We start from the raw sequence: 231,013 nt of genomic DNA, 5'->3' as shown, positions 1-231,013 counted from the left end.
TTTTTTTTTGCCAAAATATGCCCTCACCCCAAGGAAAAAAAATCATTTAACCCTTGTTTAATAGTTATTATCTTTCAAAAATGACGTTCTCGAGTTTCGTATAGGGAAAATTTATGCATCGTTTAGTCAATCATTTAGGGCTTCTGACTCATTTACTTATTTGTTTTTCAGTTTTGAAATAGATTATTTGGTAAAGCTTACTTCTTTTCCTTATTGTGATTTTCACTTATTTTTGAGATCAAATTTTAAAAAAGCGTGAGTATGGCTGAAATTCGACGTCAGGATTGCAACAACATTAATAACTATATAAATTAAAACCTCTTAAAACACCAAGTAATTCATAAATTTTCTTAACTGAGAAGATTTATGTTTATAATGCTGTTTACTTTGTCCACTAAAAGAAAAGTTTCGAAAAGGAAACTTTATTAACTCTGATATCTGAAGTGCGTAACATTGTACATATTTTACACACAGTAAAACTTAACTGCCAGCATAAAAACAAACAAGCTAAGGAAATACTATTCCCGTTTTTTTTTTTAGGAAGTGCATTACTGAAGTTTTTTCTTCAGTTAGCTTATATCATCTCTGTGTGTATATACAATGTGCTCAAAAAAGTTGGTTTTATTTCCTTAAATATTGACAAAGGATATTCATTTTTGAAATTTCTCTGTGGAAGATCAAGAACATTAAGAAATCAGTTTCCAGACTGTGGAGGGAAAAGTTTCTTGTAAATATAAAATCTGGGTTTTGTATAATCCTCGTAAAGCACGAAGTCTGATTAGTCAAATATAAATTATATTTTTTAAAATTAAATACAAAATGTTTCATAAATTTAAACAAAAAGTTGCAGGGATATAAGTTATTAATAATTTCATGCGACCAACTGCGAAATTTCAGGGAATGTTGTTTCAACAGTGCAGAACTATTAACAATCAAAATAAAATTCTAATGTTTTGAAATTGCTTGCTAGATTTAATGGAAAGATGTCGAACTTTGGTTAGTACTAGGTAAAGAAAATTAATCTGAGTCACTAATTTCATTTTCGAATTAACTTCCCGAATTTTGCATGCAAAAGTAGGAAACTTTTTATATTTAACTTTGTGAATATTTTACTAACTGGAGCTTTGTTCTACGGGGACTTTAATAAGTTAGATTTTATATTTAAAGTTTTCTCCTACTCATAATATTGAAACAGTTTTTACAAAATCCTGTACCTTTTATTAAGAATCTTTGTAACTCAAAGCAAAACAAAAGGTACAGCTTTTATTTAACAAAGCCCATCTTTGATCAATTATTTAATTAAAGAAATCTTCATATCCCCTTTTCTCGAACTCCCTCTATAGGTTACCTTATAATAGACCGAATATAAGATGACCTGACATAAGAGATAATTTCTCATATTTTATATTTTACGAGGGAAGAAAGGCTTACATATAATACCGCCTCCAAAGATAAGAGTCTGATATATTGATAGTGTACTGCAATAAGTTTAGTTAAATAGTCTGCTTACCCTCTTGAAGCAAAACTAAGTCAATAAGTATTGATTTAACGTAAAGGTTAAGGGGAAAATGGCAGATTATCTTCACGCATTTTTAAATGTTAGACTGTTTTTATAAGGTATATTGAGTAATAAGGACGTTTTAAAGGAAGGGAAAGAAAATAGAATTTTTGTTCTTCGTAATGGCGGGTTCTAGCCGTTTTTAGGCTTTGGCCATTACTAAGGCCAGAAGTGGTGGTCTCTTTATTATGAAGGCACCTCATTAAGGTGGCCACTCATTAAGGTTAAAAACAAACTGCATTACCCTCTGAAAGACAAACTGCATTCATGCCTTCTTCGGTATTCGAGCCTAGGCCCTTCGGGATGACAGAGTTACTAACCACTTTCCCGCTTGGACGGAGAAAATAAAATCTTATACTGGAATTACGATTTATTACAATACCATTCATTTACATACGACGTGTAAACGCGTATATGTATGTAAGAATAGGAAATGTCCAAAAATCCATTAATGTCTGAATTTAGTACCCCGCGTTTTCTAATAATTTTAATATACACAGTTAAAAGGATAGAAAAAAAGATGACCAAACACATGGAAATTTTTGATACCTTGTCCATTTGCGGACAAAGCATCGGTTTATCGGAATGAGGAAGCTAGAAGAAAAATAAAGTGAACATGTGACAAAAAAAGTAAGTATCAAAATATATATACTCACAGTCATAGTATATACAAATGAAAGCACTTAACACCTTTTGACAAAAAGGGAGCTGACGCTGAAGGAGCATTCTCGCTGACGCAACTCGGAGCTCTCCTCTAGTTAAAGAGAAAAGTTGTGAGTATTGATATTGTTTTCATTTTGATTCTGATTTATTGTGCGATAACAGAAAAAAATTGATATTTATACAATATTTTGATTTTCGCTTTGTGACGTATGTTTATTTTAATACTCTTAATTTCGCATGGTTCTTTTTTTCTGTTTCTTAAAGAGTTTTTAAAATTTATTAACTATTTATTTTTTAATTCTAAAAGTTATTGTAAGTTGGAAATACTATTTCTGTAAATAACATATTTCTCAAAGTTGAATTAGATGTGAAATATGAAGTTTTGTTAATTTTGAGGTGAGGGTTTGTTAACTTGACAATGATTTTATTTCATCTTTAATGAGCCGCCTCCATATAACAAAATACTGAAGAGATAATTTATCGCTTTTGTTAACTGTGTATTATTTATTTATTTATTATGTGCTTCGCCATTAGGCACTACCTGGAAAAGGGAGGAATGCCACATGGAGGACTTTTTAAGGGAAAATGGCTCGTGTTCAAGTTACACATACAGAAAACCACGAAAACGCACATGCAGCCAGCCTGTTCGTCGAGACATGAACCCCGAAGAGCAAACTACCAGTGTTCAGCGGCTTGTAAAGCTCAGCCGCTAGTGGGCTTACTTGTGTATTAGCCGGTGCCCTCCGATGCATTGCCAAAAATACTACACTTGACTAATTTCTACAAGCGATCGACAATTGTAGAAGCTGTCCCTGATTTTTTCTAGAAAATGCGCTTTTTTTTCTTTATTAATATTCTCTTTGTCTCTCTTTTTCTGACAAAGGTAACGTGCGTATGGCTTCATTTTTATTTTAAGGTCAACTTCAAGCCAGTTTGGGCAAGCACATATGTATAATCGTCATTGTTTGCTAATCCTTTTCCGTCGGTAAGTTACAATGTTTGTTCATCTGGTAATCATTTTTACTGCATTTTGAAGCACACATTCATTAGATTTGCCGAGAAAATAGAGCAGGAAGAATTTACTACTTAAATGAATGCTCTATTTTGGCAAAACGTTGTGAGCATTAAAATTCTTCGCAATGAACATGAAGGCAGATACAGCCGACAAAGTGTTAGAATAACAATTGATTAGAAAGAAATCATTTGCGGTTTTATTTAGCAGAGTTCATATGGAGAGAATAACCAGCTAATGAAATTTTGAGTGCAAGTGCCAAACAATACCTACCGAACATAAATTTTTTTAAAAATCTAAATGTTTTCAGATTTTATATTACGCCCAAAGGGGCGTTTTTTTAAACGTTTTGTGTGTTACCTTTATTTATTAAATATCATGTTCTTCGCATTTAAACCGTCAAATTCAATGTCAACAACAATACCACAAAATATTTGAAAGAGCATATCTTTAGAATTTCCGATACACAGTCTCGCGCGTTAAAGATATTTTTCCCCCGTATAGTGTTGCCATTGCTCGCTTTGAAATCTTTGAGTTTCTTAATAAAAACTCATAAATGCTTTAGAAAATACGAAACAGATAATAAAACGAATTCCAAATTTAAAATTAGGGCTTCTAGATGCCCATATTCGGCGCAAGATTACGTTATTTAAAATTTGATATCTCTAGGTGCCGTTGTTTTATCACAATGCGAGAAACATACATACATTTATGCAGATTATTCATTATTAATTTCTATAAATATAATATAGGGCTCTAATATTTGGTGGCAACAATTCAAAAAGTGATTCGCCGTTTATAGTGAATCAACGCAAGATGCCAAAACGAAATTAATTAATAGCCCTTCCAGGAAAATTGCCCCTTTGGGATAATAAAACATGAATCTGCTCATCTAGAAAGTATGTACTAGAAGAAAGTTTGGCGGGCACTTGCCTATAACGGCATTGACAACTACTAAGGCCAGAAGTGGTAGCCATTTTATTTTGGAGGCACCTAATAGGCGACCACCGTTACCTCCTATGAAGGAACAGATAATTTTACATCCATACCTTCTCCAGGATTCGAACCCGGGCCCTTAGGTATCGCAGTCAAGCGACCTTAACCACTATACCATCTGGCCAGCTGTACTCGATGAAAATTTAATTGATAAAGGTCTATAGATAAGCAGTTAAAAATTGTATAATATAAAGAGATTTGGTGATACAGAACTATTTGACGTCTTTCCAGATTTGGAAAACGCAGTGTTGAAAATTTGTCGCCAAGCTGAATGATTCATGCAAAGAAATTAGGAAGTGATATAAAAAAGGAAGAATATATATTTTGACTGTCATAATACAATAACTTAAAATGCGAAGGCATCACGAATACTGATGGAAATTAACTTTGAAAATTTAAACCAGACTGCAAAAAAATTTTTGAAGCTGTGTAAAATTACTACAAAAATGTCTCGTATTATAATCATTTTAACGCAATACAAAAAGTAACTCTTTACGTGATGATAAATATGTTGACTCTGGATTGAATGTTTTAGCAAAGATGAGGCGCATTTACAAAAATGTAGTAATCTTTTTTATAACAGCTGCAGCTACTAAATTTTATAGATTTTTTTTTAAATTTGCAGAAATATGAGGCCACTAGCGGTCGAGCTGTAAACCTGCAGAACACTGATAATTTAAGCTGGGTTTAAATCTCAGGTAAATGAGCTAACTGCATTGGAATTTGTGTAATTTTCATGTGATTAACCTTCATATCTAATTTTCTTTAAAAATCTCCGCTTCCCTTCAAAAAAAAAATTTTTTTTTTTTCCCCCACCGATCGCCAGATTTTTGGAACTTTTTCATCTAATAACAAAAGTACTATAAACACTTTTCACCTCCCTAATTTCACTTTGGACCTATTGCAAGCTACTTTTTTTGTTTTTGTTTCATAACTAAGGTTGAATTTTAACGTCGCCGGGATAATACGTAAGTACCTCTTCTTTCTTTTCTTCTTTGTTTTTTTTGGGGGGGGGGGTGTTATTGTTTTATATAATATTTCAGTAGTTAATTTTTAAGTTAATAATATTCTTTTTGAGTTTATAGAATTAACTGCATTGTTCTCTCGAATCAGTTTCAAGTAAGTAGAAAAACTGAAGAAGCGTTTTTAATAAAACATTTGAAATTATTCAAAATAAAGCAATACAGGAAAAATAACAAAAGTTTTTGCTCGCTTAGCACAATATTAAGAAAATTAATTCTTAAATGGATACAAAAAAGGGAATTGAAAACAAATTATCGTATTTGCCGGCGTATGAGACGCACATTTTCCCCTTGAATATAGGTCTGAAAAACGGGGTTAGTCTTATATGTCGATACTCAGTTTTTTATTATATGCGATTTTTTTCTTCTTTTCTTGCGGAGTGCGGGAATATTACAGTTACGTAGACTTCAGTGAATGCGCATGCGCTGCCATTGACGATCATAGCTGGTTTCGTTTAAACTTTCCAATTTTTGTGAACGATTTTTCAGTGTGTGAAGTTTCTACTGTTCTAATTTTCTTAAATTTGCTGGCAAGTTATGGCTCAAAAACAACGTCGACATTGCTATAATGCAGCATACAAGCTACGTGTGATCGCGTATGCTAAAGAACATGGAAACAGTGTACAGAGGACAATTTGTTGTATGAGGACTCAGATGCCGATTTAGAAGAGGTTTCAAGTGACTCTTGATTTAGCTCTGAAGATGAGTGTCTTGGTTTGGACGAAGAAGATTAAAACGTGTTCTTTCCCAGATAGACAGGGTATTTGCAGAAAGTATTACTCTGTATTTGTATTTCTTTATACTTAAAATACTGTAAATTCGTTATAATGATCAGTAATAAACTTTTGTCCTTCAAAAATTGTATACAAAAGGGGGTGCGTCTTATACGCCGGCAAATACGGTATGAACTAATGAAGTAAGTAATATTTGCATAAACACGCATTTTTAATTATAAATAAAAAATTTAAAACAGGAAATAAAAATATGAGACAAAAAGTAACTAATATTGCACTAAATTACTTACATAAAACTGTGAAATATTTTAAAAAATTATGTTAAAAACTAAGAAAATTATATGTGAAAATAAAATAAATTTAGATGCATACAAATATTTTACTATGAACTAGAAGCATGAGAAAAGCAACCGCTAAGAGAAGCAGAATAAAAACGCAACTGTGAGTGTTCTTCAGTGTGCTCTGTGTCTCTGTAAAAAATAAGATATGTTTTCCCTCTCTCAAAAGCCCCATAAATCCTCATCTTTGAAGCCACTCAAGTGAAGATATAGTGCAACTGTTTACAGCAGTGATCCGAAAGCAATAAACACAATTGCAAAAAATCTCGCGACTGCGTCATCTAATCCTTTCTTCGATGTCTCAGAGGGGCCGTGGTTTCATACTGAAACCGCAATGAAAACATTCAAAATTAAAAGGGTTCCATTACTTTTTTTGTGAACTAAGGACATTTCAGTACTCATTGATGCCTGCTTATAAAATGTATTGTGAAAAAATTAAAAAATGTTGGCTTTTTTTGTTTTTAAAAAGAATAGTGTGTAAAACAAGCTATTTTTGAATGATTCGTATCAATTAATGGATGCCCAGAAAGGTTTGGTACTGCCATCTGTTATCAGCTTTAAGAAGTAATTTAATTTTAGCAGCGGTTTTGCGAAAATGAAACCAAATTTTCTAAATTTAAAAAAATGTTAAAAATGCAGTTTCAAGGCGAAACCACCGCCCCTGAAAGGAAGTTCTACTCCAAGGTTATTAGATAAGCTTGAACAAGGATTACTGCGTGTCTGGTTGTTACTTCCCATTTCACTGATCGACAACTTAATTGACAGCATGGAACGTCGATGCCGCCAATGTATTACAGCTAGGGGTGGACACATTCCTTATTAGAACCCATTTTTGTAATGTTACCACCCAATTTTCCCTCAAAAAACTGTGATATACTGTTTCTACAAGATTGGATTTCTCTGCCAAGAGTGCAATTTTTTGTTGTAGTTCATGTTTGTGTTGAACTTTAGAAACATTCTATGCCGCATGCATTAAAGAACTGTTTAGTGAACATGTTGAACATGTCTTCTAAATTTCTGATTCCTATGTTGCTTCATTCTCAAATTAGACACAAAAAACATCTGTTCCTTAACTCTTGGAGGTCAGTGTATTTCCGTAATCAGGCATTCCTTTCGGTTAATATGAGTTCAATTAATAATTCGATTAATGCACACTAAAGTTATCGAGACAGAGCCCCGCCAGGAACTTAATAATTTCATGCTGTACTCTTTGTAACTCTGGATAGTCCATGGATAAGGATCATATTGACGAATGCACTGTTTCTATTGTTCTTAAGGATTGGGAAACAAGATCAAGGCATCTGGCTTAATGGTCAAATGTCTGGCATTTGTACAAATAAAATAATTTCAGGCTCCTCCAATTTTCTTAGGTTTTGATGAGCTAGGAACCCAAGGAAGAAACCATAGACTATGAGAAATAAAGCCATGAACAAACTAATCTCGAAATGTATCGGTGTCCATCTAAGTAATCTTTTAGACATATAGGTAACAGAATGAGTATCAATATCTTAATGTCTTGGCTTCTAAAATTTTTCAATCAAAAGAATAATTTAATGCTAATCTGAAACATCTGCACATATAACGACAGTTAATATACTGTCTCTCCTCAACATACACAAATATTAAATTTATATCCTGTTGTGTTTCGATTTTTAGTTGTAGCATGTAAATTATTCATGGTTTAAAAAATGAATAAAAATTACCCCTTGTGAATAAAGATTTATATTAAAAGCTGATTAAATTGCTATATGGTGTGTTCATTAAAAGCTGACAGCTAAAGTAAACTGAAAGATTACCAGATTTTAAGTAAATCATTTTCATATTTCTCATCTAAAATAATGATTATTTAGTATTATAATTGTACTTTACAAAATTGACGAGTATTCACGAAACACAGTTAAAATTTTACATTGCCACACTCATTGTCCAAAACAAATTATTCGACATATAAAGGCGAGGGGTCGGAAATCAATATTTGATAACGAGCGAGTTTTCTCTCTCGAGTTTTAATGAATTATCTTTGTTCATCAGTTTAATCGAAAGTTTCCTCTATTTAGCCCTTTGGTTATTCTCTATGCCCAGGAAATAGAATATGTAACGTGAGTACGAGGCAGATTCCGTTAAATAGTTGTCTCACCGAAGGTCGTATGGTTAAGACCACTGAATACTAGTACTAACCTCAAGAGAATGTGCTCTCTGCCTGATTGGTTTTCGAGGTTTTCCCAAATTGTAACGTGAAAACGAACGAAGTTTCCCTTGAAAATCCTCCTCGAAGACACGAAGGCTCTCTGTTTCTTGTTAGACAGAGAGCCTTCGTGTACTTTGGCATGTTAAAATGAACTAAATGAACTGATTAAACTGAATAATTCTCTATGAAGGCATCGCTTCCCATAGGTCGATAGCTGTCGTGTGCTTTGCCAAACGAAGGAGTTATGAGATTTTTAAGTCCTTTCTATTACTGCAGAAAAAAGTTTAAAAAAAAAAAGGAGGAGGGGTTGCAGTCTAAAAAGTATTTTAGATTACATTCTAACTTTTGGAAAAAAGATTATTACCATTACTTTTTTTAATTAAAAAAATGTGAAAAAATTAAATGTGTAAAATATCATATAAATAATTCCCTCTCTCTTTTTGTTTCTCTCTGAATCAAAAATATTTTTTTGCCAACTCATAAAATCAAATTTTTACTTTTGAAAAAAGTAAATATTCAACCCAGTCAAAAGTAATTCAAATTTTGAAAGTTCCAGCGTTTGTTTCTTTGTTACGTTTTTGATTATAAAGTAACCGAAATGTAGAATTTATATCTGAATACAAAATTTCTTCACACATTCTTCCACTTCTAACATTTCATATTAGGCGCGGATAACAATGAACACAAATTAAAAATTTTGCAGTCAACCTTTTTCAGGTTTTTAGAAATCTATAGTATTTATGCCACTCATGGTTTAAACTAACACCTGTTATAGAGTGCTGTCAAGAAGTCCAATGAAGTTAAAAATGACTTACGCTGTATTGAGCAATGCAATGCTTATAACAAAAGACAAAACAAAGATCTTATCTATCGTCGAGTGGCAGCAACACCGTTTAACATGGATGCGATTTTATCGAAATTGAAAGCAAAAACACCTAGATATTTTTTCTTCGATGTGTTTACAAAAAATGATAAAAACTCTTGAATTCGTGAAAAGAATGCTTAATTCAAACGCAAGAATGTCCGAAGGTAAAAAATTTTGGATGGATTCAAAAAATGACAAATTTTATAAAACTGCACCAAAATATTTTCCATTTCTCCAGTTATAAGCTATTTTTTAAGTGAAACTGGCTCGTATTTACGTTAAACGATGAAGACTGTCATGCAGCTATCCCGTTCCCCGGGATTTGAACTCAGGTTGAACTACCTGTCTTCGGCGATTTTACCGCCTAGCCGCTATCGAATTAAAATGGAAAAATAAATCTGATAGCTTCCCCCCCCCCCCGACGGAAGAAAAAGCCCGAAACATTTGCGCGATGCTCAGTAGCTCGACGCCATTTGCCCACAGGTACTTACGTTTGCCGACAAGGTATATCTAGTGATTACTAACCTTCTCCTCCGAATTTTTTAAGGACTTGGGACTTTTCAAAACTTTAGTTCATTCTGAGTAGTAATAAAAAGGTAATTTGAGTAGTAATAATTTTTTTTGGTACTTGTGTGTGTATTGGAACTTGTGACTGATATTTTAGCAAATTAAAATTTATTAAAATCTATCTGCGATCATCGATGAACCAGAAGCGTTTATCAAGTCTCGCGATTCTAGCAACCGAAAATCAAACAACACACCAAATTAATTATGACGGTGCCATAGACTTATTTGCAGAGTAAAAGGCTAGCAGAGTGAAATTTTAATTTTCGTTACGAATTTCCTAATATTTTAATAGCGTTACAGAATAGGTAAGAGCTTAAAATTACTAAATAAATAGGAATAATTTAAATTAAATAGGAAGTATAAAAAACAAGATAGGAAGTACAAATACTAAGCTTTTCCTTCCAGCGACTATACAATGGCCCAATTAGCGGCCGAGAAGTAAAAGCCGCTGAACACTGGTAGTTCGATCCGAGGCCGAATGAGCCGGCTGCATGAGTCGTTTTCGTGGTTTTCCCCTTCCGTAACTGAGATACGAACCATTTTTCCTTAAAAGGTTCTCCATGTGGCATCGCTCCCTCTCCGTGTAGTGCCTGAAAGCGGAACACGTAGTATGGTGTTGGTGTATTTAATTATGGCAAAGCACACTAGGGCTATCTGCCTAAGGGGAGGGATGCCTTCGTGGAGGACTTTCTAAGGGAAACTGGCTCGTATACACGTTACACATGGGGAAAACCACGAAAACACCCATGCAGCCAGCCCGTTCGCGGGATTCGAACCTCGGACCGAACTACCAGTGTTCAGCGACTTTACCGCTCGGCCGCTGGTGGGCCGGAACACGTAGTAAATAAATAAATAAATGGCCTTACTATGGCCAAGTGGCTAAGATCACTGAATAGTGGTACTTCGACCAGGCGAAGGGCCTGGCTGCATGGTTGGTTTTCGTGATTTTCCTCATGTGTATCGTGAAAAAGAGCCAGTTTTTCTTAAAAAGGCATCCCTCCTCTTAGGCAGGTAGCCCTCGTGGCTTTTACAATATTCAAATAATCTAACCTAACCTGTATGTAATGAATACGGAGGGGTGAGAAGCTCAAGGGGTGACCGATCATTCTACAGCGGAAAAACGAGTAGTGGCCAGAACTAGTGCTTGAATTGGAAGGTAAACTCAAACTTTGCTTTTTTTTAAAAAACGACATATACAGGATTCCTTAGTATAAAATTGACTTTTGTTTTAGATGTTTTATCTCAAATCCTACCTATTTCTGTATTTATTAAAACTTGTTAGAGAAATTTAAAGGAGGATGAGTGAAGGTGGCAGTTTTAAGTTTTTGTCCCATCTCGGAAATATCCTACGACCGGCGCTACTCGAATATGATGAAATATTCTGCTTTTGAATTTCAAAATCGGGATCGCGAATATCTTCAAAATCGCTTCTCAAATTTCATTTGATCAGTCCCAAATAATATTTTGTCGATTTCCTGTTGAAGCAAACGTCGTTTGATATTTTTACCTAAAAGCAGAACAGACATTCTTGTGAAAGAACAGATTTATGAAATCCGAATAGGACTTAAAAATACCAGTGGAGGAAACATAAATCCCAATGAATAAATAATACGAGTGAGTCATAACTGTCCCATTGTAAATAATCTGTTTTACTAAGAATTTCTATATTATTTACTACGACAAAAATATGTTTATTGATATTTATAGTGTATTTAGATAATATTATTCAAAGAAAAGATGAAATACCTACTAAAAACAATCAAAATTTGGAGAGGAGGCCCGAAATTTTGGAAATATCGCGGCTTGTGGTGGGAAAACAGCAGTTCTGGGTTATATCAAAGTGGCGCCATCTAGAGACTACAGCTGAAATGCGGAAGACAAGCTTTGTTTTAGGACTTTGTTGACGACCTTATAATGAGTTTCTGAACATTTTTCTGCCCAATAGGAATTTAAATTTTCTTAGCTGCGCATAAATGTCCCGTAAGGAGTCAGAGGCTTAAACGCTTTAATGATAAAAGTTCACGTAACAGAATCCTGCGCGACAAATACTCACATGAAAAAAAGAAAAGCCCACAAAATAAAATTAGCACTTATGAAAATGTTACAAATAGGTATTAAAAATCAGGGCTTAATTTCTAAAATTAGAAGTGCCGGAGCCCTATGATATACCGTCAGGAAAGAGGTGTGGTGTATTTAATTATGGCAAAGCACACTAGGGCTATCTGCCTAAGGGGAGGGATACCTTTCGTGGAGGACTTTCTAAGGGAAACTGGCTCGTATACACGTTACACATGGGGAAAACCACGAAAGCACCCATGCAGCCAGCCCTTTTGCGGGATACGAGCCTCGGACCGAACTACCAGTGTTCAGCGACTTTACCGCTCGGCCGCTGGTGGGCCCCGTCAGGAATGAGGAGATATAATAAATAAATAAAGTGACTAATGAAATCATTAATAATTAAAAAATGAAATAAATTAATTATTAAATGATTAAAGTAATTAAATAATTAAAATTGAAATTTAATAAGTGATTTTTAATATAATTAGCCCAAATGGGCTTTAGCCGAGAAAGGTTATTAGTCTCATTACGGCATTTTGCGTTGAATCACTTTAAACGTCTGAATCACTTTTCAAATTGTTGCTACCAAATATTATATTTAAAGAAACTAAATTATGAAGAATCTACATTAATGTATGTAGGTTTCATGCATTGTGAAAAAACAACGGTACCTAGAGTCATCAAATTTTGAATAGCATATTCACTCCACTCGAACATGGGCACTTGGAAGCTCGAATTTAGAATTTGTTTTACTGTTCTCTTTTATAATTTATAAAACTTAACGAATTTTTCATTCGAAAAATCTCAACAATTACCTTGCAGTGGCAACACTGTAGGGAATAAAACATTTTTATCTCCAGCGCGCGAGCTTATCTATTGGAAATTCTAAAGATATGCTGTTTCTAAATATTTTTAGCACAATGTGACGTTAGCCCAAATGCTCTCGAAATGTGTATGTTTCTGTAAAATAATAAAAAGCCCATTTGGAAGTAATATGAAATCTGAAGCTTTCAGACTTTTTTATTTATTTATTTATTTATTTATTTTACTAAAAATAAAATTTTCGAGGTTGAATTTCTACTGAAATTTGTGTTCAGTTATATAACAGAAGGGCCAGAGCCTACTTATTTAGGGCTTCAGTGCGCTCCGGTTAGAATTATCATTTATCCCCAAAACTAAGAAGTACCGGAGCCGGTCTCCCGTACGCTCCGGCGCAATTTAAGCTCTGATTAAATTGAATATTGTAAGGCTTCAAGATGCAAATATGCTAAATTATGTGAAAGCGTAACATATAAAAATTAAATTAACTGAAATTGTGCTTTCGTATTATTAGTGTATATCTGATTGTGCAAACAAATATTTTCATAATCAAATTAGGACACTTATCACTCTCTTTAAAACATTAAAAATAAAGTTATTTTAAATAACCAATAAAAAGTTAAAATAAAGTTCAACTATATTTCTCGTTGAAATAAGTTCAACTTAATACAACTTAGGTTCAACTTCATAATAATTTAAATAAGTTCATCTTTATTTGTTTTCGTGCATTAAATTTAGAACACATAAAATTTTATGAACTGTTAAGTAATTTGTAATATAGTAATTATTAGCCCAAAGAGACGTTAGCCCAGAAGAACTATTAGTCTCGAAACGGCATTTTGCGTTGAATCACTTATAAATGGCTTATAACTTAATTGTCACATTGTTGCTACCAAACATTATCGCTCTGTATTGCATTTAAAGAAATTAAATAATGAAGAATCTGCATGAATGTATGCATGTTTCTCGCACTGTAAAGAAACAACGAAACCTAGAGCCATCAAATTTTGAGTAACGTAGTCCTCCATCCGAATAAGGACACCTGGAAGGCCGAATCTTGAAGCATATGAGCATGTGGAAGCCCTAATTTGAATTCGAAATTTGTTTTATTATCTATTTCATATTTTAAAGTTTTAATGAATTTTTGAATAAGAAACTCAACGATTTCAAAGCGAGCAATGGCAACATGCTAAAATGTTTTTATTTGCAGCGCGCAAGTCTGTCTATCGGAAATTCTAAAGATATGCTATTTTTAAATATTTTTAGCCCAAATGCTCTCGAAACGTATATGTATGTGGAAATGAGGAAAAAATAATGCACCCCTTTGGGAGTAATATAAAACCTAAAAGCGTACAGATTTTTTTATTATGTAAAACTTTAATCAATTTTGGATTGATTAAAAACTTTGAGCAGTGGCAACACTGTACGGAACAAAATATTTTTTATCGAGAGACTGTCTGCCGGAAATTTTAAAGATACGCTGCTTTTATTAATTATTCTTTATACATGATGCATGTTTACATGCAACTTATGTAACTTATAAGTTTGAAAAGATTAGGGAAATCGGTGAGGATAATATTCCCTTGTCACAAGTGGGTTCCGGAATTGAGATAAATATTTTTGGTAATTTCGTTTAGTTATTTTTAAATTCTGTTAGGACGTTTTTCTCAGGGGGATATCAGAAATAAATGCATTTATGTATTTTAAATTATCGATTTAATTTTAGATTTTGTCATTAGCCCATGGCCTTATTATATATTTCTGGTTCAGGTATTATATATTGCTGCTTTTCGGTGTGCAATTTTTTTTAATGACTTTCAATAAAGTTCTTTTAAAACATTCATATGTTTGGTAAATAAATATCATCGAAAAAATTTATTATTATTAGTTCAAAGGGGCAATTTGCCCTGAAGGACTATAATTTTATTCTGGCATTTTGCGTCGAAAACTTTAAAAGGCTGTATCACTTTCAAATCGTCGCCACCATATATCGCCACCCTGTCTTATATTTAAAGAAATTAAATAATGAAGAATCTGCATAAATATATGTATGTTTCTCGCATTGTGATAAAACAATGGTACCTAGAGCCATCAACATTTGAATAACGTAATCTTCCATAGAATATGCGCATGTGGAAGACCTAATTTGAATTTGAAATTTGTTTTATTATCGATTTCAGATTTTGTAACACTTCAACGAATTTTTCATTAAAAAACTAAACGATTTCAAAGCGAGCAGTGGCAAAACTGTACGGGAAGAAAAAAAAAAAAAAAAAAAAAAAAACATTTTTGTCTCCAGCGCGCGAGACTGTGTATCTGAAATTCTAAAGATATGCTCATTTTTAAATTAATTTGCCATATTGCTGTTGAACTGAATTTTATAGTTTGAGTTCGTAGAAAATGATATTTAATAAATAAAGGTAACACACAAAACATTAAAAAAACCGACCCTTTTAGATTTAATTTAAAATCTGAAACCTTTCAGATTTTTTAAAATTTTTAGTCCAAAGGGGCTTTGTTCCTGAAGGACTATTGTTTCCGTTTTGCGATTTTGCGTCGATTCACTTCAAATGGCGAATCACTTTTCAAACTGTTGCCACAAAGTATTATCGCCCTGTGTTATATTTAAAGAAATTAAATAATGAAAAATCTGCATAAATGTATGTCTATTTCTTGCATTGTGATAAAACAACGGTACATATAGCCATCGAATTTTGAATGACGTAATGCTCCTACGAATATGGGCATGTGGAAGACCAAATTTGAAATTTGGAATTTGTTTTATTAGCGATTTCCTATTTTGTAAAACTTTAACGAATTTTTTATTAACAAACTCAAGGATTTCAAAGCGAGCAATGGCCACGTTGTACACACACAAAAAAAAAAAAAAAAAAAAAAAAATTTATCTCCAGCGCGTGAGTTTTGGAAATGCTAAAGGTATGCTCAATTTAAAACTATTTTGCGATATTACTGTTGAACTGAATTTTATCATTTAAGTGCGAAGAAGATGATATTTAATAAATAAATGTAACACACAAAATGTTAAAAAACGCCCCTTTGGACATAATTTAAAATCTGAAACATTTCAGATTTTTACATTTTTTATTATAGTTATTATTATAATTTTTTTCAGCTGCATGAGGTGATTGTGCTAACAGAAAAATCTCGTTGTCGGAATCATAAATGCCAAGCGAAAGAAACTACTTTCCGCACTAGTGTGTGTGTGTGGGGGGGGGGTGGACACTGAGCGATTGCCTCAGGACCTACAAGGAATACCTATGATTTGAATTCCAGGCAGAATTGTTTGAAAAACTCATTTCGCCGGACAATAACTGGTTTGAATCCATCAGTGCTTATCTGGTTCTGTACCTAAACAGAAGGCGTAGGTAAGCCCCATCAGCACTTCCCTGAAGGCTATTTCGACTCTGACAGGCGAAAAGATTTTGGCTGCAGTTATAAAAATGCTGCTGTCCAAAGAAACAATTGAACTGTATACAGGATTTTCAATAGGATTACCATTAGACGACCTGTAGGTACCAGACTCAACAGGAGAGTGATGAATATATCCGTGGATACACTATCCGTGGAATATATCCGTGGAAAAAAAATCCATTTTGTCTGTTCAATACGAAGACGAGGGATTGTATTGTGCTAAAGCGATCATTTATGCCTTGGCACATTTGAATATCGACACCTTCAAAGTATTGAGATCAAATGGTTTTCCCTGCAGGACAAGGTCAAATAACAGGACTCTCATTAAGCGACGAAGTCGCACCTTCGGGCTCCCGGGCAGTCACCCTGTACTGTAAGTAACACGACCAGAGCTTTTGATGAACATAGCATAGAGTATGGTGATAAAAGTTTATGAAATTGTAGAAGATAGCAATTTAGGCCTGATGATGTTACGAAAAAAGTTCCGTGATCAACTGAAGTTCTAGCGATGAAATTGAAGGTACCATTTGGCTGCAAATAGTTGCTGGGTAGACAAAACTCAATTCGGCTTTCGAAGAGTTAGTACTTGCATAGCGTAAGTAACCAGCACAGGGTGAGCAAACGTTTTCGGTAGCGGGCCAAAAAAAAAAAAAAAAATAAGAATAAAAATAAAAAAGTTTGGCGGACCAAGATAAATTTTTCTTAAATTTTAAAAACAATATACAAGTATTACAATTTAAATATGTTATTGAGATGAATGAAATTGCGATTTCATTTTTAAAAGTTCCTTATATTGAAGTTCGAAATGAGATGTACTGATTCTAATCAACGAGGCTAAATGCTTATCTGTCAGTCTACTTCTGAAATAATTCCTTCTAAGGTTCATTGTTGAAATCACTCGTTCACATATATAAGATAAAGCAATCATAGCACTGATTTTCTGGGAGTGAATATTAAATTTGGGAAACTTACTTTCGATAATGATTTGTAAAACTCTAACTTTGACATATTTAGAAACAACTGCTCGAGATGATTGTTAAATTGCAACTCAATTAATTAAAGCTGCAAATCTGACCTAACTGCTTCACAATTTAAGTTGAAAGGCATGGTAAAAATATCCAATTCTGTTTGAATGGCACTGAAATCTTGAAATCTGCGTTCAAACTCAAAATGCAGTTTTTTTCAAGCCATCTTTATAATTCTTAAGCTTCTCTTCATTTACTGAGGGTATTGAATTTAACCTCGGGAAATGAGACAAGTTGCTCTGCAAACAGGTTAAGTTTCAGTTTAAAAGCTTTGAGATGGGCCCAGATATCGTCGATAAATTGATTTTTCTCTTGCATCTTGGCATTCAAGATGCTAATATTACAAAGAAGATCTGTGAAAAAAATGTCCGAAAGCCATTCTGTATCTTCTAACATTTTGCACTCCGCAGAACACTGTTTCTCATGGAAGAATGACACAGTGTTGTCTTTCAGCTGCCAAACTCGCTCGAAAACCCATCCTGCGCTCGCCACCTTACTTTCGTGTAATACAGTACATCAGAGTATTCAGATTGCACGGACTGAAGAAAATCTCGAAATTGCCTGTGAGTAAGCCCACGAGATCGAATAGTATTTACAAGCTTCAACGACTGCATCAAGCACGGATTTCATATTCAATGCAGATTTACACAGAGCATCTTGATGTATAACACAATATAGAAAAACAACGTTGTTCCCGGGATAGCTTTGATTAAAGAGTCCAAGAAATCCAGATATTTTCCCTGTCATATTTGGTGTTCCATCGGTCGTAATATTACATATATTTGTTATAGGCCTTTCTAAATTAAAAGCCCTTCTTTAAATTCGCGAAAAATATCACATCCCGTTGTAGCTCCCTTTAAAGAACGCATGCACTCCAGTTTCTCGTTAATTTCAAAGTTCTCATCAACAGCTCTTATAAATGATACTAATCGAGCAGTATCATTTATATCAGTGCTTTCATCTATAGCTATGGAACAAAATTTAAACTGGCCAATCACTGTCTCTAATTGTGATCTCAAATTTTTATCGATGTCTTCCATTCTAGAAGTCACCGTTTTTCAGGATAACCTTACAGTCTCAAAATTATTTTTCTTGCCAGGACATAGAGCATCACAAACTTGGAGCATGCATTATTTAGCGAACTCCCCATCGCTGAGAGCTTTATTATTTTTAGCAATATTGTATGCTACAATGCAACTTGCATGCGTTGCTGCTTCTTGGATACTGTTTACCTTCTTGAAAAAATTTTGTCGCCCTGATAATTCTTTTACAAAGACCTTTTTGCATTTTGTTTTCTTTCATATTCAGATATTGCTTCATAACTCGAAGATGTGAAATGACGGGAAATGTTATATTCTTTGAAGATTGCTACAGCTTCATTCCAGATGAGACACACTGGTTTATATTTTACAACTGTAAAAAATATTTCCAGGTCCGTTCATCGTTAAAAGCACGGCACTCTGAATCAAATTCACGTTTTTTTATTAGCCATTTTGGGATTGAAATATTTTACGAATGACCCAAACAAGAACTAGCTAAGCTATAGTTTTAATAATTTCACCACTATTCACAATGATGCTACAATGATGCTCACATGTATATATCCACAATCCTTTCCATACGCAATCAATAATATTAGAACTCGCGCTAAAAGAAAAAGCCGCTGGCAGTGGAGCTTAAAAATGCGCAGTCTGCCACATGTGAGGTCTAATTTTTAATTTAGTTTTAGATATTTCACTCCATGGTTGTAAAAGTTGGCTCATATTGTAGATTTAGAATTTAAAATAGAGCATATTTCTGACATCGTGTGCGGGCTACTTTGTTAATTTTCTGCCAGCTCTGATAGTTGTAATTATTCGGCTCTGCATTCTCTCGCTGCCGACACATTAATTCTGACATTCCAGTACAGCTAGTGAGCCAGCTTAATGTGTGTTAATGTGTGTCAGCTTAAGTATTTAATTGTGTAGTCATCGATTATTGCTCAACATTTGATTTAACTTGCTGTCCCATTTTATTTTGCTTCAGCAAGAGTCGTGGGAATTGTAGCAAAAGAAAGGGCTTTTAAATTCTAAATTCTGTTTAGAAAAAAAATGTTGTTTTAACCTTTTCAAGATTTTGTCGTTGTTTCAGACATAGCGATAACTCGCTTTACAACTATTAGGATTGTAAGATTAATTTATAATTATCAGATCAAGTGTTATACTACAAGGTCTTCAATTATACTTTCTTGATGACTTCTTAACGGAGTATTTCAATGACCTTCTTCTTGATGGAGGTCTTTTGCCGTGTGCAATTTCCCTATATTTATTTTGCTTTTTGACTATTACTCCTCGATCTAGATAAAAAAAAATATTTACTATTCAATTCTAAATTTACAGACATTGGACAGTTTTGCTTTTTTACATGTTTTTAGATTCTACATTTATATTTTTTGTGCGATTTGTGCAATTTATCACATTTACATACATTATGTAATTAATTTACTATTACAAATGTATAAGATAAGAACGATAAGGGTAATAGAGTTGTAAAAACTATGGGTAAAAATAATATGTAGATTATTGGTTCTACAAACCAATGTGTTATAATTAAACTATTAGCATCTAAATTTATTATCTATCTTGGATGTTCTAAAGATCGTATAGTATATAATCTTTGCGACGCGAACGGGACTTCAGTTGCCCACCAACTGAACTACACAGCTTTAGTTGCTGAATTTTGAACTGTTAGTTGAAATTAGTATTCTTACTCAAATATGTTTATCAAACTACTCGTATATTGGGAAAAATTAATTTCAAGATTCAAGAGTTTAATTATTTATTTCATTCACTAAATTTCATTCGTGTCTTTTTAATAAATGTAAGAATAATTTTAAAAAAAATGCATTCTCGTATTTGTGTTCATTGAATACAGATTTCAAACTTTATTTGCTTCAAAATGTTTAATATTAAGTAAAAGTTTTTCTTCACCTTCTTACTTTTTTCTTTATCTTCTTATTTTTACTTGAAAGTTTTGAGAGATCTGATAATCGAAAAATTCGAAAATATTTCAAGATTTGAAAAACTTTTAATTTTTTCCAATGCAAATAAAAAATTAATATATTCGCAATATTACTCTGCAAGATTTGAGATATATCATCATAAGATCAATGTGTGTAAGTTCATTAAAAAAATATTGCAAATGCAGCAACACTGCAACTTGACGAATGCTGTCGGAAGAAAATTCCCCCCCCCCCCATACAGTATTGGCTTTGTCATGAAAAACATCGATTAGCACAATAAAAACGAAGTTGCATATGTTAAGTGTAACTGAATGGTAGAATAGATGCGATTATCAGCTATGCAGAGGAAGATTCATATTAATGCTCCTACTAAAATTTCTTTTAGAAGCTTTATTTCGTATAGATACCTGAATCGCGCTTTTACTAATGAGGGACATTTACCGGTATATTATGGGAGATTTAAAATAAAATACTCTAAATGTCCGTATTGTATGTCAGATGCCAATCTTATTAATATTACTATGAAAAGCGCTCTGCTTCAAAGTATATGAAAGGATTAACAACTAATGACCTTTAAAATTTTTACTGTGGGCTAAACAGTTACGTATTTTCAACTAATACGTAGCATTCGCTAAATGTAGCGAATGTTACCTATTAGTTTAAGAATAAAGAATTTTGCTGTTTGCAGTGTAACATCTTTACATTGCTAAGCTACGAAATAAGTACACAGCGAGAAAATAGAAGTCTTCGCGATTGAAAGATGCTCGCTTGAAGATGCATTGAAGATCCTCGCACGATTTAGTTTTCTGTAAATTTGAAAAATAAATAGTATGATGTTCTAGAAAAATGGTGAAATTTAACTCTTACGACAGACAGAAGATATCTAGTGGTAATCGCTAGGATCGAAAATTGAAAGCAAAGATTTAATTAAACGGTTGTTTTACCCTTCTCAGGACTTGGTCTTTATAATGCAGACCAAGCAATAATGCGTTTGTCAGTGTAGTATAGTCTGGATAACATTGATTTGAAATTCTAGGCAATCAGAACTCTGCAAATCACACGCAGATCAGACGAAATCATTAAGATCACGTGTTCCCAACATTTTTCACGTCACTCACCCCTAAACAATTTTTAATATGTTCTCGCATTCCCTAAAGCACATTTTTTTAAAGGAAACAAAGCTGTATTATCAGACTTCAATAGTAAACAAAAATTAAACATGGAAGTAAGTAAATATTACAAAAATTAATTTTTGATAAATCTAAAAAGAAAAAAATAATGACTTTCCTATTCCTGTGTACTAGATAAGAGTTTTTCAAATCATGGCACTTTGTCGCTGATAATAATTAGCTTCGCATATCTGTTTGAGCATCTTTGCAATATCTGAATTTTATTTTGATTGACAAAAAGGCACTAAAGCCAGACTCACTCAAATATGTTGTTACAAATGCGATGAGCACAGTTTGCTTTTTCACTAAATTCTGGGAACATGTTCATTGTCGAACACCAATATTGCTCCAAGGTAATGCTTTCAAATTGCATTTCAAGATGTACGTAGTTCTAAAAGATCTTCCTTCAGTTCTTCATCATCCAGCTTATGATCCAAAGTGAAAGAGGTTTACAATTTACGTGTCTGATGTTTCTAGTTCTCCTTCTTTAAAAGATCAGTGATTTTGATAATACTTCCAAATGATCTATAATTCTTTCACCTATACTTGGGGATTTATTGTTATCAATCATTTCTTCGAGTGATAGAAAATTAGATTTCCTCTTCTAATTCGTCGACACCAAAGCTGCAACTTTTCTTTGAAACCATTTATCTTCTCACATCATGTCAATATATTTGCATTTTTCTCTTGGAAACATACGTTCAAGTTATTCGTATGAGAGGAAATATCATTCAGATAAGCTAACATTTGGTTGAAGTCTTGTGATTCGATTTCCTCAAACAGATCATAGATTCGTTCCTTTGGAAAAGCTTTAAAGCATTCCCATGGGACACAAATATAAATAAAGTTGATTAAGAGAGTTATTTCCTCGTCACGTTAACGTCAGAGCAAGTCCACGAAATTCATCATGACAAGGCGTGCAAGATTGCGCCTGTCGTTGGCAAGAGCCCTGAGTAGCATACAGGTGATAGTACGACTTCGCTCATTTCCGCTCCACCCCCAATTTTGAAGGAGATAGCCCAAAGGGGACGGGTCGGAGGGTCTCCCACCATTCTTTGCCTCCCACCAACCTCTCGAGAGCACATTAGACTCGCCGTATATTTAGAGTGAACACATGCCACACAGAAACTTGTAAGGATCTTAAGTTTTACTAACGTTTATTTTATTTTAAATCTTTACTATCACTTCTTATTTTCTACTTCCGGCCAGAATTAAAAGCTTTAACTTATTTATGCAAATTTGTCTGGCGAACGCCAAGTACTTAAGTTGTGGCTTTTTGCCAAGCGAGAGAGAGGAAGGAGTTAGTCGAAGCAGGCCGCTTGCCTTAGAAGTTTTACTCGGTTGCTGTTTGCCTTCCAGGCCAGAGGTTTAATCCTCGTGATAATTTTTAAACGTATTGTAGTGTTAACAGTTCTCTGTACTACATACGGCTTCCTGTTAATATCCGGCCAATCTTACACGCAGGCCCTTGTTGATTATTCCAAATTTAAGTTAGAGTTAAGTTATATTTTTATATTCTTACGTTCAGACCACAAGTAGTTGGTCTCTGTATTCCGAAGTACGGAAATTATTGTAAAGAGTGAAAAATAAAGGGTTTTGTATACCCTTCCTGTGTATCTTGTCTACTTCCCACATTTATTGAACATAGCTTTAGTAAGTTCCCTGTTCCGAGTCAGGTCTGTGCATGTTCCCAAAGAAAGTAAGACGGAACATTGAATCTGATAAACTGTACATTAGAAACATCCAATGCCTTCTCCGGGATTCGAATCCGAGCCCTTCGATATCACAGTAGGCTCTCCTGGTCGGCATTATAAGAAAGTAATATAACATATATATATTCATTGTTTATTGGGGATAGAAGAGAAATGAGCATTACACGAACACAGAATCACTAGAGAATGCACTTAGAATTAACTACCGTGCATTAAGTGGAAAAATACGACTGTCTTTAACAATATGCTAGTCAAATCTCTTATCGAAGAATTCGCAGGAAATATGTTTTGCATGCGTGCCAATATCGCGCATGTAATTTTTATTCGACTGGCATTAGAAATATGCGCGGCAAATCCCTTATCAATGCATGCACAGAAGCTATGTTTTGCACGCTGATCAATGTCGTTCACGTAATTTTTAAACAATTCTTTAATGCATTTTAAAGAAAATCTTGCATCTTTCTTGCACTTCTGATTGAGAACACTTACATTAAATATTGCTATGGAAGGAATGGGCAGCTGCTCCTCACAAGAGCAAAATTCAGAGAGTAATACAGAGTGGCTACTGAATAACTGAAAGGTTTGAAAAATGAATAACTCATTCATTTTCAAGATTTTTTCAATTGCTTATTTATTTATTTTTTGTGTATAGCAGTCCATATTGCAGCATTGTCCACATTCATTGGAGAATTTTGGCTATGTGTGATATCTAGCAACAAGTGAAACACTCTGAGATTTTCTATTCCAACAAAAGACCACCGCTGCACCAATGCGCTGTGTGCGCTTGGGATCTTATGCCGGAAGATCACAAAGATCTATTTCTTTCAAACCGGGAGATTTGGTTTTAAGTCTTGTTATTGCTAGGACATACTTTGACATTAAAATGTTGCCGGTATTTTCTCTGAGAATGAATAATTGATCTTACTGGAATAGGAAAATTCGATAAGTTTTACTCGCTGCTGGGCATCATGCGTAGCCATTTTAATCTCAAAAAGATGCTCTATAACAACCCCTACATATATATATGTGTGTGTGTATACTGCTTTCCGAAATATTAAAGAAAAATCGCGATAACTCCTTAAAAAATAAGCCAAATTGTATAAAATTTGAATATGTTGTCAAATAAGAGTTTCTGATTAGAACTGCAGTATGCAAATTAGTGACGCTGCAACCGAAATACATCATTTGTGAGGAGCATAAAATTGCATGTTTGAGAGTAGGCCTGTAAATTTCGGTGTGATACTGAGATAAGAAATCTGGTATACCCATTTCGTAACAATGACCTTCAGGCATTATTTGCCCGAAGAATTGGGATATACAGCCGTTGGGAGACAAGGTGGAGGGAAAAGTCAGACAGAAGTGGCCAGATATCTCAGTGTGAGTCCTTGTGTGGTTCCTAGACTTTGGCAACAATTTCTAACCACAGATTCAGCAGCCACGGAAGTTTAATATCGTCTTCAACCGTGCGTAGAAGGCTTCACGAAGGATTTTTGTACGCGAGGCGGTCAGCCCTTTGAGGGCCGCTGACGTTACGTCATGTAAGGGAATGTTTGAGGTGGGCACGTCAACATATCCACTGGACGGCTGATCAATAGGGCGCTGTTCTCTATTCGGATGAGTCTAGGTTTAGCCAAACGACAGATAGTAGGCGTTATTTGATTTGTAGGGAATCTGGAACCCGTTGTCATCCATCAAAAATCCATCAGTCATTAATCATACGGAGGAGGCATTGTCTGTGTTTGGGGTGATTTCACTTTCGGTTTGGACGCACAGACCTCCGGGTATTTCCCCATGGACCCATGTATGCTCAAGCCAGTAGAGATGACATCCTTGATGCTTATGTGAGCCCTTCTGCAGGGTAACAGGTAATAATTTCTTGCAACAACGCTAGACCGCACAGGACTCGCATCGCGGATGATTATCTTCAAAAGCAAACAATTCAGCGCGTGAAGTGAGCAGCTCGATCACTAGACCTGAATACTATCGAGCATGTTTGGGAAGCTTTAGAAAGACCTATAGCTGCTCTCAATCCTCCTCTTCAGACCCCTGCCACGCTTGCAACTGCTTTGCCAGAGCAATTGCTCTCACTTCCTTCGGAACTGATAGACCACATAATTGACAGCATCACATATGGCTGTATGTGCTGTACTGCTTCTAGGGGAGATCATACTCCATACTGAAGGTAATTTTCCTACACCAAACTAACACATATGCTATTTGTTCATTTTATACATATGCTAATTTCTGTAACACCATAATTGTCTGGTAATTCTCTTCCTGTTATTTATACCTTACTACATGTTGTATACTGTGGATCAGTTTCATTAAATTTTACATGTAACTTTTTCAGTAGTCTTGATTTTTGTGATTTTTCCTTAATTAATGATAACTAGTGTATATGAAAGGTCTGAATTTTTAAAATCCTTTAGTGTTTTAGTGGAATACCCTATATTAGGGAGTACATGGAAAGTACTTTGTTAAAGGCCTGAGGTTTAATTAGTAAGATGTACTGCTGCCCTTGAAAAAAACAAAACTGAAAATTAACAATATTGTGAAAATAAACTGCAGTCAGTACACTGTAAAACGCAATATGCTGTAACTTGAATAAAGTATGGTGTATAGTTTGGATTGTATCTTTGAACTGTATTCAATATTAAGTATGCTGCGTTTTATTTTGTATGTTGTATAATATTTAAAATATTGTAATGTATTCATATTGCATCACAGTCAAAACTGAGCAGTTTTCTTGCCACTCTTCAGCTAGGTTAGTACAAATTCCGATATAACTCACACTTCGGGGGCATTCTTATGTGGAAATATTCTTCTGATGGAAAGCCAGGACTTATGCATGAAGTCACGTAACATATTGTAGTGCTAATCTCTCATAACGCAATTTTTACAAAGTAACATTTTCCTAGACCCCAATTCTCATGTTTTATGAAGGTTACATTGTTTCTCACTTATTTTTAGTATTTTTATTTTAAATAATTAGTCTTCCATTGTAAGGGTAGCTCTAAAAGGTTGTTAAGGTGCCCTATTGAATCAGCTTGTTTGCTCCGATATAGGTAATTCGAAATTAACTATATTACACTCGTATTTCGACCTTGAGTAATTGGTTCAAATATGAAGCGATCTACTGCCCCTGTAACGATGTACGTCATATCAAATCATTAAACACAGATAGCTTTTGTGTTTTTAAAACGTCAGAGAAATGTTATACAACCATAATAACCTTCTAAAACAAAATTAGGAAATAAATTCATTTGGTGATGTATTATTAATATAATTCTAAATTTTCCATTACTTCATTTTCAGAAATATGTGAATTGTAGTTTTAGTGTTTTCTCTAAGCCAGAATGTTGTCAAACTATTTACAGCATCAAAATGAATAACAGTATTTAAACAGAGAGCTACGTGCGCATGTTACGCAATTGCATATTACTTATTAATATTTTAAAGTCTTATGGAATGTAGATTGAAGAATAGTAAAGATTGCTGCCCAAAGATGAAGTCCGGAGATTCATAAAGACTCTTGCAATTCAAACATAACTTGAAAGAGGGAACAAAAACAAAACACTAATCAATGATTACTGTTTCAGTTTGCCTGTTTTTAAACTCATTAAAAATTAGCTTCGCTATCAAGAATCACACCCAAAAGAAATGATGAAAGAAAATTATAAAAGAATTTATTTATAAGAAGTAATCAAGGATTTCTCTTTCTGTCGTTGGCAACTCATCTAACAAAGTAATATTTTTTAACTTTCTTTTTACATCTTGCAAAACGAACTGAAAAATCCAGACGGAGAAGGAATCTTGATTGTCTTAGAGCAGATTGAAAGAAGCTTTTCAATTTAATCTGAGAATCATCAAAATAATTTTGATAGACCCATAATGAAATGTGCATATATTGTCAGAAGTTTGATTGAATCGAACCATCTTAAAAAGTTTGAATACTTCAAGATGACGTTAATTACAGATCGTCCCCAAGGAAAAATTCCCTTTTTTTCCTTGGGGGGGGGGAACTTTATTTGGTTGTTTTATTTTAGCCTGGGAGACAAATTTCTGGCATTTGTTGACAGAAATTACAATGAAGTCCCGTTAGGGGAAAAGAATTTCAGATAGGATAAGATTAAGAATGAAACTCAAAACTGAAAAAAAAAAAAAAAAAAAAAAAAAAAAAACTATTCATAATCAAAATTATTATTTCATTTACCATTACTGGACTTTTCATAGCAATAAAATAATGGCGTCATAAACAGCTTCTTCGAATAGCAGACAAGGTGACAAGCACAGAGCTATTCGTGCTTTCTAAGGAGAATATCATTAGAAATTACGAACGTCTCTGTTTTTAAAAAGTCGCTTTCTTCCCCCCCGGGCACAAAACCTACTAGAAATTGAAACTGAAAAGCACTGATATCATATTGTTAAAGATTACTAATGCAGAAGCTCTGAAACACTCATCAGCAATTATTTAAGAAACCTTAATAAAACTTCAACTGAACACTCTGTTGCAGAATCAGTTACATTTAAAAAAGTTCGTCGTCGTAGCATTATAATGAGCGAATGATCACTGCCCAAGATGAACATAATGGGTGAACTTCGTTTTGAGATTCGAATTTTAAATCTTTCGATTAGACGTTGAGTTATCTCATTTGTTGTCGATTTAGCTTCGCTTTGACGGCATTGTCACTATCGTTGTTTGCAGATGTTGCTGTCATCTAGTGGCTTTATATTTTTATCAGTATAGAATGTGTTTATCAGTTTATCTTCCTCTTTATTGATATTATATATGCACTATGTTATTTTTATCTTTTTGGGGGGGGGGAAGAAAGTATACAGAAATCGAAAGCAAAATTTTGTTTTCAAACATATGCTAGTATCAAGTGATGCTTGATATTTTAGTTCTTTTTATTAATTTTATTTTATTTATATTCCATTTTAAACATTTATAAAAATTTAGACAACTGTTTCTTTAGCACGGCCAACTGATTAAAACGCTTGCCGTCCTTCTATTTCTAGTGAAAGCGATAGTCAGGAAAACGAAATGTTGCACTATTAAAAAACAGCAACAAGTGAGAAGAAGTGAACACTGGAAGCACTAAGAGAAAGAATTTTTATTGAAAGGTCATTTGTGTACATTGAAAAGTGTCCACTTCTAAACAACTGCGGTTTTGTTTTCACTGCAAATCAATGCGCTTGCTGTAAAAGAATCGGTTCGTCAATTTAATTTTGCTTAAATATTCACGATGATTCCCTTTTACTTTTATAAGAAGTTTAATGATAAGTTCTTTAAGTTTTTTTTTTTTTTTTTTTTTTTTTTTTTTACAAACCACTTTGCAAAATACTTTACTTTCACGAAATACACATTTTTTTATGATAAGTTTTTAATCAAGATAATTTTAGTGATAATTTTTAATTTTTAGTGATTACTTTTTTATTCCAAAGCTAATAAAAGTTAATAAATAATTAAGTAAGTATGTTAGTATAATTTTTCATTATTTACTGCTAAATACTTTATGAAGTATACGTTCAGCTAGCAGTCGGAAGGTCTGGAGTTGGAATTCCGCGAAAGCATTGCTCATTTTTTCATTTCCCGCTTTAAAATAAACCTGATGACTCTACGAAGTGGCGCCTGAATATATGGTGGACTACAATTCGTCGCCACCTGGATTAGGAGGTTGAGCGTCATTCCGCCCCAGTCGCCTTTTAGTGGGAGAGAATGGAAGGTAATTTATTCCTCCTTTCCAAGTGCGGTGGTGGTAAAATTGGAACCACATCCGGTTGGCAAGCGAGAAGTCAGGAGTTCAAATCCCAGAGGGCATTGCGCATTTTTCCTGTATCCCAATCTGATAAACATAATGACTCTACAACTCTAGACCCAAATATGAAAGCCTTACTTTTCTTAAGCCAAACAGAAGGCCCACAAGCGGCCGAGCGGTAAAATCGCTAAACAGTGGTAGTTCCGATTCTAAGCGAACGGGCGTTTTGGCTGCATGAATGGCCTTTGTGGTTTACGACTTGTGTAACGTGTATACGAGCCAGTTTTCCTTAGAAAGCCCTCCACGAAGGCATCCCTCTCCTTAAGCAGATAGCCGTAGTATGCTTTCCGTAATTTCAATAAACCAAACCATAGCTAAATAGGATAAACTTAAAAGCTAACTTATTTTGTTTTTTGAAACGCATTTACTTCGAAATGTTTTTAAATGCAATCAAATGTAACTTTATTTCAAAAACGATGAAATATAAATAATGAATAAAGAAATAAAAGTAAAATGAGTTACTTTTTTGCTTTATTTTATTGTTTGACAATACATTATGATTTTTATCTCACATACTCTGAGAAATATTCTAATTGTTAAGTTACTGCATGTTATGTATTGTTTAAAACATCTGGTACTATAGAGCATCTGTGAATTTAATTGTATAAAATTTCCTAATAAATCACAGGTTACTGAGGGAAATAACTTCATGCAGTTTAAAAGTAAACAAGTGTATAGTTAACCACTACCGTAACAGCAACATTTCATAAATCTGGAATGAGTTATAACGAAATTGCAGTCAGATAAATATTTGTTAATTAATGCTAATAATTATTTTCAACATCTTCATTGTTTACAACAATTAGATACTCAGTTTGTTATTAAAAGTCACAGTAGGGTAGGTGTATAATGTATACAATTAACATGTACAGAGGAATTATTTCCTGATAAATATTAATAACAATAATCATTACTGATTTCAAAAGCACAACTTTTATCTTTTTAGAAAAACAAATTTCAGAAAAATAAATGGTATAAAAGGATTGAAAGTATGTTAATATAGAGAGCACTTTCTTTGGAAAATGAAAGAAATTCTTATTTCATCAAAATTTTGCTCATTTACTTAACATTATTTTAAGCAAAAATTACAAGAGAGATTAAAAAATATTAGCTAATTCATTATTTTAGATACATCGCCTTGGAGGGGCATATAATATTCAAAATTTTTTCGAATTTTGATTTTTAATTTGTGGAGTCCCTAGAGGAGTTGTTTGGAACCCCAAAGTTCTGCGGAACACAGTTTGATGTTTACTGATTAAATTTACAAACTTGTTACTGAAAAGCGAGAGATCAGAAGATTGAATACAAGCTGTAAAACTTTATCTCTGCTTTCATCTTCAAATGCTTAAACACTTGCAAATGCACACTATGTGGTATTTAAAATTTTTTATTTCATATTCATAGTCTGAAATAGATGACTTTTCATTTATATAAATTTATTCCAGGAATTTCGTTTAGGAATATGTATTTTCGGAACGAGACTTCAGAAACGAAAGAAGTCGTTATGGATCATGGCAGTGATTAACAATAAATTTTTCTGAAATGCATGTTTCACCAAGAACATGCATAAGAAAATTCCGATGAGGTCAGCACATGACCTCCCGCCAATTCTATGTTGAGATATGGAATGGCAACGAGTTTTAAGTAAACTATTTAACGATACATAAAAGTAGCAAAGCAACAACTTTGTGTTTGGGCTAGAATTTAGTTAGGAAGAAATTGTGTGTGTTGGTAAGTATCTGATCATATATAGGCTTGATTTGTAAATCTGCATGAATTCTCAAATTTCTGACGTAACATGCAGCATTTATTATAGAACGGAGTATTTTATTTTGTAGCACATTGATTTTAACTCTCAGTTTTGTTAGCTGTAGCCCAGGCAGGAACGGAATACAGTACGATCGGACGAATTAAAGGTATATAGTGTGTCCTCTTCACTTTTATATTTAATTTCGATTTTCTTTCTAAGAGGCTGTAAACTGTCATAAAGCTAACATTTGCTTTGTTAGTAACTTGAGTGATGTGGTCCTTGAAGGATAAAGTTTTATCCACAGTGTCTCCAAGATATTTGTATGAATCTGTTTTCGGAAGGGTGACATTTTCTATTTTAATATCCATTTATACGTTAGTGCATCTTATATATCTTCGGAAAAGCACTACATAGCATTTAATAGAATTTAAATTTATTTTCCAAATTTTGCACTACTTGGCATCTATATTAACTTGTAACTGTGAACTATCAATTGATCTTCTAGGATTTCTGTAATTCGCAAGTATTACCATGTCGTCTGCATATTTAAGTACTCTTGAGTGTAGAGGGTTAAGTAGATCATTGATGTAAATATTAAAAGCTTCGGGCATAAAGCCGTACTTTGCGAAACCCGCTGAATATTGTCCGAAAGTGAATCTCCGCATCGCACTTGGAATGCTTGTCTTTTTAAGTAGGAAATCCATACAACAGTATTCGAAGCATTATCTTATTTAATAAAAGACAAGAACAATGGCCACGTTATCGGGAAGAAGTTTTTATTTAGGTACTAAGATGGCTGTCGTTGCAAGATAAAAAATTATGATTTTAAGAAATAGAAATTACACATACTTGATTAAACCACGTAACAATTTAAAATAAGAAAAAATTAGCATTCATATGGCTAATTTTATTCAGTAATTTTGCATTCGAAATATTACTTATTGTGTTGAGAACTAGACTAATCGTGAGGGAAATAAAATTTCCCCAAAAAGGAATATTAACTTCTGTTTTAATTCAGAAAATTAATTCTAAATTTTTTTTCGTTTAAAACCCGAATGGAAACCAGCATTCTTAGTATATCTTTTACAAAAATCTTCGCTGTATTAAATAAATATTTTATCAAGGGGGGAAACTTTACTTTTTCCGAAATAACCTAAAAAAAAAGTAAATAAATAAATAAAAAGCGGGGGGGAAACGTGTATGTATGAGAAAGAGTGCCAAGTGTCGAAAAAAAACCTGAAAACTTTTAATGATATTCTTAAAACCGTTTCGAAATATTAATTTCTTTGCTTTTGAAACGAGTTTCTCCTTTCTTACCTTCAGTAATACTTCATCACTTGCGATTTTTGGCGAAAACAGCGCTGAATAGCAAGAGATTAAATTCGCCAACTCTAAATCAGCGCGTCGTTATTCATCTCCTTAGGTTACAAAGTGCCACAGCTCAGCCAAAGCAAGCGGTCATTTCCTTGAGACCGCACTCTCGAAGGAGGAAGTTTCAGTTTTACTGTAGGTTAACCTCTCTGTGAAACATACGCGCTTAGCATTCTCTTCAGTGACAGCAAGTAAGTCGTGGTAATTTTTTCCTTCTCTGATTCAGTAAAATTATGAATATTACTTAAAGCCTCTCCCAATGACTTCTGTAAATTATTTCAATTAATTTGTGTGTAATCGCATATTTATATAGACCGAAGGGAATGAATTTAAGAAATAATTATGAATTAATTCTGAAAGAGAAACTGAAATATATAATGCTTTATAAAAATTTTCTATTTTCTTTAAAAAAAAAACGTATTTAAAGCATTTCAGGTATTTTTTAATTGGCTTGCTTTTGTAATTATTTAACTTGCTACCTAATAATTAGAGATTAATTATAATGTTTTATTTGCCCATAAATAAAAATAAGTTATAAACTTAATAATGCATTTGTATTTTAGTGATGATTTCCAGGTATGTTAATGAAGAATTATGTTGGTGGTATATAAAGTTCGGAAAATTATGAATAATGAACAAAGTGTAAATAATAGAAATTAGAAGTAAGGTAGATGATTTATTACATCAAAACTTATAACGTTTAATTACCTGTAAGGAAGTGCATGCTTTCGTAAAAGAAATTGTCTTTTCTTACATAACACACTTGGAAAAAATTATGGAAACTCCAATGTCACCATACTACATAAATCTACGGAAACATCAATGTATGTTCTGCTGCAAGAAATAGGATCTATGGGGAAAATGATTTTCAGTGGTAGTTATAAAAAACAGAGAATGTGTAAACAACAACCACTCATTTTTCTAGAATCTCTCTTAACCGGCAGCAACGAGATCTCACCGAATCTGGATAAAAAAACAATTTTCCTTCTAATTTAATATATATATATATACACTGTTCATGTTTTGTGATGTCATTTGTAGAAATTGCGGGATGCAAAGTCGTATTTACGATCTATCAGCGACCATTAAACAAATAATAGCGAAAATCGTACAATTAAAACTAAAGGACACATCTGTAAGTTTTAGGTTTCAGGAAAACAAAATTAAACAACATTTTAAAACTACCATGTGAAATTTACGAATGTTTTAGTGTGAAGCATATAACTTCGAGTATCTGCCTACTTATAAGATTGTCACCGTAGTTTTAAAAATTTGTATTTATGCAAAGAAACTTCATAAAACAATGTACAGACATTAGTAAACATTTCTGAGTGAATCTTATGAAAGTTTGCTCTTCCTCAACTTCTTTCCTCGGAACTCTTTTGGTTGTGTGTTAACCTTTATCTTTTTCTTCCCCTTTCTCCTCATCACCTTTCTCCTTTTGCAGCACATGTCCGATTATTTCGTTGTCATCTTGAGAGAGTGTGACAGGAACAGAACTGTCTACATCTATTCAAGCTTACACCTCCTCTTCATTAACACTAATCTTCTCCGAATATGTAACTAAATCCAAGATGTCGGACGTGGGGGCTGGTCTTGTTTTAAAATCATAAGAATTTTTGTCACTCCATTCGTTATCTACGAGTATGATTATAGGCCCCAGTTTACACCAAAATGAATATAAATAATAGGAACGTAATATAATGTTCTTTACATTTTCCCAGGCAAAAGCCAAAGCAAACATGGCATTTTTCAGTGTGAACTATGTTTGAAAATCATGGACAGTACTTTTAAAGATATTGGCACATAAAAAGGGATAGTTCATCTTTATTCATATTGGCACATAAAAAGGGATAGTTCATCTTTATTCATATTGGCACATAAAAAGGGATAGTTCATCTTTATTCTAGATAATTCATTGGCTGATAAAGTTTGTTAAGTCAGGCGCAGAAACATAATACAAACGCTTTCCATAATTAAGTCTTCAAACTGTTAGTCAGTTAAATATTTTTCTCATAGTCCAAAATTTCTGATTTAAATTCAAGTCTTCAAAAGTACCACTATTTGGATATTGCCGCTTAATTAGGTGCAGGTTAAGAGAGATATTACTGCAGTCTGGAATCAGATGAGTGAAATGGTAGAAAATAAAAGTATTAACGGACGTCTCGAATATTAGCATCCAAATTTTTGGTAACTACGAATTTCATGAATTTATAAACTGAATTTCGTTTTCTGCTTGTTCAAAAGAATAGTTATAATCCACAAATTCTATACCTTTTTTACATATGAGTCAGCTTTATTATTCTCCATAATCTCAAAGAACGCAGCAAATTAGACCATTAGAGCGTGATTCATATATCTATACCATTTTTTAACAAATCAATGGGCACGAATTTCTCGACAAAACTTTCTGACCTCTAATTTTTTAACCAAAGAATTTCAGTTTCAAGAGTCACTGGACAAAGGAAATTTAAAACTACTTACAAATACATGCAGATACATATATAGTATAATTACTACAAGCAATCTCGGCTCCATAGAAAAATTCCAAATCTACTCTTCTTGTTTAATTAATAAGACCAAAGCAAGTCGATAAGAAATAGATTATCGTGATCTCCAAATGATTAACTATAATAAAATAAAACTTTTTAGCAAAAGAAGAGATTTTAAATTCAAAACAATTAAACTAATTAATTAGCACTCCAACATATCAAAACAAGTTACAGGTAACACTATGCTTAATAAAATCAATAGAATCGAACATATTTCTACGGAGATCGACTACTTAAAAGATGAAATAATTTTACTTTCACAGGTACTTATAGGAAATAAAATTTCTTCACATTTTATTAATTTTTTTCTTAAAAAAGCTGGCGCTAGATATCATAGTTAATATTTAAACTAACAAGTTATGATAAGCTTATCTGAAACCGAAAGGAGGGTAAGAAAGGATCTTTTGTAAGAATTTAAGTTTTGTATGCTTTGTATTACTGTCTATACTTCTAGTCTCTATCCTTTTAATAACAAGGCGCATTTCTTTTCAATCTTCCTATTTCCTTTTTCTTCGACTTTTAGTCGGAATAATTATAAACTTATTTTAGCTTTTTATCAGTTATCATTTCAATAGCTTGCCGAAGATAATAAAGAAGTTTCGCCGACTGCAAACCCTCAGTTAAATTTAGATTTTTTCTTTAACTAATCAGAAAGCATCTTTCTTTAATTTTCTCGCCAATTCAAAATCTGCTCATAGCGAAACAGCTACTTAACTGTCCCACTTCTAATGTGAGGAACCCTAGGTGTTCCTATCATGCTGCTGTGCACCTACCTCAGTTCTGAATAGGAAAACAGCTACTACAATATTTAGCAGGAGTTTTAACTGCAAGTAATAATTAAAATTAATTTTGGCCGATGTAAAAATTCAAATGTTGATATGATCATTTAGATTTTTTACAGTATTACAAATGTATCTATTAAGTAAATTTTACTTTGTAGTTATTCATTCTTTTTTAAGTTTTAAGTATTGTTCTATAGTTTACTACATTTTTTTTGTCTCTACATATGTTGCCTTACAACGCTTTGGGGAAATTTTCACATTTATTAAAAATCAAAGATATATTTATAATATATATATCTTTGATTTTTATAATAAACTATATATTTATAACAAACTATATTATAAATATATAGTTTATTAGTATAACTTATATATTTATAATAAACTATAAGATTATATTTATAATACTTTACATTTTTTTACTTTTTGTCATAGGAATATTGTTCAAAAATGCTAGATAGACGAAACGCAGTCTTTTGAATTATTTGTGATTTTATGGAAAGAGACTAATTCCCCTTAAAATGTCAGGATCTTTCTATGGAATCGGCAACAATTTTCTTGTAAAATATTTTAATGTTTCAAACATTTTTATATTTAAAAATTTTTCTTTAAGTTTTTACATTTTACTAAATTTGCTGGTTCCAGAATACCCACTACCTTTAATTGGTTTTGCACTTTTCAAAATCTCCCTTTTCAATGGTTTTTCAATTAAAAATTGATATTTTCTTTCCATTTCTTAGGAGATAATCAAATTCAATTTAATTATTAAACTTTATATCTATACCTAATTCGGTTCATCTCTGTCTCTCTCTATATATATAAACTGAAATAATTGCATGTGGGGTCCTAAAAGTTTTTTATAAGTTTAAGGTCTAGTAGAGAAATATATATTCATTTATATAAGTACTGTTAAGAATTTAGTGTCATATATCGAAAAAGTTATATTTTCAATTAAAAAATATCTGCAGAATAAAAGGATGTCTTAGAATAACTAAGAACGTAACGATAAATGTACCACTTTAGAATCACTATTATCGAAAGCGTATTAAATGTCACAGACAGTATATATTGTCATAGGCATTTTAAGTCTTTGTGGGTGATTTTGAAGAGAAATTAGCCCCGTTATAGTACCTGCGGAAAACATTTCGATTAGACTGAAGCATGCATGAAACGGGTGTTCAGTGCTTGTGCGCTCAATAGGAAATACTATTAAACGGACACCTTTAGCAATTTACCTATTATAGGGTATCGCAAATTCCATAACATATTAATAAAATCATACAGTTAGCAAACAACCGTTTTCCATTCTTTATTATCAGTGTTACAGAAATGCCATTTATTTAGAAAGTGCTAGAATACGACCTGACTGCATCAATGACGGAGATGCGTCTGTAATTGTCACCACACATCACTATCTAGGCATTGTTTGCAAGATTTCCTTCGTATTAAGTTATCAGCTGAACATGGTTACGAGTTACTTATGCTTCTAATAGAAAATGTGACAGTGCTTTCAACCAGCGTCTACATGGAATTTTTTGATAGGATTTCCGCTAGGATTAATTTCTTGTTATTGTAACATCTCTTGGGTTCATTGTTTCATCGTTTTCAGTACGATGAATCTTTATGGGGGTATCTCGATCAAGAAATTTCCTAAACATTTTGCATCTCAATATTAAAACTGAAAGATTGCTTTAGATGGTTATTACCATCACCAATATTCCTAGTGATATATTACGACGAGTAAGGTAATGGTCACACGATGATATAGCTGTCTTAATTTTCTTAGTCAAACGGCACCATTAATTTTGTTCACACTTGTGTAGAGGGCTGTAGCCAATTAGGGAAGCTAAATTTGCGCATGCGAAACTTTCGACTGGATTTCAGTTCGTGTTTGCTTCACTGTGACTGATCCGTTCTTATATACCATCTGAGATAAAGTTGAAAAGTTATAAAATTTAGGCAAAATCCTTATACCGCTTTTCATGACATAAGAAAGTCCGGTTGCTTAGCAACGGAAGTTAGACTTATATCTGTTCTGACCAAAAAGTCCTCGTCTTAACGCTCCCTAACTATCAACGGTACTTTTCCTTTATCTTCCCTTAATATCGTAAAATCGTAAGAACAAATAATACGTTATAATAATACACAATAATTAATAAGACCATGAGAAAAATAAATTTAACTACAAAAAGCGTAGAAGAAGCGTTCCTCATATCAGTTAGGTTTATTTCAGGTGGAAACTGTTTGCTGTTCTGGCCTTTATCTGTTCTCTCCTTTATAATGCAGGCAAAATAATTCCTTCCGCTTGCTTCTTTCTCCAAATAAATTCTGACAGATAGGAAGTTTATTATAAGATATAACAAGTATATTATGAGATATTTATATTTTAAGGTATAGCCAAAGCATAATGAGATACGATTGCTATATTTGCGGGCAGATAAAGCAAAAAAGGCCCGATCAACTCATAACGCTGCTTGGATAAATGTGTGATGTAATGGGGCCATCATTTCACAAAGGATATATTTAAACACCGATTGATAAATGATATTCTTGTAACTACTACTTTGACACAAAAAATAATAAATTAAAAGGAGTTATTTGCTTATAGCATAAGTTTATTAATACGCTAGGAATTCTGCCTTATGCTTAATCAAAGTTTAGACAAAGAACTGGTTTGCTACTATGCGCAGGGGATGTCTTACGCCTCAGAAAAAATAGTGAATTTCTGAAAAGTTCTACCTCACCTTCTAGCATAAACCATTCCTGTTCTAGCTTCCGAACTTCGTGAACTTTCTTTTTTCTCTTTTAAATGTTTATTACATTTCACAGTGCATATTTTCTTGGTGTAAGTGATTAGTAAATTCAGCTATCAATGAAAGGTAAGTGGTTAGAATAAAGAGAGGAAGTAGTCGACTTTTCACGTTTCCTCCCTCTGAAAATACATAAATAATCTTGACAAGGCGTCATAATTAAAATTTGACTGGTCGCTGTCTGATTTGGCCCAATGGGTGTTGTGCCTGTTTCCAATTGCCCTTTAAGTGGGGGAGAATACAATGGATTATCATATTCCCCCATCTGTTGTCGCGGTGTAAGGGATACCACATTCGTTTCGAGTGCCTGTTCTGGTATCGTTCTAGAGACACTGGGATTTTCAAAACAGAAAGGGGGAAAGAATAACCATACTCGACGGAATTCGAACTGCGGATATAGTTGGACGGGCTGACCACTTACACACAAGAGCGTGCATTGGGGAACGTGGTAGTTTGTTTTAAGTTAACTTCTAGTCCTGGAAATTTGCATATTCCTTTACTCGTTCTTGCGTTAAGGTTTCATTTCAGTAGACAGAGATGCATAAGGTTTCCATGGCATGTGTAATGTGAATATGAATCAGTTTCCCTTAGAAAGTCTTCCATAAAGACAGCTCTCGACTTAGATAGATAGCCCTTGTGTATTTTCCTAATCCAAATCCAGTCCGATTATACGGAGAGACATATTAAAAATTATCTGCGTCCAAAACTGTTATTGTTTCGTACTATAATTTGGCAAGGTTTATTTCTCGAATTTTCAAGTTCCTTTAAAAAAGTTAATTGTTCTGTTCATATTCGTTGCCGTTGGAACACTTACGTAAATGAGGATGAATTTCTTTATATATTTACCAGTGTATCAAGGAATCGAAATTTTGCTTTCCGAGGGGGGTGGTTGGATGCAAAATAAATAATTAATTTGAAAGCAATTAATTGTAAGTAATTTATTTAACACAGAGTTTTCTAACTATTCTGAATTACGGGTTGTTCTCTGTTGATCCAGAATGAGATAACTGATAGAATCTTACAATGTTGTATCATTTAGCTAGTTTAATCTGTAATTTTTAAGAATCTAAGTTTTGAAAGCGCTTTACTGAATGAAAAAAAACGTCTAAAAAATTCAAATCATTCATTACCTCGTTAAATGAAATTTTTTTGTTTAGAAATAAATAAATAATAATATATTTCATCAGATAATCTGAAAATATTCAAGCAGAATTATCACAAAATATTCAGTAGTTAGAAACATTCATAATTATTAAGCCGTAGGCCACTTTGAGTTGGTTCCAGAACGTTTCAGTTATTTTAGGTAAATCATAGTTACAGCCGAAATACACCGGAGCCTTAAATATGATGAGCCCCGGCACTTCTTTTTATGAGAAATCGATACTAACTTCTGAATGCATACCTCTCTTTCCTTGGGAATCAAACCATGGATGGAAATTGAGACGCTTAATGAAAGAAGAGCCGCACCCTACGTTTCAAACCTTAACGTCCAGGAAGGGCAATACATTTACGACAGCTTGATTGGGAACGAGTTAATTTCTCTTGATTATTCTGGTCATGCTGTCGTATCCACTTGTTTGGAAACAGTGGTTTCACTTATCCGCATTTCGGTGGCGTGAATGCGGGTATGCAAAGAATGCCGTCGCATTTGGGGCCGAAGGCTTAGGGGCCCTTGAATGTTCTGCTGAACTACATGTTTAAACTTAAAACACAGCCGTCTTCTTTTAAACTTTTAATGCGCCCTACCTATATGACGCAAATAAGGGGCCTCTGGAAGTAGATGAAACAGCTGACTTCAGTGCTGCACATGCCCAAACTTCAACTGAAAGAAAAAAAAAAAATGTATGCTTTCGCTTTGATTCCCTCCTAGAGGACAGCTTTCAAGTTATTAGTGATAACCAGGGCCAAGCTGTTGCTCTTCTATTGTGAGAACAAGTTCTGAATTTCTTGAGGCGAGTACGTGCAGTGATGCAGTGGAAGGTGTAAGAGAGCTACATAAATATTTCGGAATTCTTCAAAACATTTACGAGTATTTCGGAGAAATTTATAAAGATGGAGTTTACTTTCTTCTGGAGACTCTGATATTATTGTCAAAAATCTAAATCCTACAAGGTGGGCTGGACGATTATCGTCTTTGATAGCAATTAAAGTAAGACACTTTGACATCTTGAAAGCGTTAAATTATATTAACTTCAAAAGAAAGCCCAAGAAAAGGACATTGCAAATGGGTTAAAAAAATGGACTGGTTTGAATTTTTATTCTTAATTATTTTTACAAAAAAAGTTTTATTTTTTACTAATGCAACGTCACAAGTATAACAAAGAAAATCAATCGACTTGAATGAAGCTCATCAATATGTAAAATACGTTTTTATCAGTATGCAAGTTATGAGAAACACATTTGAAAATATTATAAAAGAAGCTGAGTTTATTGCAAATAAATGGGACACAGAAACTAAATTTGAAAATGAAAGAAAAATGAAGACCAATAAATAAATAAATAAATAAATAAATAAATTATGAGTTATGTGATGATAACAGGTTTGAAAATTCCGAAATATTTTTAAATCAACAGTTTTTTATGCTGCTGTTGATATTTTAAATATTCAATTAAAATGTAGAATGACAAAAATCGCAATGACGTTTTCCTTTTTGGAACCTCATCATTAAAAAATACGGTAATTATTAATAATGTTTAAAAAATACAGAAAACATGTAAAGAAGACTTTACTAATGCACCGGATTTACAACTGCTATTATTTATAAATATTTTCAGAAAAGAAATCCGAAATTTAAAATCCATTTAGCTAAATTAGAAATGGTAAAATATTATGACATTGCAAGCAATTATTCGGAAATGTACAATTTATTTATATTGTTACGAAATGTCCAGCCGCGGTAAGATAGCTTCCCTGCAAAGCCGGCTTATAGTTACCAGAAAAATGGCAGGCGTGGGCAGGATTGCCATGTTTGGCGAGAAATCGCCTATTTGGCGACAAAAATGGCTATATACCATAGACGGATGGAGAACCTTCTAGAACGAATTTTTATTTTATTTCATTGTTTAAATATTTATTGCTAATTTAATTTAAATTATAATTATTTATTTATCCATTTGCATTTTATTTAATAGTTTATTTACTTATTGTTTTAGTTATTTATTTTTATTACTTTTCCTGACTACCTTCCATAAAGTTCAAACACTTCTAATTTTAGAAATTAAGCCCTGCTTACGACTATTTCTGAAGTATAAGTACTAACAGTAATCATAAATAGTAGATCAGGATGTTAGAAAATATTATGGAATTACAGAAAATCTGCAGTATTAATGTTAACATATGAACACGGAATATTTTTTCATATAAAAAATAATTAGCGATTAATTTAATGTAATTAATTTAAAATTTTACTTTATTTTGATGCCTTTTCAAGCGTTGCAGTAATATTTATGCAATAGAAGTATTCAAAGTTTATCTTATTTTTAGTTTGTTCATTTATTTAGTATTTGTTTTGTAGTATATAAGTGCATATTAAGTATATATTCTGTCTGTCTTCTTCTTACGTAATGCTGCTAAAGTTTGCATAAAAACCTTTCCTTGCTTCAACCCTCCCCGGTAGAGAATGCCACGTACTTTCCTGAAATTTAAGTTTATGTCATATATTTCAGAAGGAAAGTAAGTTTTTTATTCGCTGTGCAATATGTGCTGGAGCTGAAACACTGCAGTTTCAAGATTCTTAAGGAAAGTAGCTTTCAAAATTTAATAAAGCAAGCTTAATAATTGAAAATGAAATCGCTGCAAACTATCAGAATTTTTTTTCATGTCGCCGTAATACAGTCTCGGTTGATTATCCTGTCTAACAATCATAAAAAAATTAAACAAAAAACATTTTATCAAAAATCTAAAAGTCTAGCTCTAAATCTCATCCAGTTTCACGCAATGCGAAGGAAAAATTACGAAACGGTGCGTATACCGAAACTAAGAAAATATTTCTTTATCCCTCAATAATAAATGTATTTTGAAACATGATGTTTGATTATAATACGGATATAAAAACTTACGTATATAAAAACATTGTTATAAACTTTCTTATGTGTGCTCATGCACAAAAGACAGAAAAATTGTTTTATAAGGAATTCAAAAATACTATTTATCAAGATCTTACTTTATTTGTTTGTATGAAACTCACAGTGTAAAAATGTAGGTTCGCTTTATTTTTATCTTTTTTTAAAATTCGCCTTACTCTGTGGTGTTTTGGAGTTTTATTCAGGATAAGTTACAAACAAACAACAACAAAAACTGACACCCTTTTGCATGCTTTAATTAAAATGACCTCTGCAAGCGTTGCACATAATGAACTTTTTCTGAAAATTGTTTTATTTAGATGCATTACACGTACAGCTTAAGAAAACTTAAGGGGGCACTTTCTATATCAAATTTCCCCAAGCATCTGCTCATGTATGATAGAGCTGCATACATATTTGCGTGTTAAGAAAACATTTATTTTGTAAAATTATTCGTTTTGAGAAAAAGAAAAGGGGGAAAAAAACTTTAAAGCTACTATGTATTTGGTTTAAAGATTGCTTTAAAGGGGGGATCAAAAATTACCGTTAACCTTATTATAAAAATGAATAGTTGTTTCACGTGTTTACCTTAAATCTTGAAAATGACTTCCAGACATGCATCAACACGCTGGATCTTGTCCTGAACACTCATTTCAGCATACTACTGACCAAATTCTTTATGTATTCCTCACTGGTAGTCTTCAGGTCATCCAGTGTAAGGCAGTTAACTGAATACGCAATGATTTTCATTCTACCGGTATAAAATGTCGGCTGTGGAAAGGTCTGAGGATCTTGCAGGTCAAGTGAAACGGGTTATAACTTCGTCTCCGAAAACTACAAGCAAAAGCTCCTCCATCTGTTTGCAAATGATATAAAAATAAAAAGTATTTACTTTTAACATCTTTTTAAACTGTTTCTTAATTTCTCAGCTGTTTATCTGTTTTTGCTTTTACAGTTACATTCTTTTAACACATTTTAAATGTTTTATTTTCAGTACACATTCGACAGTTTTAATTCCGAATAATTCGAATAATTTTCTAGTCTTTTTGTGCTCTCATTAATGAGAGTCTACCGTATTTGAAACAGCTGTCCTTCATACGTTGAAAGTTGCAAATTTGTGATATGTTAACAGACAAACTAAAACCTTGAAAGTTTGAGGTTTAGAAACCGACAAAGTGGAATTGAGATGTAGTACAACATATTTTAAATATAAAAAATTGTGGAATAAATAAATATGTAGCCAAAGGACAACAAGCAAAGAAAAGAAAGACTGTGTTAAAGTTTAGTAGATAAAAAAAAATAACCTCTGCGTTCTTAAAAATAAAAAGGTTCAAATTTTTTTTGTAAGGAAAAGAGGAGTTCAGAAGCGTAAAACCTTTGGAGTGCCAGGATTCGAATTCAAGACATTCATATTAATGTGCTAACCGATATACTGCAAGAGACATGGAAGAAATTTCTTTAAATATTTACTATTAAAGGATTATTGTGAGAAAATCTCGACATGGGGAATAGTCAGCGCAATTAAGCAAAACGACGCCACTTCCTTCTTAAAGTGAATAATTAATTAATTAATATGACCTTTTTTTCGTTACGTTTACTTTTTACTAATCTGACAGCCAACCACTATCCTTTAAAAATTATCTGAATATATTTGTGCATAATAATTTGAAATCATGTAGTGAAAAGTCAACTCGATCTAATTAAGCATGTTTAAGAGGTCTTAAAGCTCATAGCTGTGGCACTTCACACCAGGTCTTCTTGCCAGATTCCGAAGAGTTTAGATGCCGATCAACGGCCTAGGGTTAAAAACGCCAAACACTGTTGTTTCGACCTGGATTTAATTGTTCCCTATGTGTAACGTGAATATGAGCCAATTTCCCTTAAAAATGTCTTCCCAAAGGTTTCCCTTCCCATAGGCAGGTAACCGTCGAATGCTTTATCATAATCTAAATTATCCTTATTATCAGGAGTTCATGTATATCATTCCAGGAGAATGGGTAATCCCACAAATTTTATTTCAGCGTCTAATGAGTTCGGAGCACGTCAGTCTCTGGCGATCTCAATCTAGAGCTCTTTCCACATGCATGAGATACTGTGATAAGTATTTTTAGGAATAATCTAAAAATTTCTTCTGTAAATTTATACTATAGAATATTTCAAGATTATATCAGATTTTTGGTAAAAATTCAAAACGTTCCTTTTTATGCAATATAAGTAATACTAAATTTTCTAATATATTTTTTACATTTGCACATCAGCATATTTATATATTAAGCTTTCTGTCTGTATAGGTGTGTGTATGTGTATTTAATAATGTACAGGTGTGTGTGTGTATGTATATCATTATATATAATTATTTGATTGTGTTATATGTTTTAAACAGGAGACCAACTTTAAGCATGTCTCTGAAATCAGAAATAAAGGTCCTGAATGTTTCTTATTGTCCCGTTCTCTTAGACGATCACCTTCACAGAAGAAAAACAATCGTTTAGGAACGCGAGTGGTTGTTTTCATGATGTTACACTTTAATTCTGGCCTTCTAATTTGAATTTAGAAATTGTTTTAGTTTCTTTAAGAACAAAAGTTTTTTTAAGAAATTTTTATTTGGCATGCGTTTTAAGTGAATACGTGGAATTTTACATGAATTATGTTATTTTAAGGCTTTTACTATGATCAGCTAATCTGATTAAAAGAAAACACCCTTGTTATTACTTTTATTTTATTCTCTCTAGTACAAGTATTTAACTCTTTATTTACCCTTAAATGTAAGAATAAATCATGATTTTTAATGACTCCAACTGCATTTCATTTGGAATATATACTTATTCATTTGAATTACAAATACTCATAAAGCCAAAACATCATTGTAAGAAATGTCTAAATTTATTCAAGCCGAATCTACATTAGGTCCACCAGCGGTCGAGCGGTAAAGTTGCTGACCGGGGTTCGATTCCAGATGAACGAGCTGACTACATGGGCATTTTTGAGGTTTTCTTTATGTGTAACATAGATACAAACCACTTTCCTTTAGAAAGTTTCCTTTAGAAAGACGAAGGCATTCCTCCCTTTAAGAAACTATCTCTTGAGTGCTTTGTCAGAGTCACATAAAGCAAACCAAACCGAAACTACATTAAGTGGATATTTAATATTTCGATCTATTTCTGAGGACTTTTATGTAATATTTGCTTATTTTTATACATTTTAACACAAGAGATTTGTGTAGTATTTTAAAAGACCTACAACTTAATGAAAAGATAATGTCTTTTCCTGTAGTTTCCATTTCTTTATATCCTTTTGCTGCAAAATGAATTTTGGGGCTTCTGTCTCACAGAAAAAAAAAAAAAAAAAAAAAGAAGAAGAAGAAAAAAGGAAGAAAAAATGCGATTTATCGCCTTACATCATCAAAGTAAAATAAAGCGGAAAATATGCTAGCAAGATCTTCCTCTTTCTATTTCTGTTGTACAGATAACCTTGTAAACATTGATCTTGACAATGGAATTAATAAGCATATAAAGGAAAGCAAGAACTTGCTCAGAAACGTTTTATTTTTCTTCCTGGAATGATAATAATCTCTATTCTTGATAGAAAACACGCGTCATCTTTTATTTATCTGAAGTAGTCATTTTATTTGCACAATTTTATCGATGTAAAATCAGTGTATTTGGCATGGGCTGAATGATGAATATTATACTAGCTTGTATTGTGTCTAGCAAAAAATAGTTTAGTGCACAAGAAGTTGCAGCCTGAATCTTTTAAAAATCGATATTTAAAAAAATATAGTGCAGATTGTAGATTACACGTAGAGTTATTTTGTATGACTAATATCTATATTGGTAGAATAATGTTACTACTATACATCTACTGCAGTGAACAGTCAAAAGACATATAATAAACAGGAAAATTCTTAAAGTACTTTATCTGTGAATCATCTGATTAATTCATATAAATTAAAAATTAAATATATAAAACTTTGACTTTATCTAAGAAAGATAACATTTTGAGTAATTTATGGCTTACTTTAGTAACGAATTATCAACGTTTTGGAGTGACTTTATTCATCCTCTTTAGGATATTTCTTTGTAAAAGATACATAAATCAGTCATCAATAGCAGTAATAGCTATCTTCTCAACTTAGTCAGCCAGTCTGAGAAGTGTGTTGACCCCGCACAATAAGCTTTATCTATCCCATAATGACTTTGTAAGCAGTTTTTCAGACAAAATAACATCGAGAGAAAATGTATGATTAAACACATAAGAACAAAGACTTCTAATCACAAATTCTTATTATTCTTGACTTGACAGAAGCTGTTTTAATCTACCTACTGAAATAAGTAAAATAAATTTTGATGACAAACTAGTAATTTGAAATTACAAATACTACGCATAAAGTTTTAGGCAAATATATAAAATTATTATGTATAAAATGCAGTACTTTTACAATAAATCAGGGTAGAAAATTCCTTTAATTCTTGAAGGTGCAGCATTAGTATTACCCCTTTATTGAAATAAAGCTTCAGTACCTTACTACACTATATAGACTGTGGGGAAAAAAAAAGAAAAAAGGGACAGGTCTATTATCTTCCGCTCTATTGGGCCGATTGACGAAATTCAAATTGCGTTTTCATGCCTCGAAAGCGCGATTTAAGATATATATATTAGATTTATATTTAGCATTGTTTAAATATAGGTATTTTGACACAAAATCGGACCTTTTCCGAAATGACGAGCCAAAATTTTTCCATATTTCGATTCTGCCACTCAAATTATGCCTAAATATTAAATTTTGTAAAATTTGGTGCAATATTTACGGAGCGATTTAAAAATTTATATTGGCGCATTTTTTTCAGTTCGCGCCAAGAATAATTCACTTGGCGAACTTCTTAATTTATGGCAACCTATTTTCCTTTCCTTTTTTTATTGTATAAAAGCGGAAAAAAGGTCACGTTAATTACTTTCAAATAGTTTTAACGAAGTGCGTAAACCACATTTTCGTTATTATCGCTTGTAACAAATGTGCCAAATTTCAAAACACGCCAATGTGTAAATTCACGTATATCTTAGGAAATTTTGAATAAAAAAACTCTAATTTTTTGCAAGTGTGCCTAGAAATACATATACTTTAAAATGACGTTAAAAATTTTATACAAAAAGTTTTTTCAAAAAATTTTATAAAATTATTTAAAAATAGAAATTTAAAAATTAAATCATAGAAAAGTGCGAATTATATTTCGATTAAGCCCAAATTTCGAATTCTGGAAGAAGGAATGAAAAAAGAGATATTAAGAAATATATATCAACTTCAGTTAACATTGAGGAGCTGAAACTTTGAGAGCTAATTTTTTAAAAACTACTTGTGCGATTTTTGCAAAACTTGGAAATTTAGCATAATTTGAGTCGTAAAACTGAAATATGGAAAAAGATTCGAATGTCAGTCATTTCAGAAAAAGGCCGATTTGGTGTCAAATACCTATATTAGAACAATGCTATATAAAACTCTAATACATATCCGAAGTCGCGCTTTCAAGACATGAAAACAACAAGCTGAATTTGTCAATCGGCCCAGTAGAACGGAAAATATAGAACTGTCCGTAGCTTCTCAATTTTGTCGTAATGACCCAAAAATTATTTCTCTCTCTTATTTTCACGAAGCAGTGAAGACAAAAGAGAATTCATGCGATTTTCTAATATTTTCAGCTCGACATTTTTCCCAGTAGTAAAATTTCGTTCTCTGTGTAACTCAAAACTTCTTATTTTATATAGTATTTAGATCAAATTTCGTTAAGCTTTACTTAATGCATATTCAAGACAGAGCTGTGAACAAATTCTCTTTAACTGAAACCACACTGTCGATAATTAATCTATGCTATATACATAATTCTATATTAGATATACTGTTATTCTGATAAATTAAAATAAAATCAGACATTTAAATTTAAAAATATTTAGGAAATTCTGTTCAACAGTATTATTATAAGTTTAGAACTATTTTTGTAAAATTGCAAATTTTAAATAAATTAAAATTATCATACACAAAACTTTTGCTGCGATAGTTTTAATTAGTTGGCTCTCAATGCATGATTTGAGTCATTAGAATATTTTTGGAAACAGGGGACATGAAAAATTAGCTATGCCCTCACTGGGACTCGAACCTGGACCTCTCACATATGCTTCGAGTATGCTGCCATTACAAGACGGAGGTATGCTGGAAGGAGGGAGAATGTACCTTATAGTTCGAAGGAATAGTAGAATAACAGAAAGCTTATAGAGGCATTAGATATTTTTTTTTTGGAAGCAGGAGTGATGAAAAATGAGCAACGCCTTTGTCGGGAATCGAACCACGAACCTCTGAAATACGCGCCCAGCAAGCAGACCACTACACCACGAAGGCACGCTAAGAAGGCGGGAGAAATACTTTATACACTCCCCCTTTTTAAACGACGCCTGGGGTTTTTAGGGAACCCAGTCGCCAAATCCTGGGTGTGGAGAATCATAATCCACCACCCTTTTAGTTCGGCTGCCACTGTAGAGACATTAGATTAATTGGAAGCAGGAGAGAGGGAAAATGAGCAACGCCCTCACCGGGAATCGAACCAAGGACCTCTGGAATACTCGTCCAGCATGCAAACCACTATACCATGAAGGCATACTAAGAAGGCGGGAGAAATACCATATAAGTTTTTGTTTTATCTCGAGCGCAAACGATGGTGTGTATTAAGAAAGCGAAAACAGTTTTAACTGCATTTCAGAATTCCTTAATTAAGGCACATTTTCTTTTCTTGGCATACATTTCACCAACAGTAATAAACCTAAATTTGGATTATCAAGAAAAATGAATAGCCTCTTCATCCTCTAATTTCATCAGTAGGTGATAAAATGAAAATGATCAGGAAATATTTCATGAAATTTCGATATGTTATAAATACTACAACTGAAAAAATAAATCCAGTCGATGATGGTCAGTTTTTGTGCATAGAAAATGTACATTTAGGGACTAGAGTGGAAGTACTTCTAATGCGTTTAGATAAGACTAAAGTTATAGAAAGAGATAAAAGACATTTTAAAAGGAAATATTTGCTTTTCTAAATATAGAATTCTGTAGCCAAGTTTCCTAACGAATGAATTTCAAAGATCTCGCATTAAAAAGTTTAATGATATTGAATCCAAAATAGTGCAAATCAGCCTTAACAGTACAATGCCATTTAATGCTATTGAAATGCTCTTAATGGTTTTGAAGAAACTAAGAAACTAAATTTGGAGAACTGGATAAAGAACGGTGAGACATGTAGACTGTAGAAATACTAAAATAAATTCAAGAATTAGTAATTTTTTATAATAAAGTTTTAAAAAGAAAATCTGCTGCAAGACAAAAGAAGTTTTCTAATTTAGCGACATTCGTTAAGGCTGTATTGTGCTCTCTCATTCACCAGAAAACCTCAAAGACTATTTTCAACTGTGGATAATAAAGTATAAATTCAACCACTACCTCTCTCCATGAATGGACTGCTTCTGCGAAAAGAAAAACTTAAAATTCATTAGCAGCAGATTGTACTACTTCTGAACAGTTAATAAATTTTCAAAATCTGCTAAAAATAATGAGCAAATGCATTTAATAATTTTCTTATAAATAGTAATCATCATGTATCTAAGTAAATAGTGCGTTAAATAACAGGAAATTTAATGTTGCGATATTTTTACACCAAAATGAAACTAAAACTATACTCTGTGTTAAGTGCTAAGATAATAGATGGGAATTCTGTTATAATCGTCAATACTTGCAGCTTATAATGAGGTTAGTTTTGATTCTTTTTCTTGTCTAGTATATTTTAATTTAATGGTTTTACACTGACTTTATTTAGGATTTATAATGTGCAGATAGTAATGTTGTAAAATGAAAAAAAAAAAAAAAAAAAAAAAAAAAAGAATCTAAATAGAGGGAAATGAAATCAAGTACTTTTTTTAAAAAAATTAGTACTTTTTTTGTACATAAGCTAGTATGAAATATTTTTGCTAGGTTGTCACTCTAGTTGCCACGTTTGTAACTACTTAATTTGGATGTGATAAGCTTTGTTACATACAGCATTAATTTGCTAATACATACTAATAATGCAGTCTTGATAATAAAAACTTAAGCACTTGTCTTATAGCATAATTATATCATGCACAGTATTCAAAATTATGATTTCTGATCATCATAAATATTATAATAACAGGAATATAATATAATGATATATTATATTCCTGTTAATATATTATGTTTCTGTCAGTATAATAACAGGAATATGATATAATGAATTTAAAATATTAACGACAATACGAACCAGTTTCCATTAGAAAATCCTCCACGAAAGTATCCCTCCCATAATACAGGTAACCTTTACCACAATCAAATAATCCAATCCCCTGGGCACCTTAGAGAATATTCGGATCTTTCCCATTATAAAGCAAACAGCTTTCTTTAAAAAAAAAATATATACATTCGCCAGCTTGATATTTCCAACAAAAAAATCATACTTTCGTCATACTTCTAGCTCATTTCAATTGTAGTAAAATTTTCCTAGCCATATCTATGGTTAGGAAATATGATTTTAGTTTGGTGCACTTCGATTATGGCAAAATACGCGATGGCTATCTGCCTCACGTGTGGAGGGAGGGATGCCTCCTTGGAGGAATTTTTTAAGGGGAACTAGTTCATATCTTCAGGGTGCTGCAGCGTTCATAGCGTAATTTGACTTGCGTAGCACAATGACGTATTGCATGAATGCTTGCCAGCTCGTGCCGCATTCGTGTACTAATGAACTGCCATTTCGAGTGTGACAGTGATATGGATCCTTGGAGTGCACAGCATCGTCCCTTTGCTGTTGAAAGTTATTTCAAGAATAACTACTGTGTTATTGCTGCCCAGCGTCTATTCCGGCAACATTTCAACTTGGGACGTTATGGGAAAGTTCCAGATGGACGGACTATTGCGACAGACATTTCCAGGTAGAGTAATTTCCTGTTTTGGGGACATTTCCTGGCCGCCTCGCTCACCTGATCTTTCATGTGCAGACTTTGGGGGCACCTGAAGCAAGAAATTTTTAAAACACGTTGTGCCACCATTCCTGAGTTGAAGGATCACATCCGAACTGCCGTCAGCAATGTCCCAGAGAATACGTTACGCCGAGTTATGGCAAGCTTCCAACGCCGCCTAGATGAATGTGTTGTGCAGAGGGGGCATCATATTCAAAAAGTAATACACGCAATGGACAATGACTTACGCATTAGTAAATGGCATGCCTTTAACTATTAATTGACATAAGAAGGTAACAAATAAATTACAGTTACTGCCTTATGGTGTGTTTTTAACATCCTACTATGAACGCTGCTGCACCCTATACTTTACACATAAGGAAAATCACGAAAACTCTCAGGCAGCTAGCCCACTCGCCTGGAAGCGAGCCCAGGTCGAACTGTCAGTGCTTAGCAATTTGCCACTCGGCCGCTGGTTGGCCCTTAACTTTCTGGAGTACATTTCTCAGATTAATTATTTCAATAAACAAAGAAAGACAGAATGACACACATTATAAAACTTTTCCTTGACAATACTTAATTTCAAAACAAGAACACTGTTATAAGAGGTAAGGATTAGGATTATTTAATTTATGATAAAGCACTCTATGGCTATCTGCCTAAGGGAAGGGGTGACTTCTCGGAGGTCCTTCTTAAGAGAAACTGGTTGGCATTCGTATTACACTTTATAAGAGTTTTTGAATAGGCAAAGCCCACAAGGGCGGCCTTCCTAAAGGTAAGTGTGCCTTTGAGAAGAACTTCTTACAGAAAACTGCCTCATATTCCTGTTATACATGGGAAAATATCCATGCCAACCCGTTCTCCTGTGTTCAAATCCGTAAATGTAACTAGTGATCATTTAAATTGGAAGTAAAAAGAAAATCCATTTTAATATATTAACAAGTGGTTCAAGGTTCTTAGGCTTATGTTTCATCTACGTCCGTTTTCAATGTGCGAGATCGATCTTCGTGTTAACCTTTATTCTCCAGCTATTTTATCGGCTAATTAAATTACCTTCTTTTGAGAGGTGCAAAATATGAGAGTTATGCAACGGATTTTAAATTGTTCATCTAAATTTAGTGAAACTTTCCTGAAATTTAATTGTATTGATTTGCAAAAAAAAAAGAAAAAGAAAAAAAAATATATTGTTTAAAAAATGACACAATATTTCGGATATGATTTTTGATTTTTTTCGGATATGAGTTTATTCAATGTTATTTTGAAAATGATGTATGCTTTTTCATTATCATGAAGTAAGTGATTTTCAACTAAATACTGCGTCGCGAGCAATTACGTCACATTTTCTTAACTTCTCCTGCCTTGCAAAACATCTCCCCTTTGCTGTCCTCCTTTGCTCTTGTAGTATTGTTTTTTAACCTGTGTATATGTTACGGTGAAACACCGAAATCTGGAGAATGTCGACTTTCACCGGTGAATGTCAACATTCTCATAGTCTTTTGGTGTATGTCCGAAATATTTTCCAAATACTCTTATTTCTGACTTACACCGGTCAATGTCGACGTTCACCATGTACTAATGGTGAATGTTGAACATATAACAATATTATATTTTCTTCTCCGTAATTCAGTCGCGAATAAACGCACTTGAGACTTGAAATAAGAACTTAAGAACATGAGAACCTAAAACACACAATACATTCAAAATGAGAAAGGAAAATAATAGAAGTTAAAAACTTACTTAATTATACAGTACGTTCTAAATGAGAAAATAAAATAACAGTAATAAAAAACTTACTAAATTATGTGATTCAAATCTTATTTATTGCAACAACTTAAACTATTATGGCACTTTATGACCTCTCTTTTCGACTTTCACCAGAGCATGTCTGTGATTGTCGACATACACCGGTGAGGGTCCGAATGTACAAGAATGTAGTACAATATTCGATCTTTCACCGACGTATTTGGTGAATGTTGATATTCTCCGGTGAAAGTCGACATTCTCCAATTTCGGTCTTTCACGGTAACATATATAAAAATTATTGGTCTAAAAATATCTTGTCTACAATAAAAATAAAAAAAAAAATAAAAATAAAAAAAAAAAATAAAAAATTGGTTTGTAGAAAAATAAATATTGTAAGTCTTCGAATTCAGTTTTGCAGTTTTGTCACCTTCGTCTTCATGCCTTTACTCTCAGCTATTATGACTGACTAAGCAGCGAGCATTAAAATATCACATGTATATACATTATGTCTATAATTTCAAGCTATATTTTTTTTAACTTTTCGGTATATTAGCGGTATAACGCGCACCCAATTTTTCACGAAGAAAGCTAAAAGATACGCGTGTAATACTCTTATCTTTTGAGGTTACATATACGAAGATTTGGCCTAGCCTTTCGAACAATGCTATACCGAATTGACAAGCGATAAGGGGAACAATATGTGTGGGGGTTAAATGCTTGAGGGAGTAAATATTCCTGCAAAGAGGGTGGAATTGTATTTAGTGCAGATGTTCAAAAGAATGCTATTGTAGAGTTTCGAGAAAAGGGGGATATATAATTTGGAGTAAGAATGCACTTCCAACCTGAATGAATTCGTGGAATTAGGAGTTAGATATTTTATCTTCCTGTAGTCATTTGAAGCCATGATTTTTTGAAGTGAAAATCGAAGTCTTCAGTAAATCGCATTTGCTTTAGCTGAAATACAGTTGATTTAGTGTTCCTTTTAGTAGTAAATATGGTTCCCGCGGAAAAAAAACACAATGCTGGTTTCAAATGTAAAGCCATTCATTTTGCGAAATAAAATGGAAATCGTGCTTCATCAAGGGTGTTTGATGCTGGTGAAAGATGGAACGGATGATAATGATTATTTATTTATGGATCAGAGTAACAATGATGCTGAAGATGAAACAGAATTCGATGATGTGGCTGAAGATATAACGGAAGACGAAGATGACGAACTTTTCATGTTATCCGATAATGAAAATGTTTAAGTTCATAAGGTATGTCATTTCTTTTGAATGACCAGCATTGAGGTACATATGGAAATCTAACTTTTTTTAATGCTCATTTCTTATTTTTAAATCTGTTATTTTTATTCCCGGCGTATAATGCTCACCCATAAATTTCGATCTTATTTTTTGAATTGAAAGTGTGCGTTATACGCCAGAATGTATGGTATATAATCATAAATACAATGTAAGTTAACTATATTTATATACTTACGAAAAATAGCTATTTCAAATATAGCACCCTTACAGAAGCATTTAATCACAGCTTTGTATCCTCAAAGTGAAGCATGTATAATGATTTAAGTTTTGAAATGGGAAGCATTAAAACTGTGCTTTTTGATATATGGTAAGCAATATTTGAAATAAAGTAGTAATGCATGTGCTCCAAAATTTATGGTACGAACTTTTCAAGCATATTTAAAATTTAATTTTCCTTTCTTTTAACCACGCAAAATCATCAATAATTTTTTTCAAACTCTATTTGATTACTTAATTTATATTCTATAGAGAGAATAGCCATGCTTGAATGATTTTCTTGACCAAGTGAAAATTTCATACAATTCTTTATTTCTTTAATTTTGCTAAAGCTTCTTTCACCAAAAGTAACTGCCAACAATTTTTAACGCTGATTCCAACTTTAGATACGATTGAATTATAATCGTGAATTATTTTTAAAGTAGTTAAGCTTGCGGTTGCTTAGTGTCCAGAGTTTTTGAAATAGTTTTTAAAACTAGATGTTTCTGACTGCATTTCTTTAGCATTCATATAATATGTATACTTAAGTTACAAGCAGCTGCCTTTAAATTACTTAAATCTAATGATATAGATTATTCACTACTTAGAAACTGAAAACTGTAGCATTTGACTTAGCGTTGGGATTTATGTTTGGCTACGAAAAGGATTTCCTTTGAAACCCGTGTATTTTATTAACCCTTTATTTAACTAATTATAACGTTTCATTTTCCTTTGTCGCAAATTTTGGATTTCTTTCCGTTATAGAAGAATACGCACCAAGCAATTTCCTTAAGAAATATATATTTGCCAACTTTTATATTTTCAATTAAAAAGCTTACTTTCATAATCAGGTTACTTAGACAACGATAAAATTATCCTAACCGTAAGAAATTTGTCTTTTAGATTAATCATCTTCATAAACAGAGAACTAAATAGAATACTATAAAAATACTGTAAAAAAGTCTTTTATTCACAATACTCAAGCTTTAAGAACAGGAATATAGTCACAGAAGATAACACGTGTAATTTAACCATGTTTAATAGCCAACATTGGCACATGCATCTTTCTGTAGAAAATTGTCAGGTGCAATAATTTAGAAGTCAAACAACAAAAATTAGCGTTATAATTGCAAATTTTCACAGGACCAGTTTCGATGGTTTGGTTTTTCGATGGTTTAGTCCTGCAAAAATTTGCAAATATAACGCCGATTTTTGTTGTTTGACTTCTAAATTAATATTTGTTCGGCATGTTATTTTTATCTAAATGTTAGGTGCATATTGTCTTATAATGGAAAATATCACATACTTTAATATGAGCTACGGTTTCATCATATAAAGTTTTCAATAATTATCTGCCACAGTTTAGTTATTAATGCCCTAGCATCCATGACAATTTTTAATTTAGATATGTGCATTGTAACATTAACGCAAATTGAACATGACTCTCATACTGAAACATTTTGGCTTTTCAAAAAATATCCAAACATGTTTTCATCATTGGTTGAAAGTCTCTTAGGTATAGTGAAACTTTATAGTTTCTTCATTTCCTTTTTTATCACCTTTAACGCAGTTACACCAATAATCCCTTTGAATATGTTAAGTAAAACTTACGACTTTCATTTTAAGCATTTAAACAGATATTTCTGATCTCGAAAATTCTTCTTAGCAACTACTAAGTAATAAGGTCTATGCTATCTATGCTGGTCTATGCTATCTATGCTGGACGCCTATTCTATGATCACTGGATCTGTCTACAACTTGAGTGAACAATATTGACTCAAAAAAACCGGTATAGACAACCCATCACAACTTATCGGAGAAAGCCATTCTGTGGTCCTCAGTTGGTGGGCGGGTGGGTCCATTTGACTTTACTGAAAGGGGACAAGGCTTCAAGGAGCTTTAGACCAACCGCAGTACAGACGAGTGACGAAATTTATAGCGCGCGCTGGCTGAAGTTCTAGGAATATTCTCATATTATTTCACTAACTCACACGCTGCATTTGTAGTTTGAAAAAAATGGCACAAAACAGTATTATGACCAACACGCAGCAGAATATGCTGCTATGTTATCCGTTTTTTAAGGATCCCGTTTTTTAAGAGGAAAGTTAATGCAGGAATTTAGGACTAAGAAATGTAGAGTGATATGGGATACCATGAAAGCAACGGTAAAAAGATAAGAGTAAATGAATTAAGCTTACTTCAAATCTTTTTAGAAATAAACAATTCTATTCATTTAAATTTATAATATGATTAACTTGCATTACAATCTAAATGCAAACTAAGTTCTTTTTTCTTTTTTTTTTTTTTTTTTTAAATATGCTTACATTAAGCTGTTTTCACGCATTTTATTTTACAGTTAATAGTAGAAAAATATTTCTTTAAGTAAGAAATTAGAAAGAAAATATTTCTTCCTTTTTTTTTATTTTCTTTTCTATGAAAATTATTTCTTTCAGGAAAAGGACTAAAATTCATTCGCTATTACAGTACGGCCGATTGCTGCTGCATTCAGCTATCACACACGCATCAAAATGCTTTATTTTAAATAATTTATTCTATAATTAACATGAAAGAAAATATTTTTTCAATATAAAATATATACCAAAATTATACTAATCTATCCTATATGTGTGATTAATTCGTATTGTAATTTTTGTCACACAATTACTAATACTTTTTTTTTTAATATTACATTGCTGTTATTTTAATTTCTTATATATATATAAACTGCTTATTTAAAATATTCTTCCTTTTCAAAAGATTTTATTCTGTGAAAATAATTAGAAGATAGTAATATTATTTTCACAATGCAAGTACCAAAGTAAAAATAATCAATGTACGACGTATATAGGAAATTGAGGAACAGGGTTTAAGATGAATCGTTCTTTGACAAAACGTTTCTTTGACTTTTCGCGATAATTTAAACTCGGATTTTCGTGCTTTTTTTTTTTTTTTTTTTTTTTTTTTTTTTTCTCAAAATAAATAATCCATTAATTTAATTTAGCGCGAAAAAATATTTTCTTTACCTTTACACAAAACGATATTCGCGTTAATAATATTGTAACTGAATGCACTTAGATAATTTCATATAAGAAAATCTTTTATATTAATTCAGATTATTTTATAAATTTATCAGTGTTTTTAAATATACTGAAGGTGATTTTTTTTCCAGATTCGCACTGTTTCTTTAAATATTTTTCTGCAGTTGAAGTCCTTGTCAAACCAGCGTTTCGACACATTAAATAGAAAACTAATAATAATCAATATCTCTTTTACAATATAAAAATGAGAACTCTGCTATGAACAGTATCTTTTTTTTAAGTTTGCAAAGAAACAATGATTTTTTAATACTAATGGATTACAAAAGTACTATTCCATGAACAAAAAAGAGGAAAAAAAAAACATTTTCGTCTCTAGCGCGCGAAACTTTGTATCGAAAATTCTAAAGGTATGTCTCAGTCGTATAGCATTGTTACTTTGTAGCATAATAAAATAATAATACAGTATAATGCTGCTAATAAGCCAACCAGTGGCCGAGCGGTAGAGTTGCTGAACGCAGGTAGTTTGGTCCGAGTTTCGTGGCTTTCCCCATATGTGATGTGTATACAAGCCAGTTTCCCTCAGAAAGTCCTCCCTTAGAAACCAATTTTAAAGCGTAATAAAATTACACACACACACACACACACAAAAAAAAAAAAAAAAAAAAAAAAAAAAAAAAAAAACTGAAAGCTTTCAGATTTTATATTACTCACAAAAGACCGGTTTTTTTAAATTTTTTGCATGTTACCTTTATTTATTAAATATCATGTTCTTCGCATTTAAATCATAAAATTCAATTCAATAGCAAAATTATATAATTTAAAAAGCGCATATCTTTAGAATTTCCGATACATAGTTTCGCGCGATAGAGATGAAAATGTTTTTTTCCTCTTTTTTTTTTCCGTACAATGTTGCCATTGCTCGCTTTGAAATCATCCAGTTTCTTTATCAAACACTCATAAACGCTTTACAAAATATGAAATAGATAATAAAACAAATTCCCAGTTCCAAATTTTGGCCTTCAAGATGCCTATATTAGGATGGAGGATTACGTTTTTCAAAATTTCGTGGCTCTAGGTACCGTTGTTTTATCACAGTGCGAGAAACATTCATACATTTATGCAGATTTCTCATTATTTAATATCTTTAAATATAATACAGTGCGATGATATTTAGTGGCAACGATTTGAAAAGTGAAACGCTACAAAAGGCAAAACGAAGTTAATAGCCCTTCTGGGCTAAAACTTATTTTTAAAAGTATCGCACTAGTAGTAGTACTGCTACTGAAAAAATATTATAAAGCTGTTTTATAATATTTTTTTAAATTTTTATTTTATAGTAGTGTGAATTTCGCGTAATAATGAACGACATTCCTTTTTGTGTACAGTATTGTTCGTAAGGTATTCAACTGTTAGATTTTAAAATAAACGTAATTCTTGCTGTACATAAATGGAGTAGAAGCTTATCGGATGTCTATATGTGCTTAATAAACTTATTATCTTCTACATTTTTAAAGCATATAATTACAATTTATATCTATAATTTCAGGAATAGTATAAATAACCTTTCTTTCAGTAGAAACTGCGTTCTTGTTTTCTGAATGTGGCTCCAAATACTCTATCAGTTCATCGCAAATTAAAATAACTATAAATTTTGGCAATCTGAAATACGCAATGAAAACATCTTCTGGCAGAGCAAAAGCATCAACATATTTTCTATAAATTCGTCACCAATTCAGAGATCTACGACCGTATTCTTCGTTTAAATATGAAAAAAATCAGCGGCGAAAACATATACAAAGCCACTGTCTACATAGTACGTCAACTGCACAACCCTGATTGACGACGCGGCAACACTTTTTTGCGCGCTTTCTACAACTTCCGTACTCAGAGAATATAGGATGTCGGGCAGACCTGTTTTTCACTAGCAGCGACATCTGGCGGCCCACAACTTGCTGTCGACTCTCGTAGCGTAGAATAACCGTCCTGGTCTTTACGTTAAAGTTCGTATTCAGAAGTGGCCGAGGGTTAATATAGGCAGCTTGTTCGGATAGTTCATGCTGATCGAATTGGCTGCATATAATCTTCTTGTAGCTTGAGTATGAGATAATTCTATCAGAACAACCTCCACGAAAGCATCCCTTCTAATGCATATAGTGTCGCGAGACACTTAGAATCGATTAATCAATGAAACCAACCTTTAATATTCACAGATCGTTTATGAGTTAAACGACGTTTTCCCTGGAGGAAAGTTTATTTGAGCTTGAACAAAAATATAATTATATATTTGTAAATCAGCTAATTCTAATTTAAATATGTCAATAGATCGGCTATCAGATAACCCTTTTTTTAACTATCTAGACAACATAAGCATAATTTTAATATTAACGGGATTTAATGGTGTTTCATATTTTATCTTTACTTTTACTTCACCTCATCAATTAGCTCAGAGATTTCAATGCATTAAATTTCACTAATATGACAGGGGTTTCCTCTAATTTTATTCACAGCATTGAACATGTTTTCTGCTCCTGATCTAACTAATTTTTATATTTTTATTTTATATAATATATATATATATATATATATATATATCGATAACCTTGGAATCAACCAAACTAATCTTTTTAAAAGATATTCTTCTACATCAAAAACAATTAATTATATTATATTTAGCCAGAAACGTTTATCTTAAATCTTTATAAAAATAGTTAAAATTTCAAACCTTCTTTTTATTCCTTTAAAACTAAAAAAAAAGTATTCTACTATTTCACTATAAACAACACAATAATTCAAAAAAATTACGTCTACCTATCTATCTATGTATTTATATTATATATAATAAAAATTATATATTTACACGCCAATCAACAAAGAATGAGACAAACTAATGGGCTAATTTGTTTAATCCTTTAACATTAGTATTTAACATTATGGGTCAGAATGACTAAAGAAATGACTAAAAAAATAATAACTTCAGAAATAACTAAAAAGGAAAATATCTGTACCGTTTCCGCGCAAACTGAATATAAAACAAGACCAGAAACCTGGATCCACGAGCCTCGTTCGTTGGAAAATTTTATTTTAAAAAAAAGGGTGGAACAATGCTAATAAAGTGGTGGGATTCATTTTTCAGTCACACTTGTTTATTTTTTAATGCTTTTCTAAAAAGCTTTCATACATTATGCTTAGTTAGTGCGCTTTAAAAAACTTGTTATGACGAAATAGGAGCACAAAATGCTAATTCAAATTTGTGAGAGACAACAGAAAACTACACTACTCGGCGATATGTTTTTTTCTGTGGAAGTTTGGTCTACACAAGCGAGTCTCAACCGGTGGTACGCGTACCACCAGTGGTACTCAAGAGAAAATACATGGTACGTAAAGAAACAAAGTATTTTTAGATATTAAATTAAAAATTTAAATACTCTAACATCCTGTTTAAAATTTTTCTTTAGCACTCCTAGAATTTATGCTTTGTTTAAGGTCAATAGACTTCAGCAAAATAATCCGTTTTTATTTCACAAATATTCTTTTAGCCATAGACATAACAAAATTTGTCATAAATGATGGTTTTAAAAGGAGTAATAGAAATGGATGTTGTATTTAATAGGAGAAAAGTTAGTTCCTATAAAAAGATAATAGTATCTCATTAATTCTTTTAGAGTTGATCCATTTATTAGCATGTCTACACTTTATGTCGCTACCATATCCGGGCTCATATTGCTGTATTTTCAATTAGAATAATTTTTTTTACCTCGAGTATTTTGTCTTCTTCTTGGTTTGTATTCCTAAGTTTTCTACGCGATTTGAGAATATCGTAGTTTGTTTTTCAAGAATTCGTAATATGTTGCGTATTTAAATATTTGTGTAAAAATAATAAAACAAACCTAGATTTTTAAAATAGAAACATGGCTGGGATTGACTAAGAGGAAAATTGATAAATCGAAGGTAATGGATCCAGAACAATCTCCTAGCACTAAGAATATTGAAAAGAGAAAAAAAACATGTTTATATAAAATATAATGAAAGTTATTTATCATTTGGATTTACTTGGAATAGAAATGAAATGAATCCTCAACCTCAGTGTTTTGTTTGCGGTGAACTATTATCCAATGAAAGTATGAAACATCGTTTATTAAAAAACCATCTTAAATCTAATCATGCAAATTTAAATGATAAATCTGAAGAATATTTTAAAAGGCAATTATCGGAGTTGAAAAATAGTAAACAAGTAATGAAAGGTTTTGTTACTTCAAGTGAAAAAGCTTTGAAACCTAGTAACCTAAGAATTGCCAAGACAGGGCAGGCTCACACTATTGGATAAAACATTATATTACCAGTACCTAATACTATCGTTTCACAATATTCAATGAAAAATAGACTAATGAACATAATAACATTCCGTTATCAAATGATACACTAAGTCGAGCGAGTATTCGCATTGCAATTAGATGAAAGTACAGATATAACGAACTTTGTTGAAATATTAGTTTACATGCGTTTTGAAGAAGATAAAAGAATTTTTTAAAAAATTTTAATAAAAGAAAGAAAGAGTATTTATTTTGCGAATTTCTTCATGATAGAGCAATTGCAAACGAAATTTTTAAAATAATTGACAATTTTATGTCTGAGAATGATATTCCTTGGAATAAGTGCCTTACGCAGCGACGGAGCTCGGGCTTTGAGTCGCACCTGAAACTAAATTTACTTACTGCTCTATTCATCGTGAAGCTTTAGTAGCAAAAAACAATCCTCGAAAACCTGAAAAATCATTTTGAATCAAATTGTGAAAATTGTTAATTTTATTAAAAGCCGAGCTTTAAATTCAAGAATATTTATGATTTCATGCTAAGAGATGGGCAATGAACACAAAACGCTTTTGTTACATTCCGGAAGTAAGGTGGTTATCCAGACACTAAGTTTTAAATCGTCTTAAATATCGATATATAAATATCGATGAGAAATTCAAATTTTCCTCTGCAATTCAAAATTTAAATTTCAAAAATATTTATACAGTTAATTATGGTTGGCGCATTTCGCATATTTAACTGATATTTTTGGAAAGTTAAATTAATTGAATTTAGTATTACAGGGACAAAGTGTTAATTTGTCTACCATTGAATACAAAGTAAATGCAATGATGGAAAAAAAAAAAAAAACCTCGAGCTCAATAAATAAACTCGAACGAATAATCAGGGAACTGGATAATAATATTTTTAACCTTTTTACCACTTTTAGAAAGTTTTTCTAACCGAAAATAATTTGAAAATAAAACAATTAGCATCCGATATTAAAAATCGTTGTTTTTCATTGATAAATAATTTGAACGTGTATTTTCCCATGGATTATGAAAAAGCAAATTGGATTAGAAATCTACTATGTTTAAATGTTCCTGAAGAACTGATAAAGAAATTCCTTTAATCGAACTCTAACTGAAGATTTCGAAAAAAAAAAAAAAAAACACTTTTTTTTTTTTTTTTTTCTTTACTGAGCCAAAAAAAAGAATGTAAAAGCATTTAAAAAAAAAACCTATTGAACTTTTATTGCCTTTTTGCACAACCTATTTATGTGAACAAGGATTTTCTTCCATGTTATATTTGAAAAATAAATCCTAATTTACAGTTAAAACTAAGTGAAATAAGACCAGACATAAAGAAATTGATCTCTCTTAACCAGGCCCAAATTTCACGCTAAATTTTAGAATTAAAGTATTATAACTTTAATAATTGAAATCGTAACCAATTTTTAATGTAATATTTTTTTACTTGTGTATATTTAATACAAATAGCCAATAGGTTGTGCAAATGACAAAATATATATTTTTAAAATAGTTCTATTGAGAAACTGAAAAATAATCACTGGAAAATATAGTGGTGGTACTAAAGTTTTTCAGTTTTTCTGCAGATGGTACGCATTAGACAAATGGTTAGGAACCGCTGGTCAATGCAAATTATTACACAAAGTATAAATTAGCTTCATAAAAGGGGCTACAGTCAGTAATAAATTTTAATGTTAGATAATAATATGTCACCAGTGGGAAAACTGATTTCTCTTGAGAATAAATAAACCCTATTTATTTTACTCCCCCCCCCCGGATTGCTTGTAACACAAACTGTTTTGATATTATTTGATGTATTCGGAAATTAAAAATTAAAAATCAAAAGTTCTTTTTTTAAATAATTTTCTGAATTTTTATAAGCTAATTTGATTACCTTTCTAATTTGTTCACCTGAGGCAAGTGCCTCACCCTTGTCCTGGCTCTGCATATAGGTAACAAATTTTTATTTCCTTTCCTTTTTGATTTTTGTAAATTTTATAAAACTTTTATAATTATCGAATTTCATAATTAATGATGCCCTTAGTTTGAATAACCGCTTATTTTTATTTTGGCACCTTTTCTGAACTTCTAATTTCCCCTCGCCTGTCCTCACCAGGATGCAATTAAGTGAAAAGAGTATTTAAACAGACGAAGCGAAAAGGTTAGACAGAGCGCGATTTCGCTAGTCGCGCTCTGTCTTTCGCCCATTACTATTTTGTCCTCCAGCTGTTAACTTAGTAGTGGCTACGCATTCTAACCGTTTAGTTAGTCTATCGCCGGTGTAGGTTGCTGAGTCAGCCTGTTAGGTTAAATTAAATTGTAAAGTATAACACTACTTCTTATATTTCGAATTTATTGTTAAATTTACCTTAAGTTCTCACGGCAAGTAGTCGGTGTTTTTGTAAGTACGAAGTCCGTGCCTTTTTGTTAAAGACTTGCGCTAAGTAAAAAAAAAAAGGGGGGGCTTTTTACACCCTTCATCTGTTATTGTTATTTTTAATACGTGTGTGAGAAGTCGCCTGGCTAGACTTGGAGATCTAGACACTTTGTATGATAGCATAGAAGATAAAGTCTTACAACCTAAGGACCTTTAAAGATTTGCGACATCAAAATCAGCATTTAATTTTAACAAGATATTGCGTGCATCTCTAAACGTCTAAAATTCGTAATGCAACAGAAACCGATTAAATCGACTCCAGAATAAGTCGATATTCGGAATAACTTGATATTTAATATGTCATCTAATGCAATGTGCTAGAGAGAAATCCTGATAACTGGATATTGCGAAACAGATACCTGTTCAAATTATATGAATTTGACTTCTTTCTAGCAAAATGTTCTTTGTCCAACCTCAACGTATGCCATTAAGAGGCAATGGCTGACATTAATTTATAAAATGGAAGTTCAGAATATGAACTATATGTAGCAACCGATAATGATCTCGCAATATGCAGAGATAATAAGTTTGAATGAAATTTTTAATATAACACACTATTCTGAATGTTCAGGCATCCCTGGAAAAAAAAAAAAAAAAAAAAAAAAAAAAAAAAAAAAACATCCGTTTTACTAACAAGGAAAGCTCTCAGGTTTTCTGATGACATTCGCCACTGAGAAGAAAAGAAACGTATATTAGGTAGCTAATGCCATTAGTGATTCCATTTTGCGTTACGCATTAAATTATTTATGCTTCTTAAAATTCTATATTTTTTCGTGAATTCTGATGATATGAATAAAAATGTCAATAACAACCTATTTAATTTTTAGATTTCAGGGCAATAAATAATATGATGTACTGATATTTACATTATGGTAATACCCTGCAGTTATAAAGCTCCAACAGCTTCACTGCCTGTCTTACAGTGACTTACAGTAAAGTAAGTACTGAAAGTTTACAATCGAATAAAATGTATATCTTAAAACATAGATTTTACTTTTAGTGCCGTATACATTAAACGATTGATTTGAAAGCTGCGGCGAACAATGTAGCGAAAAACATAACTCTTGTATAGGCCCTTAGATTTTAAGCATATCTCGCGTAAAGGTGATATATTACCTAGGGGAAAGGATTTCAAAATTCAATATCAAATCCTTGCGTTTTTCTTACACTAAATACGAGGATTTGGGATGTTACACAACTTTGAAGATGCCAAGGAGGGTTTAAAAATATGGACACTGGGTTTTTGTTCAACAGAATTGTTCACTACTAACAGTTACGGCATAGTTCCAATATGCTTCGCTTGCGAAGCTGTTTGTATTATTAAAAAATTGCAAGTTTGTTACTGCTGTTCTCTAATTTCGTCATTTGAATATACGTGCTTCGTAGGCCTTGTAGATGGTCAATTAAATTCATGTGCTGTGCGACAAATGATTCCTCGTTTTAAGAAAAGGGATTAGGTTGCAAACTTGCCACTTTGCAAAAAACGAGTGAAGTTGCGATTGTCGTTGTAGGAAAAAATGTAATAACGTTTGTCCTTGTGATACGCGCGTTTTATTCGCACCCAGAGATGTGCTGTCTGAAAATTTCCAGGGAAGACTAGACACTTCTGCTTTTAAAAATAATGCTACTAAAACACAATACGCCGTAACAGGACAACACATTTTTATTACTTGTTATCTTCGGTTTTTCTGTCTTCTTACCGTGTGCCTTTGTAGTATAATTGGAAAGCATGTCCGTCTAGCAGTCGGAAGGTTTGGTGTTCGAGTCCTGGTAAGGTCATTGCCCCATTTTTACATTTCCTGTTTCGAAATAAGAAAGCCTGATGACTCTACACCATAACAGGTAAAGCTAACAAAAGTTACGTTAGTAAGGTGTGGTGTATTTAATTATGGCAAAGCACACTAGGGCTATCTACCTAAGGAGAGGGATGCCTTCGTGGAGGACTTTCTAAGGGGAACTGGCTCGTAAATTATATAAATTCTTTCATAATATATTTTAAAAATAGTCTGCCAAAAATACAGTGTGAAATGCGATACAAGAGGTTTTGTTATTGTGCTTGTGATCAAATCATTTCGTATTGTAACGTATTTATACTGTATGAAAAGCGTGCATATCATTACATGGAAATTAAATATTTACTTCCCGATGATTTTATCTCTTAGGGTGTATTCAGCTTTTGAAAAGTTTATTACCTTTTCGTACTGTAAACTGAGAACAAAAATTTTTTATTTATTTATTTGCTTATACGACGAATTTCTCTATCGTAAACTTATAGAAGAAGCAAAGAATTCCGAGAAGTTTGACCACTTTTTAATTAGATTAATTTTCAGAATAAGAGTTTACATGCACTAAACAACAAATGATCAGCTGATTTCCAATCAAAATTACATAATGCAACAGATAGCATGTGGTGTTTAAAAACACCTGGAACTCGACGTAAGTGGGATATCTTTTTGCTTGCTCTCCGTGATAATGCAAAAACGATAATTCATCATAGTAATGCTTAGGTTTTCCAGAGTGGTTATCTGTGACCTATGTTTGAGAACCGATAGCACATTAATTTTTGCTGTGTTACTCTGTAACACTTTCAGTACTTCTAAGTTCTGGAAGGAAAGAAATACTAAACTGCTATTCTCTCTCTGAAAATGAAACATCATTACTGGATTTATATTTAAGGTATTAAAAAAGTGAGTACATTTTTTGTCACATTGCAAATATTTAATGTTTTAAACCAACCCAAAAAGTAAGCATTAAATTACATGACAAAAAATAATTATTACTAAGAAAGACTGAGTATTAATTACTATTTCTCTTCTACGCACATAAATGAACTAGTAGCAATTTTTTTAACAATATGAAAATGATTTTTCTTTTGGGTTACGTCTTTCAGAGAGAAAGAATAGGTTAGGACCTTCATAAAGAAGAAATTATAATTTATCATTTTAGTTCCGACTTTTCTTTTTAATTTTATTACATAGTATATATATATGTATGTATGTATGTGTGTGAGTAAATATATATATATAAATGTTTAAAAATATAAAACGAATAATATAAACATAATAAAAATAAATAAAACTATATATATATTATAATTTCATTTATTTTACAGAACATTACCTTAACTAAGATTAGTTAAGGGATTGATTGAAATTATAGTAATTACTTTTCTTTCTGATATTGCTTTTAATTTATTTATGATGTTTAATTGAAACTTAACTCCATTTACTTACGTTAGTTTTTGTACTATTAATATTATTATTAAATTTATTTTACTGCAGTTTAGTTTTGATGTGCATATTATGTACTAAAAGCATTTCGTTCGACTTTTAGCTATATTTATTACATTTAGGTGGGGGGAGGAGTATAATTCTTTTTTAATTAGCTAACTTTTTTTAGGCTCTTTATAGTTAGCAGAGTACAAGTATTATTTAATTCAATATTGTCAGCCCTTAGGGAAAGAATTTGTCATTTTTTTAGACTTTGCAGCGCTTAATCTTTATCTGAAAAGAAAGGCGAAGTCTTTGCTTTCTTCTAATTTCTTTAGAAATGTTTTTCCTTTATGATTCTGAATTCATTTTAAGGATTTATTTTAGTGACTGTGTAGTTGTATTTATCTCAATTGTGAAAGGAATCCAGGAATTCTTCAAAGTTTCATTCCACATACTTAATTCCAATCAGCATGCATTCAGCAATGTTTGATAATTTCTATTCAGTGCTTTTTATGGTGTAGGTTGTTATTTTATAGACTTCTGTGAAATTTCTTCATTTTTAAATACTCTGAGTTTGTAAATAAATAGAACTCTAATGTATTAGCACGTGGCAATTGAAAAGTTAATTGACAAAATTCATTGACTTTTATAATTATTATACCTAAAAACCTTTAAATATTTGGGGCATCAAGTCTTCTATGAAAACATCAGCCTACGTTTTTTCTTTTTATAGGAGTATTGAATCAATAACCATGTTTTGTATATTCAAGATATTTTTCTATTTATATGCTCAAGGAATCCAGATTACACTAGCAATTTAGGTTTAGATTTTGCACGATAATAAAAGATAATGCTAAACTTCTTCAGGTAATTTCCACAAAACTATAGAATTTTATAGTTCTAAGTGCTTTAAATACTATAAAATTTCTATCTTAATATGTAAAAATTATTTTATACAGAGATGTACTGGTACTTTGTTTTATAATCATAATCATTTATGGAATGATAAAATGTTATATAAAATTTTATAACTTCTTCATTAAGAATTTAAAACAATTTAGTTAAATTTATCCCAGATTTCAAATCCCAGGGGCAAAATGCGTTGATTACACGGATGTATTCGTAATTATTTTACATGATAAAGATCATATGGGCGTTTCTGTGTGCGAATTCCACACAAACAGCCCTCATATACGTTGTGTCAACTACACTCGTGTGCAAAATTAACACAATTTGCAAATTATGTCTATTTTTACGAAAAGTATTGAACCAAAGATGCTAATTATGCCACCCAAGAATTATGAACTAATTGGCTATAGAACAAGTGTAACGCCCTGTATCGTCTGCAATTTGTGAAAAAAATTTCAAGATACCGGGTTCTTATTGAGAATACCTGAACACGGTTGACCAAGATCCACAACGACGATTGTTATTTGGCACTTTTAGCGGAGCGTCACAGGATTGCTATAGCTTTACAGCTCTCACGTAAGTTGCATGCAGCCACTGGAACCCGAGTTTTGCGGTCTTACAGTTTCTCGAAAGCCGCAAATGAGATAGCGCTGCTTACTGCAGCACACAAAACAGCGCGTATAGCATGGCGCGGACAACATGTATCTTGGACGAAACTTCAGTGCAGTACTAAGCTTTTTACCAGATGAATCGAAATTCAGCCTGGATACTGATTCTCGCCGTACCTGCATCTAGAGACAGCCTGGAACACGGCACCGTCTCTCCCACATCATGGAAAAGGATCATTACGGGAGTGGCGGTACAATGATTATGGCAGGCATTATATTTAACGGCGTCATACCCGTGCATATGTTTGATAAAGTCTCCCTGAATGCTAAGTAGTATAGAGAAGTCTTAGAGCCTTAGAGACTTTTTAGAGCCGCAGTTGGTCCTGGGTTCTTGTTAATGGACGAAAACTCTTGTTCACATAGGGATCAGCTTGTCGGCGATTAAAATCAAAATGAAGATATTCACCGCATGGTTTGGCCAGCCAGCTTTCTGGACCTTAACTCTATCAAATAAGCCTGGGGCGTTCTTGGGAGGGCAATTTCATTTCCCTATTCCTCTCCAACGACCATCCCGGAGTCCAAATTTACCTTGCTGCACATTGCCACAGAGACTCATCAACTACCTCCTATGCAGTATGCCGTCACGCCCAGAGACCTCTTGGGCTGTGTGAGCCATACCCCATATTAGGCTCATTTTCAGTTCAATATAACAACGTGGATTTTGGTTATCCCAGCACTATGAGCTTCACTGATAATCATGCGTACATAAAATGACTTTTGAAGGGAACATTTCTTTCTCTGTTATAAGTGTACATTCATACCAAATTTCATTGAAATCTGTCTATTACCTTTTCAGGATGTTCGACATAATGTGTAAATTCTATTAATTTTCCCCACTTTCATCTAATTAATTCATAAACGATACTATTAACATTAAAAAAAATATTCATTTATTCCTGTTAGTCTTAAGTATGATTTTTTCTGCTGATCTTTTATGATACTGAGCTTAAGGTGTTTGTATAATCAGTCACAGGAAAGCTTCTGTGGGCTATGTCTTTTTGAAAAACTGTTTGGGATAAATTGACTCATTGCACCTTACACATACGGAAAACCACTAAAATGCGCATACAATAAATCTTTTTGTCTAAACAGAATCAAAATACCGTTTTTTAGAGGGCCGTATGCTATCGGCCACAGACAGAATTTCTGTGCGAATTTAATGTAACTGCTCACTGAAGATCTTATGCAGTTGCATAAGACGCAAAGCAACATATACCATAATTGTTTGTTGTTACTTTTCTCGAATAAAGTTAACAGTTGAACAAAATTCCTGTTTGGAGTCTTTGATGTCCTGTTGCATCTATATTTAATTCGTTTTTAAACTTACAGAATAAGTTACTCTTACAGTTATTGATCAAACTTTATATAATCTTTGTTGGTTGTGAAACAAATTGCACCTTAGTTTCATTTTCACCCAAGATTTGTAGTCTTTCAAGTCTACTAATCTCTCAAAAGTAGGAATAAAGAGAAATTAATTGTACATCACCAGAATGGAAACAAATGATATTCCATTGACATTTTACTGAACGTTGTAAGGTCCGCTTGCTTATCTTCTAAGTGACAACAGTATGTGTAGCAAGTTCTTGTAGGAACTACACAGGAGAGAAGTTAAATTTACCCTTTATTAAACTTTTTAAAATTTACAATGCATCAACTCGACGCTAACACACTACGCCTCCCTTGGGCGGTAAATGAAATCACAGAACTAAACGAAAAGTTCGAAGATGTTCACAAGTAGTAGAAAACTAAGCCACAGGGCCCAGATATGCCTGTTTCTTAAACCCGCATTGAAACTGGTGGCAGCAAGGTAAATGTTGTATGCCATGTAAACTACCAATAACTCCGGGAGTAGAAGCTGAACTGAAGCAACAGAGGTGACGGCAATAGTCTAACTCTCTCTAACTTTCCTTCTTAAGACTCAGTATTTAAACTCTTTCTCCACAAAGTAGAATTTGCATTCCTTCACTCGTGCTACCAAATTTAAATATTCTGGCATTGACAATTAGGGGAATGAAGGCTCATAGGAAAGAATGTGAAATTAAATAAAATTGGTTTTTTAAAGTAAATATAAATCCCTACTGCGTAATTAATTAAATTTTAAGGTAGAACTTAGTAAACCGTTAATTGTTTTTGTTTGTGAAAAATGAAAAGAAAATTATCTTAAGATTGACAGAAATGGTAATTTCTTTTGAAATGGTTAATCTTTTGTCTTTTACACTGAGTAAAATTGAAAGACCTGAATAAGCAGATTACTTGGGTCAGTTTTATTTGCGTTATAGCAAAGCATCAAGGGCTATGTGCTTAAAGGGAGGGATGCTGTCTTGAAGGACTTTTAAGGGAAACTAGCTCCTGTTCACTTACACGCGAGGAGAACACGAAAACGTCCACGTATGGGATTTGAACTCAGACCGAACAATCAGAGTTAGCAATCTTACTGCTCGAACGCTGGTGGGGGCAGGTGACTGGGAAAAACTATTAATGGAAACCCCGTTGTTAGCTATATGGCACCAATAATGAAACGCAGCTCTAGAATATAATACGCTTTTTATTGCTTTAATATTTTCGATTTGTGTTTATCTATGTGTTTCTAGGCTGAAAGTTAACATTTCCTTTTTTAAAAAGGTACTTATGATTTGTTTAGCTACTTATTCGTTAACCTGAGGTAAATGCCTCACTTTCCTCGCCCTTGTCCAAGCTCTGCCTTTAAAACATTTATACGGTTTCATATAATTAAAAAAAGTGTGGGATTTCAATAAGGTTGTAAGTATTGTAAATTAACTGCAGTACTATTTTATTCACTTACTTTTTTATTTCATGTCATACTTTTCTTCCTGGAAACTTGTTTTGCTAAAGTTGCAATTTTTTCCTTCTTTATGAGCAGTTTGTGGGTCATGTTAACTTCTTTACTTTTAAAGAGTAGGCGAAGATATTTCCTTTGTACTTAGCTTTCACGGCCGAAGTCATTTACTGAAAACTGCAAACTTTCCGGCTATTTTACAACATTCGCTGGATAACCGATTTCAGATGCCACAATACCAATGCACAATACCAATGCACGTCTGTGTGCATTAAAGACACCGTCAGACTGGTCGTCTGAATAAAGTGATAAATTCTACAAATTCAGAAAAAGAGGCTATAGATTTTATTTCTTAAATATTGATTCTAGATGTATTATTCCAGTTGCAAAACCCGCCAGCGACTGAGCGTTAAGCTTGCTAGTGATTGATAGTTCGAGTTGGGTTCAAATCTCGGTCTAAGGATTGATTGTATAGGAATTCTTGTAGTTTTCTCATGTCTAACCCAAATACCAGACAGTTTACCTTGAAAAGCCTTCATTGAAAGCATATCTTCCCCTAAGAAGATAGAGATTCTTGTAGTTTTCTCATGTCTAACCCAAATACCAGACAGTTTGCCTTGAAAAGCCTTCATTGAAAGCATATCTTTCCCTAAGAAGATAGAGATCGAGTTGCTTTACCTTGATGAATTAATCTAATAACCAGTTGCAAAGGTACTCAAAGTAAAGTAGAGAAATTTTTGTAAACAGTTTTACACTTTGATTGAGTATTCCGAAAATTCAAAATCTATTTCTTTTAGATGGTTTCCGTAGCGCAAAAAATTTCAGCTAGTAAAGTCATGATGCTTTAATATGTTAAATTCAAAATGGTCCATATTTACTGTAAAGATGGGCATAAAAAACACAGAAAAATGAGGATTTACTATTTCCACGAGATCTGCTATAAATTTTAAAACGAGTGTTGTTTTATCGGGTACAGAACTACTAATTTAGCTTTGTAATTGCTCTCTAAATTTGTGAAAAATATTAAATTTGGGCTGTTAATGTATCTGAATGTAGAAGTTGAGTTAGAAATGTTTTTAATGTTAATAGCTGCTAAAACTACGACTAGCGTCAGGAAATTTCGACTAATAAAAAATATCTTTATTTTTATTACGTGCTCCGAAATTAGGCACTACACGGCAAGGAGGAATGCCTCTTTGAGGACGTTCTAAGGGGAAACTGACTCGTATCCACGTAACACATGGGAAAAACCACGAAAAGGGCCATATAAGCCAACATATTCTCGCCAGGCTTCGAGCCCCGGACAGAACTGAGAGTACTCTGCGTCTTTTACCGCTCAGCCGCTGGTGGGGCGAGATCTTTACTTTGCAAGGAAAATTGTCAAACGTGGATATTCTACCTTTCGAATGCAGATTAAGTAATTAAATCGATTTTAAGAAAATTGTTCATGACTTTTCTTCATTAGATACCCCCCTCCAAAAGAAGTATAAAAGTAACTTAGAAAAATGAGACTGAATTTTTATGTTAAATATACTATTTCATTAGAATAGAATTATTTCATTGTTATTTGTTACTTTAACTGAATTGTCAACAGTCGTACTTTGTTTTTTATTTTTTGCATGCAAACCGTTATATATCATTTTTCTGGACATGGTAAGCTGTTATTAAAACTGCCTCAAAAATTACGTAATGTTATTAAAAATAGTTACCTCAAACTTTATTGAATAAGAAGTGCATGTATATAATTTAATATTCTGAACTGAATAAGGGCTATAATTTTTCTTGTTGCCTTCGGTGATTTTTCTTTTTGCCTCCTAGGCAAGGTGCTGCACTCAAGTTCATAAACTTCGAGATAATGGAGTTTTCTTCCTCACTTTTAGACTGTCTAAAGCTAGTGTACTCTTTGCTCGTTTGGGAAAATCAGCTTTCTGAATATTTAGCTTTTAAACGACTTATCTCACAGCGGATTCGTGTTCTAATCCGAGGCACCATTTAATCCTTTTCTAAGGCATCTTAGCTTCATCGATTTTAATCGGTAGTTTAACTGCTATATACGTTCTACAACTGCTAACACCTATAGCTGAAATTATGATATGTATATAATTTCCTTGCTCTTTCATTCTAGCTGTTTTTTCACCTTTGGTCTTATTCAAGGAAAATCCTATATACATAGAACGTCCTTTGATTACCCTTTGTATTTTGCATGTCTACATCTCAGCTTTATTTTATCATTTACTTCCCGAAGTCTTGATTTTAACTTTTATAGGTTCAATTAAAGCACTTCTAATGCGGATTTTTCAAAACCTTTTAGCTAATTTATCTACGACATTTTGAGAGCAAGTTAAACATACCTCATTGATTTCACTTGAAAAACAGCGCCTTGTTAATTACATACCTCCTGTAGTAAACACTTCTCAGAAGTCACCAGTAAAAGAAATTGATTTTAAAATGCGCTTTTTTTTAGGGGGGGGGGTTAAGTTTACGGAATTCTCATTTCTGAGCACGAGACTTATAATTCGAGTAACAGAGAAAACATATTGTTCCATTTTTTTTTTTTCTAATTTAAAATCGGAATAAAATGCATTAGATTTTCTTTTGTTTACTACAAGAGGTACATTTTGCAATTTATTTTATAAGTTGCAAAAAGTTTAAAAATTTTTCCACTCTTAAAACATTCTCTAAATTATGAGTTGAAGCATGAAAATTAGTTAGGAGAACATTAGGTCTCGGATATTACAATTCTACAGCATAAAAGACATTTTATAGCTATCATTAAGGATGTATGCATGTTTGCATACTTTCCACGCTTATGCTTATAATGTAAATAGCTCGCAAAATGTCCGACACAAAGGACAATTTTACAAAGCGTACAGCGGTTCTGTATACTAATCCTACCTATTACGTGTCACCTAGAAACATTTGCCGGCGTATAAGACGCACTTTTGTTTTCTTTGAAAATAGGTCTGAAAAACGGGGTGCGTCTTATACACCGATAATGCATCTTATACGTCGAAACTCAGTTTTTGATTATATACATTTCTGGAAATTTTCTCTTCTCGGAGTTATGCTATTTTTTTCTTGTTTACTTGCGAAGTATGGGAATATTATAGTTACGTAGGGTTCAGTGGATGCTGATGCGCTGTCATCGACGATCACAGCTGGGTTCGTTTATGCTTTCCAATTCTTGTGAATTATGTACTTTTAGGTGTGCGAGTTTTCAAGTGACCCTTCATTTAGCTCTGGAGATGAATGTCTGGGTTTTGACGAAGAAAAGCAAAACGTATTATTTCCCAGATAGATTGGGTATTTGCAAAAAGTGTTGCTTTGCATTTGTATTACTTTATATTTAAAATACTGTAAATTCATTATAATGATCAGTAATAAAGTTTTATCGTTCAAAAATATGTATGAAAAAGGAGGTGCGTCTTATAGGTCGGTGCGTCTTATACGCCGGCCAATATGGTATATAAATTTGAAATGCTGTTACATATTAAATAAAACTCAAGGAAGATTAAAGGGAAACTTTTAGACTTTTAAAAAAATCCGAGCTTGTTTACTACAAACCAAAATCTTAATTTCCTTTTTCTTAAATTAGAAATAATCAGAAGATTAAGCATCGTTAGTTTCAAACAAAAATGGTTCTGTAAATACTCAGATATTTACAACTACCTGAAAAGCATATTACGCATATTATTATAAAATCAAAATGATAAAAATCATGGCCATTGAGAGCCCAAAATGTCCGAAATCAGAATTCTTGAAATTTTCCTTCTTCCTCTTCGCGCTTAAATGTTTTTTGAATTAACCCGCAAATAAAAACTGTCATTTAATTTTACAATGAAATTTTGATAAAAATCTTTTAAAGTATATATGCGAGTATTTTATGACATGTATGTTATAAAACTGCCATAAGCTTCTTTGACAGAAAGTGGAAATGTTTTAATATCCATACTTGTTGCAGTTTTTTCATATTTTGATCAATAGATCCTCATATAAACGAAAGAGATATAAAGGGAAGAAAAATTAGAATTTTAAATTGCAATTTTGCATATTATAAAAAAAAATAAAGGTAAGTTTTTCTATTTTTATTTATTTATTATTTATCCTGAGCTTTATTTTCGTTCATTCTATTAATATAAACTGGCTTAGATAGTAACTAAAGGTCATCAAAGGAATTTTTTCCACTGGAAATTCTAAAAACGCATTTTAATAGTGTTTGTATGCATGCATAAGTTTGATGCAAAAATTAGAGTCGTAAATTAAATTTAATATTTTAATCCATTCTATTTACTTTAATTGCTTTAAAAACTTGGACTATGAAACCTACATAAATAAAGGGAGTATTTATACGAGATTCGAAAATAGTTATTACAGTAAAAGTTTTCGTGACGGAAGCCCAGTATTTATGAAAAGCTCATTAGCGAATGCAGGTGAAATATTTATTAAATGAAACATCTGTATCCATTACTTTACTAGAAAAGAAATCTGGTCGGATCATGTTAAGACGCAACATTTTCTGCTGCTTGCGCTCATCACAAAATTGACGGTCGAAAATTTTCTGCTTAAATAGCTACGTGGAATCAATGCAAGGTCATCGTCCAGTGTAATAACTAAAAAGCAAACTTAAGCCGTTCTAATATGCAAAAGAATTCGTTAATTTTTACATATATAACTCTTAGTTATCTTTGTTAGGTCAAATTAGCTCAGATTTTTATGTTTGACAGGTATACACGGAGAGATAATGAAAAAGAATTTCAATTGAATTTATGCCTACGTTAGGAAATTTTTAATTAAATTTATATTTCACTTTTCTCGAAGTTAACATTTTGAAGTATGTAAGGAATTCACTGGTGCTAAGTTTTTCCATTATGATTAAATATACTTTTTAATCATTATTTTAATCTGTTAAAAATATTTTTTCAAAATCTAAAATACATTTTTATTAAAATGATTCAGTTATGCGCTTATAGCAAAACACAGTGCAATCTTACAATGAATTTTAGTTGGCCAAACAAATATGCTTACTATTCTGAGATTTTATGTAATTAATATGTGAACATGAGAAGACACTTTAGACAAGTAGATTATCAAATATTTCATTAAAATGGAACTTTACTATGTAGGAATTGCTACCATATTTTAAAGAATAATTTACAGATGTTTTTCCCTGTATATTTTTGCTGTATAAATCGAAATATCATCGATGAAACAGTGTTGAAGTTATGTCACATTTAACAGTTAACTCTGAATGAATGCAACTTTGTAACCAGAAGACTTTAACATGCATTTAAAGGATAATTAATCTAAGCTTAAAGTATGGTCTGGGCGGTAATCGGGGTTATATTAATAAGCTTTATTATATTTTTTATTTTAGAGTAATGTGCATTTTTTATTTAATATAATTTTTCCTTTCATAAATTTCGAAATCCGTTAAGTTTCACTGTCAAACGGGTACCTTAATTATTGTTATATTTGCGCAACGAATTACAGTTTGTCGAAGATTTATGCTTAGCAAAAAGCCACGCTTGATATCATTGTGTAGTGGAAATAACTAAGACTGACCTTTATACAAAGAACACATAGCTTTATTTTGAACAGACTTTCGTACAAAGAAGTATGTGATATCTTTTTTCAGAAAATCCGAGAACTATATTTCACAGCACTGAAATTGCAGCACCAATAAACAAAAATCATGTGATTATGCAAATGGGAGTGAGGCTTCTAGAGGAAAAGATCTCAATGGTATAAATGCCTGAATGGGTGGATTTTTTCCCTACAACATGAGAAGACTTCAGAAATCGGATTAAGTCTTGTTGATTTGGTACTTACGATACTTCAAGTTCATCCATATCTACTTATTATATGTCATGTATCAGACAGGGAGAAAGAATTTTTGAACACAAAAATGTTGGTTTATTACCCCGGCAAACTGCTATATGTTAATAGTAAAATATCTGTATTGGTCAACGTTATATATCCCAATGGTTGCGACAACAACGTCGAACTCGGATAACAGCAAGCAGTGTCCGGAGGTGAATATCAACTCTGATGCATAGTGAGCGATCCTTATTCTATTGTTTAGTAAATTTGGATATTATCTGCTAAACTCGAAAATTCCAGCAGTCTCTATATAAACCATCAGTAGGCGCTTGCACGATATTGGGCTACAAGCGATGGCCAGCGATGGGTGTCCCGTTGATTCCAAGCCACCGCTCTCAAATGCTATCATGTTGTACATCCAGACAGTAGTAGAGGCTAGAAATGTCCCAAGTAGCGCATTGATGTCGTAATGAAGTAGCAATCTTGTCGCATATGATGTTGCAAAGACGTCGCATTATGTCGTATTTAAGCCGCCCAGATGACCGCCAAATTTCACGCTTTTGGGACCGTCGAAAAAATGTCGATTTCACGTCTTTAGATTCATTTCCTTTTACGCAAAGATGTCACTTTCGAATCTTTACATCCCCATTTTCATCACAAAAATATAGGAATTTAAGTTGTAATGACATCATATTGTGATGTTTTAAGAGCGTTTAATACCCCTTTCTCATGTCCATTTTTATTAACAGATGGCGCTACGAACGTTGAGCGATAAAGACTCAAATCTGTAAGACTACCTACATCCTGGTTACTATGGCAACGACGCTTCCTTCCTCTGTACTCGTTTGGCGGGAAAGTGAGTAAGCCATAAAACACATCCCCTCAGTTGAACAAAAGACCTGCTGTCATTTCTTCCGTCTGTGACTCAGACTGCAGGGTATGTTTTGAACAGGAATAGAACTTTTCCACCTTTGTGTTGAATGAAAGATATCTGTGAGATACGTGCAGCAGTCGCTATTTCTTTTCGCAAAATTTGTTCATCACGCTTTTCAATGTTGCGTAATGTTTCATAATTTGCCGTTATTTTGCGGAAGAAAACAAATTTCATCGCGACATAAAAATTATATATAAATGATTTTATACTTGATGATATGTGTATACATATATAGCACGCACATAATATTCCATTTACTCATCCATCCATAATATTTCATAAATTACCATCCATAATATTCCATAAATATGTGTTAGCACTTTCCAGAGCTTTATATATATATTTTACTTGTATTATAAAATCGTATAACACTCCTAACTATTATTTTTTTACTTCAAAAGTGGATAAATCATTATCAAATTTTTCTAGTACACGGAGAAATGGTCTATGTATCCACACACATAAACGTAGTAAAAGATACTATTGTTGATTGAATATCTTTTGGCAGCAATATCAAGATGCAACGAAAATTCGAAATCAATTAATAACATGCATTTTATTACAAAAACACTAGCAGGACGTATTATTTGCACAAAAAACTTAGTGTGGAAATAATTTGCGGCACATTATCTGAGATCCGCTTTGAATGAATACATAAAGTGTTCATTCAAAGTGTAATGAACAATCAGTTTTAATATTTCACTTGATACTGAAATGCATAAAATCAAATTGCGTTTCTATGTTTCAGGTTTATAAAATATAGCTGATAATTGAAGGGGTATCAGGTTTATAAAGTACAAGCTGATAATACATGATAAGGGAGAAGAAATTCCTAAATTACAAAATTGAATATTATATTTTAATAAAGTAAAATGATACATATTATAGATACATCCTAAAAAACGATAATATATATATATATATTGTATATCGTTGTATACCGTATATATATATTATGTATTTATATGTATATCTACTCTTTTCCGGATGTAACTGTAATTACGTACTGTGCTGGTTTATCATCTTCCTGTAGCGATGCATTTGGATTTGCTGTGTATGAATCTGTTTCATTGAACAGGAACAAATAGGAAACAGAATATTGAAAATTGAATTTTTTTTACAGCATTAGTAATTTATATATATTAGATTGACTAAAAAGAGTATATTCATGCATAACGTATAAATATGCGAAGTGAATACTTTTTGGCAATCACCTTTCTAGGATGATCATTTTTAAAAATAACCAGTACTGTAGAAACACCGGTACGATCTATCTGCCTAAGGGAAAGGATGCCTTCGTGGAAGACTTTCTAAGGGAAATTGGCTCCTAGACACGTTACACAGGGTAAAACCACGAAAGCGCAACCAGTCCCTTCGCGGGATTCGAAACTCGGACCGAAATACTGGTGTTCAGCTACTTTACCGCTTCGTGCCTCATTTCAGAGCGGATTCGCTATATATGAAACAGAGTAATGTGCTGTTACCGTATTTAGCAGCCTGCCTTTTTCCTTGACCTACCATAAAAAAATAAAATATCAAAATTATAACAGCGTCTCTAAAAAGATGCTTTGCTATATTCTCATTAAATCTTTATCATTCTGCGCTACTAAAAACGAAGTACGATTGTTTCAAATTCAAAATTTTATAACATTACTTTACAGAAAGCGATCTCATGTCTTCTAAAAATAAAACCCAACATCTGTTTCTACTCAAGCGCTTACTTTCTAGACAAAGTAATTTCAGTGTAACGTACGTTCAGTTTTATCTAACGGAAAAAAAAAAAAAAAAAAAACTATGTACATAACAGGCAAAGATATTAACAGCACATAAATTTACTCAATTATATTGGATTACCAGAGGAGAAAAAATAATTCGATGAGATAATTCTCTGAGAATTCATAAACGCTAAATTAAGAATAAATTTTATAAAATGTTTACTAATGAATACATGTATTTGCATAGTAAGTTTCCTTTTTTAAAAAATTTTTCATCTTTATCACGTTTATCGGAGTGTCGTATTTGACTTCACAATTATGCTCCGAAATTTCATTGCTGTAGATTGGATTATTACCAATATATAATTCTACTAGTAACCAGAGCCAGTATTAGAGGTTTTTGCTGCTCACTACAATATCTGTGGCTCTTACTTCTGCCACGCGCCGCCAGTGGCTGAGTGGTTAAGAATATTGATTACTGGAAGTTCGACCTGGTTTCGGTTCGATCCCAGGCGAACCAGCTGGCTGCATGGTTTGTTTTCCTGTTGTGCAACATGAATACGACCCAGTTTCCTTCAGCAATTAGGCTCACCCGCGGCCGAGCGGTTAAATCGCTGAACACTGGTAGTTCCGACCTGGGTTCGAATCAAGGCGAACGGGCTGGCTACATGGGCGTTTTCATAATCTTCCCCGTGTGTAACGTGTATGGGGAGCTTTGCTATAAACTAAACTAAGCCTTCAGAAACTTCCTCCACGAAAGCATCTGCTATCTGCCACCTCGTGGCTTTGCTATATTCAAAGAGCCTAACCCAATTCTAGCACTCAGTTCCTCTCTAAATTCTAGCGGGCGAGCGCTAAAGTCGCCTATTACTGGTAGTTCAACCTCGCACATTATCTGAGTTCAGCTTTGAATGAAAACAACATAAAGTGTTATAATGAACGATTAGTTTTAAGATTTCACTTGATACTGAAATGCATAAAATCAAATTGCGTTTCTACATATCAGATTTATAAAGTACAGCTGATAATTGTAGGAATATCAGGTTCATAAAGAACAGTTGATAAATACATGAGAAGTGGGAAGGAATTCATAAATTACAGAATTTAATGGTTGTAACGAAAATTTTAAGCACGAACGTTCTTCATAAAGTTATGAAAAAAAAAGCAGTCAGTATCTTTAGTGCGGATAGTAATCACTACCAAAAATCTATGCTTTTCTGCCAATTTTTTGGTAGTTTTTCAAAACCTTCGGCACGGAAACTTGGTGGCCCGAGTCCAAACACAGGTCAACCTCATTTCGGACGTCTTGTGCAGAAGTGAAGATAGAACCAGCAAGATGTAGCTGAAAGTCCGAACGTGCGATGTCGGGGTTATATGGTGGATGTGGTGAAAGATCCCTTTCGAGTCCGTACAGAGGCCAGCCGGTGAATGCAGACACGTCTTGATGGAACGTTACCTTTCTGCGCCGGAACTCAATTCGACTCTTTTCCTTGATAGCAGCGTCAACATGCACTAGCATCTCGTTGTATCCTTTACTGTCAAGGGTTTTACCTTTTTCCATATACTATTTGTGATTAATACCACGGCAATCCCACCAAATACAAAAGAATGATCTTTTTGTTAGTCAAATTAAGCTTTACGATGCTGCCGACGGACTCACGGGTGCGGATCAACTAAATTTTTGGCCTATGTTGTTGAAATAAATTTATTTTTCAACACAAGTGACTATCCAGATCACCAGATCCAAAGCATGATCTTTTCTTTAGTCAAATTACGCTTTGCAACGCTGCCGACAGGCTCACCGGGCGCAGACCAGCTCCCTTTTCGACCTATATTGTTTGTGTAAACTTGTCTAACTTTGAAAGAAAAAAAAAAAAACTATGTATATAACACGCAAAGATATTACAGAACATAAATTTACTCAATTTTATTGGATTACCAAAGGAGGAAAAAATACTCAGATAACTCTCTTAGAATTCTTAAACGCTAAATTAAGAATAAATTTTATAAAATGTTTACTAATAAATACAAGTATTTTAAATAATAAATTTTTCCATCTCTACATATACCACGTTTATCGGAGTGTCGCATTTAACTTTACAATTAAGCTCCGAAATTTCCTTGCTGTAGATTGGATGATTACCAATATACTTACAATCCTACTAGTAACCAGGGCCACTATTAGGGATTTTTGCTACTCAGTACATTATCTATGGCTCCTACCACACGCCACCAGTGGCCGAGTGGTTAAAACTACTGAATACTGGAAGTTCGAACTGGTTTGGGTTCGATGCCAGACGAATCAGCTGGTTGCATTGTTTGTTTTCACCGTGTGTAACATGAATACAAGCCAGTTCCCTTCAGCAATTAGGCCCTCCCGCGGTAGAGGAATTAAATCGCTGAACACTGGTAGTTTCGACCTGGATTCGAATCAAGGCTAACGGGCCGGCTGCATGGACGTTTTCATAATTTTCTGTATGTGTAACGTGTATGGGTTGTCAATTTCTCTAAGAAAGTTCAACATGAAGGCATCCTACTGTGCTTTGCCATAATAACCTAATCTAAGCCTTCAGAAAATGACTCCACGAAGGCCTGCCATCTTAAGAAGGTAACCCTCGTGGCTTTGCTACATTCAAAGAGCCTAACGCAATTCTAGCAAGCGAGCCGCCGAACACTGGTAGTTCATCCGGAGTTCAAGCCTCGATAACGAGTTGGATGCATGACCGATTTTGGTGTTTTCCAAATTCACCTGCTTTGGCGTAATCAAACTCTATAATTCTAAACAAACTGACGTTCGGTTCGGCTCCAACGGCTCCACGTTCCAAATTATAACTACAGTTCAACAAATAAATGTCTGGCGTATACATTCGAATAACCTAAGTAAAAAAAAAAAAAAAGGGCTTTTTAATTTCTTCCACAACCAAGCACGCATGCACATAAAGCGAATAAAGAAAAACTTATGGAGTGCAATAGGGTTCTAATCCATAACATATTTAGTTAGTGATCGCCATCATTGGGAGCTATAAATATGCTATATTGACGGGAAGGAGAAAATTTTACTTCCTGAGTAAGCTAATTCAGAACTAGTCATTATTTCATCTGTCATCTTAAATTTAGGATGTCAAATTACGTGACTAACAAAAACCTAGTATTTATATGAAGCTTGATAAAAATCAAAGTTTTGAAGACGGTATATGTGATCATGTTCGGTTGATTACCATTATGATCAGCAAATAACAACAGCAATTTACTGATGTCTTTCTTATCTTTATATTCAGATGTAGTTTTCAGGGCAACTAGAGAAAATTTATTAATTACTTTTATTATTTTTGATACTTTATACGTACGAAGATACATACTTGTAGGAAGAGAGATATAAATATCATATTCGAACAAATAAAAATAAATCGTGACGTGAAGACCCTAGAGATACGGCTTCTGATTGCTTTTCAAATTTTTACCATATTAGTAACGATATAATCGAATAATCTTTCAAAGATTATTGTTTACCGATTTTAGGTAACAACTAGAAAACATTTTTTCGAACTTATCCTCAAACAAGTTTGCTATTGGTAATGAATACTGCTGTATCATGAATCAGGTACGGCGCTATGCATTTTGCTGACCTTGTACGCAATAAATTCTGTTGTCAAGTGCGCTTCCCACAAAATTCTAAAATTTTATTGCTTGATGCTTCGCTGAATTTTACAATTTTGCTGTACCTAAATTCTGCCGTACCGGCAGTGATCATGATTTCAAATTCCCCCTCCCCGAGATTTACTGTGTTATCTGAAAAACAGCTCACAAGTTGCTAAAAATAGCTATAAAACTAGTTCCACAGCTTTTAGCAACGGCCTCCCGTTGTGCGTTTGGAAACTCAGCTTTTGAAAGAAAAGGAAGGGGAATAATTTCTCTCTGACTACAGTATAGATGAGGTCCGTGACTTTGTTTGAGCTACTGCAGAATGTTCTGAAGTACACTTTTTTCTGTTTCGGCAACATTCATCTTGAGAATTCAACACTTGTTCATTAGCCCTTAGTAATTGACAGAAATGCTTTTAGAAAGTAGTGGGTTCATTGATACCAACAAAATGGTTGGTATCAATAAACTGGGGATACATTAGTTTCAGTTGTTGGGTTCAAATGAACCTTTCAAATACTAAAAAAGTCCTTTTGCATAATCGAAAGAATTTCATCTGAGAATAATTTTTCTACTTAAAAATGAGTTTTGCAGTACTTTTTAAATACTACTTGTATTTTTATTTTCGAAAATTTTCATAAATATTGTAATTAATTATTTCCAATTTTAATAACTCGCAGAAAAAACACAATTTTCAAGAAATTTTTTTATTATGGTTATTCAAACTTATACTAATATACAGCATCTTTTATATTCCTTATACATTTGACACTGCATGCTTCAACCTGCATGTAAGTTTCTCTTCCTTAGTAACTCCTGACCCAGAGACGTCTCAATGAAAGCCAAATCATGCACAAAATTTTCACCTGAAAGAAAAAAAAAAAAAAAAAGAAAATGATAAAATATTTTTAACACCATATTCTCGACCCCCCCCAAAAAAAAGAAATTGCAAGAAATACAAATTTCTAACAGAAAAATGCATTTTCAAACAGCTGAAATTGTTTCACAAATTAATAATGCAGATAGCAAATGTAACATATGGCACTATTGCCACTCAGTGCAATCTCTGCATATCCTAAATTCTGCTGGCTGATGTCTTCGTAAGTTCTGAACATTTTTTTGCCTCTAAATTCTGCTGCTCAGTGCCCTCTGCTAAATTATAAAATTTTGCTATGCACTATTCTCTAAATTCTAAAAATTTTGACTACCACTGGTTGCACAGGCCCTGATCAAAGCAAAGAGGCAAGATGCTACCTGCTATTGATAAACTGCCTTATAAATACCAGAAATCTAAATAAATATCAGTTTTATTTCCAAAACAGAATTATCTCACAGCTAAAGCATTACCTTTGCAGAAAATCTTCTAAATGGAAATAGAATTGCATCCACATTACATGTGCAGAATCCCAATAATTCATTATAAACAGTTCCAAACCATAGTTAGGCTTAGAACTCACAACAGTATTCTTCTTGGAAGTCTTCCTAAGGAAATGGTAGTATATTCAGGGAACATGTGGGCAAAATCATGACAGTATATCACAAGCCTAATTCTTGATACATACTAGAAAGATCACAGAAATTCCTCACAGGAAGCTAGATTCATATAAAAAAATTTCATGCAACATATGGCATATGGGAAAAAGCAAGGACATTATAATCACTAGCATAGTGCTCACAGCTGATTATCACTAATGCAGATATATATTTACTAATATTTAGAAGATGATGTCAGAGGAATGATGAAGTATAGCAAAATATACAAAACATTAGTCCTTAAATCCAACACATTTTCTGATTTTCATACCATCTAGAATAATAGATTTGACGTTAGGTACAGTATCAGAATTTTGGGTACATGAAATGTGAAATGGTTTTTTATTTTCAGTCACTGTTTCTAGTAATTTGTTCGAAAGTAACAAATAAGCTTGTTTCAGTCTGTCAATGAAATGTTAACTTGTCTGTCCTTAATTAAGACTCGGAAATATTTATCATATTTTTTCACCACAAAAAAATGGTCCCTCAATAAGCAAATTCAAGTGCCTTTTTCACACGATCAGTTCTCACAAACACATGAGAACATGATCTCAAGTCTTTATGCATAAATATTTTATGTTTGTTAGCAGTTGATAAACTGGTGCTGATCCATAAAAGACAGTAAATTTGTTACAAATGGTTCAGGTTTAGTTTTAGTGGTAGGTAGTCGAAAAACTCACATGGTAACCTTATTTGCATAAAATATACCATTTGAGCTACAGAGTGATTAGTATCAGGACATATTGCAACTCTGAATCATAGAAGAATTTCTGTCCATCTGATGTTGCCGTGAGCCTTTATTGCATTTTTTTAAGTTCTGAGAAACTGCTCAATTTTCCCACTGCAATGTGGGTGGTATGGAGTGGAACGTAAAACTTTAGCACCACATACTTTTGCAAGGCTCTTGAAAGGCTGCGACTCAAACTGTCTTCCTTGATCTGAGATTATGGAACTAGGCACAACAAATCTGCTAATCCAATGATTGTAAAATGCTTTGACAACCATTTCTCTTGTGATATCTGGTAAAGAAACTACTTCTCCCTAACAGGAAAAATGGTCAATAACTGTCAGATAATACGTCCTACCAGCAGATGGTGGTAATGGCCCAATCAGGTCAACTTGCACAATACTTAATCTAGCATGAGGTGCTTGGAACTCGGCTATTTTAGATTTTGTATGCCTGTTGACTTTGCTCCTTTGACAATTAACAGGACTTTAAGTCTATTCGTGAATTTCTTTCTTTATATTTAGAAAGATAAATTTTTCAGTCATCTCGTTGACAGTTGTCCTGATACCAGAGGAGCAAAATTATGAATTTGATGAAACATTTGTTGTCTAAATTTGAAATAAAAGGCCTGATACTGGTTGTTGAGCTGTCACATCTTAATGTTTTCCAAAATGCTAATGTAGATGATTTAAATTTCAGTGAAGCACTACCTGTCATTAAATGTTGCAATTCTTCATTATATTCTTGAGCATCTGCTACTGCTTCATAGCCAGTAACTGAGACTACTTCAACTGCAACTAAATTTTCTTTGGCATCAATATGCTGAATATCAGTTGAAAATTCCGATATATACTGAAGTTGGTGTTGTTGTCTGGGTTATGCCTTCCCATTCTTTTGCTTCTATGCATATGACAGTGGCTTGTGATCAGTAAGTATGATGAATTTGCGTCCTTCCGATACATGTTTAAAATGCTTGACAGAAAGATATATTCCTAAGAATTCTCTGTCATAGGTACTATAAACCTTCTGTGCATTATTTAATGTTTTAGAGTAGAACACAATAGGTTTTCAGTCTTGTTCTTGTTCTTCCAATTGCTGCAATACTGATCCTATAGGAAAGTCTGATGCATCTGCACACAAAGGGTAATCCATTGGGAAACACAAAAGGGCACCATTGACTAAATCAGATTTGCACTTCTCAAACTGGTGAATTCCTTCATCTGTGCAGGCCTACCAGCGGCAGAGCGGTAAAATCGCTGAATACTGGTAGTTCGGTCCGAGGTTCGAATCCCGCGAACGGACTGGCTGCATGGGCGTTTTCGTGGTTTTCCCCATGTGTAACGTGTATATGAGCCAGTTTCCCTTAGAAAGTCCTCCACGAAGGCATCCCTTCTCTTAGGCAGATAGCCCTAGTGTGCTTTGCCATAATTAAATACACTAAACACTTTCATCTGTGCATAGAACTTTACAATGATCTTTTTTTATCACCCTTTAACATTTCGTGTATGACTCCTTGAGTTTCTGCAGCATTTTTCAAAAAGCATCGATAAAATTTTATCATGCCCATAAATGAACAAAGCTCATGTATTGTCGGTAATTTACATTGCAGATTACTTCAACCTTTTCTGGCAGCGAACAGGAACCTTCTGTAGTTATGAGGTAACCCATAACTTATGTTTAATATGTAATACATGTAATACATAATGTAATATCCCACCACATTACCCATTTCCAATTCTCAGATGTCCAGTGTCTTCTCAGATGACACCACTGAAAATGAAGTCTTGCATGTCGGCAGAACTGAGTGATTTTCTTACAGGCACCAAAACTATGCATTCCTATCCCTCTGCAATTCGCTGCGCATAGTTCTAGCTGAAATTTGTTGGAAAGAGCCTTGGTTGACGATTTGTGATAGTTGAATCCGTGTTCTGCCGTACAATTCATCGGAGATACCGCCGATCACTGTCTTTGAAAACTATGCTCGAACTGCAGTTACATTTTTTAGAGAAGGATTCGAAATCGATGCCCCCACTAAATGTGCACCAACAATAAGCCCCTTTTTCAAATGGTGAACGATCTGCCGCCTTTTTTTCCCCATTTTACTTCATTCATCATGAAAAGCACTCTTACACCTTACTTATACCGGAATTTTAACCAAGTATAATCCACATCATAGAAAAAATTTGGACATTTCATCCCTAGCATGCATTCAGATGAAAATCTGAAAGGTTTCTTATTGATTGGCCAGTGTGTGTATTATTATATTATGCAACATGAGGCAGCATTAACATGTGGAGCTGGGAAGGCTTCTAATGATCACCTTTCTCTCTTGTGAGAGCAGGATGCACTGAAATTTGATGTCCTTATTTTTTAGCATGGTTATGAGTTTTGTAGACAAGTGGATCATCCACGTTCAAGATATAAGCAATCATCTTTCCACGATACTCAATTTTGTATGTCTTCTTCTCAAATATCATTGTATGGATGTCCTTCCAGCTGAATCAGGAGTCCTGAATTGTGATAGGATTAATGCAAGCCACTTGTTTGGTGTAGCAGAATCTATCTTGATTCTCCTGGGTTGCATCGTTGTCAGTGTACATGTCAGGCTGGGTAAGTAAGTAAGTAAGTTTTAGGCTTCCCTGCTCCGTGAACTAAATCACACTGCAGGCCTACTCCCCCTTTGGGCACGTCGTGGAGGTTCAACCTCCACTATTATCCTCCAAGGGAGCAGCGCACCACCTGGATAAGACACCAGGCAGCACCGGTCGTCTAATGCTCCTACCAGTCGCTTGGGCGAGCCCGTCACAGCGGGACATTACCCAGCGAACCTGGGGGGAAAACCTCCGGGCTACTAGTACCACGCCGCGCTAGGACGTGCCAGACTCCGAGGCCGGCCAATAAGTGACCTTTCCCAGAGCCTTCAGAACCACTAAGTTCATAAATTTTATACCTCCGTGGCCGAGACTGCCTAGGTACAGATCCTAGCCAGTAGCTTCGCAGAGTTCTCTACATCAACCCCCGGGGGGGAATGTCAGGCTGGGTACTGGCATTTCTATTTCCATCAGCTTTTTTGCAGCATCAAAAACCTTCATTCTCATGTTAGCAGACACTTTCCTTACTCTTTCTGGCTGGTGACAAATAGTTTTATTTCTTCTTGGCTCATTGCCGGAATCTGAACTTCCGCCGATCGGCTTATAGCAGCTATCATCATTTAAATTTTCTTGCCTGCGGGGTCACCAGATTTTATGACTTTCATCATCCCCAGGTTGCTGTTCAATGCTATCCGCTTGCTTTGAAGAGTTTGGAAACTTTCATCTCTGGATGCTCATTTTTGCTTCTGCAGGAAATCGTTATGAGCAAGTATTTTAAGGTGTTTGAAGAAATCAAGGTCACATTCTTCAGCAGCAGTGAGAGGAACCACTACTTTCGAATATATATTCCAAGTTTGTGATCTCAGAAACAATAAACTGGAAAAAATTGCTCATTAATAATGCAGAAATCAGTAAAAAATTCAATAAAACCATATGGCACGCTAGGCCTTCCTACAGTGCTCCTAACTGAAGTTGGCGCACCAAACTACTATAGGCGAAACACTATCAGGCGAAACACGAAGCGAGGGGAACTAGCAACTTAACGCTCACTGTCTCGGAGTCCTCTCCGCAAACGATATCTATACCCTCTTAAGCAATGTCCTTGCCTTATAAAGCACATGTTGTAGCATACAGGAAAGTCCCTCATGTCCAATAGAATTCCTGTAAATCCAACGTATCTTTTTGCTTTATAAAGCACATGTTGTAGCATACAGGAAATACCCAATGTCCAATAGAATTCCTGTAAATAAAACGTGTCTTTTTACTCAGTACAATTGTAATTTCACTTTCGATGCCAAGTTATTAATTTCCAATACTTTCAAAAATTTCTAAAGCCTATCAGAATACACAATGTAAATAATTGTATTGGAGATCTTTCTTTGTGGAGCTTTTCCTTGGAGAACTGGAGTTATACTGAAATTACTGATGAATGAAACCAAAATATTTCATTGCAGACAATGTTTACATTGAAAAGTATAACACTTGGTGCAGAAAATGCTCACAACAAGTTAGCAGCTATAAATGAAAGCACACAGGAATATTTGGAAGCATAACTGGATGAGGAAACATTCGGAAAGAGATATCTCCTGCAATGGGAATGAGCACAGGATATGTAATCTTCAAAAGTTGATTACTGAAATAAGGCAGAGTTCATCAGATACATTTTTTTACAGAAACAGTGACTTTGTGGAGGTCATTACAGAAATGTGGTTATACTTAAATTACTGATGAATAGAACCAAAATACTTCATTGTAAGCACTGTTTACTCTGAGAAAAACATGGTGCAGAAAATGTTCAAGTTAGCAGCTACGGGAAAAGCACACAGGAATATTTAGAAGCAGAAGTGGATGACAAAACATTTGGAAATGAGATCAATTTAATTTTCTGCAATGGCAGTGCAGCACTGGAGATGCTCTCTTCAAACATTAATTACTGAATTATGGTACAGTTATCAGACACATTTTTCTACAGAAGCAGTGACTTTGTGGAGGTCTTTCTTGGAGAAATGGAGTTATACTGGAATTACAGAAGAATGAAACCAAAATACTTCACTGCAGGCATTGTTTTACATTGTGATATATAACACGTGGTGAAGAAAATGTTCACATGTTAGCAGCTATGGAGAAAACACACAGGAATATTTAGAAGCAGAAGTGGATGTGGAAACATTCAGAAAAGAGATCAATTTAATTTTCAGCAATCGCGTGCAGCACTGGAGATGCTCTCTTCAAACATTGATTACTGAATTATGGTACAGTTATCAGACACATTTTTCTACAGAAGCAGTGACTTTGTGGAGGTCTTCCTTGGAGAAATGGAGTTATACTGGAATTACAGAAGAATGAAACCAAAATACTTCACTGCAGGCATTGTTTTACATTGTGAAGTATAACACGTAATGCAAAAAATGTTCAAATGTTAGCAGCTATGGAGAAAGCACACAGGAATATTTAGAAGCAGAAGTGGACGTGGAAACATTCGGAAACGAGATCAGTTTAATTTTCAGCAATCGCACTGCAGCGCAGGAGATGCTATCTTCAAAAATTGATTACTGAATTAAGGCAGAGTTCATCAGACATATATTTATTTCTTGTATTCAAATTAAGTATATGTAGATGTACATCACTTAATGGCTATCACTGTTTACAAGCAGGTGTATACAGTATGGTGGAGAAAATGTTCACGAAAAGTTAGCAGCTGCACAGAAAATATACAGGAATGTTTAGAGAACAAGCATATCAGGCCAAATGAGTACTAGAACAAATTCAGAAAAGAAAAGATTTTCATTTTCTGCAACGGTAGGGCAAAAGAAACGATGCTATCTTTAATAATTAGTGGCAGTGCAGCACAGGAGACTATCTTCAAAAAATGACTGCTGAATTATGGCAGAGTTTATCAGACTTGTTTTGCTTTCTACAGAGGCAGTGACTTTATGGAGGTTTTCTTTACAGACATGTGGTTATTCAGAAGTTACTGATGATTGAATCCGAAAAACATCATTGCAGGTATTGTTTACATAGCGAAGTATAACATGTGGCGCAGAAAATGTTCACAAGTTAGCAGCTATGGATCAAAGCACACAAGAATACTTAGAAACAGAAGTGGATTCGGAAACGAGATGACTTTAATTTGCTGCAATAGCAGTGCAGCACAGAAGATGTAATCTTCAAAAATTGATTACTGAATTGTCAGAATTCATCAGGCTTATTTTTCTACAGAAGCAGTGACTTTGTGGAGGTTTTCCTTGGAGAAATGGACTTATATTGGAGTTACACATGATTCAAACCAAAATACTTCTTTACCGCAATTATTTAAGTTCAGAGGTATAACATGTTGTGCAGAAAATATTCTCAACAAGTTATCAGCTATGGATCAAAGCACACAAGAATACTTAGAAACAGAAGTGCATGAGGAAACATTCAGAAAAGAGATGACTTTAATTTTTTCCAATGTTAGTGCAGCACAGGTGATGCTATTTTAAAAAATTATTTATTGAATTATGACAGAGGTCATCAAACTTATTTTCTTTTTCACAGAAACTGTGACTTTATGGAAGTCTTCTTTGCATAAATGTAGTTTTACCAAAGTTACTGATGATTAAAACCAAAATATATGATTGCACGCATTATTTACATTGCAAAATATAACATGTGGTGCAGAAAATGTTCACAACAAGTTAGCAGCTATAAATGAAAGCACACAGGAATATTTAGAATGAGAAGTGGATGATGAAACATTCAGAAAAGAGATGCAATGGCAGTGCAGCACAGGAGATTCTAGCTTCAAGTATTGATTACAGAATTATGGCAGAATTGATCAGACGTATCTATTACTGAAAGCAGAGACTTTTTGAACATATTTTTTTAGAGAAATGGGGTAATATTCTAATTAGGTATGGATTTAATCATAATGCTTTGTTGCAGGCATAGTTTTTATTCAGACGTAGAAAATGTTACGGTGTGCTGGCTTGGCTTGTTACTGATTACAAATCAAAAATAATTTTTGGTTTCCTGATTCTTTTCTCTCCTGCATTCTTTCTAGGAGATGAAATAATTTTATCTGCTTCTGAAATTTCAATTTCTCTTTTTTCTTGTGTTTGTTTTACAGAAGCAGTGGCCTGTTTTTGTTTCTCATTCTGTGCTCTAGCATCAACAATATACTTCGGTTCTCTAAGAGACATTTTTCTTGGTGCTCTTGGATCAACAAGCTCAGGAAGAATACAATTCACGTAAAATTTTTCGAGTTTTGGAACTAAACTGATCCAGAAAGTTTTGTCTTCGGGTATTCTTAATGTGATTGCATCTTCTCTGCACCATATATATAAATCACACCAATTCCTCTCTGTTATGGCTAACTACCCTTGAATTTGAAAATAATATTTGTGGCTTTTCGGTAAATAAAGATTATTATCAGCATCCATCCGAAGACCAACAGAATTAGGCTTGCTGAAAAAGTCTGACAAGTCTGCTGAGAATCTGGCTGTATAAGGACATTTTATTTCAAGTAATCCATCTTCGTCTATCAATCCATCTGGCGAAGTACAAAGAAAGGGATATTTAGGATCAATAAAAAGGCCACAACGTCTGATGTTTTTTCCCATGTGCTTTTCCTTGTATTGATTTAAGGCTACTGCTTCGTTAGCCAAGCCATACTTTAATGCTTATTTTGTAATCTACTTATGCCCTACACCATTATTTTTAATAAATACTGGATGCGGGGCGTACTGTGGAATTGCACGATGTACCATAATAGGCAAACTTTAGACCTTTTGAAAAGCTTCAGTTTATGCAAATTCTTATAAAACTTGCAATTACCCCCCTTTTTTTTTTCCTTAAAGAGTTAGTATGGGAAGGCATTACCAGTTGACCTATGGTACATCGCTGGTGTCCCCCATACTTTTACCTTTACCTTTAGTTGAAACGTTATCATTATATATGATACGTTTCACTAAAGCAGCACTGAGTGTTGTTGGACGCCTATCAGCAACATCTTTGAAAAAGAATGATGATATTCTTCTTGATCTTTCGTGACGCCATCTTTCAGATGATGACTGTCCACGTGTTACGGCCTCAAGAGAATCTTTTTTTGGAACTTCAATTGATATAAAAACATTTTTAGCTGCCAATTCATATGCTTCGTCTGATAGGTCTGGTTTCTCAGGAAAATCACCATAAGAAATATCCCCACCTTGCTGAATATGTCCTGCTTTCCTCATATTTCTCTTTTTCTTCTCAGTGTCAAAAAGTCTACGTCTCTCAAGACGTTTTACATGGCGCTTATTTCTGGAAGCTACGAATTTCAAAGTTGGAGTCCTGGGGCTACTTCCTGTTACAGCTTTTTGTGCATTTTTTTGCCACTGCTGTGCTGGATTTTGATAGGCCATGACAGCAATACTCGCACGCCTGTTCATGCCACCAGCTTTGGAAAAATCAACTCTTTTTCCACCAGATGTTTTACACAGTTGACTCATGAAGCTTTCAGCAGGATTATTTGTGGCATTCCAAATAAGAGTACTGCTACACGATATCAGTACTCTTCCCACTTCTGCTTCAATAGCTTGCAACATACCCGAGGAAAAAATTTCATTGTATGTGCTGTCCAACTCTGCACCTTTCTTTGCACAAAAAGCACTACAAGCATCATGCTTGCCAAATACATGATGTGGCCCATTTCTCAAGTCAGATACTAATGCATCAATAGCTTCTTGTGTGTGCTGATAATGGCTAGGTAAAGCATGAGCTTTTATAGCTACTCTAGCACCTCTGACTAACAGTGGCATTTTAATTTTCAGCAATTTACGGGCAGCAATTCCTTTAGCCACGGGGAAGCGCGCAGTATTTTGCTGAAGTTTCTCAAGAGCTCTGCGATATCTTCGAACAGCATGGTTAGCACATTCTACTTTGATCACCCGTCCTCCATATGAAACGCTTTCTTTCACTTTGGCCATTGTGTTAGCATCTCCATCTCCAACAAGTCGAGTACAACGTATTTTGTGAACACACTGGAGATAATTCAGACCTTCCACAATGGCACTGCTTTCCATACCTGTAGAAAGCCCATTCCAATTTCGCCAACAAAGGTGCACTTTATTTGGCATCTTGCCATCTTCAATAGCACTGCATATAAGGCACACTTTATTGCGAATTCCAACAAACAAAATTTTCTGGGTGACCATGCCTATAATAACAGATATGCCACTTGAAGCATTGTAACCATGCCCATAGCTTCTTTTACACCAACCTCCATCAACAATGACAGTTATACAGTGATAACCATCATTATATTTATTATTGCGAAGTTCTGCCTACCTTTTCTCCTCTTCTATAGCAGCACACATAGTTTCCTGTGCACATCCCTGTATTATTTTGCCAGTAGTTCGCTCACAAGAAGCAAAGGTCGAGTTGCTCATATACGGAATTTCCATGATGCTAAACTTTTCCTCCTCTTGTGAAAATCCATTGCCAGTAGATAACGCACCTAATACTGCAAGCTGATTTAGGCTGCTTTTCTCCATATCAGAACAAATTGTTGCCATTTCCCCACATAAAATTTTATCACATACATAGTTATATGTAGTGACAAGACCACGTCGAATCACTTTGTTAAAAATAAATGATCCTCCAAATTTTACAATTTAGGGAATGTTGCTCTAATGTCCTAGCCTGCACTATTACAAAAGACATATTGCAAATTGTTCTGCCAGATGGTAATGGATTTGCCTTTCGTCGATCTTCCCTTTCGATAATTAAAGGTGAATCAGGACACAGAAATTCATCATTAAGGTTCTCCTGAAGAGGCTCAGACTCCAAGCTAAAATATATATATATATATATACATATATATATACACACAATATATATACATATATATAATTAATATATATAAATATTACAAATTAGGTTTAAATTTGGCTTATTTGATGACAGCAAAGCACTTGATCTTCCTAAGAGGAGGGATGCTTTCATGGAGGACTTTCTAAGGGAAATGGCTCATATACACGGGGAAAACCATGAAAACGCCCATGCAGGCAGCCCATTCGCAATTAGGTTTAGGAAATTTAGGCAACAGATAGCAAATAAGTTAACAATAATAATACACTGGATTACCAGTATATTACTACAAGAAGATGAGTCATCTTCACAACTGCTGCTTCCATGCTCGCAGTGTCATTTGCTCGTGCAATATTAGTCAGTACTTTGTGTGCCGGAGGTTTCACATGAAGGGCCTCTACACCTGAGTATAAAATGTTCGTGTTCCAGTAAACACTGAATTCAGAGGGGCAAGAATAACTCTTTCATGGTGGATAACTCAGTTACCAAATGGCTTTCTAAGGCTCTATTCAAGCCGTTGTATAAATGTCATAATTCCCAACTAACAACGCTTTGTAGTCAGACCTTGCTATGTCACAAAAACTAGTTTGGGCATTAAGCTTGAAGTTTTCAACTTTGTGCCGACTTGATATAAGAGTCGCCCAATCAGAGCATATACATAAAACCTATTGAGAGAGAAAGCTGTAGACACATATATGCATGCACAAATTTAGCTTCTCTAATTGGCTATGGCTTAGACCCTCTCTCGCAGGTGTGAATGGAACTCCCACATTTTGTGCCTTATGATTATGCGTCTATGACATTTATACCATCATGTGAACGGAGCCTTAGGATGGCATACTAAGAAGATGCACTGTCTTGTGGGGATAAGCAATTTATACTCCTAAGCCTAAAAAAAAACTTGGAAAAAAAGATCACGACTTAAATTTGTTGTCTAATTGCTCTAATTTGAGGCACATTACGAGAGGAAAGCAAAGGTAGTAATCAGAATTATTTAAAAAATTTTATCCTTGTATTTTTCTTAAAAATTCTGTAAAATAATAAAATTTTTGGTTTTCCTCAAATAAATATATATGGAAAAAATAATAGCCACATAATCACAGATTTCATTTTGTTATATTTTATTAACAAAATTTAAATTATTAAAAATTTCTTTCATGAAGGGAACATAAAACATCATGAAAACAATGAAAAAGAAGCAATGTTTAAAAAAGATAGTAGGCTTATTGATGAGGCTCCCATCAAAAGAATCAAACCCCAAAATATTTTCATTTGCTTCAGTGTCCCGTCTGAAAATTTCACCGATTTCAATGAATATATTTTTAAAAAAATCTTTTATTTTCAAGTTCTTTCATGCAAAACGTCCAAATTTGGTACAAATCAAATTCATCCCCCTCTTTTTGATAGCTACAATATTATATTTAACAGTTTTAATAGCTATCAGTATGTAAACAACATAATGTAACACCATAAAAGAAAAACATAAATAATGACATTTTAATTTTGGCATAGAGAAATACATATTTACCCCAAAAGAGAGCTTGTATTTCTACCTTCTACGTCAGAGTCAATAACTGAAATGTCCAGATCAGAACTGAGAAGAAAAGAACCATAATTAGTTTAATTAAGATACAATAACACACCGACCAAGTATTAATTTGAGAGTCAAGCAACAAAAATCAGCATCATATTTTGAAATATTCACTATTTGAAAATATAACGCTGATTTTGGTTGCTTGACTTCTAAATTAATACATAATTAGTTAACCATAATTAAGTAACTGTAAGAGTTTCAATATCATGCACAGCTAATATCTATTTTAAAAATAAACCAACTTAACTCAGGAAAGCCTGGTTTGTCTTAGGAACATTAGCTGTAACTTCTGGCGTAGAAAAGTCAAAATTTTCACTTCCGGACCTAAGAATGAAAGAAATAAACTGCTATAACATAATTAAAAAAAAAATGAATAAATAAATAACACATAACAAATTTAAGCATTAAGCTACGTATGACTACCACCCATCTCAGACAGTGCGACAGATATTGCTGTATACTGTTTCGCCATACCCTGTGTAGCTATTATATCATGCTGTATAACCACAGGTTAGAAAAATTACAAAATGTGTTATTTATATCTAGCTAAAATGGTACATTACTACATGATTTGTAAGAATAAATTAGAGGGCTCTGCGAATGAAATTCCTTCCAATTAAAAAATGTAGGAAAAAAGAAAATGCAGGAATTGCAAATGCAGAAATGAAAAAGGGATTATATTTTTTGCACAGAATCCAGATGACATATTTTTCAACATTTTAGAAATTTCAATATTAATTTTAGGGGCATAAAATATTAGGCCCCTAAAAGCAGAATATAGTTTTTAAATGTTCAGATAATCTTCCTATGAGAAGAATTCCTTTGAGAAGTACACATCTGAACCACAATTAAAAAACATGTACAAGAACAGAGCTGAGGACTTCTGTTTGCAGAAAGTCTGTCACATAACATATGAAAAGTTTCTTATTGGTAGATTTTTGATCAGACAGATATTTTATTGTTATACAGAGAAAGCATTCACTCCCTTTATACTGGAGATAATTCAATTTGGACAATGGCAAAAAGGCTAAGCAAGCCTGAGCGTATTGGTCCCATTCTTGGCACTAGTTTGGTTTACGCTCAAAATACACGGCAGATATTTTCTAATTACCTGCATCCCAATATCAATTCAATTCAGCTTTTGGTGGAATTTACCATTTGTGACATATTTTTTAAAAACTACACTTCACAACATGCATACATGACAAATACACAGAACCATAAATAAACAAGCAATAATATATATTTATATATAAATTTTACTAAATGATCATAAAATGTTCCAACGCTAAAAGAAAGTTTTAACATCCAAGTAAATGACATAAGAAAAAAAAGCAAGTTGAACAGCGAGCACATGAATAAATGTGCATACACCTGTAAAAATATACCATAGGTAACTGACAAAGCATTTCGTAGCAAACATATGACTATAAAATTTCCAATAATACATGTAATGATGGTGAATTCAATTTAGATCGCAAGAACATGCTCATACTTTTGAAAAGATTCAATTATTTCAGCAATTCCTTGTGAATTGGAATTTACCCTTTCAATATTTCCCAACAATTTAGTGTGAATGGAGGAATAAATTGTTATAACACTGTTGAACAATTATTAGCATCCCCTCATACACACACATACAAAAAAAAAAAAAAAAAAAAAAAAACTTACTTTGTAAAAAAATCATCCGGGCAATGATTCTCCTTTGACACAGATGCAGTTGTATCAATAATTTCTGACCTTCAATACAAAAAATACGCATATTTTACTTCGGAATTAACTTACTACGAAATCATAAACACGGGGTAGTCGATATAAAGAATAAATTATTTCTCACCTTTCGAAAACATCCGCTTGTTCGGAATCTTCCACATCTCGGGAATTTAATTTCATATTTTTTTCTTGAGCTCGACGTTTACGCTGAATTCTGGATCTTTTATTAAAACCAGGATGTTTTTTCGGTCGTCCTTGATATTTTCGCATATTTTTTGCAAACTGACCACAGTACAAATAAATGTAAACAAAACGAGTGCGGAATAGCAATGCAATAGGGTTGCCGTAAACGTCATTCTGCTGACAGCTGACAATGTTTAGTGAAAACTGTGTATAAAGGAATATATGAAACGCTTCTAAATATTATTTAGAAAAAAATATGATTTATAACTGATATCAAAATCAATTACTTCGTGAATTTTTGCAGAAATAAGATTACAATGTTAAATTTTAACTCGTAGCGCCATCTATTGATGGCTTTCCAAACTACACATTAAAATTACGTATTTCAAACTAATTTTTTTTAAATATAATATTTAAGTAAATTTCATTTCAAACTTGATTCTAACATTGTGATTCGAAAACTGACCTATTGCTTTATATTTCTGCCAAATTTCACGCAACATAGTTTCTTAATTAGCGATTCTGCGTGTAAAAAAATTTTTAGTATTGTAATGCTGCTGTAGTAGACCACCTTAATGACACCTTACTGAATCTACCGCTTTTGTACCTTTCGTGAGTTAAAAAGGTAAACTGCAAAACTAGTATCTTATAATTTCTGTAATTTATCTTTTTGGGATTATTGCAAAGGCTCATTATAACGCTTTTTGTAAATATAATTTGTTTTATTGGATCATTGTGTTTATTAAAATATTATTAATTTTTTTAATTCACTGTTTTTCTAAGTTCTGATATGTATTTATTTACTTATTATATCGTTACTTACGTACTACTTATCTATTATCGTTATTCAGAACATTTCAATAGTGCACATTTAATATAAAACTATACATTTTAATAGTGTTGATTAGATAATAATGGTTTATAAAATAATAAGCTTTAATAAAAGCTTCAGACATGTTTATATCTTTCAGCATACAGTATAACCAGGGCTTAATTTCTAAAAGTACAAGTGCTGGAGCCCTAATGGAAGACCGTCGGGAAAGAGGAACAAGAGTAAATAAATAAATAAAATGACTATTAAAATCATTGATAATTTTAAAATTAAGTAGTTAAGGAGTATCAAATTAATTAATAAATATTTAATTGAAATTAATAATTAATTTTTATTAATTATTATTTAATTACTTCATAATAAATTTATTATTATTTAATAAAATACTTTAAGATTAAAGTAATTAAATAATTAAAATTAAATAAAATGTAAAGAGATAATAAATTAAAATTTAATAAGCGATTTTTAATATTAATTTTTTTTGCTTAAAAAAATTTTCGGGATCCAACTTTTACTGAAATAATGGTTCAGTTATACAAAAGAAGTGCGGGAGCCTTTTTATTTAGGGTTCCGGTGCGCTCCGACTAGAATTAGAATACATTCCAAAACCAAAGAAGTACCGGAGCCGGCTTCCTGTGGGCTCCGGCCCAATTTAAGCTTTGAGTATAACTGAATAATATAAGCCTCATTGAGAATAATTGTTTATGACTTGATTTTAATTATTTCTGTATATAAAAAAACTTAGAGTGAATTTAAAAAGTAGATTTCCAATGAGTCCTCTTTCTTTCAGCAATCTAAAACTAATATATGTGTTAAATTTGAAGTTCTGCTTACAGATTTATATAAAAACATTCACCTGATAAATCTAAGTATAATAAAATATCATTATTTATTTTTACTGAACATACATTGCTTTATTTGTACATGTTGAGTTTTAAATATTGTTCATTTCATCAAACACAACATTTTAACTGTTATTCAAATTCATTACCTTTTTCTATCACATTCTCTCACAATATGAATTGTCTACAGCAGCAATTCTCAACCAGTGGTACGCAAGAGAAAAACAGGTGGTACGCAAAGAAACAAAGTATTTTAACTAATAAATTCAAAAATTAAATACCTCAACATCTTGTTTGTTTAAGTTTTTTCTCTAACACTCGTAAATTTCTGAAATTTGAGCTTTGTTCAAGGTCTATAATCGCTCGTAGACTTTAGGAGAATAATCCGTTACAAATATTCTTTTAGCCATAGACATAACAAAATTTTTCATAAATCATGTTTTTAAAAGGCGTAATAGAAATGGATGTTGTATTTAATAGGAAATAAAAATAAGTTCCTATAAAAGGATAATAGTATCACATTAATTGCTTTAGAATTGATCGATTTATTAGCCTGTCTACACTTTACGTCGCCACCATTTCCGGGCTCATAATGATCTATTTTCAGTTAGAATAAATTTTTTACGTCGATTTTCTGTCTCTAGCAGCAGGTGTTTTGTCTTCTTCTTGCTTTGTATTCCTTAATTTTCTACGCTATTTGAGAATGTCGTCGTTTGTTTTTGAAGAACTCGTAATATGTTGTTTATTTAAATATTTGTGAAAAAATAATAAATTTAACCTAGATTTTCAAAATGGAAAAGTGGCCAGGATTGACAAAGCGAAAAAGTGATGATTCACAGGTGATGGATCCAGGACAATCTACTAGCACTAAGAACACTCAAAAGAAAAGAAAAAGTATTTATAGAAAAAATAATGAAAGTTATTTATCATTTGGTTTTACCTAGAATAGATATGAAATGGACACTCAACATCAATGTGTTATTTGCGATAAACTATTATCCAATCAAAGTATGAAACCGTCGTTTCTGAAAAAACATCTCGAATCTAAGTTTGGCAGTTTAAAGGATGAATCCGAAGAATATTTTTTTAAAGTAAATTATTGGGGTTCAAAAATAGTAAACAAGTCATGAGAGGTTTTGTTACTTCGTATGAACTTTGGAAGCTAGTAGTTACCTAGTAAGCTTAAGAATTGCCAAGAATGGGCAGGCTCACACTATTGGAGAAAACCTTGTATTACCAGCAGCTAAAGATAGCGTTTTAACATTATTCAACAAAAAAGCGGCTAATAAACTTAATAATACTCCGTTATCAAATGATGCATTAAGTCTATGAAATCATGAAATGGCAAGTTCCATAAAAGAGATAGTTATTCAAAAAGTAAAACAGAGCGAGTATTTCGCATTGCAATTGGATGAAAGTACAGATATAACGAACTTTGTTGAATTATTAGTTTACATGCGTTTCGAAGAAGATAAAAGAATTACCGAAGAGTACTTATTTTGTTAATCTCTTCATGATAGAGCAACTGCAAGCGAAATTTTAAAAGTAATCCACAATTTTATGCCTGAGAATGATATTCCTTGGAATAAGTGCATTGCCGTATGCAGTGCCGGAGCTCGGGCTTTGACAAAAAAACATTCCTGTGTTATTTCTCAAATAAAAACGTCGTGCCGGAAACTAAATTTACTCACTGTTCCATTCATAGTTCTGGCATAAACGTTTACTGTATCTCTTACAATAAAATTTTTTGCGATTTTTAATGTTTTTGAGAGTTATTTAGCTTAGCATCTATTAGAAGACTCCTTTTTTCATAAATTAAGGACCATATTAATGGAATTATCATGACGAACGTGTGGTTATTTTTTACCTACATATGAAACCACTGTACTTTGTCAGCTGTCAAATTTTGCTGATATATAAAAGTTTGCAAAAAATATTATAGCAGTATTCTAGTGTTTCATGTTAGCATAAGATTGTTTTTAATATATTTTTCTGTCATTGCAATAAAAGGAAAGATTGACCAAGAGTTATTCTTATTCAGGTATTTTTTCGATATAAACAAAGTCTTTTATAAGTATCAGAATCCTCCCAATAATGTTGATTTCACCTCTGGAAATTTGATAAATTTTCATTTACTTTAAAATTCTAATACTGAAATCAAGAAAATCGTTCACAGTGAGTATTGATTTCAGTCTGTATCTAAACTACATCTGTATAGATTAAATCACTGTTAACATTCCAGCTCGTGACAGAGACGCCACCTGCGACTTATGGAATCGAGGATGCAAATTGTTGCCTGGCAGAGTTTTCAGTGTTATTAAAAGAAAATAAAATTGTAAGCATTCAGAAACCTCAATCACTGGGACAAGCTAATATCACGTATTAATTCAAAATTTTCTAGTTTTGTCAGCAATTCAAGAGCGTTCTGCATTAAAAGGATCTAAAGAGACATTCACTGATGTTACTAAGGGCCCCTGATTTTAACTTCGAAACTTTGACATTTATTTCTTGTTTAGGAGTGACTAAAGGATGTATCGCTAAGGTATTAACGAATTTCAAACAATAGATCTTCGGCGAAAGGGAAGAGAAACACTGCACTAAAAGGAGCAATTTTTCAGAACAATACTAGTTTGCGCAACTAGACAAGAATCAATAGATTAATTTGGTAAGATAACAATTATGCCCTGAAAATAAAGTCGGTAATGTTGTCTGATCTAATATAACTGTCTTATATTTAGGCACTTATTTAATACATAAAGAAATAATTTCGTAAAATTTTACAATTCCCTGTCTAGCGTATTAGCTTTCATAGATGTAATTTATTTCTTACAAGAAAAATTAATTTCTCATCAAATTTAATTAACGAAAATTTTGGAAACCATGAAGAAAATGATCGTAAAAAGAGGGCAAGGATAAAATAATAGCTAATGAATTTTTATTTGAAAGAACGATGTATGAACAATTTTTTTTTTGCTGTTGTTCTTAAATGATTTTTGGATAATAATTCGCACATAATGATGTCCAACTTCATTGTCTGATGAAATTTCAATTGCATTTCAAAGAAATTACAAAATATATAAAATCCCGTATGTATTTCAGCTATCTCTCTCAATCTTTTTTCGCTTTTTTTTTCTCTGTGTCTATACAAACGTAAAACATGTGCTAAAAATGCTGCATATTCTTATCCAAAAACTCACTTATATTTCGTACCAACCATTCACAAAACTTTATTTTTAAAGTGCAAAATTTAGTTTGGAAACATAAATAGTTATAATTGATCTTGTTTTTATGTCTGAGGCCTTTGAATATTATTATACTGTATGTACGCAGTACAAATATAATAAATAATTGCAATAATAAACTTTACATGTTAGTTAGCTTCATACTCGTTATCAAATAATATGTGATTTTTAAGAGCAAATGCTATTTGTTTCGCTAGATTTTTTTACTGTAAATAAATGCGCATATTTTTATTTAAAATGAATAACTTTTATTAACAAATCTGCTGTTTTCATGTAATGTCTGTCACTTCGTGGTGTCCTTATACCAGAAAATTAGAAGTCTTCTCGTATATGAGTATTTATAAAATTTAAGCAAAAAAGAAAGGTAATTTTTCCATTTCTCCTTTTTGAAATCGCTGTTTTCGTAAGTCGTTCATTGAAAATTAGCTTCATCTATCGAATTTATTCCAAGCTATGAATAGCACAAACGTCTTTAAAATATTATGTTTTCTTCCTGGGTCGAATTTATTCAGCAGAGTCTGAAGCTCTTTACGAGTTGTGGATTTTAAATGCATATTTGAGTAAAGTGTAACAAATCTGATAACTTTGTAACAACTCCAGGACAATAATTTTGCAATTGTACAGGAGTTCAGTGAGGTTGTAAAGTTGTTGCCTTCATGTGAATGATCGCAAAGCAGACGTTTCTTTACCTTTAGATATTTTTTACCCAAAATGGCAACAACTTTATTTATTCTAAATACAGACTGTTTTTCTAAAATAAATTACAGTTTTCTGGAACTTCTAAAACAATTTTACTTTTTAACGTATGTTTTTAAATAATCATAACTGCCAGATTGCGGTTGCTTTTGGGAATTAATACAGTGTCCGAAAAAAGATGAGCAGCAGAATAAGTAACGGTTATAAAGAAGAGGGGTAGGGCAAGTTTCCATGGTTTCGGGGTAATTCATGACTTAACGAGAAAAAAATGGAAAGGAAACATTTCAGAATCTTTCGTATAAATTTCCGCTTATCGAATTTATCGAGATAAAGAAATTGGACTTATCGATAAAAAAATCCAGTTAACGTTAATATTTTATTATATTTCTCTGGTAAGGTTCAATTTATCCAAAATTTCGGATCATCAGAATTAGACTAATCGAAATTCAACAAAATGGTATTTATAACATCAAAATGACTTAATATTTCCAAAGTCATTCGAAAAAAAAATAGTTGACATAATTAGAGGTGATTCTAACATTTTCCATTCCTCGAAGGTAACTCATTCTGGAAAGTTGCATCGTTTTATTATTACAAAGAAAATTACGTAATTAAAGTTTTAATAGAAGTTTTTACAGTAATTGCTTTAAAAGTAGATTTTTCTCCACAGAATGAATAGAAATTAAAAGAAAGCAGTTCTACTTGGGAAAAGAAGTTTTCGAAGACTGATGTAATAGACTCTTACTTTATAAAATTTATCAAATTCTAGCAGTAGAAAGCTCGTAGAGTCGAGTACAGCAAATCCAACCTAATGTAACTGAGACACCACCATAGAGAACAATGGCAGTGACTGAGAGGCTGATGAGATACCAAAAATGTCAAATTTTATGAAATAAGGAATGGGGTATTGGCACCTCAATAATATTTCACTGCATATTACTCTAATGAACGTTCAGGCAGAATACAGGACAAAATAGCATAATTTATCCTAAAATAACTGTTAAAAGTTGTAGGATTCTCCACTGTGTATTTATAAGTTACAGCTGTGAAGAATGTGTGAAAAGTGAAGAATCTTAAGAACTTGTAAGCGAATAATTGCTTGAGTTCGTAAGGTAGAAAACAACAAGGGAGAAGGGTGAAATAACCCTTTATTATTCCAACTAAAGTTTAACAAAACTCCGTCTTGGAGTTGTACAATAAAGCCAACACTCGGGCTTCAACTTAAGAGACTAAGAAATAAACTAAACTAATCTTAACTAAAAAAGATATAGCCGAAGCTATCAAAATTCTAACAAAGTTGGCCCCTTAATGCTAATAGACTGCGAAGCTATCAAGGGCCTAAAGTACGTCCGAGCGTAATAATACGTTACGAGAGAGTAGCCTAAAAAGTCGGACGCGTGCTAGCCAGAATATCTGGTATCTCTCTCACTAAGGCAGTATAACTTCACGGTTAAATACCGCTCTTCCTTATTAGCATTCAGACGTGATTCCAAAACTACGTTCTGGCCGGAAGTGGTAAGTTGAAATTAAGAAGCGATAGGAAAGGAAGTTTAACTCAAAATTTAACTGTTAATAAAAGTAACATAATCCTTACAAAGTTAGAAAAACATTAACATAAAAACTTAAGCAATTATTATTAGCTCTTTGAAAAAAATTTTGTATATATATCTCGTGATGCTAGACTGTTTCTCACGCTCATTAAAATTGGCTCCATCCATTCATGCATTTGACTAATTCCTGTACCAAACAAACAGATCATAGAAGGTTTTTGATCTCATTACTGCATACTTTTAAGTTTTAAACACTCAGAAATTTTTCATTTGCTAATGAGAGCCGGTTGGAGCTAATGACTGCCTGTTGCACTTCTGCATGCCAAGAGTGTATAACTTCCTTACTTCTTTTATAGTTCGGGACCGATGTTTCTTCCCTGATTGCAAGCGTTTCCGAAGACCGCATTCGAAACTTCAGGCCGCACTCATAATAGTTGTAAATTTGATTCCCAGATAGACCCTCCTTTAGTTTCTGGAATGTTTCCTTGAATTTATTGACATATTGCCAAGTTAGCAGATAGTTTTTCGACACATGTTTTTAACTATCTGATACCATACCGCTTGTTCTACCTGCCAAATGAACCAACACTAGCTGTAAATGCAGCTCTTCTTGAAATTCTTTATAGAATTTGAAGGCTTCTTGCAAAATGGGTCCTGAAAAGGGTCCTCTTTCCTTTCATACCCAACCCCCCTCCCCCTCAAAGGGGAGCCGTATTCACTTTTTCGTATTTGCCAACTTTTATAATTTTCCTTTCCTTTAACCTATCAGTACCCGCATTTTTCACACACCAAAACTTGGTTCTGGATATCTTATCTCCGCCTTATTATAGCTGTTAGTCCAACGCTTAAATCCATGGCAGTTTTATTAATAATTTCTCCTTTGTCTAGCCTCTTTATGGCATTCAATTTCGTTTTCATTATCATGTTAAATTGTTTTCTTTTCTTCCCATTCGATATTTTTACTTGCATAGACAACATAGTACTTAAAATCCTACATGTAAAATTGAGAAATTATGTCTGAATTAACTGAAAGTTTATCTTACGATAAACCTTCAGGCAAGGCTGCTAACGGCTAGTAGGAAAAAGGAATATGAGCGGGCTACTCGGTTTTCTTCGGCCACTTCGCTACTAAGACAGCAATTGGTTTGGTTTACTTGATAACGGCCAAGCACGCGAGGGCTAGATGCCTAAGGAAAGGGATGCCTTCGTGGAGGACTTTCTAAGGGGAATGGCTAGTATCCATGTTACACATCGGGAAAACCATAAAATTGTCCATGCAGCTAGTCAGTTCGTTAAGATTCAAACCCACGTCGAACTATTAGCGTGTAACGACTTTACCGCACAGCCACAGGTGGGCAGTACTAAGGGAAGGGTGGAATTTCCACTAAAGGAACAAAGCCTGTCAACAAATATACAGGTCAAAGAATTAGACAGAGGGGTAGGGATAAATATTGCAAAAAATAAAATACTGTAGCATCTTTGAAGCAAAGAGGATAACATGCGGACATTCATATGCATAAATGTATGTCGTAATTACAGTTACAATATGCCTATACTGTTCGTTCCGAATAGGAAATGTTAGAAATTATAACAGTCTAGCTATTAACAGACCATCATATTATTTTAATGAGAAAGTTCTGCTTGAACAGCAGAAGTTATTTAGTGATTAAAAAAAGTGATCGTCAAACAGAGTGTCGAGTAACTGCATGCAGAATGTCGAGTAATCGGAGTCAAGTTTGCGGAACTCTACATATTATATGTGCCGAGTAATGCGAATGTACTGTTACTAAAGAATTTAATTTTTAGACTTGTCATTTATCGTTCAATTGAATAAATGTTTTCCGGTTTTTCAGCCTGATTAGTTAATTTCTATTTTTTTTTTTTTCCTTTCTAGAAACATTCTCCTCCCTTGACTAACATGAGTGGTCACTTCGGAGATTTAAGCCCACTTCAAGAAAAGGCATTGAATGAGGTGAAATCATGAGATACACTTAACGTTTGTAGCAAAATAAATGAGAAAATATAAATTCTTAGATATTTAATTTATTTATATTACATTTTCCTTTGTTCACACGATGATAATGCTGTGAGCCTATTTGTATGCAATTAATATATTGAGTCATAATCTTTGTATATTCGTAAATTTCTTCTGAGAGATCATATCGTCTTCTAAATGGGCTTCACTTTTTTTTTATTTCTGTTTTTTCGGCTACATTTTTCAGAACGTTGAAATAAAAAATTATCGAATCAACCTTGCTTAATTATAAATGAATCTAAGAAACAAGAAGGATGGAGTATTTATTATGTTATCGCAGAGATAGGAAAGGTCGGCGTGCTGACATATTATTTTAGCAAGCGGATAATTAGAAACCAAGATACTGATAAAAATACGGGAGAGAAATGGCTGGAAAACCATATGAAAACTCACAATGTTTATAACAAGACACACGACAGCTCATAAAGCACCGAGCAAAAACTATTGCAATTTTGAAATCTTAAAAAAAATTTCTAATGCCCCCAAAATAGTTCGAAAAATCTCCAACACACCCGGAAGTTCTGATAAAAAAGATTTTTCCAGGGAAAAAAAACATGGTCCATGGAACTTCGGCCAGCGAAAAAACTATTTTAAGCTTTCAAATTATATCATCAAAGCTAACGATGGATTTCATATTACAGGCACGCGGTAAAGTTTAAACAATGCGAAATTTTCATTAAATGAAGTCGAAACATCTTGCATGCCACCTCTTAAGCTGGTAGGTTTAAATGTCACTATTGTCATAGCGACACTAATGTCATTCTAAGCATAACAGATGCTTTGAAACTGATGAAATTTCTGGAAATTGACTGTCTAAGCCACAGGCAATCACCCAGTCACGGAAAACTAATTTTGCGCATATTTGATTACATTTCAAATTTCGGCAACTTTTAAATTTCCGTAGTTTCGGTGTTTCCCCCGCCCTTGGGGGCTATTTGCTGTGAAAAAAGTGTGCTGTACTTTAGCATACTTTTAATTAAGTTTCACATTTTAACGGAATGAAAATAGAACATAAAAATTTTCTGTCAAGCAGCACTTTTCCCAATCTTAGATACGAAATTGTAGCGCTTCATAGAAGTTGAAATAATATGACGTACTTCACTGTGATTGGTCGATTTTCTTTCCCTTTATACAAGTCTTGGGATAAAATTGAAATTTGGAACTTTTAAACCAAATGTCTTATGCCACATTTGGTGGCGTGGTAAAGTCCCCTTGCCTAGCAATGTAACTTTGTGCAATCACTTGTGAAAACTTACGCCATAGTGTGAATGCTTCCTTGTGGGCAAATTAAGTATCTCCTAAACTGGCCAGAATTATTGAAAGACGCCAGAAGGTCTATGACTTTTTCTAGCCACACCAACTATAAATCACTGAGCGCGGCAGAGTATTTAAAAGAATGCGCTTTTTTTGCTATGAAAAACCTCAAATATTCATCAGCTCGTCTGACAGAAACCTTTTAGAACGTTTTTAGGCGTTTTGCCTCTAGGAGTGACTAGACAGCTCCAATCTAAAAAGTAAATGGTACATTCCGTAAATTTTCTCTGAGAATTTTGAAAGGTTTCAAAATAGGGTTAATTTTAGTTTAAATTGAAGAAAGTTATTTAATAATTAATTAAACATATTAGAATTATTTTAAATAAATGTCAATCTAAAGTATTAATATTTATAGCTGTCAGTACGTTTGAATTATAAATTGTAACCAACAAAAATGTCTTTCAGGTACCAAACTTCAGATTTCAGATAGAAAATAAATATAAATTTGAATTTTTTTCTTTGTGTGAAGACTATTATTATTTGTGTATATTTTGATATATATTAAAATAGTCAATAAACTGAATTTAAAATTTAGTTGAAATATTTTGTTGATAAAAAATTTTCATTATATTAACAAACAAATTCTGGCCCGTCAGCTTTTTTTAGCTCATGCATTTCAGCCTCAGGCAGTTTGAGTTTGAGACAACTGCTTTTCATAAATACTTAGTATTTTTACAAAATATTAAATAACTAAAAACATAATAAATACATAAACTATAAACTTGATGGCTTCAATGCAAAGAGACGAATTAAGTGAAAATAAAATAATTATAAGTGTATTATAGAGACATTTCGGGTACGAGTTATCGTTTTTAATTAAGGCACTGAGGAGCAGAATATTTTATTGGATACAAAATATTTTTTATTTTATGCTTCTAGATTTGAACTGCATGAGATTATTAATAAATGTGTTTCCAGAATTCCATTCTCCGATTTTACGCAGAGTTTTGAGGTACCTTGTCTCACTGTGCACTCGTAGTCTTGCGACACACGTTTTAGGATTTCGAATTGTTATTGTTCTTGTCATTGTTGTATAAAGACACTTTGTTATTAATGTTAAGTCTGCTTTTTATGCACATTGTAGAATTCGTCAAGACGTATAATATATTTTGTGACGATAATGTATTACATTATAGCAAAATCCATATTTCATATTAAAACAGAAATTCATTTATTGATTGGGATGTCTAACCTCATGAAATTTCAGTTTTCTCTATTTCATCAATTAATATACTCAGCATTTTAGCTGCGTAAAGTTTTTTTTTATTTTGTAGTGACTTTAGGTGATAAGTAATTCACGTGTCTTTCAACATCTTTTCATTTTCTCATGACGATGTACGTGGTACATGGTTATTTTCTTGAAATGTTCATAATGTTCTCTTCAGGAACTTAAATAAAATTTAACGTTAATCGAGGGGCTGTGAAAACGTAAGGAAAGTAAAAAGAGTGGGATACACCTTCATCGCTGATCTGTTTTTCTGCGACACTGAAATAAATTCCAATTCAGAACAAATGTCACATATTTTATACTTTTAGTAAAATTTTAGATATCATGTGAGACTAAGTAAAGCATCGTATGGAGCTAAAACCATATTTATAATTAATTCTTATATTTTTTAAAAAATTATTCTTACAAGTTATTCTTTGAGACATCAAATTTGATACTTCGTTTTTTATGCGATTTTTTAAAAGCAATGTCACAAATTTTCGAAACAGCTGTTGCTAACATAGATATAAGTACTATTATTAATAGCATTTATTATTTAAGAGCATTCATTTGTAACTCATTACTAGATTGGGAACACATAAAAAATATTGAGCTATTCTAGCATGTTTTCTGTCTAAAATTAGAATTTTTCTTTTACCATGATCTATCTTCACCTGCTTTTGAAGTATTCTTCGCTTGAGATGGAACTAATATTTGAGGCATGTTTCTAATACTTTTTGTCCCCAACGCTTCGTACATCTTAAGAAAAACACAAAGATCTCCTTCCATATGTTTTCCACACATATTTTTTGGTAACTGAAGATAATGTTTTTTAATTGAAAGTTTTTAACGAGATCTTTAAAAATAACTTCGTACCATAGCATAGTCATTTTTTTAGCGTAAATGAAGATGATTATGTAACCGCTTCTCTTGATAATGTTTTTACATGGTAGTAAGTATAAAAAGCAGTTTTAAAAGCGGTTTATTTCAGATGGCTTTTTCTTTGGAAGAATGAAATCCAACAAAGCATTTTTACACCTAAGCTTTGGTTCTTAATTAATAGGATTAATTATACGAAGAAACAGAAGGTAAGTATTCTGTTATTGATATATATATATATATATATTAGAAAGAAAGATATGCATCTTTCACCTCTAATATAGCAAATAGTTTTGGAAAACGTTGAGCTATGTGGACGAGTGGATATTATATTTATTCCTTATTTTGTTCTTTTTGTCAATTCTACGAGCAGTAACTTTCTTTTTAGTAAGTAATCGAGAATAGCAATATATAAGTTTTTTAAAAAGTAATTGTCGAGTTTTGGACATTTTGTGAAGTGCTGAAAAGGCTAAATGTACAACTAGAAACGCGTTTTAAATTTTTAAAAAATGGCGAGAAATTCGTTTTCTAGAAATTCAAAGAGCCACCCGAAAAATAACAATCGTTTAGCCAAAATTTGACTGAGATTTACTAAGAAATACAAAAAAATATGTGTTGCTACTCTTCCATAGTCAGGACTCTCTTCCTTTATGCATCAAACATGTTACGATTCTGTAAGCAGTGATGTCAAGTTAATCGTGAAAATCGGTAACAGAATATTCCACAGTAATATAAATTCTTTACGAACATTAATAATTAGAAGAATTCAACCTTCGAGTAGCATTGTTAAAAAAAGTAAGTTGGTATTTTGATTATGACGAAGGTTGTCGGTCTCATGACAGATGATTTGATTATTGGGAGGGGGAGAAAAAGACCGTTAAGATGAACATGTAGCCTTGCTTTTCGTTGTAAATGAAAACTAAGGTTAGCTCATCACGGCATGGCACTGGAGGTACCGAAAAGCTAGGAATGACTTCGCAAAGAGCCTTTCAGTTAAAATGGCTCGTATTCACTTTATATGCAAAAAATATTGTTAGAACTTCTTGCAGCTAATTCATTCGAATTCCAGATATTGAACAACTTTTCCACAGATTTAGATAGGTTACAAAGGAAAGTGCTATTTCCTCTCTCGAGATCTTGTCGCAGCCGAAGACAGAAAAGAGAAACTGCTTGTTTACTATTTAAAATTCTCCAAACAACAAAAGTACCCCCCCCAAAAAAAAAACACTGAAATTTGTCACTTCTTCCCTAAAAAGAAATAGCTATAGATAGAAAATTTCTAATCGGATACAGTTAAGAAAAAGATTATAAGTTTATACCTGGTATACTGACTGTATAAATGCATTTCAAGTAAATGAATTCATCCGTAAAAAATAACTTTTTTTAATTTCAAAAATATTTACATTCCTTGTACACCACATTGCATTTACATAAGGCTTACAGAGGAAAGTTAGAAAAATACAACACAGCATGAAACAAAATCAGCTTACAAATTCACACATGAAAGATATATACAGAAAGAAGAAAAATGCCATTTTATCTTGAACAAACACACGTAGAAGGAGAGAAAACTTGATGTTTAAAGAATTTAACTGGACATAAATAATAATAATAACTTAAAATTTTTGTTCATGCAAATTTCAGAGCTAATACAATATGTATTGTAGGAGGGCTAAAGTTCTGCATTTATCTCATATGTTTTGCATTTAAATGACTTTAAGTTCAATTTTTATATTTAATTACTCACGATTAAAATTCCCACGAAAGGAAATCGAAAAATAAATAATTAATCGGATCATATAATTACATTTTTTTAAATAGATACAATACATTTTTTAAATTGTAATAGATAATAATACTTCATTAAGGGCAATACATGCCAGCTATAAAATATAGTGGGCAACTTACTTCACTCTAAAGAAGCCTCGCAGTTTTGGTCAGTTGCTTCAGTTCTTGCACTCATTACGTTTTTGTGTCATTTACGCGCCGGAATCAAAACAGCAGTTTGCATTAACTCTTTGCACTCGAATTGTATTTCCCGAGCACTTGAATGTTTTAAGTAAATTACTCAAAGTTCTCGTGGGTACTCTATGGTTTGGTTAATATACTCTACTAGCTCTTACGTGTTACTTTAGAAATGCTAAAATATTTTCTAATTCATTGGGATACTTAATGTGTATTTATATTGCCTTTTCAAGGAAGCTTTACTCTATGAATCAATCACCTAAAGAAAATGTCTTTGGTGTTTAATTAAGGGAAACAAGTAGGACATGTTTAATGAATATTTTTTATTATGAGATTTATGAATATGAGCAGGATTTCATCCCAGAGAATGTTTGAAAAATGCAATAACTGGAAGAGTACACACTTAATGTATTGAAAACCATTATTGAATTTATATAAACTTTAGCGAAATAGTAAAAAAATTAAAGTAGCAAAATAATAAAAATATTTAAAATAAGTTTTATAGTTATTATATCCCATATGAAAAATTTCATGCAATGTAGATTAAAAGTCCGTCTGAATTGCTGAAGAGATTCTTATAGGAACTTTGAAAAGCGGAGCAAAAAAATCGATCGCTTCAATTATATGCCTGCATTTTCGTTTTTTACATGTATCTGCGAGTCAAATGTGAGTAGACCGAGTTGATAACATTAAAAACTTTTGCTTAGAAGATCCTTGGTTTTTTCTTCAAAATCTGTGCAGTCGCTTCCTGCACCCAGCTTTCAGCTTAAGAGTATGATCTTTCAGGCCCTCCCTGAACTAATCGTAAATGCGGGTGTTACAAGGCAAAAAATCCAGCCTCTAGGAAGATTATTTAAGAATTTTTGTTTCATTTTCTCAGCATTTCCACAGTTAACATGAGTCATATTGGATCACAAATTGCTTTTCAGCAAGATGATATCCGTGGTTAAAATTTCAGGGTGCTTATTCTTGATTATCTTGCGCAATTGTTGCGCATGACAGTCACATTAGCGATTAGCAGTGATAATCTATCCATGTTCAGAAAATTAAAAAAGTAATGGCTGCCAATAATCAGAATATAATGTCAGTAAAAACTTCAACACCGAAGATAACCGTTTAAAAATTTTTAGAAGGGAGTGCTTTTACGATTTTTACACTGTAAAGTTTTGCCATCTTCGAGCTCGTAGTAGTTTCTTACCAGTGTTTCGAGCTCAGAAATGCAGACAGCGATAAATCCAGAGAGCAAAGCAGCCAATAATTCACGCGTGCTTTAATAATAATGTATGCATCAAAAGCCATTCATATTTCTAGCCACCTGATTAATATTCAGTCACCCTTCTCCAGTTAAAACCATGCACTGTGCAATAGCTTTTGCTATTGATGGCATGATTGCCTTTTTCTGTTTCGTGCTGATTTAGAAGCATAGAGACTTTTCTTAACACCTAGGAGGTTGCGAAATTAAGAAATTCTTTCTTCCCATATGCGCGCGATATCTGTCAGTCATAAATTTGCAATGCGAGTTGTGTTCTTTTGCCTCCACTGCGGTGCATAACTGGAAATGCGAGCTGAGTTCATTGACGACCATCAAAGGTTAAAACGGCTTTTTTCAGTGCTTCATTATTTTCAATGACTTCCGATACTCACTATGCGAATATGCGGCAAAAAAGGCCGTTTTATGAAGCATCTAACAATCGTAAAATAACTAACCATACTACAGTACCCTTCCGGAAAGCGTACTTGGGAAGCGGGTCTAGATTCAAATTAATACAATTACAATTCAGATTTCACACTGGGAGTCTTCATAACCAGTGAGTCATCTGCATAGTTAAGAAATTATAATAAATATCTGCTTCTATTCATCTACAATGTAACATCATACAAACACAAGACAAGCTGAGTAGGTCAAACTAATAGGGCACGGGGTAAATCTTCCTGGCATTTATTTGACTCACGCTGCTTATGTGGCATTTAAGAATTAACCAGGAACATTGTAATTATAATCATAATCCTAAGTCTTGATAAGAATATTTTTTCACCCTCATAGCTAAAAGAAGCTGTAGCAGATGTCCATCAACCTCATTATGATGATTATTACTATCTGCGGTGGCTTAGAGGTAAGTTTCATTTGTCTTTAATTACTGAGACAGTAAACGTTTTTAGCCTGAAATTCTCGCCCTTCCCTTTATACAGTAAGGTAGATTTAATACAACTGTACTGTTTAATTTTTGTATAATTTAAAAGAAAAGTGAAAGTACTAGAAGGAAAAACTTAAGTTCAAAATGTTACACATTTTAGATTTTATGCAGCTTATCATGAGAAATATTTATTTATTTCATAGTATGAAGAAATATCTTCAAATATTTGCTTTCCAACAAAAAGTTTTAAAAAAATCGGGGAAAATGGACAGACATCCTTTTAAGACTAATTTGTTACTTCAATGTAATTTATTTTTAAAATTTTGATTTTGCCATTCAGAATTTAATAATAAGAAGAAATAATTAAAATAAGAAAGCTAGAAATGTAACCATTTTTTATTAATGTTTAGTTCTGTATCATTTTAATTAGAATTCTAGTTTTATGATGCTCTACTCTGTAAATCTGTCACTCACAGTTTACTCTATTATTTTAATTTTTGGTCTCATGATTGAATCAGGTAAAGGTTTTAGATCACAGACTTCCTTTTATTCATAACATTGACCAAACTAGAATTAAAAATAATAAGGAAAATGTTGGAGTGACACAATTAACAAAGTGTAGCAGAATATTTGAGTATACTTTCCTTAATACTTGAAAGGTTGAGAACGTGGAGATCTAGATGTACAATTTTTTTCAAAAAAGGTGGCTATAGACTTTTTAAAGGTTTTCTTAATATTGTTCCTAGATATACGCTTCCCTTTACTATATTCGTTAAAATAACACAGAGAATTTCATGAAAACATTTTCAGAACTGGAAGGAGAGCTCAGTAAAAATGAAATCTCACTTTTTATATGTAGTAGTTAAAGAATTTTCCGAACTTTTAGGTGCAAATTTCACAGAGATATTTTAAGAGCCAGCTTCAAATTTTATAACAAACAGTTTTCTCACTTGTGAAATCATTAATCGCTTAAACTTACGATCTTTACTCAATAGCCGACTTTTAAGCTAATTGTAGGTACTTACTGACTTCAGTAGGAACTTACTGATTTATATCATTTACCAGTAGGCTGCTGGTAAATGATACAAATCGATAAGTTCGTATTAGCGTATATATCTATGAAATTTATACTTAAACGTGTGGAACTTTTTATTTCTTAAACCATTAAAACAAAACGAACATTTTAAAAGTTAAAAGTTTTGCTTTACTGTAAACATTTTTGTCGTATAAATCCGCAGTGCTAAAACTTTTTTTTTTTTTTTTTTTTTTGTAAGTCAAAGGTCATTGAAACTGAAAATTCATCCATAGGGGTATTATTTAAGGAATTAAAGCCTATAGCCACATATTTCAAACGTCCTATACAGATACAAAAACTTTCTATACGTATCTTTATAAAGATAATTTTCAGCTGCATCATCTTTAATAAAACTGATTTTAATTAGTTTCATATCAAAGATCTGTAAACTTTCAATTTATGTGATAAACGAATTTCGTAAAACGGAATTGTAACTTTGTTTATAATTTCAGCCAGAGAATTTAATCCTGTCAAAGCTGAAGCTATGATGAGGAAAGTGAGTTGTTTTAATTTTGCTCTCAATGCATATACTTAAGGATCTGTACATGCTAATTTTACGTATAATTATGAGACGTACGTATTATTATGAGAAATGTACACTTCCTTTATGCTAATATATTTATGTGATAAAAATTATGCATACTGTAATGAATTCATAGCGTCATAATAAAGACTAATTGTTTCGTATCCACGTTCAAGCAGTGTTTAATGCACTACAAATTTAATGTAGAATATTAATTATTAACCCACTAGTGATTTTTCCCGTACATCATACAGGTAACTCTTTCCTTGCGCAGACTGATTTATCCATATGCGAAACGGTTATCTCATTCCTCAAGTTTAGTTTCTGACAATCCAGTATCATTTGTTTTAGTTTACTTTGTTTCTAGATGGCGTTACCTGACCGTAAGAACAAGATTGTAGTGTGCCCCCCCCCAATATAATTCGCAGTGAAATAAGCACTTTCGCACATATACCATTGTGTAATATTTTCTAAATGTTTCTCTTATCAAAGTTTTATTTCAAATTTAAAACTTTTATAATCTTATTACTAAAAGCATATAAAATAGCTTTTAAGTTATATTACTGTAATTTGCATGTTTTGTTTTTTGTTTTAAAATATACCAAAAAAAATTCTCTTTCTTGGCCGATCTTGTTTTAAAATCAAGGATTATAGGGAGAGGAAATATTAAGTTTTAGCTAAAATTTCCAGATGAGTCATAAATACGAAATGTAAAGCTATGTAAAATGTTTATTACTACCTGCATATGTTAAAAAAGCGAACAATACAGGAGTATTTAATGCAAAATAAACTTACGACTGATACTTACGAATGTACAAAAAACCAACATTACAGGGCTAATTGCAATTTTTATGTCGTTCGAGAAAGTTCAGCTTTATAACGTTTCAAAATAATGAGGCAGATTTTGAATATAAAGAATATTTTCAAAAATAATGAGACAAGTTTTGAATATATATTTTCAAAAGGTTGTATAAACTTTTGAAATAAATTAATGGATATGTGATTAACATGATTACATATAAATATGAATAAATACATCTTATATCTACTATTTTGTGTTTAAAAATGTTAAGTCCCAAGAAAATATAAATTTGTAACAGCACGGGTAGGTCGCCTGTCTCCCACATCACATCGATATAATATTGTCCCTCATTGTTTCGAGATTCACCGCAGAGGGGGAGCTCACACGGCAGCATAAGGCAACGCCAACCGCCTTGTTCTGTAATATCATTCGCAGTTTCGAAATTTAAATAATCTTTCTCGAATCTACATGTGCTATTCAAAAGTACAGTATACAGTGATCCATAATATAAATAATGCCTACAGTCTATACAGACAAATTACGTATTTAATTGATTATTTGAGATCGGAGTAAATGCATCAAATTAGTTTATTTTTCATGTTAAAAGATAACGAATTAAAGCGTTGATTCGAATTATGTTTTGCATATTTATACATTAATCCTTTTCTACCAAAATACATCAAATTACTGCCTTTTAAAATTATATTATCATAATTATAAGTTACGTTTTGCCGCAGTTTTTGTAGTATTTTGTTTTTTTATCATCAACTTCTTTTACCCACCTCAAGTTACTGTAGAGAATATTTTTTTTTTCGGAAAAACTGTTTCATTAGGGGCAATTCTTTCTATGTTGAAAGCTAATAGGTTTTCTTGTTTGCATAGTTCTATGTGATTATCAACCTATGTTCATAAATCACTAAAATTAGTTACTAAAATTAGTTTAAAAATTTCCAACTCAATGGCAGTAAGCAGTTGTTCTTCGGAAAGTTCGTTCTTATGCTTGAAACGAATTAAAACGTTCTCAAGCTTGAAAAAATTAATTTCGGATATACTTACGCTCAAGTATGTCCGAAAGCAGACTGAACTATCTAGCACTTTTATCAATTAAATTTGACAGTGCTAATTCGATTTCATTTGAAAATGCGATTAAAATTTTCGTTGAGAATAAATTCAGACGAAAAGTGTAATGCGAGCGAAAGAAAAGGTGTTTTTTATTTAGTTGAATATATATGATATGTAAATATGTTACAATATATGAGCTTTTATATTCTCTTGGAAGGATTTTTTTTGTTGCATTTTATGTGATTCTAATGAAAGCTCTCATAACTTCCATATTCCTTATTTTATTACATATTTTTATTTTTGTAAGATATATAACATAGGCGGCGATTTAGTTCAGCCTGTAGGCTGCACATCTATTAATATGCCTTTGTATATATAGGGTGCGGCAGCGTTCATAGTCAGATATTAAAAGCACACCATAAGGCAGTAACTGTAATTTATTTGTTACCTCTTATGTCAATTAATAATTAAAGGTATGCCATTTAATAATGTGTAAATCATTGTCCATTGCGTGGATTACGTTTTGAGCATGATGCCCCCTATTCACAACACATTCATCTAGGCGACATTGGAAGCTTGCCATAATTCGGCGTAACGTATTCTCTGGGACATTGCCGACGGCAGTTCAACATTGCCGACGATCCTTCAACTCAGGAATGGTGGCACAACGTGTTCGGAAAACTTCTTGCTTCAGGTGCCCCCAAAGTCGGCACATGAAAGACCAAGTGAGCGAGGTGGCTAGGAAATGTCACCAAAACGGGAAATTACTCTACCTGGAAATGTCTGTCGCAATGGTCCATTCACCTGGAACTTTCCCATAACGTCCCAAGTTGAAATGTTGCCGAAATAGACGCTGAGTAGCAATAACAGAGTAGTTATTTTTTAAATAACTTTCAACAGCAAAGGAACGATGCTGTGTACTCCAACGATCCATATCACTGTCACATTCAAAATGGCAACTCATTAGTACACGAATGCGGCACGAGCTGGCACGCATTCATGCAGTACGTCATTGTGCTACGCAAATGAAATTACGCTATGAACGCTGCCGCACCCTATACTTTGTATTGTTAACTATAATGAAGGAACTTTTTTATATTAAGAGCTTAAGTATCAGTACAAGTCCTTTTACATTTAAAAAGAATTTCATCAAAAGCATTAAGGAATTGAACATTACAGGTTCGAAACTTTCTTATCTAATCTATTTCTTATCTAAAACTTCTAATCGAAGCTTTCTTATGTGGAAATTGCACAATTTTTACTTTAGGTGACAACTGAGTCTAATAAAAAATTACGTACTTGTTCCTAGGGTAGCATTCTGCCCGAGATGTACTGCACATAATTTAATCGCTATATGCAAACTCAGTGTTGCCTCTCTTCACAAGAACTAATTTTCTTTAATAATAAATAAGATGCTTTTAGGTTTAGCTTCCTTGAAACGGTACTAGATGCTACAATAATGCAGTATAAAAGGCACATTTTCTAAATTAAGTTTTGCTAGGAAGTTACTGATTTTTTTTCCTGTTATATTGTTTCCATTTTTCTATTTATTTTACTCATCAAGTTGTAAGCATTATAACTTATATTTTTCATGTTATTATAAGTACAAGTACATGGCATTATAAGTAAATATAAAAAGAAGCAGCTTTTATCTCACAGCAAATTCAAGTCTTAGCCAGGGAACACTTAACACCTCATATATACATACAAAGATAGTGTAAGTAAAGAGACTTAAGGAATCTGGCTCTCTAAGCACTGCCAGATTTTACCTTTAAACTTATCTTCAGATTAATATTGAATAATTTATATATATTCATAAAATGCAATGCCATGAAGGAGTTTTCCGACTGGGAAAAAATTGTGCCACGTATCATAAATGAAAATACAAATAAAAGATATAAGTATCGAACCAATTTAACAACATTGCTCATACAAAATATGTATTTCAAGAAGCCTTTATGAGAGGCAATAAGAGCTTCTTTTTTATCATGGTAAATCAAAAATGCTCTGTGTCCCTGTAGTACTAATTGCCAGGCTACTTCGATCCAAATCCAGAGTTCATTGAAATTATCTACCGGAGAAAAACAATGGATCAGAAGCCGAGAGATCATATCCCATACATGTCGATGCCAGTCGATGACATTTTTGCGAATGAGTAGTTATGGGAAGAAGCGGTGGGAATACGACAGGAATTTCGGGTGGAAAATGATCAGATGTCAGTTTTTAGAATATCCTCAACAGGAACGGTATGACTAACGGAAGGGTATGATTTCAATTTCTACCCTAGAAATGTTTATGCGAAGCTCTCTGAGCACCAGATGCCATCGAAATCCTAGAAGCAAACAGGATTTACCTTTAGAATATACACAAGTATACAAGTCCTTTAGAACTGCTCAAGTACTACGTTTAAGAAGAAAGCTGCACGCCCGATACCGCAATTCGAGTGATATGTCTATCATCTCATGGTGTTACCAGATTTCGTATTTCATTGTTGGAATTTAAACGTATACGGTTTCTCTTCAATCCGCTGTTTTTTCATATTCGTATTACTATCACATTTCTTACATTCACAATTATTTTCACATTTATAGGGAATACGACACCTGTCTCTCGTCACCTGTCTCTCGTCAGTGCCTGTCTCTCGTCAATTTCGTCACTTGTCTCTCGTCAGTGCGACGAGAGACAGGTGCCGTACGAAAATCTTCTTTATGCAGATAGATAATTCATTCCCATTCCAACAGTGTAATTTGCTTATATGGTGCCCTTTGACTTCGAAGATATGTAATTACTTCTACGGGATAGTTTTGAATTGTCAATTATACACTATTTTTGTTTTGTACTGTTCCACATAACGTTTACTTTTATACGCCCCACACGACTGTTCATGGGACGCTGCTAAGCCCAAGTAAGCGCATTCGCTCTGCATTTCTAATCATTTGCATATCAAACCTATTTTATATTTCCCGTTCATTCACTAGGCTGACTCTTTCACGACGTTGCAGTTTTCATAAACACGACTGTGTAATTATTGTTAATAATTCATTATTAATTATAAATTATTCAGTATTATTTTACCCTAAATATGATATTTAACAAAGTATTACTGATTAATAAAAATTATTTATATAAACAATAAAAATATTAAGAATTTCTCTCCTTAAAATTTAAGTAAGAAATTAATGCTATATTAATAAAATGTTCGTTATTAAATATTAAAATAGCTCATTGACTCTTTCACGATGTTGGAGTTTTCATAAACATGAATGTATAATTACTATTAATAATTCATTTTTAATTATAAATTATCTAGTTAAACATGATTGTGTAATTACTATTAATAATTCATTATTAATTATAAATTATCTAGTATTATTTCGCCATAAATGTTATGTTTAACAAATTATTCATTAATAAAAAGATTTATTTGAATAAACAATAAAAATACAAAGAATTTCTCTACTTAAAAATTAAGCAAGAAAGTAATGCTATTAATGTTAAGTTCGTTATTAAATATTTCATTGGTGAAAACTTCATTATTTTTAAAAGCATTCAACGCAAATATACAATAAAAAGTTGCGTATTGCGTTGAGATAATTTTCCTCTTCAGAACTGTACAGTCTTTTAAAATAGAAGGAAAACTTATATTAAATAACCTAGTATTGATGTTAGAAATGTCTGTCATTCAGTCTTTCCAGTTTCGCATCACTTTATATTTATTACGTCACTGTATGTTACCACAGCATGAACTGTCTATGAGGCCTAGGAAAATTTCCATTTCTCACAGGTGATGCCAGTCTTGCTACAGATTTTTATCTTTCCAGCTAAACTCTCAGTTTTAAGGCTACTTCCAATCCCGATTAAGTAGGCTCTTAATTTTTCTGTCAAATTATAAAAGCGACTTTAGGTCTAGGTTTATCACACTGTATTGTGCATACAACTGTGATAAACTGTGCGACAATAAACAGTGTTGTTGTTGTGACTTATCTCACTTGTCTGTCACTTATCTGACAGTAATACAATATCAAGTCCACGAACTTTATCGTACCCAAGAGGCAAGGATTATGACCGTCACTGGCTTAGGCTCTGGGCATCTAATAAGGTGACTGTACGCTTTTGCTCAGCTCCGTGTGAGTTTTGAAGGAAACCTCCCTGGGGCTTGGACGCATGGGTCTACAACTCCTGTTCCCCTTTCACAAACGTCTCGAAAGATCTTTCAGCTGGACACTATTTTAAGTGCATTCATGCCTTAACGACACTATACACTTACAAACATTAATGCCTTTTTCATTTTATAATCAATAATTAAGACAACTTCTGTATAATTTCTATCGATACTTCATTTTTGATTATATATCACATTGATATAATTTATAAGTTATCTAAAGTTACCTTTTAAATAGTTTCTCATAATTAGTGTAGTTGATAAAATGTTCATAAAAGACGTTTCTAATGCCATGTATATTATGTACCCAGCTATAACTTTTTTTGTATTTTATATTTCCTCTATAAACGATGGTTGACTGATAAAGCAATGGCAATGCCAGTCGCGTAGCTAGGATGGGGCAAAGGGGGGGGGACATCTGTTCCCGGGCGCAACATCGCCCAGACGCTCTATCCCTTCCTGTGTGCTTCTTGAACAGTATAAAAACATCTTTGCCTCTCAAATTAAATACATTAAAAATTTAACGTTAACGTCAAACATTTTAGTATTTGTCCATTACCTGGATTTAAAATGATTTTGTGTGGTTTAAGAGAAAAGACTATGATAAATCGCCAAATATGGCATCCTTGTTAAACTAAAAAAGTGAGAAAATAGGACGCCATAGTCGTAGTCGATACCTATATTTATCACTAAAATCTCAAATCCCAGCTATTTCTAATTTTGATTATGTAAGTATGAATTTTCTTTATTGCTTAATAATAATTATTTAGTTTTATTAATTATTTATTTTCTACCAAAAAAAGCAAAGCCGGCACATATCTTCTGTTCTTACCTAATTGCTAAGCTTCCGCGCCCCAATGGAATTCCAAGACAGAACACCTCAAGAGGTGTTCCGAGGGTTTCCTATTTTCAAACTCTCGATAGGATTTCGGCTCCTGGTATATTTTGAGTGTCCTTTGTTGCCCAGACATTATACTCTTACAAACATCCGTGCCTTCTCTGGGATTGCCGAGATGTTCGGTACAGTAGTCAGCTTCACTAACCACTATGGTCGTCTCTAACTATTCAGCTGATTGCTTAGCTATAGGAGGTTAAGAATTTTAGTGCATTTTTAAGCTGCTTTTTTTTTTTTTTTTTTTTTTTTTTTTTTTTTTTTTTTTTTAAAGTTACTGTTTCAAATGGTGGCGTTCTTTTCGTTAATGTTTTTTTTTTTTTTTTTTTTTTTTTTTTTTTTTTTTTAAATTCAGCATTTCTTTGTTGTAGCTCAATCTTTTGAATGTGACACTTGTTTCTGGATCTCTTAAACTATTTTTGTTTTAATACCTGAAGGCAGGTGTTATTGTTTTTAATATTCGAATTTTGGGTCATGATAAATGAAAATTTTTACCCTTTCACTTGCGAGAAATATTTGTTGAAAGCCTTGTGTGTAAACGATCCAGCGGTAAAAATTGTGAACGTCTGAATAGTTAGATTTTCTTAATATAATAAGTGCAATGGATTCTGTGGTGCATTAATTATAATTGTATTATACCATACCACGTTTTCCTCATACTCTAGTGTTCGGTTTTTCTATTTTGGACATTAGTTTTTAATATATGACTTTTATTCTGCGTATCTTAAATTTCTGGGTGTCAATTCTAAAACCAGTCGACCTGTTGCAACTGATTAACTTAAAAACATTTCAATTGAAAGGTTTTTAAGTTGCAGTCTTAAAATGGTATCTGTATATGAAGATAGGATTAAATTTGTTGTTGGTCTTGATGGAGTTTCTGTAATAATGTATCACATGCTTTATGGCTTTATGTGTGTAATAATTCAAAAGTTGTTGCCACAGCAGAGAACACGATTTCTGGAGTGTCAGAGCTTGGTGCAAAAAAGATGCTAGCTGTCGCGTCGATTTAACATTTTTTTTTATTCGTGAGACGAACATTCTTATTTTAAATTACATAGCCCAAATTTACGCGATATGCGCATTCGTTCTGGAACTTGTGCCTTTTCTGCATCTTAGAACAATTAATTTCGATGAAGGAAATCGTATATTTTCGAATATTTTAGAGCAGCAGGCAGCAAGCTAGTTGACAAGAGAAAAGGGAGAGCTAGAATTCAACGGGTCCAAGATAAAATTGCGGATCAAAAGAATTTAGTTTAAGCTTTGTTTTGATTAATTAATTTTATGTTTCGATTTTCAACTTATGAATTTGTTATTATTTAAAACACTATGTAAATATCTGCATTATTAGTTTTATGTAAAATTCACGTCAGGAAGATTAATTTTGAAATCAATTTTAAATGATTCGTTACAAGTAGTTTAGGATAAAAGGGTAAATATTTAAATTAAAATAGACAGTTAAGGGGCTATTAAAAATTAAAGCTAATATTATGATTTACAGATTTTTTATTTTACATGTATGTAAAAATTCCAGTCTTTAAAGATGCCTTTACAATATTTAAACTGTATCTTGTACCACTTTTTTTAAAGTTCATACTTCATTCTAAAAATATATGAGTATAAATCTCATTGCTGTAAGAAAAGATGATGATTCAAATTCGAATGATATATTACTACACATATTTTTATGATGTAACTTATGGTATTCTGTTACTACCCTTTAGCTGCATCTCTGAAATTAATTTCATTTTATGTTCATTTTCCACATATATTCAGGAGAAAAAATTATTTTGCTTGAAAGAAGTTTATAGCTCCTTTTTTCCAAAATCCCGAATTTTCATGTAAAGGTAAATCCCGAATTTTCATGCTTGAAAATTTAAATTAACAACTATTTTGTATCTTCAATTGCCTGTTCAGAATATATAATGAAGTTGAGATATTGCTTATGTTTTGACAGGATTACTAAGTTGACAACCTTTGATGTCTAGCCAGTGTGATTGTTCCTAATGTATAAATCACCATTTATTAGTTTGCACCAATCTAATGCACAGATACTGATATTTATCTTAGTCTAATACACACTTTTGATTACAGCATTCTTATTAAGTTAGTAACGTTATCTCGAGCAGTAACCACAAACGCTTTTTCCAGTATAGTTCCAACTTGTAGTTTGTCAGTAATATAAAATTTATTTTATGTCTTCAGGACTTATTATGTTAAGTATAAGAAACATGAAACATATTATATAATTTAAAGTGCATTTAAAGTTTTTTCAAATTCTTTAAAAAATTAAATTTTACTCGCCATACATAACAAAATTTCAGTATCTCTCTTACATTAATAACATAGGAACGAAGAAAATAAGCAAAAGGAAATTCATTGATTCAGCTAAATTTCTGAAATAATTCTTAAAAATTTTAATTTTTAATAGATTTGCTGTTTCACACCGATTCGGGAAATATTAAATTCTAATATATTATTTGATTGCGAATATCTTCATTTGAAGATAGAATTACTTAAGGGAATATTTGAAGAAAAAAACATTCTTCAAACATTTCTTCAAACATTCTGTTAAGAACAGAATTTACAGATTTTTAAAATACGTGGTTTAATTTTTACCTGCAGTCTAAAGTAGCAGCTTCTTGAAAGCTATTTCTGCTTATATTGGGCCTATATCTTTTGAGAAATAGTTCTCATAAATTTTCCATATCGTTAAGATCTATAATAGATGAATATAGGCCAAAGTTATTTTGCAAACATTATGAGACTAAAACCAGTTCGTAGCAGCAAAAGAAGAGTACAGAGACGCATTATCCTCGTAGAAAATACCGAGGGCGATTTCTTTGATCTTGAAGTTTTTAAGACAATTTTATTCTTATCAATGCTATATTAAGAGACTCAAGCTCTAAAATCAATAAAACAAATTTGAGAGCTTTTCTTCTAATTTCGGAAGCTCTTGAAAGTTCAGCTTAATTTGTTTTTCAGGTTTATAAAAAATAAAAGGACTGACTTCACATGAGAGGCTTCAAAGTATTTATTTAAAATTTCAAACCGGCTGAAGTGCAGTTTTGCGTGCTTGCGACAGAAGGAAGCCTTAGGACCTAATAAATATGAAATTAACTTATAACGATTTTTCTCCTCAGAAAGGCTATGAAATTTTTAACTAATTTTTTTCTTTCGAAGCCTTTTAACTTTTATTAAATCATTTGTTCTTCCTTTAATTCTTATAAATCTAAAAGGAATTCAAGTTTTTATATAAATTAAATACGTTTGATGTTTAAAGACGTTTAATGTTTTCATATAAATTAAATAAGTTTAATGTTTAAAGAACTCACACAAAAGCTAAGCTTTTGTCTCACTGACTGTGAGACAGCCTTAAGTATTTTAAAGAGATAAGATGATTTGACAAATAATGTTACATTTATGTATAAAATCTTACGTTATTACATATAGTAAACGAAGTCTTCTCTTTACGTCGGAACATGAAACAAAATATTGGAATTTATGCATTTTTTTGCTCGCTTTGCTTACAGAATTTAAGATTTTTATTAAAAAATATTTCTATTCGTACAATTTTTTTTTATTTTCTTCGTCTAGAATCTGATGTTTCGGAAGGCAATAGGAGCTGATACTATTCTGACTGATTATAAACCTCCTGAGGTCAGTATGAACTGTGCATGTGCCAAATTATATTTTTCGTGTATACTTGGCAGAATGATGTATGTCCTCCAAGTACTATAGAAACAGAACTTATAGATGTTAATTTAGAAGTCAAACAACAGAAATCAGCGTTATATTTGCAATATTTTCAGAGGACTAGTTTCGATAGTTTTACCGAATCATCATCCTCATATTACTTGTTGATGTTATCGGAGGTTTGGAACTCGTCCTCATGTTCTGCTAACAATTCTTGAGACGTCAGGCAGTGTGAATGCATGCCCAGTGTATATGTTATTCGCTGCCTTTGATATATAAGCACTGCCATTCGAAGGACCTTGCGGCTATACAGTCCCATTTTCAACATTCTTCGGTGCACTATGCATGTTCCAAAACTCAGCGCTGGACTTAATTTTGAAAGATTTGAAGGCAAAAATGAATTAAATAACCGCAAAGTTCAGAAAACTAGTTTTGCCAGACGAATAAACAGATACTGATTGCAAAAAGTTAGCGGACAAAATTAAATTTCGATCAAGTTTGATTTCTCGCAATCCAGCTATTATCAAAATTTGTTAAGCTCTTGCAAGTAAAGTAGCACTGCAAAATTTGATACTTTATATGAGAGTTAGTATAAGAAAAGGTTTTACTCTTTTAATGACAGAAAAATAAGCTTCCTTAGAGTAAAATATATTAAAATTTATTTTTAAGATCTAATAAAGCAAATGATCTTCTGTTTCCTTGCAGTTTTTATCGACTGAAAATAGTATGGTTCAAAAAGCAGACCTTAATCAAATATTTCAAATTTTAACTTCTAAGGGTTTAAAACTAAGCGGAAATTTCTTGTTCTCAAACTTATGGCTGGCCTTAGGCGTTATACCTAATGCTTCGGTTGCTGCTTAAATACTAAGACACAAGATTAGATTTTAGCGTCGAAGGGATGCGAAAAGGAGGGAGAAAATACCTTATAAGATTCAAGTTAAAACTAACACAAAACTTTATTAACCATAACTTGTTTGCTATGCAAATAAATTGGTAATAACTTAATTCGTAAAACTCAACAAAAATTACTGGCTGGTAAGTTTAACTGTGATAATCTTTATTTGTGATAGATAAAAATATTGAAAATTATTTGTCAAAGTCAGTATTTTTAAAACTTTTTGTAAGAAATCACTGCAAGAATTATATATCATACTAAATCTGTACAACTTTTGATCGCAGGTCTCGTAAGAAGGGGAAAAGAGGGAATAATCCAACAATCCACTGAAATTTAAGCATCTGGCCTGAGATACAAGCGCAATATTTTTTTACTTTGTTATATGTGAGAATATTTAAAAAAAAATAATTACTTATGATTAAAATAATTACTAGTTCGGTTTTCTGTTTTATGTATTTTCTAACTTGATCAAAATTTCTTCTTAGCTGATTGATAAATATTACCCAAGAGGATACATCGGCCCTGATAAAGATGGATGTCCTGTACGTGTCATGCCATTTACGAATCTCGATCTGCGAGGTAATTTTTTTTTTTTTTTTTTTTTTTTTTTTTTTTTTTTTTTTTATGCATAGATGAAGATTGATTTAAAATGTTTAGAATCTAATTCATGTAAATTATAAAGAAAAATCACATCAAGGTAGTGTTCAGAGTATGTCGGGAAATATGAAGTTTTATTTTTAAGGAATGTTTCCAGTAAATTTCATAAACGTGCTGCCATGGTTAAATTATTACGACCATCGGGTCCGTCGGGTCTAAATTTCTCATTTTTTTTATATTTAAGTTGGCATCTCTGATGTTTGACATTTGTTATGTTTAATCATTAAGGTTACTAAAAATGGATCTCTATTAAAAAAACTGTTTTTGCTTTTTGTTAAACATAAACAAAAAAACAACTGTACTGTTTTTGTTAAAACACAATAAAATAAGTCTTATCAAGCTTTAACTGTAAATGCAGTACGATATCGAACTTTTCGTGGGATCGGTTGGACGTTATGGACATCGAAGAAATGTGGCTTCAACATCTTTGGGCCACAAGCAAGAGAAAACCATTGATTTGTTAAGCCATTTCCCTGGCCGTATGTGGTCTTGCAACTTGACACCGTGCAGTTTTTTTCCTTTGGAATTTTGTAAAGCCCAAGGTCTATGCCAATAAATGATAAACAACTTCTAAAGTGAAAACCGAAATCCAACCATCCTTTATTGCTGAAATTGAGAGAATGACTTGGAAAAGATCTTCGAAAATTTCATTACAAATGTCGGGATATGCCATCATGAACATGACAGCCATTTGACCGACATCAGATTCCATAGTTAATCTCAACCTATCTTTTATATAACTCAATTAAAGTGCCCAATTAAATAATAGTTTACACTGTTTCGTTTTAAAATTAAATCCGGCATATTGGAGTAAAACTTGGAAATCATCAAAATGCATTGTTAAAGACGTTTTTATAAAGCAATAGTAAGGTAATAAATTTTATTTTTGTTGTTAACATAATCTTAGCTTTTAGCTCCTTCTAACTTAAGAAATCTTATCACTCAAGAAGATCTTTCTTCATTTTCTTTCAAAATAAGCAAATCTGACATACAACACTCCAGAAGTATTATTTGGAAATTCATAAACGAGATTTTCTGTGTTATACTGGGTGTTTTATCTCAGTGATTACAAACTTTCGGAGAGATAGAGTACACCTAGACGAGGAAAAATCACACAGCAATGCATGGTCGAAAGCGTTTTCCTAGCATTGTAGTAGGGGTAGTCCGGTGTATTGGCCAGCAAGATCGCCAGATTTCAGTTGCATTGACTACGTCCTCTGGGGGTATGTCAAGACACCGGAACACCCGCTGCTTTCAAGAACATCAAGTATTTCATGTGCTGGTGATGTGAGGCCTGCGTCACGCCCCGAGGTCGTAATTTCGAACACTTTCTTTGATGAAGATTGTTGTCTGTTTTTGTTCTTATTTCTTGGTATCTGCTATACTAAGTATAATAAACATATTTTTTCACCCTGTGCGTGTCCTTCCTTTTATATGTTTTGTGTTGCTACTACAGCGTCAAGACCATGCATTGCTATGTGATTTTCCATCGTCTGAGTGTATTCTATCTCTCTTGAAGCTTGTAACTACTGTGTTGAAATACCCTGCATAAGAAAGTGGTCTAAAACTGCGGGCCAAAGGCGGTCTCTGGAACAATTTTGTGTGACCCGTATGTACATTTCAATCATGCTTTTTGGGGAGGGCAAATGCGCTGTTACAAAGATTTCAAGATATAAGTTATTTAAATACTGCATTTTTATTATTTTCATTACCATTAAAAGCGAGCATAAGTAACGTACCAGGAATTCTATAAATTAATTTACAACTAAATTAAATTACAATGTGACATAAATCTTATTCAAAGATTTGAAGGTACAGGTTTTATTAATTTTAATTCGTACTGGTCAAAAAATAAATAAACTCAGTTACAAATTTTGCACTAAAAAAATCACTTAGCTTAGGAATACATTTATATATGAACTTATAATATATAATCTCAGTTTGAAAAGATAATATTTAGCTCATCAATATATTTGAAAAATAAATCGCAACCAATAAAAATGTCTTGCAGCTAGCAAACTTTAGATTTCAGATGGAAAATAAACATAAAATTGGATATTTTTTTTTCGGGGCCCACCAGCGGCCCGCTGAATACTGGTAGTTCGGTCCGAGGTTCGAATCCCGCGAAAGGGCTGGCTGCATGGGCGTTTTCGTGGTTTTCCCCATGTGTAACGTGTATACGAGTCAATTTCCCTTAGGAAGTTCTCCACGAAGGCATCCCTCCCCTTAGGCAGATAGACCTAGTGTGCTTTACCATAATTAAATAAACCAAACCAAATATGTTCCCTTTATTATTATTTATGTATGTACTGAATTTTTAGAAAGCGAAATTTATATTCTTTTTATTTTGTTAATACAAAATTTTCATTCTGTTAAGAAAATGTTTCGTTATACCTTTAATGATAAACTTCATCTTTCTTATAGGCTCATTTTATACTTCGATGCAAATATGATTGACGCAGTTTGTCAGGAACTCATATTCAACTTTTTTCTTCCTTTTGCTGCACGTTTTATAATGATTATTTTTGCTTAATTTCAGAAACTGTATATGCATATTTTTGAATGATTTGAGAGTTGAAAGAACAGATTTGTTTGATTTACAAATTCATACCATCAATACTGAGTTATGTATGTGCTACTTTTATGCTCCGGACTAAATAATTTTCACTAATAGTTTATATATGCAGTACTACTTTAAGCTCCATAATCCAAAAGTATTTTCCAGGATTTTTTATGACATTTGCTTGAAGTTTATTACTTAGTTGATGTAAACATACTATTCCATAATGCTTGTTCTCCATATTAAACTCTTTTTTGTAATTTTTGTCCAAAAGGTTTGATTAATAGCAAGTAATACTCAGAATAAAATAATGGTGAAAGGAAATGTACGTAGACTGTTTCTTATAGACTGTCACAGGCCGTTATATTAAACACTGCTTAGCAAAGTTTCCTACCCGTAATTTACACTTCCTTCCAGGCATCTGTGGTGATGTAACGATTAACCTGTGATTTTATGCAGTTTTAGTTTAATTTTCTTCAGAACAGTCCATTAATATAAAATTACAAAAGACAAGTTTCTTTAAAATAGAGATTTTCATTAGGAAAAAAAAAAACCTGTAATTAAAAAAAAAAAAAAAAAAAAAATCCGAGAGACTAAAAATTATTATTTCATTCAAGTGTTTTTGTATAATAAAATTATTTGGATTTTTTTTTTTTTTTTTACAGTGAGTTTTATTCTTGCGATGGTTGAAATTATCGAAGAGCTTTCTATATTTTTTAACTTTCTGTGTGTTACCTTTATTTATTAATTATCTTGTTATTCGCACTTAAACCATAAAATTTAGTTCAACAGCAATATCGCAATATTGCAAAATAATTTTAAAATGAGCATATCTTTAAAATTTCCAATACACAGTCTCACGCGCGGGAAATTAAAAATGTTTTCTTCTCCTGTATTGCCATTCCTCGCTTTGAAATCGTTGAGTTTGTTAATAAAAAATTCTTTAATGTCTGAAAAAATATGAAATAGATAATAAAACAAATTCCAAATTAGGGCTTCCAGATGCACTGGATATTTACGTTATTCAAAATTTGGTGGCTCTAGGTACCGTTATTTTATCACAATGCGAGAAACATACATACATTTATCTAGACTCTTCCTTATTTAATTTCTTTAAATATAATACAGGGCTGTAATACTTGGTGGCAGCAGTTTGAAAAGTGAATTGACGCAAAATACCAAAACGAAATTAATAGCCCTCCTGGGCTAACGCCCATTAGGATAAAAAGACAGAGAAAGTGAAAATAAAGGGAGGAAAGAAAAAGAACTTAGCAGGATATTCTTCGCATAAAATTCATAACATAACATTTAAACAAAACTTTGATTTAACATTTGCTTGTGCACAGTATTGTTGTTTTTTAAATATTGTCACACATGCAAGATCAGCACCTCTTTTATTTAGCGATGAAGAGTTCAGTGGGCACCCGAGGGAACTTACTTTTGAAAGTGGTATCAAGATTCACCCAATTTGTTCTAAGTGTCACAATGCACCCGCATCACCGGCACATATCCTTGAGTGCATGGAGTTGTCTCTTGTGGACCTTTACTGGTCTCCTAAGCTTGTTTTCGATTTTTTAAAGGTGAATGGACTCGTGGGCCTCGTCTAGTATATTCCTAGGCGCGGAGATTAGTAACAGCAACAACAACAACAGTTGCTCAATTTGAAATTTTGACCTATGGTTTCGGAGAAATCGTGCACGTAAGCAAGAAAATTATAATTTCACCTATACAGGGAAATTATAATTATGAGAAATCTTAACTTAAAAATATACTTACCATCAAACCCTGTAAATGCATATTATTTTTTATAAAAAATATAAAAATGTACTTTTAATTTAAAGCTAGTAAGTATGTATAATTATATATTTAAATAATATATAATATATATTTATATATATTTAAATAATATATAATTATTATAAATTTAACTGAGACATATGAAAAGTGAGGAGTCGACATTTTTATATGATTTCGAATTTTACTATAGTTTTAAAAGATCAGAAGAATTGCCGGTTTGTACAGATACAGTATTTATATAATCAAGCAAAATGTTTTTAAATTCTAATGAGAGAGTTCAGAGAAATTATGCATGGAAACAGGAAAATCCCAGTTTTGTAGAATATTAATTTTAAAATGAAATTACCTTTAAATCCTGCAAGCGCGTCACATTTTTTTATTTTAATAAATACATAGACAGATATGTTAATGAATTCACTTTTCTATCGTGAGTATCTATATATTTATGTAAAATTGTGTGCAGAAGCATTTTATATGCACAGTTCGGGAGATTTAATAGGATGCATTTTCTGAAATGCAGATATAAACAAACTGTTTGGCTTTTTAAACTGTCTGGCATTTTAAGCTCAGAACTTTTTTTAACTATAGTTGTAAAGCGAAATTTTACATGGGCCTTGTTTTACATATGTTTTGCTTGTAAGCAATCAAATTTTAATATAAAAACATAAAAATAAATTTCGATTTTATGGTCTATTTAAATGCACCTAACCCCTTAAATATGTCTTGAAAGCATTTTGTAATTTCACACTTCATCCAAGTTTCGGACTGGCAACGTATATGTTCTAAAAAGTACTCAATAAAATAATAATACACAAGAAATACTCAGAACAACTTATCAGAGCAGGAATTGATTCTCCTTAAGAACATTCATGTTAATAAACCACAAGGTTGATTATTTCTGGCAAGGTGTGCGAAAGTGGTCACTTGTCCACCTGTTAGAAAATTTCATTTTCCCGTAGGGATGATGTGCGCAAATGCCACTTGTGCGAAACTGCCATGTGCGCAAATGTCACATTAGCCTCAAGCTTAATTCTTGACGAAAACAAATATCTCTGCATTAAGACTTCGATTTATTTTTGCAATAAAATGTTTATATTTTTAAGGAAAAGTCATTACAAATGACAGTATGATCATATAAGTAATATTTCAATAATTCGCAAGATTTTAGAACTAAGTTTCTTGCAAAATTCTAACATGTCTTTGTGAATATTTGACATATTATCGTAATGAGGATAACACACATGGATTTCCTACTGATGTACTTACAATATTTTTCAGGATTTGTATATTCTGTGCAGAAATCTGAGATACTTAGATTTTTAACCTACCTTTTCGAACAAGATATAAAAGAGATGGAAGAGATGAGCAAGAAAGTAAGTACTTTTCAAAATGCTCAAATTTTTAAGAAATATAGAAAAATCACGAACTTAATGTTCTTATAAAATTATAGCCTTGTCTAAATGTTTAACTTAAATTATTCACTTATTGGTTAGACGCTTTTGGTCATAGCAAATACTTCACCGATAGCGTTGTTTCTATCTTATTAAATATGATCCTCAATGTAAAATTCAATGTTAAGTATTATATTTGCTTCTCTCTACTCGCGAAACTGCAAAAACTAAGAAAAGTTTTACTTTAATAATCTGCTCCAAATTACAGTGCCAGAACTCAGAAATTTAATGCAAACAAATTACCTCAAATCTATAGAAACTAAAATTAAGATAGCTAATATCATGGATGGTTCTCACCCTCTCAAATTTTCCAAATCAGTAAAAATTTAAATAAACTTATTTCAGGAGCTGAGTCCTCTCAGTCCTTTTGACCTAACCTCTCAGTCATTTATAGCATAGCACTGAAGGGCTTATTAGCTCAAGTAGAGGGATCTATTTCTGAAGGACTTTCTAAGGGTTCTGTCTCGTACTTACTTTACATACGGAGAAAATCACGTAAACGCCCATGCTGCCAGGCCATTCATTAGGAGTCAAACCGCGGCTTTCGTAACTTCCTCGTGAAAACATCGAGCAACCAGCGCTTAAAAATCTTCATTTGGTTACCAGTGGTCAAAAGCTGATACGCCACTTAATTCTTAATGATATTCAAGAGATGCATATCACTTTCTTAGAGGTGCCAAATCCTCACATTGAGAATTACGATGAAAAAGCGCATTCAAATCTAGCTGTATTCTCGAATTTTCATACTTCGACTCCTTTTGAGAGATGGCCCACCAGCGGCCGAGCGGTACAGACGCTGAACACTGGTAGTTCGGTTCGAGGTTCGAATTCCGCGAACGGGCTGGCTGCATGGGCGTTTTCGTGGTTTTCCCCATGCGTAACGTGTATACGAGATAGTTTCCCTTAGAAAAATCCTCCACGAATACATCCCTTCCTTTAGGCAGATAGCCCTCGTGTGCTTTGCCATCATTGAATAATCCAATCCAATCCAATTCTGTTCAGAGATGTGTTGAAATGAGAATCAAAGAGAGACTAGTCAGTAAAATAAAACCTTGCATGTGGCTCTTACGAACAGTCCGACGCACCATGCATAGCAAATTAAAAACATCACTGAGAAATTAATTTATTAATCTCTTATATAGATAAAATGTATTTGTATTAAAATTCTGCAAATAATAACTTTTTAATAAAATCAATTTTAATACGACTGTTTTTTATGTAACAAACTCTTCTGGTGCAATGATCCACAAAATGTTCCGACCGGTCTTCCGTGAGATTTAAGTAACTTTCCTCTCAATATACTAGCTCATCGATTGTCCAAAATCGCATTATAACGACCCTCTTGTATATATGAATATGAGAAAACGTGATCCTTTTCCTGAAAATAATTTCCTATTTTGTGACGTCCATGAGCAAACAAATATAAGTGTAATCATCCCCAGTTGCTTTTCAACACATTTATCCTGAGCAAAATTTAAGAATTTATAATATCCAATACCCTCAAATCTTATTTTCTTACTACTGCTTACTTGATGATAACCACCAGAATCGTTTGGCTTTTGCCCTTTCTTAAACAAAAAATTATGTGTCTAAGTAAATGTAAAGAAAGTCACCTCTTATCTTGCAATAGCGGAAATAATGGCACCTATGGATCTCTCCGTGTAAAGTCCTCAAACGCAGATGAAACAATTCCTTGCAGGGCCACGGCGGGCTTCCTTGAGAGAGGTGCTGAAGGTGAGACGTTAGGTAGCTCGCCACACGAGGAAACTATAAAAGCCTTGGAACTAAATTGAAATTCATGAAAATACGTTTAAGCGACTTTTGATACTACTCCTTCAAACTTCAGGGGTCAGGGAGTCATAAGTTCAACCTAACAATTTTTATTCTACCGGTAGTTAGTCGTCTTTTGTCACGTGCAACTAGGTCGTCTTGGCGTTAGTATTCATAGATTTAAAATTTGTATGTAATTTTTTTCTTTTAATGTTACTTATTGGGTGCAGTATTAAAGCATGCGTTTGTTCATTTTCTCCCTCCTGCCAGCATGCGTTCGTGGTGTAAAGGTAGCACACTCGGTGCGTATTCGAGAGGTCCAGGTTGGAGTCCCGGCGAGGGCATTGCTCATTTTTCAAGTTCCCACATTGGTATAAAGTAATGACTCTATAGTGGCGTCCGAACTAAAAGGTGCTGAACAATAATTCTTCACCTCCAGGATTTCGCGACTGGGTTCCCTAATCTAGTGTCGCCCTTTGGAAGGGAAAGTATATAAGGTACTTTCTCCCTCCTTCCAGCATGCATTCGTGGTATAACAGTAGCACAGTGCGTATTCGAGAGGTCCAGGTTCGAGTTCCGCGGAGGGCAGGGCTATATTTCAAGTTCCTGCATCGATAACCTAGTGTGTATAATATTTCGTGCTCAAAATAGGATTTAGTGCCTGCCCACCAGCCTCTGAGTACTAGTAGTTCGGTTGGAGATTCGAGTGGCGGAGAACGGGCTGGCTGTATGAGAATTTTCATGGGTTTTCCTATGTGTTATGCAGACACAGGCCAGTTTGCCTTAAAAAGCCATCCACACGGCATCTACCATTTCTGTGTACTGTCTAATGGGAGTATTTAATAAATAATAAATAATAAAATAGTGTTTAATATTTATTAATACTGGTGAAAGGGAAATAATGGTGGCAGTCTTGTGTCATCCACCCCAGCAAAATCATCAATTTTCATTACACTCACCTCCCTCAAGGGGTTATATGAGGGATGTCGGTGGGACCTTAGATCTCACTAAATGTGAAGAAAACAAAAAATTTCAAATGAAGAAAAGGATTTTTAAGAGAAATAGATGGAAAATATATGCGATCTCAAAATATTTACATGAATGAAGCCCGCGCTACATTTAAAAGTGGAGAGAAAATTTAAGATTCTATGATGATTTTGGCATTGAACTTAAAGATCGCTTCCAGTCTAATAAAGTAAAAATAATATTAATCTAATGCATTCTTCGCAGAAATTCTACGTAAAAGTCAATTATAAGAAAATCGTCCATAGTTAATAGTATTCGTTACGATGACATCGGGGCGCAGGCAATTAAACTCATAATTGAGAAATATAACATCTGAAGTTCGACTGAATGAATGTGCTTTATTTGTATTCGCCAGAATATCCATTTAAATTAAGTGAAATTATTTATAAATTTATTAGTCACCAATCATAAATTAGTTCTTTTCAAAGAGTTAATTCAAAAAGTTACAGTAGAGTGGATCATGAGTAATTTTTGGTAATTCGCAAAAGCTCTTGATTTTTTGTTATAATAATTAAAATGTTCATATATATTTGTTATAATAATCGATAATAAATATTCATAATAAAAATAAATAGCTATTTGGTATATTTTCAATTAATTTATTTTTAAATAATTATAAATATATAAATTTTTGATAATAAAATTACTAATTATTATCGACTTGTTTAATATTATTTCATTACACACACTTCTATTCTTCTAGCTTCTTTTTTAAGAGAAGGTATACTTTGACTGTTACCCACACTTGCAGTTGCATGCATTTGCAATCAGAGCCAGCGCTAAGGTTTTTAGCGCCCACCTGAGAACTGAAAAAAGACGCCTTGCAATATTTTTTTATATAAACTTTCTTTGCAATCCGCGAAAGATTTATAGAAAAAAAAAGCAATAAAAGGACACTTAAATGTATAACTGAAATATTTATGAGAAAAGTTTAAATTCAGCTCGACATATACTTAATATGCCTTTGCTAGCTGGTCAAGTAAAATTGGCAAACGCCATTTTTTTTCTCGTTTGACATGGTTGTATGTAAAAATTAATTTTTAGATGCTAAATCGATCATTTATATTTTAAACAAAATCGAGTTTTCAAGTTGTGAGAGAATGTTAAATTGCTACATACAGGTGATTGAAGAATGTTTTAAGGGTTTTGAATTTTTAATAAATCTTTAATATATTTTCAATCTTCGTAATTTCCACAACTTAGCATCAGCATGATACCAGATATTTCCGCAAAACAAAATGATAATAATTAAATAAAAATAAAGTAAATAAGCTTAGAAATGAAATTAACCTTCATTTGTAATATTATTTTTGTTTTCATCTAGAACACTTGTGCCATTTTTCAGTTAATGTAAATAATTTGAATTAATGAAAGATGTTTGTAACCTCATACCTTACCTAACATGATACAAAAAAATCTTCTGCTTAATACCTAATAATAAATCTCAATAGTACAATCTTTCTGAAACACACTGTCCAAAAAGAGAAAGAAATATGCAAAAAAAGAGAATTTTCTTATGTTCACTAAATTATTTTTAATGATAATTGAATCAAAATTACGGGATATGTGTTTTGTCTCCTATCTGACACGTGACGCTTAGGAAGACAATAGGGGAACTGGGGAAAAGATATTTTTTCTCAGGTGATAAAGGAGAAGGGAAAATTGGACGAAATGTCGTTTGGACGAAAAGACATATAAACCTTTCAGAGCACTGGTCGAGATAAACAATGCTGACCTAGGAGGAAATCCCGGGTAAACCAGTTCCTTAGTTGCGATTCACCTCTCGGCTGTTATATATCTTAATGAGGTTTCTAAATTCCACTCAGCGATCACTAGTTTCGAGTTATAAATAATATATTTTCATCATCAGACCCATTGTGGACCTACCTAAAGTTTAATGGAAGTACTACAACACTAGAACCCTTGTATAATCACACCCTTATCGACTTGTCTAGCTGCGGTTAATCAAGGAGATTTTATTCATTTTTGCTTGCCGCGAAATGAGAACTGAACAGATTGAATGAGAAATATATCTCTAATGAAATTCGAGGAAATAAGTTTTAAATGAAATTCAGCAAAATGTGTATGATTTAATAGGCCGTACATGGAAGTCATGTGGTGTTCACATACATGATTAATGAACATGATTTGATTGATGATATATGCTGATTCTTGATACATAACCTAGAATAAATTATAAAAAGTTCTTTTAGGAATATCTTTGACTTCACAAAATATTTAAGTATTTTGTATTGTTGATAGATATTTTATTAAACCTAATGTGATATTTATAATGTGATAGCACAAGTACAATTCAATGAATATCATATATTGTATTTAAATACCCTGATATAACTGCAGATACACGATTTTTAGATTTAATTCAATTTCTAAATGGTATAATTATAAATAAAAAATTTGCGGAATGTTGGGTTTGACATTATGATGGTGATTGCACTTCTCAAAATTAAATGTTAAATACTTCGCTGTGGTTCGTATTTACACTGTACAAGGGGAAAATGTCGAAAACATTCCACAATCAGCCCTGATCTGCCTGAAGCAGAACGAACCTCCTCTACGAAGGTAGAGCCAACTTAATTGCAAAAATTCAAACCCTGGTCTAATTTCCAGGTTTCCCACTGGCAAGCCAGACGCAGGAAGAGAAATGAAACGTTATAAATTAGGACGCTATGCTTTTCTTGCTTTGTTACATCATATTAAAATTTTCAATTTAATTCATTCTTACGAAATATAAAAGTTTTTACTCATTTAATTTTTAAGATTTCCCATATGTACTTTACGTAGAATTTTAAAGATATTTTGACGAATTTTCAGTATTAATTTTATTACGATAAGCTATCAAACCGAAATAATTCCTTTGCGCGCTTCTGATTCTCAGTTTCTAACCAGTTAAAATTAATGCCTTTGGATTTAAGTGATTAAATGAATTTTGATAAAAAGAAACAGTTTGTAACTCAACACTTAAATATTCAAGTGATATTAAGTGCTAATGAAATTTCATCATTAATATGTAGTTTTAAAAATCACTTTCAGTTGAGCTAAGCCATATAATAATTTAGAAGTTGTGTGACGGATATTTTTAATATTACCAGTTGCTGTCATTAGTGGTGACAGAATAAGCTTCAGCAAACTTAAAATAATGAAAAAAGAGAAATGTCAAGTATGGATATTTTCTTAACAGAATAATCAAGACACTAAATTATTTTGCATATTAGAGCTAAAAATATATATATTGGGAATTTAGTATCGTTAAAAGCAAGAGCAAATTTTTAAAAATAAATTATAAAATAAATATTTTTTGAAAAATTATTGCAATGTCTTTATAGTAATTGCATTACTACATATATTCTTCAAAGTTTATTTAAAGTTATTTTTTGTTTTAAATCATTTATGAAAAATGTATTTTTTACTTTTTATGTGTTATTTTTCCTCATATAAAAGATATGATTAAAAATTAGAATAAAAACTATGATATTACGATTTAAAACAATTACATTTGTTGAATATAAAAATGCCATAGGTACAGTTAATTTGCTTTATGTTACGAGGGTGCATATTTACCCGTTTGTCTCGATGACAAAATATACAGGCACGGCTCTGCTGTTGAATAATGTAAAATTCATTCCTTCAACGCCTAACTGGTGCATGAGTGATGTCTTTCCCGCTGTCTCCAAAGTCTAATGTAACTTTCCTAAAGCGATTTCAGATATACACAATACAAATCTTCCTCTTTTCTCTACGAGCATTCTCTTCTAGGCCAATTTTGGCCTCTTGCTACGGGTCCATCTTGGAACTTTAGTCACTGACATTCTTAACATATGCACTATTGAAAGTCCATTTTCTATATTTAATTTCTTTTATTACAGATTGCATCGTTTTCTTATGTAAAAACTTAACTAATCTTTTTTTCTCGAATATGAGATTTATTTTAACGGGAATATTTCTTTTCAGACTGGAAAAGTTATTGAGAAGCATTCGTATATTGTTGATGTGGATGGTTACACCTTTCGACAGGCCACAAATAGAGATGGTAAGCTTATTCTTTAGTTATATTACATGCTTTAACAAAAAACCCAGGTTTTTAGTTACAAAGTGAAATAATAAATAAAGCACTTTTTAAAGAGAAAGGCAGATTTTGTTACTCCATGAGAACTAGAAGTGGATATTAAGAGTAGCGATTAATTTTAAAAAAGAGTAGCAGAATTTGATGCACAAACTCAGAGGAACTAGTCTTTAGATAAAAGTGAAGAGAAAAAGGATTCATATGTAAATAACATCCCAAACATGGTACTTTAGTAATACGTTTTTAGTCGAAAAACTCATTAAATGTCAGTTATTATCCAAAAAATAGTCGAAAATTGTTTTTAAAAACTCTGCAATAGTAATTTTTTTCCGTAAGAATGCATCACACGAAAATTCCCAGTGGGTCTTGGATATATTACATAAATTTTCTTTCGCTAATCTAGCTCTAAGAAACGTGTATTAATAATAATATGCTACAAAACTATGATAAGATGAAATATTTTCAGCGAAAATTACAGCAAAGCTTAAAAAGCTCAAACCAAAATGATTGCTATGTAATAGAAAATTTACCAAAAGATGCGGTATTATTTCAAATGTAGAACATATGAAAAGAGATACTTGCAATCAGCTCAAGATTAAACTTATAAGGTATTTCTCCCGCCTTCTTAGCATGCCTTCGTGGTGTAGTGGTCAGCACGCTCGACGCGTATTTAAGAGGTACGTGGTTCGAGTCCGGCGAGGGCATTCCTCATTTTTCATCTCTCCTGCTTCGAAATAACATAATGACACTACAAACTTACTTAATTGTATTTAACGTAACCTGAAAATTCTTTTGTAATATAATATCAATAAGTTAATGCTCTTATTTTAAAAGTAATGAACGTTAGGTATCATGTAAGTTCCCTTTTGTATGCATTTACACGTGTCCAACTACATGATATAGTAAATCAGATTATTGTTCATAGATTTGCCTTATATATAATAGTAATAATAATAATAACGAAATTCTTACGTCTGTTCCATCTGCTAAAAACAATCTTTGTTGTTATTATTATTGTTATTGCCTAATCTTTATGTTGTTGTGACAAATTTTAAGATTATTAAGTGCAATTATAGTTTTTAAATTTTCAAACGTTTTCCTCTAAAACTCGTTTTCTTTTCCTTCAAATTTTGAAGCTCTGAACATGCTGAACGAAGTTTTAAAGCTCTATGAAGCAAATTACCCAGAAAGAATGAAAACAACTTATTTTATCAATGGTAAGAAGCGCAACTATTAAGTATTTAAATTGAAATGGATTATTATTTTATTTAAAATTTGAAGAGTGAAATTTTTATTATTCTAAAAACTTAAGGTACTTCCTCAGAAGCACATTGGTTACATCATGTATAAACGAACATTTTAACGTTAATAATACTGTAAAAGTCGATGAAACAGATTGATGAACTGACATAACCAAAATAACATATTTCAGAAATTCCTGTTTTTACACCATTTTACTATAAACGAAAATTGTCAAAAGGTTTTCCACCTTCACTTTCTGCCTCAAAATTTCAGTATGGATGATGTTGAATTCGTTGAAACAATTTTACTGACTTCTGTTGCAGCTGCGTTATGGTTTTTTAATTGTCTAGACTACCAACATAAACACTACAAACATCGAGACCTAAAGGAACAAACTTCTTTGCATATTAGAGATATTTTAAAATATGCGTTTGTCGCAACGGGCTACAAAAATATATCTTATTCAGCAAATATTTAGGTGTATGCCCTAGAATCAGTGACATATCCGAGTTAAAGAAGCTCGCTGCGAAACCCGGAGGCTAGCAGTACCAATAATTGAACTTAACGGTTGGCTAATATTTTCAGCTAAAAAAAGATTAATATAAACAGTATCATAGGCATATTTTTACTTTAAAACAAGCATACCAGTCTTAGCGCAGGTAGACTGTGTCGACACCACCGACTGTGTTCGCTGTTCCTAACGAGGGCACAGATACTTTAGTTTCCATTGAATAGTGGGGTAGGAAAGGATAGACTTCTCTGACAAGAAGAAAGTTTCTGCCTTCACGTATATGTTAAAAGCACACAGTTTTTTCGCTTATATGGCTACTCATTTACATTAGTTCTGTTATCTCACATGGTATTTAATTTTATGATTTTTTAAATGTGTGTTTTTTTTAAATATAATACAGATTTTTAAACAGTTTTTTAAATGTTTATAAAAATGTATTCTTTAAAAAAAAATTTTAAACGGTTTTTTTTAATTTTTATTACAAACTGTTAAGAAGAAATAAATGCATTTTGTAAAAGTTATTTTTTTACTTCTTTTAATACAACAGGATCTCACAAGGAGATTATCTTCAGTAAATTAAATTATTTAGTTACAGCATACAATTACCATAAAATTCTTTTCGTCTCCTGAAAATTTGAAGTGCTTTTAAACGTTTACATCACAAAGAACTGATCATTCTTGAAATATATATAAAAAATAGCAGATGATTTCACAGTGATAGTGTTAAAAAATATAATTATTTTATGAAGTAATTGATATAAATCATTTCTTGAGAAACGAGAATGAGCAATTGGAGGCCAGAGAGAGACTGAAAAACTTATCAAACAAATTCATGAACATAGAGGTACTGTGAGTTTTATCCACTTCAGTCATTTGAACACGTTCTTTGTTTTAGAGGTAATATACATACTTTTAATATACATAGTGATCTCATTACTGCTAGTATAATTGCTAATAAAGAAATATGTAAAGCATATTTTGCTGTAATTTTTTTATGAATAAAATAGATTTATCTGTTTATTTATTTTATTGTCAAAATATTGATATTGAAAGAAATTACCAAACACGATATATGCGCTTTTCTGGCATCTCATTGTAGATACAAATGCACTAAGAGTACTCCGGAATATTATGCTCTAGAAAACACACATAAGTAAACTTAAGAAACTCGTCTTCTTTGTCAACAAAAAAGACATTTTGGTAAACTTGAAAAAATACACAGATGAAACTCACAAAAACTTTACAGATAAATTCACCCAAAAAGAATGGAAATCTTGTGCAAATAAACTATTGAGATTTTGCAACAAACAAATGTATAAAATTACCCCGTGAAAAACTTCTACGAAAACTATTTGGGAATGCAGTAACAAAATGGACCTATTCACTTATCTAGTTGGATGCTAGCTTGAATCAAAGATAAATTTAACTCACGAGAAATTTTAATAATATCTAATATTTTATTTTTAAAAACAAAGCCAAAATTGAAGGAGGGAGCTTAGATATCGCGAAGATAATGAACTGAAGGTATTCCACTGCCTAAAATATTAAACACTGCTTTATAAGATTCCTTTGAAATCTTGCAAGTCAGTGAGAACATTTTGAGGGAAGATGTTTACCAAACTCATTTTTCAGACAAGACGTAAATATATTCAACAACTCTTTAAGGTGGCTTACAGTGATTCGATTTCTTTGTGATTATATCAAAGGAATGTGAAGATTTTAAATACTAGGAGAAAAGTGAATTAGCACATGTGGGTGCTTCTAAACGTAGATGGAATTTCTCTTGTTGAAACCACTCAGTTCGAGATAACTTTTTGGAAGCAACTATTTCCAAAAGCCAATCTCTTTCTTTGCCTTTTGCTTCAGATAAAGCCCTTTAAGCGGTTTGTAAGATATCAGCAGAAAAATTTAGGAAATATGCACACATCAGGAAATCCACAGTCAAAACTAAAGACAATTAAATTTATTAATGTTATCGAGGTCCAAAGGAAGGACTCACTACCAGCATTGGGCCCCCGAGCCCTGATTGTTCATCTCTGATCTAAAAAGCTAGTCGATCTCCTTACACTTTGCTTGGAGTGTCTTCGGAGATATAATTTCCATATACGGGTGCTGAAGATCATTTATCGTGATCTGCTAATATTTTTAAGTTCTCTTAAGCAGTTAAAGGGTTAAGTCTTAAGCAGTTCTCCCCACACCCCTCTGATTAAAAATACGTACTAGTAAATAAAATGGTTTATATTGTTTTTTTAACATGAGAGAAATCAACTTAAAAAAAGATTCGAGATGTATTGTGGCATGCAATAACGCCGATTAACAAAGCAGCAACCACAAGAAAAGTGATGTACATGCTCATGGTGGTGCTAGAGGGAGCAGACGTTACATTGTCTTATCTACAAGGGTGGTAACCCACCGCATTTCAGTCTAAGCAATAGTTGCATACGAGGATTGTGAAAGGGACTCTTAAAGGAGCAACAGCCAGCTATATTATCCGTTTTGACTCAAGAAGATTGTTTTAAGGCAAAGCACGCAAGGGCCTGTCTGCCTAAGGAAAGAAATACCTTCGGAGAGAAATTTCTGAGGGAAAAAGTCTTGTATTCACACTACGCATAGGGAAAATCATCAAAACACCCATGCAGTTTGTCCGTTCTTTGGGATTTTAACCCAGGTCAAAATGTTAATGTTCAACAGCCTTATATAATTTGCCACTGGTGACTGGAGGTCTAACTAAGAAAGAAGCAAGAGGTACTGTAATCCATAGGTAAATGCCAAAGGTGTTTCCGCGGTTAAATGCATTCTTTAAGATAAGCAACAAAACGGGAAAAATATGAATAAAAGAAATATATTTTATGAATTCATTGGAAGTTTCATGGATCATGAAGTATAGCAAAAGATATTAACGTAGGAAAAATGCAAAGAAATTTACAAATAAATAATTAAATAATAGTGGATTTTCGGTTGCAAAACAAAACAGAAATAACTGTTGGAGGTCTGTCAAGAAGGAATGTGATGACCTAGGAAAAGTACACCACTAAAAGCGTCGGTTCATCCAAGTGTAAAATCATAGTGAGATTTATGGTGTCTGTGCTCATTCACTGGGTAGACATATTACTTACTCGCACGTGCTCTGGGGAGCATCATGGAAAGATATTAAATGCATTCCAAGCATGCTGCATTCATACTGCATGATTATTTGAATGGGAAGACCTGAATGGCCATGATATACAAAGCAGTGTTTTCGAATCTAAGTACTGGTCAACCAATGCAAGCGTACAAATTTCACACATTATCATCCATAAAAATGATATCAAGACCCACGGGAGCAAGAAAATTATGAAGATATTAAGCAGAAAGCGGTATCTTTGTATCTTACTGCAGTCACAGTTATAGGGGGATATATAGAGATCAGTTTAGCCACCGACAGTAATTCCTGCCTAAATCATCATATCACTGCTTTTCATGCACATGCATTTCTTGTTGTTGTGACATATTTTACTTGTCTGACAGTAACATCAGAACAAGCTCATGAAATTCATCTACGCAAGGAGTTCAAGATTACGCCTGTTGTTGGCAAGAGCCTTGAGCACAGTACGACTTTGCTCAGTTCCGCCCCCAATTTTGATGGAGAGCACCCTGGGGGAGACGGATCCGAGGGTCTCCCACCCATCTTTCCGTACTACCGACTTCTCGAGAGGACTTTCGGCTCGCCATATATTTAAAATGCCTCACAGACACTATATATTTACAAACATCCATGTCTTCTCTGGGACTCGAATCCGGGCCCTTTGGTATGGCAGTCAGCGTCGCTAACCACCATCCCGGCTCAGTGGTTCATGCATTTTGCAATTGTTACTGGCATGATAGCCGAGCTCCATAACAGTAACCATGGGGAATCGATCTGTAGACCAAACCATGACCTATCCTTGAAGCGTATAGTATCCCATTGTTATGGAGTACAGCATTGATCTCAAAAGCAGTCTCTCCTTTTACGAGGGTATCTGTGAAGCAAAGACCATTGGTTACCTTACACGCAGTTGATTTGTATGCAGCCTTTAAAAAATGCAGGTCATCCTGTCAAATGCTGCAAAGTCAGAAGCAAGTTAATGTGAAGTGATTGACCTGTAATGTCGCTTGCAGACACAAAGAACGGTCATCCCGAGCGGTTGACAGCAAATAAGGGACACTTTGACAGTGAGTTTTCGAGTTGCTTCTAAGAGTTTCTAGCACTTCTCTACTAGAAGCATTTGTACCTCCTATTATCTGGTATCACTTAGAAGAGGTGCAGGCATGCAATTCATTTTCCAAAGTTTGGCTACTTCGGTTTTTCTTCTGAACTCAGTAATGTAGAGGTATACAGATTTACACAAAACACGACATTTTTATATCCAGCACGTTTACTTGTTAAAAAAAAGGCATTTTATGCAAAAGTGCATTCCGCGAACTAGTTCCCCTGACATACCTTTTTAAGTTTGCAAATTTTGCAGCTTCATGTTGTTTTCCTCCCCGAAAATATGACAGATTTTGCATTTGTTGCTTAACCTTTGAACCCAGGGACCGCACTACAGCTCAAAGTTACTCGTTTGGTAAATCTGTTTCTCAACCAGTAGCGTGCCAGCAATAGACTAGAGGAACTATGCTAGTTCCCAAACATTTCATGCATTAACACTTCGAAGTATATTTTTTCTAACATTCAAAACCATTAAAAGAAACATCACTTTACCTCCTTTGAAGCTAAACACCATTCTAAAGTAGTCGGGTTTTCGCGGGAATGAGCGGAGCTTGGGTCTCACTGGTTTTGTGCGAGACAGGACTAGCTGCTTTTATCTTTTCTTTTAACGGCCTGAGGGACTACCAGCAGCTGAGCGATAAAGTCGCTTAACACTAGTAGTTCGAATCCCGCGAACGGGCTGGATGGTGGGCGTTTTCATGGTTTTCCCCCATGTGTAACGTGTATCCGAGCCAGGTTTCCTTAGAAAGGCCTCCACGAAAGCCCTTAGACAGATAGCCGTCGAGATTTTGCCGTAATATACAAACCAAACCTAATGGCTTTAGATAGACTATTACCTACTGGCGGTAGGTCGTAAGAAATTTCTTTGTGATTTTTATAAGCAAAATTAATTTAATTTTTACTGCTATAGTTTAGTTCATATTTATGAAAGTATTCTTATGGACGTGTAAATAATGCAAAATAAAGTATATTGATACAGAAAATTCGAAGTGAAAAGGCGTAAAGAATGCGAAATAAAATATATTGATGCAATAATTTCAGGTGTAAATTATGGAGAGGGAAGTGGTACGAAAAGCTAGTCTTCACCCAAGGAATCATTAGAGTATGCTCAAGCAAAATCTCCGATGCCATATTATAACATCAGCTGTCACTTTCACAATCCTATAGTCAGATTCGCTTGCCGGTCATGTTTTTTGGAGATAATTTATTTCCAAAGGACACAAAAATAATGACAGAAGTAAATCTTCTTCTCATGTTCTCTGTACAAGCTTGCAACATTATTTCTGTTATTCCAAAGTGAAATATCATATCAATTCAAAATGATTTAATGATAAGCAAAATAAGAAATAATCTGTTTTCCTGGCCTTGTGCTCTTTTTTAGAGTGTTTTCAACTAATTGTTTATTTCTTATGATATCTATCAGATTAAAAAAAGTATTTATTTGTTATGGTAAGATCATTTTGACTTTACCTCGTATCCAATTTTCATAAATCCATTAAAGCATTTTAGCCATTATTGTACTGATTAGTCTTCAGATTATATCATTAGGCTTCACTCTTCAAAATATAATAAATATTTTTGTGACGCTCACCTCCTTAATATAACCACTTCTGAAATAGGCCTGTATTTCTGCGAACATAAATAAACACTAGTATTTAATTTCACCTGTCTAAGAAGACCACCAGCGAAGTCTGTGCGCGGTCGTCATAGAGAGGTTTATAATTTCCCTTCATACATAGACCCCTTCGGAAAAAACTACAGCACACTACTATTCTGAGTGCAAGGATTAAATGTTAAATGGGCGCTGCATGTGGCATGTGAAGTTTCTTTTGGAATTCATAATGTAAATCGGCAGTTGCTCCATCTACATCATGCGCATATTTCCTTAAGTTTGTGACTGTTTTTCCTGACTGCGGGTATAGAACACTGCAATAATATTATAAGATAATTTAACATAATGTTAACAAAAAATGTGACAAAATAATTTTCATTTAGAATATTAAGTGCTTTTGTAGGCTGACTTATGTGTGTGTGATTATGGCAAAGCCTCGAGGGCTATCTGCCTAAGAGGAGGGATGCCTTCGTGGAGGACTTTCTAAGGGAAACTGGCTCGTATACACGTTACACATGGGGAAAACTACGAAAACGCCCATGCAGCCAGCCCGTTCGCGAGATTCGAACCTCGGACCGAACTCGGCCGCTGATGGGCCATCTCTCAAAAGGAGTCGAAGTATGAAAATTCGAGAATACAGCTGGTGGGCCGTAGGCTGATTTATGAAACTCAAATTTATTCTTTCTCAGTTCTTTGTTTTTACTGAAAAATATTATAATTCTTTTAAAATTTTAATGCGATGTTCATCCTTTCATCGCTTTCATTTCATTTACTTTATTCAGTGTTTTTATGTTTTTAAGACTATATATATATATATATTACTGAATATGTTTCAGTTCCAACATATTTCAACATCGTTCTTAACCTGTCGAAACCATTTCTCTCCGAGGCGACTCTGAAGAAATTCAGGCTCTTTGGAAAAGGTATACAAAATTTTTCTGGTAACATATATATTAAATTGTAGAAATAATCAAAAGCGTATTCTTCGAGAAATTTTTTCGACTGCTTCCCTGTGTTTTTATACATTAACGAATGATTTGGTTATTATTCCAGTTTACAGTATTTATATTCCTTCAAGCTATATAGATAATTAATCCCTTTTATGTAACTGTCTGAAAAACATACTAATCGCTTACTTTCAGTCTTTATTTAAGTATGGATGAAGAGAAATAAAAGTATTTCTGGAAGTTCTAGTAAGAAATCTAAGATTGCAAAATGGTAAAAGAATATTTTCGAGCAACAAAGCAAACGGCATAGAAATAATTGTTTTCAATCTCAGTCATATTAAGATAAGCTGCAAAACTTAGTATTTCAAGAGGAAGAGATTCGAAATATTCTTCATCGCATGTTCATTTTTTTCATTTCTTAATCTTTTATACCAGATTCTCTGTGTATCACAAAGAAAGTAATATTTACCCCTGTTTTAGAGTCTATTATATAACTAATAACAATAAGAATCGTAAGAACAGCATGCTGGATTGATTCTTATCAGAAAACCTTTAAAGATCACGTTTTGAGGACTTCACTTCTTAAACTGCATTCTAACTCATTTTCAATGTGATATCTGTTTCAGAATTAAAATTCTGTATCTCCGAATTGATGGTCTACATGCCTCAGTGAATAGCTTCTAGTTTGCTTCAGTCTTTGGAATCTTTTTTTTTTCTTTTAATGTGTAAAGACCTAAAAATAACACTCTTTGTTCGGAAAATAAGTTAAGAAACATGTTATTGACTGTTCTTTCTCTTTGGATCTTTGGTACTGTATAATAAATTTGAAGGACACCTTTATGCGAATTTAGCAGCCTATTTTTCCGACTAATTTATTAAAAACAGAAGAAATAAAATCATGACAACTTTATACAAAATCGTTAGTATAATGGTATCGATTATGCCAAACCTCAGACTTACTTGATGATGTCTTCCGTATTAATTGACAAAATTAAGGATAGCTGTGACAGGAAAGGTAGCTTTATGCATGCTTAACTTTCCTTTTTATGCTATTTAATTAATATGCCTGGAAACTCAGTATTTTAAATCGAATAAAGATCCACCTCTCTACATTTTCTTTAATTTTTTATAATATATTTCAGAAATTTAACGCAGAAGATTCTAAAACATCTCTTATATTTCTGTAAATTATTTTACGACCTCCATTTAGATTTTGTATTGCAAAAGGTAGACATTTTTGTGAAACGAAACAAAATTTGAAAAACTGTCACATATTCATCATAAAAAATTGAGCATAAAGAAAGACATAGTGAGCAGAAAAAAAAAGTTCAGAGAAATATAATGCAATGAAAAAGAAATTTGTGTGACATCATCGATAAAACCTGAACAGCACCACTTTAAATTTCTGTTTGCTAATGAACAAATTAAACTCATAGTAACAAACGGCAACTTATTTTAATAAATTTAAATTTATCGGCTTTAAAAATTAGCAGCCGAATTTGTTAATGAACTCAAACCCCTGCATGTCAAAACTTTATTAATTTAACAGTTTTTATTTGAAAATGCGACTAAAGTGTTTGCAATTATATTTAATTTTATTTTATTTAAAATCATCAAATTATTCCAAAACTAATAGAAGAATAAACATTGTTAAAGAAATTTAAGTTATGAACAGCATTAACAAACAGATACCTGATGGAACTAATATTGCTTTAATTTTAAGCAATTGGATATACTTAAACCCTTCCAGTTCTTTATTGTCAACCAGTTGACAATGTGAATGCTTCCGCCGCTCCGTGAGTAGTGGCTCTGATGATGAGCTCAATAGGGATGAGAGGGCGCTGAAACATTTATTACGTACGCAAGCATTATTGGGTGGATGATAGATGGCGTTAACATGCTGGCTCTTGTTAAAATAAAATTTCAATATAGATAATAATCAACAATATACAAAACTGAGTTTTAAAATTATAGTTACGCGAAATAAACATTAAACAAGTATTTAAGTATTACACAAAAATGTGCCAAATTATTTAATGAATCGTTAATATAGTAATACATACTACAATATTTAATTACATGTCAACAAGCATATTGTAGATATTCCACGCTTAGAAATACCTCGAGGAATTTTCACAAGGAAGGCCATATGGCCCAGCAGTTAGTTCCCGAATCCCACCCATTGCCCAATTCCGTAGAGAGAGATTATCATCATTCAACAGAATCACTGAACCCAATGCTCATGATTTGTTTATCAAACTTCCATTTTCTAGCTCGTAAATAATTTAAATAATCAAGACATCATTTGCGCCACAAAATTTGAATAAAGTTATTTAATTTTTGCCATTGAAAAAAGTAATTATCTGTTTTATTTGTCACGTCTGGTTCTGAAACAATACTCAAAGGACGACCAATCAGAAAATACTATAGTGCTAAAATCTCAAAATCGTTAGGATCTAACGACATAGGCGTAAGGGCTGGACTATTTAAAATGCCTTCTGTCTAACCGATAGATCTTATAAACTGCTCTAAAGCTAACCGACACCTTTCTATTCATTCCAAATGGTTTTGATTGATTTAATACCAGCGTCCCGTAGAGTGGTAAAATCTGAGGATCTAGAAGGAATTAAATTTCAAGAAATTTCCTCGGTTGTTAAATAATCTGCCAGAGTATCTGAGGAATCAATAATAGGACTATTACATATGTTTTAATTCGGCACCAATGAAATTTGTGTCATTGTCTATGTAAATAAATGAACTTTTGCTTCTTCTACTGGAGGATTTTCTCGAAGTTGCTGTCATAGATTCAGCTGTTAAGGTCAGCCACAAATTCTAGATGCTATAAATGTAAATAAAAAGTGTAACATTGTAGAGACATTAGGATTTTTTTGGAAGCAGGCAAGAGGAAAAATTAGCAACGCCTTCGCCGGGAATCGAGCCACGGACCTCTGGAATACCGGCCCAGCGTGCAGAACCACTACACCACGAAAACAAGCTAGGAAAGCGGGAGAAATACCTTATATACTCCCCTTTTTAAAGGACGACTGGGGTTTTTTAGGGGACCCAACCGCCAAATCCTGGGTGTGGAGAAATCTCATCCAACACCCTTTTAGTTCGGACGTCACTGTAGAGACATTAGGGGTTTTTTGGAAGCAGGCAAGATGAAAAATTAGGAACACCTTCGCCGAAAATCGAACCACGGACCTCTTGAATACCGGCCCAGCGTGCAGAACCACTACACCACGAAAGCACGATGGGAAAGCGGCAGAAATACCTTATAACATAACATTTATAATAGACACCCTTTCTCTCTTCCTTACATTTAATAAATAAAGGGTTACAGTGATCAGTTCCCAGATGATTGAATTGGAAAGTGAGGGACTATGCTTTCTAAAGGAAAGTCTGTCATTATTCGCTCTACACTTGTCGGTTTGTTTTGGAAACAATAACTATCTAATGAATTATTTCATGACACATGACTGTGTTTCTTCTACCTAAATGTCAAAATTCTTATTTCATAAAGTAAAATAGTATTTGAGCTCCAACATGGAAATTTTGAACATGATAAAATGTTATAATTGAAAGAGTTAATTTGTAGCCTTTTGGGAGTAAAACTGAAAATGTTTTGTCAAATTAAATATCTAAACTGCATAGTCAGCTGCCTACTCGTAGAAAACTTTCTTTATCTGAAAACGAAATGCTAAGAATTGCATGTTCTGAAGTGACTGTCTCGGGCTTTGAAGCGCTTTAATTTTTTATTAAAACCTAACCCATGAGATGTTTTAATTAATCCTATATTACTTTTAAGAAATTCATCTTTAATGAGAGAACCTAAGAGGCGTCCCATACTTTTAGCTTTATGTAGGCATCTGAAAAGTCTAATTAGTTTTAAATAGCCATTGCTATTATTAAAAATGTCACGCTCAGAGGTATCAAAGTTAAATTAATGTTCATCTGCTTGAGTTCTGCTGAGCAGAATTCAACAGAAGAAATGTTTATGCTGTGTTCATTATCACAGTCATCGGAGGGTTTTGTGGCTCATTCCATAGCAAAGCTGTTGAGCAAAGCTCCTGAGGCTCTAAAACCACGGAAAAGAACAACTTCTGGGTGAAGATAGGAGGAAATATGCTTCCACTGAGAGTCTTTCAAAGTCTGTATCTTTGAGAGTGATAGTCTCTCAAAAAGATATAGTATAATGGTTTAATGTTACGGTTTGAATACATTTCCTAATATCTGAGCGCACTTTTCCAAAGATTAAAATAAGTCGTCTCCAATTTAGGATCTTTTTTTGAAGTAGTATTTAGTTCGTATTGCTTACGAGTATATCTAAATTTTTGAAAATTTATGCTTATAACAAAAAACATCGGAAAGAATATTTCGATTATAATCAAGAAATTTTAATATTCTAATGTTTTTCTGGACACAATCTATTAGGTTTCATAAGTCTAGCAGCTATGAGGTTTTACTTAACGAATAATGTTTACAAGTGAATTATGCTATTACTATTGTTTCCCACGCATTCTTCTTATCCTTTTCGTATTATCGGTAAGCAATTTTTGTTTTACGGTGATAGTTTGTGACAACAGTTTTTTCATCACTCCGCAATAACCAAAGGGGCACGATTAATCGGGAATTAATTATATTAAACAAAAAAGAACAGTGTATAAGGGCTTTATTTTTCTTCTTATCTGTTTTGTAAACATGTAAGTGTTTTGAGTAGAACAATGCGTTTACCTAAACTATGTTCTTTTAAACTGTAGAAGAGATGACAAAAAAAGGAAGGGCTTAACTGCTCTTTATTCTTCACAATTCACAGGTGCTCCCGCATTGCGCGATACAAAGACCACCACTTGTGGTCTGAACGTAAGAAAATAAGAACTACAAGCTAACTAAATTTAAATAAGAGCTAAACTCGAATACCTTACACAGAATAGCAACACTAAGATTGGCCTTTTAGATTTTTACGTATGTAGTACGAATTTACGGAAAAACTACAATACGTCTTCAATATCAAGAGGACTAAACCTCTGGCCTTAAAGGCGGAGAGCAACTAACTGAAAGCACGCGTGAAAAAAGTGGCGAGAATGCTTACTCTCTCTCCCTACTAGCCGAAAAGCCACAACTTAAATACTTAAGAGTTAGTAAGCACAATTTTCATAAACAGACTAACGTATTTATTCTGGCCGGAACTGGAAAATAAGAGAGGAGAGTAAAATTTTAAAATAAAATAAACCGTTAGTAAAACTTGAGATACTTATAAGTGGATTGAATAGAGCCAATCGTAATGTACCGCCCCCTCTTTATTTTGCATGATTTTCAGGAAGTATAAATTAACAAAGAAAAACGTTTTTAGTTGTTAGGGAGAAAAATCTATCAGCCTCACTAAAAAAGTTATTGACATACTAAATTCCTTATTACATAGCATATCTAATTTCAGCAGCCTAGCAATGAATGTCGCGCTTACTGTGGTTAAAAAACAGATGCATCTCATATTGCTATCCATACTATTTTACAGCGATCTTTTGAATGCAGCAGCCAAGATATATATATATATATATATATGTGTGTGTGTGTGTGTGTGTGTGTGTGTGTAAGATAAAAAAATGCAAATCAAAATTATAATTTAAAATGCTTCTGAATTGCTCATTTTTAATTTGGGTACTTTCTCTGTAGTAATAACTTTCATCATATCTGAAAATTAATTCCCCATTACGTCATCTTAAAACTTATGCATTGCCTGTAAGTTTTAGCCAATCAGATTAAAGAAAAATTTTACTATAAATACCGTTGCAATCCTACAAGAGCCGGAACAGGTCATACAAATAGTATGGCATATCAGCGGCACTTGGACTACCCTCCCTCTTTCTCTGCCTATGTTTGCTGGTAATGTATCAACAACGTAATGTATCATAGTATGCAATTAATGTAAACTAATTATTGTAAAAACACACGTAATTGCATATAATGAACTGACAAAAATAAGTTGGCAATGTATCAGCAAATGTATGCAGATATATCTAAAAGTACGTAGTACGCATAAGTATGCAGATGAAGCTATTTTTTCTTTTGTTTTCATATTTATTTATTTATGTCTTTTTTATTATTTTATATTTTCTATTTTTGACAGCTGTTTGTAAAAAAAAATTATGTAAACAAGTCATGATTGTAGGCATGATCTATATACTAGAAATAAGTTGCTTCTAGCCACCTCAATTTATAATGTCATGATCAATTTTTTCAAGCAAATAACAATGTACTGCTAGACAATAATGTAATTTCTGAAAATCAATTAACACAAAACATACGTTACAGCACATAATGAATCGTCAAAATTGAGCTAAAGTTTCAGCACAACTTTACAACAGTACTTAAATGTAAGCTTTGTAAACAATTTTATAGTTCTTAATTAATTCTGATAGTAAACAGATCATGTTTACAAAAATGATTTGTAACGTGGGAACATCCCGTCTGTTTCTAATGCAATATATAATGTCCTGAAACATGTTGCCTGTACCCATTATAATACATAACATCTTCAAAATATGCACCTGCACAACTATGTATTTCGCAATGTATATCATGTAATTCAATCCCTTTTACTTGAGCTAATTTAACTCTGAAAAGTAAGAGTACCGTTGATGCCGCCGCCGGTGGCAATACTTATAGTGCTCACTGGAGTCACATTTTCCATCACGACTCGAGGAATGATGCCAAAATATTGTTAGTTTTCTAGTTAGTGTGTGGGGCTAATACCTGCTTACTTAGGGTAAATATTAGGTGGCCCCCTCACTTCTACATAACATAACATAACATAGCTAAAGGACGTCTCTTGCTTGGCTGCTTTTGTTAAAAATGTAATGCGCCATCATCAAAATTGTGGGGTGTAGATTGGTCCCATTGTGAAGTGCATCAAATAATAAAGATATATTTGGAATATCAAGTGATTTTGTGATTCTTCCCCGGCATCTTCTGCTACGTAATTGATATTTTCAGTGATCTTCTAATCCTCAATCCACTCGCGACTGCAAAATAATGTCTTCCCAAGTCAAGCACTCATCTCTCATCAATTTACTGCAAGGAACTAAATCTGATCATCTAAGTTGTAGCTGGTAAGATTGAGAACATCTCAAGTGTGGGTTCACCAATTGAATTTCATCTGTGGAATTACACTGAAGTGACAAAAGTCATGGGATACCTCCTAATATTTTGTCGGTCCTCCTTTTGCCCGGCGAAGTGCAGCAACTCGACGTGGCATGGACTCAACAAGTCGTTGGAAGTCCCCTGCAGGAATAGAGCCATGCTGCCTCTATAGACGTCCATAATTGTGAAAGTGTTGACGGTGCAGGGTTTTGGGCACGAACTGACCTCTCGATGATGTCCCATAAATGTTCGATGGGATCCATGTCGGGCGATCTAGGTGGCCAGATCATTCGCTGGAATTGTCCAGAATGTTCTTCTAACCAATCTCGAAAAATTGTGGCCCGGTGACATGGCGCATTGTCATCCATAAAAATCCCATCGTTGTTTGAGTACGTGAAGTCCATGAATGGCTGTAAGTGATCTCCAAGTAGCTGAAGATATCCATTTCCAGTCAATGATCGGTTCAGTTGCACCAGAGGACCGAGTCCATGCCGTGTAAAAAACAGCCCAGACCATTATGGAACCACCACCAACTTGAACAGTGCCTTGTTGACAACTTGAGTCCATGGCTTCGTGGGGTCTGCGTCACACTCGAACCCTACCATCAGCTCTTACCAACTGATATCGTGACTCATCTGACCAAGCCACGATTTTCCATTCGTTTAGGGACCAACCGATGTGCTCACGAGCCCACGAGAGTCGCTGCAGGCGATGTCGTGCTGTTAGTAAAGGCACTCGAGTCGGTCTTCTGCTGGCACAGCCCAAGGAAGACAAATTTCGCCGCACTGTCCTATCGGACACGTCCCTCGTACGTCCCACATTGATTTCTGCGGTTATTTGACGCAGCGTTGCTTGTCTGTGAACATTGACAACTCTACGCAGACGTCACTGGTCTCGGTCGTTAAGTGCAGGTGGTCGGCCACTGCGCTGTCCATGGTGGGATGTTATGCCTGAAATTAGATACTCTCGGCACATTCTTGACACTGTGGATCTCGGAATGCTGAATTCCCTAACGATATCCGAAATGGAATGACCCATGCGTCTAGCTCCAACTACCATTCCGCGTTCAAAGTCTGTTAATTCTCGTCGTGCGGCCATAATCACGTCAAAGCTTCTTCACATGAATAACTTGAACGGAAATGAAAGCCCTGCCAAAGCACTTCGCATTTATACATTTTCTACGCGATTCTACTGCCATCTGTATATTTGCATATTGCTATCCCATGACTTTTGTCACTTCAGTGTATAGTACGTTAACAACAAGAATTGAAACAAGAATGATAATGAATTTTATTTTATTTAAAGTATTGGTCTTCATCATATAAAGTAGCGGTCTTCAACCCGTGGTCCGCCCGCTGAAGATATTTTAGTGACCCCACATTTGAATTTGAAGAAAAATTGAAGAAATTTTGATTTCAAGAAAAAATGCCTTGTCAGCTTTTTTATCATAAAAAAACTTTTTTTCTCTTATTCTTGATATTTAAAACATTTTATTGACATACCTGATATTATTTGAGATAAAATTGTCTGAAAATGGCGAATTTTTCAAAAATTTCACTTTATCTTATGTAATATGTGTTACACCTGAACTTCAATTAGAATTTATAGATTTACAGCGTGACTCTGCAGTAAAATGCAAGTTTCTTGAAAATCCTAGATTAATTTATTTTTATTCGAAGTACGTAGCCGAAGACAAATATCCAGGAATTCGTAAACATGCACCCTCCATGTTTTCTATCTTTGGCAGTACTTACAAACGTGAACAGCCTTTTTGTAAAATGAAAATCCTAAAATTAAAAACAAGAACACGACTGGCAGACAGACATTTGGAGGAAACTTTACGAATTACAACAACACAGATTCACGTTAAAACTAAAGTAACTACCATCTTCCACTAGTAATGTTAAGTTTTTTTTCTTTTCTTTTCTTTTTTGAAAAATCTGCAACACTATCTCTTCGCTTAGAATCAATTGTAGTCTTGCAAAACAAACCTCCCTTTTTTAGATAAATTTTCTGACTATATTATTTTTTTGACAGACTTGTGGCCCGCGGATCTTTGTGAATTTACTGATGTGGCTCTCGGCCGTGAAAGGTTGAAGACCCCTAATATAAAGCAACGCTCTTGATTTATTCAATATCCAAAATCTAAAAAGAAAATGTTTTATCATCCGGAGTGCTTCGAAAATTAATCTAACAAAGTTAAAAGTGATCTGATGAGTGTTCTCAATGATACAGTGTATTAACGTTCCAAATTATTTCAGCATTACAACGATTCAAAGGTCGTTAGTATGTTTATACTACGCGCTTCAAGTGTGCACACGTGAGCAATTTATTTTCGTTTTCTCCATCTCACAGTTCGTAAAGCGAAAACTGAAATAAGAGAATAGGGTTCATTAGCAATGGAGCAAAGCTCAAATAGTGCTATGGATTCTAAAATTTCACGTAAGATCTTTTATGAATGAAGTAAATTGATGTAACTAGAAATTTGTACATTATAATCATATATAAATTGCTAATCATTGTTATTATATTGAAAATCTAGATATGCTGTTTTTCGTATTTTATAGAATTCTTAAAATGTTGCATTCTTTTATGAAGAGTAAAATTTTATGGTATCAAAAATTTGATTTTCATAATTATGTTTAATAAGGCAGGTAATGAATTTAAAAGATTTGCAAAGATTTCATTTATGGAAGGTTATTAACATGATTAATACGTTTTTGCATTATTCTTTAAATACTTTTGAATTAATATTCTGAATTTTTTATTATTTTAACAAAGAAAGTTTTGTTTAAAAATTTGTATTCTAAGAATTTTCTAATTATTTTAAGAAGGAAGTGACATAATTGCTCGCGACACAATATTTATACAACGTAGGTGCATATGTACAGCTAAGCTGCGATTGATTAATTTTAGGTTTTAGTTCTCTTTTTCAAGCAGCGCTCGAATTTGGAAGAACAGAAGAACTTAGAGGGCTAAGTCTAGAATAGTCAGCGTAGCCATCGTATTTTATTATAAGATATAAAAAGATATGACGGCTACGCTAAGAAATGTAGCAACCTCAAAATTGACTATTCTAAATTTTATCTCCTTAAGTTGATCTTTTGTCCCAAATTTGAGACCTTTCCAAAATCATATGACGCTCACATATAACGCTGCTTGCAAAGAGGACTAATGTAAGGATCTTAAGTTTTACTAACGTTTATTTTTATTTTGAATCTTTACTATCACTTCTTATTTTCTACTTCCGGCCAGAATTATAAGCGTTAAGGATTTTATGCAAAGTTTGTCTGGCGAACGCCAAGTATTTAAGTGTGGCCTTTTTGCCAAGCGGAAGAGAGGAAGCAGTAAGTCAACGCAGGCCGCTTACCTTAGAAGTTACGCAGTTGCTGTTTGCCTTCCAGGCCAGAGGTTTTAATCCTCTTGATAAATTAAACGTATTGTAGTGTTCACAGTCTCTGTGCTACATACGCTTCCTGTTATTATAAGGCCAATCTTCCACGTGTATTATTCTAGAGTTAAATTAGAGTTTAGTTTTATTTTTATACTTTTACGTTAGACCCCGAGTGGCGGGTCATTGTATTCCGAAGTACGGAAGTTATTGTATATAGAGAAAAATAAAGGGTTTTGTATACCCTTCGTCTGTATCCTGTCTACTTACTACAATTAGTGAACATAGCTTTAGTAAGCTCTCTGTTCCTAGCCAGGTCCTTGTATGTTCCCGAAGTAGGTTAGAAGGAACATTGAACCTGATACTAAAACCTAAAATTAACCAGTCGCAGTTTAGCTGTATCTGTCTAGTATAAATACTGCTTCTCGAGCAATTACGTCATTTTTCTTAACTTCTCCTGCCCTGTAAAACATCGCTGCGCTGCTATGCTTAATTGTCCTCCTTTGCTATTTACTTAAGATGACGTAGTATTGTTTCTTAACCCGTGTACATAAACATTATTGTAGTTACGTATGATCTAGCAATATCTTGTCTGGAAAAAAAAAAAAAAAAGATTTGCTGTGGAGAAAAATAAATATTGTCAGTCTTTGAATTCAGTTTTGTTAGCATCGTCTTCATACATCTCACACTCAGCATTTACGACTGCCAGATGTTTAAAAGTACCGGTTTCTTCTATCATCGCACCGCTTTCAGACAGCGCGCATTAAAGTATCACAATTTATTCCACCCCCCCCCCCTTCAAAAGAAAGGTTGGGAGAGCATTTTGGGAGAAAAGGCATTAGTGTATTAACGAAGCAAGAGAAATTTATCATATGAGAAAAGACATGAGGAAAGATTTTACTATGCAGATTTTACTATGCCCCTTCATTGTTCATGAACTTCCTCGTATGCAGATTATGAAATACTTAGACATATAATTTACAACTTTTACAACAACAATACGATCTCTAAATAAAATAATAATAAATTAGCACAAATGTAATTTTTGAAAGTCCTCGAGTGTCCAATGGAAAGTTTTGTAAATTTTAAAAGGTATTTCTCCCGCCTTCTTAGCATGCCTTCGTGGTGCAGTGGTCAGCACGCTCGATGCGTATTCGAGAGATCCGTGGTTCGAGTCCCGGCGAAGGTATTGCTAATTTTTTCATGTCCCCTGCTTCAAAAAATCCTAATGACTCTACAGTGGCGCCCGAACTAAAAAAAGTTTGTGGATGATGATTCTCCACCACCAGGATTTGACGATTGGGCCTCCCTAAACCCCAGTCGCCCTATAAAAAGGGGGAGTATATAAGGTATATCTCCCGCCTTCTTAACATACCTTCGTGATGTAATGGTCAGCACGCTCGGTGCGTATTCGAGAGGTCCGTGGTTCGAGTCCCGGCAAGAGCATTTCTCATTTTTCATGTCTCCTGCTTCAAAACGTCCTAATGACTCTATAACTTTCTTGAGGAAAATAGTTCACATAAATGTTCAATAAAATGTTTTTCAAACTTTCTTGATGAAAATATTCCCGCATGAAAATTGGCAGATATAACACGCAATTTATGATTACTTGAATAAGTTCTTTTTATTGTGGATTCTTGACATATTTAATACAATAGAAAAATTCAGTACAAAAACATAATGATGTAATGCAATACAGAATAACACAATGATACTTTGACGATTACTTGGCATGCCCTTTACAACAAAATCAGCGTAATAGCCTGCTGATGATTGGGGGATGCTTAAGAACATTTTATCAGAAAACCTAGTTTTTGACAGTGTACAATTATCAAAGTGTTTTATTTTAGTCTTTCATATTAATAATAAAAATATAAGATTATACAAATTTAAGACAAATAACTCGTATAATCAAATTAAAGTTTTGACGAAATCATTAAATGTGATAGTTTCTGCACTCAAAAAATAAGTGAGAAATTTATCTTTAAGGATATGCCAATTCAAATCTACACATTCACGCACGTAGAATGCTGGGGCTTCAGCCCTTAAACATTCTGAAAATACTAATGGTTTCTCTTTATCACTAATATTTTTGCTTTCACATTTTTCTTGAACAATAAAAAGTATTTATCCATAGGAAAGTCACAATTTTGACCATCAAAACACGGCACTCTGAAATTTGTTTATGTTTACAGAAGCAATTTCTGTTTTTTCTGTAGATCTTTTAGCTTGTGACCTTGTTCACATGGGTAATTTTTAACTTTTTGCAGAATCGCAAGCACACCACTAGACGTCTTCAGCAGATGTCATCATTAAGATTTTTCACACTACACGTTAGACAAATTCTGGGACCTTGACATACTTTAGTAAAGGCATAGAAAAAACACAACTTTATTCAGTAGATATGCACGGTTAATCACTTTTTATTTTTTATTTTTATTTTTATTTATTTATTTTATTTATTTATTTATTTTTTTTGTTTTGTTTTGTTTTCGCAGTCACTTTATCCTTGAAATCTATTGGAAGGCTTCCATCGCAAGAAAATCCTGTATGACTTGATATAAATTGTGATATTTTAATGAGCGCTGCTTGAAAGCGATGCGATGATAGAAGAAACGGGTACTTTTAACATCTTGGCAGTTGTAAAGGCTGAGTGTAGATGCATGAACACGACGCTGACAAAAGTGAATTCAAAGACTCACAATATTTATTTTTCGGAGCAGCAAATATTTTTTTTTTTTTTTTTTTTTTTTGCAGACAAGATATTGCTTAAAATAGTTAACTACAATGATTTTTATATAGACAGGTTAAGAAACAATACTACATCATCTTAAGTAAATAACAAAGGAGGACAATTAAGCATAACAGCGCAGCGACGTTGTGCAGGGCAAAGAAGTTAAGAAAAGATGATGAAATTGCTTGTGAAGTAGTATTTATACTAGGTAGGTGCATATGTAAGCTAAACTGCGATTGGTTAATTTTAGGTTTTAGTTATCTTTGAAGGCAACGTTATGTAAGCGTCGTACGATTTTGGAAAGATCTCGCATTTTAGAGAAAAGTTGAACTTAGGGTGTGAATATAAAATTTAGAATAGTCAATTTTGAGGTTGCCAATTATTTATAAGCATAGCCATCATATTTTGTTATATCTTACGTGTATACACACACACACACACACACACATATATATATATATATATATATAAGATAAAAAATATAAAAGCAAACTTCTAAATTTAATTCAGTATAACCTCTTTTATTTTTTATTTCATTTGGAAACTTCATCGCTCTCTCCTAAAAATAGCGCTGTAAGTCTAAACTGCATCATTCAAATTAATCATGCTACCTTACGTAACCTTTAATGCAGATGCCGCTTGACCAATCACCAAATTGTAAACCAAAACTAAAAACTGAAACTTTTAATTCCCTCCCTTCTTTCTATGAACTGATGCGTCCCTTTTGCTTGTGCTTTCCTCTTGACCAGACATCTTTCTGCAATCATGTGTGCGCTGCTATATTCGCTTCAATGGCAATAATATCAAAATTGTAAATGTTCAAATAAAAGTCTTTCCAATTTTTGTTGATGAAAACATTTCTATTATATTACAGATTGAGATGCCAACTTTCATGTTATTTGTTAAAATTTCCATAGTTATGTTTTTTAAGGAAGGCCCTTTAAAGCATAAAAATTTTGTAACACATCATTTCATAAACAAAACAAATTTCAAACTTTTCACTATTATTAAGACATTTAAAATTTACTTATTCTTTAAAAAAAACTTGAAACACTTTACAAACTTCTTTACAAACTTGATTCTCCACAAATTTCTCTAAATACCAGAATATCCATCATATTGGTTTATCAGTTGAGTAAACTGGTGTTATTCTTCACCAGTGGCCAAAAGATTTGCCAAATTAGCAGTTACTTTAGAAAAGGTGGTGTGGTGGTGGTGTATTTAATTATGGCAAAGCACACTAGGGCTATCTGCCTAAGGGGAGGGATGCCTTCGTGGAGGACTTTCTGAGGGAAACTGGCTCGTATACACGCTACACATGGGGGAAAACCACGAAAACGCCCATGCAGCCAGCCCGTTCGCGGGATTCGAAACTCGGACCGAACTACCAGTGTTCAGCGACTTTACCGCTCGGCCGCTGGTGGGCTCTTTAGAAAAAAATTCCGTTTCTTCGATAGGGGCAACTGGCCTTTTTCGAACTGCTGTCAATCCATTATAAAAATTAGAAACACACTTTATTTTATGAAAAAATAAAAAATACTTAAATTTAATAAAAAAAAGGTATTTCTTCATAAGCCGAGAGCCTTCAACGTTTATCTTGACAACATTAAAGAAATTCCTAGAATTTAAAATTTTCAAACAATAATTTCAATCTTAAAATATAGTAAAAATTTAAAAATATAAATTCAAAATAATTTAAACGATAGAACAAAAATAATATTCGTATTAGAAACCTTCCCTAAGTAAAACCTTCAAATTCTTTACCTAATTTTTTATCAAATTCAATATTTTTTTTTCCAATTCAGAAATAACAAAACTACATTTTAAATAAGTCATAAATTTTTTTAATTATTAACTTTGATCTTAAAATGATTTAAGCAAAATATTACCATCAATAAATCATAATACAATAACTTAAAAATGCAAAGTTTTTTTTTTTTTTTTTTTTTTTTTTTTTTTTACTTCGAAACGTAATTTACTCAATTTGGAACTTAATATCACTTCCATATCACATTTGATGAGTTTTGATAATACTGCATTCTTTGAATATGAAGAATTTGCCGAATAAAGCACTGAACATGCAAAAGAGCACAAAATACTATTTGGTGTTTTACATTTCACTGATTAGGCTGCTGATCTTCAAAGCACTTTGGATTTTAATTTTCTTTTTACGCGATGATCGGAAATGCATAAACATTGTGAATATTCGAAGCGAGCGAGAACCATTAACCATATTTCACTACGCTGCGGCATTGACCTTGATTCAATACACTTTTCGTTTTTGAACTTACAGATACTCGATGATTTTCAAAGCACTTTTTGAATATGCTGTTAAATCACAGACCGGAAACGAATTTGAGGATTACCTGGAAGTATGAGGCAGCAGAGTTCGAAGACCATTGGGGAAACTTGCTCCAGGTTAATCCTGTCTTGACTTTTTATAAATATGTAATAATTTTAAAATGCGTAGATGAAAACAATGGAACTTTTAACGACTTAGATACTGCGTAGATGACCAAAAAGACCGTAGTGGCTTGAAGGTGGCAGAGTGAAAGCATGATAACGCAATTTAGCACAACGCATCTGGAAAAATCAAAATAATGATTTTTTTTTTTTACGTATATCAAACCATGCTTTTGCAGATAAGATCTTTCCTAATTATATTTGAATACAGTAAGTTCCAAGCAAGTGAGCAGCAGCATGGATGAAAAGCGTCTTACCAGCAGGTGAGCTTATGGGAAAAAAGTGAGAGTGTCGTAGCACTTCAGAGGAAAAAGGTTGGGAAGCAGAAAAGTTTCAGTTCAGAGTTTTGGTTTCTTTAAATCTTATCTTTAAATTGTGTTTCTTAATGGTTTAAACGTTTTCCGAATGGACGAAATTCCATTGAAGACGCTGCTTAGTGTAGTAGGCTTGTGACCTCTCGTAGCGACGAAAATAGTGAAAAAGTGAAGATGCTAGCCAAAACGATCACCAATGAATACTAACACTGCCTGAATTTTTAGGCTAATTGAATGTAAAGGATTCATCGTTATGTTCAGAATATGCCGAGACGACCCCTTGATTCCTTCTCCGTGATATTGCTCAGCGACGTTCGCACCCCCCCCCTCCTGAAACAATCTGTGGCCTATTACAGGAGTTATAGCTTTTAGTCATGTAGGTAAGAAAGGACTTCCTACCTCCATGCTTTCAGTAATCCGCCTCAATCACGTGATCTTGCGCCAGCAGGCTTCTATGCTATCCGACACTTGAGACGAGCCCTAAAAGAGAATGATTTTCATGTATTCCAAACATTCAAAGCCATGTGACGAGTACTCTCCATGCGATACGGAAAGAGGACTTTACCCACTGTTTTCAGGTACTGTACAAGCATTATTAAAAGTGCACTACATGAGCTTTATTGCCATACCTTATACATATCAAAAATAAAAATCAAACTTTGAAAATCTAGGACGTTCATAAGAAAAGCAACTTTTTTGCATGCTCATTCCCTGAATTCGTATTACTTTGACTATCTGCTAGTTATTTAGATTAAGTGTTCGCCTTCGCGAAATCAGTAGATTACGAATCAGAGATTTCGCTGCGAGCTCAAAATAAATGTCTTGTTTCATATCTGTCATTATTATCTTCACACGAGTAAAAATAAATATACCTTCAAAGGAATACACGCCTAAATAATTCTCCTCAGTTCAATTCTCCAGTGTAAGTATTCTCATAAAGCTTCTTATTTTAAAAATAACCATTGAAAATATTTCATATACAGTGTGCGACAGCGTTCCTAGCGTATTTTGATTGGTGTTGTATAATTGACGTCACGCATCAATGTGATGCGGATGACTCACCCTTTTGCTAAAAAGCCGCCATTTTGTTTGTTTATTCAACACTGAGAGCTGGATTCCTTAACATCGTACTTTCCCTGTTAAAATTTATTTCAAGAGCAATGATTAAATATTTCAGTAATCTGTATTTGGGAGAATAATGATTTTTACTTTCTTGAGTGAGTATCTCTAACAAGAAGCTTTGGAAACACATTATACCATTTAGGTTAAAATAACACTCCGAACAAAGATTAATTTAGTAGTCAAACAACAAAAATTGCTATTGATAGGCGCTCTTCACCCAACATTATTAACCAAGCAGTTAAAAAATTCGCATCTCAGCACACCAAACGGCACACTCTTGTTTTAGGAGATTATCACAATTCTGTTGTCATTCCTTTCCTCCCATCAATTAGTTATAAAATTGCACGTATTTTACAGAAATTTAACTTTTGGGCCGTTTATTCTCCTACCAATAAAATTCCCAGTTCCATACTTAAGGACCCTATTCCAGATATGAATTCCTGGGGTATTTTCAGGATTCCTTGCCAGTGTGGTTTAATTTACATTGGTCAAACTAAGACAGCCTTAAAATTTCGCGTTAAAGAACATGATGCATATGTTAGGGAAAACGAAACACAGAAGTCATCTGTTGCCCAGCACTGTTAGTCCGAAAATCACACTTTCCATTTTTCTGCAGCCAGAATTATTCAAAAAAACATCCACCAGTAGCTTAAATCCTGTCCACTCATTCTTATCTTATCTTATCACCATAGCTTATCTCGTTCATTTGCACTTTGGCAACTGAGGAAGATGGTTTGGTAAAATCATGGAAACTAGTCCTGGAAAATTTGCAAATATAACACTGATTTTTGTTGTTTGACTTCTGAATTAAACATTGTACCATCTTATCGGAGATGAAATATCACATCAGACTGCCGTCATCAATATCCTTGACGATATATTACCATGAGTAATGGGCAGTCTCAAACGCCGATCGGGAGATTTTTGTGGTTCAATGAAACAGTCATTTTACAATGCTATTCAGTCATTGACTAATAAGTGGTATTCTTGTAACTACTATTTGACATTGTGAATAATGAATAAAAAGTAGTTGCTCCCTTGTAGCGTGATTTTATTAAAGCGCTATTAACGCTGCCGCCGCAATATTAGACCTGCATATGGCTAATGCAAATTAACTAACATGAAAAGTACTATAATATTCGGTTCAATTTTTCCCTCTAGATTATAAAAAAGCTCTCTTAGTTGATATTGATGCTGATGTATTGCCAAAATTTTTTGGTGGTAACCGAACAGACCCAGATGGAAATCCACGGTGTGAAAGCATTGTGAGTAATTTTGGCACAGTTTTTATTCATTTTACCTAATTAAATATTTTACGAGTTTATATATGAAACGTTTTGTTATTTATTTAATCTACATGTGAGAGGCACTTTATTTTTTTATTTAATCTATATGAAAGAAACATTTTATTTTTTGTTTGATCTACCTGTAATCAGGTATAAATTGGAAATATAAGGCTTTATGGTCAGAGAGATACATCACTGCATTGGTTCCCTGTCAAAAGCCCAATAGACAACAGCGCACGCGACAAAAGCCCACAAAAAAAATCCCCACTGTAATAATTTCCCACGCGACAAATACCCACACCGATGAAAGCGCACATTGATAAAAGCCCATACTGATAAAAGCCCACCTTGATATAAGCCCACACTGATGAAAGCTCACAAAATCAAAAAGACACATGGTTTTGTCACTATGAAATGTATTTATAATTGTAATTATAGTAAATGGAGTATCCAGATCTGTAATTTAATGTTTCAAAAATGTGCCTGTTTGGTATTTTTTCTAAATAATATACTTTTACGAGATATGTGTATATTTTTCTTAATCTAAATGAAATAATGTTTAACATGTAATATAACCATAAAACCCGCAAAAGAAGTGCTCTTTGTAATTCTGCTGAAGACATTCCGGAAAATGCTTCCAGTTTATTTGCACAAAACATATTTACTTCACATGTACCTTTTGGTACATAATATGTTTACACCAAAACTGATTTATTAGCTTTATCAATTTAAATGCTGATCTGTGATACATTCTTCCAGTTACAGAGTTTTTTAGAATAATTTAAAGACAGTTAGCTATAAAAATTAGATAGATTTTATAAATTTATTTTTTTCTATAGCTACCATATAGAAAAAATATCAATCAGCAAAATAGTATGCATTAATCTGTTAAAAATGTTCTATTCACCTATGTTCAAACTGTACAATTGTTATTGCTTACTGAATTTAGACAAAGCGCAAGAAGTTTACCTTTTTAAACAGAGGAATGCCTTCATGGAGGACAAGCATGCAACTAGTCTGTTGGATGGTAACAAAAATTTGTCTAGCTAATCAGTGTTTAGCTGTGTTTCTCATTTCATCACAAGTCAGACTTTCATAATAGGGACAGTTTCCTTCCAGATATCTATGATAATTCTCATGTGCTTTTTTTGTAATTAATTAACTTAACATTAGAGAAGTTGGAATTTAAAAAATATTATGTATTATAAATATATCACAAACTAATGTTCATCTTCCTCGAAAATCAATTTTCTTGAACTCGAAGTTTTCTAAAGAAAAGTTAGTCTTTTCTCGAAGCATTTTAAAATTATTTTCGTTTTCTTCTTTTCTTTACAAGTTGAAATCAGGCAGTAGCCCTATCCTATGCTCTTAATGTGCTTTGTGAAATTTTGAAATATGAAAGAATTTGTTCATCCATGACCTTTTGGATGATCTAGGAGGAAACGTGTGTTTTCTTATGGCGATTAAAAAAGTGTACTTAAAAAAGAAATTAATTTTATAAATGCAATTTAAACTTTGAAATAAACCGAAAATGAGTTGTTTTCCATTTCACATTTTTATTCTATGTTTTAAAGCATTTAATACACTAAAGTGTCGAATTTTTCCTGTCAATGACCTCTCGGTTGGGGTGTCTTCCTGTTGCCGCGATTCCTGATTCCGCGGTTGTCAAAAATGTTCCTGTTTCCGCGAAATCATCAATCTTCATTACCTACCTTCTGAAAGGGTTACATAGTGGGTGCCGACTGTGCCTTGCCCTTTCGCGAAATGTAGGAACGCAAAAAATTTTTAGATTTAGAAAACAGGATTTTAAAAAGAAATGATGGAAAAATATTTGCGATCTCAGATCTTTCCCGGAATGAAGGTAATAAATACTGTATTTAAAAGGAAAGAGAGTGATGTTCAAACTCTGCGATGATTTTGGCAATGAACTAAAGCAGTGATCGCCAAACCGTCGATCGCGAGCTATTAGTAGCTCGCGGGGACATTTACGGTACATTGCCTTTGGCTAATCTTGATTTCTCTACTGAGCTGACGACAAAAATTGATTGTTTCTCCCGCGCAAATGCCATTGTCGGCCTCATCTCATAGTTGATTATATATGCGTGAGGTTGTGTACATTATAGGTTTCTTGTGTGTAGTACGCATCTGCTAACTTGGGTAGTTTGTATGTATTTGTATGTGTGATTATGGCAAAGCCTCGAGGGCTATCTGCCTAAGGGGAGGGATGCCTTCGTGGAGGAAAGCTGGGCTAAGGGAAGCTGGCTCGTATACACGTTACACATGGGGGAAAACCACGAAAACACCCATGCAGCCAGCCCGTTCGCGGGATTCGAACCTCGGACCGAACTACCAGTGTTCAGCGACTTTACCGCTCGTCCGCTGGTGGGCCCACTTGGGTAGTTTGATTTATGCATAGGTACTAAATGATGGCGTGTTCAAACAAAAAGCAAAAAACTTATCACTTTCATTCGGAATGGGAAACCGAGAACTGTTTTACCCAGGTAAAGAAAAACTGTGCTTGTTTACTGTACTATGCAGGTGTCTCAATTGACGAAAAAGAGAAAATTTGAATATCACTTCAAAACCGTTCACGCAGAGATTGAAAAAGCTTTCTCGCTGAAATCTGCTCTAAGACAAGAAAAGGTAAGGCAGCTAAAATCTAAATTCTCAACAATCAACATTTTTGAAACTACTAAACAAGAATAAAGCAGCAACTGAGGCGTCATTCGGAGTTTCAAATACTTTTGCACAGAATAAAAAACTGCGTTTTTAGAAGCTGCAGATGCATAATTTGATAGTTTCAAAAATAAAACTGTGATAATGTCTGCTATTAAGTCTGTACAGCTTTCTGCAAATACAGCAATAAAAAGGCTTGAAGTTATGAGTTCTGACGTTATCCCACAACTTAAAATTCCCTTTGATCGCTGCAGCTTTTTATCCTTGCAACTTGACAAATCGACTAATATTGTTGACACAGCTCAGTTGGACATTTTAGCAAGAATCGTTTTTGATAATTTCGAAATAAGAGAAGAGCTGGTAAAGATTATACCGGAAACAGGACCGGACACATTTTTAGAAGTTAGAGATGTTATCAACTCTGAAAATATTCTCATAATTTAGTGGGCTTAGCAACTGACGGAGTAAATGCGATGGTATGTAGAGAGAAGGGATTCATAATATTGTGTCTTAAAGACAGCAGCTTTCCGAAATTTCTATCTTACTATTGAGTAATACGTAAAGAATCACTGTGTGGAAAGTTTCGAAGTACGAGCAGGCTAATGCAAACAGTCACAAAATTAGTGAACAAAGTTAGAGCACATGCAATTCAGTGACGTTTCCTTAGAGCACTGATTGATGAACTACACTCATGTCTATAAATTAAGGATAATGCAAAATCAGGCAAAGGAAGAGTTAGAAGCAAAACAAATTTGACTTATTTGTAAAGCTTATTTATTAAACAAAAGGTAAAGAGCAAAAAAAGATGCTATATATTTAATATTATTAAAAAAATTAGCGATTTTTTCTCCCTGGAGCAAATTACAAAAAAAAACCTATTTACAAAAAACCAATATTACGTGATTAGTATGATTGTTAATACATTGTATGTCTCTAGACGATGCAATACAGTCCGTACAACGCCTAGGCATGCTGAATATCAAATTATCGATCTGATCTTGGGGGATATTACACCACTCAAAAAGCAATGCTCTCCGAAGTTCCGGTAGACATGTAGGAGGAGGTTGACAGGCTGCAACTCGTCAGCCAAGCATGTCCCACGCGTGCTCTACTGGATTCAAGTCCGGTGAAAATGCTGGCCAGTCCATACGGGTGATATCCTCCGATTGAAGGCATTCGCTTACGCTGTTTGCACGGTGAGGACGGGCGTTGTCATCCATAAACACAAATTGTGCGCCCATGGCGCCCCGAAACAAACGTACATGTTGTTCCAGAATGACGTCCCGATAGATTTGGCTTGTCATGGTTCCAATTTGAACATGCAGGTCAGTTCTGGAACCCAGAATAATTCCACCCCAAACGAGCACTCCTGCACCACCGTAACGGTGTCGTTCAAAGATGTTTTCTTGGTGGTAACGGGTACCTGGAGCTCTCCATATGAAAGTCCGGCGAGAATCAGACTGCAAGCTGTTTCCACAATGCATGCTCTCTACTCCAGGCTAACCGCAGGCGACAGTGAGTTGCAGTAAGTGGAACGCATCTGACAGGTCTACGAGCATATAGACCAATCTGCCCTAAGCGTCTGTGCGAGAATTCGCCAGGTTCATTGTAGGATCTAAGTCAGTGGATGTGGAAAGGTAGAGATAGATCGTACTGTCTTAGTAGAATTTTTGAAGGAACGAGGCGAATCCTTCATTGAACTGGAAGATCCGGTTTGGCTGCAGGATTTTGGTTTCCTCGCAGACATCACCGAAAAGCTAAAATATCCTTAACTTGCAGCTTCAAGGTAAGAAAAAGATATTGGCAGAACAATTTCAGATCTTGCTTCATTCTAAAAAAAAAAAAAAAAGTTGGAACTGTGGCAATAGAGTATCATCCAAGTTGAATGTAAACACTTTTGTCTGTTTGAAACAAACCATTGACAAGTAAGGTTCTTTAACGCCTCCTTACAACAGCAAACAATATGTTGAAATTATTTCTGATTTGAAAAGAGAATTCAACAAACGCTTCCAATATTTCGAAAGGATTTTAATTGTTGCACAGTTTATCAAATCGTCTTTTATAGAGATTGATGCTGAAGAGATCTGTACTTGTGTCATGCAGCGTTTTGATTTTCAAGAAGGCAATGCTGCAGTGAAGTTGGAATTGATTGATTTTCAAAAGGATTTATCTTTAAAATCATTTTCTTCAAGCTCTGAAAATATTTGGTCTCTTGTTGCTAAAGATAAATACCCAGTTTTGATCCCGGTCCGTGTCCAAATGAAGGCAATGTTCAGCTCTCTATATCTATGAGAGATTTCTTTTTCCAGTATGAAATTTACTAAAAATAAGTACAGAAACAGACTCATTGATGGAACTTGAACAACGGTATTCGAATAGCAGCCACTACTTACTCTCCTAACACTAAAAAACTTGTTGATAACAAAAATGAGTTTCATCTTTCTTATTAAAGGTAATAAGTGCGATAAAAAATCTGTTACATTTGATACTTATTGCTAAGTAAACCTCAATTTCTTTCTTATGTACGATTCAATTTTAGATTCTTTTCGTTATATGCTATGGTCGGTAGCTCACAGTAGGATTCAAAAACGGTACGGTAGCTCAGAAGCTTCATAAGTTTGGCGATCATTGAACTAAAAAATCGTTTCCTAAAGTCAAAATAATATTTTTCGGAAATTCTGCATAAAGGTGACTTATAATAAAATCTTTCAGATTAAATATTCGTTACGAAAAGAAACGTGGATCAGAAGAAAATAAACCTCGAATATCATCGCAACTTCTGACAAACCTTGTCCTAGCCAAAAGAAGATTTTTCCCCCTACCCGCGAACTGTCAAAGTCATATTTGAGAAACATAACATCTGAACCTCTATTGAATGGACTTCATTTACTTTCATTTGCCTGAATATCCAAATGCATTAATAGAAATCAATGATAAATTTATTAATCGTCAAAAATAAATCCATTAGTTTCAAAGATTTAATTCAAAATTTCCAGGAGTATAGTGCGTGATTCAGCAGTGATTGTGTATATTTGTCATAATAATTTAAAGTAATTAACTATGTATGTGATATTTTGGCAGTCGGTCACATCAATGAAGCTTGGCATCAAAATCTGAACATGGCTGAGTGGCTGACAGGAAAAATAATGACACCGAAAGATTTCATTTTCTAAAACTCCATAGTTTTATTCACTTAAAATGGCAAATAATTGCATGTAAACATAAAAGTATGCTGAGAAAGTACTGGTCTAGGGGAAGATCCTGAAATTGCGGAAAGTTAATTAGAGGTTGCCTGTTCGCGTAGAGCAAAGCCATCGTATTTTTTACATTTTACATGTATATATACTTGTAAGTAATTATTGACAGTAAATATAAGCAGTTATAAAGTATATTTTAAATAATTCAGTTATATATATATATATATATATATGTACATAATGAAATTGCTAATTATTATCAACTTATTTGATATTATTTCATTTTATAATACTCTTTTTCTAAGTCTTCTATTCATATAGCTTCTTTTTTAAGAGAAAGTGTACTTTGTGAGTCACTTGCAGTTGCAACCGTAAACGCGATTCGCAATTCAATTAAATTTATTCCTATGGTTGCACTATTAAAAACTTCGGAAACACTGGTTCAACAATTGTAATTGAATTTAATTACAGTCAACTTCTTTAAGGCAACTATCAAGTGACTTACTGTGACGTGACTGTGACGATGGTTTACTGTGACGATGGATATTTTAAAAGCGGTGAATTCAATATGCTTGGAGTATTGTGATATTCTTCAAATCCCTGATAATCCCTTAAAATCCATGTACATGAAATCTCTGACAATCCCTTAAAATGCATGCTACAATTACGAAATTTAATGAAATTGATTACTTTTTAGAGTCATTTGGTTTAATCAATGCAGGAAACGTGAAAAATACGCAATGCCCTCGTCGAGATTCGAACAGGGATCTCTCGTCACGCGCCGAGTATACTATCAATTACACCACGAAGGCATGCGTAAAGAAGAGAGAAGATACCCTATATGGTCCCTTTTTTAAAGGACGACTGGGGAGGAGGTACCAAGTCGCCAAACTCTGGTGGTGACGAATTATGGTCCCCCACGTTTTAGCTCGGGCGCCACTTGTCATTAGGTTTAATAAATGCAGGAAACGGGAAAAGTATGCAATGCCCTTCTCGAGACTCGAACTTTGGACCTCTTGAATACGCGTTGAGTATGCTTTCAATTACACCACGAACACATATGGAAAGGAGGGGAAAATACCTTATAACTAAAATTATTAATTTAATGATAGCGAAAATCCAACTTTCGTCACACTTTTCCAGGCTTAGGACAGGCAATTAAAAAACTGGGCTTTTTTAAAAGTTGAATGATGTTAATCACTTTCCTTTTTTAATTTAAATTATTGTTGTATTGTGAGTTTTACGCCACAATACAAACGGGTGAATCCGAACTAAATAAATAACATAAAATGAAGCTAATACGGATATTACTAAATGTAATGATGTGGTTTCTCATGATAAACATTAATAATCAGCAACTCAGTTAAATCAAAGCCTAAGGTAATCATAAAAAAAAATAAGTGAAAACTAAATTAACATTTTTGATCATAATTGCGTAGGAAAAATTGCGTTGTGTTTATATACCTTCCGGGACCGTGCTCATGAAAACGATTAGATGAATGACAATAACGAAACACAAGAAAAACATAATACATTCTAACCATTAATTAGCAATTTTATTTCCTAACTAAGAAGACAAAATGTAGTACAATTATCTTCTTCTTATACATGTATAAATCCTATCTATCTCACTATTAATTATTTAAAGCTCATTTTACTATTTTTCTTTTCATTTCTTTTTTAATTTTTTCTAATTACAATTTCTGCTAACAAAATTAATAATTAATTCGAATTACGTTAGGAAGAGTGAACAGTAATTTAACATGAGGAACACTATTACGATAGGACATTAAAGATAAGGGGGTGCCCTTACAAATTTTCTTAGTACATCAACCACGTGGCCAACCTTAATTCCTTAGAAATACATTCTTTTGTTGTTGTTGTTGTTACAAATTTTAGGTAAATGGCTAATTAAAAGCAGGTCTTAGACAAATGCAGGTACTTCAGCCAAGTCTTCTCAATTATTATCATGCTTAGTAAGGAAACAGAAAAAAACATGGTCAATAGACAAATTCAGCAGGTCAATTAGAGTTCAATTTTTTGTTAATTATTTTCAAATTTCAATTCATTTAAACGCTCGTGACATACTACTAGGACACTCAGAAACTTCTAACGCGAAATTATGAGAAGGGGAAAAAGGTACTTATCCACTTAGCCGTCCAAAGCCGGAACGTGCGCATCTGGAAGCCTCAATTCAAGGCCCAAAATTGTACTCGAGTTTTCGGTGAATCCGGATATAAGTACACCATCGTACAAGTTGACAATCGGAAAATCCGCTGCGAATATTGCAGGGAAAATTACCGCTCCTCAATCTCAGATGCAACTGGATAGGACAGTTCTTCAGAGCGTGGGATCAGCTTCCTTTCACATGAGGTCATGAAATCAAGTTTTCGCAACACAAATAGTAATACTACTGAGGCATCAACGTTCTAGGCAATTGACAACATTCCAGAACCGTTATCAGCAACCATTACACAGTTGACGGACTTGAAGACGCAAATCTTGCATGAATCTCGCAGGAATAATCCGTCATTATCTTTCAGGCACAGTTCGCTAGAAGAAAAAGACTCCGTTTCTTGGCTGTCTCGGAGACGGCCTTGCACAGATTAAAGCCACAAACTCTAGTGGCGCTCCAAAGGAATCGCACGCCAATCGGTAGAGCCGGCGCGCCCCCGCAATCCAAATTGACGGAGTGTCCAGAAACTCACATTCCACGACCCCATCAGAAGGGGAAGGAAAAATCTAAGTCCAAAGAAAACATTCGTCTAAGTTCTGATATGGAGCATTACTCCGGTAAAGAACTGAAACTAGGTCCTTTCAGGAGTCCACCTGATGGCGCCGCGAGGAAGGATATGGACAGCCCAATATCGAGGTTCCAGACGCCCGCTGGCACCCTCAAGCGATCTTCCGGCTCGCTAGCGACGCACGGACGCCGACAGGGGCACTTCTCCCTGAACTACCAGATAATCTGGCAATATAGCTCCACCGCAGCCGAAGGAACGGACACGACAGTACAAATACGGTCCCTGCAAAGCCCGAATTTAGCTCTACGAAAGCGCAGTTCCAAGCTCCACTCAAAATTCCCAACACCATAATTTTCAAGCAGGGCGCCCCCATTAAGGACCAAATTTCCACCCTTTCCACCAAATCGCACAAAACAGCCTATCTGCGCAAGAGCAACCAGTCAGGACAGGCAGACAAAGTGACACCTCTTTCGCCAGCCTGTTGACCTTTTCTCATAAACAACTATTAACCCTTGACCCATGTCACGTACTCCACTTCACCTAGCAACGAAGACAAAGAAATTTCCTTCTAGAACATTCGATTTGGAAAAGAAAGAAAAAAATGGCGCAGCAGAATTTTTGTCTTTTCCTGAATCTTTAATATTAATACAAAGTTTTCCAGGTTAAATTTAATTTTAAAAAATATCATTGAAGCATTGGTTTTCCAAAACGTAAAAATTCAGATAACAGAATATTAATAAATTAAATTATTAATCAAAAAATTATTTGATTCTTATTTTTCCTAAATAAAAATAATTAAACTTGAACTTTTCTCAACAGAAAAAAAAAATTAGATAGTTATCTACATAACATTATTATTAAGTTATTTTTAGAGAAAATTTGTCACATGTCTCAGTCAAATTTTTATAGATAAGAAAGACATAATAAACATTTTCTTACATTGTGGTCCGTAAAACACATGAGTAATGCGTTGGATTTTTTCCTCTTTTTTATTTACATTTTTTTTTCCTTCTCTTCCCTTCTAAATTTACGTAACAACGGTCGATAAAAGAATCACTTTCTTTAACTTCGTTTTTCAAAATTTTTTCAGTTCTGAAGTTTTGGAATGGATTTTTCTAATAGGGAATTTAATTTATAATGCCATCTTTCAACAATATTATTTGTCCTGTGAAATATTTCATTGCAGTTCCACATCTGTATAGTTACGACGTCATTTTCAAGGCATTGCTCAACAAAGTAATCATAAAATGCCTCTAATCTTCCATTACAAGGTGAATTTTCTTGTATAAACAGCCAAACATAATCGACATATTCCGCGGGTATGTATGCAAGAGGCAAGCACATTCTGAGGTGAATTCTAATTTCTTCATTATTCCCATATTCGTTAACAAGTACCAAGTCATGTATCTTTCTCCAGAGATACTGATTTAAGTGGAAATTGCAGCCTCCTATTTTGATGGAAGTAAAATGATTTTCCAGCGAAATTATTACTGCAATTTCAAAATCCATCACAACTTGTTTAAGATCGCAGTCGGAAAGATGATTTTTAATTAAACAAAACAATCTCTCATAAGTCTGCTTTCTCTTATCGGGGAGTAAGCAAAGCAACACAGAAACAGCATTAATCTCGTTTGAAATAGTCCCAGTATTAACATGGATAGTATAAATTTGAGAAGAAAGCTTTGAACAACTTTTAAAAGTTCCATCCATAAAGAAAGTTTTACTGCTTTTCATGGTTTCTTCTCTTCTTTCTTGGGGAAAAAAACCAAAATTCAGCTATCTTTTTTAAATCATCGACCAACAAGAAACTAAAGTTATCATCCGTTGCTAATGATTCGTTAGGAATTTCTAAATCTTCCATACAAGTAGCTTCTCGAGCGTATCCTTTGGCACTTTGCCTAGATTTGTATAGAGCTGTTTTAACACTTGAAAACTGAGGAATATTGGTTAATATGTCAAAGCCTTGACTGTATAGTTTTCCAACTTCTTCATTTAAATTTGAGAAAGCGGAGCATTTTCTTCTTTCGCTCTTTTTTTAATGAAAATATTTGCTTTTTTACTAAAGAATCTGCTGTGTTAGGTTGACATAAATGAATTTTTTCTTCTAAAACGACTTCTTCTTTGGTCTTAATTGCACCTTTACAGTTTTTAATTCTTTCATTGATGCAAATCCAATAAACTGCATTTTCTTTATTTCTATTCCGGATTCGATATTGATAACCTCTATAAAGGGCTAAAGTTTTTTTTTTTTTTTTTTTTTTTTTCAATTTAGTTTTAATAATGTCTAAAATATCCACATTGATTAAAATAAGAAGTGAAAATAACAGCTAATATCGTAACAAAATGACAGATAGAATGAAACTAGAGATTCTGAGAGGATCCTCAACTAAGACACAATGTCTGACAATGTTAAGATAAAGACTAATTTATTCACAAAAAAACTGCCCAACACTTCTTAATGACTTATCGTGACATTCCCCGAGATGCTGGGGAAGGGGGACTGTACTCTTCGATTTCGCAGGAATAGGAAGGATTTTGAAAAACGCGGAAAGAGGAATCGCGGAAACAGGACTTGATTGTAGCCATAATAATTTTAGAAACTTAATTCCAGTGAAATTTAGTTTCTAAATACTGCTTTACTAAAAGATTTGGTATATAAATAACCATCGTAATGTAAAATGAACTATTTTTTAAAAAGCGTTTACAGTTAATAAAGTAGCATAACATTTTTTATTGAATTACAATTTGTTTTTAATGTGAAAGATTACTTTTCGTACAAAGCTGGGCTCATGATTCGTAAACTTGAATCTTAAATCCTCTTGTCCTTGAGTTCAGAATCTTTCGTTGTTTAAATTATTTGAATTATTAAATCCATTTTAACCATACAAATGTATTACATTTGCGTAAATTTTAATATGTGTAAAATTCAATTTATTAGAAATAATTCAATAGTTTTACATTTAACCAGTGGTTTTGCTTACATAACAGACGATAAGGCTAAAAAGACGTGTTTAATTAGTTCATTAAGAATTTGTTAGCGAAACTATCCAATCAAGAAGTAGCACATTTACCCACTCAGCAATTCTACAAACAAAATAGTGAATTATGCCTTTAAAATGGTTAAGAAATATTTTCAAATCATCTTCAGTAATATTTCATTTTCCAGTTATTGAAAATTTTAAAAATATTTGAAATTCTAGCTAAACCTTTAGATAAATCTAATTCTAAAAGTAGACTATAGAAAATGCAAAGACTGTATATATATATATATATATATATATATATATATATATATATAAAGTTATTATGTATATATATATATATATATATATATATATATATATATATATACATAATAACTTTTTATTATGTATATATATATATATAATTTATTTACTAAAGAAATATTGATTATATTATCTCCTAAGATTAATTTTAGTAGAATTATCTTAAAAGAGTGAATCCATAATTAGTAAGTTCAATTTCGAAAATTGTTTTAAAGTAACTTGAAAGTAAATTGTTAAATATTTTTACAAGGGTCTTTTATTAAATCATGAATAACAAAATTTCAATTGTAAAAAAAAAATTAAAAGCAAATAATTAAATTAAATGCAAGTAATCATTGCCATTGATCGGAAATCAGTTGGCTTTTCAAGGGGAACAAACCAACTCCCGTCCAATGAACAATAATTAAGAAATAAATACGAAGGTGTTTCGTCCTTTACTCGAGTAATAAGGCGATGCCAAACCGGCAATTCAAGCTAGGCCAAACATTTCCCTGAATAGAAGGGATTAAGAAGCAATGCAGAGAAACAAAGAACTCATTCCTATTATATATTTGGGCTAATTCAATTTTGAGAGAAAAGCAATTTCTGCAGTAAAATTGTTATTGCTTGAGTAATTGTCTCCGACACCCTCGTGTTTATGCATTTTAATTCAAAAGTATTTGTAAAAATTAAACATTGGAAATTGGCATTATGAAATAGAATTCAAAGTAATTGAAATAAACATTAGAAAATTATATGCAATCATTAGAAAATCGCAAGCATTAGAAAATTATATGTATGAGAAATATAATGCAATCTTTGCAAAAACAAATCAAAAAATTAAAAATTAAAATTAAAATTAAAATAATATATAATAAGAAAAGGGAATGTACATGAAGATATAAAAGGCCAGAAAAAGCATTAATTAACTTACGTTCTTTCTAGTGGGAAGAGGGCAAAGTGTTCTCTTCGCGTCTGACTCAGAAGGGTTGTGTTTCCGAAATTCTTTATCGGCAGCGGGAACTTTGAATTATATCAGTCGGTCAGACTTGTGTGAAGTAATTTATGGTAGTGGGAGGGACTAGGAATTCTTCAGGGACGTATGTTGTGGAGTTCTTATTTGAGGGAAACCGTCTGTTAAAATTTTTTGAAAATACTAGTGAATGGAAATTAATTAATGTCTGGCTAATTGCCGTGTCGTAACGATTAAGAAATTAAGAAAAGAAAAAAAAGGAATTTTCACTGTCAAAGAGCTATTTGACAGACTAAAGATTATGAAATAGGCCCATTTTTTTAGTAACACCATAAGTCTAGATCTAGTAGACAATGAGCTTTTTACATTATATACAGCTTTATAATTATGCTATGTACAAATCCTTCGACTGATAGTCATCCAACTTACACCGTCTTCTCAGGTTTAGGAACAAATTATCATATCCCTTTCAGTTAAATGATTTAGAGTGAATATTTAACGCCTGCTCTTTTAAGGCAATGGTTAATAAATTGATTGGGTATTAAATTATTTTTGAGAATTTTAATAAGGAGCAAAATTTCGCGTTGTAGATCTATTGTATCTATGCAGATATTTTTAATGCGTTGTATTTAATTTATTATTGTATTGTTGATTACTTTTTTGGATATGTTGGAATTCCAATTTATTAATTTGTTAGTATTGAAATTAAAGTTTCTTGTTTTCTCAAAAGTAATTTTTTTTTTGTAGTTAATAATTTGAAGATCTAAATAGTGTATGCTATTTTGTGAATTATTAGTTTTATTAAGTGTAAGACAATTTGGATAAATCTCGGAGTGTTCAATTTTAGTAAAATTATTAATTGTAATAAGGTCATCAATTTGCATTATTTATCTTATATTTTGTAATCTTCTAATGTTTATTTCAACTTTATACTTTGAATTCTATTTCATAATGACAATTTCCAATGTTTAATTTGTACAAATAATTTTGAACTCAAATGCATAAACACGAGGGTGTCGGGGGACGGTTACTCGACTTTTTCCGAAATTCACTGCAGAAATTTCTTTTCACTCAAAATTGAATTGGTTAAATGCTTCATAAGAATAAGTTCTTTGAATATCAGCATTGGTTCATAATCCCTTCTATTCGCGGAAATATTTGGCCTGACTTGAATTGCCGGTTTGGCTTAGCCTTATTGCTCGAGTAAAGACGAAACACCTTCGTATGTATTTATTATTAATTATTGTTCATTGAACGGGAGTTGGTTTGTTCTCCTTGAAAAGTCAACTAATTTCCGATCAATGACAATGTTTACATGCATTTAATTTAATTCTTGCCTTTCATTTATTCCTTTTACAATTGAAATTCTGTTCTTCATGATGATTTAATTCCAGTCCCCGTTAAAACATTATTAATATTTTACTTTCAAGTTACTTCAAAACATCTTTCAAAATATAACTTACTAGTATGGATTCACTCTTTTAAGATAATTCTACTTTAATTAAACTTAGGAGATAATATAATCAATTAATCAATATTATTTAGCAAATAAATTATTATTAACTTACTTTGCAGCAATTGCGCAAGTAGTAGTAACTTGTTTTCGCACTAAATGAATTTAAGATCCTACAACATTATATATATATATACTTTATATATATATATATATATATATATATATATATATACTTTTTAATTTATGAAAGTCATTTGTTTAATCTAACCAAATGCCTTTTTTCTTATTAAGTCCATGTATAAATAGGATTAGGATTATTTTAGAATATAAAAAGCACTGCCTGGATATTTGCATAAGGGAAGGGAAGCCCGTTATTCGGGGCTTGACTTCAAGACGAGCTACCAGTATGCAACAGTTTACCCTTAGACGGCTGAAAGACACCCTGTATCATAAAAGTAGTTTTTTAACCCCCTAATAACCAAGTTTATATTCAAATATAATTATTAAAAATCCAATAAAATGTTAATAAGGCTGAAATGATGATAAGTTAGTATAAAATATTAAACAAACATTATTCTGTTATTTTTCTTCGTCAAGCATATTTCACTGATTTCTTTGTATAGAGGATTTTGTGGATAAAAGAATTGGGTCTATCAGTAAAAAATCTAAACCACTAGCCTAAACATGAGCAATTTTTTTTTAAATTTTTTCACAAAAAACGAATAAAAGTTAATTAAATTTGTATCTTCAAATCTTTGAATAAGATTTATATTTATAGATTTTTCTGATGTGTTACTCATGTTCAATAGTAATTAATGTAATATAAACTCAAACTTCAAATAAGTAAAACATAGAAATCTTTGCATCACTGTATTTGCAACAAATGCATAATTAAAATACATTTGCGCACCGCATAAAATTGCTTCGGAGGCTGCCATTTTGAAACCACTGTGATAGACAACGTTAAAATTGCACAAAAATAATATTTTATGATTTATCCTTTCATAGAATAAATACAGACAAATTCAATTAATCTTATCATATTCTATTTGATTCAGTGGCGTAGCTAGGATTCCAGCGCCTGGGGACAACTGAAGAATTTGCGCCCCTTCCTGTGTGCCAAAAATAGAAAACATTTCATTAAAAAATTTCGTAGCATCAATTTGGCGCCCTCTGGATGCTGCGCCCGGGGACAGATGTCCCCCCTTGCCCCACCCTAGCTACGCCACTGATTTGATTGGTCTTTTTCCGAAATTTAAACAATTGCATAACGTCGTGAAAAGCTATAGAAGCGCTTGTTACAAATCTTATTTCCTTGCAGTTATGCAATTCAGGATTACATTTCTTTGCTTACCTACATGAAACTATTTTCGCACTTAAACAAAAAATTAAAAATAACACCTTAACATTATTAAGCGAAATTATGTGCTTAAAAGAATCCGGAATGTCCAATATAAACAGGACTGGATGATGATTGAATAGCCAGGAATGCATTTCGAGGACGTAATATTGTTGTGGAGATACATGCATATTTTAATTTTAAAGCTTTCACCTTTAACTATGTGATATATATTGTAGTTTCGTGATCACTACTACATTTATATAAAGAACATGTTTTCAAACATATACAACCATTACAGATAATTCTTCAAATTAATGGTAAGAATTAAAAAAGAGAAGTGTAAAAGTTAATAATGCTGAAGTTAGATACTATAGCATAGCCTAAATTACTAAGACGAAAAAAAGTGCATAGATTTACTTAATCACAACAATGACTAATCGCTTACAATTTGTTCCATGTGTATGGTAGACCCCCAAACGCTACACTTTGCCTTACGCAATTTTCGGCCAGCGGAGCATTTCCCCCGATACTGGGCTGAAGAGGAATTTTTGGAAAGCGCATTTTGATGCCATTTGCCTCTTTGGCGTCAAAAAATGCTTCCCGAGGATACGGCGATTTTTCATGATTCAAGATGGCGGAAAAAATTGCGCAAAGTGCCTCTTATCTGAGATTTCCCCGTTATTCAATTTTCGATTTTACAATAATACACTTTCAAATTTCGAAAAAAATATTGATAAATTTACTGCAGAAACTCTTTAACTACGTGAAGTATTTAGATTTTCATTAAACCTTTGTTATTCATTGTTGTTTATTATTCATGATATTGGATACCATCGAAAGCATCAACTCCAACTTACCAGTTTCATTCAAAATTCTAAAATTCATCTGTCACTGAAAATTGAGCTCCTCTTTGCCGATTGTGAAGTTAGCTAACATTAGCAATGTAATTTATGGAATTTTTCAGGGGTTTAGCTTGATATTTTTTTAATCATAATTTTTTTTAAAAAAATTATTTATGGAAACCACTATACTAAGAGTATCTATTTCCCCCTTCCGTATCGTACTAAACCTCGTTTAAAATTACGAAACTGCAACAATGTGTTGCGTAATACCGACTAAACCATAAATAAATATGAGGAATAAATACCTGACTTATAGGACTACATATATAAAAAAGAAATTAGAATTATTTTTTGAGATCTTTTTTCACTCTGCTTAGCTATGCATCGCTAAATGTGTCAGTATAGCCTTTTCCTGAAATTTTAGTTTCTTAGAACTATCCATACGCGCATCATAGCTCAAAGAACTGCTGTCATTGCAAACATCTGTCCCCGGAAAAACTTGAAACCTGATAATGATTTCTTTCGTACATATTTTATATATATGTGTTATTACTGCCGATTTTCCACCTATTTTATTTTAATTTTGATACTGATTTATTACATGCAAGCTTTTCCTTCTTTAAGAACTCTTTCTGGCAATGGAGTCAGATAAGCCTTTTATTGTTATTATTATTTTGTTTTCATTTAACATTTATTTTTAATTTTCTCTTTTTCGCGAGATTCATTATTACGAAATGCATGCCGTAATGCATCTTTCCACATCACAACATATTTTTAAAACATATTTTCTGAATAAGCAGTATTAAAACTGTTGAATATTCTTTACCAGATCAATTTTGGAGGAATGATCCCACCTGAATGTTATGCGCTTCAACAGTCTGTTAAACCCCTTGAAGAAGAAGAAGGTGTAACATGCATTAAAGTACCTCGCCAGTCATATCGTTTTGTTGAGATCCATGTTCCAGACTTCAACTGCAAAGTCGAATGGATCTTTGAGACTCCAACCAAAGACATCGCAATTGGATTTTATCGTAAGAGAGAAAATGATAGTTCTGTAACTTACGATGAACTCTTGCCAATGGAGCGAGTATTCTGTCACCTAGTGCCCGAATCTGGAACCTTTCTATGTGATGCTCCTGGCACTTGTAAGTATTCCTTTATATTTTCTCGGCTTATTAAGTTGTTATTATTGTCTTTGATCAAAGCCTATAGCTATAAAAGTTTCATTTTTAGCTGCATTTCAGTCATTTATAGAAAGGATATATAGCTAGCTTCGTACCTCATAATATTCCAAAAAGAATTATACCAATCGTTTCCTGCACTAAATCTTTATCACTTAGTGTAAAAGAAATCTAAGTAAAATAGCAAAAAAATATATGATGGTAAAAAATGTTCTTAAATTTTGTACTTAACTATTCATATATTATTTACAACCAATAAATCCTTAACTACTGCCTGAATGGTATTGTTTAATTTGTAACAGTTTACCTTAAGAAATACATATGGTGCAACACTTAAAACATCAAGATTCGTAGTAGTATACCTGTTGTGCTCGTCCGTTTCTGAAGAGGATTGCTGCTGATGGCACGTGGATACTTATTACACACGGTGAAATTAAAATACACATTATAGGGACGGAAGATTTGCACGCAACACAAAAGCTCAATGAAATACTTGGCACGCAAATACCCAAAATCAACCTATTCATTCACTGAACATGCACAGTCACTGAACATACAGAGGGCGGAGTATGGCTAGCAATATAATGGCCGTAAACGTACTTATGGCCCAGAATAGAATTATAGTTGTTAGCCGTGGTACAGCACACCAAAACGGAGCAGACTGGCAGAAAAAAAGGCCTGAAGCTCGCATGCCATGGATGGATTTCCGCAGAAGTACTGTTGACCACAGAGTGGCCTTCGCGAATTTAGATGGCCCGGTCAGCTTCAAAGTCACGTAATTTGACGTCACAAAAGGCGTCGGAACTTTCATCCTTCGCGCTGCACTGTGGGCACAACAAGCGAAAAATTCCTGCGTTGCTTGCTGTTCATTAACTGACTATCTAATCTTGCCCTGTGTTTTTAATTACTAAATTTGAGGTAAGTAATTTAAGTAAAGTAGTTAAGCTATTTGTTTTCATAAAGTTCAGACTGATAGTTAAGTTTTACTTATTCGTTTAGTATTTGTTATTAAATATAGCGATCGACTTCTCTGCAGAGCTAAAATAAGTTAAGTTTTTCATTCATTCTTGCACGATGTTGCGTTCCAGCCTTCAAGTCGAACTACAATGAAGCCAATGAATATACACCGATATTCAAGTTTCGAAAAGATATATTAAAAGGGATTTCTGGATTCAAAAATTCCAAGCGAGAGTTGTGTGCGAGAAACATTCTCGAGAAGATGATATCATCGGTACGATTATTTACCAAAGAACGAAGACACTGTTATTAAAGTTTGTAAAGGACACCCTAAATTGTAAAACAATGCTTATTCATACATTTTTCTGGTTGTCCAAAATACTTATCTGAGAATCCAACACCTCCGAAGATGAGCAGAGAGGAAAAAAGAGCCAATGTACTAGATCAGCATATTTTTAATGAATTTTTCAAAAAGGACAAAATTGCATTATTTGAGGATTTTTCTTCTTCTGCATTAAGGAATAAACTAAACATTTCAGATGATTCATATGTAAATTTACATAAAATCTGCTGATGGAATTTACATTTTACTGCTCAGTTTTAACCTACAACAAAAAATTGTTAAAAGTATCACTTCATATGGATACAGCAGTGTTTCTCGGAGATGAAGCTGTTGAAATGAGAGTATTTAATAGAGTATTAAATGAAAATGCTAAACTTACTATATGGTTTGAATTTGAAAACATTTATAGTTATGTCAAAAGAATACCAATTAAATACATTAAAAATCGACGTGTGGTTTATCAGTATATAACCAAGAAGCGTACATTGAATAAAAATAACTTGAGGTACTTCTTACTTGAGGAAGATAACATTTTATTTTGGAACAAATGAAGATGTGTAATAAAAGCAAAATGACTGGAAGATATAGCAGTGACATTTTCGTCTTTATTCATTATACAATAAGTACGCTGCTTGTCATAGATGACTCTATGACAATCAACTCATCTGCCTTCCATGCACTAACCATCTCCAAAAACTTCTGAGTATGTTAAAGCTTGATAGATCAACGAGCAGTGAAGCTAACTCCAAGTGTGTAAAATGTAAAGTAAAATTACTGGAATATGAAAAACTCGTGAGTTTATTGATTCATGAAGTTCCTGGGAAAAAGAGGGTGCCTTAGATAAGAAAATATTAATTGACTTTGCTGAGAATCTTGAAAGTATTGAAGCAACATCTGTTCAGACCTTTATGATTTCTTCTTTATTATCAATTTATAAAGATATCATTATATTAGTAATAATTCACTTGCTGAAATGTTACACAAAATTACGGTTTATTTAATTTATGTTGGCATATGTCTAGGACAGGGGTCGCCAAAGTGGTCTATATAGACACCTAGGGGTCTATTTAACAACAGTAGGGGTCTATCTGACCCATGGAGGTAGGAAGTAAGAAGGAGTCGCCCTAAACAAGTTTCTCCGTACCCTGCTCTGAAGCACCGGCGATCCCTACGTGGTGACCAAAACATTGGGTCATTTACCATTGAGTTCTATGGGATTTGACGCGTTCGGGTGTAAATATTTTGTAATTACGTCGCAAATATACATATAAATGTATATATTTTCTTTTTCTACAACACTTCAGAGTCCTAAGTATGTGAAAACAACATATTTTTAAACAACATTTCATTCTGAACGGAATTAAATGCTATACTTTTCTCAGAATGGTTTAATTTGAATGAAATATTTTCACAAGTTTTCGTTAATTACATTAGAAAAAAAAATTAAGGTAGTTCGATTTTATTCGGTTAAGGTACAAAAATTAAGATCAAAGTTTATTGTATTATTAATATTAAAATTATGCATTATTTCTTTTCTATTTATAGAGCTTCTTCCTAAAATACTTTCTTAAATATGACATGATTTTTTGGCTTCTTTTAAATCGAAAAATGTAAGTCAATTTATAATTGATGCTCTATTCGGTTCATTTTAAATTAGAGAATTATTAGGAAAATAGTATTTGACTTTCTCTGAACATTTCTGAAAGGGAATAAAATAAGTTTTTTTTTTTTTTTAAGTATTATTTAAAACTTGTAACTGAGTTGTTATAAAATGTAAAAGGAATAATTCTTTTAATTATACTTATCAGATTTTTTTCTTTTTACCCTTCATTTCAACAATACATATTCCAAAACTCTTTATTACGTTCTTAAGTGCGCATCTCATAGCATTTGCTTTACAATACCTTTTAACAGATTGCTTTCCAATACGAACAATTCTTGCTTAAATAGTTTTATAACTTATTTGTCAACAGGATTTCAATTTATGTTTACAATTCAATATTAAGGTTATTATATATTTAGATAACATTTATAATCATTATAAATTAGATACATTTAATCATTAGATTTCTTCACAGTACTATCACAGTTGTTTATAAGTGAATAAATTCTTCATTTCAAATACATTTATAAATAATTTAATGAATATTTAAGTATTTTGTCAAAGGCAGATACATGCTTTTTGCAAGCACATGCATAAATACCCATACATATTTCCTATTTATCATTTCCGGCATGTGCAAATCTTTAATTTCTGTGCATTCACTATATTTTTCGTGTAAAGTACTTTACACTAATTTAGCATACACCCGAAAGTTTTACATAAAAAATATATATGAATATAATTTGAATGAAAATTATAAGTATTATTTTTAATACCCACTCAAAGGTCAGTTTTTCTTCAAAATTCCCCCACGATGGCATCTCTCTCTTTAGGCAGATAGCCCTTGCATGCGTTACTCTATTTAAAAACTTAATCTGACCTATGTGCCTAATTACAAATATTTTAACATACATAATTTTATATTTACATTTAGCCATCAAGTTTCAAACTTTTCAAATCTTCTAGAAAATAAATTTTGGCAGATCTCTTTTACAATTTTCTTAAAATCTATATTTTTGTAGTGCAACAGCTTAGAATTTTATAAAACAAATTCATAATCAAAATCGCTGTTGTTAGTTATCGAAAAATAACCAAGATGTGATTTTTGCGTAAATGTCAGTAAACTATACAAATTGCTATTATCCATCCCACTATGAATGTTTCTTTCATGCGAAAGTGTCCCTTTTTCGATTTCTATGGAACTGTCGTGTGTCGAAATACTATCAGAATTTTGTCAAGCGAGCTTCTGAATGTAAACAAAAAACACCCCGTCTGGTGACCCAAGCTTCAAAGCAGTGCTTCACTTCTAGCGCGGAATGGCCCCTCCTCCCTTTCCTACCTCCATGATCTGACCCAAGGGGTCGAATGGGGGTCTATTGGGACTCGAAGGAAAAACAGTTCTTAATACGCAAATCACACATATCAAACTGCGTACGTAAAAATTTAAAATATTTTTATAATTGACTTAATATTATATTCTTTATAGAAAATAAAATAATAAATCAGAAAACAATCTGTCCCTTTTTTCCTTATGGTTTTTCGTATGTATACCGTGACGTCACAACTTGACCTTGTGACCAGTCTGTAATTTGCACGACTCATAGTATGTAGCCAGAAGAGCGATTGAGGCTTATCTGTGTCTCTTGCTGGCGAACCCATCAACCAATTAGGAGCCTTTGGCGCAGACTTGGCGAGCGACGACACTGCCGTTGGCTTTCTATGCATTAAGCGCGAAGGGAATCTTCAGCAAAGAATCTGTAAGGATTCTTTCCTTACTTGCATATGAGTCAGATGCATATGTGCGCTTGTCCAATTCTACACTGGATGCTACAAACGCAAATATCATATGCATTTTCAGCTATCTTTGTGAACTGTGAACAGTATTAAATGCTTGTAGTGTCATTATTACTACTATTATATCTACCATTGGATAATGAGTTATTGTTTCTATAAAACTATTCGTTTAGTTTTGATATCAATTTTAATTATTGTTACTTGTGAAAAGGTAAGCTTTAATAATGTGGATTAGTATAATATACCAACTTAATTTTAACTTATTTACAGAACCCTAATTTAAAAATGACAGCTTCAGTATCTAAAAAGAAATGTCGGTATTATTCATTGGATTACTTAAAATTTGGATTTATTTGTTCACCGACAAATGAAACTATTCCTATGTGTCTTATATGCGAAAAAACTTTTGGACATGAATACATGAAACCGTCAAAAATGAAAGATCATCTTGAAAGGCTTCATTCAGATAAAAAAAAAAATGAAGAATTAGAATTTTTCAAAAAACTCAAAGAAAAATTCACATGTCGACCAACTCTAAAAAGTTTTATGAAACAGTCTACTGAAACTGAAAATGAAGGAGGATTAATTGCTTCGTACAAGATTTCGCTTAATATAGAAAAGAGGGGAAAACCCCACACGATCGCAGAAGAAATTGTAGTACCTGCAATTAAAGACGTCATTGAGAATGTGATAAGAAAAGACTCTACTAATGTTTTAAAGTCTTTGCCATTAAGTGAAAATTCTGTAAAACGGCGTATTGACGAAATGGCCGAAGAAATAGAAAACACAGTAGTTTCGAAGCTACAAAATTGCAAGTTCTCTATACAACTTGATGAATCTGTTTTTGGCGTTTCTGCTATTCTTATGGCGTATGTTAGATATTTCAGTAAAATTAAAGGAGAAGTCATTGATGAATTTTTATTTGCTAAATATCTTGAAACCGATGGGAAGGGAGTGACAATTTTTGGATGTTTACAAGAATATTTAAATAAATATGACATTCCGCTTGAAAATATAATAGCAGTAGCCACAGATGGCGCACCTTCTATGGTACGGCATTATCGAGGTTTTGCTACATGCCTCAAAGAAAAAGTGCTCGGTATTCGTACTATTCATTGTGTGTTGCATAGACACAACTTAGTAGCAAAATATCTGAATTCAGAGTTACGTGAAGCTTTACAGTTTTGTATTAAATCTATTAATCAAATTAAAGCTCAACCTCTTAAATCAAGATTATTTGCCAAACTTTGTGAGGAAAACAATGAGTTATTTAACCAATTACTTCTGCACACCGAGGTTAGATGGTTGTCTAGAGGTGTATGCTTGCAACGGCTCGTCAATTTATTTGACTCCACGACAGAATTTCTGAACGAAATAAATCCTGTTCTAAGCAATGAACTCCAAAACAATAAGAACAATATTTTTTATTTAGCAGACTTATTTGGAAAATTTAATGACGTTCAAACAAAACTGCAAGGAAAAGATGTAACAATTATCCAAGCTCAATTAATAACAATTATCCAAGCACAATTATCCAAGCTGTTAAGCTTCCAAGTAAAATTCAATTTATTTAGATCTTCATTGCTACGTAAGGATTATAAGTATTTTTCAAATCTGCAACAATTAAAAATAAAAGAAGACTTGGAAATATATACAAATCATCTTCAAAAATTAAGCGACGATTTTAAACTGCGCTTTGTTGATTTGGAAAACATCGACATCCCTGATTGGATTATTGCGCCATTTTCGGCGCAAATTGATAACGTCGACATCAACATACACGATGAGCTTGCTGAACTATTGTCCGATCTTGAAGCAAAAATGCTTATTAAAAATTTGACAATACATAAATTTTGGACTAATATAAATATAAAGAAAAATATGTGAAACTTTACGAAATGGCTCAGCCATTTATGCTGGCGTTTCCAAGTTCGTATATGGTTGAAGCCGGTTTCAGTCACGTTAATTCCATTTTAACTAAAAACAGAAATAAATTAAATTCGGAGCTTCGAGGGGATTTACGGTTAAAATTGACTAATTTCGAACCCAATATAGCGAACCTTGCCAAGAAACACCAGGCACACTCATCTCATTAAGAAGTAAAAAATCTGTAGCTACTTTACTTACTATTTCTGATTTATTAAATATTTAGACTAATATATAGTTTTATTTTAATTACCTGAAAATTACCTTTGCGGGGGTCTATGGAGATTTCGAAAAATTATATAGGGGGCGATGATCAAAAAAGTTTGGTGACCCCTGGTCTAGGATTTCAGAAGATTTTAATTTTTCTGCAACTTTTGATCTGTTCTTTTCGTTCGATAATAACTGAAATGAATAATAAGTACATTCGCATACGTTTTTGAAAGCTCTGAAGTATTTATAATTTTAAAGAATTGGATGTGTTATTGATCATTCATTCAAGTTATTCTTAAGATTAAAAACTGCAGTGACTATTAATAAATAATTATATTGTAATAAGATAATAAAATATTATTTTTATGTCTTTTAATTTGCTAAATAATGTGTATATTTTGTTAGTAAATTATTTTATGCCTCGGAATCTTTTCATTCCTTTCCTTTCCTTTTCCTTCACATCTGTGAAATGAAGCCTGGAAAATTTGGGATCAATGAAATCAATAGTAAATTTTGTAAAAATAGTTTTCGAAATATTTATTAAGGAATTTTTATTTATTTTAGTATTTAGTGGAAATAAGAATAATCAAACTGTAAAAATTTATTTATGTTAATAAATAACAACCTTTTTGAAAACTTCGTTTTTCAGCAAATCCTTAAAAATTATTACTGTGCACTATAAAAATAATATAAAAACAGTAGTTTTTCAGCAAATCCTTAAAAACCAAAAATGAATAAACGATCTTTTATATACGTTTTTCTGTAACTCTCTTGAAATTTAATTATTACGCTTTGTAAAAAACAAAAGAATGTAAATATTTAACGAAACGCCCGTATTCCTTCCGCGACTTTACTTTGTAGCTAACCAGGCCATGTTCTACCGTTTGCAGTGGCCATAGCCAAGGAGAATGGCTCGGTGAATCACTAGACGAGGTCTAGCTGAAGAACATGGGCAGGCTGCGATGAATGAACAGACGAAAGGATTGAGCCAATCGACAGATGGAGCAAGTCATAGTGTTGCCACAGCCACACCGGTTAATAGCACTTTCTACCATGGGAGTATCGTGATCCATCCCATTTCTACTTCCATGCTTTCTACCATTTATCGGAGCCTATGTTGGGGATGTTAGGTATAACGACTGGTGGAAGATGGAGTGAATTATCGGCGTCACACAGGGATAAATAGAAAGGCTAGGTCATTCCTTTGTTCGACTCCTCGCCGACGTGAGCCTCATGGAGGGGGGGAACCAGAAGTAATCTGACGTGTCTCTGTTGCACCTGCTCTGATTTCGCGCCTTTAAAACTGTAGTTTCATTCATTTGCGAGACGATTTTCTGGAGATCGCATATCCCAAATTAATGTTAATCATACATATTTGTTTTCTAATAATGCAAATATTTAAAATAATTTGTGTGTGCATATATATATATATAGTTTTAGTCAGTTTTCCTTTTAAACTCTATATTTAAAGTATCCTTTATGTAATATGGCTTCTTGTGCTGTAGCAACGTGCCGTAACACTTATAGAAATACGAAAGCAAGAGATATTGTATTTCATGCTTTCCCAAAGGATAATTTGCTTTTGACGAAAGAATGGATACATAAATGTCGAAGACAAGATTCTATTAATGTGAAAAACGCAAGAATTTGCAGCGAACATTTTCTGTGCAGTGATTATGAAGATAACATGAGAAATCGCTTGCTTGGATTGCCGCAAAAGAAACTGTTGAAATGCAATGCTGTCCCGAAAGTAAATTTATCGTGTGCAGTAAACGAAATAACACAAAGAAATCGGAGACATTTGAAAAGAAAACTAATGCAGAGTGCTTTTGAAAGACTACACGAATTAAGCCCAAAGAAAATTTATTTTGAGGCCGAGAACGAAATTGAAGCTGGAAGGAGTTTGGTGTATTTATTACACCAAACTCATGTAGGCCCTGACAAGTTTTTGTATGGCCCTGACGAGTGTACTTTTATAGCATGTGACTTGGATTGCCTGAAAGCTAGAGGCCGAGTCTTATAAATATCGGAATAATTATTTTCAAGTGCATAGACAAATGCAACTTTTAATGCAATCAATTCAGCCTGAAAAACTGGGTGGTGCTGCCTCAGCTCTCTTTCCCAGGTCTTTAAAATCTGGTTTCCATGTAGAACACAATATCCGCTACCGGTGTTAAATTCTCCTTTGGACTCATCGGTGTAGATTGCAGTGGCTTTGAACCACGCGGGCGTCTTAGAGTTAATCGAAATATTGAATTCAGCCAAGTGACAAGGTGGATCGGGAATGCTTTGCTCATAGTTAGTATATTGATTTGTCCTATCCTACAAACTTGTCTTTTTGAGTCGGAGCACATGCACTATTGTACTCTGGCGCTGAGATAAGAGATTCAGAGGGGGCATTCCTGAAATCACGTTTAATGTATTAGTAGGCGAGGTTTTGTACCCTCGGAAAGTACTTAGGAGGAATGGTCTTTGTGCTGACAGTCGGAAATTATCTATTTTAGTAGTAACAGATGTGCCCCGCATGGAAGCCCCATACAGTGCAATACGCTCAGCAACTACTGAGTACCACGTCTTAAGCATCCTTGAAGAAACTCCCCATGTTGGTGCTGCTGTCCTGGGCATGGAATGAAATATCCTGCGGTATCACCTTCTTTAAATGTGACACCCAAGTGAGTGGGTCATCAATTATAACCCCAAGGTATCTGAAGTTTCTAACTATTTTAATATTCTTGCCATGAAGTTTGATGCACGGGGTTCTTCGAAGGCGCTTACCTGGGCTAATAAGCATACTTTGGGGTTTTTTAATTCTCAATAATCAACTTATGGTCATTGGCCTATTTCGCCATCTTGTCCATTGCTTCTTGCGTCCTAGTCTCATATGTGTTGCGGCTGTGCCTTTTGGTAACCAGCAAAAAGTTATCGGCATAAGCCACTATTTCCGTGGGAGTATCTTTGTTAAAGGAATTCAGTGCTCTGTCATTCAGATCAGCAACCGGAACTGAGAAATCGTACATAGTTCTTTTCACCTGCGCCGTTACCAACTTCATTTAGAGCTAGTCTCCAGAATGTCAACAGAAAACTTTTTGATGGCTTTTAGACGATTTGTATCAAGATGAGGACATTGTGACACAATTTACTCGTATAATGCCAAAACCTTTCAAAAGGTAAACCGACAATCCGAGAATTTTTCAAAAATACTGAAGGATTCCAAATTTCAAGATTTTATTGCCTGTAAGAAGATAAGCTGCAAATTTATTGCAGAACGTGCTGCATGGTGAGCAGGTTTCTACGAACGTTTAGTGAAGTCTGTGAAGGACTGTTTAAGAAAAATACTTGGAAAAGCCCTATTAAATTTTGAAGAGTTGATTACTATTTTGGCAGAAGTTGAATATGGCATAAATCAAAGACCTTTAACTTACACTTACAATGACTTGAAAGAACCAGAGCCTCTGACACCAGCACACTTTTTCAACTTTGGTCGAAAAAAATCATAATTATCCACTTCATTTTATCGAGATGATTGACAAGAATTCAAATAGAAGTTATTTAATGAAAAGACAACTGTACCAAACTACACTTTAGAACGTCTCTGGAAAAGGTGGAAGGAACAATATCTATTTGACTTGCGAACGGCTCACCATTCGGATACTCCTAACCCAATTAAAGAATTAAAAGTTGGAGATGTCGTTTTTTTGCAAGGGTCTACAAAGTCCAAACTGTTATGGGAATTTGGTGTGGTAGTGGACGAGATCAACATGTTCGTTCTTGTTTAATTAAGACGTCCAAAGGACAAATTAAGAGACCCATGCTACTCTTATATCCTTTAGAAGTTGTAAACCAACCTGAGAACTATTGATTGAACTATTGACTTTTTCCCCAACGTTTGATGAGAACTTTTTGAACTTATTGATTATTCAGTAATTTCTCATGTTTAATTGATTAATTTGATTTATTTTATATTTTAGTGGATATTTAAGATTTTTTAAAAATTTGTTACAGTCAAGTAATTGTACGTATTTTCTTTTTTTATTTGGATTTAATTGTTATTTTGCTTAATTGTGTGAACTCTATGAGTTCAGGTGGAGATTGTAGAGAAATATGATGTCATACAGTGATAGCAGCGCCCTCGCCTGAAGTAGAAGTTAGATGTTAGGTGCTAGACGGGAATGGGGCATTAAGTCATATCCTTTGATTTGTAGAGCCTGGCTACCTGTTCAGGTTTATGTAACTAGGCAAAGCCTCAAGGACTATCTAAGGGAAGGGATGTCTTCGTTGAGGACTTCGTGTACACGTTAGACATGGGGAAAATCAAGAAAGCATCCATGCAGCCAACTTCTTCGCGGGATTCGAAACTCGCACCGAACTACCACTGGTCAGTGACTTTACCGCTGGCCCACCAGTGGGCTTCTCTTCAGTTAAGGATTTGCCTTAAGGAACATTTTAAGTAGTTATGCATGCTTGATTTCTCTACCCAGGGATTACTTGAGATGCCGGAAATAGTGTGATCAAATTCACGCTGATGCCGACCTATATTAAAGTATCAAAGTATAGCCAGAGTTCTGTACATAACAAAAGCACGGGTTTTACTTGTATAATAACCGTAGTTGCAGACTCATTTACATCTCTGCTCTAGTGCATTGTAAACAAAACGTTCTAATTGTAAGTAAGAACTTGGTTCTTTATTTATCATGCTGTGTAATCTGTTTCTGTTTTTAACATTGCATGCTATCGACAAAAATGGGCTTCGAGATCGACTTGTTGGCCACCCCTACTCTATAGTTTTCTGTCTTTTGGTTACCTAGCAAGTCAGTCATTATTTTTTATGGTTTTCCTACAAATGTATTCACCTTTTTTTATCTCAAAGCTTACTTCTCTCGAAATTAGATCCTAAAGGTTGTGAGTTTTCACCTTTCCCTAATTTCTTTATTCGTTTAAAAGCAAGTAAATAACTACTCAGCTTACAATAAAAATTAAAAATTTGTTTAACACTAATATTTTACATGTTACTAAACTAAAAATTACAGAACCTTACTCATTCCATTTGGAGGAAATAAAAGGAAATTGAAGATTACCTAGTTTTCACACAAGTAATAAAGCCAGTTTTATGAAATACTTGCACGATCTGATAAAATGTCACTGACAACTTACCACTAGTTGGTGAGACGCAAACCGAAAAATATGGTCACTAAGGGACAAAGAACAGCGTAGTCACTCTCTAACTCATTGGTTATACTAATTCCACCGTTTTCGCTAAGCTCGCAAATGCAAATCTTAAATACTCTACATTCAAATTCGTAGTTTAGTAATTTGGTGATGAAGCAATAGAAAAAAAAAAAAAAAAATGCGGTAGGAAGATAGAAGTCTATAAATATAGATTCAGTTTAGAATTATTGATTTATGCTCTGTTTGAGGTTTAACAAAGAGTTGTTTATTATTCTAGCTTCGTTCATTTTGAGGAATGAAGTTTTATTCTTAGAAAATGAAAATCCTCTCCTCTCCTTTCCGTTGTCTTTAAACGCCTTGTTTGGCGTGATAAGATTATAAACACTATTCCTGGGAATACATTGCTAACTCAGAATCTTCATTTTTATGGCTTGGATTAGTGCCTGCCTTTTAATCTAGAATGTTTAGACATTTTTCTGCTCGTCCTTGATACAAAAAGCAATAGTATTTTTGGCCTCCAAGTTATATTTTTATAGGGTAGAGTCTTCACTTTAGATCTTCACAGATATGGCATTAAGAGTTTTTGGTAGTTTCAATACTGATTAAAAATGCTTCTCTCCTTTTTTTTTTTTTTTTTTTTTTTTTTGTGTGTGTGTGTGTGTATTATTTTTTTATGCGCGTAACATAAGCAAGTGACACTGAGAGGCACGCTTCTGGGTTGTAAAGGAGAACTATTTTAGGGATTGACTTTATCAGGTATTTCTCCCGCCTTCTTGGCGTGCCTTCGCGGTGTGGTGGTCTGCACGCTGGGCGTGTATTCCAGAGATCCGCGGTTTGATTCCCGGCGCAGGCGTTTGCTCATTTTTCAATCTCTCTTGCTTCAAAAAAATTCCTAATGAATTTACAGTGGCGCCCGAACTAAAAAGGGTGTTCGATGATGATTCTCCTCACCCAGGATTCGATGATTGGATCCCCTAAAAACCCCAGTCGCCCTTTAAAAGGGGGTATATAGAGTATTTCTCAGGCCTTCGCAGTGTGGTGGTCTGCACGCTGGACGCGTATTTCAGAGGTCAACGGTTCGATTCCCTGCGAAGGCGTTTGCTCATTTTTCAACCTCTCTAGCTTCCAAAAAATATTCCTAATGACTCTACAACTTTTAAAAATCTACGAACCATCCTTGTTTGTAGTATTGCATTGCTGCTCTAAAAGGTAAAGTAATGAGTTCTACAGCTCTGCGATAAATTATATTTTTTAAGGTCAAATTAACATTCTCTTGTTTTCTGTGACGTAAGACGCATACCATTTGAACGTTTTACTAAGTGATTCAAAGCCTTTAATCCTGATGTCAATATCGTAGTCCGTTTTTGATAAACTAAGTTTGCAAATCACATCATTTAAGCCAGACTCGTTAGAGGGACAATGTATGTCGCAGATGCTATTGTTTTATATTAGAGCCAAATTGATATTTGACATACAGCAGTAACATCAATGGAAAAAAGTAAAGCTCAATGAAGGAATTCCAACATCGGAATTGAATGAACAGTACAAATTGTATAAGAATTGCTAAAATGTTTTTCTAAAGCAAAGGAATCCCGCACGACCGTAATAGGTATTAATAACTGCTTCTTCCAATCCATCATGAAAACAAGAGTAACCTGGATGTGCGTTTTGGCTATATCAATGCACATACACTCGATATGATGGCAGAGTTCATCTGTAGTACGAGATAGTAGTGTCTAGCGAGCTATTCGTAGCTCGATCATGGACCAGATGTGTTGATGAAAAGTCTGGTGAAGAATAAAAATGATATACAGTGGCTATTAAGGTCTTGTTCAAAATAGCGTTCTATGTGCGAATAATACTATTACAGGAAAATAATCCCAGGCATGCCTTTAAAGACTGGATGATACCAAAGGCTCTAACAATTCAATGATGCACAGCTGATAGCTCAAAATTACAGCATATATAAGTCACGAGCGGTACTGGATTCCACTGCCATCCCATATCATAGTTATAGAACACTGAAACCCCATGATATCACATTTTGTTAAGGCTGGGTAGAAACTGTATGGCACTACATCATGCATGCTACACTGAATTTTTCACACCAGGGTATTGGCAGACAGGGATTCGATCATCATAGAGATAATGATAGATGCGATATCCTTCTTAAAATGGGAATCTCACTTATCCATTGCCCACCAGCGGCCGAACGGTAAAGTCGCTGAACACTGGTAGTTCGGTCCGAGGTTCGAATCCCGCGAATGGGCTGGCTGCATAGGCGTTTTCGTGGTTTTCCCCATGTGTAACGTGTATACGAGCCAGCTTCCCTTAGAAAGTCCTCCACGAAGGCATCCCTCCCCTTAGGCAGATAGCCCTAGTGTGCTTTGCCGTAATTAAATAAACCAAAAACCTCACTCATCCATGTGCCACTGCAATCTCAGATCCTTTTCTTACGAATTAGTATTGACTGGCGCATTGGCTTGTGTATATCCTGCTGCGGCAGAGGGTATTTCATTGAATTTGCAGATAGTGTTGTTGTGTAGCTGTCTTTAAACATTGAGATTGTGGCGTAACATACTCCCCTCTTCAAAGTTCCGTAGTTATAGTTTTGTATTTCAGGTCTTTGCCTTAGTTATCATTTTATATTATTATTCATGAAATTGAAATGGAAGGCTTAGAACAAAATAGGCATCTAAAATCAGAAAGCAAAAATACAGCGCTTTAAAATTTTAATAACTGAAATTCAGACAAATGGAAGATTTCTTTTTAGACTTCATTACTTTTTAAGTTATGCATACTTTCTTGTGTGTCAAGAATGAAAGAACGTTCTGAATTGACTATTTATTGTTAAAAAGTAAACACAATGAAGTGATTATTTCAATAAATTAGTCAGCTTATTTAATTGCTTATTTGTAAATTATAGGTGTAGCTAAAGTTACAGATAATGACTAAAAATAAATACATTATTAACAAATTTAAAAAATAAAAAAGCCAATATCGAATATGATCATACTACTCGTATTATATGGAGTCCTGACCAAAGCGTTCGCAGTCACAGTTTCATCTACAGTACCTTTCAGATTTGCAAGTTGGAAAGAAAAAGTAACGGTACTCTTGAAAATATTCAGCCAATATTAAAACTCCTTGATATTGTATATAATACTCACTTTATTATGAACGTCTCATCTGGTATAATTAGTGTATGGCATTTAATAGACTTGCTGAACATGATATAGAAATTGCGTGGGATTTAATAAGTTTGCCGAACATGATATAGCATAGTAGAACACAAACATGTAAATACTTCTTTTGAAAACATTGTAAAATATGCTTTGTTAAACAGTGTTTATGAAGTAATATAGCTTTATGTTTCTGATAGAATTTTAAATTACTATTTTGTAACCTAGAATCAACTCACACTACGCCATTGTTCAAAAAGGATGCAAATTAAGAATTTATGAATTTGTAGATAACGATTTCTCTGCTAGAATACATTATAAGGTATTGCTCTCACCTTCTTAGCGAGACTTCGTGGCGCAGTGGTCTGCATGCACAGCGCGTGATTGAAAGGTCCGCGGTTCGATTTCCGGCGAAGGCGTTGCATATTTTTCATCTTTCCTACTTCCAAAATACCTAATGTCTCTACAGTGGCGCCCGAACTAAAAGGGTGTTGGATGATGATTCTCCTCACCCAGGATTTGGTGACTGAGTCCGCTAAAAACCCCAGTAGCCCTTTAAAAGCGGGGGGTACATAAAGTATTTCTCCCGCCTTTTTAGAGAACCTTCGTGGTGTAGTGGTCTGCATGCTCAGCGCATAATTGAGAGGTCCGCGGTTCGATACCCGGCGAAGGCATTGCATATTTTTCATCTTTCCTGCTTCCAAAATACCTGATGTCTCTACAACATTTAAATTCAAATGCAAAAATTATAAATTGAATTTATTTAACACAACACGTTGCTCTTTATGCCAGTTCTATTGCAGTTAGGAATCCCAAATTTCTTTCAGAAAAAGATAATTTAAGGTTATTAATTATCCTGAGATATCACGCGAACGTTCTTTCAAGTCGCCTGCATTTTTTTATTTGATATCACAACATATATTTTACTTTATATGTCGATAATTTTGTATTTAATGAAGCTGTATGATTGCTACTATGGGGGTTCTGCCTTTTCTTTAGTTTTGCGTGAGGGAGCCATTGCAATCCTTGGTACTGCGATTTTTTCTTGAAAATTATGAAAGTTCTGCCTGAGTGATGATACTGTTCTTAAAGATTAGAACAAAAATTTTAGAAATAATGAAATATATCGTTTTCCTGTTAGTTCAGATTGACTATATTATTAACTCTGATAGATTATTTTCGGTTATTTTTACTTTTCCTTTAAAGTCATGTTTGGTTATTTTGAGTACAACTTCTCTCTGTTTCGAGCATTGATTTTAGTGGCATTATTAACAGATATTACTAAATAATAGTCATTAAAAACGATATAAAAACAAAAGGATATTAGCAGCTATTTTAATTAACAGGTTTTTTAAAATTGAGACTAGCGGCAAATGCTGTTTAAAATTTATTAATCGCATTATTTTCCGATTTCCAATTATTTTTCTATCTTTTGGAATTTTGTTACTTCATCATTTCTTATCATCGATGAAAGTAGGTAAGGTTAGAATTTGATGATTTTTAGATATTTAATTATTACAAATTTGCATAAAATAGGCCTTTACTTATCTTATTAGTTCTGCGTATTTTTATTATGATTTAGATAAATTATCCTACACTATAATTATATTTTGTAAACTTTTTGTTTTACAGATGCCTTGAAGTTTGACAACAGTTATAGCTGGATGTCATCAAAAAAAGTGTTTTACAAGATCAAAATTAGTTCGGCTACTGAAAATGATATTTGTGGCTAATTTGAATGCTGTATTAGATAAAATATCTTTATTATACTGTATTTTCTTGTGCTGTATTATTGTAAATTATTTTCTAATTGTGGGAATTATTTAGTTTTTACAGTATTTATTACATAGAGGGAGAATTTTCTTCAAAAGGACGAAATAAAAGAAAACAACAAAAAAAAAAAAAAAAAAAAATTCTTAAAAAGGACATAAATTCATCTGAAGAACAAAATGCAGTTGCTTCTATGCTTTTGAAGACAACTGTGTGATTTCACATTCTTATTTCGTGTTGTATATCATTTATTCATTATTGTTGCATGTTGCATGCTGCTGTCACCTTTTGTGCCGTTTCGTACAGTAGTAATGGATAACTTATTATTGGTATAAACTACAATTCCGTTGCATCAAATTTATAATACTTAAATTTAATAGCATTGATTAATGTTTGGACACATGGTTTCGCCTTTTACATGATTTTAAAAAACAGATTGGGAAAGTTTGTCTTAATCATTCTAATCTAAATACTTTTCACTCACTAAATAAAATTTAAAACTTCTTTCGACTGGAAAAGTACATTTTAATACATCTTGCGTGGTTAAATTGAGATCTAACATTATAGTTCGGTTGAAAAACAATCTATTGACATATTTAAGATGAATATTCGAAACTAAAACTTCACCTCTCCCAAACTGATTTGTTTGGGAATATTTTTCATGTGATTGTGGTTTCTAATTTAGATGCTTCGTGAATTTGCCAACCGCAATTTGGTAATGTTTTCTTCTTCATGTCTATGGTCACTTTTATTGTGTTTATTGACAGTGTAGAGGATTTTCATCCTGTTATTTAACAAAAGCAAATAAAATAAAAAATTTTCATTGCATAAAATTACTTTTGTTATGACTCATTTTGACTTAATGGACTAAGTTTTTTTAATATAAATACAGTATATTAATTAATATACAGCATTTAATATAAATACGGTATATATTTTTAATATAAATACAGTATGTTAAAAAATAACACATGTTTTTCCGATATAAATTGATAGCAAAGCCGTTAATAGGTACAGACACTATATTCACGAGAGGTGGGTTTTCTGTGTTCTCCTTTTGTCATCTCAGTTGTTAACCCATTGATTCGAAAGAATGACCATCTTCTTTGAGGATGGAAATGACTGAAAGAAAGGGAATTGGTACTTCCATTTCCCAAAAATAAGTGTTTGATCTGTTCGTTAGAATATAATCGGAGCCTCTAAAGCTTGCTTTGAATCATTCGAGGGGAGAACGCGGTACGTGAAGGTTCATCGTAAAAGAGATTGTGCTTGCCACCGAATCCGATCTGACCACGTGATTACGAGTTAAGCCACGTGCTAAGCTGAATGCTATATTTTGCTTATCCGCTGCCATCGCCTGATTACTGTTTTACTGCCATTAATTGCTATAATATTTATAACATTATTTACGATTATTTTCTAAATATTTAATTATTTTTTCTTGGCTTGGATTTTCATCCTACATAGTTACCCCAAAGCTCTCGCTGTCAGTGTGAGAATCAGGGCCCTTGTAGGATTCCCCCTGCCCATCCATCTGCCGAGACACCGTCGAGTGGGCCCGGTTCCCGGGCGCAGGTTTGCATGCGTTTATTTGGGCGCTGTATTTCGACAGTTTCTTGACTTAGCGATCATGGATAGGATAGATGCGTTTTTAGGACAACTCATTACTGAGTACGAACAGAAGGAAAAATTAGGTGAATTTTATATGCTAGAAAGCTTAAGGAACTTAAGTTTTTCCAACTCATGCTTAGTAAATACGATGCTGATTTTAAGGATTTAGAGACTGAGGAAAATGATAACCTAAAAGAGCAAACACATGATTAGAAGCGACAGCGGAAGATCTAGAAGCCCTATTAACATACATGTTAATTGTTCTGGGGATGAAATAACTTTAGACAAAGGCACAAGTTCAGACGACGAGTTCTACGCCCATCGCCGAGGGGACAAAACAGTTAAGACCAGGAGTAATAATAAGACTGCCCAAAAAGCAAAAAATCGATAATATGACTAAGATGACTAACATACCTGAGCTGCCCTCAGCAAGTAATGTTCAAGTAAAAATTAATACAAATATCACGACAAACATGAAAGAGTCTCGTGCAACTAGTACTATGCATGAAGAAAATAATTCTAATAACAAGGCTAACACTAGCAATGATAACAATTTAATGGATACTAACAATAACGAACAACCTGCAACTCAAACAGTTAGTGATAATCAACAATCCGCTGAAGGTGACTTCTCTAAAAAGAATAAAATCCCACCCATCACAATTAAAGTAAACGGTAAGGGATGGAGTAAAACCAGACGCATTTTCAGGGAAAATAATATCGAATTTACACCCCATACAGTAAATGACTCTATAAAAACTTACACCAAAAATGCTGAAGAATGCAGGTTAACGATCAAACTGCTGAGAGAAGCTAACATTGAGTATCATTGCTATATTTTACCTCAAGATAAGGATCAAGATAAGATATTTTACCTCAAGATAAGGATCAAGATAAGATATTTTACCTCAAGATAAGGATTTAAAAGTTGTTGTAAGGGGACTTTTGAGAGATGATGACCCAAAAGAAATATAGGATGAATTAGAAGCAAAAAAACACACCATCTCAACAGTAAAACAAATGACACTGCGTAGGAATGGGGAAATTACCATGCTACCACTTTTCCCATTTCTTAATTAAAAAACGACAAATCAGCAGAAATCTTTAATGAGGAATATTTATTAAACTTAACAATCAAAGTCGAACAGTACAGAGGAAGAGCGGGACCGATGCAATGCCAGGGGTTCCACCATACTCAAAGTGGGTGTAACCACCCTCTAATATGTGTCAGTTTCGCCGACAATCACTTTTCATTTCCATGCCCAAATAAGAGCAAGAACATGCCCCCAAGGTGTGCGAACTGTAATTTAAATCCCACCTCCAGTTTTAGGGGGTGTGAGAAATTTCCCAAGAAAGCTAACACTAATTTTGAAAAACCAAAGACATATGGCAGTCGTGTAATTGAAAATAAATCTTTCGCACAAGCTTTACCTTCTGGGATTTATACTAAAACAATCAACGAAGCTAAGAAAGTCTTTGCTGATTTAGTCGAACTGGTATCTGTAATCAAAAGTTGCGGCCTTTTTTCTTTCCGAACAAATGAGACAAGTTAAAAACTTAAGTAAAGACAACCAAAACTCTGAACCTAATAATAATGGGCAAGCACAGCTCTAACAAAGCTCCTACTGTATTGCATATTGCAACGTTCGCAGCGTTCTTAAGTTAGTCACGGAATTGCCCAACTTTTTCACAAATCACGATGTCGATATTACACTCATTACTGAGACGCACGCTACACCTTGTAGGAATATTAATATTGTTAATTACCACTACGGCATGACACTATAATAGGTGCGACAAAAGGAGTCGGGGGTTCGCTATTTATGTGCGTAATTCCCTACAGTCCTGTTTAATTAAAGAAGATATAAATAATGACCATGAGGCTGTCACAGTTGCTGTACACCTTTTTGTATGGTAACATCTACTTTACTTCGGCCTACAATCGGCCCACAATGCAACTTACTGAAAATATCATCTCAAGCTCCTGCCCTAATAAGCAGCCGTTTATCACCACTGGTGATTTAAATGCTAAGAACTCTGAATGAGGCTGCCGTTGTACAAAAAGAATGGAAAGATAAGATATTTTAAAAGACTGCGTATAACTTTCTTCTAAAAACTCCTGTTGCTATTAACGCGCCAGCTGAGTATACTTATATACCTAGTAACTTCAGCAGGGCTGACATTCTTGATATCATGCTCCCAAATACCGACATTCCCATGACTTAATAAGTCACGCACGAGTTTACCTCATACCACATCCCAGTGCTTGTCACCTTGGGGATCTCAAGAGTGGATAGCAAGAAACATATTACGAAAATTTACTTTGCAATAACCCTCCTGCCCTAGGTAGTTTAAAGAGCAGAAATGACATAGACAATTTACATAATAAATTTATAGATAGCATCAACACTGCCATCAATAATGCCTCACGTGTCATTAACAAAGAAAATTAAGCAAGGAGACTTCCTAGGAACATCAGGGAATTAATTACGGAACGCAACCGCCTTAGTAAAAGATGGCATCTTACCTGGAGTCCCCAGGTTAAATATGAACTTAACCGGCTCAATAAGAAAGTTAAGAAACTAATTGACTTGCACAGGAATGAAATCTGGGAGAAAAAGATTTTAAGTCTCAATCCTATAGTTCTAATTTAAGAAATGAAGCAAAAAAGGATTTTTAGACCATGGTGATTTTGATCATGGCACATTTTAAGAAACATATAAATATAAAAGTTTAAATTTGCATGTGTTTCATTAGCAGAGAAATTACCAAGAGTTTATGCTACTAAAAATCTGTTTTTATTGTTATTATTATTATTATTTTGGGAGGGGGAAGACGTATTTTGCAATATGCAGAGTTGACACTTAAAAAAATTTCAACAGTCATATGATAACATTAAAAGCACCAGCCTTAACAACAACAGTAAGATTAAAAGCACCAGCCTTAACAATCAAATTTTGGCTTTTTTAAAAATGATATTTTGAAAGTTTTGTTTTTTTATATTGTGCTTTCAGAAAAACTTAGAATTTATCATAACCCACAGATATTTACTTTCTCAAAAAGAGGCCTGAAAGAAATTTCAAATAATAAATAATATTACATCAATATATGAATAATTAAATTTTTAATGGAATTTGTCTTTAATTTGTAGCATATTTCCATGTTCATTTCAGAGATGAAAATGTTAATATATTTCGCCAAACAAGTACTAAGTTCCAAATATACACATTAATTGTGATGTATTTTCATTTAACACAAAATATTAAGGCCAGCAACATGTCTGCCACATCTTAACAAAATTTTCGAGTTTCCAAACTGTTATGTGAATTAATTATTGACATATTTTGAACGAATTATTTTATTCCAAGGAATATTTTGATGATATTGATTTTGCAACAATCAGGGATTCAAACAGAGTTAAAAACAGTTGAAGACAATCTTTCAATATCTATGCAAATAACAATTACAAGAGTCCCAAAACAAATGTAAGCAATTGTAGGTATTTCATGCGTAAACAATTAAACTACTTTTGTTGATGTGTTCACATAGTAGTATATACATTATTTATTCCAAAATCTTTAACTGCCAGGAAAATTGACACCTTTACTTTGTACGTACCGTAATCTCAAGTCAAAGCTTTATTAGAAGATGTCAGTATATTTGATCTTAATTTTTTATGTCATTTGTAAACTAATTTCTAGAAAATACAAAGCTTAGGGAAACAAAATTTCATATCCTTTAATGTACTAGATGAAAAGAAATGTTTGATAAAAAAGTGAATGATCGGATAGTTTGATAGTAATATTTTACCCTCTGGCCATCAAATTCGCTAAAGTTACGTGGACAAAAATGGCGACAAATATTTCGGCTCACTATTCAGGATCTTCGCTCACCACCCGCTCTTTTCATTGGACTTCACCAGGCGGCAAACATCAAAAAGATCTGGTTGGGATTTGAGATTGTAGTTAATCAAAGCACAACGGGGCCTGGAACAGGCAGGCACGCTCTAAAACTAGCTCGGACATCGCTGGTGGTTCTTGAGGCATCAAACCGCTAGAAGTTTTGACCTCTCGGGTTTGGAGCTGTGCTCTGAGGCCTTTAGCTGAAAATAGAAGAATAAGCGCTTTTGCGCGACTTAGATTAGTATCTAAGTAAAGCAAACATGAAAATGTTCTTTGCTATATGGAAAATGCATAATAAAGTTGAAATTTAATAAACATAGATGAAGTAAATTATATATCAAGAAATTGTATTCTTGCGATGAGGACTTGAAAATTATTTGCCAAGTTTAAATGCGCTAATACTAGAATAATGAAAATGCGTTAAGAGTAATAATATGGGCTGAAGTAAGGAAGTAAGTCTTATTCCCGCTTTCGAGAATTCAAAACAAAAGTCCTAATACTTTGCCATTTAAATTACAGTCTTTAGTCTAATATCTATTGCTTTGATGAGATTTATTAACTATGAGCAGGGAGAAAAACAAGTTTATTGCACTTCTGGCCTGCGTTGGCGCAGTTTGCTATGCAGGGTTATGATGAATAGTACGAGGACGCTTGAATGGATGCACAGTTTTTGGCTCATAGTTTGCGAGTTGTGCTATATGATGATATTCTGAATTTTGTACTCTTTTAAAGAAGTTATGCGCGGTCATCACTAAATAATCTTGGGCATGAGGAATTTTTCAATCCTGATGTCTCTGTTGATTTCTGACAAACCACGGTGAATTTGTTAGGCTTCTAAGGATTTTATTTTGGAGGACCATTATCCTGCGACGATAATATTTTGGCGCGATGGTCCAACACGGAGCTGCATAAAAAAGTATTGGCCGAATTAGCGCTAGATATAAAGTTCTTTTAATATTGAGATTCAATTTTGATTTTCTCCCTATTAAACTGTAGATCGACATGAAGGCGACGTTGGCTTTGTTTAAAGCATATGCCACATGATCTTTAAACGTTTATTGTTCATCTAGAATGACTCCTAGATATTTTGTTGAACTGACAACTGGAAGTGGAGCGTTATCTGTTGTAATGTTAATATTAATTGTCTGATTTTTAGGATATCTTGTATATGTACTGCCGAAGCGAATACCTAAAACTAGCTTCCGAAACTCTTGCTTAAATATCACTTCATTCTACCTTAATCTGAATAAACTCTCTCTATCTAATTTACATTCTGACATGAAAAGAGTGGGTGAAAAGAGAGTAATAGGAATTGTGTTTCAACTTAAAATGAAGTATTAGTTAAAAATAAATACATAAACATCACATGTTTTATTAAAGGGTCTTAATTTTTGTTTGATTACATAACTAATTCGGGTTGAATCGAGAGCTCTGATATTCTGGGACAAGAATATTTTTGCAAATGTGTAAACAGTTTTTTTAAAAAAAATATGTTAAGTGAAACTGCACGAAAGTCTATAAGGTCTCGTGTTCTTTAGTAGCAAGAAATGTACGAAACGTTTTGTGACTTAAAGCGAATTATCAATATCTCTTCTAAAGTACCACAGAGACTGAGAAAAGGTGTAAAGGACCCTTTTATTTAACGCAATTAAAAGTTAATAGCAATTAACACTCGTGCTTACAGAAGCCAGCATTTATACCTTAAATAAAAGATAATGAATTTGACTTAACTATTTAATGCTTAGTTAGCCTAACCACTACGTAAATACAGTAACGAGCAAATTAGCTCTGACATAAAGTCGGCATGACAAGCCTAATGGCAAGACTAACGCAAAGCCGTAGAATACTACTCTCAAGTAAATCAAATTAGCAACGTGGCCTGCAAAAGGCAGAAAATGCTGCCACTCCTATTAAATTTAGCATTTCCAGTTTAGTATTATTTAATCATTTTTTTGCAGTTTGATTGATCTGTGAATCTGGTGACGCAGTATTATTTGGAATGTTATGATCGGGAAGTTACCGTTCTAAGCTACGCAGTTTTCAATTTACGCTACGGCAATATCAAATGTTATTCATCATTAATATATACGGATCATTTGGTCAAATCTGTTAAACCTTGATGTGAAAATAGCCTTACATGTTAATAGCCTCATTAATATCTGTGTGTTTGCAAAGAGAAAATAAATATGACGTTGAACAAGGCTGGAATTTCGAGTCAAAACAAAATTGGCGTCCGTGAAGTGACACTGCATTAAGTAGCGAACCAGAAGTCGTCAAATTTACGAATCGAATATCACTTTATTGGAGGCAAGCCATATAACTTATGAATTTATATAAATTTTGATTGCTTCTGAGTTATTTTATACTGCGTTATGTTCCTTGTAACGTGCTTATATTCAATCTGATATGTGTTTAAGAATAGTAAAATAATTCTAGATTCAGAACAAACAGACTGATGCTAAAGTAAAGACTGATCAAGCGAAACTTGAATTTATGTTACGAGCTGAAAAAACTAATTTACGCCATCTCTTTACTATAGCGGCAAATGCATTTGATGATATTCCTAGTAAGACGTGAAAGGGACACTCACGTTCAATTTTGCAAGGTTGTCGAGAAGGCAGACCATTTATTTGAAAGAGATGAAAAAAACCAAAAAATTAATTAGTTTGTAGAGTCATTAGTTTATTCTGTATCAGAAGACGTAAAAATGAGCAGTGCCTTTCCCGGAATTCGATCCTGGACCTCTCGAATACGCGCCGAGTGTACTACTGTTACCTGACGAAGGCATGCTGGAAGGAGGGAGAAAAATCCATTGTAAAGTTTCACTGATGAAGAGCATGATGCACTGGATTCTTACAGAGACAAATTTACTGAAATACGAGTTATATATGAGAAGAATTATAAGCAACACGATGAAAATAAATCTCTAATTGCTACTAAGATTGCATCTGATAATTTAAAACTTCCCAAATTACGTTTTAAGGGGTATGATTTTATGCCCAGCTCATGGGTTGCATTTTGGGGTCAGTTTTGACGAGTTTATGAAGATGTGAATTCAAGCGAAGATAAATTTCAGTATCTGCTTCTTTCGTTAAAACCGAAGACTAAAGCACGTGAAACCGCTGAAAGTTATCCGCTTCTTAAGGACAAGTACCTAAAAGCTATTGACCGATATGGCAGAAAGGACTAATACACCAAAAAGTCCCGATATGGCAAAAAGAACTAATTGATCGAAGTTTACAACTGAGACCTTTTGGAATTAGTAAATAACAAATCTATAATCAAGTTAAATTATTTGCACGGGAAGCGTGGTTCATGTCTACTTGCGTTAGAGACGCTGGGGGTGATAACATGAAATTACTCAGCAATGCTTTACACTGTTTTGGAATCATGTCTTCCGGCAGAAGTCTTAAAGGTTTGGGACAGGTATTGAATCAACAGAGAGGTCAAAGAAGAACCAGTCCTTGCAAAGGAAAAGGTTCTGGAAAATTTGATCTCTTTCCTACGCTATGATGTAAAAGGTGAAGACCATCGTGTTTTAGCAGAGAATGAATTTAGAAGTGCTGTGAAACGAGAGGAATTCCATAAACCTTTTCAACGGGATGAACCTACTGCTGCTACTCTAATTTCGAACATATCTGCCAGAAAAATTATTTGTATATTCTGTGAGCGTCCTCATCCAATTTAGAAGTCATTGTCTCTAAGCTTCTGAGTTATTGTCGACTTAGAAGCTTTAAAAACTTTTTAAAGGTAACTTCCAAATCTCCACTGTTCTCAGTGTGGTGCTCAATAACTGAGGCCTGAAGGAAAGGACTATATTTTGCACCAAAAAGAAGTCTGACACGTCGAAAACTCTGAGCTTTTTCTCTTCCACGTTTTCTCACTATAAAAACCGTAGGAAATTTCTATCCTTTTTCCGAATATTTATTTGTAAAAAGTTTTTTCTAATGTCAGCTATGACTCCCTACTGCTACTCTCTGAATCGCAGTAGGACGTCTGGAATAAATTGAATTAAATTAGGACGTCACTGTAAGCATTGGTTCAGAGAAGGATGATTTGTCAATCTCACTGAAGCAGCAAACCCTGGACGAATTCATGTGGTACTGCTGCTTACCTTTAGGACAGAGCGATGATGTAAATAGTTACCATAGGAGTTCGCTTCAGACGTAGGGACATGTTCCATGATACATCCATTAACACAACTTAAAAATACATTTTCATACTGTTGACACAGATTCACTGCTAAACGTTTCGCAGTGGTGTACTCGAGCCTTTTCTTAGTCAAACTAAAATTATCACGTAAATGTGATGTATCGTCAGATCATGACCATCATTATTTACTGTGTAAGGTTTATCCTAAGTTTATAGCAGATTTTTTAAAGTTTATGCACCTTTCCTATCTCTCCTAGCTTCAGCTTACAATACCTTACCAGAATGAATTTTTAGAATCGCGTTTAATGCAAATGATAAGGAATAGTATTTAAGTGGAATTCCACTGACTTCGAGAGAGAGATTTAGATTCTCTGAATAGTTCGCGTTTGCCTTTTGGCCACGTCTCTCTAAGCTGTTACTACGGCCGGCCGTATTACTTGTCCTTCATAGCTTCGGTAACTAATTTAATATTAGGGGCCAACTAGTTTAGATTTGTGTTAGCTTCGGTAAAATTTCTTTAATTAGTTAAGTTCTTCTTTCTCACACTTTTGAGTTTAAGCCCAAGTGGAGGCTTTGCTGTACGCCCTGAGAAAGAGGCCGACTGTATATCTTTATTTTGAGCAATAAAGGGTAATTAATCTTTCTTGAGTTTACGTTTCTATTTCTGAACTTAAGCGATTATTCGCTTAGTTGTTCTCTATGTTCACCAACACTTGGTAGATAAAAGGGAGGAACCCTATATTGGCGCCCGCCCGAAGTATTTTTGGCGAACTATGCCTTTGGAAAATGAAAAATTTACTTTGACCTCTCCGATCTTTCAAATTCCTCAGCCAGCAGCAAATCCTATGGAGGGATTCGGTTTTATTGTAGAAACAGTGAGAGCAGCCATGAAGCCAGCTGCAAAATTTGATGGCAAAGATTCCGTGATGACTTTCATAGAGCAGCTGGACCTGCATTTTACTTTACATACTGTAAACCAGGTGCAGAAAATTACAATTACTACAGCGAACTTAAAAAAGACCAGGATCTGAGTTGTTTGAAGGGAATCGCGAAATTCCTATAGGGGGATCCAGGATCGGAAACCTACACATGGAAAAACTTTAAAACTTTGCTATCAAAAGCTTTTCCCGTAGTCAAAGACCGAGCGAAGCTGTTGGCAGAATTGTTTAGTAAATATCAGACCAATTTCTACGAGTTGACGGACTTTATTCTTAGAAAAATTCAAATATTTAATTTATTATATGGAAAGAAGCCGGATAATGAATTAACTGAAGTGATATTGCGGTATCTACTGCCGTCAATTTAAGATTTTCTAGACGATAGAAAACTTATTTCAACTTGCTGTGAAGTTTCAGAGCAGACGAACCGCTGAAAACGCGCGTTCAAGTAATTTCCGCCAGTATTTCGCCTCAAGAGAAACCTTAAAGTAAGCAGAATTCTTATCGGCAAGCGGGGAAAGTTGGAAAAGCAGATAACAAGAAGACGGGTCAGTTTAAAACATTTGTAGGTCGCAGTAAGAAGAAGCAGAAGCAAGGGGAGGAAAGTAAGGATTTAAAGTGATTAGGGTCGCCGAGAAGAGGGCTCGGTCACGGCGTGGGAAGAAAAATCCCTCGGAAATTAAATTAAATACAGTAGTCGTATAAAATTTGGGTTTGCCCTAAATTATTATCTTATTGAACAATGTTCCTACTACCGCCTTAGTGAATACCAGAGCTCAATGCAGCTTTCTGTCGCAAGTCTTCTTTAAAGAGATTTTTAGCTGTTATAGGTTTTTAAAACTACGGGCAGAGGGTAATTGCCGCCCAAGGAAAACAGTGTGTGTGCATGGGAAATGTAGGGCTACACGTTCAAATATATAAGGAAGTAAAAAAAGTGGATTTTCTGGCAATAAAAGACCTCTTAACATCGATTATTTTGGGGGTCGACTTTTTACGCGCAGCAAGCGCTAAATTAAATTTTAAGAACGCTGCAAGTGCAGATGGACACTTGAAGAAGAGGGGGGCCATGCCAGATGTCGACCTGAACCATCTTCAGGAAGAGGAAAAAAAATTGGAAAATGTGGTACGACAATTTTGTAAAATATTCGATGACAAACCTGGTTTCCGTCAGATCGTGCAGCAGCAGATTAATGTTGGAAACGCCTCTCCTCAGTCCGGTCTAAGCTGTATCGGCATGACCAACTTAAAGAAGAAATATTAGAAGAGAGTATTAAGAAAATGTTGGAGAATAAAATAATTGTTTCAAGTAGCAGCCCCTACGGAAGCCGGGTGTTTTTCTGTAGAAAGATAAACGTCTTCCCACCGTCACATCCGAACTCATGGAAGTTCGCAGTTGACTGTATCCCTCCCCAGATAATTGATGAGATTATAAGAAAAATCAGATCTGCTAAGTATATGACTACGCTTGACCTGACGTCGGGCTATTTTCAAATTGCAGTAAAACCTGAGGTTGCCGCAGTTTTGAGCTAGGGTTCAAGCTTATTTTTGAAGAAATTCCTTTTGAATTTAATTCTCTTTTTAGGGGCGAATTCAAGTGCAACGTTTGTCATGGTAATCGCACTTGCATTGCAAAACCGAATTCAAGTGCAACGCTTTTCGGACACGCCTACTGAAAATACGTCACTACCATAGAGGAATTTTGCGGCTACTCCTGACCTGCCGCAAACTCTTAACAGTGACTGTAAACAAGATGGCTGAAGTGATTTTGCTCAGACGTTTAAGAAATCGGAGAAATGCTGATCGAATTCCTTGGCATTTAAGAGACAGTCGTAATGCTTTTGAAATGTAGGAGCGTGAGTTCATCAGTTGATTCAGATTAAATCGGTTTGCTTCAATGAATTGAAACCTTTTCTGAAGGCAACTGCCAATGGATATTCTCTGCAAAAGCAGGTTTGTTTTTACTTCAGATTATGAAAACTGAAATACTTCTGGAAATGTTTCCGAATCAAAGACTATGCTTAAATGACCTATTTGAGAATATTATATATTTTTATACGTAAACACACAAATTTTTAATGTTATTGTATCAGGATTCTTTCTTTTTCATCCCTTTTTCTTTCGTAGTAATGATCGAAATCGTTAATTACTGCGAATTTTGGAATGCAGTAATAATATCACCATTAATTTATTGTTTTAATTACTCTAAAACGTAATCTCGGAGAAATTGATTTTCTAACAGAAATTATGCATATGCCTGTGTTTGAGATATATATATGTATATATTTGGGATTAGTTTTTTGGAATATTATATATTTTTTCATGGTTTTAGATACGTGCATTTAATTTACATATGCTCTCAGAATTTCAGTGATATAGTAAATTAGTTTGCAGCAATAATTAATCTTTGATATGTATGCAATTAAAATTTCATAATTTAAATTAACTTTATATGAATAGAGAATATTTGTTAAATTCAAATTTCATTCTTTGCAGCAATGGCGTATGAGAATTATTTAAATTTAACTTTACTTTTTATTCTTATGAAACAATATATATATATTCTGTAACTGTAGGGGGAAAAAGCATGAATTTTTCTCAGCTGTTTAAACAGTTCCCATGTGTAAAATAGTATTTCATCCCCCAAAATATTAGTTAATTTTCTCCTAATGTATAATGTCTTGCCTGTTCGTACAGTCTGATTAATGTCATGGTAATTTTGGATACTTTCTATAGATCTTGCATAATAACTACACATGTAAGTTATACACACATTCGTAAATCTCTTATGATATGAAAAGTTATTGCAGACTTTAACATAACTAGATATTCTCGATAACAGGTGACTTACCTTACTTCCGTAGACCATGATCAGAATTAAATAAACTTATAAGGTTATCATACTAAATTACACGAAAAGCAGCATGACATAAATAAATACAAAGAAATTAAATTTATTTACTGTACTAATAGATTATTATATTACATGACATTGGTTTTGCCCATGTATAATGGGAATGAAAGCCAGTTTTCCATAGAAAGTCCTCTACAGGGGCATCTGTTTTCTTAAGCAGATTGCTTTTACCACATTTCAGTGACCTTGATTTAAGTATGAAACTAAATAATATTTTCTTTCTGCATGAAATGTGTTAACTGAGTTTTAGAAATATAAGCCATCTTGCAGTTACTGTGATAATACTAATTTTTGGTACCTCCATATTATACCATCAACCATGAAAGTTGTGCTAATTACTGCTGTGGAATTCTGAGCCAGACATTTGTATACAGCAGTTACAACAAACCATACATCAGTCTGTTTTAACGTTTTATTGCATATTTTTTAATAATGAAAAAACAGTGACATATTTTTGTTAAAAATGGAAAGTAAACTCCTTAAAAAGACTGATTTATTAATATATCAACTATATTTAATGTTAAAAATCTGTGTATTAAAATTTCAGATGAAACTTTCTTTTGACTGAGGATTTATGTTTTTCTAGGTATGGAATGCTGGTCTGAGGGTTCTCTATGCTATAGGACAATGGCCAGGCAATACTCATGATGCATTTATATGGAGTGGACTGAAACAAAATCTAGATAGTATTTTGTCGCATCGTGCATATCTTTGGGAGATAGTGGATTATATTCCCATTTTATCACGGGAATATCTCTATAATGAGAAGCACAGAAAAGTTCGTGCAGCTATAGAGATCAAATCAAGATTTAGGGTACTGCACGATACTGGTGGAACACTATTGTATTCACAAAGCAAAATATGTAAAATGGTCATATCTGGTGGCCATTTTACATAATATATGCTTAAGGTATTGTGTTGAAAATCCTGAGATCGATGTGTTTGAAGATGATGAGTTGGTACCTTCAGAAAGTTTTCAGTCAGTGCATTGCACAATGAATTATCTTTAAATTTTGAAACTCGATAATAAAAACCCAAAGTGGGCAACAATGAACTTCTGGCAAAGGTGAAACCCCCTTCATGGATAATAAAGAATATATTATGAAAAAAATTACTTTCATAATATATTCTTGGGGACCCACAAGCCATGGTTTATATTTAAACCTGTAACTAAATGCACAACCCTAAATGATTTTAATTGATAATAATAATCCTAAATATTTTTATTAGTCCTGGTTCCAAATGCATACTAACAACTTTTATCATTATTGTTCTTCCCTCTGAATTTCTTGTTTCCATCATTTATGTTTAAAAACTCTTGACTACCAGAAATAACTTAATAGGCTTGATATATATATATTTTAGTGTTGGTATGCCAGTTATGATTTACAATAGTAAGTCACTATAAATTAGCATTGCACTTAATTTATCTTAAACTTAGCAATAAGATTTACTGCACCGAAATTCAGTTTCTTCCAAAAAGTCAAATGTTTCCCTTTCGTCCCCTTCCGTGGGACAAGATAGAAAATTTCCATGTGACAATACACATTTAATAGCATAAGAACTTCATGCTTATTTATTATAGTATAAATTAAAACAATTATTTCACTCTATACTGTTTATGTATTATGTTTACTCTATACTGTTTATGTCTTCTTGGGGGTGGGCAAAACAAATATTGGACAGTTCAATTTTCCTCCACCGTTCCTGTGAGCGTATTCTTCGATTAAGCAAGGTTTTGCTCCAATTCCTGATTAGCATAATATGTAAAGAATAAACAGCCTATGATTTATGCCTCCATATCCTCTTGTATTATTTAAAGAACATACATTTTTCTTTTAATTCTAGATTTTAAAACATTAAAGTAAGGGAAAGATTGTTTGCTGAATTTAGATTTATATCATCATTACGCATTCACTATAATAACTTACTGCATACTTCCCTCAGTGGGTTTGCTATTAAAAGAAATACATTTAAGTAAAATCATGAGTGTATAATAAATTGTTTTTCAGCCAAAAAAAAAAAAAAAAAAAAAAAAGAGAGAGAGAAGGGGGAAAATAAATACAGTTTGTTTCACTTAATTTTTAGTACGCGACTCAACATTGTTATTGTAAACTAGACATTAGCCATACTTTAATAGTTGTCATCTCTGTATTTTTAGAACTTCGAAATTAGAATGTCAATTTTATCTGCCATTGTTATGGAGCTGTAGGATATCGAATGTTATTTCTTCAATGATAAAAAGAAATGAAATTTTTAATACCACATCTCATTCATATAACTTATTAACATAATTGAAAAACAATTTAATTCATTTCGTGTTATATCTGAAAATTAAAATTTGTAATACATTGACTAAAGATTCTTACAAGTCTTATTCCCATTTTCCTATATTTTCACGAGACTTATAATAGTGGTATTAGAATTATTATAATGTTTATGTCATATAATGGATCTGTGAATTTCTTTTAAATAATTTTTATAATCACAAAATTTTATAAAATTAAGAAAGAAGTAAATTTTACAATTAAAATATGAATCCCACACTGCAGAAATACATAAAAGAATGAAAACACTGTAATATTTGAAATGCACGATTTATTTTTTTAATAAATTAATAATTATATTTTGATTTTCTATGACAGCAGACTGATTTGCAACTGATTGCTTATACAAGTCACATATTTCACACAGTACATTAATATATTCTTCTGCGTTTCAATTATTTCCTTTTCTGCAGCTGTAATATCATCTCTCTTCCTTTTTTCTCTTCGGTCTCCTGCTTCGAATAGTTGAGCTTCTATCTGAGGGAAAATTTTTAAATATTCATTCAAATTCAAATATTCTTAATTTTTATATTTCATAATGTAAAACACTTTTTATAATTAATTAAACAATGAAACTTCTCTAAAAAGGAACAATTCATAATATTGATTTCTTTAACTTTCAATTTTTTTCCCTTTATAATTTTTAAGACTGTTTATAGATCAAGAGGATTTAATGATAATTATTTTAAATTCTTAAAATCTTGTTGTTAATAAAAGACATACTCTGTATATAATGTTCACAATAAAGAATTGAAATAACTCTTTTGTATGAGAAATATTAATTTACATCTGTTATAATTAATTTATACCAGCGGTTCTCAGCCGGTGGTATGCAAAGAAACAAAATATTTTTAACTATGAAATTCAAAAATCTCATAAAGAAAAGAATAGTTAATAGAAATTTCCTTTGATCGAAATTGACTTGAAGATTTGGAAAATGACACACTTGTTAACTTTTGGCTGAACCGAAAAAAAGAATTTAAAGGCATTTCAAATAAAGCTATCAAATTTGTATTGTCTTTTCACACAACCTGTTTGTGTGAAAAATGATTTTTTCCATGTTAAATTTGAAATATAAATACTCACCAAAATAAAAAGTGGATCCTAATTTACCATTAAATGAAATAAGAGCAGACATAAAGAAATTAAATATTAAAGTATTATAACTGAAATTTTGATAATCAAGTGAATAATTAATTTAATTAAATTTAATTTTGATAAGTAATCATCAGTTTTTAATCTAATAGTTTTTTATGTGTACATATTTAATACAAAGAGTGTGCAAATGGCAATATAAATATATATATATTATATTTCTATTGAGGAATTGAAAAATAAATATTGAGGAATTGTAAAATTAGTGGTGGTATTAATGTTTTTCAGTTTTTGCTTAGATGGTACACTACAGTCAAAAGGTTGAAAACCGCTGATTTATACCATTAAAGTTTTTCTGTTGGGAGGAAAAGGAAAAGAAGAATCCAGAAAACATTAGATTTTATGTAATACAAACTTGTGATTCCTAAATGCCATTGCAGATTTCCTCGTGATAAAGGTGTGGAATTTTCTAATGTAAAAAAGAAAAAAGCATAAAATAAGCTCAACAATCTTGACTGAAATATATATGCTTTCAGAGATAGCATAAAGCAAGAAAAGTTTACTCAACAATCTTGATTGAAATATACATGCTTTCAGAAATAATATACAAAGCATACTGCATAATCAAAGTTACGAGTTTATATACTATGAGATACTATACATGTTTATAATATACCACGTTCCTGTACACCTAACACCTCGTCCACAATTTTCTATACAATTCATTAAAGATAGTTCCTGAAACATAACTGACTTAAGAGAAACATGCATACTTGTAATTTATGCATAATAATTTGACAAACATTGATTTCAGGTAAAGAGCTACATGTATTATATCAAAGAAAGAATGAATAAATGTAATTTGCCTTTATCCTACAAATACTTAAAAACATTTACATTAAAAAAAATGAATTATTCATAATGGTAGCAAATTTTTAATGAAAAACAAAACAAGAGTTGAAAACTTAATGCAGTTTTTGTCAATATTTTACTCTCTTAAAATTTATATAAATGTATAGAAACTTGAAATGCATACCGCATTTGGCTGGTCAATGTCACCATTTTCATATGTGATTCTTATGTTGTATTTCAAGTTCCAATGGATTTTAGATACAAATAGTTGTTTTAGATTAATTTCAGATTTAAAATACTGCTTGCGGAGCTTACCATCAAAAGACGAAGCTGTGTTAAAAGTTCTGCAGGAATAGAACATTTTAGTACAAAAATTTCTAATGGAAACAACTATGAGATGAATTTGGTACATAGACAAGGCATGCAGTATCAAGTTTATGTAATTCTCTGATTTTTTTTTTTTTTAAGTGAAAACAGATCACTTAACACAAGTGCTAAAAAATTTGTGGAAAATGTTTTTTTAAACTATCATATAATTTTTATTTAATAATTCAAATTAGTATTTTAAAATTTGTTAAATGTTTTTTCCTTTGATATGTTGATAACATTTTGCAAACTTAGATAAATATTGATAGTTTGGTTATGCTAAAAGCAAGTTGCAAAAACAACGTACTTCTCCTGATAAGTATTTTTCTCTTTTCATTTATAAAGACCACCAAATTGATCCAGGTGTTTGTGTTAATACGTAAGTACCAAAAAATATTAAAGAATGCACAATCAAAGATGGCAACCAGTATGGTAAAAGATATAATTAATATATGCAATGAAAGAAATCTTATTAAAAGACGACTTTCATTATTAGCAGAGAAGGATGACACAGTTACAGTAAAGAAATTAAGCTTTTGTTTCTGCACTTGTAGCTTTTAATAGCCAAAAATTGTTTTTTGAAATTTTATGAAATAAATAAATCTGAACATAACTGATATCAAATGAGAATGGGTCCAAACTTTCACTTAAGAAGCAGAAAGTGCACTGTAAATGCACAATATAATGAGCAGAACACAAAGCATAATACATTGAAAAAATGAAGAAAACACTCATGCAGTCAGCTTTTTCACCTGGATTTAAAAAGAGACTGGGATAGCGGTGTTCAGCAGGCTTATCTGCTTGTAGATAGATGGGCTTATTAATTACTATATAATTCAAGAACTAGTTAATTTTCATATGGTAAACATGCCTACTGTCACTGAAGAATCATGCATCTGCATTAAACAATAAAAATCTAACACAAATTTGAATTTTAAATTAAACTTACTATTAGAAGAATTAAAACCAAATGCTGTAATTTGAAAATGGGAAAAAAATGTGGTTTATATTTGAAAAAGCAAGTATTTTTGTCTGAAAAGTAAAATATATTTTACACACATCTGTTGCTCTAGATTACTTTGGAGGGAATCTATAAGATAAAGTAAATAAAGTTGTACACATTACATTACATGTCTGCATATTTCCTTCGTTTTCAGGTCTGGAACACTTCGTTACACCACACTACAACGCAGTAAACACTTGACCATAAGCTCAGAGGAATAATGGGAACTGATGTTTTTTGTTTACATCGACACGCAGTCTCATTGGATATTGATGTAGTTTATCGGACAAGCTCTCCTGGCACGAGAGCAAACCAGCTCCCCATTGCAATTTTGACGTCATCAGTTATCAGAGCGGTAAAGCGTTGCACTTGAATTCGACTTTAGCAGCCGATAGCAGGAACGCCTCTTGCGAGCTAACATTTGCAATTTATCAGAGCGTTGCACTTGATGGGCGAATTCAACTGCAACGCTCTGATAAATTGCAAATGTTAGCTCGCAAGAGGCGTTCCTGCTATCGGCTGCTAAAGTCGAATTCAAGTGCAACGCTTTACCGCTCTGGTAACTGATGACGTCAAAATTGCAATGGGGAGCTGGTTTGCTCTCGTGCCAGGAGAGCTTGTCCGATAAACTACATCAATATCCAATGAGACTGCGTGTCGATGTAAACAAAAAACATCAGTTCCCATAATTCCTCTGAGCTTATGGTCAAGTGTTTACTGCGTTGTAGTGTGGTGTAACGAATTGTTCCAGTCCTGAAAACGAAAGAAATATAATACATGTCTGTATATTTCTTTTAATGTGTACAACTTTATTTACTTTCTCCTATAGAAAATTCTCTCCAAAGTAATCTAGAGCAACAGGTGTGTGTAAAATATATTTTACTTTTCAGACAAAAATCCTTGCTTTTTCAAATATAAACCACATTTTTTTTCCCATTTTCAAATTACAGCATTTGGTTTTAATTCTTCTAATAGTAAGTTTAATTTAAAATTCAAATTTGTGTTTTATTTTTATTGTTTAATGCAGATGCATGATTCTTCAGTGACAGTAGGCATGTTTACCATATGAAAATTAACTAGTTCTTGAATTATATAGTAATTAATAAGCCCATCTATCTACAAGCAGATAAGCCTGCTGAACACCGCTATCCCAGTCTCTTTTTAAATCCAGGTGAAAAAGCTGGCTGCATGAGTGTTTTTTTCATTTTTTCAATGTATAACATGAATACTAAGTTTTCCATCCACGCAGGCATTCCTTCCCTTAGACATTCATTATGTGATGAATCAGTTAAGAGCAATTTTTAGATTTATATTGTACATCGTTGGGAAAATATAAAAATGAAATTAAAGGTATTTCAATGTAATACAATAAATAAAAAATTATATGAAACCCTGATAATTCTAATGTGATATTAATGTAATATATACATCCAGAGTAAAGGTTAATTTATAAATTATGCTTTGTGTTCTGCTCATTATATTGGGCATTTACAGTACACTTTCTGCTTCTTAAGTGAAAGTTTGGACCCATTCTCATTTGATATCAGTTATGTTCAGATTTATTTATTTCATAAAATTTCAAAAAACAATTTTTGGCTATTAAAAGCTACAAGTGCAGAAACAAAAGCTTAATTTCTTTACTGTAACTGTGTCATCCTTCTCTGCTAATAATGAAAGTCGTCTTTTAATAAGATTTCTTTCATTGCATATATTAATTATATCTTTTACCATACTGGTTGCCATCTTTGATTGTGCATTCTTTAATATTTTTTGGTACTTACGTATTAACACAAACACCTGGATCAATTTGGTGGTCTTTATAAATGAAAAGAGAAAAATACTTATCAGGAGAAGTACGTTGTTTTTGCAACTTGCTTTTAGCATAACCAAACTATCAATATTTATCTAAGTTTGCAAAATGTTATCAACATATCAAAGGAAAAAACATTTAACAAATTTTAAAATACTAATTTGAATTATTAAATAAAAATTATATGATAGTTTAAAAAAACATTTTCCACAAATTTTTTAGCACTTGTGTTAAGTGATCTGTTTTCACTTAAAAAAAAAAAAAATCAGAGAATTACATAAACTTGATACTGCATGCCTTGTCTATGTACCAAATTCATCTCATAGTTGTTTCCATTAGAAATTTTTGTACTAAAATGTTCTATTCCTGCAGAACTTTTAACACAGCTTCGTCTTTTGATGGTAAGCTCCGCAAGCAGTATTTTAAATCTGAAATTAATCTAAAACAACTATTTGTATCTAAAATCCATTGGAACTTGAAATACAACATAAGAATCACATATGAAAATGGTGACATTGACCAGCCAAATGCGGTATGCATTTCAAGTTTCTATACATTTATATAAATTTTAAGAGAGTAAAATATTGACAAAAACTGCATTAAGTTTTCAACTCTTGTTTTGTTTTTCATTAAAAATTTGCTACCATTATGAATAATTCATTTTTTTTAATGTAAATGTTTTTAAGTATTTGTAGGATAAAGGCAAATTACATTTATTCATTCTTTCTTTGATATAATACATGTAGCTCTTTACCTGAAATCAATGTTTGTCAAATTATTATGCATAAATTACAAGTATGCATGTTTCTCTTAAGTCAGTTATGTTTCAGGAACTATCTTTAATGAATTGTATAGAAAATTGTGGACGAGGTGTTAGGTGTACAGGAACGTGGTATATTATAAACATGTATAGTATCTCATAGTATATAAACTCGTAACTTTGATTATGCAGTATGCTTTGTATATTATTTCTGAAAGCATGTATATTTCAATCAAGATTGTTGAGTAAACTTTTCTTGCTTTATGCTATCTCTGAAAGCATATATATTTCAGTCAAGATTGTTGAGCTTATTTTATGCTTTTTTCTTTTTTACATTAGAAAATTCCACACCTTTATCACGAGGAAATCTGCAATGGCATTTAGGAATCACAAGTTTGTATTACATAAAATCTAATGTTTTCTGGATTCTTCTTTTCCTTTTCCTCCCAACAGAAAAACTTTAATGGTATAAATCAGCGGTTTTCAACCTTTTGACTGTAGTGTACCATCTAAGCAAAAACTGAAAAACATTAATACCACCACTAATTTTACAATTCCTCAATATTTATTTTTCAATTCCTCAATAGAAATATAATATATATATATTTATATTGCCATTTGCACACTCTTTGTATTAAATATGTACACATAAAAAACTATTAGATTAAAAACTGATGATTACTTATCAAAATTAAATTTAATTAAATTAATTATTCACTTGATTATCAAAATTTCAGTTATAATACTTTAATATTTAATTTCTTTATGTCTGCTCTTATTTCATTTAATGGTAAATTAGGATCCACTTTTTATTTTGGTGAGTATTTATATTTCAAATTTAACATGGAAAAAATCATTTTTCACACAAACAGGTTGTGCGAAAAGACAATACAAATTTGATAGCTTTATTTGAAATGCCTTTAAATTCTTTTTTTTCGGTTCAGCCAAAAGTTAACAAGTGTGTCATTTTCCAAATCTTCAAGTCAATTTCGATCAAAGGAAATTTCTATTAACTATTCTTTTCTTTATGAGATTTTTGAATTTCATAGTTAAAAATATTTTGTTTCTTTGCATACCACCGGCTGAGAACCGCTGGTATAAATTAATTATAACAGATGTAAATTAATATTTCTCATACAAAAGAGTTATTTCAATTCTTTATTGCAAACATTATATACAGAGTATGTTTTTTATAACAACAAGATTTTAAGAATTTAAAATAATTATCATTAAATCCTCTTGATCTATAAACAGTCTTAAAAATTATAAAGGAAAAAAATTGAAAATTAAAGAAATCAATATTATGAATTGTTCCTTTTTAGAGAAGTTTCACTGTTTAATTAATTATAAAAAGTGTTTTACATTATGAAATATAAAAATTAAGAATATTTGAATTTGAATGAATATTTTAAAATTTTCCCTCAGATAGAAGCTCAACTATTCGAAGCAGGAGACCGAAGAGAAAAAAGGAAGAGAGATGATATTACAGCTGCAGAAAAGGAAATAATTGAAACGCAGAAGAATATATTAATGTACTGTGTGAAATATGTGACTTGTATAAGCAATCAGTTGCAAATCAGTCTGCTGTCATAGAAAATCAAAATATAATTATTAATTTATTAAAAAATAAATCATGCATTTCAAATATTACAGTGTTTTCATTCTTGTATGTATTTCTGCAGTGTGGGATTCATATTTTAATTGTAAAATTTACTACTTTCTTAATTTTATAAAATTTTGTGATTATAAAAATTATTTAAAAGAAATTCACAGATCCATTATATGACATAAACATTATAATAATTCTAATACCACTATTATAAGTCTCGTGAAAATATAGGAAAATGGGAATAAGACTTGTAAGAATCTTTAGTCAATGTATTACAAATTTTAATTTTCAGATATAACACGAAATGAATTAAATTGTTTTTCAATTATGTTAATAAGTTATATGAATGAGATGTGGTATTAAAAATTTCATTTCTTTTTATCATTGAAGAAATAACATTCGATATCCTACAGCTCCATAACAATGGCAGATAAAATTGACATTCTAATTTCGAAGTTCTAAAAATACAGAGATGACAACTATTAAAGTATGGCTAATGTCTAGTTTACAATAACAATGTTGAGTCGCATACTAAAAATTAAGTGAAACAAACTGTATTTATTTTCCCCCTTCTCTCTCTCTTTTTTTTTTTTTTTTTTTTGGCTGAAAAACAATTTATTATACACTCATGATTTTACTTAAATGTATTTCTTTTAATAGCAAACCCACTGAGGGAAGTATGCAGTAAGTTATTATAGTGAATGCGTAATGATGATATAAATCTAAATTCAGCAAACAATCTTTCCCTTACTTTAATGTTTTAAAATCTAGAATTAAAAGAAAAATGTATGTTCTTTAAATAATACAAGAGGATATGGAGGCATAAATCATAGGCTGTTTATTCTTTACATATTATGCTAATCAGGAATTGGAGCAAAACCTTGCTTAATCGAAGAATACGCTCACAGGAACGGTGGAGGAAAATTGAACTGTCCAATATTTGTTTTGCCCACCCCCAAGAAGACATAAACAGTATAGAGTAAACATAATACATAAACAGTATAGAGTGAAATAATTGTTTTAATTTATACTATAATAAATAAGCATGAAGTTCTTATGCTATTAAATGTGTATTGTCACATGGAAATTTTCTATCTTGTCCCACGGAAGGGGACGAAAGGGAAACATTTGACTTTTTGGAAGAAACTGAATTTCGGTGCAGTAAATCTTATTGCTAAGTTTAAGATAAATTAAGTGCAATGCTAATTTATAGTGACTTACTATTGTAAATCATAACTGGCATACCAACACTAAAATATATATATATCAAGCCTATTAAGTTATTTCTGGTAGTCAAGAGTTTTTAAACATAAATGATGGAAACAAGAAATTCAGAGGGAAGAACAATAATGATAAAAGTTGTTAGTATGCATTTGGAACCAGGACTAATAAAAATATTTAGGATTATTATTATCAATTAAAATCATTTAGGGTTGTGCATTTAGTTACAGGTTTAAATATAAACCATGGCTTGTGGGTCCCCAAGAATATATTATGAAAGTAATTTTTTTCATAATATATTCTTTATTATCCATGAAGGGGGTTTCACCTTTGCCAGAAGTTCATTGTTGCCCACTTTGGGTTTTTATTATCGAGTTTCAAAATTTAAAGATAATTCATTGTGCAATGCACTGACTGAAAACTTTCTGAAGGTACCAACTCATCATCTTCAAACACATCGATCTCAGGATTTTCAACACAATACCTTAAGCATATATTATGTAAAATGGCCACCAGATATGACCATTTTACATATTTTGCTTTGTGAATACAATAGTGTTCCACCAGTATCGTGCAGTACCCTAAATCTTGATTTGATCTCTATAGCTGCACGAACTTTTCTGTGCTTCTCATTATAGAGATATTCCCGTGATAAAATGGGAATATAATCCACTATCTCCCAAAGATATGCACGATGCGACAAAATACTATCTAGATTTTGTTTCAGTCCACTCCATATAAATGCATTATGAGTATTGCCTGGCCATTGTCCTATAGCATAGAGAACCCTCAGACCAGCATTCCATACCTAGAAAAACATAAATCCTCAGTCAAAAGAAAGTTTCATCTGAAATTTTAATACACAGATTTTTAACATTAAATATAGTTGATATATTAATAAATCAGTCTTTTTAAGGAGTTTACTTTCCATTTTTAACAAAAATATGTCACTGTTTTTTCATTATTAAAAAATATGCAATAAAACGTTAAAACAAACACACACACACACACACACACAAAAAAAAAAAAAAAAAAAAAAATTATAGCTACCCTTTTTTCATTAAATTATAGTAAATAGGTGATTCTAAAATTTATTTAATATTTTGTATTATTTAATATCTATACTTCACTATAATTATAGTATAGATAGCTTTTTGTTATTATTATTTGAATAATAGTGAAACATTCTTGCAGTAATTTGAAATGACTATAATATTATACTTATTATCATATATTTCTTACCTTTTCACCATTAATGGAAAATTTATTTTTCCGGTTAATGAAGACAAAACAAAAATTAATATCACCACACTCGCAACATCTGCGGTTTCATTTGTATGTAACCCAAAATAATTCTTGGTAAGCTAGGTAGAATCACATTTGTGATTGCACTCCAGTTCTTTTACAGCTGGTCGAAAGAATTAACATCTACTGTGTGTGGAAATAGCGAACAAAACAGTAAGAAATTGGAACAATTACCTGTGGACAACTTGTATTCATAGCATTCTAAAATGAGCTTTTGGTAAAATTTGACTGCAAATAAAACAGTAGTAATGAACGAATGTTTTTTCACGAAGTGGGTCCAATACTTTCACAGGGCATTATACATGGGCAAAACCAATGTCATGTAATATAATAATCTATTAGTACAGTAAATACATTTAATTTCTTTGTATTTATTTATGTCATGCTGCTTTTCGTGTAATTTAGTATGATAACCTTATAAGTTTATTTAATTCTGATCATGGTCTACGGAAGTAAGGTAAGTCATCTGTTATCGAGAATATCAAGTTATTAATAGTTATGTGAAAGTCTGCAATAACTTTTCATATCATAAGAGATTTACGAATGTGTATATAACTTACATGTGTAGTTATTATGCAAGATCTATAGAAAGTATCCAAAATTACCATGACATTAATCACACTGTACGAACAGGCAAGACATTATACATTAGGAGAAAATTAACTAATATTTTGGGGGATGAAATACTATTTTACACATGGGAACTGTTTAAACAGCTGAGAAAAATTCATGTTTTTTCCCCCTACAGTTACAGAATATATATATATTGTTTCATAAGAATAAAAAGTAAAGTTAAATTTAAATAATTCTCATGCGCCATTGCTGCAAAGAATGAAATTTGATTTTAACAAATATTCTCTATTCATATAAAGTTAATTTAAATTATGAAATTTTAATTGCATACATATCAAAGATTAATTATTGCTGCAAACTAATTTACTATATCACTGAAATTCTGAGAGCATATGTAAATTAAATGCACCTATCTAAAACCATGAAATATACATAATATTCCAAAAAACTAATCCCAAATATATGCATATAATATATATGTATATATATATATATATCAAACACAGGCATATGCATAATTTCTGTTAGAAAAACAATTTCTCCGAGATTACGTTTTAGAGTAATTAAAACAATAAATTAATGGTGATATTATTACT

The 231,013-nt window shown here is 32.9% G+C and overlaps 2 protein-coding genes across 10 annotated transcripts; one reads left to right on the top strand and one right to left on the bottom strand.

Moving 5' to 3' along the window:
• The first annotated feature begins 32,136 nt into the window (after positions 1–32,136).
• LOC118188601 (SEC14-like protein 2) lies at positions 32,137–203,986 on the top strand. Of its 9 annotated transcripts, XM_035359086.2 has the most exons (14): positions 32,156–32,290; positions 65,180–65,289; positions 108,275–108,352; positions 115,825–115,894; positions 117,443–117,486; positions 128,026–128,088; positions 129,505–129,598; positions 135,312–135,406; positions 142,253–142,331; positions 143,501–143,581; positions 150,794–150,880; positions 169,230–169,333; positions 186,680–186,995; positions 203,845–203,986. In XM_035359086.2, exons 3-14 carry the CDS (start codon positions 108,299–108,301, stop codon positions 203,943–203,945), a joined length of 1,188 nt encoding a protein of 395 aa, XP_035214977.1. In that variant the 5' UTR covers positions 32,156–32,290; positions 65,180–65,289; positions 108,275–108,298; the 3' UTR covers positions 203,946–203,986. The 9 variants fall into 9 exon arrangements, with proteins under 9 accessions (XP_035214974.1, XP_035214979.1, XP_035214977.1 ...); XM_035359083.2 differs by lacking the exon at positions 65,180–65,289 and having other exon boundaries at positions 32,137–32,290; XM_035359090.2 differs by lacking the exon at positions 108,275–108,352 and having other exon boundaries at positions 32,157–32,290.
• On the bottom strand, positions 84,738–99,581 carry LOC118188597 (uncharacterized). The gene is made up of 5 exons (XM_085807523.1): positions 99,160–99,581; positions 98,994–99,062; positions 97,571–97,646; positions 97,257–97,324; positions 84,738–84,912 (listed from the first exon to the last, which is right to left on the bottom strand). Exons 1-5 carry the CDS (start codon positions 99,303–99,305, stop codon positions 84,909–84,911), a joined length of 363 nt encoding a protein of 120 aa, XP_085663649.1. The 5' UTR covers positions 99,306–99,581; the 3' UTR covers positions 84,738–84,908.
• Positions 203,987–231,013: the final 27,027 nt, after the last annotated feature.

Source organism: Stegodyphus dumicola, chromosome X1 (assembly GCF_044657685.1).
Source record: "Stegodyphus dumicola isolate Sdum_Otavi_A_Nest chromosome X1, ASM4465768v1".
In the NCBI taxonomy this organism is placed as follows: domain Eukaryota; kingdom Metazoa; phylum Arthropoda; class Arachnida; order Araneae; family Eresidae; genus Stegodyphus; species Stegodyphus dumicola.
Note: the sequence above shows the minus strand (reverse complement) of the source record. Positions and strands in the feature narration are given on the sequence as shown.

Bases quoted from the DNA above. Each gene is read 5' to 3' on its own strand.
- LOC118188597 (XM_085807523.1), bottom strand. From the start codon at position 99,305: ATGCGAAAATATCAAGGACGACCGAAAAAACATCCTGGTTTTAATAAA. The intron at 99,063-99,159 runs GTGAGAAATAAT...TTTGTATTGAAG, and splicing joins CAAGCGGATGTTTTCGAAAG to GTCAGAAATTATTGATACAA. The intron at 97,647-98,993 runs GTAAGTTTTTTT...TTTCATTCTTAG, and splicing joins CCGGATGATTTTTTTACAAA to GTCCGGAAGTGAAAATTTTG.
- LOC118188601 (XM_035359082.2), top strand. The intron at 117,487-128,025 runs GTGAGTTGTTTT...TTCTTCGTCTAG, and splicing joins CTGAAGCTATGATGAGGAAA to AATCTGATGTTTCGGAAGGC. The intron at 169,334-186,679 runs GTGAGTAATTTT...ATTCTTTACCAG, and splicing joins ATCCACGGTGTGAAAGCATT to ATCAATTTTGGAGGAATGAT.